At 40.9% G+C, this 288358-nt stretch overlaps 1 protein-coding gene and 1 pseudogene across 4 annotated transcripts; one reads left to right on the plus strand and one right to left on the minus strand.

The window, feature by feature from the left end:
* The first annotated feature begins 32255 nt into the window (after nt 1-32255).
* LOC101432117 (small ribosomal subunit protein uS7-like) lies at nt 32256-33031 on the plus strand (annotated as a pseudogene).
* Nucleotides 33032-67693: 34662 nt separating this feature from the next.
* LRRC8D (leucine rich repeat containing 8 VRAC subunit D) lies at nt 67694-194120 on the minus strand. 4 transcript variants are annotated; one of them, XM_058303200.1, is made up of 3 exons: nt 193595-194120; nt 171630-171777; nt 67694-70635 (listed from the first exon to the last, which is right to left on the minus strand). In XM_058303200.1, exon 3 carries the CDS (start codon nt 70631-70633, stop codon nt 68063-68065), a length of 2571 nt encoding a protein of 856 aa, XP_058159183.1. In that variant the 5' UTR covers nt 70634-70635; nt 171630-171777; nt 193595-194120; the 3' UTR covers nt 67694-68062. The 4 variants fall into 4 exon arrangements, with proteins under 4 accessions (XP_058159183.1, XP_004478100.1, XP_023440296.1 ...); XM_004478043.5 differs by lacking the exon at nt 193595-194120 and adding an exon at nt 192713-193017; XM_023584528.2 differs by lacking the exon at nt 193595-194120 and adding an exon at nt 172950-173003.
* Nucleotides 194121-288358: the final 94238 nt, after the last annotated feature.

Raw genomic sequence — 288358 nt, forward strand, 5'->3', positions numbered from 1 at the left:
AATTCCTCAGAGCGACTGAATTCTGCCGCATTTGGATCTCCAATTTTGGATCCTCATGCACCCTTTATATGAAGCCACAAAGGTGGGAGATCATGATCCCCTGCTCTGGGAAAACCCACAGAAAGATGCTTTCACTGCTCTCAAGCAGGCTGTGATGGAAGCACCGAGCTTCGGGCTTCCAGATCTTAGTAAACTGTTCTAATTATACGTTCATAATTGCCAAAGCATTGCAATAGGAGTACTCACTCAATACCTGGGTTCCTAGCAAAGACCTGTAGCTTATCTATCCAAACAACTGGACACTGTAGCCCAGGGATGGCCCTCATGCCTGCAAGCTGTAGCAGCACGCAGCAATGCTGACACTAGAAGCCATAAAATTAACTCTTGGGCAGCCTATAATTGTCAGGGTTCCGCATGCAGTAATCATAATCTTAGAAGCCAAAGGAACACACTGGCTTACTAACAGCCACCTGGTTAAATATCAAACCCTATTATGTGAAAATCCATTCATCCAACTGGAACTTGTAAAAAGCCCTAAACCTTGCTACCCTGCTACCCATCTAGCCAGGAATTCTAACCCATAACTGCCTGGAAACATGGTATTCATATTGGCCAGCCAGACCACCAAGACCAGCTACTACCAAATCCCGACATGGAATTCTTCACAGATGGGAATAGCTTTATTCAGGGCAACTTGTGGCTGGGGCCAAGATTAGCATCTACACAGACTCTAAATATGCCTTCCTTACCCTTCTAAATATGCACTCACATGGAGACTTATACAAAACAAAAAGGATGCTTTAACTTGGGGGGTAATGGCATTAAATATGGTACACTGATTCCAGAACTACTAGAAGCAGTTTGGGAGCCTATCAAAGTGACTGTGATACACTGCAAGGGACACTGTCACCCAGGGCAATGGGAGGGCAGACGCTGAAGCAATAAGAGTGGCATGGGAAGGATCCCTTATCTGAAAACCTGGCCACTGCCCTCATCCCTCAACCTCTTAATTATCAGAAACTCCAATATACACTGCCTGCTCTTGGCCTGCAGCCTCTGAATCACCGGGAACCGCAATATACTCAAGCCGAGAGAGAGCAGATACTCTCTGAGAGTGGGACACAAGGAGCAAATGGGTGGTGGACATTGCCCAATCACAGAATAGTCATGCCTCAAATATTAGCAGCAACTGTGCTTCAAGACTATCATGAAAACACACACTTGGCAAAAACCCATCTTAAAGAAATGTTAGAAGATTCTTCTACATCCCAAGTCTAGCCGCTATCACCCATGCCATATGCCAGCAGTGTGTGACATGGGCAAAGAATAACCCTTGCCAGGGGCCCATGGGAGCCCCAGGAGTCCAAAGAATCAGCAATATGCCCCTCGAAGATCTAGTAGTTGATTTCACTGAAATGCCACTACCCAGAAGCTATAAATATCTCATAGTCCTCGTTTTCACCTTTTCTGGCTGGGTGGAAGCCTTCCCACTCGAACTGAAAAAGCTGAAGAAGTCGCCAAAGTTCTCCTTAGGAAAATCATTCTTTGATCTGGACTACCTCTCTCAATTGGCTCCAACAACAAAATCTCTGAAATCACTCAAAGGATTGCCAAAGCACTGCGCATCCGATAGAAACTGTACACCACTTACTGTCCTCAAAGCTCAGGGAAAGTAGAGTGAATGAACCATACAATAAAAACTTATATTGTCAAAATTTGCCATGAAACTGGGCTAACATGGGTGCAAATATTCCCGAGTCCTCTCCTCCCAGGTCAGGTTAGCCCAGGCCGAAAGCTAAGCCTAACCTCTTATGAAATCCTCTTTGGGAGCCCCCCCTTAATCCAAACTATAGAAGGGGACCTCAGAGGAAGAGGAAATTTATCAGTAGCTCAGCGAGTGATCAGCTTAGGAAAACCCCTATAAAATCTGCATCACTGGGTCCAAGAAAGGGCCCCCATTAGCTTAAGCGGCTCCATATACCCATAAAAGCCGGGAGAGGCAGTCTGGGTCAAAGACTGGAAATCAGCTCCACTAACCCCTCGATGGCAAGGACCCTATCTTCTCATTTTATTCCCCCACCCAACCATCCACTGCAATTAAAGTAGTTGAAATCACCCCGTGGATACACCATAGCCAGGTCAAGCAAGCTGCCCCAGAGTCTTGGACTTATATTCCAGATACCGACAACTCAACCTATCTCATCTTGTGAAAGAACAAAACACCAAGCCCTGCTCCAGTCATACCCCGGAAGCTGACTGGTCCATGCATGGCCAAAGGTTGAGGACAGAACACAGAGCTCTGCTCCAATCACACCCTGGAAGCTGTTTAGTCTATGCATAGCTGAAGAATAGGAATCTGGTTTAATCCCAGTTACAATGCCCCTTCTGTTATTTTCCCTACTCCTAGCCCTGACCCTCCCCTGGTTCCAGGTTGGCACCACAGAGTATAAAACATGTATCCAAGAACTGCAAATGGGGGCCTACATCAATACCACATTAATATATCATAGCCATTACACCTGCAAGGGCCATATAAGTACCTGTGGGTTTCAGGGAATCTCCTATAGTGTCTGTAGTATCTGGCCAAATAACCTGCTACGACCCCAAGCCCACAACGGTCTACCATACATGGGAAATAAGAGTGTTTAACCAAAACAGGGAGCTACTTAACTCCACCCCAGTCACTTCCAGAACCAACAAGTGTCCTTCCTATTTAAACATGTCAAGTTATAGACTCTGGGATACTGTGGAACACCAAATGTGGAGGGCTCAGCTGGGAGCAGAAATACACTCATAACAATAAGTGTATGTATGCTCCAGAAATGAAAAATGCAGCCTGAGGAGGAGGTTTCTGGTGCAAATACATACATGCATACTACTGCTCCTACTAGTCCTGTGTCACCTGGACCACCTGGAACACAGACACAACTAAACAAATAGCCATCCTCATCAAAGGAATGGCCCCAGCTAACTGTCCACATGGTCAATGTAACCCCTTAAACCTCACCATCCTTAACCCTGAACCCTGGCAGACTCAGGGAGTCCAAATGGGCCTCCACATTGCAGTAGAGGAACAGATCCAGGAGCCTACATCTGGGTTGGGTATTGGAAACACCCACTCACAAGTAAAGCCCACTCTGTGTTCTACTCCTTCTATGAAGAAATGGAAAAGCCCTTTTCCATTCCACAAGCAGCAAACAATCTCTTTATAAACCTAGTTGAAGTAGTAGGGGCAGCCTTAAATATCTCCTCATGCTTATATGTGGAGGTACTAATATGGGAGACCAATGGCCCTGGGAAACTAGAGAATACAATTATAGCCACCCTTATAATGAAACTAACCTCCCAGCCACTCCCCCCCCCAAGATAGTATGTGGTCCTTGCAAACTTCTGTCATAGGAAAATATTGTGTTTCAAGGACCTGCCTATACTCCTCTATATCTGTTGGAAACCTAACATGTACAGGAGGGAAATTCCAAAATTACACCGCCAATACAATGGAGGCTTGGGGAACATTCTCCTAAATTGTACTTTCCCCAAACTAATCACAGGGTGGAACTCCACTGCAAAGGGCACCTTTACTGCCCCAAATGGTCTGTACTGGATTTGTGGAAAACTTGCATTCCAAGAACTTCCCCAAAACTGGTGTGGTATTTGTATGCTTGGTACAATAAAACCCTCCTTCTTCCTCATTCCCTTAGTAGAAGGGAAAGAGCTAAGCCAGGCAGTATATCAAAACATAAGAGAAAAAGGGCTGTCATTATCTGGGGAGGTGAAAAATGGCCCCCTGAGTGTATAATCCAGTACTATGGGCCAGCAACTTGGACAGAGGATGGCATATGGGGTTATTGAACCCCTATCTATATGCTAAACTCAATCATCTGCTTACAAGCCATGGTAGAAATAATAACCAATGACATCGCCCATGCTCTAAACTTACTAGTCCAACAGCAAAATAAATTCAGAAGTGCTATCTATCAAAACCATCTCACCTTAGACTATCTCCTGGCAGCTGAAGGGGGAGTTTGTGGAAAATTCAATCTCTCTAACTGCTGCCTTGAACTAGATAGCACTGGAAAGTTTATCAATGAAATTACAAGTAAAATTGCTCATGTTCCAGTGCAGACCTGGAATGGTTGGAATTTAAGTAATCCCTTTGGAAGTTGACAGTCAATAGCAGGCAATTTCAAGCTTCTAGTGGGAGTAATTGCCTTCCTCATAGGAGAATGCACCACACTTGCCTCCTCCCTTTCACCATAAGCAGGATACACACCCTAATAAATGGTATAGTAAAAACGCAGACAGCTGCCCATCTCATGTCTTTATATACATACCAGTCAGTCCAGAGAGACTCTGGCAATAGTGATGCAGAATCTTAATAACCTTAAGCAGGCATCAAAGGGGGGGAAGTAATATGGCCTGTGCATAAATTCAAACTTATTCTATATCCAACTATGCCCAGTTCCCTGGAAAGCCAATTGAGAGGTATAAACTCTATAGGCTTTGGGTATTCAGGGAGAACGCAAACTAAATGTGTGATTAAAGCTTACCTGAAATGCGGGGGTGGGGTTGGGGGTGTTAAAAGCTTACCTGGAATGTGGGAGGTACATGTTAAAAGCTTACCTGGAATGTGGGGGATATGTGCTAATTCAAGCTTACCTGGAGGATATAACCTATCTGATACTCAGATAAAACACTTGAAGAAACTAACAAAAAGGTCCTTTTGCATATAAGCACTGTTTAACTCCCCAATCCTACATCCTCTGTATAAAAGGAACCTAAAAATCCTATTCGGGGCTCAGTTTTTATTTAGACAGGAGCCTGCCGAGTCTGGCCAGTCATAATAAATCTTCCTTCTCAGCTTCTCATGTCCTGGCCTTCAATACTGCATACACCTGACTTCTCTCTGCTACAACAATACAATCTGTTTTGTAAATAACAGTTCAGCAACACCTCTCTGTAATCAAAAGATATAATATTTGAGAGAAAGGAGACATCTGAGGGAATTGTCTGTCTCAAAGAAAGACTTTCTAGGCAGGATATTTGATATTGAGCAAATGTGGGTTCTTCTGCTCCATGCAATTTATTAACCACCATACACTTTATTAACCAATTCCTGAGATTCTGGGGCTTCAAAGAAAGAAATTATTTATTTCCTTGTGCATAGCAAAGGAGGTCAATGGCCTAAGGGCCCCAAAATCTGCCTCCTCGAACTGCAGTAATTTGATAGTTTTATAATATCAAGGTTTAGCAGCTTATGCTAATGAGTAATTGTGGTAGGCTGGTTCAGGTTCCTTCATTAATAAACACTAAGTGACTAAACACGATGGGAGATGGGTACAACACAGGGGAGTGGTGAGTCACAAGGTTGTTACAATCACAAGACAATTATCAGGGGTCAAGGCATCTGGGGATGGGGGATACAGAACAGAAATCAGTTATAAGGTTTTTCTTATGGATTTCAAAGAAGGGAGGGTGGAGTAGTTACCATTTTAATAGAAATGCTCATATATAAGGGTAAGATCAATCTGAAATAATTGTCATAATAGCAGATCTTAATTAAAAATGACCATATACAAAGGTAATATCTGTCTAGAATAATCATCACAATGGCAGGTTATTCCTTGGCAATGACCATACAAAAAGGGTAAGGTCAGTCTTGCCAGTTTCAGTAGTTTTGAATATTAAACTTTGGCTATTTGGAGCAGATGTGGCTCAAGCAGTTGAGTCCCTGCTTCCCCATGGAAGTTCTCTGGTTCAGTTCTGGTGCCTCCTAAAAACAAAAAACCAAGACAACAATCAGACAGTGAGCAGAGACAATGGACAATGAACAAAAAAACGAGCAGACAATGAGAAAAAACAATGAGCAGACAAGTAAAAACAAAGAGCAGACAATGAGCAATGAGCAGAGAGATGGGGGAGCCAAAAATCTAAAAAACAACAACAAGCAACAAGCAAACAAATGAAAAAACCAACTCAGGGGAGCCAATGTGGTTTAGTGGCTTAGCGCCAGCTTCCCACACACTAGGTCCTGGGTTCAATCCCCAGCCCCGGTACCTCAAAAAAAAAATCTTCAGCTATTTTATAATATTCTGGAATTGAAAAGGCATCTATATAATTGATTCAGTAATCATAATTATTTGTTAATTCTTTTTTTTTAAGATTTATTTTTTATCTATTTCTTCCCACCCCCTCATTGTTTGCACTTGCTGTGTCTGTTGTCTTCCTTGCTTCTTTAGGAAGCACTGGGAACTGAACCAGGGACCTCCAATGTGGCAGGGAGGCACCTAATTGCTTGAGCCACCTCCATTGCCTGCTTTGTTGTGTCTCTCATTGTGTTTTTCTTCTTTTGTCTCTCATTGCGTCATCTTGATTTGTCAGCTTGCCATGCCTGCCCACCATGCCAGCTAGCTGTCTTCTTTAGGAGGCACTGGGAACCAAACCACAGACCTCTCATCCGGTAGGTGGGAACTCAATCACATGAGCCACATCTGCTAACCTATCATTAATTCTTAATGCTCAGTTACAATAGGTTTTTGTGTTCTTCTAGATCTTACAAAAGGAAGTATAATCTGCCACGCCATCTGAAACTGGCCTTTATTCTTTTGCCTTTATTTTCCCTTTTCCCTTTTCCATCTTTTCTTCAGCTATAATTTTTAAAAGATAATCTGCATAATTTTGAGGTGAGTGCTCATACCTTGGGGAAGAGCCACATCCTTAATACTTTTCACCTATTTATTTATTTTTTAAGATCTTTCTTTCTTTCTTTCTTTCTTTCTTTCTTTCTTTCTTTCTTTCTTTCTTTCTTTCTTTCTTTCTTTCTTTCTTTCTTTCTTTTGTTCTTTCTTTCTTTCTTTCTTTCTTTCTTTCGTTCCCTCCCTCCCTCCCCCCATCTGCTCTCTGTGTCCATTCACTGTGTGTTCTTCTGTGTCTGCTTGCATTATCTGGCAGCACTGGCACTTTTTTGTTATGTCATCTTGCTGCGTCAGCTCTCTGTGTCACTCCTGGGTGCGCTGCGCTTTTTTCACACAGGGTGGCTCTCCTTACAGGGTGCACTCCTGGCGTGTGGGACACCACTACATGGGGGCACTCCTGTGTGTCATGGCACTCCTTGCGTGCAGCAGCACTGTGCATGGGCCAGCTTACCACATGGGTCAGGAGGCCCTGGGATCGAACCCTGAACCCTCCATATGGTAGGTGAATGCTCTATCAGTGGAGCCATGTCTGCTTCCCACTTTTTACCTGTTTAAACAAAAGTATTACAATACAAGAGTCCCGGGTGCTTAAATCTGGACATTTCAAAAGGCACCTGGCTGTGCAAGCCCAAATATAATAGTCTAAACAAATATGATTCAGCTTGAATTTTGGGTAATGCCTAGAACTTCCCAGCCTGTATAATTTTGGTATGAAACAGTATATAGAAAGTATCTATAATCTTTCAAAACTGAGGTATAATGGTTCAAACCCCAGTGTTCTGTTACCAGGAAGATAGGACAACACAGATATTAGGTCAGAATGTGTTTAGCTGTAAATAGAAACAACAGAGAAAACACACACCAAGAATGACTTTATATACAAAAGAGATTTCTGAGCTCTCCCAACAGTGGTTGGAGGATAAGCCAAGCTGACATGGCACCTAGACGATGCTTTCAGAGAACCAAATCCTTCCTTTCTGAATCAGCATCTTTAGTGTGTGGCTTTTTCACCCCCAGTCACAAGATGGCTCTTGCCATAAAAAGGGGTGAAGTTCTAATACATGCTATAACATGGATGAACCTTGAAAACATTATGCTAAGTGAAATAAGCCAGACACAAAAGGCCATATATTACATGGCTTCTTCTATATGAATATTTAGAATAAGCAGATTCACAGAGAGAGAAAGTAGACTAGAGGTTACTGATGGCTGGTGGGAGAGGGAATGAGGAGTTTCTGTTTGGATGATGGTGATGGTAGCACAACATTGTGAATATAATTAATGCCACTAGACTGAACAATGAAAAATGGTTAAACTAGCAAGTTTTGTGTTACATAAAAAAATTAAAGCCAATACATATAAGAAATACAAGGAAATGAAAGAATAAAAGCATGGGGCACCCAAGAATAAAATCTAGTGTTTAAAGAAGTGATAGACTAAATTTATTCCTGTAAAATAAGAGAAAGTGAGAAACTTAATTAGAGTAGGGATAACCTGCAAAACAAACTACACACTGCCAAAGTTGAACACATGAGAGTCTATCCTTGGAGATGAGCCAGTTTTTGTCTTTGCACGGGGCACATATAGACATATGTTTATCCTGCTACATGGGAGAGAGTAATGTCACTTTTCTTGAAATCCTCTACACTTTGAAGCATATATTTAGGTTCAAGTAATTAAAAAGACCTTGGGGACCATGTACAGGAATTAGAGGATGAACTGGTGAAAGAGACAGTAACACAAGAATTCACTGATGTTGTATGGTAGAGCTATGGGGAGAGCATCCGAATAACCCCCAAATCAATAAAAACCCTTTCATTCTGTACTTTTCATATTACATGTTTGTGAGGATTGAATCATGTCCTCTACAAAAGTCTTTATCTGCATTCTTGTAGGTGGGAACCCATTTGGAAATAGGACCTTTGAAGATGTTGTTATTAGTGAAGGTGTGGACTCATTTGGTGAGAAGTAACTTCTAAGATCCTATTTAGATGAGGCCAAGGTGAATCAGGGTGGGCCTTAACCCATATGACTGGAGTCCTAAAAAGCAGAGGAAATTCAGATGCAGTGAGTCAGTAGAAGCCAGAGAGAGATCACAATATGATGAAGGACTGCCATCACCGATGCTACAGACTTTGGAGAAAGCAAGGTCTTGCCCATACCTCAATGTTGAACTTTTAGCCTCCAAAATCATGATACAATAAATTCCTGTCATGTAAGCCAATCCATTGTGTGGTATTTGTTAGAGCAGCCTTGGCAAACTAAGACAATGTTTCTTAACAATGTGCTAAATGAAAAATAAATAAATAAAACATAGAAGGAAACATGAAATCTTTTTAAAGCACCTGTAATTTGTAAAATTCAAAGCAGTCTCTGTGTTCCATGCATTCTGTGCATCCCTGCTAACTTAGTAATGTTGGAGTCTAAGTCTAACTTTATCAAGAATGTTCAGTATTTCAGAAAATCATATCTACTGCAGTGAGGCCCACTATATTTGGGTCACCAGCATGACACGCCTGTATCAGTCTACATTCATAGCTGTCAGAGCAAATATGTAACCCAGGAGATTTGACGCTCCTTTCAAAAAAGATCCAAACAAAACAGAGTATAATTTTCCTTAGTGTAGCTGGTAGTTGAATTCCTAAATACTTCATATTTGTATGTAAAATGGAATTCGTTCCTAGGCTTGGAAATTTTAAACAAGCTTCTCATCTATATGAACATCAGACTGGTGGGATGTTTGAAAATCACACACGAAGAGGTGCAATTCTTTGTTCTGCAAACCATTATTGTATCTCTCCTCCCTGTTGCCTGCCCACAAAATGCTACTAAGGCCTTAACAAATTTCTGAAAGGTCCCAGTTGGACCTACTTCTCTATGGTGCCTCCATAGAGGTAAGGGAATCCCAAGTGCTAATGGAACTGAAAACCTACCTGTAAAGTGAAGATAATAATACCTACCTCATAGGGTACTATGAGAATTAAAATGAGAAAGTATATGTAAGTATATAGTACAATGCCTGGCCCATAATAACCACTTAATGACATAATAATCATCACATTTTCTTCTATTCCTTGAACACCTTACGCTTACTCCAGTCTGAGAGCCTTAGATCCTTCTAGTCCCTCTCCCTGGAATGTGCTTTCCCCTGTCTGTCTCTTCAGAGAAGCCTTCCATGATCACCCATCTGCAGTAACAAATCCTATCGCTTCTTACTCTCTATAATGTGACCTTGTTTATATCCTTGACAGCACATCTCAGAGTCTGAAACTACCATGTTTATGTGTTTACTTATTTTCTCTTTCTTCCCACTGAAATGTAAATCTGATTAGAGCAGGGTCCTTGTTCTGCCTTGCCCAGCTCTGTCACCAGCATCTACAAGAGGGTCAGACACAGAGTAGGACTGAGTGATCAGTATCAATGATAAACCAACATAGACATGACTTCAACTTGAAACTGATCTAGTTCAAAAGATCTTAGAACTAGGAGGTCTCCCATGAGAACTTCTGGTCTAGCCCCCAGTATTTCCCCTTGTTACAGAGAAGGCAAGAGAAGGAAAACCATTCAAAGCAAGGACAAGTAAAGATGTGACCACATCAGATCCATCACCTGGGATCTAGGTACAGGAGGTGGGGTGAATAACTACTCACATGGACAGCCCCAAATACTCAGGAGCATTGCCTCTTTTGAGTCCTTAAAAGGGATCTGAGCAATTGATTTACATAGAAGTGAAGCAAGGAGTAGAGCTGGAGCCAAGGGAGAAGAAATTGGCACCAGGACCATGGCAGACAATGAGAGACATGCAGAGGCTAGAAAAACCCACCTGGGAGAACCTGTCAAGTATCCAGCCTGCCTTAACTCCAGGAGCTGTGCAGGCCTCATATGATTACCCTTGACTCTGAAAAGCCCCCGAAGAAGTAGAGAATTGATGAACAAATGCGTATTGGGTACTTTCTATATGTAAAGCAAAGGATGGACATTACATGGCCATTTCCAGTGGGTCTCACTACTGGATTTACTCTGAGGAGTTTGGAGGGCTCTGTCCTCTGAGAGATTCATGATTATTGGACCTTCAGAGGCTCTAGGCTAACAAACTGCCGGTTCTTACAGATAAAGCTGAACAAGCAAGTTGCAGGTTCCCTTAATCCTCTGCAGTTCTGTCCGCTCCTCCCATTCCCCGTTCCCACTTCCCATAAGGATTGAGGCTCAGCTTAATGTCATTTGGGGGAAAGGCACTGGAAAGACCAAGGGGTTTGGAGTCAGGTAGACAAAGGTTTCAACTCCACCCATGAACAATTATTAACTAACGCCTTAGACAAGTCACAGAACCTGCCTGAGCTCCGGTTCCCCACCTTTACAATGGAGGTACTACTACTTCTGCTACAGCATTCATGTGAGGGCTAAATAAGGTTGTAATGTATATAAAATGCTCAGCATGCCTTTTAGGGGACACATGCCAAATATTTCTTTCCTTACCATTAAGTGGGAGGGTCACAATTACCTCTCAGTTAGGGAACATGGTGACACACAGCTTCCTATAGCTCAGGTTCTTAGTGACAAAGGAGCCAAGGATTGCTAGCAGCTGGTCTTCAGGGAGAAAGCATCACCTTGATAATGCCTTGATTTGGATAATGCCCTTGCCTCAAAATCATGAATGAATAAATTGCCATTGTTCATCCAGAACCATTTCATGGTATCTGCTTTGAGCAGCCTAAGAAACTAAAACAATGCACTTTATTGTGTTGAGGAAGTTTCCTTTTATTCCTAGTTTTCCTCGTGTTTTTATCAAGAAAGCATGCTGGGCTTTGTCAAATTCCTTCTCTGTATCAATTGAAATGATCCTGTGTGGTTTGTTTCCCTTCATTCAATTAATTAGGTATATGTCATTATTTATTTTCTTACACTAAACTAATCTTACATGCCTGGGATATATCTCACTTGATCATGGGTATAATTCTTTTAATGTGCTGTTGGATTCAGTTTGCTAGTATTTGTTTGAGGATTTTTGCATCTATATTCACAAGAGATACTGGTCTGTAATTTCTTTTTCTCAGGGTATCTTTACCTGGCTTTGGTGTAAGGGTGATGTTGGCCTGGTAGAATGCATTAGGGGATGTTCCCTCCTCTTCAGTTTTTTGGAAGAGTTTGAGCAGGATTGGTGGTGTCCTTTTGGAATGTCTGATAAAATTCCCCCCTGAAGCCTTTTGCTTCTAGGCTTTTCTTTGTTGGAAAGTTTTTGATTAATGATTCAATCTTTTTATGAGTTGTTGGATTGTTGAGGTCTTTTATTTCTTCTTGAGTCAGTGTAGGTAGTTTATGTGTTCCTAGAAATTTGTATATTTCACCTAGATTATTTAATTTGTTGGCATACAGTTGTTCATTGTGTCTTTTTACAGTTCTTTTTATTTCAGTGGGGTTGGTAGTAATGTTCCCTTTTTCATTTCTGATATTAGTTATTTGTGTCCTCCCCCTTTTTTTCTTCATCAGTACAGCTAAAGCTAAAGGTTTGCCAATTTTATTGATCATTTCAAAGAAACAGCTTTTGATCTTGCCAATTCTGTTTTTTTAAATTCTTTAAAATTCTCTATTTTATCTCCACTCTAATTTTGTTATTTCCACTCAGATCTTTGTTATTTCTTTCCTTCTGATTACTTTGTGTTCAGTTTGCTCTTCTTTTTCCAGTTCTTCCAGTTTTGAGGTTTGGTATCTGATTTGAGATCTTACTTATTTTTAAATGTAAGAATTTAGAACTATAAATTATCCTCTCAGCACTGCCTTTGCTGCATCCCGTAAGTCTTGGTATGTCGTATTTTAATTTCCTTTTGCCTCAAGATAGTTCCTAATCTTCCTTGTGATTTCCTCAGCTGGAACAAGGTCAGGGATCCACAAAGGAAGTGCCAGCCAGCTCCACGCTGCACTAGGGAGGGGATGAGAGGAGAGCCAGGAAGGGTGCCAGGAGCTCCTTCCACAGCTCCTCAAAGCTGGGCTTTCTTGACCTGCCCAGTGAACGCTGCCCTTCAACTGTCCTCCACAGCTCTGTGGAAGCACACCATCTTTAAGTCTCCACTGCGACCTTTGTCCAGGGTGAGTTGCAACACTGGCCACCCTCAGAGCTGGGCCCTCAGTGATATGAAGAAGCCAATTAAAGCAGTGATCAGCAGTCAGCCGACAACCCATGCCCCCAGTCTTGGCGAAGTGGGTTTTTCACCGTGGCCTGCCATGAGACTAGAGGATGGGCACTGGTAACTGCCATGTAAAGAAAGTAATAAACTGGTATTTAGTATAACTTATCAGCCTCTTCCTCACGCTTACCTAGATGGTATACAGTGTCCTATTGGATTCCAGAGTTTCAAAATAGTTGATTCAGACAGTCCCTGCCTGTTTCATAGTTGTTCAGGTGAAGGGACTGTTTCCTGGAGCTTCCTATTCTGCCATCTTCCCACAATTTCAATATGTTAAATTTAAAGATGCATTTCTTATTCACACTGTCTATCATGGTCAGCTGGGGCCTCTGTTCCACATCATTGTCATCCTAACTACCATAGTTAGGGAGCAAAGACTTCAGAAACATTTAATTATCTCTTTTCCCAGAGAAAGACTTGCCATGAATTAGCTTGCTGAGAATTGGCATGTTACCAAGGATATGTTTTTATCTTCTTGAAGAACACAGTCTTGCTGAGTTGTTGCACTGTCTGCAAGATTTCCGGTTGTCATGACCACTGTTGACCTTAACCACAGTGGGTTAATTTGTGTAGCCTTCTTTATCATAGCTAACAACATTGCCTTTTCTTCACCTGTGCATCCCTTCCTCTCTCCCACGTAATAAAGGTGTCTCTCTTTTATATTTTTCTTACTCACATTTTGAAACCCCAAATTTCTGAGAGTACCAAAAACATGGAACATCCCTCGTGTGTAAAACGTTAAATACCTGTATTTACCTTTCCAACTAAGAGTTGGTTCTCTTTTCTTGTGACCCAGAAGTGCAAGAAAATGTTGCTTTACAGATTTGTTGAGAAATAATTCACAACCATTGTAGTGGTTTGATATAGTTATGAATTCTAAAAATAGATATTGGATTATATTTGCAAACTGATCTATACCTGGGCTTGATTAAATTATGATTAGGGCTTTGACTGAGCCACATCAGTAGGGCATTGAGTCCCTGCCCCTTGGTGGGTGGGGACTCACAGATAAAAGGCATGGCAAAGGACAGAGTTGGAGCTTTTGATACTGGAGTTTTTAGCTGGAGCCCAGGAAGTGAACACACAGGAGAACACAGAGGAATAGAGACGGCTCCTTACACATGGCAGAAGCCCCTGGGAGAGAGACAGAGCCATTTACCTGATAGTTGGCCTTGTAGGGTGAACACAGCAGCTGAGCCCAGAGAGAAACAGGAAATAACTTATGCTTTATGGCCTGGTAACTGCAAGCTTCTACCCCAAATAAATACCCTTTATAAAAACCAACAGACTTCTGGTATTTTGCATCAGCACCCCTACGGCTAATAAATACAACCATATAATTTACCCCTGTAAAATATGCAGATGAACAGTATATTCACAGAGTTGTGCAAACATTGCCACAATCAATTTTAGAACATTTTTTCACCCAAAAAGAAACCACCAAACACATACAGTTTTGGTTTTCTTGGCTGCTCAAGCAAATACCATGCAGTTAATTTACTTAAACAATGGAGATTTATTAGCTCACCATCTGAGGCTGAGATAAGTCCAAAACGAGGTGTCATCATGGCAATGCTTTCTTCCTGAAGACTGGTGTTCTAGGACTGACTGCCAGTGATGGTTAGTCCTAGGCTCCTCTGTCACGTGGCAATGCACACGGCAGCCTCTCATGGTCTCTCCCGTCTCTTTCAGGTTCCACTGTCCTTCAGTTTCTTGGTTCCTGTGGCTTTCTGTCTACCTGTATGAATTTTATTCCACTTATAAAGGACTCCAGTAATAGGATTAATACCCATCTTGACTGAATTGGTTCATACCTTAACAGAATAACCTCATCAAAATATTCTACTTACAATGGGTTCAACCCCACAGGAATAGATTAAGTTTAAGAGCACGTTTTTCTGGAACACTTAGCTCTAAACAACCTCAAAACCTTCAGCCCCTGGCAATTGCTAATCTACTTTCTATGTATATAGACTTGGCTATTCTGGATATTTCAGAGACTGGAATTATACAATAGGATATAATTATACAAAATGTGGTCCTTTGTGACTAACTTCTCTCACTGAGCATAATGTTTTCAAGTGTCATACATTTTGTAGCATGTATCAGTACATCACTTCTTTTATTGTGAAATAACTTTCCATTGTGTGGATATACCACATTTTATTTCTCTATTCATCCATTTCTGGTCATTTTGGTTTTTCCACTTTTTGGCAATTATGAACAATGCTGCTGGGAATATTCTTACACAAGTTTTCAGGTGGACATATATTTTCATTTCTCTTGAGTATATACTTAGAAGTAGAACTACTTGGTCATATGATTACTCTATATTTAACCACTTAAGGAACTTCCAGATTATTTTCCACAGTGGCTGTGTCATTTTGCATTCCCACCCACAGTGTATAATACTTCCGATTTCTCCACATCCTTGCCAACACTGATTTTTTTTTTTTTTCAGGATTTAATTATTTATTTATCCTCCCCCTATCCCCACTCTGGTCTATTTGCTCTGTGTCTATTTGCTGCATCTTTTTCTTTGTCCGCTTCTGTTGTTGTCAGTGGCATGGGAATCTGTGTTTCTTTTTGTTGCGTCATCTTGTTGTGTCAGTTCTCCGTGTGTGTGGCACCATTCCTGGGCAGGCTGCACTTTCTTTGGCACTGGGCGTCTCTCCTTATGGGGTGCACTCCTTGCGCGTGGGGCTCCCCTACGCGGGGGAAACCCCTGCGTGTCACGGCACTTCTTGCACGCATCAGCACTGCGCATGGGCCAGCTCCGCACGGGTCAAGGAGGCCCGGGGTCTGAACCACGAACCTCCCATGTGGTAGACGGACGCCCTAATCACTGGGCCAAGTCCGCTGCCAACACTGGTTATTATCTGTCACTTTGATTATAGCCATCCTAACGTATATAAAGTGGTATCTCATTGCAGTTTTGATTTGTACTTCTGTGATGGCCAAAGATGTTGAGTATCTTTAATTTGTTCATTGACTATTTGTATATCTTCGTGGAGAAATGCCTATTTAGATCATTTTCCATTTTCAAATAGCATTTTTTTGTCTTTTTATTACTGAATTGTAAAAGTTCTTTATATATTTTAGATACAAGTCCATTATCAGATATATGACTTGAACATTTTTTTCACTCATTTTTTGATTTTACCCCCATTTTCTTGATGGTACCATTTAAAGTACAAAGTTTAGGGAAACTGACTTTGGCCCAGTGGTTAGGGCGTCGGTCTACCACATGGGAGGTCCGCGGTTCAAGCCCCGGGCCTCCTTGACCCGTGTGGAGCTGGCCATGTGCAGTGCTGATGCGCGCAAGGAGTGCCCTGCTACACAGGGGTGTCCCCCGCATAGGGGAGCCCCACGGGCAAGGAGTGCACCCATAAGGAGAGCCGCCCAGCGTGAAGGAGGGAGCAGCCTGCCGAGGAATGGCGCCGCACACACTTCCCGTGCCGCTGACGACAACAGAAGCGGACAAAGAAACAAGACGCAGCAAAAAGACACAGAAAACAGACAACCGGGGGAGGGGAGGGGAATTAAATAAAATGAAAATAAATCTTTAAAAATAAATAAATAAATAAAAAATAAAGTACAAAGTTTAAAAAAAAATTTTTTTTTTTTTTTGATGTTCCAGGGGCCGGGGATTGAACTCATATGTGGGAAGCTGGCACTCAACCACTGAGCCGCATCGGCTCCCCTGAGTTGGCTTTTTCGTTTGTTTTGCTTGTTGTTTCTTTGTTTTTGTAGGAGACAACAGGAAGCAAACCTGGGACCTCCCATGTAGGAAGCAGTAGCTCAACTGTTTGAGCCACATCTGCTTCCAAAAGTTTTTAATTTTGATGTTGTCCAATTTATCTTTATTTTCTTTTAGTGCATGTACTTTTGATGTTATATTCTAGTGCTGTTTTGAATGCTATTTTTTCCTAGCTTCCTGTATGAGGTTTAAAAAGCAGTTCTCATTTTCATTTACTACTCCAAATCACAAAGAATAGTAGAAGCTAACATTTACTGAGCATTTACCATGTGCCAAGCTCTTGCTAAGCATTCAGAGAGAGCCTTGGTGGTTGGTCCTGGATCTCAGGGCTCGCAGGGATTGACCCAGCCAAGCTGACCTGGGAGACTATACTCTCAAACTCTTCACTGTCCAGCTAGAGCCAGCTGAATGTGTCTTCCTCTTCTTGATGTTTGTTCCATTTTCTGCAAGAGGAAAATTGTGTTTTTGCTATTGGTGTTGGACAAACTACTCAGCTTATGTTCTTCGTTCCTTTCCTTTGCCTGAGGTGAGTTCCCTTGCCCCACCCTTACTAGAACTGCCAGAATGTACAAACTCTCCAACACATACACATACTTGTCCAAAAAGGCAAAACAACACCCTTGTTCATGATACAGAATACTCAGAGTTCTGAGACCACAACTGCAGTCTCTCCCTGATCCTTACCCCACCCTAATTCTACTGAATCTTTTTTTTAGCTATGAGAGTTGAGGGTTTGACATCTAGAGACAGCTTGGACACTTCTTGGACATAAAGCCCACTCTGTGCTTGCCTTGACACCCGAGTTGAAAGTATTCAGGTTTAAAATATTCTGTCAATTCAGTCAAATATAATAAGGTGCAGCAGTATGTGACTAAAATCAAGTCAGAGCAGTGTCTCTGTTTTTTCTTTATGTTGACAATATTGATGTTTAGACTTCAACATTTTTTTTTCAGTAATTGAGGTCACCCCCTTTCCCACCATATCCAACTGCCTACCAAATCCATTTGAATTTACTTCAGAAATGACTCTCAGAGTCAGCCTCCCCACCCTCATCCTCTTCATCTTTCCAACCAGTGCATTGGTTCAGACCCTTATCATGTCTTAGTGGACTAAATGGTCTTATTTCCCAGTCTTTTCTTCAATCTAATTGAATTGAATTGAATTATCTTTTCATGGTTTTCTTCCGCATTAGATTATAAGATCCTCAAGGTCAGAGACCAAAAAGAATTAATTTCTCCAGGACTTAGCATAGACTCTGCCATGGACATGCCTTTTAATAGCATTTGGGGAAGGGATCCTCAGTGCCACCTTCAAATCCTTAGTAAAAGGCCTTGTATTTAAAATATTAAATGTCGTATGACCCCCTTCCAGTCCCGCAATGGGGATAGGCTCTAGTAGCTTTGGTGTCTGGTCTCCTGTGATTCATCTGCTGTCCAGTGGACCTTTTTATCTTAGTGATGAAAGACAAATCAAAGTCGAATTTGCAGAATACAGCATTTTATTCAAGACACAAAAGGAAGCAGATCACTTACTGAAACTGAAGTGGCATCAGGCTTTAAGTATTGGTAAAGTTTTTATAGACATAAAGAAGGAATTTAACTTAACTCCTGTTGATTGGATGGGGGTTTGTCTTTCTTATGGGTGTGGATTTAGGACAATTGGAGCTTTGTTTTGTATTGGGCCAGGTGTAACTAATCAGAGGCTTGACTGGCTATCTTTATTGGCCTCCTGGGTGGGGATTAAGTCAGGCATGGATTTGGGCAATTTAACGTGTGTGTTGATTCTGGGAAAACCCAGGAGCTTTTTTTTTTCACTGTATTTGTCATTAATTATGGATGAGATTCTGGCCTGTGTCCCTCTTAGACCCATCTCCTCAAGGGCATTCTAAGTGATCAGGAAGCTATCTGTTGTCTTTGCCAAACACATCCCTACCCATTTTCCTAAATCCTAAACATTCCTAAACACTGATGAAGGAGTAACCAAACTTTTTCCAGAGCAGATTAGGTAAGCATCGCAACGTCATTAGGAGTAGGAGGACCAGCAGTTCAGGTATAGCCCTATCCAAGAAGCCTGGGTCCCTACTACCAAAGGGGAGAGGATGGAGGTGAGCAGACAGGAAAAAGACTGACCTTGGTCTAGGCCCAATGGATGTTACTTTCCTCTCTAATTCCATCCCCACATACCTCTGCTTCCTGCTCTTACGTCCTCTCTGTAAGATCCCTTAGATCTCTCTAAGATATTGCCATCCCTTTCCTGCAGATAATTGCCCTGTTCTCCCCAAGAGGAAGTGGTCCCAGTCACTATTTCTTATTAAGTGCAAAGATTAATGCCGTAGGCTTCAGCTGAATGTTAATGGGAGATTTCTTCAGCCCACTCTTCAACTACCTCTGAAGTGGAGAGGAGTGAGCACTGGTATTGTGGTGGAAGGAACACATGTGTGCTTCAATTGCATTATACTCTGTCAGTGAAGGCTGCTGGCTGGGGCAAGTTTCTTCCAGAATTACCTAAGGAAGGATTTCTCCTCTTGGTTAGTATTACTCTTGTTACAAAGACAACACAGGCAGGTAGCACCGGAGCACAGTATTTTTTAGCCTATTAATATGTTCTCCAACAGACCCTTTTGTTAAAATTCTGGCATTATTGTGATAAAGGATTTTTTGTTTCTTTCCTGGATCTATTTCATGACAAAGGTATCTTGTTAGTTGAGTATATTTACTTCCTCAGATAGAATTTATTTTTAAATTTTTATTGAAGTATATCATTCATACATGAGCACACATAAATAATAAGTGTATCGTAAAGATTGTGAACTTACAAAATAAACACACATAACATCACAAAGGGGTCTCATACATCACCCCTCCACCAACTCTTTGCATTGGTGTGAAACATTTGTTACAAACTATGAAAGAGCATCATCAAAATATTACTACCAACTATATTCCTTATCTTACATTTGGTGTATTTTTTCTCCCAACCCATACTGTTTTTTTTAAAATATATTTTTGTTACAGATATTGTGAACTTGCAAAACAATCATACAGATGAGTAGATTTCCTGTACAACTCCACACCCTGATGGAATATTTGTTACAGATTATGAGAGATAATCATCAGACTCTTACCAACAATCATGGTCCATAGCATACATTTGGCACACTTTTTCCATACACCTCCATTATCAGCATAGTACAGCTTGGCATTGATGCAAGAATATTATAGTATTGCTGTTAACCACAGTCTATAGGTCACACCAATTGTAGTTTTCTCATGTTTCTCCATATTCCCATCACCCTGCAATAGTGATGTACATCTGCTCTAGCTCACAGAAGGACTCTCTTGCATTTGTACCATCAGCCACAACTCTCAACCACCTCTGGGTTCACTGTGTTATTCAGTCCCGAGATTATTCTTTAGCTTTCTTTCTATTGACATTTACTTCCCCAGACTACCTTTTTCACTCACAGTCCCACTTATAAACCAGTTACTACTCACTATAATGTGTTACTATCAAGTCTATCCATCCCCACACTTTTACAATCAAGTTAATTAAAACTTCTATGTACCTTAAGCATCCATAGTTCTTCTCAACCCTCCTCTTATCTCCTTATAACCTATATATAACCTATATGCTAGGTTTTATTTTATTTTATTCTTTTTTAAGATTTTTTAAAAATTTTCCCTCCCCTTCCATCCCACCCCCCCAGCTGTCTGCGCTCTGTGTCCATTTGCTGTGTGTTCTTCTGTGACCGCTTCTATCCTCATCAGCGGCACCAGGAATCTGTGTTTCTTTTTGTTGCGTCATCCTGTTGTGTCAGTTCTCCGTGTGTGTGATGCCATTCTTGGGCAGGCTGCACTATCTTTCACACTGGGCAGCTCTCCTTAGGGGCACACTCCTTGCACATGGGGCTCCCCTATGCGCGGGACACCCTTGCGTGGCACGGCACTCCTTGCGCGCATCAGTACTGCGCATGGGCCAGCTCCAGATGGGTCAAGGAGGCCCGGGGTTTGAACTTTGTACCTCCCATGTAGTAGGCGGATGCCCTATCCATTGGGTCAACTCCAATTCCCTGTGCTAGGTTTTAATTCCATGTGCTTATTATTTGTATTTAGTTCATATTAATGAGACCGTGCAATATTTGTTCTTTTGTGTTTGGCTTACTTCACTTAGTATAATGTCTTCAAGGCTCATCCATGTTATTACATATGTCCCAATTTCATTTCTTCTTATTGCACATAGTATTCCATTGTACATATATACCACATTTTGTTTATACATTCATTGGCGGATGGACACTTGGTTTGTTTCCATCTTTTGGCAATTGTGAATAACATCACTATGATCATTGGTGTGTAGATGTCTGTTCATGTCATAGTTTTTAGTTCTTCTGGATATATTCCTAGTAGAGGAACTGCTGAATCATATGGCAGTTCTATATTTAGCTTCCTGAGGAACCACCAAACTGTTTTCCACAGATGCTGCACCATTTTACACTCCCACCAACAGTGAAGGAGTTTTCCTATTTCTCCACATCCTCTTCAGCACTTATTGCTGTGTGTTTTTTCAATAATGGCCATTCTATGTGGTGTTAGATGATATCTCATTGTTGTTTTAATTTGCTTTTCTCTAAAAGTTAGTAATATGGAACATTTTTTCATGTGCTTTTTGGCCATTTGTATTTCCTCTTTGGAGAAATGTCTATGTAAATCTTTTGCCCAATTTTTAATTGGATTGCTCGCTCTTTTATTGTTGAGTTGTATGATCTCTTTATATAGAATGGATTTTTGCATCTGTATTCATTAGAGAAATGGGTCTGTAATTTTCTTTTTTTGTAATATCTTTATCTGGTTTTGGTGTTAGGGTGATATTGGCTTCATAGAATGTGTTTTGTAGCATTCTTTCTTGTTGAATTTTTTGGAAGAGCTTGGATTTTTGCATCTGTGTTCATTAGAGAAATGGGTCTGTAATTTTCTTTTTTTGTAATATCTTTATCTGGTTTTGGTATTAGGGTGATATTGGCTTTATAGAATGTGTTTTGTAGCGTTCCTTCTTGTTGAATTTTTTGGAAGAGCTTGGGTAAGATTGGAATTAAATCTTCTGTGAATGCTTGGTAGAACTCACCTGTGAAACTGTCTGGTCCTGAGCTTTTTGTTTTGGGGAGCTGCTATATCACTGTTTCAATCTCTTTACTTGTGATTGGTTTGTTGAGGTCTTCTATTTCTTCTAGTGTCAGTGTAGGATGTTTATACATTCCTAGGAATTTTTCCATTTCATCTACATTGTCTAGTTTTTTTAGCATAAAGTTGTTCATAGTATCCTCTCTTGATCTCCCTTATTTTTGGGGGTGTATAGTAAGGTTCCCTCTACATTTTTTATTTCATTTATTTGCATCTTCTTTCTTTTTTTCTTATTCAGTCTAGCTAAGGGTTTGTCAATTTTGTTAATCTTCTCAAAGAACCAACTTCTGGTTTTGTTAATTTTCTCTATTGTTTTTTGTTCTCAATTTCATTTATTTCTGCTCTGATCTTTGCTATTTCATTCCTTCTACTTGCTTTGGGATTAGCTTGCTGTTCTTTTTCTAGTTCCTCCAGCTGTGTAGTTAGGTCACTGATTTTAGCTTTCTTCTTTTTTAATGTAAGCACTGAGGGCTATAAATTTTCCTCCCAACACTGCCTTCGTAGCATCCCATAAGTTCTGATATGTTGTATTCTCATTGTCATTTGTCTCAAGATATTTATTAATTTCTCTTGAAATTTCTTCTTTGACCCACTAATTATTTAAGACTGTGTTGTTTAATCTCCACGTATATGTGAATTTTTCCTTTATTTGCCACTTGTTGATTTCCAGCTTTACTCCATTATGATCAGAGAAAGTGCTTTGTATAATTTCAATTTTGCTGAATTTATTGAGATCTGCTTTGTGTCCCAACATATGGTCTATCCTGGAGAAAGATCCATGAGCACTTGAAAAGAGTGTATATCCTGCTGTTTTGGGTGCAGTGTTCTGTATATGCCTATCTGGTTTAGTCCATTTATCATATTATCCAAGCCCTCTGTTTCTTTATTGACCTTCTCCCCAGATTTCTATCCTATGCTGAGAGTGATGTATTGAAATCTCCAACTATTATTGTAGAGATGTCTATTTCTCCCTTCAGTTTTGCCAGTGTTTGCCTCATGTATCTTGGGGCATCCTGGTTAGGTGTATATATATTTATGATTGTTATTTCTTCCTAGTGAATCATCCCTTTTATTAATATGTAATGTCCTTCCTTATCTCTAATAACAGTTTTGCTTTTAAAGTCTGTATCATTTGATACAAGCATAGCTACCCCAGCTTTTTTTGGTAACTGCATGCGTGGAATATCTTTTTCCAACCTTTCACTTTCAATTTATTGGAATCCTTGGGTCTAAGGTGAATCTTTTGCAGACAACATGTAGATGGCTTTTATTTTCTTATCTATTCTGCCAGTCTGTGTCTTTTGATTGGAGAGTTTAATCCATTAACATTCAATGTTATTACTGTAAAGGCAGTTCTTATTTCATCCATTTTGATCTTTGTGCTTTTCTGTCATTTTATATGACACTTTTAGTTACTGTTACTGATACAGTTGTCATTTCTAGACTCTCTCCCAGGCCTCTCTCTTCTGTCTTTTCTTTTCAGGCTGTAACACTCCCTTTAGTATTTCTTGCAAAGCTGATCTTTTTATTATAAACTCTTTCAGTTTCTGTTTATCTGTGAATATTCTAATCTCACCCTCATTTTTAAAAGATAATCTTGCTGGGTATAAAATCCTTGGCTGGCAGTTTTCCTCCTGCATTATCTTAAATACATCATACCACTGCCTTCTTGCCTCCATGGTTTCTGATAAGAAATCAGCACTTAATATATTGGGTATCCCTTATATGTTATTCATTGCTTTTCTCTTGCTGCTCTCAGAATTCTTTCTTTGTCTCTGGCATTTGACATTCTGATCAGTATGTGTCTCAGAGTTGGTATATTTGGATTTATTCAGATTGGGAGTACATTGTGCTTCTTGGACATGGATATCTACGTCCTCCAATAGGGTTGGGAAATTTTCCACCATTATTTCTTCAAATATTCTTTCTGCCCTTTTTCCCTTCTCTTCTTCTGGGACACCCATGACGCATATATTTGCATGTCTCTTGCTGTCATTTAGTTCCCTGAAACCCTGTTCAATTTTTTCCATTCTTTTCTTAATTTGTTCTTTTATTTGTTCACTTTTGGGGGCCATGTATTTGAGCTTGCCAATCCTTTCTTCTGCTTCCTCAAATCTGCTGTTATATGCCTCCATTGTATTTTTTTTTAAGATTTATTTTATTTATTTCTCTTCCCTTCCCCGCTATTGTCTGCTCTCTGTGTCCTTTTGCTGTATGTTCTTCTGCATCTGCTTGCATTGTCAGGCAACACCAGGAAACTGCATCCCTTTTTTGTTGCATCATCGTGCTGTGTCAGCTCTCTGTGTGTGCAGTGCCACTCCTGGGTGGGCTGCACTTTTTTCATGTGAGATGGCTCTCCTTGTGGGGTGCACTCCTTCCAAATGGGGCTCCCCTACATGGGGATGTCCCTGCATGGCATGGCACTCCTTGCATGCGGTGGCACTGCATGTGAGTCAGATTACAACACGGGTCAGGAGGTCCTGGCTATCAAACCCTGGACCTTCCATATGGTAGTTGGATGCTCTATCAGTTGAGCCACATCCACTTTCCTTCAATGTATTTTTTATTTCATTTATTCATTCCCATAAGGTCTGCTATTTTTCTATGTATGCTTTCAAATTCTTTGTGCTCACCCATGTCTTCTTAATATCCTTAATCTCTTTAGCCATCTCATTGAATTTATTAAGGAGATTTGTTTGAACATCTAAGATTAGTTGTCTCAACTCCTTTATGTCATCTGCAGGCTTATCTTGTTCCTTTAATTGGGCCATCTCTTCCTGTTTCTTGGTATGGATTGTAATTTTTTGTTGGCATTTCTGCATCTGGCTTGCTAGATATATTTATTCTGGGTGCAACTTCTCCCTTTAGCTTAGGGATTTCTTATCTTTTCTCCCTTGCTGGTTGTGTCGTAGGTATGTAGTACATACCAAGGATGTAGTTGGTACTGTAAGCTATGGAGGCTGAAGCTGTACATGTTGCCCTAGGAAGTGATGAAGCTTCTCCCACCTTTCTCTTTTGTCAGGGATAGGAACAGAGCTGTAGCCATGTATGATAATCCAGTTGGGCACCAGACTGTCTGTAGTCACCTGGAGACACTGATGAAGCTTCACACCCTTTCCACCCCTAACTTAGGCAGGGACAGGCTATAGTTTTGGTCAGCATTCTATGCTGTGTGGGTCCAAAATGACCACAGTTGCTCAGGTAAACTGATGTATCACCAGACCCTCTCCCTGCCAGGAGTGGGAATGGACCCTCTGGAGTGCACAACAGTCTAATCTCTGTGGGCCCAATATGCCTGCAGTTGCCCTGAGAGGCTTAGGGAGTACTGTCCCTTCTGCCCTTTAGGGGGTGAGAACAGAACCACAAATGCTCAACAGTTCAGTCCTGTAGGCTGAAAGTACCCACCATTGCTCAGAGAGGCTGAGGAAGCACCAGCTCCCTCCTATCCTATTGGGTGATAGGGGTGGTTCTATGGGTGCTCAACAGTTCATTCCCTTTAGACCAAAAATACCTGCCGTTGCCTGGAGAGGTTGAGGAAACATCAGCCTCCTTCTGTCCTTTTAAGGCATGGGGTTGGAGGAGGCACCCGACAGTTCAGTCCCCATTGGCTGAAAAGTACTCACCATTGTCCAGAGAGGCTGTGGAGACACCAAACCCCACCTATCCTATTGGAGGTAGGGGTGGATTCATAGGTATCTAGCAGTCCAGTCCCTGCAGGCTGAAGGTCTGCTGTTGCCCAAAAGGCTGTGGAAACACTAGCCCCCTTCTTTCCTATTGGGGTGTGAGGGTGCATCCACAAGTATCCACCAGACCAGGCTGTGTGGGCCAAAAGCACCTGCAGTTACCCAAAGAGGCTGGGCAAGCACAGTCCATCTCTTGTCCTATTGGGGATGGAGGTGGAGTCACAGGTGCCCAACAGTCAGACTTGTGCAGCCCAAAACTGTTGCCCTGAGAGGCTGAGGCAACACCAGCCCCCTCCTATCTTGTGGGGGGACAGAGGTAGAGATGGGCTCAAAGGCACCCAACAAATCTGTGTGGGCTGAAAACTGCTACCATTGCGTAGAGAGGCTGAGGATACCCAGCTCCTCTCCTATTCTCTTGAGGTGCAGGGATGCAACCCCAGGTGTCTAACTATTCAGCCTGTATGAGCAGAGAGCACCTGCAGTTGCCTGGAGAACCTGGTGCAGGTCTCGCCAGCTACCTCTCTGCTGAAGGTAGGGCTGGAGCCTAGGCTAGGGCTGCAGTCTGATCTTGGTGGAAAGAAGCCCGTCCCTAACTTCACTGAATTTCAGTCAGCCAGGCTCCCCCTCATGCCCGGAAGCGGAGTCAAAAATGGTGGCTACCGGACTTTCCCGCTTGGACACACTCAGACCCCAGTTGTCTCTAAGATTATAGAGTCCACTAATCAGTAGCTGAGGTCAGTGGACATTTGTCCCTTCTTCCACCATTTATGGGAAATGGAGCTTCCAACTCTAGCCACAGAATAGCTCCTGAGGCAGCTCATGCCCCTACAGTAGGATGGGCACTAGCCTCTGCAGCGTGGCTTGCAGCTTCCCAGAGAGATGGCACAGGTCCTCTCAGCTTCCTCCCTGCTGGAGGTGGGACTGGGGTTTAGGCTAGAACTGCAATCCAACCTGGGTGGAAAGAAGCTGGTCCTTACAAGCACTGTGATTTTCAGTCAGTGCCGCTTCCCCACATGCCCAGGCAGAGTCAGAATGGTGGCCACCAACTTCCCTCTGACCTGGACAAGCTCAAAGTTTAGTAGTTAATAGGATTCTACTTCAGCCCATCAAATCCACTAATCAGTAGCTGAAGTCAGTGCCACACCATGTTTTCCTCCCGTTTTTATTGGGAGAGATGGAACTTTCAACTCCAACCATGGAACAGCTCCCAAGGTGGCTTGCACACCACGGGCACCGACTTCCACAGCATAGAGGGCTCTACTCATGATTCTTCTGTGCAGATGGGTACTCTCCTCCTTCCACACTCTCAAGGATGTTGCATGAAACTCCTCTGGTCTCCTGGGTCCTCCAAAAGGTGCTTTAGGTGCTCTGGGGGACCACCAACTGCCCTGTTTCACAAGCTGACTCCAGGAGCTCCTTACTCTGCTGCCATCTTGGCTCCACCCCTCAGATAGAATTTTGATTCCCAAATCTCTCCCCATATGGAGTGGGGACTGGGGAGATCTCACTTCATCCTGCCACAACAGTAAACAGAAACTTAGAAGTTTTCATGTAGAATTAGCAAGATAATTGCAAAGTGAATATTAATGGATTCAGAACCTTGATCTTAAAAAAGTATCCCTAAGAAACTGATGTCTTCAATTTCAAAGAAAATAGTAAGAATCCTAACCAATATGTGCTGTTTTACCCAGGAGAGAAAGATTTTAGATTCTTCCCTCTCCTCTTCCAGCTCTCTAACTGCAAGAGGAACCAATCAAGACTTCTGGAAGAATTTTAGTGAAATTTTACAAAAATTTATCAGTATCTTCTGTGTGCAGTGTTAGGAGGTGAAGATGCAATTTTGTATCATTCAGGGAGAAATTGCCATGGTTTCTACAATGCTGCTTTGAGAAATACAATGTTAGAACAAAGGTTGACACATTGAGTATTATTTCTTTTGCCATGTCAGCCTAACAGCAAAGGAAGAAAACATTTTCCCCAAATAATTTATCCTAAAAACCCTAAGCCCTACTGTGAATTCTCATGTGATAGGTCATTGGGGCTCAGAATTTACAAAAAAGCATTCCAAATTCTTTCTGCTCTTTCATTCAATAGACACTTCACTTAAACCTGATGGTGACAAAGAAACTTTTTCAAGAAAAACAACTTTGAAAGAAAAAAAGGGATTTGAACAATAATTCAATCTTAACCATCCTTTCAAGTGGCATCTTCATGTATCTTAATGTGACCAGAAAAAAATGCATTAGAGGCACAGCTGGAAAAATTAAACTTTTCCTTAAAATCTTTCAAATAACAGAAATCATTCATGGGAATGCAAAAGTGAACAATATCTGTGGGAGAAATGTTACTATTTTACTAGTGGGTCTTCAGAAATACCCTAGCATTCTATACAGCCCTGTTCTAAGAAATCATCTAATTTCACCAGAAAATTCCATGCTTAGACAAAAGAGTCTATTTAACTAATATTGTAATGCAAGACATCATTTGCTAGAAAATTTTGATCATTTACTGAGATAATTTTCTTAATGACGCATTATTACCAAATGCATTTTGAATTCTCAGATGCATTTGTCCTTCCTTCATCCTGTCAGATTCTAAATGAAATTTGCATTAGCACATGTAAAACAAATGCTTTAGAAGTTAACTTGAGTCATTCTTGAGGTAAGATTTTTTTCCCTTTTCCACTTACTGAAAATACAATTTTTTTCTTTCTTTTTTTTTTTTTTGTGTGTGTGGTTTTACATTTTGGGAAATGTTTTCACTTTCTACTGTTGATCAAAACATAAATCTAGGGAGGCGGATGTAGCTCAAGCAATTGGGCTCCCACCTACCATATAGGAGGTCCAGGGTTCAATTCCCAGGGCCACTTGTGAAGGCAAACTGCCCTACAGGGTGAACTGGCCCAGGCAGAGAGCTGGCCCATGCAGAGTGCAAGCCTGCATGGAGTGCTGGCCCATGCGGCAAGCTGGCCCAACCAGAGAGCTGGCGCAAGATGATGTAACAAAAAGAGACACAGAGGAGAGACAATAAGACACAGTTGACCAGGGAGCTGAGGTGGCACAAGAGATTGAGTACCTCTCTCCCATTCCAGAAGGTCCCAGGATCAGTTCCTGTGGCCACCTAAAGAGAAGACAAGCAGACACAGAAGAACACACAATGAATGGACACAGAGAGCAGTCAATGAGATGGGGGGAGGGGAGAATAAGTAAGTAAGTAAATAAATAGATCTTTAAAACAAACAAGCATAAGTCTAGTTGAAATCTGTATTTTTCTTCCTCATCCTCCCCATATCTAATCCATCCATGTGTCCTGTTGGCTCTGCTGCATCTTAATCCAAATCTTCTGCTTCTTTCTGTCTTTATTACTATCATCCTGGTCCAAGCCACTAGCACCTTATACAAGGACTACTATTCCAGTCTCCTAAAATCTATTCTCCTTCCACAGTGATCCCCTAAAATCCATTCTTCCCAAAGCTGCCAGATTGATCCTTAAGAGCTTAAACTGGATCATGGTACCCCATCCCTTTAAATCTTCATAGCAAGATTTAAGTCTTTCATCACACTAAAACAAAATGCAAAAGTTCATGGCATGGTCTACAGACCCCATGTGATTTGGTCTACTTCTTTGACCTCATTGCATACTCCCTCATTCCTCACTAACTACCCCAGCCTCTCTAACATTCTGTTTCTCTCTCCCAAACATCAATCTTTGTTCCCCCCCAGCATTATGCCATTGCCATTTCCTCTTCCTGGAATCTCTTCTAGATTATTTTCATCATCCTTTCTACTCTATATGTGGTCCGTGGATGGATTGCATCAGCAGCACCTTGGATCTTGTTGGAAATGCAGTCTCAGGTCTGACCCCTAATCTTCTGAATCATAAACTGCATTTTAACAAGATCCCCAGGTGATACAAATGCAAATTATAGTTTGAGATGTTCTTGTTTAAGCCTTATTTCAATTGTATCTCTTCAGAGAGGCTTAATTGACCCCCAATCTAATTCATTTCTCAAATCACCCCCTATTATACCACTTATTTGATTTTTCTCACAGCAGTTAACATTAGATGAAAACACCTTATTTGTTACCTAACATGTTTTTCCCCAGTAGACTGTAAACTCCATGAAACTACGGACCATGTTTATATTAACCAACACTATTTTACCACTCAGCCTGATCAAATAAATATTTGATCAATTAGTGAACATTCAAATATTTATTTAATGTTAATCATCAAAGAAATAGTGGAATAAAACAAGTTTGTGATTTCTGTTTATTTGGCTTTTTCTCACCTAACTTCCAGCCAGAAAAATTATGAGGCAAATCAGTTGTTTTTGGCATAAATCTCTTGCAGTACCCTAACTGAATTTAAGGAAGGAAGGAAGGAAAGAAAGGAGGCCAGCTGGGAAGATAAGCTGGTAATAAATGGGATGGTATTGCAAAAGACTTCAAAGGACTGCAAAGGATAGGACTGCAGAAGCAAGCAAAATAAGATCACATCTGGCTCACCAATATGGTGAAAATTATGCTAGTTTCTCACCTTCTAGAATTTGTAAAACAGTGATGATTGAAGCTTTTTATCTCATGTTGTACTGCATGGAACACAACACCATTTAGTAGCCATTAAGAAGAGGAAAATGTGTTAATGACATCCAGTTAAGCAAGTTAATCACATCTTAACTTAAGGCAATGCATGAACCTTGATTTGGTCCAGGATCAGAAAAATAAAACAATTTTGGAGACATTTGGAGGAAGTTTGAATATGAATTATGTATTCATTACCATTCCAAAACTAGTGGGCTAGGGAAGCACATGTGGCTCAAGTGATTGAGCTCCTGCCTACCATGTGGGAGGTCCCAGGTTCTGTTCCTGGTGCCTCCTAGGGGAGACAGCAAGCCAGTGCAACAGGCAGGCATGGCAAGGTGATGCAACAAGATGATGCAACAAAAGACATAAGGAAAACATAATAAGAGACACAACAAAGCAGGGAATGGAGGTGGCTCAAACAATTGAGCCACCTGCCTACCACATGGGAGGTCCCGGGTTCGGTTCTCAGTCCTATGGAAATAAGGAAGATGAATAGACACAGCAAGTGCAAACAATGAGTGGGTGGGGAGAAATAAAACAAATCTTAAAAAAAAAAAAAAAACCTAGTAGTTTAAAACATTTATTATCTCATTATTTTTTTGGTCAGAAATTTGGGAGTGGCTAGGTTGGCCAGTTCTGTCTCATGGTCTCTCATGAGGTGTTAGTGAGGGATGCATCCAACTGAAGGTTTAAATGGAGTTGAATGATTTATTTCCAGTATGATACACTCAAATGACTGTCAAGTGGCACTGGCAGGTTGACTCCTCCCCATGAGACTTCTAGAGTTTCCTTGAAATATGGCAGCTGGCAATCCAAGAGAGGAAGGCAGAGTTGGAATGCTCTTTATAACCTAACCTCAGAAATCACAAATCATCACCTCTGTGATATTCAATTAGTTACACAAACCAGCCCTGATTCAAAGTGGGAGAGAACTATATAAGGGTATGAATACCAGAAGGTGAGGACCATCGGGGACCATCTTGGAGGCTGGTTGGTCCAGATTTTATATTATATCATATTATACTAGTGCTAAATTTCTTTAGTGTGAAAGTTGTACTGTGGATATATAAGAAAATGTCCTTGTTCTTAAGAGAAATGGGCTAAGATATTTGGGTGAAATAATAATGCGAATTTGTTAGGGTAAAAGCTTACAGTTCTGAGGCCATGGAAGTGTCCAAATCAAGGCATCATCAAGAGATGCTGTGTCACCAAGTTGCAGCTGTGGGCAATCAGGCGCATGGTGGCATCTTCTAAAGATGCTTTCTCTCCAAGCTCAGTTGTGGGTGATCAGGCACATGACCGGTTATAATGGCGACTCTGCTGGTTTCTGTCTTCTCCTCCAGGCTTAGTTTCTCCCCAAGGTCAGCTGTGGGCAATCAGGAATATGGCTCTTCTCTCTCCTCTCTTCTGGGCCCATCTCTTTCAGCCTCTTTGGGGTCTCTTTTTGTGCCTCTGTGTGCTGCTGATTCTAGTCTCTGGCATCCAGGACTTCTCCGCCTCTTGGGGTTTCTGTCTTTGCTGTTTTTTTCTGTCCATGGCCTTTTAGTCCTCCATTTATAATGGACTCCAGTAAGAGGATTAAGACCACACTGGGCCCCACAATCTAATCAAAGGACAAAGACCCTTAACAGAAGTGATCTAATCAAAAGTAAACTAATCAACAGATCCCTTAACTGAATCTACTCAAAAGGTTCCATCTACAGTGGGTTTACAGGCAAAGGTATGAGTCCACTTTAAGAACAAGATTGTGTGGGGTCTACGAAAGACTCAAACCATCACACATATGTATATTTATACATACACACACATATATACAGATAAAGAGAAAGTAAATGAAGCAAAATGTTAACAATTGGGCAATCTAGATGAAAAATATGTTGGAGAAACTAAAAATATAATCTGGAAAAATAGGTAGAGGTATATTAAATGAAAATGCATTGGTCATGAGATGATAAGAGTTAAGTTGGATGAAGTGCACATGGGGCTTATGATAATATTCTTTCTACTTTGGTGTATTTTAAATTTTTTCCACAATATAAAGTTAAAAATTAATAAATAATGAAATTTAATCAGACAGAAAAACATTGTTGAGATATGACAAATGTTAAGGACGAAAAAGTTAATACTCTTCCTGTCTCTGCCAGGGCAGCGCATGGTCTAAGCATCCTGGCTACACCCAAAGGATGATTGAGTGGGAGTCAGCTGCGTCTGCCCATGGCGGAGACCTCTGACATTAAGCTCTTCAGGACGTGGAGCACAGATGATGGGCAGATCAAAGACATTTCCCTGCAGGACTACATTGCAGTGAAGAAGGAGTATGCCAAGTACCTGTCCCCCAATGCAGGGTGCTATACAGCCAAGCGCTTCAGCAAGGCACCATGCCCCATCGTGGAATGCCTCACCAACTCGATGATGATGCATGGCAGCAACAATAGCAAGAAGCTCATGACCATGTGCATCGTCAAGCACGCCTTCCAGATCATCCACCTGCTCACGGGAGAACCCCCTGCAGGTCCTCATGAATACCATCATCAACAATGGCCCCTGGGAGGACTCAACAGCACTGGGCCAGCTGGGACAGTCTGGAGGCAGGCCGCAAACGTGTCCCCACTGCATGGTGTGAACAAAGCCACCTGGCTGCTAGGCACAGGTGCCTGTGAGGCCACCTTCTGGAATATCAAGACCATTGCTGAGTGCCTGGCAGACAAGCTCATTAATGCAGCCAAGGGTTCCTCCAACTCCTACACCATCAAGAAGAAGGACGAGTTGGAATGTGTGACCAAGTCCAAAAGCTGATTGCCTTACCCGCAGCCTAATAAACCTGTTAGCCTTTGGGGCCCTCTGCCCCTTCCCCTCAAATAAGTTTATAGAAATATATTAATTATATACAAGCCAAGCTCTGCCTGGAGCGTCTTAGAGATAGGGATGCATTCAAAGAAAAAGTATTGGCAAGCAAATCTGAACTTTCTGTACCCATACTAGGGAAAGGTTGTTGCTACTTTCATCTTTTGTAAGTTTAAACAATAAAATCTAAGGTCCTTTTTGAGAGTCAAACTGGATAATTAAACTTCAGGGAATTTGTGCTTTTCACTCAGTAGGCAATCAATACCTATGTACTGAATGAATTAATATTACTGAATGTATTAAATGAATGATCTTTCTCAAGATAGGTAACTCCATAAACAAACATTAACACTCTCCTGGCCAAAGATGGAGACTATGAGGGAAGTGAACAGTGGAGAGCACAGTTGACACGGTGTGGCGTCACTGCCCTCAAAGCAAACTGTCCTTCCCCTTGGTCTATAGAGCAAGGCGCAAGGCCAGTGTTACGAACCTGCTACCTAGGCAGTTGCACAAAGCATTGATTTAATGCTCTGCTGTCACCATCTTGAAATTCTTAATTTTTTCGTTGAACTTGGATTTTGTGAGTCACGCTAATGGGACAATGGAGCATGTGCATGCACAGAGGAGTTACACATAATATGTATGTCTGCTGTTCCTTGCTATCCAATTTGCACACGGCATTTGTGATGCCCCAAGAGCACAGCATTCTAGCGGATCCGTGATGCATGGGAGTTCAACAAGACTCAATATGAGTTCAAGGTAAGTGTGTTCCAGCTATGAGTCAATAAGAGGGGGGCACTGACAGCATTGAGAGGCCGTGCTATCTCTTTGAAACAGAATTTTTCTAAGAAATGCAAATGACCAAAAAAAAAGAAACCCTATCATAGTCATTCCTATTCATATTACTTCCTTGAATTAGTCAATCACTTATACTGAAAATGATGACATAGACAAAAAGAGAAAGATTGTACAACTCCTAGACCCTTTTCCTTTCAAGTCCTTCCTTATTCATCTGTAAGCCAAAGGTAGACAGTGTTGGTAGAATGTGCAGTTGACTTAGTTTTGTGCAGTATTTCTACTGTTCTGGTAAGAACAAAATTCTCATGCATGTTTGAACTGTGTCATTTCAGTGCTTCTGCAAATGAGTTAAATGCTCTTATATTTGCATTTAACACAGGCATTGTATATTATAAAGAAAAATGGGAAAGTTTGTTATGTTAATAATTTAAATTTTCAGTTTTTACTTAGAATGGCATTAAATAGAAAATAAAAAAATACCAGGACAAGTCAAAATGTGTATGAGGAAGAAAAGATAAAACTTTATATTTTAGAAAATAAGTTCAGACTTCTGAGAAGATGAAGGATTAGAGAGACACAGGATTCATTTGTCTCCCAGAAAAATAGCTAGCGGATTGGTAGAAACAGCCTAAAAAAATTTTTTTTTAGAGTTTAGGCCACCAGGGGAAGGCTGGGCACCACCAGAAAAGAAAGGAGCAAAGGAAGAGAATATTGACAGAAAATTCTGTGAGTAGAAGCTGCAGCTGCACCTGCTGGCACCCATCCACACACCTTCAGAGCAGACAGCTTTGAATTCTCCAGCCTCTGGCCAGTCGTTATGGACAGAGGGGACTACAGGGGTCTTATCTTCCCAGGAAGGGAGAGAAAGTAATGCAGCCTAAGGCTGATACAGCTTTTGGTCAACAAATTTGGTTTGCTGTGTCCCTCGAAGCTCTTTCAGAACAGGTGGGCCATGCCATTGTTTGCCCTAGGAGCTGGCATGGGACTAAAGAGATCCTACTCTCACAAACACCCTTCCTACTGACCAGGACCAGTTATTGAGGATGCAGAAGGGGCAGAATTATTTTCTACACAGGAAAAAGGAGGGTGCTACTAGCAAAAGTTGGAGAACAGCCCTGGAGAAAGTTTGATTTGGGAGGCTCTGAATAGCTGTGAGCCAGGATCCTCTGTCACATTGTTGCAGTTGGCATTGCTGCCAACAAATTCTGACCGGGGTTTGAACTGAGGTATGCCAAAGAGTGCCACCTGCTGGTGGACCAAGAAAGTGCATGTGAGGAAATTAAAAGTAAATAAATTTTTTTTTAAATATTTATTTATTATTATTATTTTTTAATTACATTAAAAAATATATATGAGGTCCCATTCAACCCCACCGCCCCCGCCCCCCACTCCCCCCACAGCAACACTCTCTCCCATCATCGTGATACATCCATTGCACCTGGTAAGTTCATCTCTGAGCATCACTGCACCCCATAGTCAATGGTCCACATCATAGCCCAGACTCTCTCACGTTCCATCCAGTGGGCCCTGGGGGGATCTACAGTGTCCCGTAATTGTCCGTGAAGCACTATCCAGGACAACTCCACGTCCCGAAAACGCCTCCACAGCTCATCTCTTCCTCCCGTTCCCCACACCCAGCAGCCCCCATGGCTACTGTTCCCACACCCATTTCACATTTCCTCTGTGGACATTGGATTGGTTGTGTCCATTGCACACCTATGTCAAGTGAGGGCTTAGATTCCACATGGGTACTGGATGCACTCTTCCCGCTTCTAGTTGTAGACACTCTAGGCTCCATGTTGTGGTGGTTGACCTTCTTCAACTCCATGTTAGCTGAGTGGAGTAAGTCCAATAAGTCAAAGTGTAGGAGCTGAAGTCTGTTGAGGCTCTGGGCCTGGGTGTCATATTATCAGTCCAGAGATTCAAATCCCCTACATATATCTTAAACTCAGCACCAACTACAATTCCAATAAAGTAGCATGCAAGTCTTGTGAAAAGAGATCCCCTCTGAGTCCATTTCCATCACGCAGAAACACCAGCTCCAAAGAAGGGCCATCTGTCATGGCAGTGAACCCCTTCTGCCATGATCATAGAACCCGTGGGTCTCTTTATCCCTCAAAAGAACCAATACCTGGGGTTGTATCTACCTTATCTGTCTCTTAGACTCTGTTCAGTTGTACATAGGGGTATTCCTTCTGACAACCTCCAGACTCTTTTTTAGAGACTCACAGCCTTATAATCTCATTGCTCCTTTCCTTTTCCCCCTTACATTAGGTCAAACCGCTTCCCGAAGTCATGTTATTATATGTAGACAGGTATATTCTGCTGTTCCGCATTGAATCTTTAATTCAAGGTCATTTTCTAGTTGCTTCTTCAGCTGGTATGTGGTAGTGATCCCTCGGTGCCAGGGAGGCTCATCCCCGGGTGTCGTGTCCCACGCTGGGGGGAATGCATCACATCTACACGCTGAGTTTGGCTGTGAGAGTGGCCACATTTGAGTAACATGAAGGCTGTCAGGAGGAAACCCCCAGGCACAATGCTACTCTAGGCCTTGTTCTTATTGCAGGTGCATAGGCTCAAAAGTGTAGCCATTAGTATCAAGAGCCCACTGTTGGGCCCTCCTTCCTTCCTGGTTCTTGCCGTTGCACCTGGAGGATTGCCGCTGCTCTCCCAGGGCCCACAACAGTGACCCCCCGGCCAGGAGCCCAGTACCCCCCCAGCTGTTGTTTTTAATTGTTTCCACTATGAGTATATATAGACATTACCATATACCCTGGGCATATGCCCTGTATAACTCCCTGTCAACCATATATATCCTGTCAATAACATCCCATATCAGTATTCCTCCGCTGCCATTGTTGAACCACTCTGTGATCCAAAACTTCCCGTAAAGTGAATCCCAACATAATGTCAGCTTCAGAAGAGTCTTAGATCACCAAAATTCATATATACAATATACAGTATTTCCCCAGATCCACCATAAAACCTTTTCCCTTGCACAGCAATAATCTTTTAACTTATTCATATCATATTTCCTGAAACTGATGTACAGATTCCGAAACTATAGTTTTCAAACAAGGTAACATTTGTGCTTACTATGTGGTCCATACTTTAGGTTGTACAGTTTTCTAAATTTTTTAGTTATCCTATGTTTTGTCTTATGGTTTTCATTATTAGTCTGTCGTCCCCTATATGTTTTTGGTGTAATATTAGCTGTTTTATATTCATCCTCGTGTACTCTCACATAACTCCTCTTTTGCCCCCTTATTTACCTTTGTTCTATCCATTACACGTCCATTTTCCCCTCCCCTTAGGGCCCACAACGCCTGCCAATCTAATGCCCTGGGAGCCGTCCTTTCTCACGAGAGATACAGTTCTCTCTATTCGATGGCATTAGTCTTCCCCAGGATATGGGTCCACCCCACCCAATGGTAGAACCCACCTTGGCAAAATGAGCCTTCAGCTATTCCCTCCGGAGTCCGTCCCGCATCAGACCATACCCCCTGAGCGTCCTAACCAGGTGACCCTCCTATTTATACTTTGATACGTTTTACTCAACATTTAATTCTCAACGAACTTCTGGCACTCTCCCATGTTTGTATGTTGCCCCTCCCTCCCACCTATTTCTTGGACCATATTACCCCTCTTCCCATCCCCAGCCCCCCTCAAACCCAGAAAACCCCACCCGAAGGTAACCCCTTGCCCCCATTTTGTCCCTTCTTTGTGCTCATACTTACCCCCAGCTCATCACAGATTCCACCCCTACAGACATTAACTCACATCCTTCCTCCACCCCCCGATTTCTAGTAAGCCACTTTTCCAGACTCTAGCTCTCTGAGGCAGTTAACTTATTTCATATCATTGAGGTCATATAGTATTTGTCCTTCAATGCCTGGGTTGCTTCACTTAACATAAGATTCTCAAGGTTCATCCATGTTATCACGTGCGATTGTAGTGTATTGGTTCTTACAGCTGAGTAGTATTCCATTGTGTGTATATACCACATTTTATTGATCCACTCATCTGCTGATGGACTTTTGGATTGATTCCAACTTTTGGCGATGGTGAACAATGCTGCTATGAACATTGGTGTACATATATCGGTTTGTGTCCTTGTTTTCAGATCTGATGGGTATATACCCAGCAGTGGTATTGCTGGGTCATATGGCAAATCTATGGATAATTTTTTGAGAAACTGCCAAACTGTCCTCCAGAATGGTTGGATCCTTCTGCATTCCCACCAGCAATGGATGAGTGTTCCCCTTTCTTCACATCCTCTCCAGCATTTGTATTCTACTGTTTTTTTCATGGCTGCCAATCTTATGGGAGTAAGATGGTATCTCATTGTAGTTTTGATTTGCATTTCCCTGATAGCTAGGGATTTGGAGCATTTTTTCATGTGCTTTTTAGCCATTTGTATTTCTTCTTTGGAGAAGTGTCTGTTTAAATCTTTTTCCCATTTTTTAAATGGGTTGTTTATCTTTTTGTTTTCGAGATATATGAGTTCTTTATATATGCAAGTTATAAGTCTCTTATCAGATATATGGTTGCCAAATATTTTCTCCCATTGTGTGGGTTCCCTTTTTACTTTCTTGACAAACTCCTTTGAGGTGCAGAAGGCTTTAATTTTGAGGTAGTCCCATTTATCTATTTGTTCTTTTGCTGCTCGTGCTTTTGGTGTGATATTCATGAAGCCATTTCCTATTACAAGGTCCTGTAGATGTTTCCCTACACTGCTTTCTAAGGTCTTTATGGTCTTGGCTCTTATATTTAGGTCTTTGATCCATCTAGAGTTGATCTTTGTATAAGGTGTGAGATGGTAATCCTCTTTCATTCTTCTACATATGGCTATCCAGTTCTCCAGGCACCATTTGTTGAATAGGCCATTCTCTCCCAGTTGAGAGGGTTTGGTGGCTTTATCGAATATTATATGGCTATATACATGAGGTTCTATATCTGAACTTTCAATTCAATTCCATTGGTCTGTGTGTCTCTCCTTATGCCAGTACCATGCTGTTTTCACTACTGTAGCTTTGTAGTATGTTTTGAAGTCAGGAAGTGTGATTCCTCCTATTTTGTTTTTCTTTTTCAATATGTCTTTGGCTATTCGGGGCCTCTTTTTATTCCAAATAAATTTCATAGTTAGTTTTTCTAGTTCCTTAAAGAAGGCTGTGTTGATTTTTACTGGGATTGCATTGAATGTGTAGATCAGTTTTGGTAGGATAGACATCTTAATAATATTCAGTCTTCCTATCCATGAACAGGGAATATTCTTCCATTTATTTAGGTCTTCTTTGATTTCCTTGAACAATCTTGTATAGTTCTCGATGTATAAGTTTTTTACCTCTTTAGTTAAATTTATTCCTAAGTATTTGATTTTTTTATTTACTATTGTGAATGGTATTTGTTTCTTGATTTCCTCCTGATCTTGCTCATTATTGGTGTATAGAAATGCTACTGATTTTTGCGCATTGATCTTATAACCTGCGACTTTGCTAAACTCATTTATGAGTTCTAGGAGCTTTGTTGAAGATCTCTCAGGGTTTTCTATATATAGGATCATGTCATCTGCAAATAATGAAATTTTGACTTCTTCCCTTCCAATTTGAATGCCTTTTATATCTGGTTCTTGTCTCAGTGCTCGAGCCAGTACTTCCAAGACAATGTTAAATAGGAGCGGAGACAATGGGCATCCTTGTCTTGTTCCTGATTTTAGAGGGAAGGATTTCAGGACTTCGCCATTGTAAACAATGTTGGCTTTTGGTTTTTTTATATATACTCTTTATCATGTTCAAAAAGTTTCCTTGTATTCCGATCTTTTGGAGTGTTTTTATCAGGAAGGGGTGCTGTATTTTGTCAAATGCCTTTTCTGCATCTATAGATATGATCATGTGGTTTTTTTCTCTCAATCTGTTTATATGGTGTATTACATTGATTGATTTTCTTATGTTGAACCATCCTTGCATACCTGGGATAAATCCCACTTGGTCATGGTGTATAATTCGTTTAATGTGTTGTTGAATACGATTAGCAAGTATTTTGTTAAGTATTTTTGCGTCTAGGTTCATTAGAGAAATTGGTCTGTAATTTTCCTTTCTTGTGGTGTCTTTGTTTGGCTTTGGTACTAGGGTAATGTTGGCATCATAGAAGGAATTAGGCAGTGTTCCTTCTGTTTCGATTTTTTGGAATAGTTTCAACAGGATTGGTGTTAGTTCTTTCCGGAATGTTTTGTAGAATTCACCTGTGAAGCCGTCTGGCCCTGGGCTCTTCTTAGTTGGGAGATTTTTAATGACTGATTCTATCTCTTTGCTTGTGATTGGTTTGTTAAGATCATCAATTTCTTCTTTCGTCAGTATGGGCTGCTTATGTATTCCTAGGAATTTGTCCATTTCCTCTAAATTGTCATTTTTGTTGGAATATAGTTTTTCAAAGTATCCTCTTATGATAGTCTTTATTTCTGTGGGGTCAGTGGTGATATCACCTTTCTCATTTCTTATTTTGTGTATTTGCATCTTTTCTCTTTTTTTCTTTGTTAGTCTCGCTAAAGGTTTGTCAATTTTGTTGATCTTCTCAAAAAACCAGCTCTTGGTCTTGTTTATTTTTTCAAGTGCTTTCTTATTTTCTATTTCATTTAGTTCTGCTCTTATCTTTGTTATTTCCTTCCTTCTTCTTCCTGTTGGGTTACTTTGTTGTTGTTTTTCTAATTCCTTCAAATGTGCAGTTAATTCTTCAATTTCTGCTCTTTCTTCTTTTTTGATATATGAATTTATGGCTATAAATTTCCCTCTCAGTACCGCTTTTGCTGCATCCCATAAATTTTGGTATGTTGTGTTATCATTATCATTTGTTTCAAGGTAGTCATTGATTTCTTTTGAGATTTCCTCTTTGACCCACTGTTTTTCTAAGAGTGTGCTGTTTAATTTCCAAATTGTCGTGTGAAGTCTGGGTCTCTGTCCCTTGCAAATTTCCAGCTTGACTCCACTGTGGTCAGAGATATTGTTTTGTATGATTTAGATCTTTCTGAATTCATTAAGCCTTTCTTTGTGGCCTAGCATATGGTCAATCTTGGAGAATGTTCCATGTGCACTTGAGAAAAATGTATATCCTGCTGTGTTTGGGTGTAATGATCTATATATGTCTATTAGATCCAGCTCTTCTAATATACTGTTCAAATGTTTTGTTTCTTTAGTGATTCTCTTTTGAGATGTTCTGTCCAGAGTTGATAGTGGTGTATTAAAATCCCCCACTATAATTGTAGATGCATCTATTCTTTCACTTAGTTTTTCCAGCGTTTGCCTCACATATTTAGAGGCGCCCTTGTTAGGAGCATAAATATTTATGATTGTTCGATCTTCTTGACAAATTGTCCCTTTCACTAAAATATAGTATCCTTCTTTGTCTCTCACAATTGTTTCGCATTTAAAGTCTATTTTGTCTGATATTAATATAGCTACTCCTGCCTTTTTTTGGTTGTTGTTTGCTTGTATGATTGTTTTCCAGCCATTCACTTTCAACCTCCATGAGTCTCTGGGTCTAAGATGTGTCTCTTGTAGGCAGCATATAGATGGGTCGTATTTCCTTATCCAGTGTCCCAGTCTGAATCTTTTGATAGGTGAGTTTAATCCGTTGACATTCAGTGTTATTACGTTTAGAGAGTTATTTATGGTAGCCATATTTTGGTTGGATTTGTGTTTGTTATATTTTGTTTGTATTATTTTATTTTCCCCTTCTATTTTTGTCTTTCTTGTTGCTTTTACACTCTCCTCCATCTCTGACTGTCCTGTTTTTTCCTTTCTTCCTGCAGAATTCCCTTAAGAATTTCTTGAAGGGGAGGTTTCTTGTTGATATACTCTTTCAGTTTCTGTTTATCTGTGAATATTTTGAACTCTCCATCATTTTTGAATGCTAGTTTAGCTGGATAGAGTATTCTTGGTTGGAGATTTTTTTCCTTTAGTACCTTGACTATATCATACCACTGCCTTCTTGCCTCCATCGTTTCAGATGAGAAATCGGCACTTAATCTTATGGAGTTTCCCTTGTATGTGATGGTTTTCTTTTCTCTTGCTGCTTTTAGAATTTTTTCTTTGTCTTGAGCATTGGATAATTTCACAAGTATATGTCTTGGGGTGGGCCTGTTGGGGTTTATGACCAGTGGAGTGCGCTGTGCTTCTTGGATATGTACATCTGTCTCTTTCAGTAGATTTGGGAAGTTTTCATTCATTATTTCCTGCAACACTCCTTCTGACCCCTTTCCCTTCTCTTCTCCTTCTGGAATGCCTATAATACGTATGTTTGAGCGTTTTGCGTTATCATTCAGGTCCCTAAGTCCTGTCTGGATTTTTTCTACCTTTTTATTGACCACTTCTACTATCTGTTTGATTTCCAATGCACTGTCTTCCACATCACTAATTCTCTGCTCTGCCTCTTCTAGTCTGCTGATATTTGCTGCAAGTGTATTTTTGATTTCTTGAATTGTGGTGTTCATTTCCATCATATCTGTTATTTTTTTACGCATGTCTGCAATTTCCCCTCCAAGTGTTGTCTTCACGCTGTTAACCTCTTTCATTACTTCATCAAATTTGTCGGTGATAAATGTTCTGAGATCTTTCATTGCTTGCGCGAAGTCCTGCTCCCCTTCCTGATTTTCAGTTTGTTGATTGGATTCAGCCATGTTTTCCTGATTACTGGTTTGGTTTGTAGATTTTTGTTGCTGTCTTGTCAACATTTTTTCTTGACGGGTTTAATCAGTTCCTTAGCTTCTTTGTCTAGTCTTGGAGATTAATTAGCTGTTGTTTTTGCGTAAGTGTTATATCTTCTCTTTGTCACTTTGTTCTTCTTATTCCAATTTCTTATTGCTAGTTAAGCTCACTTTAAAGGAAAGTATTAGTGCTGGGGAAAGTCAATTGTGTAAGGAAGGAAAAAGTGTGAAGTAGTATTGGTGATATATGTTTACAAAGCAACAATATGAGTTCTGGGAGGATGGAGGTTAGATCATGTAAATTGTGTAGAGTTATAGTAGTAGGAAAGTACCTATAATGAGGTAGACGACTGAATATGGGAGGAATGTGGTACGTACTAAGAGGCTATTGTTTTCGTGAGAGAGGGAAAGAGAAAAGAAAGGTAATAGTTTCAGGGACGAATACCAAATGGTAAACTAAACAAAGGTATTAGAAATTAAGAGTTAGACACTTTGTGGATCAAAGAAAGGGAGATGGAATATGGGAGAGATAGCAGATGGTGGAGGATATCAAGTTGTAGGGGAAAGGGGATAGTGTAGATAGGCTAAATCTATTCACAGAGAAATGAGGCAGTGGAGGGTGAGGAAACCCAGCAAATGTGAGGTATTTCCTGTAGGACCTATTGTATTGTTAAGGTAAAATAGTATAAGAAGAATATTGGGGACAAGAAAGAGAGGATTGAAAAAAAAAAAAAAAAGAACAACAAGAACAACAACAACAAAAAATAAAAATTAAAAAAAAAATAAAAAAAATAAAAAAAACAAAGAACAGAAACCCCGCCGCCAGGCTCGGCTGGGCTCAGCTGGGCTCCGGTCCCCCGCCCGCCGCCCGCCGCGGCTCGGCTGGGCTCGGCTGAGCTTGGCTTTCCCGCCCGCCGCCCGGCGCGGCGTGGCTGGGCTCGGCCCCCCCGCCCGCTGCGGCTCAGCCGGGCTCGGCCGGACTCGGCTCTCCCGCCCACCGCCCGCCGCGGCACGGCTAGGCTCGGCTGGGCTTGTCTCCTTCGCCCGCCGCCCGCCACGGCACAGCGCGGCTCGGCTCTCCCGGCCGCCACCCGCCGCGGTGCTAGCTGCCTCGGCTCTGCCTACCCAAGGAGGGAGTCCTCCACACGTAGCTGGGATCTCCGTGTATATTTCACAGATGGATCCTCTCTGTTATCTTCCCTCCAAATCGATGTCCAGAGACCTCCGGACCAGGAAAAATCCCGAAACAGCCGGTCCCAAAGAGTCTCCGACGCCTCCCAGCCGATTCCCCCCAGGAGCTAGTCGTAAATAAATTTAAGAGCTATTTTTTAAGGCCTTTACATCCTCCCTCCCCAAGGACTGTGGATGTGGGTCTGCAGCCCATTACTGGGTTCATGGTCCAGATTTGAACAACTAAACAGGGATAATCCTAAAAAGCTAAATAGGCTGAAATAGAATCAAAGAATTGCAGTAACACACAGCCTCCTACCAATAAATCCCTACCAAAAGAAGGAAATTGAGCATCAGAATAAATTCATGATCATAATCAGATGCCTAGACAGCAGCAAAAAATTACAAGCCAAACTAAGAAAATGGAAGAAATGGCCCAAGCAAAGGAATATATCAAAGACCCAAAAGAGATACAGGATTTGAGGTAACTAATCAATGACGTTCATACAAATCTCCTAAATCATATCAATAACTTGAAAAACAATATGGCTAAAGAGATAAAGAATATTAAGATGACACTGAATGAGCACAAAGAAGAATTTGAAACCTGAATAGAAAAGTAAGAGAACTTATAGGAATGAAAGACACGATAGGTGAGATCAAAAACACACTAGAGGGAAGTGGATGTGGCTCAAGTGATAGGGCTTCTACCTACCATATGGGAGGACATGGGTTCAATCCCTGGGGTCTCCTGATGAAAAAGAAGACAAAGCCTGCCTTGAGCAGGGAGCCAGTGCCCATGTAGCAAGCCGAGTCCCCATGCAGCAAGCCAAGTGCCCACATGGTGAGCCAGTGCCTGCGCAAGTGAGTCACACAGCAAGACGATGATGCAACAAAAAGAAAGACGAAGGGGAGATTCAAGGCAAAGGGCAGTAGAAACCAGAAAATGAGGTGGTGCTGCTTACAGGGAACCTCTCTCCACATCAGAGGTCCCCAGGATCAAATCCTGGTGAATCCTAGAGGTGAAAAAGAGGAGACAAAAAGAAATAGATACAGAAGGTCACAAAGCAAATGGACACAGACAGCAAAAACAGAATGGTGGGGGGGAGGGGGAAAATAAATAAATATATATTTTTTAAAAACCACATTAGAGGGGAGCGAATGTAGCTCAAATAGTTGAGCACCTGCTTCCCATGTATGAAGTTCCAGTTTCAGTCCCTGGTACCTCTTAAAAACAAAACAAACAAATGAACAAAGCAATTCTCATTGGAAAGCAGATGTAGCTCAGTGATTGAGTGCCAGCTTCCACTGTACAAGATCTTGGGTTCAATCTCCAGTACCTCCTTAAAAAAAATAAAATAAAGCAAAGAAAAAAGCACTTTAGAGGCATAAAACAGCTGACTTTGAAATGATAGAAGAGCAAGTGATGCAGACAGAATAAAGAACAGCTGAATTTGAAGAGTGAGAGAATGAAGGAGAAAAGAATGGAAAAATTTAAGTAAGGGCTCAGGGAGTTGAATGATAACACGAACCAAAACAACATACTTGTCATAGGAGTTCCCAAAAGAGAAGAAAAGAAAAAAGGAGGAAGAAAGAGTACTTGAGGAAATGATGGCTGAAAATTTCCCAACGCTCATGACAGAAGTGAATTTAAATATCCAAGAAGTACAGTGTACTCCAATCAGAATAAATCCAAATAGACCTACCCCCAAGACATATACTACCCAGAATGTCAAAGGTCAAAAATAAAGAGAAAATTCTGACAGTAGCAAGGGAGAAGCAAACCATCACATACTAGGGACACCCAAGAAGACTTAGTGTGGATTTCTCATCAGAAACCATGGAGGTGGTAAGACAGTAATATGATACAATTAGGAAACTGAAAATGAAAAATTGCCAGCTGACAATTTTTTCTCTGGCAAAACTGGTGTTCAACTATGAAGGTGACTTTAAAATATTCACAAATAAATAAAACTTAGAAAGTTCATAAAAATGAATCCACCTTTGTAGGAAATAATAAAGGGAGACTTAAATCCTGAAAGAAAAAGACAAGGAGAAAGAGGCTTGAAGGAAAGTGTAAAAGGCAAGAATAGCAGAAAGGATAACCAGAGTAAAAAGAAAAAATAAGATATGACATATGAAAACCAAAGAATAAAACAGTGGAAGGAAATAATGCATTTATAGTAATATCATTGAATGTGAATGAATTAAACTCCCCAATCAAAATATTAGGCTGACAGGAAGATTTTTAAAAATGAGTTAACTATATGCTGCCTACAAGAGACTCACCTTAGACCCAGGGATACAAACAGATTGAAAGTGAAAGGTTGCATCGCCTTATCCCATTTTGCTAGTAAGGGATCCTGACATTATATTGGGCTTCAATTTTCAGGAGGTTTTGGATCACAGAGTGGTTTGGCAGTGGCGGCAGAGGAATACTGGTATAGGACACTATTGACAGGTGATATAGGGCTGACAGGGAGCTATACAGGGCATATGTCCAGGGTGCATGGTAATGTTTGGATATACTCATAGTGGCAACAATTAAAAACTAAAGTTGGGGGGGGTACTGGGTTCCTGGCCGGGGGTGCTCTGTAGTGGTCCCTAGGGGAGCAGCGGCAGTCCCCCAGGTGCAACGGTAAGGACCAGGAAGGAATGAGGGTCCAACAGTGAGAGCATGATACTAATGACTATGCTTGTGAGCCTATATGCCTGAAATAAGAACAAGGCCTAGAGCAGCACTGTGCCTGGGAATTTCCTCCTGACAGCCTTCATGTTACTCAAATGTGGCCAGTCTTGAAGCCAAACTCAGTATGTAAATGCAATGCCTTCCCCCCAGCGTGGGACATGACACCCGGGGATGAGCCTCCCTGGCACCAAGGGATCACTACCAAGTACCAACTGATGATGCAACTGGAAAACCTTGAATTGAAGGTTCAATACGGATCAGCAGAATATCACTGTCTACATATAATAACATGACTTTAAATTGCTGTTTGACCTAATGTAAGGGGAAAATGGAAAGGAGAAATGAGTTTATATGGTTACGAGTCTCTAAAAAAGAGTCTGGAGGCTTTCAGAAGGATTGCCCTTAAACACAACTGAGCAGAGTCTAAGAGATAAATAAAGTAGATACAACCCCAGGTATTGGTTCTTTTGAGGGCTAAAGAGATCCACGGGTTCTATGGTCATGGCAGATGGGGTTTACTGCCATGGCAGATGGCCCTTCTTTGGAGCCAGTGTTTCTGCGTGATGGAGCTGGACTCAGATGGGATCTCTTTGCACAAGACTTTCATGCTACTTTACTGGAATTGTAGTTGGTGTTGGGGTTTAAGATATATTTAGGGGATTTGAATCTTTGGACTGACAATATGATAGCCAGGCCCTGAGCCCCAACAGACTTCAGCTCCTACAATCTGATTTATTGGGCTCACCTCACTCAGCTAAGATGGAGTTGAAGAAGGACAACCACCACACCATGGAGTCTAGAGGGCCTACAACTGAAAGCAGGAGGATTGCATCCAGTATCCATGTGGAATCTGAGCCTCCTCTTGACATAGAGGTGCAACGGACACAACCAATCCAAGGTCCACAGAGAAAAGGTGGCATTGGAGTGGGAAAAGTGGACATGGTGGCTGATGGGTATGGGGAATGGCAGGAAGAGATGAGAGGTGGAGGTGCCTTTGGGACTTAGAGTTGCCCTGGATGGTGCTTCAGGGGCAATCACCAGACATTGTAAATCCTCCCAGGGCCCACTGGATGGAATGTGAGAGAGTATGGGCCATGATGTAGACCATTGACCATGGGGTGCAGAGATGCCCAGAGATGTACTTACCAGGTGCAATGGATGAGTCATGATGATGGGAGTGAGGGTTGCTGGGGGGGGAGTGGTGGGGTGGGGGTTGTAGGGTTGAATGGGACCTCATATTTTTTTAATGTAATATTTTTACAAAATCAATAAAGAAAAAAAAAAAGAAAGTGAAAGTTGGAAAAAAATACTCCAGGCAAATAGTAAACAGTGGGGGTAGCTATACTAATATTGGACAAAACAGATTTTAAATGCAAAAATGTTAAAAGAGAGACAGAGGGCCATTATATATTAATAAAAGGGACAATTCACCAGGAAGAAAAAGTCATAAATATTTATGTACTTAACCAGAGTGTCCCAAAATATATGAAGAAAATTGTGTAAAAATGAAAGGAGAAATAGACATCTCTACAATCATAGATGGAGATTTTAACAGACCACTCACATCATTATATAGAACAACTAGATAGAAAATCAACAAGGGAACAGAGAATGTGAACAATATGATAAATGAGCTAGACCTAACAGACATATACAGAATGTTTCATACCTATTCAGTGGCTTATATATTCTTCTCAAGTGCTCATGGATCTTTCCCCAGGATAGACCACATGCCAATTCACAAGGCAGGTCTCAATAAATATAAAAAGAATGAAATTATACAAAGCACCTTCTTAGATCATAATGGAATGAAAGTGGAAATTAATAATAGATGGGAAAGGTGAAAATTCACAAATGTGTGGAGGCTAAACAACACACCCTGAAACAATCTGTGGGTTAAATAAGAAATTGTAAGTGAAATCAGTCAAAGTATTAAGATGAATGAAAATGAGGACACAGCTTCTCAAAACTTATGGGAGACAGCAAAGGCAGTGCTGAGAAGGAAATTTACAACCCTAAATGCCTATATGGAAAGAAAAGAAAGAGCTAAAATTAATGATCTAACTGAACAACTGGAAAATCTAGAAAAAGAACAGCAAACCAATCCCAAAGCAAGGAGAAGGAAAGAAATAATAAAGATTAGAGGAGAAATAAATGAAATAGAGAACAAAAAACAATAAAGAAAATCAACAAAACCAAAAGCTGGTTCTTTGAAAAGATAAATAAAATTAATCAACCACTAGCTACACTAACAAAGAAAAAAAAGAGAGAAGATGTAAATAAATACAATAAAAAATGAAGGGTCAATCAGCAAGACGGTGATGGAGTAAGGAGCTCCTAGAGTCAGCTCCTGCTATGGGGCAGTTAGTAAACACCCAGAGCTATCTGGAGCTAGCTGAAGCACCAGTTCAGGGGTTCCAGGAGACCAGAAGAGCATCCTGCAACAACCTTGAAAGAATGGAAGGAGGAGACTGTTCATCTGCAGAGAAGACTTGTAAGTAGAGTGCTCCACGCCATGAAGGCTGGTGCCCAACCTCCAATGGAGGCACAAGCCACCTCCAGAGCTGTTCCATGGCTGGAACTGGTAGCTCCACTTCCCTAAAATGGGAGGAGAAAGAGATGGTTGGTCACCAACTTCAGCTACTGATGAGTAAATCCAGCGGGCTAAAGTATAATCCTGAGAACAGCTAAAGTTTGAGCCTGTCCAAGTCAGAAACAGGCCAGTATGGAAGCCATCTTAACTCCATGCCTGGAACAAGGGGAAGTGAGGTGGACTGAAAAATCAGAGCTGGTAGGGACCAGCTTCCTTATATCCAGATCAGATTGCAGCTCCAGCTTAGGCCCCAGCCCCACCTCCAGTGGGGAGGAAGGTGTGGGGACCTGTGCCAGCCCCTCCAGGAAATTACTGGCCAAGTCATGCAGGCCACCCCAAGAGAAATTCTGTCACTGGAATTGGAAGCTTCATTTCTCAATAACAGGGGAGGAGGAGATTGTTGGCCACTGATTTCAGCTACTGATTAGTAGACTTGGCTGGCTAAGACATAACCCTAGAAACAGCTGTGGTGTGAATCTGTCCAACTCAGAAAGAGGCCAGTGGCCACCAAATGACTCTGCCCCCAGCATGAGGGGAAGCCAGGACCAAAAATCACAGTGATGGTAGGAACCAGTTTCTTTCATGCAGATCAGCCTGTAACCCTAGTTTAAGGTTCAGCCCCACCTCTGGCAGGAAGGAGGCTGATGGGCCCTGCACCAGCCTATCCAGATAACCTTAGGTATCTTTGGCTGCCACAGGCTGAATAATTGGAAGTCTACTGGGGCAACTGTGGTCATCTTGGACCGGCACTCCGAAGATTGCTGCCCACACCTGCAGCTCCATCCCTGCCCCAGGCAGGGAAAAAAGGGGCATAAAGCTTCATTAGTCTCTCTGGGTAACTAGAGTCTAGGCCTGCATGACTTGGATTATTCTACACATCTGTGACTCTGTCCCTACCCCTGGCAAAGGAGAAAGTTGGGAGAAGCTTCATTGGTCCCTACAATGAGGGAAGCTTGAGCCTCCACAGCTTATAGCACAAACTACATCCTTGGCTCCTACTGCACAACCAGCAAGGGAGAAAGGGCAGGAAGCCCTAAATTAAAGAAGAAAAAAAAATTGCACCCAGAATAAATACTTTAGTAAGCCAGATGCCAAGACACCAACAAAAAATTAAATTCCACACCATGAAACAGGAAGGTATAGCCCAGTTGAAGGAAGAAGATAAGTCTCCAGATGACATAAAGGAGTTGAGACAACTAATCATAGATGGTCAAAAAATTTTCCTTAATAACTTCAATGAGATGGCTAACGAGATTAAGGATATTAAGAAGACATTGGGGGAAACAGATTTGACCCAACGGATAGGGCATCCACCTACCACATGGGAGGTCCAAGGTTCAAACCCAGGGCCTCCTGACCCATGTGATGAGCTGGCCCATGCACAGTGCTGATGCATGCAATGAGTGCCATGCCACACAGGGGTATCCCCCGTGTAGAGGAGCCCCACGCACAAGGAGTGCACCCCATAAGGAGAACTTCCCAACATGAAAAAAGTGCAGTCTGCCCAGGAATGGTGCCTCACACACAGAGAGCTGATGCACCAAGATGACGCAACAAAACAAGACACAGATTCTGGGTGCCATGACAAGAATACAAGCAAACACAGAAGAACACACAGTGAATGGACACAGAGAGCAGACAGCTGGGGGGAAGGGGAGAGAAATAAATAAAAAATAAATCTTAAGAAAAAAAGAAGGCATTGGGTGAGCACACAGAATTTGAAAGCATACATAGAAAAATAGCAGATCTTATGGGAATGAAAGGTACAATAAAAGAAATTTTTAAAAAAATTGGAATCACATAATGGAAGATTTGAAGAGGCAGAAGAAAGGATTGGTGAGTCTGAAGAAATGGCCTCTGAAAGTAAACATACAAAAGAACAGGGGAAGAAAAGAATGTTAAAAATTGAACATGGTCTCAGAGAACTAAACGAATGTTTGAAGGAATGTTTGAAGAAATAATGGTAGAAAATTTTCCAACCCTTTTGAAAGACATAGATATCCATGTCCAAGAAGCATGACATACCCCTATCCAAAAAAAATCTGAATAGACCAACTCCAAGACATACTAATCAGAATGTCAAATGCCAAAGACAAAGAGAGAATTCTGAGAGCAGCAAGAGAAAAACAATGCATAACATATAAGGGTTACCCAATAAGTTAAGTGCTGGTTTCTCACCAGAAATCATAGAGGCAAGAAGACAGTGGTCTGATATATTTAAGATACTACAAGAGAAAAACTTCCCACCAAGAATCTTATGTCAAGCAAGACTGTCTTTCAGAAATGAGGGTGAGATTAGAATGTTCACAGATAAACAGAAACTGAAAGAATTTCTAAGTAAGAGACCAGATTTTCAGGAAATACTAAAGAGTGTGCTAGAGCCTTAAAAGAAAAGACAGGAGAGAGAGGCCAGGAAGAGGGTCTAGATATGAAGATTGTATCAATAAAAGTAACTAAAAGTGTCAAAAGAGTGGTGAAAATAAAATATGACAAATAAAACTCACATAGCCAGGAATAAACTTAACCAACAATGTAAAGCACTTGCATTTGGAAAACTGCAACTCAATGTAAAAATAAATCAAAACAGGCCTAAATAGCTGGAAGAACATTCCATGCTCATGGATTGAAAGACTAAATATCTCTAAGATGTCAATTCTGGAAAGCAGATGTAGCTCAACTGATAGAGCTTCTGCCTACCATATGGGAGGACCTGGGTTTGATCCCTGGGATATCCTAGTGAAAAAGAAGAAAGAGTGTGCCTATGCAGCAAGCCAGTGCCCCCACGAGTGCCCACATGGTGAGCCAGTGCCCATGTAGTGAGCCAGTGCCTGAATGGTGAGCCAGTGCCCCACACAAGTGAGTCACACAGCAAGATGATGACAAATCAAAAAGAGAAACAAGGGGAGCATCAAAGTGAAGCACAGCAGAAACCAGGAACTGCAGTGGAACAACTGACAGGGAACTTCTCTCCCCATCAGAGGTCTCCAGGATTGAATCCCAGTGAATCCTAGAGGAGAAAAAATGACAAGAGAGGACAACATAGACAACAAAAACAGCAGGGTGGAAGGAGGGGAAGGGGGGAATAAAAAAATAAAGGTGTCAGTTCTATTCAAATTAATATATAGATTCAATGCAATCCCATTAAAAGTTTTACCAGCATTTAAAAAAAAATTGAAAACAAAATTATCAAATTTATTTGGAAGGGTAAGGGGTCCTGAATAGTCAGAAACATCATAAAAAGGAAAAGCAAACCCTCATCTCCAGACTTTAAATCTTATTACCTAGCTATAGTGGTAAAAACAGCATTGTACTGGCATAAAGACAGACAAATAGACCAATGGAACCAAATTGATTGTTCAGAAAAAGACCCTCACATATATGGTCAAGTGATTATTGACTAAACCTGTGAAACACAGCTTGGGCAGAACAGTCCATTTAACAAATGGTCCTGAAAGAAGGACCCCTATCTCACACCTTATCCAAAAATTAACTCAAAATGGATCAAAAACCTAAAAATAAAAGCAAGAATCATAAAGCTTCTAGAAGAAATTGTAGGAAAATATCTTCAAGTTCTGGTAGTAGGTGGTGGATTCTTAAAGGATAGAAGAGGAGGACTGAGATGGACTACTGATGTTTAATATATGTAGAAGTTTTAATTAACTTTACTGTAAAATGTGGAGATGTAATAGAGTAGATAGTAACAAATAGTGGTTAAAAACTATTTTATAAATGGTGATGTGGCTGAAAATGGTAGTCTAGGTATATAAATGCCAATTAACAGAATGCTAGAGAATAATCTAGGAACTGAATAGCACAGTAAACCAAGAGGTGAATGAGAATTGTGGTTGATGTTACAGATGCAAGAGTGTCCTTTGTGAGCTAGAGCAAATGTATATCACTACTGCATGGTGTTGGGAATGTGGAGAAGCATGGGATAAATACAACTGGAGTGATCTATGAGCTGTGGCTAGCAGTAATAATATAATAATCTTGCATCTATGCCAAAGATGTCCTGTGTTGATAATGAGGTGGTATGGAAAATGTGAGCCAAATGTACACTATGGACATGGTAACAATGAGATGATATTATCTTATCTGTACCAAACGTTCCATCACAGTGTGGTGTGTTGATGGAGGGGTGTTGCCTGGGAATTGTACACATGTGCACGATTGTTTTATAAGTTTACAACTCATGTCCTAAAAAAATATATTTAAAAATAATAACAGACTGGGTTAGAGGAAAAACACACCGAATGTAAGATAAGGACTATAATTGGTAGTAAGATTTTGACAATATTCTTTCATAATTTGTAACAAACATCTCACAACAATGCAAGGTGTTGGTGGAGGGTTGATGTATGGGACCCCTGTATGATGTTATCATGTTTGCTTTGTAAGTTCACAGGTTTTACGATACACTTATTGTTTATGTATGTTCACATATAAATGATATAAAGATAATAATAATAGGGTGGGTTGGGGTAAAACAGTTTCATTAGTAGTAATATTTTGACAATGCTCTTTAATCATTAGTTAAAAAGGTTTAACAACAATGCAAGGTATTGGTGGTAGGGTGAGTTACTAGAGCACTGTATGATGCTATATGTTTGTTTTGTAAGTTCACAACTATTGCTACACACTTATTGTTTATGTATGAGTGATATATTTCAACAAATTTTTAAAAATGAAAAAAAAATGAAAGGAGGAAAGTTATGACTGAACCCACAGAAATAAAGGATCATAAGAGGATGTAATAAGAAACCATATGCCAACAAACTAGACAACCTAGATGAAATAAATTCCTAGAAGTGCACAAACACCCTGCATTAACACTACAAGAAATACAAGAACTTAACAAACCAATCACATTTAAAAAGATTGAAGTATCATCAAAAGTCTCCCAATAAAGAAAAGTCCAGAACCAGATGGCTTCACAGGTGAATTCTACCAAGCATTTCAAAAAGAATTAACACCAATCCTGTTTAAACTCTTCCAAAAAATTGAAGAGGAGGGAAAATTACCCAACAAATTTTATGAAGCCAACATCACACAGAATAGACACAGAGAGCAGACAGCAAGTGCAAACAATGAGATGGAGGGGAGGATAAATAAATAAACCTTTAAAAAAAATAATCTTCCATTAAGGTTAAAAAATAAATAAAAGGAAAAATACTAAGTGAAAGAAACTAGACAAAAGTTACTACATATTGTTTGATGCCATCTATACAAAACATAAATACAAATAAATTACAAAGACAGTAATAGAATAGCAGATATGTATGGCAAGGTTAACAGAGAGATTGAGAGGTGGTAATTAAAGGGTAGAGTTATTCTTGGTTTTTTTTTTTTGCTTATTATTATTGGAATACTGAAAATGTTCTAATGATTGAAGTGATGAATGTACAACTATGTGATTATACAAAATACCACTGATTATATACTTTGGATGGATTGTATGCTTTATTAATATATATCAACAAAATTAATTTTTTTTTAAAAAAGGCCATAAAGTAAGTTTTAATCTGAGACACGTTTGCATATAAAGCCATTAGTTTATCCTTTTGTGAGCCACACTTCCCCAAACAATGTAATTAGTAAGGACTACATTCATTAATCTCTACAATGAGAAAATCACTTTATCTAGGGGAGAATCAGTTAAAAGAAAAAGAAAAAAAAGAAAAGAAAGTGACTTAATTAACTCCCACTTGCTTCTAGATACAGCCTGCAAGATGTTTCCTAACGTGCTTTTCTTAAAGGTGCCAAGTCTTTCCTCACTCTCCCCAAATCACCAAAACACATTTTGGATGTACAGAGCAGGGTAGTTTCTCATGTTAAGCTAGTATCATTTCTCCTTGATATTGAGATTTGCTCACTATCCAAAACTTCTTGGAATGGAATAGCAGCTCAAAAGTTAAAATGTATTCTCCCCTTGTTCCAGGCCCCGATCAAGACTTACCCAGACCAGAACAACCTGGCAACCATAGGTCAGAAACCTGTGTTAAAATTTAACTTTACACAGCAGTGCACTGCAGCCCATGGGCAAGGTCCATAAATCCTTTATGTCTTGGATGGCTCTGGACAATTGAGACCTTTAGGTTTTGGCCCCCAGGGGGAAACAACAGAAAAATAAATGTTTTTCTCCAGTGGTCCCATGGCACATAGCCAGTTGGCTAATCAAAACAATAAACTTTACAGAGTTTCCTAAGTACAAAGCCCTGGGGAGGGAAATATAAAAGACAGAGGACACATCCATCCAGGTCCACCAGGTAGCTTGTGGAAAGCCTGAGATGTATAGTTAGAAGTTCAGCTATTAATACTTATCAGTAGTGTGACCTTGGGCAAATCACTCACCTTGCTTATGCCTCAGGTTCCTCATCTATAGAGTGGGAATAATGATAATTGCCCTGCCTGCCTCGTAAAGTTGTTATGAAATTTTAATGAGATAATTTCACGTTCAAGTGCTTTTTTACAGGGAAAGCATATCGTCAATTCAATTATAACATTATTAAAGCTGAAGTGTCCTGGAAGGCATTTTCAAATTAATGCACTCAGTCACTTAACAAATATTTATGAAGCACCTCCCATAGGGCAGGTTCTCTTCTAGGTAATTCAGATATAACAGTGAACCAAAAAAAGACAAATATCTCTATCTGCGTATAGAGTTTATAGTTTGTTGGTTGAAGGTAATGACTGAAAGAAAGTAAGAGCGCCATTTTAAGCGGGAGGGTATAGAAGATTGTGACTTTCGTGGTCCCTGGGGCATCACAACTCGCTGTGCCCCTGCTCCCTTGCGGTGGGCTTGGTTGATCCTGACTCGCCAAGCAAATGTGCTGTTGCGGGAGAGGTGTGAGCTCTGGAGCCCAGGCCCTCAGAGGCCCTGAGGCGTCCACTCTGGCCCTTTAGCAGCCTGGACTAGACCACAGAAGAGTGAGATGTCATGTTAGAGAGGTCCCTCGGCGGCAGCAGCGAGGTCCCGGCCATGTGAGTGAGGTCATCTTCCACCCTGCAGCCCAGGTAGAGAGGCCAGAGCACTGTGCCCTCATGGATGACCCCAGCACGCCCATTCTCACCACGGACTTGTGTGAAGTAAGTCACTGATGTTTTAAAGAGGTGGCCAGAGACAGAGTCCCTGAGAAGCTGATGCTTAAATAAAGACTGGAAGAAGGTAAAGGAGGGAGCCATGAAGATATCTGGGGGAGAGCATTCCAGGCAGAAGGAACAGCTGGTACGAAGGCCCTGAAGTACAGGTATAATGCCGGAATGCTGTAAAGCTGGATCCCAGTGAATGCAGGGGAGAACTGTAGGACACAGGAGAGGTAAGGGGGTGTGCAAATCAACCAGCCATCTAAGGACTTTACTTTTCACTCAGGGTCAAAAGGAAAAGTCAGCGCAGAGTTTGGAGGGGTGGAGTGACATGTTTTCAAAGGACATGCATTTCTGTAATAGTTGACTTTTGTGTAATGATGAACATGTGTTACTTTTGTAATCAGGAAAAAAAAGGCATCAGAACATTTGGAAAGCTACATAAGAGTAAGCAAACAAACACAAGCCATGTCCTTTAATGCCAAATGTGGGTACAGAGGAAAGGGGAGGAGGAAGGGACAGAGGAAGAGGAAAATAGAGAGACAAGGAAGATAAGGATAAGGGGGTGAGATTGCAGCTGATTTTAAGTGCAAGTCCCACCATGCCACCTCTCTTGGATTCTTTGAGAACTTAGAAAGATACTAGTTATTTTATTTGCACTGATCTCTCACTCTTAATTGCCTGTCTGTAGAAAGGTGCCTGGCAAGAGTTTGAAGACAGGGAGTGGAGGATGGGGCAAAAACAGAAAGGAAGCATGGATTGAAATCTTCCTTGCTAGGATTCAAGGACACCTGATTTCCTTGTTTACTAGGCATCAAGGACATTGTATCTCCTGAAGCAATGAATGACTGGTCTGATCAGACCCTCTCAATTATTCAGTCCATCACTCTTCCCATTCCCACCCTCTTTGTTGGTACAATCAAATTCTAAAGGGAATCTTCAAAATAAAAATCTGGGTGAGTAGGAGGGTTGATATTTGATATAATAAAACAATAAAAGTCTGCTATATTTAAGCCCTGCCTACTTCATGGTCTCTAATTTTTAAAAAATGTAACAAATTGAGCTGTACCTTCAAATAAGGTTGAGATCTCACAGGTTGTCAGATAACTCTTTTCATCTCATCTTCCTTTATATCTAAGTATGGAATGGGATTGGCAGAATTAACAGCATAATGGAATGATTGTATGAATTGTGTTATCATGTAAAATCTCCACTTACTTTTTAAAATTCTTTTTTTGATAGGCAAAGAGATGATGGAATAGACCAAGATGCTTTAAGTGAGCCTGGACGGGAAGTATTTTTAAAATGAGCATTCTGTCTAAAGAGTAAGTAACCAACAGATGCATTTCCAAAAGAGTTGTGTATAAACCATTTTTTTCTGAGTTCCAAAGTAGCTCACCCCCAAAATAGAACAAAAATGATCCTTTTTGTTTTGCAAATAATCATCCCCTTAGTCATCTGTTCTGTAAACTTGGGCTTTTATGGGTCAGGTGCTTTTAAAAGTAGGGTACTATATTTATATGTAAAAGAATTTATATATTTAAAATTAATTCTTCAAAGGAAGCAAATGGCCAACTATTTGTAGTAATAGAGATGATTTATCTTCTTGATGAGATTAGAAAAGATTGAACACTTCCAGCCCCAATGACCAATTCTAGTACAAGTTTCAAGGTAACCAAAAAGAAATACAAGGGAAGCAGACTTGGCCCCATGGATAGGGCGTTCAAACCCCAGGCCTCCTTGACCCATGTGGAGCTGGCCCATGTGCAATGCTGATGCACGCAAGGAGTGCCCTGCCATGCAGGGGTGTCCCCTGCATAGGGGAGCCCCATGCGCAAGGAGTGCGCCCGTAAGGAGAACCGCCCAGCGCGAAAGAAAGTGCAGCCTGCCCAGGAATGGCGCCGCCCACATGGAGAGCTGACACAACAAGATGACGCAACAAAAAGAAACACAGATTCCCAGTGCCCCTGATAAGGATAGAAGCAATCACAGAAGAACACACAGCAAATGGACACAGAGAACAGACAACTGGGGGTGGGGGTGGGGGGAAGGGGATAGAAATAAATAAAAAATAAATCTAAAAAAAAAAAAGAAATACAAAATAACAACTAGCTCAGCAACCAATTCCTTATCCCCTGTACGACTATTGGGGACCCAACAAATTAGCCCAGGTCAGAGCTCCTTGTAGCTATTCAAGCTTTTGACCAGATGAATCACTAGGTCTGATTCAAATTTAGAAAACTACTTGGAAACATTCTAAACCAACCAAAGAGGGTTCTTTTTTTTTTTTTTTTTTTTTAAGATTTATTCATTATTTATTTATTATTGAGAATCTAATCTGGAACATAGGAGGCAAGTGCCCAACAGCCTGAGCCACATCTGCTCCTCACAGGCTGTGGCGTCTGCTGGCTTGTAGCATCTGCTTGTTGCAGTGGTGCAGCATCTAGCTCATTGTGGCAGGTGTAGAGTTTGCTCGTCTTTTTTAGGAGGCACTGGGACCTGAACCCAGAACCTCCCATGTGGTAGATAGGTAGGTGCCCAAGTGGTTGAGCCACACCTGCAGATATGACTCAAGCAGTTGGGTGCCCGCCTACCATATGGGAGGTTCTGGGTTCAGGTCCTAGTGCCTCCTAAAGAAGACAAACAAGCAATGAGCAGACAACAAGCAGACATTGAGAAAAAAAAACAAGACAAACAAAAAAACAAGCAGACAATGAGCAAAAATTGAGCATGACAGCAAGCTGGGCTGGTGTGGTGAGCTGACACAACAAGATGATGCAACAAAGAGACACTAGGAGGAAAACACAATGAGAGACACAACAAAGCAGGAAGCAAAGGTGGCTCAAGTGATTAGGCGCCTCCCTCCCATATGGGAGGTCCTGGGTTCAGTGCCAGTGCCTCCAAAGAGACAACGAGCATACAACTAGCAAACACAGCAAGTACAAACAACGAGGGTGGGGGGGGGGTGGGGGGGGGAGATATTTTTTAAAAAGCCTGCGTGCTTATTTAAAAAAACAAGAACAAAAAAATGAGCAAACAATGAGCAAAAAAATGAGAGTAAGACAACAAGCAAAAGACAATAAGCAAAAACTAATGGGCAGAGAGCTGATGTGGCTCAAGCAGTTGAGCACCCACCTCCCACATGGGAGGTCCCAGATTTGGTTCCTTGGTGCCTCCTAAAGAAAAACTAGACAACAAGCGCAAACAACGAGCAAAAACAGCAAACAAACAGACAAGGAAGCTATCTTGGGGCAGGGGCGAGGGGCAGATTTGAACAGCTTTAGTGTCCAGATTTTCTTTTCCTGATGTACACATTCCCCAAATATTTTAGAAACATCATTACACAACCACAAAACAACCACAAAAATTTATTAAACACTCAAGGTGCTAAGTATTGTCCTAAGCATTTCATGTGTGTTAACTCATTTAATCCACACAACTACCCTATGAGGTAAATACTATTATTAACCTCATTTCACAGATGGGGAAGCAAAAGCAACTCAATGTTGAATAACTAACCTGGGAGGCAGACCCAGTATTTTGAATCCCAGCAACGGGTTCTGTCACTGTAACTCTGGGCTTTGGAGTTACAGTGACAAAGAACAGGTGGTTGAGCTGCAGGCAAGAGATCTGTTTATACACAGGCAGTTACGTCGTAGGTCAAGAAAATAATCTTAATTTCATTCAATTAGGAAAATTTTAGCAACTAAGAACTTTGCACAAGTATGGTTAACTTACTACCTCTTGTAACTTTCTCTAAAGCAAAGGCAGTATATCCCAATTCATGGCGATTGAGCACACATATTATTTGCTATTTCTTTAGCTCTGCCTGGTGGAAGAACTGAGACCATGCCTAGCATGTGACATTGAGCTAATTTTATTCTGTAAATAATAGAATAACTGTTTACAATATTTTAGAACATCCCCACCCCTTTCCAGGACTCTGAGCTCCTTCTTGGTCCAGCCGCAGACTTTCTTGATCATGACCAACTCTAATTTCAGTCCTCCTGAAGGAAAAGAATCTCCTTCTTATATTGACTGTGCATGCGCTAAGATATCTTGTGGAAACTCTGTCTACTTTTACAGGGGGTCAAGGATATAAAACACATAAATGTTTTTCAAATGACAATTTATGTTTTGGTTAAGATTCACCCCATCAAACTGAGCTCATTTGTGGTAAGGTATTAGAACCAAATTGTAATGAATAAGGGAGGAAGAAAGGCCAAAAAAAAGAAAACAAACGGAGGAGCAAACCTTCTTGCAGGCTTTGAAATGCAAATATGGAGGTGAGTGGGTACAGAAAAGGCAGGGGGTAGGGATGTTAGGAATGTTAGTTTCCTTAACTTTCCACATTCTCTCTTCAAACCAGTTTCTTCCATGTGAAACTGGACCCTTTCCTCTGCCACGGATCACAAATATCTGATTTTTGCCCTAGCCCAGATGGTGGAGTACAGTGACCGTCACCAGAAGAAGAAAGCGAGCCAGTAAAAATAAAGGTCAGAATGATGCAGGCACCCTGTGCTGCCCGTGTTGGTAACAGCCTGAGAATCTGTATCTGAAATGCCATGCTAGAAAGAAAAGTCACATCTGCCCGGAGGGCCCACAAGTGTTAGTGTTTTCCTGCACCCACCTTTCTGGATCTGCTGAATGTCACTCGCCACCACATTTACCCTGCATCACACAGCTTTCTCATTTCTGAGTAAATGACCATGGGTAAAGACAGTCATGCCTTTAACATTTAGCAGGGGGAGATAATTACATTACCTGGGGTGGATTGCCCTTTCAGGACTGTCAACAGCTCAGCAGAGGAAACCAGTCAAACGACTCTAAACACTGAGGACAGATGCTGAGACACATCAAAAAAACCTCTGTTTAATGCTAAAGAATGAAGGAAAATCCTAGCTTGGGGCATATTTATGTAACCGGATGTCAACACAGATTTCAAAACATCTTTTTGAAGTGCTGACAGAGCACCAGTCATCTGCAGAGTATTTTAGTGGAGAGAACACAAGCTTTGGTTGTAGGCACGCCTGGATTGAGACTGGTATCTGTTACTTGCCATGTGGGCCCAGAGACAACTCAGCATTTGTTCATCTCTTAAATGTGGGATGGCAACTTTCTCCTAGTGGTCATATGGGATTTCAATGAGATAAAGTCTGGATATTGCCTGATTTAGCAGTGCCCTGTCTCTAGCTTTCTGTCTGACCTTGTACATATCACCTCACCTCAGTTTCTTCATCTGTAAAATGGGAATAATCCATTCCTCCCACGTCTGCTGTGATGGCTGGGCCATGTGCCCTAGGGTTGGAACTATTATTATGGCTATGTACATTGTCCCATCTACTTCCTAATGCCTGTTCCACCTTCAGACATGGGAACAGGAAAACAAAAGGTCCTGTGAAGAATAGCAGTTACTGAAAATTGGTAAGTGGAAGGTGTAGGCTTGAATATGTATCAGCTATTTCTCAGGCAGAGATGAAAATACTGTAGTCTTCAATTGAATTTCCTCCCTAATGGGATTGATGAATTAAGAGCAAATGGTATTTACGTACCATTTATCTCCAAGGAGCTCTAGACTCAGTGCTGACGTTATCTTCACAACATCCTGGGGAAGGGATGATCAGTGATTTAATCACTAACTTCAAGATGAAGGGTTATCATTAGAAGGGTGACCAGGCAGATAAAAAGCCAGCAGTTCTAAATTGAAGGAAAGAGTTGAGGTAAACCTATGGAGATACAGCTTGAAGAGGGTTCTATCCAGACATATCTCATTTTAAAGTCCTGAATTATGTGGCTAATATTTAGGATTTTTCAATGCAAGTTTAAAAAAGAATCCTTATAGTATTTAAGCAGCTTGGCTTAATACCAGGGCAGTTCCTTTGGGTAGGCCTTCCCCTTCTTCCACTAAAACAACTCCAGCCAATTTTCAGTCTGGGTTATTTGGCAGTTTTCCAGGGGGTTTCTGGAAAAAGCTCAAAGTGGGCAGGTTATCCCATAGTTGACTAAGCTTTAAGCTGCTAACCCAAACCCAGCCTGAAGGTTAAACAAAAGAATGGGGTTGTTTAGCTACTGGGAATGTGAGGGGTATGCATGGACTTGGTATTAACACATACGTCCTTGGGGCAGTTACAGGACCTTCAGAACCTTGTACTCCCAGGTCAATAATACATATTGCCACCTCCTCTTCAAGCAGCCCATGATGGCAGTCTACCACTTCTCTTTCCTGTAGTTACAGGCACAGTTGCCAGCAGGAGCAAATGGGGGCATGGAAGTCGGCGTAAGTCACAAGCACCAGTGAACCCCCCAGTTCCTCTCCAACTAGAGCCCAGCAGGGTGTTAATGAAGAGCTTGTAGAAACACTAGTCACCTGCAGTGTCCCCTTCCATGCTGTGGAGGATGACCAGCAGATTTGCTCTTGATGGGCATATTATTTTCAATGCTTTTGGACAATGCTTTTCAAACTTTAAAATGCCTATGAATCTCATGGATATCTTGTAAAATACAGACTTTGTTTCAATAGGGCTGGTGAAGGGTCTGATATTCTGCATTTCTACAAGTTCCCAAGTGAGGCTGATACAGCTGTCCATGGATGGCGTTCAAAGTGTAGCAAGATCTATAGGTCTATTTGCATGCATTAGATTCCATAATTAATAGTATCTTAAACAATGAACTCAGCAAATAAATGTGCTACCTTTCTCCTGGCATGGGACATGACTATCAGGGATGAGCCTCCCTGGCTCTGAGGGATTAATACCAAGCACCAACCAGTGATATATTTGGAAAAAGACCTTGATCAGAAGGGGGAAACATCAAATACAAAACAGTTTTTATGGCTAAGAGATTTCAAATGAGTTGGGAGATCATTCCAGGGGTTACACTTATGCATGTCTCATGCAGATCCACAAACTGCTACTGTGAACAAAACCTCAAATAGGGGTGGCGCCTGAGGGCTCTAGAGTCATCTGGACGCTACAGGCAAGGCACACAATCCCTTGAAATCATACCCTATCAGTGGGTCTTACCTTGAAATATATGATGACCTGTTTTCTCAATATAACAGACTCATTTATAATTTCCCTACACATGATCCTTCTACCCCTTTTATTTGAACCTATAATTAGCACTATACCCATTAAATATGTCTCAGAGACTTAAATCTTCAGTCTGTTCATATGCCAGTTGAGCCCTGAATCTCAGTAGAGTTGCGGCCAATACCTACTCTCCAGTTTGTTACTTGCCCAGGACAACCAACAGTGATGATGATGGACAACTCCCATCCCGAAAAACAGACAGTATCTACAACTGCAAGCAAAACAGTTCATTTCATCTTCCCCATAGAATCTAAGTACCCCTTCCCCCACTGCATCTGAGGCAGAACTGGCATCACCATCCCAGAATCCTCAAGGTTGAGGAATGAACAAACTAAGGGAGGAATGCAACCACGGACAAAGTAAACTTAATAATATTGTAGTAATGGAAGAACAGGTAACAGTGTTATAAAGTTAGTGGTTACCAGAGGTTTTAAGGGGAGGAGGAGGGAAGACTAGGTGGAACATAGGGCATTTTTAGGATATTGGTATTAAGTGTAAACCACAATGTAAACTATAGACCTTGATTAGTAGCAATGCTTCAGTATTTATTCATCAAATGTAACAAATGTACCACACAATTCCAAGATGCTTTTAGTATTAACTGGAGATGTGGGAGGGGGAGGGGTATATGGGAATCCCTTCTACTTTTGACATAACTTTTCTGTAACCTAAAACCTCTTTAAAAATAAAGTTTATTATATTTTAAAAACTAGTGGCTTAAACAAGTCAGAGGTTTATTTCTCTTTTATGTAACCCTGCTCCTTCAAGTTGTCAGGGTCATAGTGTCCTTCTACTGTGCTGCTGTGCCATGTCTGATGTATTGTCCTGGTCTGCAGTTTCACTTAGACTCATTTCTATCCCTGCAATTTAACCAGCAGGAATGGGGAAAGAAGATGGTTTGTCTCTTCCCTGCCCAACCCAGAAATTGCAGCTTCCACTTCCATTCCCTTTCTTTTGGCTAGAATTTAGTCACATGGCCATATCTAACCCCAAGTAAGGCTTGGAAATATATTTTTTATTGTGTTCCCAGGTGCCCAGCTAAAGGAATTACCAAGGAAGGAGAGAATGGATATTGGGGAAGTCTAACAGTTTCTGTCATAGCTGAGGATAATAATAATGTTATTGAGTACTTATTAACAGGCATTGTGCCTTAAATGAAATTACTTCATTCAAGCTCCACAAAAAATCATATGGTAGGCATTATTACTATCTCACTTATAGATAAACTGAGTCTTAGAGAGAGGTTAAGTGGCATCTTCATGGTTAGACAGCTGAGGAAGAGGCAGGATTTCAATCCAGGTATTCTGACTCCAGAGCCCAGAATTTTAGGAGTCAAGAAAAGATTGCTGGTGGTGCAAGCAGCCGCAGGCCTGGAGCAGTTTCTGCCAGCAGGGGCCACACAGCAGTGGGAAGGAAGGTCATGGACTTTGGAGCCAAGAAAGTCTTCAGAATTGACTCTAGGCAAAAAAATTAGTGGATTCACACCAGAAAGGCAGTGCTTACCTGGGACAGTTTAGAACACTGTAGTTGCAGAGGCAGAAGGATAAGAAAGACGAGCTAAGAGGTTTTCTCCCTGATTTCAGCTATGTGATCCTGGTTCCAGGTTGGGCCAGACTGAGACTCGGATGGTTTGTGGCCTCTTGCTCTTCTGTCTCCTCAGCCACAGCCCTGCCTCCCTGAGATACCCTCTGGAAATCTCGTGTACTTGTCCCAGAGGAGTCACAGTTGGCCAGGACCAGATGGGGCCACTTCTTTGTGTCACAGTCACAAGCCAGGATATTTGAACAGTTTTTCCAGGAGTTTATTCTTTTTTTTTTTTTTTGTCCCCTTCTTTTCATGAAAGGGGCTTTTTGTTAATATAGGCTTTGTTTGGGGATTCAGTTGATAAAGGGACCATTTTATTAGAATGAATTACTGACGCAAGCACTGCCAGAAATCTTAGCAAGGACAGCACTCTGGCTTTTATTCAACAAGGTAAATGGAAACAACTGTTGGGTGTAGGTCTCAAGGGCACTTTGGAGTCTGCTGCCATCAGCAACTTAAGAGTTTGGCTAATGGTTGCAGCAGAGACTTGGGGATAGAGAGAAGTGCTAGGCAAAATCTTAATAAAAGACGACTTTTCCTTTATATATGAAAACTGTCAGTATTAGGACTTCTTCCTTTATGTATGAAATACACCAAACAGTACCCGCTGGTCCAGGAGCTGTCTAGAGTGACCTCTTCCTACCTATATTAAATTTCTAAATCCCCATGGGTAAGAATGGGGCCCCCTGCAATGATTTTAGCTCATCCTGCTGAACCCCTGAAAAAGCCAGCCTTCTCTGCTGAGCCAGCTCAGTGCTGGTGAAAAAAAAACAACCCGAAGTAAACCAGGTTCTCAGACTTTGTAGGACTCACCCAGACATGAATATTTTAAAGATACTTTTAATTTTCTTTAAATGGATGCTCAAGAGACATGGGAAAAATATGTGAAAATACTATTAAGCCCACATTTTCACACTCTGACTAGTTTGTTTTTACCTCTTGTGTGATGCCAAAATAAATTCAAGAGGACTCATGAGCTGACGTTCATTTAAGCCCACAACTCTCTCATCTGCTATTTTCGCGACTTCTAGACACAGTATATTTAAAGTCTTGTTAAATGAATCACACTTCTTAGGAAACCTCTTTTGAAATATTAAATTGCTTTTTGCAAACAGTGGCATGGGAAGTGGCACTTAAATCAATGGACCGTGAATGCTTCAGAGTTCAAGGCAATCATTAAGAGCTGCTAAACGTCAATAGAAATTTGGGTAAGAAAACAGGTACTTGTTGATACTGTTTGAAGGCAGCTAAGATTAATCAGTTCTAAGTGACTGAATCCCAAGTATTGATTAGGAAACAGGGGCCTACAGGCAGAGCTTCTGTGGCCAGCTTTGGAGCATCTCTGTTGCAGACTCCAGCTCCTATAGAGCGATTCTCCTCTGAAAACCAAGATGAGCAGCGAGTCCTACTCTTGCTTCCTTCACATACAACATGACCCTGTTTTAAGAAAGGAAGACAAGTTTGCTCATCTATAAAGCAAGGATAAGATCTGGCTTGCTTACCTTCTACATGTGGAAACCTTCTAAAAATGCTTTACAAACTGCAGGTGTTGGCATGACAATGCAGAGAACAGGTGCCCTACGTGGCTGGGAGAGGGAAATGGGGGAGGGTTTACAGGCAAAGTTGACAAGTGCAAGGCTTTCCTGAACATCATCTTTGGCCAAGTACAGCCTCACCCCGGTCATTGGTCACTTACACAAGACCTTGTACCCTTTTGTATTATAGCTGTAATTATTTGCAAAATTAATATTTACTTTCTGCTCTTTGCTGTAAGGCTCCATCGCAGGCAGAGCCTGTGATTTATTCCAATGTGGACATCCCAGTTCCTAGCACTGGCTTAGCACAAGGTAGATGCATAATTACTAGTGAATAAGTGAGTGAATACTGAGAGAAATGGATGATGCATATATGGGAGAGCACTTGCCTATACCCCAAATCTGTCATTGTCTGATTTTCAAAACTTGGGCTTTTTAAAGCTAGCCCTTTACCTCAAGGATCTTAGGAGAAGAGGACAGCCAGGATGTTAGCGTTAGCTTCAATTCCTAATTCAGCCACCAGGGCAACAGCCTTTTTAATAAGTGATAATACTTCCAGAGTATTCCAAGCTCTACAGTAGACAAAGGTTCACTTCCACTTGCCACAGTGCCAGTATGCCCAGGGATGTTTCTGTGAGGAAGGCAAAATCCTTCACACTGTGCTAAGGAGTGAAAGAGAATGCCCAGCACTTCATTATGTGAGCCCAGTCTTATAGAGAGGGCAGTACCCAGAGTGGTAAATGGTTCTGTCCTCTTGGGGGGGCGGGGGACAACCACCCACACTCTTGCAGAAGGTCTACGAAATACCTGCCAACTAGTGTCTAACCAGCTGGCAGGGGATTTTTTTATTTTTTTGAGATAGATTTAGAAACCTTCTTGGTAAGTTAAAAAGGAAGACCATCATCTAAGAGGTGCAGTGTGCCAGCATTTCCCTGGCTCCTAGGTGCAGACAAATACAGGAACTACAGCCTGCTGCTGAAAGGAGAAGGGGGTTCACTGGTCAACTCAGTGAACTGCAAGTGCTGTGTCTTCACCACCACCACCACAACGGCAAGAACGGAAATGATACTTGCTTTGATTTTGTGCTGTCTTCCAAAGAACGATACTGGAGGCTATTAATCATTAAGCCATTAAAATGTTATTTTAGTTAAGATAAATTTATTTTAAAAATTTTCTGTTTCTTGAAAATTTGTTTATTCTACCTAAAAAGGTAGAATTCTATTTTCTTTGTTTTTTTTTTTTTGTTACTGTTTAGTCTTAAAAAGCTAACTAAAATACCCCGCAATCTACATACATTCATGGCATTCCAGCCTTCAAGAGGACAGAAGGTATAAAATGGGGTTTCCAGGAGAAGCAGTGCCCAGTCAAATATTATAGGTGCTGATTTGAGGTGCTTTAAAAGAAAACAGGAATACTTCAGAAAATCTAAATTTACAAGTTTGGACCTGATGTGTTTTTAGTTGTCTGAGTTAAAGTAACATGGTACCAATTAACCAAAATAAATCCAGACAACCCAAAAAAGGTATTATAGTAAGAAAATGTCAATTTAATCACTTACTTTAGCAGGCAAGCAATTTGTAAACATTCGGTAGCGGCAGCATCCAAGTTACAAACAATTTAAAAAGAATGCAAAATCAGTGATTATGATTTTTCCTTCCCTTTTCCCAAAAGAAAAGAAAAAAAAAAAAGAGAAAAGACTTGGAAATGAATGACTTAAAACACTACGAACATTGAACATTTAGTTATGCCTTCTATTAGCCTTCTATGCATCCTCTCTGTTTTATTTTTAAAGATGTATCTACTCCTAAAATGCATTATCTTGCAATAACTTGTACGTGAGTATTTGCAAGCTAGAAGTCGTGCCTGCACATGGTTGTGCACGTATTATCTCAGTTTAAATCCCGTTTGCAAAGGGAATATTTATGTCTTGATTCAAGGCTTCTTTGACCTCAAGTGGCAGGGTGTCAAAAAGGTGATCTTCCACAACAAGCCCGCTTTTCTTGAGCAGGCGACACTGGCCCAGCTGGGCTGGCAGGCGGTCCAAGCAGTTCCCCTTCAGTTCCAGCTGAGTGAGCTGGGAGAGCTGACCAATTTTCTCTGGGAGGGAGGCGACGCAGTTTTGCCCCAGATTCAAAGTCCTTAACTTAACACACTTAAACAGTTGTTTTGGCAGAATGTCCACTTTGTTCCCAGTGATATGCAAATGCTGCAGGTTCTGAAGTAACCCTATTTCTATTGGAATCATTGAAATGTTGTTGTAGCTTACATCTAAGCATCTGAGTTTCTGTAAACTAAACACTGCCACTGGTAAGGACTCGAGCTTGTTGTTAGAGAAATAAAGCGACTCCAAGTTTTTAACATGGGTAATGGAGGGAGGAATGGTAACAATTTTATTATGCCATAATTTTAAACAAGTCAGTCTTTTTAAATGCTGGAAGCTAATGATTTCCTCAATTGTGCGTATGTTATTTGCTTTTAAATCCAGTTCCTGTAAATTGGAGAGGCTGAAAATAGCATGTGGAATTCTCTCGAGCTCACAGTTCTGGAGTTCCAGCTCAGCGACATTCATCATTTTCTTAAGGCTGTTGAGTACTAAGAGTTTGGTGCCGTCATTATGAATGACTAGCTTTGTGAGATGTGGAGCCACATCTGTAATGTTGGAGGGAACTTTGGTCAAATTGCTCTTCACGTGGAGAATCTTAAGGTGCCTCAACTCTCGGAGAGATTCAAGTCCTATCATCTTATTGTTTTCAGAGTTCAAATTGCCTATCAAGTACAACTCTCGAAGGTTTTTGAGCAAATACACCCAGGCGGGAATTTCAGCGACATCAGTGAACTTCACGTGAAGGCATCTCAAGTGATCACGGAGAAAGCTAAAAGCAGTCTGTTCAACTTTTGCAGGGCAGTGGCAGAGGTGAAGCTCTTGGAGGTTAGTCATTTGAGAAATCTTAGCAGGAATTTTAGCTTCTGGAATCAGTTCAAGTTTTAGCACGTCCAGGTCTGTGAGGTCGAAGACAGCATCAGGCACTCCCGACAGCATAAAAAGATGTAGCTCCTGCTTGTCTTGGGCGTTGCGTGACACATGCTGCCTAAGTTTCTCAAATGTCCACTCATGGTTTAGACTAATTTCTCTAAGTTTATTTTCACTGACTTCTGATAGGAACACACCAAATCGCTTGGAATAGAGCTGGTCATACTGGTCTACCATGTGTAGAAGGAATGCAAAATCATTTTTGACATCTGGAATGTCACTGAAACTGCTCTCTTCTCTGACTTTTTCAAAAGAGTATTCCTTCAAAGGTATCCTGAATAACCAGAAGAGAGTGTAGAGGCAGATGAAACCATAGACACAAATGATGGATATGTAACTGATGAGAAGCTTTTTCAACATGTAAGCCATATTGTGGGTACACTCGAATACCTCATATCCAGTGAGATGCTCAACTTTTGGCTTGCAGACATGTTCAAAGCGGATTGCGTTGACAAAGTTTGCAGTATAGCAGAGAATAAAAATGAACTTGGCGGTTTTCACCACTGTTTGGACCACATAGAGTTTATAGATCAAGTCACTGTCTTCCACATGGGCGCGGAACTTCCTCACTTTCTCAAATAGGGCTTTGGCCTGTTCCCCGTCCTTTTTATCCAGGATGGTCATGCTGGGGACTTCGATGACGGGCTTCTCAGCTGAAAACTTGAAGCCAGTTTTGTTGATCATTGGGGTGCTGGCACTGGGGCTCCCTTCATCACTGCTGGTAGACACATGCTTTGGTAGGGTCTGGGCACCCGTTATTCGCTGCTTGTTTTCCTCTGAGTCCTCACATGCCGTCTCAGACAACGCTTTCGTAGTCCAAGGAGATTCAAAGCACTTTCCTAATATGGAAACAAAATGTTCTACTTTTGAGCACGTTTTGGGATATTTGAACCAAAAGTTGCTGCTGACCATGAGAATAATTGTGTGTATAAGAGCAAGGTATGGAAAGTACTTAGAATACCATGGAAGGGCCAGATGGTAACACATCTGATTAATAAATACATATTGCTGAAAATCCAAGTTCGTTTTTCGGCCTCCTGGATCTTTTTTCTCTTTCTTTGCCTCCTGATTTGGAACTGTGGAGTCTGTGCGAGGATATGTGGCTCTGAGAGGTATGTCAGGTGTCACAGCAGATGTGCCAAAGGACATGGCATGTGTCGTTTGCCCACCTCGGTCAGTGGCTGCTTCCATCTTCGGGATGTCAGTGGTGACATCAGCATTTCCTGGTGGTGCGTGTGCCTTGGAATTTACAGGTGATGGCAATACTGGCAAGCAGACCACCTGATCTTTGGTAAGTTGCATGGTTCCTGCAAAGATGGCTACCATCAACATAACGACAGCCAGGTAATCCATAAACACGTCCCACCATGGTTTCAGAATTCGGTAAGTTGGCTGAATGTCATTAAGTGAAGCAACTTCCGCAAGGGTAAACATTCCTAGAAAACAAGCATACAAAAGACATTATTACAAAGCTGCAAGTGAAAGTATATAGAGAAAACCCCTATAATTTCTCCAAACTAAAGTTGGCTCACCCAGGTTTCATCTTTTCAGTCAAGATAGGTACCATAGGAAATAAACTAGAGGGACATACATAAGAAAAATGGTGATTTGCTCAGGTAGCTTTTTCCTCTTTAGCCCAAGAGAGAAGGATAAAAGGGTAAGGGATAAGAATTGGATTCTAGGTGAGAAATAATGACACCCTGTACAAAGTCTATAGCTGCTAGAGTAGAAAGAAGAGGAAAAATTTAAGAACTATTTAGGAGACTGCACTAAGACGTAACGGACTGGACCTTGAAGAAGGAAAGAACAGGATGGCATTTTTGTTTGTGTATGTGTGGATTGGACAGATTTAAGGTTAAGAGTGAAGTTTTAGGGCAGGAGAGGTGGAATGGCTTCAGTTTTGTTCAAGCCAAAATGGTGGGTCTGTGGATACTGTCAAACAGTAAATAGCCTTGTGTACCAAGTTTTATCACTTACTAGTGACAGGATTCTCCAAGCCTGTGTTTCCCATTTGTACAGTGGGGATGGTAACTTTTAAGGGTTGTTGAAAAGATTAAATTAAATAATACTTGTAAAGCTCCCAGCACAACCACTTGCCCTAAGAAAGAAATCGGTTTATGTTAGCTCTTAACATCATGGTGGAATTATCCTGCAGACAGTTGAAATTAAGATTCTAGAGTTAAATAGGAGCCTGAATCTATATGCTTTGGATTTATCAATATATGTAGTTGTATCTGGCCTTTGATACAGTGCCTGTGGAAAGCATGTGGAGTGAAATGAGGGCCACAGATGCTAGTGGGTGATCAAAGAATAAGTCAGGACCACTATGGCCTTTGAGCTCTACCAAAGCAGCTGGTCCCAGCAGCAACGAAGGGTGCCCTGGTGACAAGGAACTGGAAAATGGGGTCATTATTCACTAGGAGCCGACAGCGTTACCATCCTAAAACTAGTTTACATAAATAATAAAGTACAAGGACAATCTTTTGGAAGTAACCAAGAAAAATACAAAGTTTATAGAGGCAAGGAATAGGGAATGGCTCTTATAATCATGTACTTGAACCAAACATTTATCTTCTGAATTTAGAAGTTTCAACTTCTCTGCTTGGAAAGCAACATTGTCACATTCTCTTACAGGTCCCAATATTAATATATAAAATGATCCATTTCTAAAAGAAATCCCCAAAAAACAAAAAACTAAAGACATAAAAAAACCCCACAAAAGACAAGGAAAGTACCCAAGGTTCCAGGAATGCATTTATTTAAAAAATATATAAAAATTTATATTTAAAAGTATATGAAAATTGTCTAGAGTTCTGTATTAAGAAGGATTCTGAGTGACTGGGCGCAGTGGGAAACAATGCTGTAATCATGATTACTCGAGTCTGTCTTGGATGACAAAATGTAGAGTAGTAGCATTAACTGTTCTGATAGATTAAGTCCCTGAAGGCAAGAACCACATCTTATTTTCTTTGAAACGCTCCCACCTACCTAACACTGTTTAGACCGGGTGCATAATATTTCTTAGGAAAACACAATGAACATCTATTAAATTGTTACAGCAATTCTCGAATTTGTAATTTTTTGGTAAGTGAAATATCTCATATAATCAGGTAAATGCATGCCTCTAAGTTTTAGACCATGCTCTAAACTTTCTAAACTATTGAGTTAAACTTGTATTTTTGAAAATTGCTAGGAATCACATTCCCAGACTTCAATGCTTAAGTATGAAATGACTGGCACCTAGTCTTCATAAAAAATAACCAAGGAAGTGGGGAAAAAGAAAAAAAGCGGTTTGCAATTCAGTGGAGGAAGTGGAAAGATCACATGTCCACATCATACTCTTTTACCCTGAGCTCCTGCATCTTGAGTGTGTTTTGCTTTTGTGAGTGGCTTGCAAATTTAAGCAGGAAGAAAGGCTATTAGGAGGTATAGTGAACCAAAGTAAATGAGAAACAATTCAACCGTATGACATATGATATTGAGCTCTTCAGAAAACCCTACACCAAGTCACAGCTTACAAAGTGGCTATTATAGCATGCAGAGACTGCAGAACACACCTTGCACAGGGTTATTCCAGGCAGAAAAACTCCATATGGTCACACTCAGAAATCACAGTTATGGTTTTTTTTTAAAAAGATTTATTTTTTTACTTATTTCTCCCTGCCTCCCCCCCATTGTCTGCTCTCTGTGTCCATTTGCTGTTGTGTTCTTCTTTGTCCACGTGCATTCTTGTCAGTGGCCCCGGGAATCTGTGTCTCTTTTTGTTGCGTCATCTTGCTGCGCCAGCTCTCCGTGTGTGTGGTGCCACTCCTGGGCAGGCCGTGCTTTTTTCACGTGGGGCGGCTCTCCTTACGGGGCGCACTCCTTGCGCATGGGGCTCCCCTATGTGGGGGAACACACCGTGTGGCATGGCACTCCGTGTGCACATCAGCATTGTGTGTAGGCCAGCTCCATACGGGTCAGGAGGTCCTGGGTTAGAACCCTGGACCTCCCACCATGTGGTAGGCTGATGCTCTATCACTTGAGCCAAATCTGCTTCCCAGGAATGACAGTTTGAAAGGACCATCTGCATGAGCAGTGCAAAGAGATTTTCTGTGTGTGAAATACATTTTTTTCTAATTGGATCTTTCTTTACTCTTCAAACAACTGCAACTGGCTCTAGAGAAGGAAGGTTGTTTGGATGGGACTGAGGGAGAAGTGAATTTTAAGTTTCTGTACAGAGAATGGTGGTTATTTGTCTTTTAAGCTGTAATTATCACAACTGGTCACCTTGCCCACAGTCTTAATCTCCTCCAATCTTCTTCCACTCTGCTGCAGGTCCTGTTTTTAAAACTCTTTAATGGCTCCCCTGTGTTCTTAAGATTAATGAGCACCATCCTTAAGGTTGTTTAGACCAGTGCTTCTCAAATTTTAATGTGCACATAAATTATGGGGAATCTTGTTAAACTGAAGAATACGAGTCCCTAGATCTGAGGTGGGGCCTGGGCTGCTGCAATTTTTTAAGCTCTCAAGTGAGGCTGCAGCTGCTGTTCCTCAGTTTACCTCTTGAATACAAAGGTTCAAAACGTTGTCCTCAAACTTCAGCATGCATCACGATCACCTGGAAGGTTTCTTAAAAAACAGATTGCTGGGCCCCAGCGCCACAGTTTCTAATTCAGTAGGTTTGGGGTAGGGCTTTGTTCCCCCCCAACAAACCAGAAAACACAGAACAACAACAACAAGAAGCTGTCTGCCGGTGCTGCTTGTCTATGAATCACACTTTGGAGAACCACTCCTTTAGAGGAATCCTGTACAACACGGCTTCCCCTAACCCCTCACCTCCACCCCAGCTTTCCTCTACAAGAGCCCTAGGTTCTAGGTGGATAACTTCAGTGGCTCTCCTTTGCGGTCAGCCACTCCTACACATTGTTTCCTCTGCCTAGAACGCTTCCTCCCCATTCCCTTTCACTTGGCTGCCAGGTTGCAGTTTAACGATGTTCCCAGAAGGCTTCCCTGACCACCAGTCTGGGTGAGGTGCTGCTCCCATGCGTGTTCCCAAAGGACTCTTACTTCCCTGCATCATAACCCTCATCACAGTGTGACGAGAAGTTCAATGTATGATGAGAAATTTCATTATAAATTCAGTGAGGCCAGAGCCTATGTCTATCTGGCTTATTGCTATGTAGCCAATGCTTAAGCTACAATAAGTGTTCAAAGAATGTATGAGATCTTGATCGTCATTATAAAATTCTTCAAGCACATTTATTAACTGTCTACACATGACGATGGGCAGAACATTTTATTAAACTTCACTGCCACCTAAGTCAGGCCTTGGCATAAAAGACAAGAGCTGAAGGACCACACAACAGAGAAATGGTAGATCCTTGTAACCAGTGATATTCTGCAAGCGTCAATGGTGGTTTTCAAGAACCTTGCACTGAGTATAGGTTTTGATTCCAGGAGAGACAAGGAAGGGCTGATCACATTCCCAGTGGAGAAGAAAGAAAACTAAAATGTGGCGGCAGAGAACACGGTGATAGATTACTGTACCTCACACTGACTTCAAATGGTTGCCAGCTGAGCCCCCCATGTTCTCTGTAAGGATAATAACAATCGAATGATGGGGGACATCAAGCAACCAACTCCAACTTCAAGTGAGCTATTCTCCAACACACTGTCTATTCTGCTAGCAACGTCCCCTACTCCCAAGGATTCTGTGCACCTGCCATTTCCTTTAACCCATTCTCATTTTTACTTTCTGTTGAACTCTTACTTACTCTTCAAAACCCAGCTCCAGCACTACTTCCTTATCCTAACTATTATCACACTGCCTAGTAAATTGTTTTCTTCAACTATATCTTGGGCAGAGATATGTTTTATTCACCTTTGTATCCACCATATTTCCACCCTTACCCCATCCCCCCAAAACATAGAAAACATTTAATGATGATGATAGTAGTAGAACTAGGAGCTATCTTTTGTCATCTGCCTTCTATATACCAAGGATTGTACTATGCACTTTATATCTGATACAATCCCCTGCTTTTGTATAAAGTGCATTCTCTAAAAAGGAATATATGAAAAGGACAATTCCAGATTTTAGGGGTTAAAGGAAGAGTTCCATTTCTAAACTGCTACAAAATAGCATAAAAACCACCAGAATGCCTAAAATTAAAAAGACAGGTAATACAAGAGGTGTTGAGAATGTGGCTTAACCAGAACCCCTAAACACTGCTGAAGGGAGTATATATGTTTTTGTTTGTTTACTATGGAAAAGAGTGTGCAGAAGCATGATTATACAAAGTGAAAGAGTTCTAGATGGTAAAAGTAGAATGTTTGCAGATGGAACATAAAAAGAATATTGCCTGAATTCCATTTAATCTTCACGACATTACTCTAAGCTGGCAACATGATATTTTCTTTTGACAGATGAGGGAATGGGCTCACAGAAGTTAAATAGTGGAGGTTACTTAATTAGTGATGGAGCCTGGATTTAAAATTCTATCTAAGGGGGAAGTGGATGTGGCTCAAATGATTGGGTTCCTGTCTACTATACGGATGGTCCTGGGTTAGACTACCAGGGCCTCCTGGTGAAAAAGCAAGCTGACCTGTGCAGTGTGGAGAGCCGGGCAACAAGACGATGCAACAAAAAGAGATACAGAGGAAAGACAGTGAGAGACACAACAAACCAGGGAGCAAAGGTGGGTCAAGCGATTGAGCACCTCTCTTCTACATCGGAAGGTGCTGGGATCAGTTCCCGGTGCCTCCCAAAGAGAAGACAAGAAGACAAGCAGACACAGAAGAACGCACAGTGAATGAACAGAGAGCAGATGGCAAGCACAAGCGGTGGGGGTGGGGTGGGAATAAATAAATTAACCTTAAAAAAAAATCCCATCTAAGGGTCCCATTGCCACACAGAGACTTTGAACAACCATCAAGAACTGGCAAAAACATCTTTCTCAAAATTTCATAAAACAGTTAAAGGACTACAGTAAAAGGGTGACCGCAGAATCAAGAAAAAGCTACTTAAAAGCAGGAGGATCTCTTGGCACCTTGGCTGGCTCCTCCTTCATCCTCGTTGGCTTGGTGTGGAGTTCACCCCTGGTCCTGGTTCCAGAGGGAGCAGAATAACCTTCATAGACATACTATGCACATACATGTCTGGCCTAGTTGTGGCCTGAAGTACTCAGTGTCCTAGAACTTGCCCTGTGAATTGAAGACAGCTCACCACGCTCTCCTACAGAATGCTGTGGGACAGCAGTCAAATCATGCTGCTTGGAGCTAGCGATTGCTGGCTCTGGGACATACAGTACAGTGTTCAGACCATGAGGAAACTATTTCCTAGAGAAAAGGGGACATTCAGCACCGTGTAAAGGAGAGAATCTCTAAGGCTACAGAGGCATGTCCCTAAGACAAGATGCATGCCATAGAAAGGATCAAGGAAGCCCCTTCACTTTGACGGGTAGCTATTCTCTAAATTCATTGTACGGATAAGCCCTGAAGGAGAATACTTGCACAGGTTAATCTGCAGTGACTGGGAAACAAGTTTTCTTTTTTCCCTTCCTTCTTCATATTCATCTGGCTGCTGCAGCTGCTGCTTTTTAAAAAAGCTCCTGGCAATCAGACAAATCTCTGTCAGAATACTACCTGTTAAAAAGCTTAAGGAACAAATGCCTTAGAGTCTAAATTCCAGTGGTAACACATTAAAATATAAAAATTTCCAGGTTTCAACAAATGGTTACACATCACACAAAGACACAGGAAGTGATGGCCAAGGGAAAAGGAGACCATTAAAGCATGAGAAACCATCAATGAGGAACAGACCTGACATTCCAGACAAAGACTTACAATCAAACATACCAATATATATGCATTGTAGGAGTTTCTGAAAAAAGAAGAAAAGGAGAAAGTGGCAGAGAGAGTATTTGAAGACATAATGGCTAAAAACTTCCTAGATTTAATGAAAGACATGAATATATATCAAAGATGCTCAATGAACTCCAAACAGGATAAACCCAAATAGACCTACACCATGGCACACTATAAGCAAACTGCTGAATGCCAAAGAAAAACAGTATTCTGAAAGCTGTAAGATAGAAAAGCGATGTGTCATCCACAAGGCAGCCTCATTAAGATTAATTATTGATTTCTCACTGGAAATCATGGAGGCAAGAAGTCAGTGGGATGACATATTTAAACTGCTTAAAGCAAAAAATTGCCAACCAAGAATTATATATCTGGCAAAATGGTCTTTCAAAAATGCAGGAAAGATTAAGACTTTCCCAGATAAATAAAAGCTGAAGGAGTTTGTCACCCCTAGACCTGCCTTACAAAAGATGCTAAAGAAAATTCTGCAGGTTGAAAGGGAAGGACAACAGACAAAATAATGAAGCTACAGGAAGAAATAAAAATCTCTGGTGAGAGTAATGGCAAGGGTAAATATAAATGACAGTCCTGTTGTATTTTTGGTTTGTAACTCCACTTTTTACCTCCTAAAGGATCTAAAAGGTAAATGTGTATAATGATAAATCAGTGTTTTGGATACATAATATAGAAACAATGTTATGTGTGACAAAAACAAAAGGTAGAGGATGGAGGGATATAGGAACACAGTGTGTGCATACAATTGAAGTTGGTATCAAAGCAAATGAGATTTGTACAGATTTAGAATGTTAACTGTAAGTCCCACGATAACTACAAAGAAAATAACAGAGAATATGCAAGCTCATAGAGATATAAACTAAAGTAAAAGTTGCCGGGGTGCATAATGGATGCAGGGTGTCTGTTTGGGAAGATGGGAAAGTTTTAGTAATGGAAGTGGTGAGGGAGCCACAGCACAGTGAGTGTGATCAATGTTACTGAATGTATGTGTGGGAGTGTTTGAGATGGGAAAGTTTATATGTTTCCACAATTTGAAACAAAGAAAGAAAGAAAAAACACCTAAAGAGACAATGACAATTGAATGAAATTTTCGTATGTTGCTGGGACATATGAAAAAATTGGAATACAGACTATAAGCTTTACAATGTTTCTTAGACTACTTAACTGCACTTAAGGTGGTTACATAGTGAATATCCTTGTTCTTAGGAAATGTACTCGGCAGTATTGAGTGTTCAGGGAGAATGACGTATACAAACCGCACTCAAGTGTTCAGAAAACACAATGATAGGCAGACAGATGGATTGATAGAATGATAGGGCAAATGTGGCAAAATGATAAAATTGGTGAATCTGAGTATCTACGGAGGTAGGGGTATGTTGGAGTTCTCTGCATGGGGTTTGTATTATTTTTGTAACTGTCACTTAAGTTTGAAAGTATTTCAAATAAAAATTCTACTCAAGACCAAAGATCATGTTCTTTCTACTAGACCGTACTGCCTCTCTTCTTTACTCCTCATGTCTCCAAAGAGTTTGCAAACTACTTTCCTATATAAGATCTCAATTAATTCTCATAACCACTGGTGAGTTGGACATTTTTATATCCCAATAGCACAGGGAAACTGAGTTACAAAAAGCATAATCACCTCCCTGATTATGTGAGAACTCTAATTATGTGAGAGCTGACAGAATCTTCCACATCTAAATCATGTTCTATCACACAATCATCCAACAGCTATGCTGTTGGCTTAGGACTGGCAGTTAAGGGGAGAAAAGTTATAAAATTATGCAATCACTACTCTCATTCAGAAGTCAAGAAAACTGCTGTCCATGTGCCAGGGAGATGAAGTGAGCCCCTGTCCTTGAGGAGCTCCTGGTCTAGTAGAGGACAATAAGCAAATAAGGGTGCAATTACAACATGTTAGAAAATTGCTCTAACATGGTTAATACAAAGTACAGGAGAGGCAAAGGACAGGAAAAGCCCAAGGCTGAATGTGGTAATTAGGGTAGGGAGGACAGAGTTGGGAATACAATCTTGTTAGAAAGAATAGTAAGGGAAAAGGCATAGACAAGGGAGAAATTATTTATTATGGAAATTATAAGTACTTCTAGAACTATCTCATTATTAGTCTTGCATGCCTCTGCATAGATATCACATATTATGGGTAAGCCAAGCAATGGTAACCAAGACATGTTTTTTTTTTTTTAAGATTTATTTATTCCGCCCTCCCCACCCCCCATTGTTTTTGTGCTCCCTGTCTATCCTGTGTCCATTCACTATGCGTTCTTCTGTATCTGCTTGTCTTGTCTTCTCTTTAGGTGGCACCAGGAACCAATCCTGGGACCTTCTGGAGAGAGGTGCTCAATCTCTTATACCACCTCAGCTCCTTGGTTTGCTGCATCTCATATTGTCTCTTCTCTGTGTCTTTTTGTTGCATCATGTTGTTGCAACAACTCTCTGCACGGGCCAACACTCCTGCACGGGCCAGCACACCTTCACCAGGAGGCCCCAGGAATTGGACGCTGGCCCTCCTATATGGTAGATGGGAGCCCAATCCTTTGAGCCACATCTGCTTCTCAAGGCATGGGATACTAAATGCAGTCTTGAGAAAGTGCCTAGGCTGTAAGTAGACCAGTTCTTTCCTGCAGTGTCAGCCATTGACTAGCTCTTATCTTGAACACAGGACTTGAATTAACATGTCTCTTATCTGGTTTTATCCATCAAAAACTGGGATAATGACACATGCCCTTCCTACATCCAAGGGAGTGCTTCATTGATTAACTGAAAATAAAGACACAGTACAGTCTAAAAAGAAAAGTCACCCTTCATAGAAAAAGTACATGTATAAAGTATACTAAATATACATACAATAAAGTATATTAAGTACATTATGATTATTAAGTGACTTTCTAATGTGGAAGGAAAGTCAATGAGCGGAGATCACCATCCAGCATTCTGAATCCCAAATCCTGAGGTTTAATCTCCTTAATGAATCAGGATTCAGAAAATGGCTAAAAATGGCATCAGGGGAAGGTATATTTTCTAGGTATTAATTGTATACATTCTTTGAGTTCTCCTTTAAAATATGCCTGTTGCAAAGGACTTAAGAATTACATTAAGAGGAAGTAGATTCCATATTCCAGGGCTTCTCCTTTGTCTATGGCACATATGAAAAATCAGCTTAACATTCCTGGAAGCAAATGTTTCTCATGAAAGTTGAAAAAGCTTTTTGTACTAGAACTGAGAGGGTAAGTTATTGGACTTTGACTGGACAAGCTGAATCTGAAAATAACAGGGGTTGAATTTAAATCCTTTTATGATTGCGATTCTGCTTTCTTATCTGCAAGTATGGCAGTACTGATGGACTAAATCAACAACCATGTTCAAAAACTAGAATTATATGGTTGCACAACCATGTGAATATACCAAAAAAATACTGAATTGCACTTTGAATGGGTGAATAGTACAGTATTTGAATTATATCTCAATAAAGCTGTTAACATTTAGAATAGACCTCAATCTTTGTTTTATCATACTACCTAAACTACCTTTCAACAGAAATAGGATAGTAAAAGTCAATATTGTGGTAGATGTTCATGTTAGACTACATTCTATAATAAGTTCAAAAAGGTTTTAAAATGAATTCTATTATGTTATTATGATTACCTTGTACTGGTCCTGGAGGAAAAAACTTTTAGCATTTTACTTATCCTATCTGATCAACCATGTCTAGTAATACCTCACAAGGTCAAACATTGGAAACAACCAGCTCAGGGTCTGGCACAAAGAAAGTACCCCAAATATGTTTGCTGAATCTGAATGCAGAAAAATAATCATTGAAGAGAAAAGCAAACCCATCTTACATGGTATTTTACTGAAGATGATTAGGCCAGTATCTTGAATTTTGAATTAGCACAAAGCACTATATATAGAGTATGCTGAATTATATGACTGACAACTTACTTATATTAGGAGGTGGCAAATTATTCTAAAAATAGTACAATTTTGATGTCACAGATGTTAATTCAAATCTTGCTCTTTGTTCATGTTTATTAGCAGTGTAAATGTGGGTAATTTAGTGTCCCTTGAAAAACCTACCTTAATGATGCTATTATGAGCAACTGACTAAAATTCTAGCATCAAAACAGAAAATATGATCACCAAAATTCAGTCTATCTACAATACCACAATCAAAAGTAAGGAAGTCAAAAGGCTGAAATATTGCTTAAGGAGAAGAGTTATAAAGAAGCAAAATGGCTTAATCAATCAATCTAATACCTCATTTTTCATGTAGGTATGAGCTCCCTACCCAATCAAATACCAACCTTCATTGTCTTTCTACAGTATTCTGTAGGAAAGAACCAGCACTCTTGGCCAACCTAGACAAATGGGAGACCACCCAAAGAGATCGGAGAGGGTCAAATTCTCAAATCCTTCACTGAAATAAGCCAAAGGAGAACAAATTAAAATTCATAAAGAGCTGATAAACTTCACCATCACTACAAATTCTCCCCTACAGTTATACCTATGAGTACATATGCTCACACGTGCATATCTGCACACACTCATGTGCCACACTCAATCAGATATCAAAAATTTAGATGGCTCAAGAAAATAAACTCTGGTTGTCTAACAGAGAAATGTTTCAGGTACAAAATGGGAAAGAAGGAATAATTTAGTTTTTTCCAGTAGACCTCTGAATTATCAGCACTATGGAAGTGATGTCATCAATATTACAATCATGCAAAATACTCTATAGCTTATAAAACGCTCTTTGGAAATAAAATATTATTCACCGATACCCCTCTTAAAAGATTCTTATGATATGAATATGGTAATACATGGGAAATATATAACTAATGTAACTTATAGGCTAGAGTTAATAATATTTTGTAGCAAAAGCAAATATCATGCTTTTTATCATATCAATGCTAAAGACCAAGAAAAAAATACGGGGTTCAGTTTTATGAGATATGAATATGATTAAGCATTTTTTCCTCTTTTTCATTTTCTTCATTAACAAGGAGACCCTGACTATGTCATTTAACCAATCTGATTTCATCTGTTTATTTTTCTGAACACAGAAGGAATAACTAACTTTGTGTTAGGATTAGATGAGATAAAAGTGGCTGGATGGAACATTTTTTGAGTAATATGTCCATAACTTATTGCACTTTTTAAAAAAAAAAGATTTATTTATTTATTTAATCCCCCTCTTTCCCCCCGCCCCGTTGTCTGTTCTCTGTGTCTATTTCCTGCGTCTTGTGTCTTTGTCCGCTTCTGTTGTCTTCAGCGGCACGGGAAGTGTGGGCGGCGCCATTCCTGGGCAGGCTGCTCTTTCTTTCGCGCTGGGCGGCTCTCCTTACGGGTGCACTCCTTGCGCGTGGGGCTCCCCTACACGGGGGACACACCCTTGCGTGGCAGGGCACTCCTTGCGCGCATTAGCACTGCGCATCGGCCAGCTCCACACGGGTCAAAGAGGCCCGGGGCTTGAACCGCGGACCTCCCATGTGGTAGACGGACGCCCTAACCACTGGGCCAAGTCCGTTTCCCTTATTGCACTGTCTTTAATCTGTTATTTTATTTTTTGAATGAGATAAAGTTTGAATAATAAAAACAAAGTATGAGAAGAAATTATACTTTCTTAAAAAAAGAAATTTCCTTTCTAATATTATTTTGGTTTAGATACTTTAAGAATAACTGAAAAAAGAAAACTGGGGGAAAAAACCAAGATTTTACAATACACTTTTTATATAAAATCTTCTTTAAGAGGGACCAGAGCCAGGGATTAAACCCCGGGGCCTTCTATGTGGGAAGCTGCTGCTAATCCACTGAGCCACACTGGCTCCCCTGCATTGGTTTCTTCATTTGTTTGCTTGTTGTTTGCTTTTGTTTTTAGGAGGCACTGGGTACTAAACCTGGGGACTTCCAATATGGCAAGCAGGCACTCAAACACTTAAAACCCACCCATTTTGCTAACCATTAACACTTTCTATAAAAATTCATTTAATTCCTGAATGGAAAGGACTAAGAAAATTCAGAACTTATGAAATGTAAAAAGAACTTTATATAACGTATATTTTAGTATCTCTTTGTTTGACTTATTTTTTAAGGAAGTACTGGGAAATTGAACCCAGGACCTCAAATATGGGAAGCAGGTGCTCAACCACTGAGCTATTAATTAATACATTCTCTCCTCACTATCTCTTTTGGAGCTTCTCCCCAGGGTACTTCTTTCACAGAGAAAATGCTATACTTTAAGGCTAAGGGACATAATTGTAAGTATATTTTAGTCAGTCTAAGGCAAAATAGTTTATGAATGAACAAAAATGTGTTCCTGCACTGTTGAGAATCTTGCTCTTTCTCCTAGCTCTCAATTCTAAAACTCCAGGCCCATGTTTGAGAGCTTGGAAACAAGATCTATTCATGTAATAATAGAAAAGAACTTTGTCAAGGCCTGCAGGCCCCACTTGATGTGCCCTCTACTAGAAAATTCATGTTATTCAGCAAATGTTTACTGAGCACCTGCTACATGTGTGGCGCAAGCTCTGAGAATAAAAAAAAAGGAGAGATTAATACAAAAAAATTAAAACTGCCCTTACTGAGCCAGCAGCCTAGAAGAAACAAAAAGAACAGGAGATATGACTGCTAAAATGTCAACGAAGTTATCTTATCAGCCCCTAAAACAGAGCCTGGCACCTAGCAGATGTCCATAAGGCTCTCCAGAAAGCCATCCTAAAGGAAGAGTGAAGCATTTGGTCAAACCTTTATACTCCTAACTCCACCTACTGTAAGAGGCAGCTGGCACAATTTCTAAGGGGAGGTTTGTTTGCATTTTTAAATTTTGTCAGGTATTTTAGATCAAAAGTGACCATCTTCCCTTTAAATTTATTCACCTTTAATACTGTTAAATATTAAAACTGTAATAATGTTAATATGGTCTAGAGTATGACTGGCACATGCCTGAATCTGGAACTCCTTGACATCCTAAGTAGCTTTCCAGGGATCCAGGAAGTTTGCCAAATTCCATTCTGGCTGTCTTCTGGGATAGAAAGCCTCTCTGATGATAAATTCATGGGTATCTGCTCTGGATGTGGACAGCTGAGAGCCTGCTAATCCTTATTCGTAGTGTGGGAAAAATTGCTGGAAAGCACATCTCCCCTGAGGACCTTGCCCTGCTGCCTGTCTTACTAACCTTCAAAAAACTTCTCAAGGGTAGTTAAGAGAGAAAGATACTCTGACGCTGATTAAAAAAAAAAAAATTCCTTGATACATACCTTATTTAGCTGAAAAAAATTACTAGGACCCTAGCCATTAGGACTAAAAATGAAGGCAAAAAACAGCTGTTCATGGTACTTGCTGAAAGTAAATTCTGCCCGTTTGTAGGTCTCCTTTTCTCCCTCCCCCCTGGGTTTGCGTTTCTACCTTAAAGGAAGGGCAACTTCTTTTATCTGTATGTCCCCAGGGCATGGCACAGGATAGGCGTTTAATAAAGGTTTGTTAACAGAATGAATCACTGAAGCCCTGTAACAGCATTCCAGGAGAGGCCTCAGGACACACTCACCCTGTAAGCCAAATACTGTCTGTGAGAAAAGGTCACTATTAATTATGCCAAAGCCAAAAGGATCAGCTCTGACAGGCATTCTTCAGTATCCATGGACAACACCACACAGCTCTTTTTAGCAGGTTTTTCTGAAGCTAATGCAATCTGAGCGACCACGGGTGTGCAGTTTGGTTCACCATTCAACATTCCACAGTAAAAGAAAAAGACGAAGGTAAGCTTGGGCACACCTTCACTAGAGGATAAGCCCAAGATCCCATCCTTGATGGAGGGCAAGTGATGAGCCAGAGTGGAGCAAGTACCATCCTACCACATAACCTGGCGATATTAAAGGCTGGGGAGGAAGGAGCGGCACAGAAGGAGGCTTGGTGAGAAGATGAAACAGCTGGAGCCTCAGTTCCCTTCTTCTCCAGCATGGGCCGTTCTGCTCTTCCCCACAGGCAATGGATGCAGGTTCTGGCTGACCACAATCCTTGAGCTAGCGGTAGGTGCCATATCTAACTTCCAGTGCAGTTTACTGGAGTCAGTAATCGCTTAAATCAGAATACCATGTCAAAGTGCCACAGTAAACACTCAATAAAAGTTAGCTGCTGTTATTGCTCACTGTGCAGAATAAGGTGTTTTATCTAAAGAATGCTATAAAAATTCCTCTTCATTGCTTAGAAAGGAAGGGAAGTTGTCTTTCATGATGAACTGGTATAAAGAGCTATGGAACCCAAATATTCTCCACACTTTGATTTGACTTCCAATAAGTTCAGTTAAATTTTATATCGGTGTTACAGCTTTCCTCGGCCCAGGTCTTTTTTTTTTTAAAATACATATTTTTTTTTAATTTTTAAAGAAGTTTTAGATTACATAAATACTACATGAAAAATATTAATTCCAATATTCACCACTCTCTCCCCCCAGGTCTTCATTTAATTTTCCACTCAATTATCCTCCTCCATCCATGAAATACATGACATACACTCAAGTGCTAACACTTTGCAAATTCTTGGGGAAACCCTGGTGAGCAAATTCAGACTTACTTCCTTTCTCACTGAGTGAAGTGTAGGGGAGAGAAATATTCATCTAGTTGGATATATAAATTAAATTGTCAACTGAGAAGAGCTACCAAGATGAGGAACAGGCAAAATGAGATTTACTAAACAATGGAAGGTTTAAGTTTCAGGATTGCTCACTTGCACAGGTCTTACTGAGGCCCTGCAAACTACTTTGTATCTCTAACTTTGGATTCTTTTTTCTTAAAGAAGCTTCTCCAAATTGCATCAATTTCATTTCCCAGAAACCCATACCACCGTGGTGGCTGAGGGAGCTTCATCCAGTCAGCAAGATCAGAGAAGAATTTTCTGAAGAAGTCATGACTGAACTGAGGTGTGAAAAAGAGCGTAGGGGTATGGCAAATGAGAAAGCACACATGTCTGTGGGGAGAGCACCTTACTTACCTCTGGCAAGGTTGAACCCAGACCCTCAAAATTTCCATTCTCTGACTAGCTGAACTTCTGTTCCCCAAAGATCAATCAGAATAAATTGCTTGTTAACCAAACTCTGGTTAAGCTTTCTTCCCTTCCTCCAGATGCCTGAACTTTAAGGGTACCTCCCAGAAAATAGGCTGCTTCAGCACAAAATATTTTCAGATCTACTATCTGATCACACTGACCTTTCCTATCACTTCCCTTTACCTGGTTCTCATCCCTCTATAAAAGAAAAACCCTTTTTTCCTAACACTTGAGATGCTTGCTGATCTTAGAGGCAGTGTTCTCCCTACTGCAAAAGTTCCCTGCCTCTATTGCAATAGTCCCTTTTTCCCTTTGCAGTATTCCTTTTGTAGAAAGTTTCTCCTTACTGAGTCCAGACTTGTTTTTTATTTGACATATAATGCATTATACAGAGTGTTGTATGAAATAAAATTAAAAGGGAGCCAGCTTATAATACCTTAAGAATCCTTTATTTAAAGCCTGTGATTATTCACACTAACAGGAAAGAAGATACTGGTTTCTAGAATAAACTAAAATACAAACTAGCAAAAAATAATACTTCAGAATACCTTTTTAGGGAGATAGGGAAAAGTAGAATATTTTCACTTTTTACTGCATTTTTAAAGCTCAATATTATTGAGTTTTTATTTTGTACGTAAATCACAGCTAATAGCCGTATAGCAGGGAAGGGAGGACAAAGATATAAGGAACAACAGTATGAAAACAAAATTATATACTTCAAACCTATACAAAGGTAATTGACAAATAAGTTATTTATAAAAAAACCTGAAATTTCTTTTACTGAGCTAATACTTAAACTGGCAACAAAAATAATTACTACCTCTGTAAACTTAGACAACCACTCACCCTTCATTTTCCTTATTAGTGAAAATGGGGATCAAACGCCACTGTGACAAGGTACAAACATGGCCCAGTATAATGCCAAACACATAGTAAGCATGCTCTTTGAATGTTCCCACCCCAACCACTCTCCAAAATTAGCTAGAGGTGTCCATAAAAATTTTGGGAAGATGGGGTCCCTGAATTAAAAATAAGATTTGGATAGTTTGAACAACTGAGAGGGAAATAAGAACCAAAAAGGCTTTGAAGGTTAAAAAAATAAGTCAACCAAGAAAAGAGAGACGAGAACAGCGAATCAAGAAAATAAAGAAATGAGGAGGGGACTTGAAGAAAGTAAAGGTACAACTCAAACAGTGCAGAGATTAAGGACAATCACAATCCTTAAAAATCATTAATGACCTGTGACAATATATTTATTACAATGGAATTCATTATTGACACCAGACAACATCTTAGAGTTAACTAAAAATTCCCCCAAAGGGCTGGCCTTTTAAAGCAATACAAACAAAGCCTGACTCTAGAATTTGTGATAACGTATTATTACTTTTTGCCCTATTCCAAAGGTTTTGATAAAACAAAGGACTGTTTTATCTGTATTCAATTTACTTAATCTTGTTTCAAAGCACTTTACATCTATCTGTGCAGCACCGTGAAAATTATAAATGAGCTTTATTTAGAAAAGCAGGTCTCACAGGACATCTTACTGAAAGCTTTTGGCTAGCTCAGGTGTCTTTGGAATTAATAGTTTTCCCCTTATCCTCAATTATAATGAATTAGTGGAGTTTTAATAGAGACCACAGTTATGCTGTTATAACATTCCCTTGGGTATAAAGAATTAGTGCTGCTTTAATACTGAAGCACCTTTGAGCAGCCTAGAGTTTGGAAAAACCTCTAAGCCCTCTGCATTACAAAATACAAATAAGCATAATTTCTTATTCAGCATGCTACTACCTGTTTTAAGTGAGTTGTTTCCTTCAAGAGTACATGAAGATCTCTGACTTTTTATAAAACTTTAGTATTTCTGATAAAGCACAAACATCTATTTAACACTTTGAAAAATATATGTCCCAAAATAACATTTTTGAAATAATGCTTTAGCTACTTAAGTGTCAATGTATTTATCTAAGCACCTGCTATTTTAATAACTGTGATAACCACTGATAACTAAGTGTGCTTCCCAACCCATTTCATACCATGGCCCACAGACAGAAGGAGAACATTTATACATGCGCTGAGATGGTGAACACAATCAGATCCAGAGACTCAGCCCCCACCCAGCTGAGCTGATTATTTCAGTCGCCTGGCACCCATTCCAGGAAGACTCATTGAGTATTCCAGCCCAAAACACCAGGACTGGGTTCACTAAGGTCTAAATTTTATAAGTGATAGAATTTATCCATCTGAGGAGTTGTCAAAATATTTGGAGGGATAAAAAAAATCACATTCCTTTTTCCTCATGAAAGAAAGAAGAGCATAAAAGAATAAAACCAGATCATTACAGTTAAGAAACAATCTGCTGGGAAAAGGACGTGGCCCAACTGATAGAGCATCGCCTACCATATGGAGGGTTGAGGGTTCGATTCCCAGGATCTCCTGACCATGTGGTGAGCTGACCCAAGCGCAGTGCTGCCGCGTGCAAGGAGTGCAGTGCCATGCAGGGGCGCCCCTGTGTAGAGGTGCCCCATGCACAAGGAGTACGCCCTGCAAGGAGAGCTGCCCCGTGTGAACAAAAGCGCAGCCTGCCCAGGAATGGCACCGCACACACAGAGAGTTATGCAGTAAGGTGAGACAACAAAAAAAGAGACATAGTTTCCCGGTGCCGCCTGACAATGTAAGTGGACACAGAAGAACACACATCAAATGGACACAGAGTAGACAATGGGTGGAAAGGGGAGAGAAATAAATAAATCTTAAAAAAAACCAACAACAACAATCTAATTTGTGTAGCTTTACCTGCAACACATTAGAGCTATAATGGTAATAGCGTCTATTGTCATTAGTAGTGTGCTAATGCTCAGAAATATACAAGACAGAGGTGACAGTTCAATCATGCATTAATTGATTCTCAAACATTACCCATTGTGTAGGTATTGAGGATTTGTAGTTTATGATAAAAGATCTTTCCCATCACAGACATCACAAAACTGTGTGTCATAAAGCTATCAAGTTCTTAACCATTTACATTTTCAACAATACTTGAGTGTTTCCTAATTGCTTAAGGAATATGCTAAGTGCAGGGAATATATTCATAGCAGACCAAGATGGATGCAGCCCTTGCCCTCTCAGAGCTCAAAGACCTGTCCATGGTTGCCTTAAGTATTCTGAAACAGATAGATCATGGATCACTACCACCTTTCTATTAGTAAATAGTATACTAATATTTAATCTAAACAATCTTCATATCAAGGGAGCGTATGAATGTCAAGAAACTGATAATGGAGACCAGCAATATGCAAAAAAACACCCCACATATAATTCGTCATCTAAACTGGGAAACTTTTGAGAATGACAAATGCCAAAGGAGGTTGGATGCCAGCGCAAGAGAGTCTAAACTGGGACCATCCCAGGCAAACCAGGAGCTGTTATCACCTAAAGTACAGGACACATGGGTAAGAATTATCTGGTGCCATTATGTAAGGCTGATACATAAGCACACGTCTAGAAAATCTGAGGCAAATAATCTGTGGATACATCCTCTTCAAAATTGTTTTTTAGGAGGTACCAGGGATTGTACCCAGAACTTTGTACATGCAAAGCAGGTACTCAACCATGAAGCTATGCCTACTCTGCTGGATACATCCTATCTTATACATTTCTCAGCTACAATTGATTGAAAGTGACTGATATATCTGATTGGTCTATATTACTTGATGAATGGAGATGGACCTTTCTCACAGTGGTATGCTGCACATTACAACTATTTTCTTGTAAGAGATGAAGAATTTTAAAAGATGAAGCAGATATAAAGCCATCTAAAAAGCATTTCCCAAACTTTTTCACATCAAGGTATGTGCAAATGATAATATCCATACAGTACAAAGTGGGAAATAGCTAAGGGTGCTCACAGTTGTAGGCTGCCCTGTGTTGTGGGTTGAGGAGATTTGTATTTTGACAAACATGTACTTATTGCATTACTAACTAACCCAAATTATGCAGCAAATTGATAGGTGATGTTTATTTACATGCCATCTAATAGTGAAAAACATAAGCAAGAAAGAAATGAATGATAATTTTTTCACTTAGAACAAGTCAATATTACCTTTCAGGAAATATTATAAAGATGGTAATAAAATATTATCAAAAGTTATGCTGAATGTGAATATATGTGTGATGAGACAAAGTTTAGAGAGAAATTCCACACTGTAAGCAGCAATCAGTATATATGGTCATATATCTGGCGCCACAAATATATTAGTTGAGGATAATAGTTACAAACTGCCCTTTTCATTTATGTGAATGGCATAATTTTCTCAAAGGAGAAGAAAAAAGGTTAAGAGGTACCGAATCCTATCATCTATACATGGTAGTTGCTGAAACTGCCGGGGTAGGTAAACACCATGGGTTAAACAAAACAGCAAAACAAAAAACCAAAATGAAGCAAAAAATCACCGATTTTCTCCAGTTTGATTTCATAATCAACGCAGTTCTTCATCCTGTGATAAAGATCATTAGACTTCCCCAGAAACCATTCCCCCTTTCTACTTCTAGGTAATAGACACCCACCACCATCACCACCCAGTTCTGCTTGGTGCACCCACTGCCCAACTAGAGCTTACATTTCTCAGGTTCCTTTGCAACCAGGCATGGCTGTGCAACTAAGTTGGGCCAACGGGATGTAAGAGGAAATGACTGTGCAACTTCCTGGTAACCTTTGTAAAGACAAGTTGACTTGATTTGGACTTCCTTTCCCCCTTTTCCTGCTGGCTACAAAATGATGACAGCAGGTACAACTTTAGAAGTTGTGTACTAAGCAAAACAGAGCTGCCCCACTAGCCCTTGGCTGCTCACTTGTGGCCTATATGAGAAGGAAATAAACATCTATCTTATTTAAATCATTCTATTTAGGACTCTCTGTTACAGCAGTTTAGCTGGTATCATAATTAATATAATTCCCAATTATGAAAGAATGTCTTAACTAAAAGCATCTAGAAGTAGAAAGATTTGGATAAGCTCATTTTTATAGCCAAACCTCAACTATAATGCAAGTTTCTTTTCATACATCCTGAAGGACTTACAGTACAAGATATAAACAAAATAAATAAACAAGCAATAAAATGAACTTAATTTGTAAACAATGTATTAAACTTTATTGTAAACAATAAAGTAATATAAACATAATGGTATAAATAATATAAACAAATATAAAATAATAGTAACTCTAAGAAGAGTAGTGGGATAAAACCCATGAAAGACAAAATGCACCAGACAATTAAGGAGAAGATTTTATTCAGGCATTACAACACAGGGATGCTGAGTAATGACAGTCTCAAAGAAAGGGAAGGGGGCCTGGGTTTTATAGAGGTAGTACTAAACAAGGGAGTCATGACAGAGTCTTACCGGAGTCAGGAGGAAGGATGCAGATGGGCCTTCTTTCAGAAAATGCGAGAACAATCCCAGAACACAAAAAGGTGGAGGGATTTTTAGAAAATAAAAATATGAGGACATTTTCTGGAAACACAAGTCTCAGGGGCAGTTCAACTTTGTCACACCCAAGTTAGAAAGGGGCAATAAAGAACCCCTGAATGGTTTTGATAAGTGGGGCAATGAGATCAGAGTTCCATTTCAGAAAAATAATTCTAGCCAGGGTGTGGAAGTAGGATTGGAGATGGGGAAAACTGGAGGCAGGGAAATGAGTGAGAAAGCTCTACCAGTTACCCAGATGAGGGATGACCAGGGCACTCAAGAGAAGGAAGGGCAGCCTAGAACAGTAATTGAGATGGAATTAGAATTTAAGGACCCTTTGTGGTGGTGGTCGTGGTGGGCAGAGGGTAATATCCAAAATTATTTCCAGGTAAATTCCATTGTTTTCAAACTGTTATCTAGGACTTGTGTAATAAATTTAAGTTGAGATATCCAGCAGTTAGCTGATCTGAATCCCAAGAAAAGGCTTTGGAATGGAATTACAGGTTTGTGACTAATCAATATATAGAAGATAACTCAAGGAGAGGAAATATAGAGAAAATGGTCAAAGATGGAATCCCCAGGAATCACTAACTTTTAGGGAAGAGGTGGAAGAAAAAGATTCAGCAAAGGGGAATGTTAAGGAAGGGTCAGAGAAAGAAGAAAACTCTGAAGAGAACTTTGGCCTGGAAGACAAAGGAGGTGAAAGTTTCAAGGAGAAAGTGATAAACAGTAAGGCATATTACAAGCTAGTCAAGGACATTAAGGAGTAAAAAATGCCTGTTGGATCTGACTTGACCTGTGCTCAAGCATGAGCAGGGAAGAAGTCTGGCTCACTGTGTGTCAGGAGTAAATGGGAAAGTGAAAGTTCTTGACACTTGACTGAGGAGGGAAAGAAAAGGCAGGGACAATGGGGAAAGAAAGGTTTGAGGGAAGGGTTATTTTATCTTATCTCTCTCTCCTTCCCCACCCCCTGCCCACCCCCTGTTGTCTGCTCTCTTTGTCCATTCGCTGTGTGTTCTTCTGTGTCTCCTTGCATTCTTGTCAGGCAGCACCGGGAATGTGTCTTTTTGTTGCATAGCTTGCTGCACCAGCTCTCCGTGTGTGCGGTGCCACTCCTGGGTGGGCTGCACTGTTTGTGCGGGGTACCTCTCCTTGCAGGGTGCACTCTTGGTGCGTGGGGAAACCCTACACGGAGGCACCCCTGCATGGCATGGCACTCTTTTGCATGCAGTAGCACTGAGCGTGGGCCAACTCATCATATGGGCCAGGAGGCCCTGGGTACTGAACCCTGGACCTCCAATATTGTAGGTGAATTCTCTATTAGTTGAGCCACATCCGCTTCTCAAGGGTTATTTTTTGAGGATCAGAAAGGAGTAGGGGAAAAAAAAGAAAGGAATAGGGAGGGAGAAGTTGAAAATAGTAGAGAGAGAAAGTTCAGAGGTGTTTTTTATATGGTTGTTTCTTATTTTGAGCATAAATTTAAATCATATACATTTCTACTAGTCTCCATAAAAAGTAAGCAGCATGCTGTTACGACACGATAAAGGTATAAAGATAAAAGAATTCATAATGCTGTGGAAATTCTAAAATAGAATTTGGCTATATATTGTTTGCTTTTCTCTTCAGTAAGCTGGTAAATATTAACCTTGCTAACCAACATACTGCTTATCCAGGAGTAAAACATTAAAGAGCCCTTTTTTGGAAACTCTAAAGGAAAAAAAAGATGCCTTGCAAAAGTAATTCCACAACCTGTATAACTCTAAAAAAACATTCACCACATGGACATCATATGCCTGAGCAGCTCTGTAGATGTATGAGTAACCCAAACGGCATCAGGTTTTCTCACCCGCTACAATTGTCTGTAAACGTATACTGAAGGGAAGGAGGAGTTGGGAAAAGGAATATTTATTATTTCCCAAGAAGAATGTGAACAACCTAAATCAGCTTAATTTACTTCTCATTTCTTTGGCAAAAGTATAGAGAAAAGAAGACAGACAGTTCCCTCGCGGGGTGGGATGCAGTGTTTGCTGGCATCTAACAGGCAGTCGCGGGCTGTATCTTACCATTCCACACTGAAGCTATCCTCATTGCATAACCCGGATCCCTCAGGAAGGCTCATTAAACTATCACCTCTACCCTGAATGGTAGTATCACTATTTCAGTTTTACAGAGGAGAAAACTGAGGTTTAAGAACTTTGAGTACTTGCCCAAGATCACACACTAATAAATGGTGGACCAGCATTCAAACCCAGATCTGATGGACTCTACCCATATCTGACTCTTTTAGCTTGTTTCAATTAAAAATTAGTCCAAATTAAATTGAAAAATTTCCCCCCCAAAATATGAGTCATTCAAAGGAACCCATAAGTAAAGGAGACAAAATCCTGGTGTTCAGAGGCTGTTTCAAGACAAGTCTTAAAAATGAAATTACAATTGACAACCCAACTGTAATTTAATAACAATATCGCCTAACATATTTATCATCATCTCAATTTTTAAAAGCACTTCCATGGATTCCAAATGATTTGATCCTTACGAAGTGCTGTGAGGCAAACAAATAGTGTCAACCTTATTTTATAGCCAAGAAACTGTAGCTAAGACTATTTAAGGGACACACTGAAGGTCATGCAATAAGAAAATGGCAGAACTGAGATTTTTCATTCTGAATTCATTTTTAAAAAAAGATTTATTTTTTATTTATTTCTCTCCCCATCCCTCTGTTGTCTGCTCTCTTGTGTCCATTCGCTGTGTGTTCTTCTGGGTCCGCTTGGATTCTCAGCAGCACTGGGAATCTGTCTTTTTGTTGCATTACCCTGCTGTGGTAGCTCTCTGTGTGTGCGACGCCACTCATGGGTGGGCTGTGCTTTTTTGTGTGGGGTGGCTCTTCTTGTGGGGCACACTCCTTGCCCATGGGGCTCCCCTATGCAGGGGACACCCCTGTGCAGCACAGCACACCTTGCATGCATCAGCACTGTGGGTGGGCCAGTTCACGACACCAGCCAGGAGGCCCTGGGTGTTGAACCCTGGACCTCCCATATGGTAGGCGAAGGCTCTATCAGTTGAGCCACATCTGCGTCCCAGGATTCATTTAATATAAACTGTAACTCTCATTCTTAGAGAGTAAATAATTCACTTACGCCAGACAGTATGTAAGTGTATAATATGTACTAATTACCCATTGTGAACACCTTAGCTTTGATTTGAATAATCTCAAAATCAGAGTTCAGGTTCTTACCCACTGAGGGCATTTGCTATATCCATTATATTCTTTTTTTTTTTTTTTAAGATTTATTTATTTATTTAATTTCCCCCCCTCCCCTGGTTGTCTGTTCTCTGTGTCTATTTGCTGCGTCTTGTTTCTTTGTCTGCTTCTGTTGTCGTCAGCGGCACGGGAAGTGTGGGCGGCGCCATTCCTGGGCAGGCTGCTCTTTCTTTTCACGCTGGGCGGCTCTCCTCACGGGCGCACTCCTTGCGCGTGGGGGCTCCCCCACGCGGGGGACACCCTTGAGTGGCACAGCACTCCTTGCGCGCATCAGCACTGCGCATGGCCAGCTCCACACGGGTCAAGGAGGCCCGGGGTTTGAGCCGCGGACCTCCCATATGGTAGATGGACGCCCTAACCACTGGGCCAAAGTCCGTTTCCCATCCATTATATTCTTATATTTCTACCTTGCCAAACAAATTTCCCTTAGTGCTTCCAAAAGATGCACCACTGAAGCCCCATATACATTTCTGTCTCTTAAATTAGGAATTGAATAGATGGCATTAGTAGAGAAAACATTTCTACTTATTTGTGCTAGTTACGGAGTCATGACTTAACACTCAAACCCATCAAGTCGCATCCTCGTACTCTATACCTAATGACTACTTTTGATAAACTAGGGCATATGAGTAGGTAGTGTGTTTTGCAAATGACTCAGGTCTTTATTCACTAACGACAGAAGCTGAAGAAAAAACAGACTTGAATTGCACAAGCATAGCCTGACAGATAGTAATGCCACTGATATAAATTACAGGCTTCCTCTAAATCAGATGTGGCCATCATTCTCACACAGAGCTTCCTGCCCAGTAAAATCTGCCTTAATTGGTTTTCATTTGTTGTTGAAAAAAGAGAACGAGCTAGTCTGCCCAGGCAGCATCATAGGAAATTCACACACAGACAGACACCCACCCACACACACCCTTTATAGGCCAAGTGAGTGCACTGAGTTTTTAAGGAAATACTACAAAGGAACAGGTTGAGGGTATTTTCCACTTATTTAAAAATAAAGCATTCTACACTCTTAAAAAATAAATCTCAGAATTATAGAAACAGGAAGCAGCAGCTGGATTTATCATCTCTTATTTCCTCTGAGAGCCACAGTAAGGAACTCCCCATCAAGGCAAACGCAATGGAGAGATTAGCCACTTGCCTGGACCCACACAACCCACACACTGCTGCTGCTTATTCTAATGGTAGACATTGGCTAGTTACTTCAAAAATCACACTGCTTGCTTTATTTTACAAAGCTTTCTATTTCTAAATTCTGCATTTTGATAAAATGAAAACTGACTAGAATTTAAACCCACATATGTTAACTGCCCTGCTCCGAGAAGCACCCAGTTCTCGTCTCTCATGAAGGAAAAATTCTTTCCTAGGTCCACTTGGGAAAGCTTCACCAGCCTGAGTACACAATGGAAGAAGGCAAATACCCCCTGAGGGACTCAGCCGCTCTGCTCTGGTAGCTGTGTTGGAAAGAGCAAGAGAGCAGAGTTTCAGTCTTCCTTCAGTCACTGGCAATCGGACTGAAGGAGTTAATCTTTCTCAGCCTTGGTTTTCTCAATTGTGAAATGGCAATGAGGGAGTGTAATGAGGTGATGAATGTGAAAATACTTTGCAAATCATAATCAGGTGAAAATGCTTTGTAAACAACAAGTTGAAGTAAGAGCAATTACAAGTACTTGTACAAAGGATTTAGCAGTTCCATAGCTTTCACCCATATAATCATTTTGCTTGAACCTCAAAATGATCCAGTGAGACAGGTGGAGATGGCATTATAATGAATTATTTTATATATGAGCAAGTCTAGAGAAACATATTAGGGAAATTGTGTCATTACTCCTTAACAAGAGTTCAAATAATTTGAAAACATTTCCGGCAGCATGTGAGTGGTAGGCACTAAACTGGGAGTTACATTCCAGGTCTCCTACTCCGGGCAAGTCCCTTAACCTCTCCGGGCAATATGATTCATCCATTTGTCACCAGGCTGGTGGGAGACAAAAATAAATCAGACCTGGTTCCAGTTCTTGAAGAACTCACTTGGAGGCAAGGGTGGGGGATGGAAAGAAGTGACCTATAAACAGATTAATTACTAAATAGTAGTTGCTTAAAATACAGAGAATGAACAAAACGTTGCAGGATCACAAAGCAGGAAGTGACTAACTTTTGTCTTGGGACTCATGGAAGAATTCCTCTAATTTGTAAACTGGGAAAAGAAGGAAGGCAGACTATACATTCACCAAGGTCTCTTTTGGGGCTAAACTGCTGAAAAAACTATGACTTAAGAGAGATTTTCAGCAATCTCAATGAGTATAGCACATATTCTCCTTACACATCTGCTTATAGCTACACATCATTTAAAATAATTTAGATATCTTTAATATGAGTAAATTGTATTTTAGAAAACTCAGAAAAATAACGTTTTCAGACTCTTACTACAACACAAATCATATTTTTAAGTCTGTGGAAGTCTGTGTAAGCTGGATCTAGAGTTAGCCCTATGTATACTAATTATGAGATGAGACTCTGGAGTGAGACTGCCTGGTTTCAACTCAACTTTGCTACTTACTTGCTATTTGAACTTGGGCTAATTACTTGATCTTGCTGTGCTTCAGTTTCCTTGCCTATGAAATAGTGATGATGATGATGATGATGATAACACCTACTTCACTACATCATAGGATTGTTATGAAGATTAAATGAGTTAATATACCCAGGCTCTTGGAACTATTCCTGGCACAAAACAAAGTAACCTGCGTTAGCCCCTACTGTTCTTTGCAAAAGTGCAATAACTGGAGCAGAGGTGGCTCAAGAGATGAGGCACCTCCCTCCCACATGGGAGTCCCCGGGGTCAGTTCCCAGTGCCTCCTAAAAAGAACACGAGCACACAATGAGCAGACAGAGAATGCAAACAACAAGTGGGGGGGGAGGGGGTATAAATAAATAAATCTTTTTTTAAAAAAAGTATAATAACTGACATTTTTGGCTTGCTAGTTTAAAAATACTCTCATAAGGCTGAAAGTTTCAGATATGGTCTCACCCCACAATTTTCATTTTTTAGAAATTTATGGAATTACTCAATGACGAAATATAGATTGTATGCTTCAAAAATACACTTAAGCAGAATTTTGGGGAATATAACACACTAAATATGATTTTAAAAACTTATTTCCAGGGAAAGAGATGTGGCTCAACCAATTGGGCTCGCATCTCATCTACCATATAGGAGGTCCAGGGTTCGATGCCCAGGGCCTCCTGGTGAGGGCAAGCTGGCCCATGCAGAGTGCTGGCCCACGTGGGAATGCGGCCTCATGCAGGACTGCCACCCTGCGTGGGAATACTGCCCTGCGCAGGAGTGCTGGCCGATGTGGAGAGCTGTCGCAGCAAGATGAGAAGAGAGAAAACAAGATGACGCAGCAGAACTGGGAGCTGAGGTGGTGCAAGAGAGTAATTGCCTCTTTCCCAGTCCGTAAGGTCCCGGGATTGGTTCCTGGAGTCGCCTAATAAGAATACAAGTATACACAGAAGAACACACAGTGAATGGAATGGGGAGGGCGGAGAAATAAATAAAAAATAAATCTTTAAAAAAATAAAAAACTTATTTCCAGTGGCAATAAGCTAACACAACCAATACTGGCTTTAAGTGATAATATCAGAAATGTATTTTAGAAAATTCTATGCATTGTCTATGCTTTGTTAAGGTTCTGAATGATACTTTGGAAATTAAAGAAAAGAAGAAAATGAAGAGGGGAAGGATGCCCATATTCCCTCCAAGTTTCTTTTTTTTAAAAGTTGTATCTTTAAAAAAGTAGCTTATAGTACTTCAAAATTCTAAGAACTCAAGGTAACGTTAAAAATGCAAACTTGCTCACCCAGCAAAAAATAGAAGCATTTAAAATACACGATTACTTTCATTTCTGTTATAACTTCAGTAAATTATTTGAGCTGTTAATTGTATTTTATCATTATTATATAGTAACTGTCAGGTAAAATGGACTATATCCAAATAAAATTAAACTTCTGCAACTCAAAGTGGATGTTTTAATTGGTAGCAATAGGAGCACTCACCAAACCAAAAAGATTCTGCATTTATTATTTAATATACTGAACATCATTCATCCATTGGTTCTAAACCAACATCAATATATATTGATTCTTGGGACCTGTGGTTTTTATGTTCATCAGTAATGCTTTGGTTTGGACTTCAAAATTAATCACTAAAACATGCTGCTGCAAAAATGTTCACCAGAACCCCAAAAGAATAAAGAGATTGCAAGGCATGGGGTAGGGGGTGGGGATTAGGTATGTACCAAATGTTTATTATATTCTGGAAAGAATGGGATACAGATTCTCAATACAAAACAGATACTGTTTTGCATGACTCTTAAGGCTTTGCAACATACACAAGATAGCAAAATAACTCAAGCTACAATTTACTGAGATCAAGTGGTGACAGGTACACTATGGGGGAGGAAGGAGATTTTCAAACATCTTTTCATTTCATTGCTTCTACCACTTGAGGTAGACTATTTCCCCAATTTTACATATGAAAAAAAAAAGTTTAGTAACATGTTAATAAAGTCATCGGGCTAAAAACTCAGACAAGGAAGAAAAACTTGAATATATATAGAAAGAGATAAAGTAACTTGGAAAAAATTTTTTTTAACCAGGAAGAATGATGTCTAAAGTGGCACTGGTTATGGATTGGTCCCTAGTTTACTTTAATCCATTTTAGGTATCAAGAAGATGTAGCTGCACTAGAACAAGTTTTATGAAACTAAAACAAATCAAACAAAAATCCCAAGCATTAAAGAAACAATTCTTCTTCCAAACAACTATGCTCACTTTTTTTTTTAAACCTCTTCTATTGTTTTGCAGGTTGTTTACCTAATCATTTGGAAAGAACTAAGAAAAGGAGGCCTTTCAAATGTTTCTTGATGGGGTATTAGACTAGTCTAATTAATTCTACTAATTGGGAATTACAAATGATAAGATAAATAGGTTTATTTAAGTGGTTTGTGGACAAATGACCAACATTTGGGGAATAAATTTAAAAGAACAAAACTTTTAGGAAACACTGTAAGTTCAAAAGACCTCCGATCTCACCAACCCTTATAATCAGAATTCACTGAAAACAAAATATGTAGTGATATTGTAACATTTTATAGAAAAGATTTATCTAAGTAGGCATCAAATTTCAAATCTAAGATAGTGGCATTTATTAAATTTTTCTAATGTACCAGGAGCTATGTTCAGAAAATCACTCCTTTCTTTCATCTGCCTAATTACACTCTGTGATGTTCTGGTATATTTGGTGCAATGATTTATATACCTCTTAGGTTACATGGGAGCCACCAACTATTCCATCAACTACTCCAGTTAACAGATTTCCATACTATTTTGCCTTTTTCTTTTTTTCTAATGAAATAATAAAACAATGCAGTTAGTCCAGGTATCAGGAAGAAAGAAAATTTAAGTTAATCAATCCTTCTGAAAAAAAGTTTTAAAATAAACATAACTATAAATACCAGGTTATTCCAGGCTAATATATGAGAAACTATATTCAAAGTTGATCCCATTTTCCCAAAACAATGATTGCAATGGGAAGAACACAGGGGTACCCAGTTCTATTTCTAGTTCTACCAATGACTATTGCCATCTCTAAATTTGGGGTTTGTTATCTGTAAAATGAGAAAACAGTATTAGATTAATTCTTGCTGTAAAATTCTACGTTTCAGTTCATATTTAAAATCCAAACTCAAATGTGACCTCCAACAAAAGCCTGTCCATCCTCACCGGAAGGCAGAGTTAGCTGCGATTCTCCTCAGGGTTCCAAAGCTAAAGTACTCACAGTTCATTAGGGCAATCATTAGGATATAATTACTTGTTTACTGAACAGAAAGCTATTCCAGAGGAGAGACCGTGTCTTATTGAGCTCTGTATATTTGCTATCTAACAGATTCTAATTGCCTGGTATGGGAAAGCTATGCAACAAGTGTGTGTAGAATAAATTCTTAGAACTAGACTAGCAAACATTCATTCTACGGGGACTACATTCTGGAGAGAGACCAAGGTTCCCACCCACAAAATATTTGCAATTTAGAAACAGGACAATAGCGTGATGTTCAAAAATAATGCAAGTTTAGTACATTTTAATTACTAAGTGTGAGTGATTTGTGCCCTTAGAGTTTAAAATCTCTATGATCCTTTGATACTTTATTTTGCCATCTACTCTGCAGAGCCTTCACGCTTTTTCCAGCCCCACTCTTCCTCTACATCATGAGTCCCTGTCATGCTTATTTTAATGATTCAACTGTCTAGAAGAAAAGGTGACCTGATAAGGGTAGAGACTGATTCAGAACTGGAAAAGATTAAGACACGTGAGGATAGGGAAAATTTTTTTTAAAGTTTAGGAAAAGCTAAAAAAAGGAACTGGGGATTGAACCCGTGTGCAATCACAGAGCTACACCTGCTCCACTAAAAAACATTTTAATGGGGTTGTGTAAGTTAAGAGTGAGGTTACATAAGGACAGGGCAGGGAAAAAAAAATAAGTAAAGATATATGTCTTTATGGTCCGAAAGTGTTTAGCTTTCAAGTTCCAAAACAGAATTTTATGCAGTACTTGTCTGTTTTTTTTTTTTTTTTTGGGGTACTTATTGTTCTTGTTCTCGCACATCCCTGGCAGTTAGAAACAAAAGGGAGTGAAGGCTGTGGGCAACCAGTGGAAGACAGGAAACTCAGCACCTGGAAGACGAATGCAAAGCCCCTTGGGACCCTGTGTACTCTGAAGGTGACAAATCATAGGAGCTCTCTGCATGAAAACATGCTGACATTTCTGGGAGCTTGAATTTCCCACTCTTTTGTGTTTCTTATAAAGCAACAACAGAAGCAAGATCAGCTGGGCTACATATGACCAATTCGGATGCCTGGGCCTACTCAGAACCTCCGAGGGTGAGCCTGAGCTGGAAAGCACTTCCTTTCTACACAGGCTTCCACAGACCTGTAAAGGAGACAGACTGGAAAGCAATGAGCAGCAAAGCGAGCTTGGAATCGTGGCTTACGAGCCCTTGCCAGTGAGGCTGGGCTGAGCTGACTCAGCAGGTTAGAGCTGTGACCCTTAGCTTCTGGAATCATTATTTTGGTTCTTAGCCAGTGCCTACTAAAAACGCATGTTCACGGATTGGTCTTACTCCAGAGACCACCTAAGAAATAACGGCGTGGCTAGCACAACTTGGTACGGAACACAAGCAGGTATTTCTGAAGAAAGTCAGCCGTGGGTTCTGGTTGACAACCAGCTCCCACGAGTTAGGAGCATATGAAACAAAGGCCAGGGGCTGGGTGAGCGGGCACAAACTGGCCAATCGTGGCGGTCTGCCGCAACGTAGCATTCCGTAAAACTCTGTTCTTTAGGGAAGAGCACAGAAGCTGAGGAAAGTCGAAAAGAAAAGTGGAGCAGGATTTGGGGATTTTGTCAGTTAAGCACTATAAATAAATTTACAAAGCTATAAAGTTAGTAATCATAGTAATCATAGTAATTCCCTTCAGTGATGGCAGTGGCTCTACTTTTTTCTATCCTTCAGTAGTTATAATGCACCTGCTTCTGCTTAGCTGCCTGTCACCATGAAATATATTCTGTACCGTGCTTAAATTTAGGGTGAAATCTGCCTTTAGGCTAACTTGTGCACATCACCAAACATTTGTAAGGCAGAATATTTGGCCCCTTATGAGGAGGAGACATCTTTCTCCTTGCTTTTTAGTCAAATAAGCATTAATATTTTAAAGACTAAAAAGCAGTAATATTTAATAAAATAAAATAAAAATAAAATAAGTGCTTGAAAGAAGCTTCAGATTTAGGAGCAGGCCAGAAGTAAAAGGGACTATTGTAGCCACCAAAGACAATGTGCTCCCATACCACATTTAAAGCCTTGACACAGGGGAGCAGACGTAGCTCAGTGGTTCAGTGCCTGCCTCCCATGTACGAGGTCCTGGGTTCCCTGGTACCTCCTAAAACAAAACAAACAAACCCCCTCCCTCCAAAAAAAACAAACCAATCAAGTCTTGAAACAGGAATATCTTGGGTTCAATCATAGTTGTACAGATGCCTTATCTTCCTTCCTTACTGAAAGTCCCTGGTGGCCAGGGCCAGGTCTGATCTACTTTGAAGATCCAGCAGGGGGGTGATCCAATTGCCTCATGGGCCTTCTGGGGAGAATTCCCTGAAATGACGCTCCTGGCCTCTCTCAAGTCCCTCACTAATGCATCTTCTTTCTTCCCTCTGGGATCGGCCTGCCTGCACAGAGTGTGAGTTGTGGACTCCTCTCCTGCTGTGTCGTAGGAGGAACCTTGCTGGTTGCATTTCTGTTGTCCTGCTGTACCAGGGAGAGGGTGGTAAGTATTTCAGGGGTGAAATTTTAGGAGGCCCACTTGGCTGCAGAAAAGCATTGTCAGCAATCTGGATGATGTTTTGTTATTCCTTTATCTCTCTCAAATGATTGTGGACTTGGGCACAGTGGGAGGTTACTCATTCTGCACCCTCAAATGGATGATTACGTACATCTGCAATGAGCCTTGGGGACTCTTGCAGGAGCCAAGCTAAGGACGAAATGCTTTTGGCTTTAACTGGAGTATTGGGGGAAGGTGAGGGAGAAGGAGCTCCTTCCAGAGTATACAGAAAAGGTATCTCCACTATTAAAATTTTCATTCTGCTCCATTTACTTTAATTCTTTTAACCCCACGTTCTCTGGTCTCTCCAGTTACTCCTTGGAGATTCAAGTCACTAAAGCTTGAATCCTGAGTAGGGGAAAGCCAGGAATTCCACGATAATAACTGTTCTTATTGGCAAGAACAATGTTTAACAGGATCCTCTTGAACCATTAGAATCACTAAATAAAATGACATATGAATTATACTAGATACTGGAGTTATTAACTGAAAAGAAGTGAATCTTAAAAGTATACATACATTTTGGAAGAAATCAATTCAGAGCTGAATGTGAAATTTCAGGCCTCAACTAGAGATACTTAGTTAGTCTTAAGAATTTGCAGGTAAAAGTAGCAGATTGAAATGTCCATAAAATAAGAGATCCCTTTTTATGGAATATGTTTACCACCACAGTAATGAACATAAGCAAGCACCCAAGAAAGCAAATGGGTTAACACAGTGGAGGAAAAGACACAATTCTGAAGGAAACCCCCCTTCTTAAAACAAGCCCATCAACTCCACCAGCATGCTGAAAGACATAATCCATGTGCTTGCTTGTAGAGTCAGAGAGAGAAAATACCCAAACCTACCCTTTCTGGTTAATCCTGCCCTTTCTCTTGCTGGCAAGAACAGGCTCACCTGAGTGGAAATTACCGCAGCAATGTGATATTATGAACCTCACTGAAAAGGCTCCAATAACAGACAACTTTTATTTTGATCCAATACTAGGTGAAAAGGTACATGTTCCCAACTTTTTAAAATGAGGAGAATTAAAAAGATGGCATTACAGAGAAAATCTACTACCTAATATACTTAAAGGGAAGCACTTTCTGTCAAGCAAGTTCCTCTTGCCAACAATTCAAACAACTTTTATTGTGACGGAAAGAAATTCAAAACCAGTTCATCTCCTCAAAGACAGTGCTTCTAGCGCTACTACCTGGTGCAGGCTGTCCCCAGCTCACCACAGCACTTTCTAGCTCTTCTTCCTCTGAACAACTACTACAGTGTCACAGTGAGCAGGGGCTCAGAAACCACACCACCAGAGTAAGATTCCTGGTCCTGCTACTTGTTAGTTCTGTGACCTCAAGCAAGTTGCTCAATGTCTCTGTGCTTTCCTTTCTTCATCAGGAAGAGGGAAAAAACAGGACACGCCTGGGAGGGTGTTGCAAGGATTTAATGAGTCTATACACAGACTGCATTTAGCAGAGAGCAGGACACATTATAAGGACTCAATACATTTCGCTTCCATGATGATGATGATGATGATGATGATAATAATGATAATAATGATAATAATGATGTGGGCTTAACCAGACTGTAGTGAAAACAAGGAACTGGGAACTACCCAGGGCATATGCAAAAGCCAAATGTTCTCCCAGGCAAGCACACAGACAGAGCCCTTAGGAAAGAGCCTTCTCCCTCTGTGGGCCCCAAGGACTCAACATAGCCATTCTTCTCAGTGGCCACAGGAGCTTATCTGAGTGGGCAGGCACAAAGGACCAAAGCCAGGGCAAGAGATATGGAGAAACAGAATGCCTGAGTCTGGAAGAAACCGGTTTGGACAGCTCTGAGAACAGGCAGCAGCAGCCAATAGTCCATGATCATGGGCTTTAGAGGTTAGAAATAAAGTAACAGCCCAATTTAGATATGCACATTTTGTTCATATGGTAAAATGCTCCACCACATTTCCTTCAAGGTCCCTTCTGCAGGGTGCATCTTCTAAAGACCACTCTCCTTTTAATTCCTGTAACACTCTTTTAAAAATATTTACAGCCGCTCTGGGCATTAAATACTTCTGGAGATGAGCTTAGGTTTCAACTCTTGGGGGGTGGGTGGGGATGAGTGTGCCTCCTCCCCTGCCTGCCTCACCCAGGGCCTAATACCTAGTACGGAGATGTTCACCTGGAAAGTTCACAAAGAAACGGAAGACTTCAGAGAGCCCGGCTGTAGAGACGGATGTGACTGTACTAAAATAAGCACACATAAGGCTGTGAGAGAAACAGGCACACAGCAAAAAGCAGCATATTTGCCCCTATCTCCGTGAGGCTTTGACGAAAAGGCTGAGTCTGAGAAATTTATAGGGAGGAAAAGGATTAAGGCCTGAGAAGCCCTGAGTACTGAAGATTATATAGTGTTCCTCCACATATAAATTAAATTAAAACAATAAACCACAAAAGAAGTTTAAGGAAGTCCAACAAAGGTCCGCTCTCTCCCTCCCCCAGGAAGGCTGATTTGATATATTTTGAAGCATTGCACATTAAATTCTTTTAAAAACATGTTCTTGTGATTTCTCTCTCTGCTTTGCAGGTGCCCATAACACATGTTGACTCTGTCTATCTGGTAATCTAGCCCTGACCAGGCACCAAAGGATTCCCTCCAGATACAGAGAGGGAGGCATGAAAGAATGGATTCGGGCAGGGCAGGCCAGGTCAGGTGGAAAGGGCAGTGTGAAGGAGACGAGGGGAATGAACAGGGTGGGGGAGCAGCAAGGACAGGTGGGGCTCTGGCAGTGACACAGTTAGAGAAAGGTTAGCAACCTTGATTCCTGCCAGCCTAGTTCTAAAAAGAACTTCAGAGATCATTTAAACCCAATCTTCTCCTTTCACAAAGACACTAAAGCCTAAAGAGGATGACTTACCCAAGCTGCCAGGTAGAGGTAGAGCTAGAAGTGCAGCCTGGGTTTCCTGGCTGCCTTGTTAGAGCACATCTCCTCTTTGCACTTACAGGACACTGCATTCAGGGCTCAGCCAAACAGCTTAGAACTCAAGCAGCCATGAAAAGCCCTGCAGATGTCCCTGCCTCAGGATAACCAAGGCCCCTGGTTATCACACTGTTTTTGATGAAGCCCTTTGGCCATCTGTTAGGATTCACCAGACTAGAAATGTATGGGGCATAGTCTGTTTCCCAGCTAGGAAGAAGTCTGACTGGTATTAGGACACCATAGAGCATGCTTGACAATTTGTTTGTCAAGCCTATGGCACAGGAATCAAGGACCTTTTACCTTCCACATCCTGCACTCCCCTTGCCATTGCAGAAAAACTGAAATCACCAGCTGGATCACTTCCTTCGTGATTTCTTGGTTCCTAAGACAGGGTGACTGTGAAGAATTACAGAGTGAGGGCAAAGAAGAAACATAAAACAACTGAGGCAGCTGCACAGATGACAGTTTTGAAGGGCTGCTGCTATGGGTTTGGGTTTGCTGGCTTGAAAACTGTGACACAGAAAAACATAGTGTGGCTTATCAGAAGCACCTGCTCAGTGCTCTCACAGTTTGTAGACCATCTCAGTTTAATTACTGAATTGACCTCCTGAGCTTTATAAAGGCTTTCCTTATAAAACTGAGCCTCTTTCCTCTGAGATTAAATGATTTACTTTCTAGAAGCACCACTATACTTCAGTGCCCACTCAAACATTATTATATACTACACGTGACCTGGACAAAGAGCTCTTTTTGATCATGGGTATTTGATGATGTACATAAATCATCCAACCTACACTAGTAGTATTTTCCAAAAACCTGCACGAAATCATGCAAATGAAGAAAACAGATAAAAATCTCTTTTCCTCTGTTTTAACCTGTATCTCTTGCTTTCTGTACCCCCCCATCCTTTTCAGTGCATCCTCTCCAATAAAAGTAATTGAGAGTGTAATAAAATACCTATCCACGTCAGTATCACAACACCTCTTTCCAAATTCTCACTTCCAGGCCTGAGACTGGAGTATTCAGCTTTCTCTGATTCACCTTGTTAACAATGTCCCTTTGTCAGGCATCAGTGCCTGTGGGAAGCCTTTCCTTTCATCTTTATGCCAAAAAGCAAGTTCCCCTAATCCTTCCTTACTGCTTCACAAATATCCTGGAATGTCTGTCTTTCCATGTCCTTTACAATCACCTGGTTTTGAGTCTATCTCCTTCTCTAAACTTTAGGATTCTCTAGGCAAAGATCTTATTCTTATTCTCAGTCACCATGCCACAGAGCAGCACGATGAATGTTTACTGGTGGGAGAATATATAGTTGTAAAGCCTTATCACACACATTTTTAAACTGGATTCTTAGTTGCACCGTAAGGCAGGAATTGTTCTCATTTTACAGATAAAGAAACTGAGGCTCCGAAAGGTTTTATATGCTGCTCAGTGATGCCAGTTCTGATACCTTCTGGCCTCTGGGCTAGATTTTCACCAGACGACATTATAATCAGTTCCACATAGAAGACAAGAGAGAAGGAATATATGTAGCAGTCTGCAAAACTGAAAAACAGATACACAAACTTTCAAATATGGGTGAAGGAACTGTTCTGAATGCGAGGACACTGATCAGATATGAAGACGAGGTTTACAGTCATTCCTTTCTCAAAGACCTTTCAGTCCTTAAGTTCTTCAGAAGTGTCTGATGGACATGAATTAGATACAAACAAAAGTTTATCTGGTTAAAAGGTCATGAACCAAAATTGTCTCTAGTTAACTGCCCACACTCCTTCAGACAGCTTAAAAGAGTTGGAAGTGGGACAGCTGCAGCAGCTGCCAAGCTAGAAGTAACTCGGATGTGCTGATACACCATTAGGGCTCAAAGAAGCAAGGACAGGCAGCAACGAGGGGCAGCTGGCAGGACAGTGTTAGTTTCAGTCTCTGACCCTCCACGACCCTGCAGAGCACTTGAGCCTCTCCTCAACCCAGGTCGGTGGTTTTCAGCATAGCTGCACTTTAGAAGAAGTGTATTATGGGCGGGGGCAACTCTAGAAACTATCCAAGAGATGGGTCCCACTGACAAAGGTGCTGATTTAGCTGGCCTGGGGTGTGGCCGTTGCATCTGAATTGTTTAAAAGCTCCTTTGCCATTCTAGCCTATAAGCCAGATTTGAGAACTATTGGTCTGAGTATTTTTAAAGCTGAACAGCTCATCTGGCTAATCCAAAGTTAAGATGACAGGCACAACTGGAACACATTCTGGTTCCTTCCGTTCCCCACATCGATCAAATTTTAAAATATTTAACTGAAAAGCCGCTCACCACTCTGGTGGTGTTGAAGCACATTTGAGTTATTTAAAATCAGGTTTCAGAGATAGAAGCAAACTTAGGAGCAAAACGTTCTTCTACAGTATCCTTGACCGGGAGATTTTCCAGCCTCCCCTACTCAAAACATTTCCAATAACAGGAAACGCACTGCCTTAAAAGGCACTTCAGAATTGCAGTGCTCAAAAAAGGTGAATTTTACCATATGTAAATTATATATATATATATATCTCAATAAAGCTGTTTTAAAAAATACCTGGGCTTGAATCTATTTACTAGCTATGAGACACACAGTGAATTCTCTCTCTCTATGCCTAACTTCCCTGATACATAGAATGTGAAAGTATTTCCTTTGTAGAATGCTGTGAGAATTGGAAAGCACTTAATACCTGGCACATTCAAGATGTTCAATGAATAATACATCCCTTCTCTTCCCTGTAAAAGTGGAGGACAAAGTTTCTCTTTTCTAAGGTTAGCCATAGCAATTCAGATAGTTAATTGTTCCTCATTAGGTTTTGGTTTCTGTACTCTTTAACATCCTGATTCTCCTTCAATGAACTGTTCTTAGATTTGATAAATGTTTCTGAGCCTGACTTCCAAAGCATCAGTGGACTGTGGTAAAATAACTATGGTGTAACACCAATCACTTACTGACATATTAAATGTTTTCAAAGTTTCAGAAGCCTAAGATTTTCCTTCCCAGTATCAGTCACCTGTGGGCACTAAACCATACAGAAGAAGTTCAGCCACATTTCAGAGACAATCTTTACTGTTACTCAGGATTAAGTACAGGGACTAGGTGGGGAATTTGTTCTATGATCTGCTGGGCTGGAGGCAATCCCAAGCCAAGGCAGGAGAGGTAGCCCCAATTATTATTACATCATCACAATGTTTTCCTGCCCTGTCAACCTCTGTGTATTAGAGACTATATTTGTAAACCACATTGAGATTACATCATACTAAAAGTAAGAATAGTTCGAGCAATTGCCTGTTAGAAGATATAATTTATGTTCTTATAAAATGCTTAACAAACATTTGCTGGCATCCCTTTCTTTTCCTGGTATGTCCCATGCAAACGTTATTCCCATAGAGCTGGGTCTGAAACACTGGGGTGTCAGACTCTGACCTTTCATCCTGGGTCTCACAAATTATACTAGATGTTTACTGCTATAAGAAAACATGATAAAGAGATACAAAAGGACAAATATTGTATGATTGTGCTACTATGAACTAAATATATCATGTACTCTCATGGAGTTAATAACTTGAATATAGGTCACCAGAAAATAGAGTAAGGTTAGAGAATGGAAAGCTGACAAGTTATGCAGAATTGGTAAAAAGGATGTGTGTTAATCTTTGGAAATGAATAGAAAAGGTGAAAGCACAACATAATGTTTGTAACTAACAGTATTATTATATGTATATGAGTTGTTTAAAGGGAAAGTCTAAGGTTATGTGTATTACTAAAAGGAAAGCTAAAAAATATAACATGGGACTGTGTAGCATAGTAAAACTGCATGTGAAAGATGATTATTAGTAAAACTGCATATATAAGACTGTTTTCCTTTGAAACTGAACTAATATATGTTAATACTACAAGATGTTAATATCAGACAAAAAAAAACACCATTATTCTAAGCAAAAGAAACCAGACACAAAGTACTGCATATTATATGACTCCTTTTATATAAAATGTAAATAAATACAAATCAATTTACAAAGATGAAATTAGATTAGTGGTTATGTAAGGCTGTGGAAGGATAGAGGGAATGAGAGAGGTGACTGCTAAGAGGTGTGGAGGTTTTATTTTTGGAGTAATGAAATTGTTCTAAAATTTTTTGTGCTAATGAATGTACAACATTGTGATTATACTAAAAGCCATTGATTATACACTTTGGAAAGATCGTATGTTATGTGACTATATCTCAATAAAACTGCTTAATAAATAAATGTGCAAGAATAGCAAAAAAAAAAATAGTATGTACAGCAGGGGAAGTACAGAGAGATTGAGAGGTGAAGAATTTTCTTGTTTTTCTGTTATTTTGTTTATTACTATTATTGAAATAATGAAAATGCTCTAATAAGGATTGAAGTGATGAATGCACAACTATGTGATTACACCAAATACCACTGATTGTATACTTTAGATGAATTGTATACTTTATTAATATGTATCAGTTAAAATGGATTTGTTAAAAATATGTATCAAATTGATTTGTTTAAAAAAGAAAACAGGATAAAGAGATAATTGAAATCATTAAAAAAATTGCGGGAAACGGACTTGGCGCAGTGGTTAGGGCGTCCGTCTACCACATGGGAGGTCCGCGGTTCAAACTCCGGGCCTCCCTGACCCGTGTGGAGCTGGCCCATGCACAGTGCTGATGTGCGCAAGGAGTGCCCTGACACATAGGGGTGTCCCCCACGTAGGGGAGCCCCACGCGCAAGGAGTGCGCCCGTAAGGAGAGCCGCCCAGTGCGAAAGAAAGTGCAGCCTGCCCAGGAATGGCGCCGCCCACACTTCCCGTGCCTCTGAGGACAAAGAAACAAGACACAGCAAATAGACACAGAGAACAGACAACTGGGGGAGGGGGGGGAGGGAATTAAATAAATAAATAAATCTTAAAAAAAAAAATCATTAAAAAAATTGGAATGACTATTCATTTTCTAAGAGCTCTTTTAGGGCATCTAAAAATAATTTAGCCTACAAAAGTTCAAGGTCTTAGTAACTTTTCAGAAGCTCAATAGCTGTATAAAATGAAAGATATTATACTGAATAGAAATCTGTAGGTATGAAGATACTTTTAATAATTTTTAAAATAAGGCAAGTCAAACCTATTCACAGAAAATTAGAAACAGATAAGCAAAAAATAATATACACATCTTTATGTAAAATTTTCAAATCAACATATGTGCTATGTAGAAAATACATGTATACATGGAAAAAAACACTATACATATTTTTACATTCAGTGTTCTGAGCTTGTTCAGGGCAAACTCAAGTTGCCTTTGAAATTAAGTGGATATTTGGGATAAAATTACCATACTGGGAATTTTTTTAAGTTCTTTACTTACCTATAGTGATAGCTTTAAGAAAACACAATAAATCTATTAAGTTTGCAAATATATATAAGGACTTAAAACTCTTGTCAACAAGACCAACAAATTTAAACACCATCTAATAGACTTTATAATATATTCTCTGAATACTACTAGTAGGCTAATCTTTCCTTTGGTAGTAAAAGTCCTGAATATGCTGCCAATATAGTCAGTCATATTTTTAGGAATATAATTTTGCTTCTCAAAAATATTCACTATTATCATTCATATGATTATGAATTTTCCAGCACACCTCTCTGTCCTCAGATAAACAAGTACAGGTATCATTAGCGCTGTTCATTGTAACCATTGTAATACCAGCTTATTTGCTCACTGAGTGATGGGTGGGTGGCTAGTGGGAGGAACTTTTACCTACAGACACGTTTGGGTCTTGGGGCTAAGAGGAAGAAAAGCGGCATGTAGCAAGGAACATGGGTTTTTCCCCTTTCAAATGCATGTTTCTTTCTGAACTTGACAGAAGTTTCCATACCATGTAAGACAATATCGTTTTCACCCATAAGAGGAATAGCTTGTATCCTGAGGAATGGAAAGACACGCTATTTATTTATTCTGCCTTTATGAAAATATACTTATGCCACTCACACATAAATAGAGGTAAAAATTATTTTTCTCTAAAGATACTAAATAATGTACTGATAATATACAGGGACTTTACCTTCTTGGTTGGTTTACTCTGTCCTCAATTCACCTTCAGCAAATTCACATTACCAGCCTTGATTAAAGTGACTGCTATTATTTACATAAAGGCCTTAATGACATAGATTTGCTGAATGGGGACATTTTGGGTTAAATTTATTTTATTTTATTTCAAGCTTGGTGCTTTTTATCACCTCTTCTAATCTTTTAATGTATTTGTGTGCAATATGGGGATAAGACTTTTTTTTTTATCAGTACACTTTCTTTGAAGGTTACGCTGTAAATCTGCCTTCTTAATGAACATGTGAAGTTGTGCTGTGTCCTATGCAGCACCTGTCACATAAGAAGCCTTCCTTTCAGCTGGTGCCATAAGACCATTGTATATTACCTCTCACTGTCTGAGTTGCCCATAGTGTTTCCTACTAGCCACATTATTATTTTAAGTGTCTTTTAATTTTAAAAGTTCACTTTTTACAACATTATTTACTGAAGTTATTTATTAAATAAAAATACCTAAAATACTTAAAAAAAATAACAGTGACTGCTAAACCTAACAGATGTGATTCTGTCAGATTTACTAAAGGTCTAGGTTCAATTTACCTCTCTCTAAATTGCTGTCTAAAAGGATGTTCAAGATAAGGGACCATACAAATTTCCTATGTTCCTAAGTTCACAGTCAAAATTCAGAAATAAAGAAGAATCACACATTTTTTCTGTACATTCCAACATCTTCCAAGAATTTTCTTCCACATCCTTGTGCTACTGATGCCAAGAATGCTTATGCACCGACCTCTGAGAAAAAGAAGAGAGATGACAAGGAGACAAGGAGCCCTCAGTTTTCAGAATATATTGCTCCAATGGGAGTTTTGAGTCTATTCATAAAGAATTGGTGGAAAATTTTTAAAGAAAATTGCAACTACTAAATCAGCATCGTCCAAATTAATGTTATTCCAGATACACATCTGATAAAATTCTTACTTAGCACCATGCTGCACTGTAAAAGACTAAAAAAAACCATTACTGCATCTGATTTTTACCAAGCTTGCAATCATTAAAACGTCTTCAGTTTAAAAATCAAGTGCATGTCTCAAGGTGGTATTTTACATAGCTATTAATGCTTTCAGAAAAATGTGTGCTCCATTACAGTACAGATGGGTTTTCCACATATGAAGTATAGCTGTATCTACTCTACAGAGGAAACGTATACTTGAAAAGACAGGATCATTCTTACTAATCCTTGAGAACCCAGTGTTGTACTTTTGTTTTCAGATTATACTCTGCTCCCGGGGAAATGTGCTAATTCTCCTTTTGGAATTCTGCTCTTTTTTTTTTTTTCCTAGCTCGTTCTCCTCAGTAAACAAGGTCAAATTTTAAGCATAAAGTTAGGCATTTTCGGGGGGAGGGGGTGGGGGATTGGCAGCAATAAGTATATCTGTCAAGTAGCTGGAAGTTACAACCACCATTCTAGCCTACTGACCACCCTTCTGTTCTTTGTGCATGCCAAGTTTACACATGCCTCAGGGCCTTTGCACTTGTTCTTCCCTCTTCAGAACTGTTCTTTCCCCAGATATTCCCATGGCTCCTTTTTCTCATATTCAGGTCCTAGAACTCATATGTCACCTCTTTACTGAGGCCTTTCCTGATTAGCTCCTACCCCATTTTATTGACTTCATAGCTTATGTAACTATTTGAAATTATCTTATATTTTTAAAAAAGACTTATTTATTTACTGTGTTTTCATTTATCCCTCCTCCCTCCATGGTCTTCTCGTTCGTCTATTCATTGCTTGTTTGCCTTCTCCAGGAGGCGCCGGGAAGCAAACCCAGGACCTCCCACATGGGAGGTGAATGTCCGAAGGCCTGAGCCACATTCACTTCCCACGGGCTGCAGCATGTAGCACCTGCTCATTTACACATCTGCTCATTGTGGTGGGTACAGCATCAAGCTCGTAGCAGCTTGATCAAGGTGCAGGCGCCTGCTCATCTTCTTTAGGAGGCACTGGGACCTGAATCCGGGACCTCCCATGGGGTGGTAGGCATGCACCCAACTGGTTGAGCCACATCTGCTTCCCTTGTTATGCTTTTATTTGCTTTTGTATCCATAAGAACAAGGACCTGGTTTATTTTGTTCACACTAGATTCTTAGTACCTCAAACAATGCCTGTCATATAGTAGGTGTTTAATAACTATGTTTATGAGTGAAAAGAACAAATTAACAGAAGTCATTGAAAGGTCATAAAGAACATGTAATTTCAAATGAACTTTATCTCACTGAAATTTCTCTCTCTGTGCTATAGAGGGGAATGTCAGAGATAGTCTATATTTCAGAAAAGTATTGCCCAAAGTCCCCCATAGTGACCTTGTGAATTAGTTCTGTAGATTCATTACAGGGCTGAATGGCAGTACCTAAAGGATGCTGAACAATGCGAGGGGTAAGGTGGGGAGGGGTGTCTCTCTTTGTACTTGTTCATGCGCTATCCTACACTGTTATCAATCATTTGGAAGGAGAAAATTTTTTTAGACTGCACAAAGCTGAAAAGGATAGTAAAATGGGTTGGAGACAGAATTAGGTATCAAAAAGATTTCCAATGGTTGAAAAGAAGAGTTCAAACGGTCTAAAGCACTGTACTTAATTTAAAAAACTCAAGAGTAGGGAGTTGGCGTGCAGGACATCTGGCTTAAGAACAGCAGTACTTGTGAAAAGGCCCAGGGTTTTTGTCACTGACTGTGAGCTTCATGTGAGGGCAAAATCATGGCTTGGCCACCAAGGAGCCATCACAAGAACGGGAAACTGAACAACATGGCATGTTCACGGAGGATGAAGCAGGGTTATGAAGGGTCTAAAACCAAATTATTTCATTCAGTAACAGTTCAATGAATAGTTTCTGAGTACCTACATGATAGGCATTACACAGTGGGCATGCAGGAATAAGAGAACAATGGTCTAGTCTAGTGTAGGAGACAGAAAACCCAGTTACCACAGAGGGCAGGAAGGATGATGGTGGGGTTCAAACGGTAAGGTACAGAAGCAGAGAATCATCCAATCCACACAGACAGGCTGAAGAAGTTTCTCTAGAAAAGAGGACTCTCAGGGACAGATGATCAAATTCAGAGGGTTGTGAACAATACATGAAGTGGTTAACACATTGACAGCCACACATAAGTCTTAAAATAGTAACAGTAATGTTGGCTATTATTATTGTAATTAAGATATTGTTATTATTAAAAATGAATGCACCGTGAAAGCCCTTCCTTACAGTAGAATTCATTAATACCCATAGAAGGAATGATGGAAAGAGAAAAATTGCAATGAGGCAAACACTACAGTAATAACTACTCCAAGAATTGGCGATGGATGCTAAAATTAGTGGGTGAAAGTATAAAGCAGGATATCTGCACAGTCTCAAATAATCTCACCACAAAATATTTAAGGACAAAGGGGAAAAAAGTGACTTTACAGTAAAGATGACTAGACGATACCATTCTGATCAAGAGGCAAAGCTAACATCATAGCGGTGAATGCAGCAGTTTGAAATTATTTTATGAATCCCCAAAAGAGAAACATATTATGTTTTAAATTAATCCATTCCTCTGGGTGAGACCAATTTGACTGGATTACGTCAGTGGGGCATGACTCATGTTGAGTCTCAGCCCTCTTGCTGGGTCTGACATAAAGGAAGCACAGAGACTCAGAGGAAAAAGGGGGCCGGCATATTCTATTCTGCAGTGAGAGACAAAGGTTTGGTTAAGCACAAAGCCCCCAAGAGGCTGGGTTCACGGAGTAGCTCAAGAGGAGACCAGCCCTGCTATATGTCTGATAGCTTACAGCTGAACTCACGAAGAGAGCCAAGAGCCAAGACTGATAGAGGAGGCTCAGAAAGAGACAAGCCCCATGCTTCGTCGCTCAAAACAGAAATACCCAAGAGATGGTATATTCTGGAGGGGAAGGCAGAGACCTCCACAGGAATTGGCAGCCACCTGGCTTCACCACATGGCAACAATGCCAGGATCAACAGAGCTGCCTTTGGTGAAAAAGAATCTCTGCTGATGCCCCAATCTGGACTTTTCAAAGCCTTGGAATTGTCAGCTTTTACCCCAAATGAATACCCTTTATAAAAGCCATCCACTTCTGGTACTTTGCTCTGGTACCTCTCTGGCAAACTAAAACAATGAGATAGCAGTATCATATACATCTTAGTATGATGAAATGGGAAAAGCACAACACTTCTGTGGTTTTCTTACCCAAAATACATAACCTCAATCTAATCATGAGAAAATACCAGAAAACCCAAAGTGAAGGGCATTGTACAAAATAACTGGCCAATATGCTTCACAAGTGTCAAGGTCATGACAGACAAAGAAAAACTGAGGAACTATCTGTGGCAGTTTGAGATTATTTTATGAATCCCCAAAAGAGAAAGATGATGTTTGTAAACTAATCTATTCCTCTGGGTATGACTGCATTAAATTCAGCTGAGGACCCTCTGATATAGATGACGTGATAAGATCAATTCAGGGCTTTTGATTGGACTATGTCAGTGAGGCGTGACTCAGGCTGTGTCTCCACCTCCTTGCTGGGTCTGATATAAACAGAAACATAGACAGACAAAAAAGAAGCTGGCATATTTGATTCTGCCATGTGAGAGGACTGTGGGAAAACAGAACCTGCCGCCCCCACCCCCCCAGAGGCTCAAAGAAGCTGGTTCCACGGAGCAGCTTAAGAGGAGTCCAGCCCTGCTATATGCCTGACAGCTCAGAGCTGAACTCGAGAAGAAAACGGAGCAGATGACTGCTACAGGAGGCCTGGAAGGAGACATGCCCTATGCCTCTTTGCTCAAAACAGAAATACCCAAGACACAGATTATGGAGGGGAAGGCAGAGACCACCATAGACACTGGAGGCCTTCTTGACTCACCACACAGCAACAACACCAGGATCAAGAGTAACTGACTTTGGTGAGAAAGTGTGTCTGCTCATGCCCCAATCTGGACTATTCACGGACTTTTACCCCCAATGTCTTTTGTAAAAGCCAACACATTTCTGGTAATTTGCATAGGCAGCCCATTGGCAAGCTAAAACACTACCATAGAGTAGAGGAGACTAAATGGTATGTGGGATCATGGATCGGAGCCAGGACCAGAAAAAGTGCATCAGTGACAAAAGTGACAACATTCTAGTAAGGTCTGCAGATTAGTTAATGGCATTGCTATCAATGTTAATTTCCTGCTTTCCATACTGTTCTATAGTACGTGTAAGACTCAGTGTCATTAGGTGGAGCTGGGTAAAGAGTTTTTGAGAACTATTATTTTTGTGATTTTTCCTTAAGTTTAAATTATTTCAAAATAAAATGTAAAAAAAAAAAGTCTGAATTTGGCATATTAGGTCTCCTAGGCCAAACTATGTCATAATGAGCACTGAATGAGTATAGAGCCTGGCGCTATAAATTCCAGAAAGTAGTAGCTTGGCTCTAACGGAACCTGTTCTCGATGACTCAGCTTCAACATTAAGAGTGTCAATCAACACAGGGCAGTGGGCCCCGGGGTGTGGTGTTCAGAGGCACTTTCCTGCACTGCTTTTGGAGTTCTGTTGCCTTTTGAAAAAACAGACACCTGAAACATAGTTTTATATTTACAGAAAAGTTATGAAGACACTACAGAGGGTTACCAAATACCCCGCACCCAGTTTCCCCTGTTATTAACATCTCAGTATGGTACAGTTGTCACAACTGAAAACAAATATTGATACAATTTTCAAGTCCATATTTTATGCAGACTTTCTTGACTTTCATCTAAAGTTTTTTGTTTTTTTTTTTTCTATTCCAGGATCCCATCCAAGATACCAGCCATCCTGTCTCCTTAGGCTCTCTTGGTTGTGGCAGCTTCCCAGACGTTCTAAGGTTTTGGTGACCTTGGAAGTTTTGATGGGTAATGCTCAGGGATTCTGTAGAATGCTCCTCGGTTGGTAACCATCCGGTGTTTTTCTCATAATTAGACTGGAATTAATGGGTTTGGGGAATATGTCATATCAGGGTCATATATGATTTATCACTGTTGATGACCGTGATCTCCTGTCTGAGATAGTGTTTGTCAGGTTTCCCCACTATGAAGTTCTATTTTTCCCTCTTTCCCATACTGTATATTTTGGAAATCACTACACACAGCTCACATATAAGGTATAGTGAGTTACAATCTCCCTGAGGATGGAGTATCTACATAAATACTTTGGAATTCTTCTGCACTGATTATTTCTATCAGTATAGACTCATGGATTTTATTTTATAATTTGGGTTATACTCCAAACCTACTTTATTACGTTGTTCAAACTGCTCCAACTTTGGCTATTGGAAGCTATTTCAGTTAGCTCTCATGTCCCTTTGACAAACTTTCATCATCGTGTTGGGAGGAGGGGAAGCACTTCCTTATTTTCTGGCACTAGAAGATGCTCCAGACTCACCTTGTATATTCCCTGTTCCAGCCCTAGAACCAGACACTTCTCCAAGGATTCCTGGTTCCTTTCATTGGAGCATGGTATGAGGCACGAGATCTGGGTGTTAGGCATGCTTCCAGTCCCTGGAGTACTGCTGCTTCTATATCCTCTCAGCTGACAGAGCAAGGAAATATATATCTATACACACAGATCTATAAACATTTCTATATGTATCTTTCTGTATCTATATTAGGCTAAATATGAATTCATACTAATGTCTCCAACTATAATCCATTACCCCAAAAATCCACTCTAGTTTGTTCCCCTTGCGTGTCTGTAACCTCCCATTCCAAAGAGAAAAACCTGGCTTCCAGCATTCACCACCCATTTATTTAGTTATTCAGTTCCAGTACATGTATCTAGTAGTTTCAGAACTGTTAGCCCATACCTCTTAGGGAAAAAACTTTTATCGACCAGGGTACAGTGCTTATGTACAGTTCCTTTTGACTTCTGTCTTACAGTATGTAGTCATTTTTTATGTTACTTAAGCTAGCACCCTTTTCCCCCACCCCCTGAGTGAGTTTATTACCTTTGTAATAAACAAAGGTAGTTAGATTTTTTTTGTCACAGGCTATATTCCATTCTGAGATCCCCCAACCTCCTAAATGATTTTTTTTTAAATTATCACACATTCCTTTAAAATTTTTTTTTAATATTAGATTTAAAAAAATTTGTATCAGTCTTTATGTGGTCAATTTTTGTGGGCTTTGACAAATGCATAGTGTCATGTATCTTCTAGTGCCTTTTTACAGTTTTTTTGTCTTTTAAGGCATCAGACCTTCGTCTCAGGCTGTGGTCCGTCCATGCATCTCTTAAGAATTCTCTGTCCCTCTTCAACTTGTGGCCACAAATCTGTTACTGACCAAGAACCTAACTAGATGAGTTGTGTTAGCATTATAAATAAGAATAAGCACGCAGTGAATGAGGACCTAAAATGTTAATCTATGGCAATATATGGGAAAGACTTGAATGTCAAGCCACAGGGCTCTCCGTCCTATCCCACATTTTAAATCAATGATATTGCTGGAGAAACTTTTCAATTGCATAAAACTTAAAAAGATATCAAAGGGGATGGAAAAGAGAATTAGCAAAAGAAATTCCAACAGGCCAAAAGATGGACCAAAACAAACAAGGTTAGATTTAGCAGGGATCTATGTTCAATTATTTTGAATTCAAAAGCTTAAAATTACTAAATGCAATTATTTAATTCAAATTTAGCTAAATTATTTAATTCAAAAAGTCGGAAGTACAGATTCAGGGTAAGAGAACTGGCTTAACAGCTACAGCATCTATGAGAAAGATTTAGATGTTTTCATAGACACGTGTTTAATATGAGGCAAAGATGAAACCTGCAGGGAGGAAATGGTTCCACTATTTTTTGTGCTTATCAGATCATACCTGCTATTTTGTGTTCATTTCAGTTGTAGACATCAAAATAAAAATATGGGGAAACGGACTTTGGCCCAGTGGTTAGGGCGTCCGTCTACCACATGGGAGGTCCGCGGTTCAAACCCCGGGCCTCCTTGACCCGTGTGGAGCTGGCCATGTGCAGCGCTGATGCGCACAAGGAGTGCCGTGCCACGCAAGGGTGTCCCCCGCGTGGGGGAGCCCCACGCGCAAGGAGTGCGCCCATGAGGAAAGCCTCCCAGCACGAAAAGAAAGAGCAGCCTGCCCAAGAATGGCGCCGCCCACACTTCCCGTGCCGCTGACGACAACAGAAGCGGACAAAGAAACAAGACACAGCAAATAGACACCAAGAACAGACAACCAGGGGAGGGGGGGAAATTAAATAAATAAATAAATCTTTAAAAAAATAAAAAAAATAAAAAAATAAAAAATAAAAATATGACACAACCACTGTAGTATGACCAGAAGATAAATACTAGGATTGTGAAAGGTCTACAAAAACTGACTCAACATTCAGTTAGTATGACTTAAACAAAGGTATTATAAAATGTGCTAGTATCCAGGAGTAATGATGATGAAAATAATAATAAATATATAATAAAATAACTAACACTTATTTAGGACTTATATCCCTGACACTGCTCAAAGTGCTTTATATATATACATATATATATATATATTTTTTAAGATTCATTTTTTATTTATTTCTCTCTCCTCTCCCCACCTCCAGTTGTCTGCTCTGTCCATTTGCTGTGTTTTTCTGTGTCCACTTGCATTCTTGTCAGCAGCACCAGGAATCTGTCTCTTTTTGTTCTGTCATCTTGCTGTGTCAGCATTCTGTACATGTGGCGCCTCTCCTGGGCAGGCTGCACTTTTTTCACGCAGGGCGGCTCTTCATATGGGGCGCACTCCTTGCGCGTGGGGCTCCCCTATACGGGGGACACCCCTGCGTGGCACGATACCATTTGTGCACACCACACTGCGCGTAGGCCAACTCACCACATGGGTCAAAAGGCCCTGGGTTTGAACCTTGGACGTCCCATGTGGCAGGCAAATGCTCTATCCACTGAACCAAATCCACTTCCCTGTATATATAAATTAATTTGATCAGACAACTTAAGTTTCCTTCTGGATGAATTTTCCAGATATCTGAGATGTTCAGGTTTAATCACTTACTTGTCCATATTTTACTCCACATTTTTTTTCTCCCTCTACTTTATTTTATTAAATTTAAATTATTGAACACCAAATTGGTACACAGTCATCATCATCATTTGATATAATTTTTAAAAAGTGACTTTTTAATTATAAAGTTAATACTCAAGAAAAGAAAATTTGGAGACTGTAGACACACAGAGAGAAATAAAAGAAACAAAAACAAATCAGATAATTTTACAGCCATTTGCTAACATTTGTGATGTACCCCTCCACTCTTTGCTATGAATATATCTGTGGTTTCCATTTTACATTGAGGTTATACTGTATGTACATATTTGTATTCTACCAGATTATCTGGTTTTACTAAAAAAGCTGTATTACTGTTAATTTACAGGATGTGAATACACCAAATGTTCTGAGATTAAAAACCAAGGAAAATGCCACCCACTGCCCCCCTGCATTTCAAATTGCTTATTCCTAAATGCTTTAGGTAAACTTTCTGAAAGTTTGTCCTTACAGATGAATGCTATGATTTAATGACGACTTACCTAATTGTATAAGGAGAAATTTCAGTGAGTAAGTTGGACTACAAGAGCTACCAGATCCTTCTTCCACTACTTAAATGCCTAAAAAGAGAGCTAGGAAGAAAAAGAAAATCCTAGATGCAACTGCTATCTCTGGGGCTCCAGGTCTTAAGGTAGCCTCTCCCACTCTTTAGAGATTAAATGAGAAAGTAAAATCTCAGGATATTTAAGCTCCTATTAACTGCCACTGGTTGGTAGGGTGAGGTACTACAGTCTAGTAAATGGGAGACAGAATTTCAAAGATGAAATTCATCGTGAATGATGATGATTTGTGACAAAGGAGTAGATTCGCACATTAATACCCTATCTCCTTTCCCCTATCTCTTACCTTTACCATATGGAGCTAGTGGAATAGAAGAGTGTAAATCAGTGAGGGACAGCATCTCAATAATCAGAATAATTTCTAGTTGTGAAGACCAAGCAAAATAGCATTTGTCTATATGGTCAAGAAACACCTGGTTACACCTTAAGAAAATGGGCCAACAAAAGTAAAGGAAACTGGGGAGTGAACTTAAAATGACTTTCTGCCTCCACTTCTGCTTCCACAGCCTGTGGTTTGAAGCCATGGCTTGAGGAACCATGGTATCTGTCAGAGATGGCCACCAGGGCCCTCTTCTCTATACAGGGCTCTGCACACAAGGTCTTTGTGAACACTTGACTGACAGGTAGCAGGTAGCAGTACTGGTGTGGGCATGGGTAGGTACTAATGCAATCACCATTAGCTCTTAAGCATAGTTTAATCCACCAAAGAAAACAAGGTTAAGGAAAGACAGTAAATTATCAACCATAACAAAAAATTCTCTGATGGGTCTAGAAAAACGTTTAGTAGTGCACATAAATAGAAAACACGATTGTCTTCCCGTCCTTTCCAGATACCCTAACTCAAAAACATCTTTTTCTGGGCAGTTAAGACTCTGATGCCATCCTTCCTAAGATGTGTCAATGCCATTATGTAGACAATACATTCCAACATTGCCAAAAACCGATCAGAGGCAGCAATAAATGAAAGGCAGAAGAGTATTTGTCAAGGTATGAACATCCTCATCATTTTTTTTAGAAGATGTTTTTCTGGTCCCTCATGTTTCTTTCATAATGAATAGTTCACATAGGTTTTTGTATATTTTAAATATAAATAGTGTTGTATCAGAAGAATAAGATTTAGTTAGGTTTCAGAGGACACTTAAGTCCAAAGGTTGCTTGGTTTTACTTAGTAGGCAAGAGACAGTGCCAATTCACAATAACATGAAGAAAGCTCTGGAAAGTATAGTTATATTTGAGATATACGATAGGGGTGGGGAGAGATGCATTGGTTATTGGCTACGAGGTTGTTCACAGAATTTAGCTGGAGGGGAGGGCAAGCATGGTACCATGGGGCTGCGGGAGAAAGAACTAATGTTATATTCCAAAAGGAGAACCATAGGTAGGATTTGTGACAGCCTGGATATGAGGACAAAGGAAAGAAAACTGAAGGAAGATGCCAAGATCTAACTGTCCACCATCTAAGAATGGTGATCATCATTATTAATTACTAGTTACTGTGCACTTCTCTGGTTCAAGCCAAGTCTGAGAAGTTTTATAAACCTAATTTCTTTCCATTGTCACAACAACTCTAAGGGGAATTATCTTTCCAGTTGACAGATGAGGAGACTGAGACTTGAAAGTTGTTAGAAGCTTGCTGAAGATCACACTGCTAGTGGTTTGAAAAAACTGGGATTTGAACCCACATTTTTTTGACTCCATGGCCTTTATCTACTCTATTATCTCCCTGGTGTTGAGGCATCCTGCTCTTTGCCATAAATCCTTACCTAAATAAACACAGTGCCCTCTATACCCAATACCTATTTTTTGCTTTCATTAGTTTAGAATATAACATCATAGCTATATGTGAATATATATGGCCATTGTTATTCTGAAGTACCAAACAGACGTTGAGTATTATTTCTATTATTATGTGGGCATTTTCCTTCGGTGACTAATGTTGGGAAATATAAAGACTCCTTTACACACAGAAGTCTACCTCATCTACAGCCCCCCTAAAGATGAACTTTAGTAAGGCTTAATTTGAGATCACTGTCCTTTATACCAAGATATACAAAACACCTGAAGAGTCTGCACTCATGTGTTTGGGATTCTTGCGCAAGGCCCGCCTGCAATTTTAGGTACAGGCCGTAGCACGACCAGATGCTGTTCAAACAAAATATGTCCTACTTCCATCAGCAATAGGAAAGGAGAAAGAGATTAACGTGAAACACACTTTTAAACTAGCTAGTTTGTTTGTCTTGTAAACTTTACCTACAAAGTATTAGTAAAAATGAGTAAGCAAGAAATGGATAGAAGTGCTCACACACCAGGCTTAGATGCCATCGCTTAGCTGGATATCGGCAGAGGCTGGCTGCCTTGCTTTCAGAAAGTACCCAGTTTTTCTAGTCTCTCATGTCTTCTCTGACATATTCAAAGAATGCTAGTGTTGAACAGGATCTGAGGGATTACTTTACAAAGGACGTAATATTAGGCCCCTAAAGACAAACACTCGGGGTTCTGCATTTTCTGCCCAATCGTCAATATTGCAATGACACCACTTGCACACAGATGTTGTGGAACATACAAGGGCTATATCGTTAGTCTTGTCTGCTTTTCCTTTCTTACCACCCCCCAGCCAAAACCCCATCATTTGCCATTTTAACAGTGGCCTCCAAGGTCTAGAATCTGCAGCCTAGGCCAGCTCCTTGAGGAGTATCTTCCGGTGGGAGGAAAGGGGAGCCGCTCATCTCGCCCTCTCTTACCATCTTGGAGTGACCTTGCTTCATCAGAAAACCTTCCCTCTGGCACTGGTCCCTTCCCCTTAGCCTCCAGTCATGCTTTAGTCTCCCTCCATTCTGAAAAAACAAAACCCTGTTTGACCCTGCAATATACCCATTACACCGCCATCCAAAGTAGATTTTGAATGTATACCCTGGAACATACCTTGAAAAACCACACTCATTGGGCTGGCAGGTGAAGCCCTGAGTTATCTTCCCCCATCCTTTCTTGTCCGCCAACATTTCCCCACAGGCCCTATGCTCCTCATCAAATGAGCCCCATCTTATTTCCTGGGCTTGGCAAGGGCCTCCTGATGTTTCTGGTGCATGGAAAGCCTGGGGACACCTCCTCTCTTCTCCTGTGGAAATGCCCACCTATCTCCCCAGGCCTGGCTCAAAGAACCACTCTCCATTACAACAACCTATCAATTTCTGTATGCAATACACATTTACTCATTAATTTCAACCAACATTTATTAAGGTCTTGAGCACTAGGTCCTCTGTTGGGAATGCAGACACTCAGAATCTGAAATACAAATGCTCACATACTTAAAAATTTAAACCATGCTATATGCTTCTGGAGGTAATAATATGCTTTCTCTTCTCCACAACAGACTATAAGTTTCCCGAGGATAGGGAATAAGCCCTCTTCTTCGCTGTCTCCCATAGCACTTAACACCATCTGCGGACTCAAAGGTCTCTCAAAGTTTTATAGAGTAAATTCATAAATACATAAGTAAATATTATATCTATTTACCCCTTGAGCAGGACTGACATTAACTGACTTTTAAAAATTCTCAATGGCCAGCCCAGTGCATGGGACATAGCAGTCACAGAGTCAACCTGATGGGTGAATGAACGGAAGAAAGGGAGGACGCAAGAAACAAATCCCCATGACAGCAGAGTCCAAACGAAGTCCTGTTGGCAAGGCTATAACAAGTAACAGAGGCTCTGGTTCCAACTTTGATGGGAGTGAGACCTTATCTTCTCTCCCCCTGGCAGGGCCCTTAGTCCTGGTGAGCCCTCCCAATACATTATTCCATCACGAAGGCAGAGGACATGTACGAACTGCTTCCAGAGGAGGAGTGAGGAACAGCTCACAGAAATGTTTCAAGTCACCAGGCCTGATGCCATCTCTTCGTTCACGGCCAGGGGCACCTTTGGCATGGCCTTGCTGCCCTGGGCCAAGGGTTACTGGGCCACTGACCCCTTCACTCAGCTATCAATTTGGAAATAAAAAGGAGAAGCTAAAAATAAACTTCAGTGAAGCTGTTCGAGGTCAATGGAATGGAAACCATGAAGAACTCCTGCCTAAGCAAGAGGCCGGTGCTCTGGGATCAGCACACCAGCCAGCGCTGCGTACCCTCTCACGTGCCCCCTCTCAGAACCGCTCCAGTGCCTATGGCCTGGACGATGCAGCTCAGTGCTTGGTTTGCCTCTGCCTTCAAACCCTTTCTTGAATAAGAGGAGGCACAGACTCAATTTGAAGTGCATAAATCTTATTCCCTTGGTGGGAGGGAATGTTTTCAAGGGCAGAATACTTCCTTCCCTCTTTCCTCTGATGGGACCGCAATTATTGCCTTACCACCTCGGGCAGGGAGACTTGCTCTCTTCTCCCTCCATTCCTAATATTTCTGTTTCTCTCCGCTCAGCTCTTCCTTTTTCACTCTGTAAATATATTCCCTCAGGCCTCTGCCCACCTAAAACAATATAATTCTGCCTTGACCCTGTGCCCTCCTCTTTCTCCTTCCTGGCCCATCTGAATTTCTCAAAAGATAGGTTTATTTCCACTTCCTCATTTCCCATTCACATCTGAACAATCTGGCCTTTGCCCTCAGAATATAAATATCCTCCTGGTTGCCAAATCTCAAGGACATCATTAGGTCTTTATCTTTGCAGACCTTTCAGCTATGAGAAATTGTTGATACTTACACCCTGGCATCTAAGACATGGTCTGCCAGTTTCCCCTCAATCTCCCTGTCTGCTCTTTTAGGGCTCCTTCGCAATCCATCCTACTGTATGTACTCTCCCCTTTGATGACCTGATCTGTTCCCACAGTTCTGTCATGAAACACACACACACAGAGCCATTAATGAATTTATACACCAATGTATATATTCACTCATGACTACCATCCAAAATGTTCCCTGCCATCCAAAATGTTCCATTGCTGTCATCATTAACTATAACACCTACTTGTTGTGTACTTACTATGGATATATTCCATATTTCTTAAGATGCGTTTTCTGTGGCACCTCAGAATTATCTATTTAGTCCCCTGCTGGGAACATCTACCTGAATTTCCAATAAGTACCCTCAAACTCAATATGACTAAACCAGAAGGAATTACAAATCATCTTCCTGCTAAACCTTTTCTTCCTCTTAAAACCCCTATTAGTTAGTGGCACCAGCACCTACCCAAGAGGCTGAAAGGTGGTAGTCTGGGGTCTGAATACAATTTGTCACTGTTGTTGCTTTTTTTTTTTTTTAAGAATGGAATTCACATTTATAAATTGGGAGATTATTAAATCTTCTGTCTATTTTCAAAATTGGAAGACCTAGCAGCCCAGGACCCAGACAGCGCACGGTAACAACGGTGAGTGCTAAGCCTCCTCCCTTCAGGAGGCCCAAGCATCTGCCCGGGTGACACAGTCCCCACCCACTCGTTGTCTGCTACTTTTAAGTGCTTGTGAAAATTTGAGTTTGGAGCCAATATTTATCTAGTCAACCCAAACTTCTGAGCATCATCATTTCTCTTACTCCATACCCAATCAATTTAGAAAGTTCTACTTATCTTTAAACATTTCTGAAAACTCTTTTCAATTCACTCCCTCTGGTATTCACTAAATTGTTAATCCCACTGACACTAAATTTTACTGATTTTAAGCTCTTTCACAGTTCCAACGCTCCTTTACTTATACCTAAGCTCCCCGCTACCCACTTGGCAAAACATAACTTTTATTAAATCCAAATCCATCTATTCTGTACCTGTAAGGGGGCTGCTGAACTTGGGTGAAGAAAAACCACATTGCCATGCTGGCTGGCAAGTCATATTTTAAATTCATGACCACTAATCTCAAGTGGGTCCTTAGTTTAGCCTGGCAATTCTGCTAAAGTTCCCTAGTCCATTATTCTCCCTCTGTGCTAGATGACTATTTCACACATTGTCCTCTCTTTAGTAATCTCCCTGCCCTCAGCTGATAAACCTTGTGCTTCATAATTCACTGAAAGAAAAGAAGCAAAGGAAAATTTTCCATACACTCCCACTTCCACAACTTTCCTGCATTTATATTCACATACTCTCTTTCCTGTTTCTGTGTATGAACTATTTGCTTCTATCTAAAGTAATCTCTAATTTGTAAACAAGAGCTCAGTTTCTCTAGCTTACTTAACATCACTCCCCAGGCAACTGTCCCTCTTCTCTCCTATATCACCACGCTTCCCCACTCCACTGGACTGCAGCCATGGACATTTGGTGGACTGTACTTTTTCCCATCTTCAGAAAAAAATCCTTTACCTCACATCCTCTTCCAGTTTCTGTTTTATTCTTATGCTCCCCTTTATGGCAAAATTTCTCAAAAGACATGTCTGTAACTCATTCCTATTCTCTTTAGAACCCAATCCCAAGAAGTGAGAGTTGGGATGGACCCACATCCTGGGGAGGACTAATGCCGTCAAATAGAGAGAACTGTATCTCTAGTGAGAAAGGATGGCTCCCAGGGCATTAGGGCAGTTGAGAAAGTCAGGCCCTGAATACTGCTGCAAGTATCTCTGGACATGGCTTCTTGGGAATTGGAGATTGGCTGGCGTTGTGGGCCCCAAGGGGAGGGGAAAATGGATGTGGAATGGATGGAAACAAGGTAAATATGGGGGCAAGAGAGGAGTTTTGTGAGAGTACACGAAGATGAATATAAAACATGTAATATTACTCCAAAAACATATAGGGGATGACAGACTAATAATGTAAACCATAAGGCAAAACATAGGATAACTAAAATTTAGAAAACTGTACAACCTAAAGTATGGACCACATAGTAAGCACAGATGTCACCTTGTTTGAAAGCTATTGTCTCGGAATCTGTACATCAGTTTCAGGAAATATGATATGAACAAGTTAAGAGATTATCGCTGTGGAAGGGAAAAGGTTTTATGGTGAATCTGGGGAAGTACTGTATATTGTATATATGAATTTCGGTGATCTAAGACTCTTGTGAAGCTGACATTATGCTGGGATTGACTTTACAGGAAGTTTTGGATCACAGAGTGGTTCAACAATGGCAGCGGAGGAATACTGATATAGGATGTTATTGACAGGATATATATGGTTGACAGGGAGTTATACAGGGCATATGCCCAGGGTATAGAGTAATGTCTAGATATACTCATAGTGGAAACAATTAAAAACAATAGCTGGGGGGGGGTACTGGGCCCCTGGCCGGGGGGTCACTGTCGTGGACCCTGGGGGAGCAGCAGCAGTCCCCCAGGTGCAACGGCAAGAACCAGGAAGGAAAGAGGGCCCAACAGTGGGCTCCTGATACTTATGGCTATGCTTTTGAACCTATACACCTCCAATAAGAATAAGGCCTAGAATAGCACTGTGCCTGGGAGTTTCCTCCTGACAGCCTTCATGTTACTCAAATGTGGCCACTCTCACAGCCAAACTCAGCATGTAAATGCAGTGCAGTCCCCCCAGCGTGGGACATGACACCCGGGGATGAGCCTCCCTGGCACCGAGGGATCACTACCACATATCAGCTGAAGATGCAACTAGAAAAGGACCTTGAATTAAAGGTTCAACACGGATCAGCAGAATATCCCTGTCTACATATAATAACATGACTTCAAAATGCTGTTTGACCTAATGTAAGGGGGAAATGGGAAGGAGAAATGAGAATATAAGGCTATGAGTCTCTAAAAAAGAGTCTGGAGGTGGTCAGAAGGAATGCCCTTATGCACAACTGAGCAGAGTCTGAGAGACAGATAAAGTAGATACAACCCCAGGTATTGGTTCTTTTGAGGAATAAAGAGACCCACGGGTTCTACGATCATGGCAGATGGGGTTCACTGCCATGGCAGATGGCCCTTCTTTGGAGCTGGTGTTTCTGCGTGATGGAATTGGACTCAGAGGGGATCTCTTTTCACAAGACTTGCATGCTACTTTAATGGAATTGTAGTTGGTGCTGGGGTTTTAGATATATTTAGGGGATTTGAATCTCTGGACTGATAATATGACACCCAGGCCCAGAGCCTCAACAGACTTCAGCTCCTACACTTTGATTTATTGGACTTACCCCACTCAGCTAACATCGAGTTGAAGAAGGTCAACCACCACACCATGGAGCCTAGAGTGTCTACAACTGAAAGCAGGAGGAGTGCATCCAGTATCCATGTGGAATCTAAGCCCCCACTTGACATAGATGTGCAATGGACACACCAATCCAATGTCCACAGAGAAAATGTGGAATGGGTGTGGGAAGGGTAGCCATGGTAGCTGCTGGGTTTGGGGAATGGGAGGAAGAGATGAGATGTGGAGGCGTTTTCGGGACGAGGAGATGTCCTGGGTGGTGCTTCATAGACAATTACGGGACATTGTAGATCCCCCCCAGGGCCCACTGGATGGAACATGGGAGAGTGTGGGCTATGAGGTGGACCATTGACTAGGGGTGCAGTGATGCTCAGAGATGTACTTACCAGGTGCAATGCATGTGTCACGACGATGGGAGAGAATGTTGCTGTGGGGGGAGTTGGGGGTGGGGGCGGTGGGGTTGAATGGGACCTCATATTTTTTGAATGTAATTTTTAAAAATAAATAATTAAAAAAAAAAGAACCCAATTGAATCAGGTTTTCTTCCCTTCCACTCCACCAAAATTCCTTGTCAAGATCTTCAATGACCTTGGTAATAATAAATCCAAGAGTCAACTCTCAGTTCTCATCATACCTACTTTACCTGCAGATTCGATAAGATTCATCACTTCCTTCTTGAAATATTCTTAAATTAGATTTCAGAGTATCAACCTCTCTTTATTCTCCTTAATGGGCATCCCTTAGATGTCTTGGCTAATTCTTCCTTTTCTCCCTGATCTTTGAATATTCAAGTACCCCAGGACCTAATTCTTGGTGACTAGGACTTCCTTGGTGAGCTCACCCAGTGTAAATTCAAGTACCACTGGTATGCTGAACACTTCTAAATTCACAGTCCACATGCCCACATATCTATAATATTTTATAATTAAGTTAGAATAATTTTGTAAAACTAACGTAAAATCAATAATTTATTCAACAAATATTTAGATGTTACTAATCAAGGTGCCCAGGGCTATACAGAGCTGTATTAGTCCTCAGAGAGTGTATGGTCTAGAAGTAGTGATAAGATACCTGTAAATAATACCAGGTGAGGTAAGTGAGAATGTGACTCCATCTTTTTAACCCTGGTGTCCTTACCACCTAGCAGAGGACTTGACACATTTTAGGAGCTCACTAACAGTTGGCTGAATAAATAGCTGGCTGGAAATTGTCATAAGGGAAAGAAAGAACAATAAGGGAAGGACATCAGTTTGGAGTAAGGCAATTAGGGATGGAAATAGAGATGGAAATGAGAAGAGGCCCAAGACAAGCAGGGCGAGAGGAAGAAATTAACCTCAGAAAAGTTGCAGGCAATAGGTAAGAACTAGCTTTTCATTCTGTGGAAGATGGAGTACCATGGAAGATCTTTAAACAGTCCTGCCATGGTGCATATAAAACGTTAATCTGACATTCTACACACAGGACAGGAGTACAACACCCACACAAGGAGAAAGAAGGTGCTAATCCCAGGAGGTGATGAAGGATGGAGAGGATTCTACCTCACAGGGACACGGAGGGTCACATAAAGCACACAGAAAAATGCTTCACGCACAGTAAACACCAAGCAGTGTTAATTATCATTATGCCCACCCTGTTTTAGTTTCCTAGGTTGCTCAAGTAAATACCATGAAATGGTTCGGTTTAAACAATGGGAATTTATTCACTCAGGGTCTTGAGGCTGTGAAAATGTCCAAATCAAGGCACCATCCAGGCGATGCTTTCTCCCTAAACACTGTGGTGCTCTGGGCCTGGCTGCCAGAGATGTGCGGTTCCTCGCTCACCTGGCAGGGCACACGCACGCCAGCATCTCGTCGCTTTCTGCTCTTCCCAGTTCTCTTTCACGCTCTTGCTTTCTGTAGCTTTTCTTCTCTGTGTCTTAATTTTATTCAACTTATGAAAGACTCTAGTAATAGGATTAAGACCCATCCTGATGAGGTGTGTGATACTTTACTGAAGTAACCTCATCAAAAGGTCCTACTAACAATGGGTTTGCACCCATACAAATGGATTAAATTTAAGAACGTGTTTTTCTGGGGTACATACAGCTTAAAACCACCATACACCCCCCCTTCCATCTTTGTCTTTCAAAGCTCAGTCCGCATCACTTCTCTGGATCATTCACATCAGAATGAATTGGTTCCCTCCTCCTTTTTTCTGTAATTTGATTTTAACATTTTTCAGTCTCATTTACATCCTGGGTAATATGCCTGTTTCCCCAATTAAAAGGTGAAGGCAGTAGTGCCTCATTTATATGTTTATTCCCCATGAGGCTAGGCTAGTGTGATGGGCATAGTAGGTCTCAAATAAATAAGTACTGAATTCATCCACGTATACCCAAATTATTAAGTCATTAATTTTAAAACGGAGTTGTAAGGAAGATATGATTATACAACACACATCATTAGAGTAAATACACCTATTAGAATGCTATATTTGATATTCAAGTTTCACTCACCTACAATTTAGGAGAAAAGAAATAGTTCCTTTTACACAATATTGTAAGTAAAGTAACATCACAGATTTAATAGAAAATATTTTTGTTATATAATTTAAAAGCATACAATAGCAGAGCATACAGAAAGACCACCTCATTCAGCTTCCAATCCATTTTAAATCCTCTAAAAAGCTGTCTGCTTGAGGTCATCAGAGGTCTGTTTATAGCAGGCTGCTGGCTAGCTTTAGTTCTTTATTCTTTACATGGTTCCTTATTCTGAGTCTAAACCAGTCTTCTCATAACTTCCAGCTCTGTAATTTATATTAGTAAGGTTTTTACCACAAGAAAATATATAACTGAACCACAGTTTTCAAAATGCCCAGTGCATCCCCTTCTCCACAGTTTAAACAAAAGAAGGTGAGAGGGGGAATCCTGAATTTATAGCAGCAGAGAAGGTTTTACTGCTTATACTCTTTCAGTTGAAGTGATGCAAATGGCTTTCAATGGGCTGTAAGTAAGTGTACTTGAAGAGCAGTAGATAAAGGCCCAGCAGGCAAATGCAGTGGTGGGATACTCTGCAGGGAGGTACATGTAAAAATAAAGCCCCAGCCAAACAGCTGTGTTTACTGGACAAAGCAATCTCTCAAGGGCCACATCACATCAGAGACTTCAATATCTCCCTGTCTTCTCTCCCTTAGAGGACGGTTTCAGGATGTAGGTGGTCTCAAGCTAGAGGATATTAGCAGGTGACCACTTTCTCATTCTTTCTGCTCTATGTAAAATGAGCCCATGAAATACCCTCAGCAGGTTCAATGCATTTCAGATACATTCAAATGGAATCCAGAATTAGAGGGCAGAAAATGAACAAAACACAATGGTTTAAAGGATAGGATCACCACTTGCAAAATAAAACAGCCTCTGCCATCTGGGCAAGGTTTTCTTCTTATTTGCTTATCAAGGACTGTGTTGGAACACAGACTACAGATCAAAAAGGCAGCCTTGGAGAGCAGTGCTGAGCACGTAATATCTGCCAAACATTGTTGTGCCAGCCTTGGGGGAACAGATCTAAGGACTAAAAAGTATTGTCACATCATTGTTGTCACAGAAAACCTACAAGTAGGTTCTCAAGAGGCTGCATTCATTAGCTTCTGGGCTGTCTTTAAAAGCGACAATGGTTTGGCCATGGCAAGTAAGGAGTACTGGATTATCAGTAGATGATATTGAAGAGAAGAAAGTTAACAAATAACCACTCAGTTTAAAAAACCCATAGTGATGTGATTCCAAATTCTTTTTTCAGGTTTAGATTTCTATTACTGTTAAAATTTATACAAACAATTACAACTCCCACCTCCCAATATGTTTCTGCCTGCCCTGCTCATTGCTTCTATAAAAGGGAAGGCACTAAGCTTACTCATGGTGGGAGATTCTGACACGTCTCAAGATAAAATAGAAACACACTTCCTTTCAGATATTACCAGGAATTCTTCTGCTTTAGGAACAAGTACTTACACTAAAAAAAAGTTCTACTTCTAATTAAACATGCCTAATTCCCCTGTGAAGAGTTTCTGCAAAATAATCTGGCTATCTATCAATATTAACAGTGACCATCAATAAGACTGGTAATTGTCATGAACCTACATGGAAAGAATCTAAGCACAGCTGGTCTCCAAATTAGGAATACACTACATTAGCCAGGCTAATGCACAAATTTCCCTGAAATTCAGAATCTACTTTCCTTTAAAATGAATAAAATAAAATAAATAAATATGTAAGGATTACTTTCCTATTCTGTGCCACAAAAAAAATTTATGAAATAATGACGACGACAGTAAGGGCAGCCAAGACTTGCACAGCTTTTACTACGTGCAAGGCACTGTATAAACACATACTTAAGCCTCATAACAATCCTATTTTTATATATTGGGTAGGTACTATTACCATCCCAGTTTCCCAGGTAAGGACACTGATGCAGTCTATGCAACCTGACCAAGGTTCCAAAGCTGGTAAGTGGCAGAGCTGGATCCCAATACCAGTAACTCTTAATAGCTATACTAGAAGAAAAGGAGAACTGTATTAAAGCTCCTCTAAAGTATACCTTTCTGAATGCTTCTTTCTCTACTCTCATTGTTCCAAGTGGCCTTAAGTAGATACTTGTCAATATCTACTTTAAACCCTGTAGCCAACTCCAACCTAAAACCTGTGCTGTCTGTTATGGTATCCATTAGCTAAATATAGCTATTTAAATTTGAATTAATTTTTAAAATTAAATAAAATGAAGAATTCAGTTAGTCACTGTGAAAGTTTGAATTTGGTGAACCACAAAAAGAGAGAAGCTTTGACTGCTTTAGACTCTGTTAAGGATACTGATTACATCACTTGATTAGGCTGATTCTGATTGAACTTTGGCAGTACCGTGTGCTTCAAGTTGGGTCTCTGCCCTCTTGCTGAGTCTTACATAAACGGAGACACAGAGAAAGGAAGCTGCTCTACTGATACTGCATGTGAAAGAGAGGACTGCAGGGAGACAGAGAAGGCCTAAGAGGCTGAGAGAGGTCCTGGAGTCTGGAATCAGAAAAGCACAGATGCAAGGAAAGAGGCCCTTGACAGGCTGGGCCCAAGGAGCAGCTTAAGGCTGAAGAGATGAACCATGTGCCTGATAGCCCACAGCTGAACTTGGGAAGAAAGCTGAGCAGTCGAGACAGAGAGGCAGCCCAGCAAGAGACAACTCTGTGCCCGGTAGCCCACAGCTTAGCTCCAGGAGATGGAAGATTCTGGAGGGGGAAGCACGGGCTTTGGCAGAGATCAGCTGCCATCTCCGCCACGTGGCAGGACACCAGCTCGCCAGTGGCTGACTGTGGTGAGAAAGCATCTCTGATGGTGCCTTGATTTGGACATTTCAGGGACTCAGAGCCATTTAAGATTTTCCCCTAATAAAATTCCCATTATAGAACCCAACCCATTTCTGGTACTTTGTACTGGCAGCCCTTTGGCACACTAAGACTGTCACATTGCCCACAATTCAAGTGTTCAATAGCCACATGTGACCAGTGCCTACCACACTGGAGAAAGAAACAAAATCATTTCCATCTTCTCAGAAAGGTCTACACAATAAACTTCTGTAAAGTAGATATTTTAGTCTATGCAGGCCATATGATCTTTGCCATGATTACTCAACTCTTCCACTGTAGTACAAACGCAGTCACAGATAATACATAAGCAAATGAGCATTGCTGTATTCTAAAGAATCTTTATATTTACAAAAACAGGCACTTGTCCCACAGACTGTCCTGTTTTAGATGACTCTGGATTTTTCACTTAGATTTTTCCCTTTAATTTCTAATCTTCCACTCTTCTGTAATCTCTCTTCCCCAAGCAGAAGCGAAAAGAACTGCAGGAGGAGGGAAGTAGATTTGGCTCAACTGATAGAGCGTCCACCTACCACATGGCAGGTCCAGGGTTCAAGCCCAGGGCCTCCTGACCCATGTGATGAGCTGGCCCACACGCAGTGGTGATGCATGCAAGGAGTGCTGTGCCACGCAGGGGTGTCCCCCGCGTTGGGAGCCCCACGCACAAGGAGTACGCCCCATAAGGAGAGCTGCCCTGCACAAAAAAAGCACAGCCTGCCCAGGAGTGGCACCGCATACACAGAGAGCTGATGCAACAGAAAGAGACACAGATTCCTAGTGCCACTGACAAGAATACAAGCGGACACAGAAGAACACACAGCGAATGGACACAGAGAGCAGAAAATTGGGGGGGGGGAGGGGGAAGGAGAGAGAAATAAATAAAAAATAAATAAATCTTTGGGGAAAAAAAACAGAACTGAAGTAGGATATAGAATCTCCCCGTGGAGGAAAACTTGTATTATGTAATTCTCTTTTTGTTTTTTCATCTCTTTTCTCTCACAAGGTATGATGGCTGAGTTCATATGTCAACCTGGCCAGATTTTGGTGACCAGTTGTTTGGTCAAACTAGCACTAGCCTGATTGTTACTGTGAGGATATTTCAAAGATTTAAATCCTCAGTAAGGTGACTGCATTCAACAATGACAGAAGTCTCATCCAATCAGTTGACAACCCTAAAAGGAGAAGTGATGTCTTCAGCAGTCAGAAGGGAGAATTTCCAACTCTACTTCAACTGGCCAGCTTCTCATGGGAAATTCATCACAAACCTCCACTGGAGTTCACAGCATATGGTCTGCCCTATGGAATTTGGACTTGATCATTCCCAGCCACTTGAGCCAATTCCTATTAAAAAAAAAAAACCTCATAATATCTACATAGTATTTACATATGTATATCTCCTGTCAGTTCTGTTTCTGGACTACAGTATATAAACGATTGCTAGCCTTTTCAGCCACAGGTGGGAGAAGGGACGGAGAGTTAAGTAATAGGCTTACCTCTAATAGCTACACAGAGAAAGTCTTAGCCTCAGAAGCCCGCAGATGGAGAATATGAAGGTATATCTAAAGACTCAAAACGGTCCAGCAGGAAAGAGCTCTGGGGAGAAGGAAGCCTGGGGTAAGAAGCAATGTTTCCCTGCCCTGGAATGCAAGAGAGAAAGGAGCTTTCCTTAAAGTACTAAGAAACTAACATGCTCTCTGTCCCCATCCTGCTCCCAGCACATGGAGTCCACCCTCTCTGGTGTTCCAGGAGCCCAGAGGTAGCACACAAAATATTCAAGGGTCTGTCTTTCTTTGCTTTATTTTCTTTCTGTTTGCAAATTCATTCATTCATTTTCAGCTGTGACCTTGTGTAAGTTACTCAACATCTTAACGCCTCAGTTTCCTCATGAAATGAAACAACAGACAAAGGGTTCTTGTGAAAATCAAATGAATTACTATTTGCAAAGCCCTTACAGTGTTTGTTAAATAAATAAGCACATTATTTAACATTTAATAAGTGCCTCCTATGTTCCAGGCACATTATTAGATGCTAAAGACACAGAAATAAACAGAACATCTAAGGAGAAGGAAGTGAAAATATTATGGTACATGCTATTAAAAAAAGAAGAAAGTGTAAAAGGATTAATTGCTTGGGAAGGGCTAATCAAAGAAAACTTTATAGAAGAACTGCTATATTCAAGTCCACAGTAGATTTAATGCTGGACCCCAGTCCAGCACAGTGGCCTTTTTTAACCACACAGCAGCTATGGGCACTGATTGTTTCCTCTGCCCAGAAGGCTTTTTCTCCTGATATCTCACATGGCTTGTACCTGCACTTACTTCAGGTCTCTGCTCCAGTGTCACCTAATCAGAAAGACCTTCCCTAACCACCTAACACTGCTATTCTCCCATCACTGTCTCCCTAGCTTGCTTTATTTCTCCTATTAGCATTTATTAATGGATATCTAGTAGATATCCATAGAATCACACTTATCAGTTTCCATCTTCTAACAACAGCTTCACATTTATTATATTCACTTCTGTACCTCTAGTTCCTAAAACAGTGCTTGGGAAATAGCAAATGACAAGTAACTATTTATGAAATGAACTAATAAATAAAAGATCATTTAGCAGATCCTTATTGTGTGATGGTACTTTGCAAAGGCCCAGGAAGTCAAATATTTTGGACTCTTCTTTGCTGCCCTACGTAAAATGAGCCCATGAATACCCTCAGCAGGTTCAATGCATTTCAGATACTTTCAAACACAGCCTACAATTAGAATGCAGAAAACAAACAGAACACTGTGGCCTAAATGATGGAATCGCTACTTGCAAAATAAAACAGCACCTGACACCTGGGCAATCATGTTTTAATCATGTGCATATTTTAAAACTAGTAACCTAGTAAACTCCTTCTATATTAAACAAAATTACAGCAACATCTGAATGTCAAAAAGGCATTTGTATTTTGAATAATATTCAAAAAATTCTAGAAGGCTACTTAATAAAAAATAACACTGGCTTATAGCTTCATTTGGGGATGCTTTTTAGCCTCAGAACGTTCTTTATGGGTAAGGAGGATAGATATTACCTCCACTTAATAATGAGAAATAGGCACAAAGAGGTCATCTTGTCCACAACATCCATATCAGCAATAGAGCCAGAAATACAGATATCTTTCCCCTCATGCAAGCTTCAATGAATCATTAGGTCCTAAAGACTCAAAGTCCATTTATGAGATGTTCCTATTATAGAAACTCCTGAAATGACAGTCATGACAAATCTTAGAACTAAGAATTAAATGGATATAGAAATAAGCAGGGGAGCGGACTTGGCCCAGTGGTTAGGGTGTCCATCTACCACATGGGAGGTCCACGGTTCAAACCCCGGGCCTCCTTGACCTGTGTGGAGCTGGCCCATGCACAGTGCTCCTGCTCGCAAGGAGTGCCCTGCCACGCAGAGGCGTCCCCCGCGTAGGGGAGCCCCACGTGCAAGGAGTGCGCCCTGTAAGGAGAGCCGCCCACCGCGAAAGAAAGTGCAGCCTGCCCAGGAATGGCACTGCACACACGGAGAGCTGACACAACGAGATAATGCAACAAAAAGAAACACAGATTCCTGTGCCACCGACAACAACAGAAGCGGACACAGAACATGCAGCAAATGGACACAGAGAACAGACAACTCGGGGGGGTGGGGGTGGAGAGAAATAAATAAAAATAAAAATTTAAAAATCTGAAAAAAAAAGAAACATTCTCACCAACCAATTCAGTCAACCCCAAGACCAATCTCTTAGCAGCTTAGGACTACTTCTTAAGGCATTATCCTTTTATCTATGAATAACAGCTAGATCTTTTAAATGCTACCTTTTGAATACAAATTAAGCATTGACAATTCAGGTTATCTGCATACTTCACCACTGCTAGATGATTCTGACATATTATGTAAATATGGCACCAAACATCATTGAGGACTTTCTTTTTTTAGGTGACAAAGGTTATCAAGGTATAACAATTTCCAGTTGACCAAGATGTCAGCTTAAGATGCTCTACCATGCCATTCCCCCACGTAATCTATGGGAAACTATTAATAGCAAAAACTAGCAGAAATATCTTTCTCAAACTACATAAAATAATTAAAAGATTGAAGTAATCACGCAAGTTCTAAATTTTTAAAATGCACCTTCAAAAACAGTAGGTGGGAAGTGGATGTGGCTCAAGCAGTTGGGCATCCGCCTACTACAGGAAAGGTCCTGGGTTCGGTTTCTGGTGCCTCCTAAAGAAGATGAGCAAGACAGCGACCTGATGCAACAGGCTAGCACAGCAAGTTGGCACACCTAGATAACATAACAAGCAGGCAGTGGATGTCATTAAGTGATTGGGCACCTCCCTCCCACTCGGGAGGTCCCAGGTTTGGGGATTCAGTTCCCTGTGCTCCTAAAAGATGAAAAGCAGAAACAAAAAACAATGGGGGAGGGAGTAGAAATTAATAAATAAAATAAATCTTTTAAAAAAACCAAACAGTAGGATAGGAGCAGGTGTAGCTCAGTGGTTGAGTGCCTACTTCCCATGTACAAGGTCCTGGGTTCAATCCCCAGTACCTCTAAAAAAACAAAAACAAAAAAATCAGGAGAAGCTTGTGGTGCCTTTTCACGTCCCATACCATACACTCCCAAGAATGGTGTGGAGGCAGCCTATGTTCCAACTGTGAGTTCCTGGCCATGTTTTGGAGGGAGAAGAATAAACCCTATACACAGACGGAAGTGGTTGTATATTGGTGTGTATCAGGTATATCGGATGCCAATCTTAAAAATTAAACTAGGATGCATCCCCCCTGGCTCCAAAAACCAGAGACTGACCTCCCAGAGTTTACCCTATAGGAAGAAGCAGCAGTCTGTAGACAGCTAAAGCAGTTGTAAGAAATAATTAGGTAAAAGTGGCCTGGGGCAAAGGATTAACAGCTTTAGGAGAGCAGACTGTAGGAGCAGGAGGGTCTACTTCACAGGGAATAAACAGGACCTTACAAGTCCAGGACAAAACACAGGCTCAGAAAAAAACCAAAAAGGACCCTGCAATTCACATTAGCCTTGGGCTAATCTTCCTGATAGGAGGGCTAAACACTGAAGGAGAACACCAGCCAAAGAAGAGCCAATTTGCAAAGGCTCTCAAAGGTGTTTTCTGCATTGGTTTGTTTGTTTTTGTTAACAACTGCCACTCAGAAAATCTCTGTCATGGCACTAGCTGGATACAAACTTAAGGAACAGATAGCGCAGGGACTGAATTCCAGAGTTAACACTTTAAAATATTAAAATGCAATAGAAGATTACAAGACAACCCCCTTCCCCCCAAAAAACAACAAAAAACAAAAAACAAACAAAAAATCCAGGAAGTGATAGTCCATTCAAAGGAAAAAGATAAATTTTGAAATCCTCACTAAAGATGAGACTTTTGAAGTAGCAAAGATGTTTTTAAAAATGATCTTCAATATGCTCAATGAGAAAAAAGGAAAACAAAGTAATAAAAGACATCAGGAAAACAATTAATAAACAATATAAGACTCTCAATAAGATAGAAATTTTTAAAATAAAAACAATGGAGTTGAACACCAAAATAATGGAAATGAAAAGTTCCCTAGAGGGTTTCAATGAACTTGGAGGAAGAAATAACCTGGATAACCAAGATATTGAAGTGATTTGGGCTCAAGAACAGAAAGGAAAAAGAATCTAAAAAGTGTGCCGAATTTAAGAGAACTATGGGAGACTACCATGCACCCCAATATATGTATGATGGGAATCTCGGAAGGAGAAAAACGAAAGGGGCATAAGAAATACTCAAAGAAATAATAACAGAAAACTTAGCAAATTAAATGAAATACATGATCTTCATATTCAAGAGCCTAACGAATTTCAAACAGGATAAAAGTGAAGAGAATCACAACCAGACAAATAGTAAACCGTTCAATGCCAAGAACAAGGATAAGGTTCTGAAAACTGCAAAAGAAAAGCAAAAAGTTATGCACAAGGGAGCTCCAATAAGATTAAGTACTTATTTCTCATCAGAAATCGTGGAGGCAAGAAGGCAGTGGGTCTGAATACTTAAGATGCTGAAAGAATAATTGCCACCCAAAATTTTATATGTGGTGAAACTTTCTTTCAAAAATGAGAGATTAAGACATTTCCAGGTAAACAAAAGCCAAGAGAGTTCATCATTACTAGACCCGCCCCACAAGCAATATTAAAGGGAGCTCTTCAGACTGAAAGGAAAGGACACTAGACAGTGGTTCAAAGTGGCATAAAAAATGAAGACCTCCAGGAAAGTTAACAATGGCAAAGGGAAATTTTAAGTCTTAGACAGAAAAATAGTGGAGTTTATGGGAATGAAAAACACAATAAGTGAGATTAAAATTACAATAGAGGGAAGTGAGCAAATAGAGAGAACATACAACACAGAGACAGAGAGAACAGATAGCAAGTGCAAACAACAGGAGGGGGAGAATAAATAAAATAAATCTTTTTTAAAAGTACAATAATGCATACAATAGCAGATTTAAAATCATGGAAGAAACAATCAGCAATGCAGAGAAAAGAACTGAAAATGAAGAGAGAAATAGAGAGAAATGAATGGAAAAAATTAAACAGGGGCTCAGGGAGCTGAATGATAACACGAAGTACACCAGCCTATGTGTTATGGGAGTTCCAGAAGGAGAAGAACACTGGAAATGGGCAGGAAGAGTACTGGAGGAAACAATGGCCAAAAACTTTCCAGCTCTCATGAAAGACATGAATATATATGCCCAGGAAACACAATTAGAATAAATCCAAATAGACCTACCCTGAGGCACATAATATGAAGAATGCCAAATGGCAAAGATAAAGAGCCAATTCTGAAAGCAGCAAGGGAAAAGCAAAACATCACATAGGTACATCCAATAAGACTTAGTGTGGATTTATCTTCAGAAATAATGGAGGCGAGAAGGCAGTGGTATGATATAATGATGGTACTGAAAGAAAAGCTGCCAGCCAAGAATTCTTTATCTAGAAAAACTCTTTCAAATATGACAGTGAGCTTAAAATATTCAATGAGGGAAGTGGACTTGGCACATTGATTAGGGCGTCCATCAACCACATGGGAGGTCCACGGTTCAAACCCCGGGCCTCCTTGACCCGTGTGGAGCTGGTCCATGCGCAGTGCTGATGTGCACAAGGAGTGCTGTGCCACGCAGGGGTGTCCCTGCGTAGGGGAGCCCCATGCCCAAGGAGTGTGCCCCCTAAGAAGAGCTGCCCAGCGTGAAAGAAAGTTCAGTCTGCTCAAGAATGGCACCATACACACGGAGAGCTGACACAATTAGATGATGCAACAAAAAGAAACACAGATTCCCGTGCCACTGACAACAACAGAAGCGGACAAAGAAGAACACGCAGCAAATAGACAGAGAGAACAGACAACTGGGGTGGAGGGGTGAAGGGGAGAGAAATTAAAAAATAAATCTTATAAAATAAAAAATAAAAATAAAAAATAAAAACCTTTAAAAAATATTCAAAGATAAACAGAAACTAAGAAAGTTTATAAACAAGAATCCACCTCTGCAGGAAACACTAAATGGAGTTCTGCAGCCAGAAAAGACAAAATAAGAGATGCTTGGAGAAGAGTGTAGAAATGAAGACTATCAGAAAAGATAAACAAAAGGGTAAAAACATGGAAAAAATAAGATGACATATGAAAGCCAAATGATAAAATGGCTGAAGTAATGCCTTTACAGTAATAACACTGAATATTAACAGATTAAACTCTCCATTCAAAAGGCAAGGGCTGACAGAATGGACAAGAAAACATGAGTCATCCATATGCTATCTGTGGGAGACTCACTTTAGACCCAAGGATGCAAATACACTGCAAGTAAAAGGCTGGAAAAAGATATTTCACACAAATAGTCACCAAAAGAGAGCAGGAGTAGCTATACTGGTGTCAGACTAAACAGACTTTAAATGCAAAAAAGTTATAAGAGATACAGAAGACCATTCTATATTAATAAAAGGGATGATCTACCAGGAAGGAGTAACACTCATAAATATCTAACCAGGGTTAGATATTTGGGGCACCTAACCAGGGTGCCCCAAAATACATGAGGCAAACTCTGGCAAAAGTGAAAGGAGAAATAGACATCTCTACAATAACAGGTGGAGAATTCAATTATTCTCATTATTCTTTATCAGTGAGATCATACAATACCTGTCCTTTTATGACTGACTTATTCACTCAACATGATATCTTCGAGGTTCTTCCATGATGTAACTTTTGTTATAAAGTCTAAGAAACCATTGTCCAACACCACATCCTGAAAATACTTCCCTATTTTTTCTTCTAATAGTTTTACAGTTTGGTTGTTATATTTAGGTCTTTGATCCATTTTGATCTGATTTTGTAGCTGGAATGAGTTGATGTCCTCCTTCATTCTTTTGCATATGGATATCCAGGTTTCCTAGTACCATTTGTTGAAGGGACTATTCTTTCTCAAATGCGTAAACTTGGCACCATGGTAAAAAAAAAAAAATCAGTTGGCTATGCATTGGTTTTTTAGACTTTACACCCAAAGCACAAGCAACTAAAGAAAAAATAGATAACAGGACCTCATCAAAATTAAACACATTTGTGCATTTAAAGGACTTTACCACGAAAGAGAAAAGACTATCTGCTTAATGGGAGAAAATATTTAGAAACCACATATTCAATAAGGGTTTATTACCTAAACTATATAAAGAAATCCTACAACTCAAAAAGAAAAACAAAAACTGCTCATTTAAAAAATGGGCAAAAGACTTGAATAATTCTCAAATGAAGATATACAAATGGCTAAAATGCACATGAAAAGATTCTCAACATCATTAGCAATTAGGGAAATGCAAATCAAAACCACAATGAGATCATTTCACACCCACTAGAATGACTACAAAAAACAAACAAACAAAATCCCCAGAAAATTACAAGTGTTGGAGAGAATAAAGTAAGAACACTCATTTTTGTTTTGGGGAACTTAAAATGATACAACTCCTATAAAAGACAGTTGTTGATTCCTTGGAATGTTTGGTACAGAATTACCATAAGCCAGCAATCCCACTTATAGGTATATACCCAAAAGATTTGAGAGCAGGAACTTGGAACAGATATTTGCACACCAATGTTCATATTGGCATTATTCACAATTGCCCAAAGATAGACACAACCCAGTATCCATCAACAATGAATGTACAAATAAATGTTTATGGAATATTTTTCAGTCATAAAAAGAAATGGAGTTCTGATACATGCAACATCATGGATCAACCTTGAAGACACCATGTTGCGTGCATCAGCCAGACATCAAAGGACAAATACTGTACGATCTCACTAATATGAAAAAGTAAGAATAAGCATACTCAGAGTCAGAATCTACAGGTTACCACGGGCCAGGGTAGGAGTGGAGAATGGAGAGAAAATGCTTAAATTGTGAAGAGTTTCTATTTGATTTGATTGTTTTGGTAATGGATGGTGGTGACAGTACCACAAATTGTGAACCTAATTAACAGCACTGAATTATATATTGGGACGTGATTAAAAGTGGTCAGTTTAGGTTACATATACCTCATTGTAAACGATGGACTACGTTAATACTACAATTTTAAAAAGTCTTTTATGAATTGCTACAAATGTATTACACTAATACAAGGTATTAAACTAGGGTGATAGATGGGAAGTCTGTAATTTATGCTTGACTTTTCTGTAAACATACAACTTCTATAATAATAATAATAATAATGAAACTCATTGAAATGGAAAAAGAAATTAATGTGAGAGTTTAGTTCAATCGAATTGAACTCTCAATTTGATTCCACTGATCTATGGTTGTCCTTGTGCCCATACCATGGTGTTTTGATTACCGTAGTTTTGTAATAAGTTTAAACATTGGGAAGTGTGAGTCCTCCAACTTCCTTCTGTTTTTCTCAGAATGTTTTTGGCATTTTGGGACCCTTACCCTTTCCTGTAAATGTGGTGATTGGTTTCTCCATTTCTGCAAAGAAGGTTGTTGGAATTTTGATTGGGATTGCATTGAATCTGTAAATTGTTTTGGGTAGAATGACATCTTAACAATATTTAGTCTTTCAATTCATGAACACAGGATATCCTTCAATTTATTTAGGTCTTCTTTGATCTCCTTCAGCAAAGTTTTGGGGTTTTCCATGTACAAGTCCATTAGATCCTTGGTTAAACTTTTTCCTAGATAGTTGATTGTTTTAGTAATAGGGAAAATTATTTGTGCAAGGGAGGTAGAGGGGAAATCTGTCTTTCCTGCATGATTTTTTTCTATAAACCCACAACTTCTCAAACAAAAAAAAATAATCATCATCCTAACTTCTCCCAATATGAGATATATCCAAGTATAACACTGCTCTCAAGACACAAAATGTTTCTTACTTCTGAAGGAATGAGTTAAAGGACTTGGTCAAAGCCATGCAGCTGTTTCTTTTGTCAGAGTCAGAGTATTAAAACCCATCTCCTGCCTCCCTACACAAGGTTCCACATTTATAAGCTTGATAATCTACATAAACTGGGATCTTTCCCTCTTAGTATTTTCCTTTAATGGTATTTTCAGTTTTGTGTAGAAGAAAATCCATCATTAAACAAAGAATTCACAGTTTTTTTATTGTAAATGCCCCCAAAATATTTGAATGAATGGAACCAAATCTGGATATAACTTAATCCCATAAGAAGCATAATGTTTTAATACTTAAGACAACCCCATTTGTGGTTTTTGGTTTCCATAGTGGTAAATAACATTTACTGCTACTGGCTTATATCTATGAAGAAGCATTTCCCAATGAATGGCAACTCCCCAAAAATATAATTTTCCAAATGTTTTAGACAGCTGATGTGGGGGGGGGGAAACACTCCCCAGAGAAAAGATTAATAACAGATTAGGTCATTCAAGCATTGAAAGGTACTATAAATTTGCTATGATATATAGCTGATACTCTACTTTTATAAGTCTGTTTTAGGAACATAAAGGGAAACACTTGGGCTTTATTGACAAACTTAACAGACAGGATTATAAAAATTAGGACTCTGAAACCACACCATGATTTTGATTTAATAGTTTAAATCAACTTACTTTTCAAACCTACATGATGGCAAAGACATATTTCCTATTTTATATGAATGATAGTGGCACTCTTCCTTCACTGTTTCCCTTATCCATTCCATAGCATATTGGAATATTAAAATGCTATTGGTGCATTCTAGACATAAATATGGAGCTGTGAACGAAGAAGGAGGAGTCCCTGAAAGGAAGCCATGAGCTTCAAGAACCACATAGTCTCTCTCTACCTCCAGCTAGCTTTTGTGAGGGGTAGTTTAGTGTTTTTGTAGGAACTAAACTTTAAAAAAACACTCAAGGTATTAAAGTCATTAAAACAAGAAGAAGAAAAGCGGATGTGGCTCAACCAGTTGGGTGCCCTCCTACCACATGGGAGGTCCCGGGTTTGGGTCCCAGTGCCTCCTAAAGAAAACAAGCTAAATGCTTGCACCCGCCTCAACAAGCTAGACATCCGCACCCACTGCAACAAGCTAGACACCACACCACCACAATGAGGTGAAGCCTAAACAAGCAGATGGCACAAGCCCGCGGAGAAGATGTGGCTCAGGCTGTTGGGTAATTGCCTCCCATGTGAGAGGTCCCAGATTCGGTTCCCAGTAACTTCTGGAGAAGGCAAGCAAACAATAAGCAGACAGACTAGAGAACCATCTGGGAGAAGGGGGGGAGTAAGTAAAAATAAAGTAAATAAACTAGTCTTAAAAAAAAAGACAAAAACAACCTAAGCAGGGTATATTTATGCAACTACACATTTAGAAATATTTTCTCTCCTAGTGTCCTCTTCACAGAAGGCTATAATACAGAAATTGATTTTGATTTCTTCCCTATTTTGCAATTTTGTGTTAACAGTTTTGAGCAGTTGTTGAATTAGAGGGAAGGGGTCAAACAGTTTACAAAGAGAACAGTTTGAATTAGTATCTTGATGTTCCTTGGATCTCTATGACCTCTTCTCTGTGTAGTTTCAGAAGCCTGAACACACTGTTTCTAAGAACATTTCAAGGAAATTGCCTTTGGTGAGAACAAGACAACTGTTCACAGTCTGGACAGGATAAGGAAATCTTCTGCACTAGAAGCCTGGCTGTAGTTTAAAAAAATCAAGATAAGAAAGGTGTGTCCAGGGCAATCCAATTCAACGAGTGCTTCCCAAGAAGTACCATGTAGTTAACACCACGCTTGTTACGTCAGTAGATAATTTACATTTAAACTACAGTGCTTGTTCCCAAAGAACTTGTATTCAAGTTGGAAGCAGAATATACTCAAGCAATGATATCTGGTATAACCACATAGCTGTGCATTCATCCCTTTAATCATGACTAGAGCATTTTCATCCTTACAATAATAATAATTAACAAAAGAAAAAAGAAAAAAAAAAAAGAACATACTCAAGGAAGTGAAGACGTATGGACCAGAGGTATCTTCTAACTTACTAACACAAATTTCATTTTTAAAAATATTTATTTATTTACTTACTTTGCCCTCCTCCTCCCCCCTCCCTGCTGTTTTTGCTATCTGTGTCCATTCACTGTGTGATCTGTATCTATTTCTTTTTTTGTTTTCTCTTCTTGTCTTTCTTCCCTAGGATTCACTGGGATTCGATCCTGGGAACCTCTGATATGGAGAGAGGTTCCTTGTCAATTGCACTACCTCAGTTCCTGGTCTCTGCTGCGCTTCACCTTGACTCTCCCCTTTGTCTCTCTTTTGTTGCATCATCATCTTGCTACATGACTCACTTACGTGGGCACTCGTCTTGCTGCGTGGGCACAAGGCTCACCATGTGGACCCTCAGCTCACCATGAAGGCACCCGGCTCACCATGTGGGCACTGGCTTGTCACACAGGCACTCACGTGGGCACTCAGCTTGCCACGTGGGCACTCACGTGGGCACTTGCATGGGCATTCGGCTCATCATGCAGGCACTCACGTGGGCACTCTGCTCGCCACGCTAATATAAATTTTAAATGCTGAGATTTTGCTAGGTGCTAAGGAAGATAGTGTTCAAGGAACTGAGCTATGATGGATCCACAGAAATATAATGGTCTCAATGCCAAATGAAGGTAATAGCTATAGATGATCCAAAGCAAAACTGGAGAATAGGGAAACAAAGCAGCAAAACAACATGACAAGTTAAGGCAAAAATACAAAAAACACCTCACAATCTTTTAAATGTACTTTCCCACGGAAGAGACACTGATGGTATTTAAATAAATCTATCTGTTCCAAACCATAGGTAACCAGGTAATATGGAGCACCAACCTTTTCCAACTATAAATTATCAAGAAGTTTCATAATGAAATTGACATAACCCATTAACTCTTGAGATGACAATTAAGGTGCCTAGCTAGTTTCCTGTAAGTAGCAGAAAGAAATAATGTTAAAGAATGAACTCTACTGCTATCAGAGACTTAAAAGTAATTATACCTTATGTATATTAATATAAACAGTCTAAGAATTCTAAGCTTTGAATTCTGTTCAAATATATTTTAATTCTAAAAGTAAATATAATTTTCACAAGCAATAAAAGGGTATCTTTTGACTATTTGAACTCCAAAAGACTGCTAGGTACAGGCATTCGCAAAAAAAAGTACTTCTGTATGTTTTTAATTAATCATTAATGAGGCTGTTCACCAATTGAAACTCATGTAATCATCTACTGGCGTTCTTTAACAAAGTACAAAATAGAAACTTTGTTCCATTATATTATCCACAAGACTGTGACATTTAACCCTAGATATACAAGGAGATAATGTGATTCTGTAAACACAAGACAGCTGCAAGAAAAGATCAAAGATATTCGTCACAGCAAATGCTTGGGGTCTGTGACTTCTAGCAGTGGCAAATGAACCTTTCTTCACTAGCATTTCATCTTGTAAACAACTTACATAATTTTGCAACCTTGAGGCATGAATGAAAAAACACACGAAGTCACCTACTCTTCTACCACTTAAATACTATAATACAAAGTAACTAGTCTCAGCAATGAATTTTGAAGTGGAATTAAACCTGGATTTGATGTATAGGTTGAGATATGGTAGATGGAGTGTCCTACAGACAATATCCAAAATTAAATCTTCCAAGAATAAAATGCTGAGAATACTACTAGTTCACATTTAAATGAACCAAATTCAACAAATGTTCATAGAGCCAGACTGAGAAGGGCACACAGGCCCATACTATCACTGCTCACCACAGAATCTGTCTCTTAAACTAAAGCTCATGCTTGGACTGGACAACTGCGAAACCACCTGCATTATCAGCGCACCTGGGTTTAGCAGACTGAATTCCTTTGGGGAGGGTGTACCTCATGAGGAACAAAATGCTTCTTGGGTTTCCCTTCTAAGTGCACCTAACGTTTCTCAACAACATTGGAAAACTTGGCTAAAAGTACTAATAATTTCACTAAACCCTTCTCTTGCCTTATTAAGAATGCCTGAGGCCAGGAGAAACGTTGGTCTTCATCAATTCTAGAACATCTAAAAGGCAGGCAATGCAATTTAACTTCTTCTATCTTCTAAGTAAATTAATTAAAGCACCCCAGACAAAAAGAACCACAGAGATACCCACATAATAGAGTATAGCCTGGCCCTACGGCTACCGCAGGCTTTTAAATTCTTCTCCTCACCTCTCCCCAACCCTGCAAGCCCACATGAACGATGATACCATATCCACGCCTCCCAAGCTAGAGTTCTTGATGCCATCCTGAAATCCTTACTCAGCTCTCACATCCAGATTGCATTCCAAAGTCCTAGTGGTTCTAGCTTAGAAATCTTTCAGTGTCCCTTCCTCGCCACGGCCTACTTCTAGGCCTTAATAATGACAAACTGAAACTCCTTATTGTAGATCTCCACCCACTCAGTCCAGCCTCCAAAATCCCCCAACTTACGCTTCTTTAGAAAAGAAAACCTAGTTAGGACTCTCCTCAGGTCAAAACTCTCCTTTGGCTCACCACCCAGTGCAGGACCATGTCCAACCTTCACCGGGTGTGCAGAAGGCTGCACCTATCACCTTGAGTACACCCTGTGAGGTTCCTGCCACTCTCAGCTGCAGCTGGAGGGAGCAGGCCAAGATAGCAACCACAAAATCTTAGTCAAAACAATTCAGTGTCAATATGTATACAAAGTTCTCATTCTACGTCTTCTAAATTCCTGCTGCAACGCATTAGAGGAACACTTTTTTATATTAAGTACAGTGGTTGAGAGCATTGGCTGGAGGCCTAGAAGCATCCCAGCCTGATTCTTTATAGCTGATGTGATACCAGGCAAGTTCCTTAAATCATGCTTGGGAAGCAAATGTGATTCAAGCAATTGTGCTCCTGTCTCCCATATGGGAGGTTCAGTTCCCAGTGCCTTCTAAAGAAGACAGTAAGCCGGTGCAATGGGCACGGCAAAATGATGCAACGAGAGACACAAGAAGGAAAACATAATGAGAGAGACAACAAAGCTGAGAATGGAGGTGGCTCAAGCAATCAGATGCCTTGCTCCCACATAGGAAGTTAGGTTCTGGGTGCCTCCTAAAGAAACAAGGAAGACGAACAGACAAAAGTGCAAACAACAAGGGGATGGGGAGAAATAAATAAATAATAAATCATTTTTAAAAAATTAAAAAAGAAAAAAGATCCTCCTCCCGGGTTCAAATTTAAATAATAAAATATTAATAAATAAATAAATCATGCTGATTTGGAATTTTCTTTTTTGTAACATGGGAATAAGAGTAGCACTTACCTCATTAAGTATTTGTGTCAATTAAATGACAGGAGGGCTATACACTGCTTAGCACACTGATATTAATGATACAGTTAGAGCTCAAAAATTAGCTCTTTATTAAAATAAGAATTGATTTGCCTTATTGTGGGAGGAATAAGGTAAGGTATATAAATAAATAAATCTCATTGGTATCATGGAATTAAAAAATACCTTGTATGTACGTGTGTGTTTATGTATGTAATATAGTAGTAGTGGGAGAAATTAGGCAGATTATTTTTTAAATTTCCCCTAGCCCCTTGCAGCTTGCTTGCTGTCTGCTCTCTGTGTCCATTCGCTGCACGCTCTTCCATGTTTTCGCTTGTCTACTTTTTTTGTTGCATCACCTTGCTGAGTTGGCACTCCACGGTGCTTGTGGGCCGGGTGGCTCTCCGCAGTGTGCAGGTGAGCCTGCCTTCACAAGGAGGCCCCGGGACATGAACCCAGGGCCTCCCATATGGTAGACGGGAGCCCAACTGATTGAGCCACAGCCACTTCCTAGGCAGATTATTTTTTTGAAGAAATTTTGTACAATCAGAGGAGACCTAGTAGCATTTAAGAACTAAATCCAAGGATGTTTTATTTCACAACCCCTTTTTACATAATGTAAAGTTCCTGCAGAAAGCATTAGCTTCTAATTCTTACATTATATGATTCTAAACTCTTGGGATTTTTTTCTGCATTCAAGGTTACTTCTCTTCAAAACCAAGAAAAAATACTTTGTACAAGACACGAAAGGAGATATTGGGGAATGCAACAATAGCTTTTTTATTTTCCCACAATTTGAAGGCTTCAAGCATTGATTTGGTTGTGCTTATAACTTAGGACTTTGACAGGGAATCCCTCACATTTGGGTCCATCTTCCACCTTCTTCACCTTCCTTTGCTTATCATAGACAAGGGCTCCTTTTACCAGGTTTCTGGAAATGAGAGACTATTAGTTGTTTCTACTTAAATTCTGTCCTTACAGTGAGTGCCATCATTTTCTCTCAATCTAACAATCCTTGAAATCACAGTAATTTGTGTCACAAGTTCCATCCTTCAAGAATTCTCAAAAGATATATATTTCCCACTTAGGTTGTAACTGTGAAAGTCCAGGAAAACTTTATGTATTTTTTTTTTTAATAAAAATTTTTTGACTATAGCATTCATACATGAACATACATAAACAATAAGTGTATAGTAAAATTTGTGAATTTATAAAACAAACACATAAATCATCATATGAGGCTCCCATACCCCCACCACCACCACCACCTTGCATTGTTGTGAAGCAGGTTACAAACTATGGAAGTGCTTCATCAAAATATTATCACTAACTATAGCCCATATCTTACATTTGGTGTATTTTCCCCAACCCACACAATTATTAGTATATTTGTTATTGTTCATGAAGGAATGTTCTCATGTTTGTCCTGTGAACCACAGATCATCCACCACTGGATTCCCTGTATTATACAGTCCCATGCTTTGTACAGTCTGTTCAAGGTGTACTCTCAGTGGTTTTCATTTTCAGAGTTTGCTATCATCACCTCAGTCAATTTTAGAATGTCTTTATTACTCCAAAAGGAAAAATCCCACACCCCCTTACGCCCCACAATTGTTGTCCCTTAATACTGAAATATTTTGCGATTGCTGCAAAGTATTACAATATTACTGTTAACTATCATCTTTCTGTTACATTACAGTTGTAATTTTCCCATGTATCATCGTATTCTTAAGCACTTTGTGAAAGAGGAGCATTTTTATATTTATATTATTAACTACAATCTTCATCCACAACCCAAATCACTATGTCATACTATACATTCCCTAGATTATTCTCTAGTTTCCTTTCAATTGACACTTACCTCCAAAGACTACCCCTTTCAGCCACAATCACATTTATAAGTCAGCAGTCTTAGTTACACTCACTATAATGTGTTACTATCAACTCTATTCATTTCCACACTTTTACAGTTAACCTTATTAATAATGCTACATACCTATACTCTAGAGTTTACCTCTGTGAGTTTACTCATCGCATTTAGTTTATATAAGTGAGACCATACAATATTTGTCTGGCTTATTTCACTCAACATAATATCCTCTAGGTTCATGTTGTCATATGCATCCAGATTTCATTTCTTCTTACCATCAAACAGTATTCCATTGTATGTATATACCACATTTTGCTTATCCATTCATTGACTGATAGACACTTGGACTGGTTCCATATTTTAGCAATTGTGACTAATGCTGCTATGAACATCAGTATGCAAATATCAATCGCATCCTTGTTCAGTTCCTCTGAACATATTCTTAGTAACAGTATCGCTGGATCACACGACCTTGCACATGGAAAGTGGGCACTCAAACACTATATCCGCTCCCCCATACAGCAGTTCTATATTCAGCTTCTTGAGGTACTGCCAAACTGTCTTACACAGAGGCTGCACCTTTCTACATTCCCACCAACAGTGAAGGAATGTTTCTGTTTCTCCACATCCTTTCCAGTACTTGTAGTTTTCTTCTTTTTAAAATAATGGCCATTCTATAACGTGTGAAATGATATCTCATTGTAGTTTTGATCTGCATTTCCCTAATAGCTAGAGATGTTGAACATTTTTTCACATGCTTTTTGGCCATTTGTAGGAAAATTAAGGAAAGAAATAAGATTTTAATGAAATGTCTTCACTTAGGAGATGCTCAATGTTTTATGTCCCTTGGGAAATGTAAAGCAAAATCAAAACCTACCACTTCACACCCACTAGGAGGGCTAAAATAAAAAAAGACAGATATAACAAGTGTTGGCCAGGTAGTAGAGAAACTGAAACCCTCATACACAGCTGATGAGAACATAAAATGCTGTAGCCACTCTGGAAAACAATTTGGCAGGTCCTCAAAATGTTAAGCAGAGTTACCATATGACCTAGCAATTCCACTGGTATATATCCAAGAGAAATGAAAACATGTCTACATACAAACTTGTACACAAATGTTCACAGTGGCATTATACATAATAGTCAAAAGTGGAAACAACCCAAATGCTCATCAGCTCATGAACAGATAAATAATTCCACATTCATACAACGGAATGCTATCTGGCAAAAAAAAGAAATGAGGTACTGATATTGCTACAATATGGATGAACCTTGAAAACATGCTCTGCGAAAGAAGCCAGACACAAAGGACCACATGCTGTATCATTATATTTACATGAAATGTCCAGAATAGGCAATCTATAGTGACAAAGCAGATTAGTGGTTTCCAAGGCCTAGAGACTTTGGGTGTAATGGGAAGTGACTGATGAAATACTAGTGACTTGCATGATCACCCACACTCCAAAGTGACAATATTCAAAACAAGTCTGTGTTCTTTTTGGAAAGTCATCGTTTAAAGACAAAAAAAAACAAAAAATGGACAAATCTTTCTGATCCTTGCCTTAATACAAACCTGCACTATTTAAGACATTTTCTGATGGCACCACGGGCGAGAGCTCAACTTAGCAGGCATTTCAGTTTAAGAGGCTCCTGCTCCACACTTTAAACCACAGAAACAGGGATGGAAACATCAGAAGAACTGGGAACTCAAGTTCAAGTGACCCACGCACCTGGCAAAATTTAACCCAGCATAAAATGCAAAGCCAGCATTCTCTAAGAAAAACTCTGGGAAAATTTTCCCATGACCCACTCCCTCATGAACATTTTAAATATTTTTAAAATGCTTAAAACCCAGAACGGAACAATTTTAAAAATCTCACAGAGTCAGAGCAACTGGAATTAGTTTAAGAATGCATGACACAGGAAAGACAGCAAGGCTTTAATAAACAGGGCATCTTCACACCAAAGCACAAGAAAACAAAGGAAGAACTAAACTAACACAGTCCACAGAAAATAACACATGAAAGGAAATGCATGTCTAGCCTAATGTGCAACAAAAAATTTCAAATAAGCAGGCTTGGTTTCCATGCACTTTCTAAAATCAGAGAGTAGAGTATGAATCCCAAACATGTTTTAGCTTCTTGAAAGTGAGAGAGAGCAGAACTTTATTTACAGTCCAGGTTATTAGGATTATTAAGGAAGAAAAGATAAGCAGTGGGGTCCTGGTTCCACTCCCTCACCTCTGATTTCCACACAGTTCTGCAGGATCTGAATTCTGATCTGCTGCTGTCTTTGGCTCCAGGGCCACAGATGGGAAGACTATTTACAAATGCTAATCTATGTGGGAGATGATTTTATTTAATCAACACCTGTGATGTGCTTATTATGTGCCAGGTACTATTCTAAATGCTTTACGAATAATAATCCACTTAGTCTCGTAACACATCTCGAGGCAGGCACTATTTTATTAATACGTATGGGAAATGGAGGCATGCAACAGCTACAAAACTTGCCCAAAGTCAGGCTGCTAGTAAATGATACAGCAGAGATTTGAACTCGGTCTTCACCATCTGACCACGGAGAGAAAACATTACTTTAAACTAAAAGGCCTCGATACTTCATTTATGAAATCATAGGAAAAAATACCTTGTCTGCTGGAAGCCAAAGGAAAAGCATGTCTGGCCTAACCTGCAACAAAAAATCTCAAATAAACAGGCTTAGTTTCCACGGACTCTCTAAAACTAAGGATTAGAACATATACTGCCAGACAACCCCCTTTGGATCATTTGTAACAATAAGATCTACAACTGCATGCCCTATTCTTCCATTACACAGGCCAGGAAAGGGAACAGAGAATACAGAAAACACAAGTGATTATGAACATGTGCTCTGCAAAACAGATCTGGGTTCTAGTGCCAGCTTATGAAATGATTACCTGGAACAAGCTGCTTAAGGCTTGCCAGCCTCAGTCTTCTCACCTGGCAAATGGGTACAGTCACAAGTGTCTCCTAGACTTAACTCATGTAAGGTACTCATGAACAGAGTAGTGCTGGCAGCGAGTAAGAGGTCAAAAAATGCTGTTAACCATTACCATTGTTGTTGTTCTTATTACATAGAACTAAACTGTCCAAATATTTGCCTATTAAGATTATTTCTGGGCCAGAACAAACCAAATCCAAAATTTCATAAAATCATGCAACACAAAGACAAGAATCTAAGAACATATAAAGTGCTTCATTAATCCTTTGTAAACTGCCTTAGCTTGCCAATGCTGCTGTAACAAATACCACAGACTAATGACTGTCTAATGGTGTCAACAACAGGAATGCATTGTCTCACTGCTTTGAAGGCTAAAGTCTAAAATCCAGGTGTCAGCAGGATCATGCTGTGTGTGAAGTTTGCAGTGCTCTGGGGGAGGCTTGGCGGCAATCCCTAACGCAGTGTCTGCCTCTGGCGGTCTCGTTCTGACTGTGTCCAATTCCCTCTGCTTATTTATAAGAACTCCTGAATACTGGATGAAGGTCCACCCTGATTCAGTTTGGCCTCATCTTAACTAAGGCATCTTCGAAGAACCTATCTGCAAATCAGCTAGCATCCACAGGACCAGAGGTCAGAATCTGAACATGTCTTTGCAGGGGATGCGGTTCAACCCATAAGTAATTAGGCCAATGGAGTAGAGACCATCCCTGAGCCTTAAAGAAAGAACATTCAGATCCACAGCAAGAGTCACTGTGCTACGCTACAATATAAAAAAAAATAGCTACAATGTTATGCCCTCACTTGCCTTTTTTTACACACAGTTATGTTTCAAGGAACAAGTCACTTCACTTGTCTGAGTCTCCATTTCATTATTTATAAAAAAGAAACTCGTTGAATTGGGTGACCATGAAGGTTCCTCCCAGGCCTTGTACAGTCATGAAGTATGTCCTACTTCTGCCACATTTCTAAGTAACGTCATTCTGCCAAGCAAACAGTTCTTCAAATAGCTGGTAAATAAGTAAATTCTTTATGTTCTCCCTTTGTACCCAGAGCTACTCCAAAAGTTTTGCTAAATGTTCCTCCTGAAGAGCACGCTTCTTGCTCTTATGGATCTGATATTCTTCTTACCTCTCAAGTAAAACATTTGCAGTTAGGAGCCTGTTCCAAAACAGAAACTTAAAAAGAGGGAAAAAATTTAAAATGCTACCAAGGCAGATTTCTACATCCATTAACCCTTACACAATAATATTTTTTGCTATTATAGCCATCTCCTGTTTGACCCTGTCATGACCACCAATAAGGAAGCAGAAAGTGTTACAGTAAAAGCTCTTAGGAAAGCTAAAGCAGCCGTGCATTCTGACTTTATCAAGGTCTCACTACTGTACACATGCCAAATCCAGAGAACACAGAGGATCATCCACTGTTCACTGGTTTGCCATCAGTCACCAATGGTAATATTACTGGAGTTGAGAGCATCCGTGGGCACCATTGGTAGGCCCTAAGGCATGGGGAGAAAAGGTGAGCATATAATTGGAGGCTCTAAAAGAATAAATGGGAGGGCAGAAAAAGAAGGAAGAACAGCGAGAAAGGAAAAAGGGCACAGGGTGAAAAACTGTAGAGTGACAGAGTCAGCTAGAAGCCAAACTACAACAAGCACTTTCTATACATTAAATTCACATAAAAATCCTCACATCATTTTATCCTCATTTTATTTATTTTTATTTAAGGAGGTCCCAGAGATTGCGCCCAGGACCTCATACATGGGAAGCAGGCACACAACCACTTGAGCTGCATCTGCTCCCCTTATCCTCATTTTAAAGATGAGGAAACCAAGACTTGGAGAATTTAACTCACTTTCCACAGATGACACACTTAGTAGTGACATACTTAGTAGTATGACATACTTAGTAGTATGTGAAGAGCTTGTATTTGAACATGGATTTCACTAGCACAAAGCTGATGACCGAATGGTGTATACATGTTCTGAGACTGTAGAAAGCATCTCTGGTCCTCCCTGCCGCCGGAGGTTTCAAACTTCTCTATGACCCCCAGCTAAGGATAGCCAGTCTCCCCAGGGTGCCCCCCAGTGCTGGGGCCCTGGAAAGCCTGGGCAGTTTAGTCCAGCTCTACACGGTTCTGAAGGAGATTTGTTCCTAGTATGAAGCCAAAGCCTCCTATGCTTCTACCTGTCTTTATCCCAGGAGACTATCAAGATGTCAGTTCCTTTCATATCTGCATCAAACGAGGTTTCCTGTCAAAGGCCTTAACAATAACTTTAATAAGGGGGAAGGGAGAATGCTAGAAGAATTAAGGAAAATCTGGAAGGAGAGGTATAAATTTTAGAATTAGAGTAGATATTCAGCTTGTTTTCCTGCAATTTGCCTTTCCCTTTGTTGTTTCTGATTATATAAGTAATACATGCTTGATACATATCACATAATACAGAAAACTATAAAGTAAAAGTAAAAATAATCTATAACCCTGCTACCCAGAGATAACAATTCTTAATGTAGTGGTTTATTTTCTTCCAATTTTTTTTTCTAGGCAAACACACATGTACAAATGTTTTTATTTGTTAAAGAATGTGAGATCAATCATAAACTGTAACCACTAACATTTTTTAAAAAGAAGTATAATTAATACAGTAAGAGTGGAGATAAAATGGAATGATATAAAAATTTCAATTAAAATCAGAAAAGGTAGAAAAAGAGAGATTAAAAACAAAGAACAAATGTAATGAATAGGAAACAGTTACAAACATGGTATACATTAATCCAACAAAATCAATCAAACTTTAATTTTTTTTTTTTAAAGATTTATTTATTTATTCCCCCCACCCCAAGTTGTCTGCTCTCTGTATCCATTCGCTGTGTGTTCTTCTGTGACCGCTTCTATCCTTACCAGCGGCACTGGGAATCTGTGTTTCTTTTTGTTGCATCATCTTGTGTCAGCTCTCCTTGTGGGCAGCGCCATTCCTGGGCAGGCTGCACTTTCACGCTAAGTGGCTCTCCTTACGGGGTGCACTCCTTGCGCGTGGGGCTCTCCTACATGGGGGGAACCCCTGCGTGGCATGGCACTCCTTGTGTACATCAGCACTATGTATGGGCCAGCTCCACAAGAGTCAAGGGGGCCCGGGGTTTGAAATGTCGTGGACCTCCCATGTGGTAGGCGGATGCCCTATCCACTGGGCCAAGTCCGCTTCCCCAGTTAATACTTTAAAATGAATGATCTATTCATCAAAATTAAAAACTTTTGTGCACAAAGGACTTTACCATGAAAGTAAAAAGACAACCTACTCAAAGGGAGAAAATATTTGGAAAGCACATATCTCATAAGGTTTTTTCGTTGTTTTTTAAAGGAGGTACCAGGAATTGAACCCAGGACCTCATACATGGGAAGCAGGTACTCAACTACAGAATTATATCTGCTCCCCAGTCCAGTTGGATTTTTAAAATTCATTTGTTTGTTTTTTGTTTTTAGGAGGTACCAGAGCTAGAACCCAGGACCTTGTACATAGGAGGAACTCAAACTCTTGAACTATATTCGCTCCACATGATTAGGGTTTGATATCCAGAATATATAAAGAAATTCTACAACTCAACAATAAAAAGACAATCTAATTTTTTAAATCGGCAAAAGACTTGAATAGACATTTCTCCAAAGAGGATCTACAAATGGCCAAAGGCATATGAAAAGATGCTAGACATCATTAGCCATTAGGGAAATGCAAATCAAAACCACAATGAGATATCATTTCACACTGCCTAGAATAGTTATAATTTAAAAAGTAGAGAACTACAAGTGTTGGAACAGATGTGGAAAAACAGAAACACTCACTCATCGTTGGTGGGAATGGAAAATGGTACAGCTGCTGCGGTAGAAAGTTTGGCGGTTTCTGAGGAAGCTAAGCATGTAATTACCATATGACCCAACAATCCTGCTATTAGATATATACCCAGAAGAAATAAAAACAGGGAGTCAAACAGAAATTTGCATACTGATGTTCATAGTGGCATTATTCGTAATTGCCAAAAGATGGCAGGAACCGAGGTGCCCCTCAACCAATGAATGGATGAACAAAATGTGGTATATACATACAATGGAATATTATTCAGCAGTAAAAGGAATGAAGTCCTGATTTGTGTAACAACATGGATAAGTCTTGAAGGTATCATGTTGAGTTTATGAAATAAGCCAGGCACAAAAGTACTAATGCTGTATGAACACACTAATATGAAACAATTAAAATAAGCAAAGTCACAGAGTTAGAATCTAGAATTTAGGTTACCCAGGGGCTGGGCTGGGGATAAGGAATGGGGAGTTAATGCTTAAATTGTGCTGAGTTTCTATTTGGGTTATAAGTAAGTACAACATTGTGAAAGCAATTAACAGGAGTGAATTATTTATGTGACTGGGGTTAAAAGGGGAAATTTTAGGTTGTATATATGTTACTAGAATAAAAATTAAAGAAAAATAACAGAACTCTACTATTGTAAACAATAGACTATAGTTAGTAGTACAACTACAAAAATGTTCTTTCATGAAGTATTACAAATGTACCACACTAATGCAAGGTGTTAAGAATAAGGTGACATATGGGAACTCATATTTTATGTATTTTATGTATGATATCTCTGTAAATCTTTAACCACCCTAATTTTAAAAAAGTCATTGGTCTAAATAATCAATTAAAAGAAAGAGATTATCCCCTATATTTCTGATGTAACATTTATGTAATCAAAAGCTTCTTTAAAAAAAAAAAAAGACAGAATGCCAAAGGCAGATAAAAAAATATAAGACCCAAACAAATGCTGTCTACAGGAAGCCACTTTAAAAATGTTCAAAGTTCAACATGAGTTACTTAATTTTCCTAATCTTGAAAATTTAAGTTTAAGCTTAGGTACTATAGAGATGTAGAAAATGTTCGTTTTTCTCCATTTTTCCTAAATGTAATGCCTAGGAAGGATATTTTCCATTGCTGCCATGTCTAAAAGGTCTATACTGATCAAATACATTTTGGAAGTGGACTCCTAGACATATAAGGCAGTCAACATTTACACTAAGACAATTTCACATACGCCAAAGATGTATTTCTGAAATGTACACACATATCCTGGTACCTCATGCAAAAAACAAGTATTAGACTTGATTTTCTGAGGTCAGAAAATCAATGACCTCAGAAAATGACTGAAAATTTCCCATTGTATGATGATGCCAGATTCTTTGATCTTTACTGCTGAGTTCAGAGTCAGGCTAGTTAGTTTATTTTGAGAAATCAAATCCTTCCTGTTGTTTCTCAGGAAATGGAAGAACACATTTATAGACTATGTTTTAACTTCAAGTTTAAATGGTATTAATTTTTAACTATGTTTCACATTGAAGAATAGTTAATTATATAGAGAAATAAGGACTTTCAGAAAGAAACTAGAGTAGTAGGAGAGAGAACAGTATTCTCTGACATTAGCTAAAAGGGTAATTAAAAAAAAAAGTCTTACAAATATTGTCACACCCTGTTTCTTCCTGTGAAGAATTTTCCAAGCATTAGGTTGTGTAATACCTTAATGGGAAAAAAAGAAAATGCCCAGGTTTCTCTCAAATCTTCAATACAGACAAAGATTAGAAACTTAATTTGAAGAGTGACCTATCAGCTGGTTAGGCTTGTTAAATTATTTTAATATCCCTGGAGCCACTTACCTGACCTGAATTCACTTTTTATTGCTAACCACCTATAGAGCTTTAAGCTGTCATCCCTCATTCTTAAAGGGAAACCAAGAGGATTAAATGGCTTTGAAAGGTAAACCTTACAGAGGAAGAACATGCCCAACTTAGGAGAGTAATGAAATGCTTGAACACTTTCTGATTTCTTTACAAAGAAAACCAAGGTGTGGTGAAGGCGGTGAGAAGCAGAATGGACTTAAAATACGAAGCTGCAAGTATTCTTGCCTTGAATTTTTATTTACAAAGCCACACTTCTTTTTAAACTATAATTAAAAGTTTATTTTAAAAAATAAGTGGATGTAAGATCTTGATCAGGGTGATGGTATAATGCCACACTTAATATTAAGAGGGGAAATAAGCCTGTTGGAAAAGAAAATACAATCAGGAAGGAGAGAAACAAAACAGGTCATGAATGCAAAGACCATCTACAGCTCTATAAAATGACCAAACCATCTGTTACCTATGACTTCTCAGGAAGCCGTGGCAAGAGGGGCAAATCGGGCAATCGACTCTGTCTACCTCTGTGCAACTCCTATCCTGGCTTTATGCTCCTGCTCTTCACCTTTTCTGTCTCGCATCCTTTCTCCCTTTGTCATGCTCAGTCACGGCAGCAGACACTTCGGCAGTTACCTGACAGCTGTCCTAGTCTCTTGCTGTTGACTCCCCAAAAGCCCTGGTGTCAGGGTTGTTATCAGAAAAACTCATGAATGATAAATGACAGGAGTCAAGCTACTCTTATTCTCTGACCCACTCATTTTGTCTAATGGCATACAAGAAGTCTCACAGAAGTTCTTTGGGAGGCCATTAAGTGTAACATCAATTGAAAAATGGGAACTACGGCCCAGAGAGATCAACTGACTTCCCTAAGGCCATCCCTAGTTAATGGAAAAACTATGACTAGAACTCAAATTCCCCAAAGCTCAATCTGCTATGTCTGCCTTGCTTTCCCTCACTTCCCCCCAGATCCTTACACTTCCTTAAATTATCATCTAAATACATCATTTCAGGCAAGGTCCCTGTTTTATATTTTAAAAGATCATTCCTGTTACTCATATTCCTCTATAAACTAGGGGAAAAAACAAAACAAAACCCCACCACCAACAGCACCGAATCCCCCGACAAAAACCTCAGCTGGGTCTCAATGATGCCCTATTACTACTCATCCTAAATCAGTGAGCTCTTTTCTCCAAAGTAATTGCTACAAACTTTCAACTATCTGCTCAAGGCCCCCACACTCAGATTTCACCTCCTATTTTACTGAGAAGATCCAAGCATCAGGAATGAACTTCCTCAACTTCATTAGAGGATAGTCTTCTGACCTTACAGAAATGACAGGCATGGACCTTCACACAGAGACAAAGGCACACCTCCAGCCTCTCCCCTCTGCCCTAGGCACTCATGCTGTGCTTCTCACACACCCAGCACTGTTAGGGTGCTGAACGGGGGCTGCTTCCCTGGTCCGAACTGCTTTTCTCCTGTTCAGCTTCGTTAATAATCTCACATGAATTATAATCTTATCCCTCCAAGATTCAGCACCAAATCCACCTCCTTCATGAATTCTTTCCCCATAAACAAGAAAGAGCAAATCACTCCCTCCTTTGTGCCCACTCTCTTACACTGCATTGCTGTAAAGCTCTTTCTTCAATTCTAGGTTCCAGTTAATGACTTCTGTGTCTCTCTTCTGAGATCAAGCACTGTGTCACAGTTACATGGGTACACTGGACTTGGCACAAGGGCTGATATACAACAGGTAGGAGGAAGAGAGAGAAGGAAACTAGTATTGAACAGTCTGGAGCTCAGTAAATGCTGACCAGATGCAGTAGTGTGGATGTCAATTACATTAGAATAATTGAATAAGAAAGGAGGCTGCTAGGACAGGTGGATCCGACAGCTGGTGAAGTGAGCACAGTGGAATGTGAATGAGAAATTAAAATCATCCGTACTGATGAAGTCCTCTAATGAGTATGTAAGTTCAGTCAGGTCAGTGGCTGGGGCTGTTATAATCAAGCTCAGGTGAATACCAAGCAAATCCTGTTTAAGGCACGATGGGACAATTCCAAGAGCCCAAAGACACTGATCTTACCTGTCTAAGCAGGTTTTAGACTCTAGAACACCCTGCATCATAACGCTTTCAAATTTTGTTCATGCTTAGTAAATCGCCGTAGCTAACTAAAAAGACTACAACCCTCTCCTATATCCATAAAGTACCTTAGGAACTAGAGACAAAAGAAAAATAAAATACATCCTTAATCATTCATGTATTCCTAGAATTGATGGGTAACATCTTTGACCTAGACAAGTAATGTCATGTCATATCTATCTTGAGACTATCATTTGTCCCTTACATTGATTTCAAAATTACTTAGGGTAAGACATGTTATATACAACACGGTTTCATCATATTTTATAAGTTGAAGACAAGTACACTGTATACTGCATAGGTATGCAAATAACTGTTTATCAAATAAAGTGACCAAGCATTCACGTGTGACATAAATTGGAGAATGGCAAAGGAATGAGACCTGGTAAACTGAGAACAGAGCTAGACAAAGTAAACTTAGAGAAAACCAAGCTGAAATGAAATTGACAATGCTTTCCAAATAATAGAGACATCTATAATTAACAGGCTTGCAAGAGTATTCACCCATGTATTCCAGCATCACACCTTATAAAACATTCATTCAAAAGCCATGCCAGAAATACATCACAGCTCTATAAGCACATACAAAGCACTGAAGGAGAAGCAGAAGTCTTTGAAGTGAGACACACACTGTCCTGCATAGATGACCATGTATGAAAAGGAGCAATAACTGCCTAAACAAAACAAAACAAAAAAACGAAAAGGTAACATCAGAAATGTTAAAATTAAGTTACCAAATAAGGAATTAAAGTATGTTCTCAGATAAGGAAACACATTTCTAGAAAACACATTTGCAGTGTAAAGAGTAAATATACAAGGAAGAGGATTTGGCTAACTGACAGAGCATCCACCTACCACATGGGAGGACCAGGTTCAAACCCAGGGCCTCCTGATCTGTGTGATGAGCTGGCCCATGCGCAGTGCTGATTCATGCAAGGAGTGCTGTGCCACGCAGGGGTGTCCCCCATGTAGGGGAGCCCCATGCGCAAGGAGTGTACCCCACAAGGAGAGTGGCCCTGCACGAAAAAAGTGCAGTGCTCCCAGGAGTGGTGCCACACACAGGGAGAGCTGATGCAGCGAGATAATGCAACACAAAGAGACACAGATTCCCAGTGCCACTGACAGAATGCAAGCGAACACAGAAGAACACACAGCAAATGGAGAGAGAGAGCAGACAATGGGGGCGGGGAGGGGGAAAGGGGAGAGAAATAAATAAAAAATAAATCTTTAAAAAAAAAAGGAGTAAATATACATGCAAACAAGTACAAAAAAATTGCGAAAAATTAGATTTAAACACATTTGAACTTTTAAATTTATATGACTACATCAATCACTACAATAAGGTCAAGTTATATACATGTATGTATAACAAGAGGAAACATTTTAAAGTCCTTGTAATTAAAATGGTGTCAGGGGTGTAGGAACAGACAAATAAGCCCACTAAACAAAACAGAGGTCTCAGAAAGAGACCTGCATGTGCACGCTATGTGTTAGGGAGACATCAAAAGTCTGTGGAGAAAGAATGGATTATTTGATAAAGAACGTTAGGAAAACTGGTTCACAATATGACTCATTTTTAAAAAAATAAAAATTGGATTACAGGGCAGTATATAAGGAAAATGCACCTAATGTAAACTATGCAATATAGTTAACAGTAGTATTTTAATATTTTTTCATCAATTGCAACAAAGATATCACACTAATGCAAAGTGTCAACAGTGGGGGGTGGTATATGGGAATGATTTTTTACATGACTTTTCTGTGAACCCACAACTTCTCTAATTAAAAAAAAAAGAGGGGCTATATTGCATAAAATGAAAAAAAAATGAATTTATACCTCATGTCTCAAATTCCAAATAGTTTAAAAATCCAAATGATAAGAGTAAATCCTCAAAACTAATAAAATTAAGTGAAGAGAGACATTTGTGATCCCAGGATAGGGAAGGGTTTCTGATCCAAAATGCACAAACCATAATAATTTTTTAAGTTGATGTATTCCACTACATTAAAATTAAAGATTTTTTAAAGAATGAAAGGTACCACAGTCAAAATTACCTTGGCATACTGGGAGAAGATATCCACAATATTTAAAGCAACAGGAATTAATTTCTAGTATATATCAGGAACTGCAAAAACTCCTTCAAGGAACTTCTCTTCAGAAAAAGGCAAGAGACCCAATGAGGGAAAAAATGAACTAAAGATACTGTATTAGTCAGCCAAAGGAGTGCTGATGCAAAATACCAGAAACTGGTTGGTTTTTGTAAAGAGTACTTATTTGGGATAGGAGCTTACAGATACCAGGTCATAAAGCATAAGTTACTTCCCTCACCAAAGTCTATTTTCCTGTGTTGGAGCAAGATGGCTGCCGACATCTGCAAGGGTTCAGGCTTCCTGGGTTCCTCTCTTCCCAGGGCTTGCTTCTTTCCAGGCTTAGGGTTTCTCTTTTTCCGGGGCTCCAGCTTAAGGCTTCAGCATCAAACTCCAACATCAAATCCCTAACATTAAGAACCCCTCCAATTCTGTCTTTGGCATGCCTTTTATGTGCAAGTCCCCATCCACCAAAGGGTGGGAACTCAATGCCCTATTGGCACAAAAGGGTTACATAACTAATCAAGTAAACCTATGAATCCAAAATAATCTAATATGTCCAGAGGAAAAGATCAGTTTACAAACATAATCCAATATTTCTTTTTGGAATTCATCAATAATATCAAACTGCTACAGATATGAACAGACAATTTATGGGAAAGAAAAAAGAATGAAGTAGATGAAGAGATGCTTAATCATACCAGTAATCAGGGAAAAAATGCTAAATAAAACTATAAGATACAAGTAACATCTATTGGATAGGCAAAAATCAGGAAATTTGTTAATAAAAAGGACATCCTCATGCAGTTTTCATGGGGTATAAACTTGACAATCTGCACAGTTCTTAGTAAAATTAGTATGCCTAAACCCTATGATCCAATAATACTGCCTGTGAGCAATACTGCCTTAATAAACTATCACAAAGGCCAATAAATTCTATGTATCTAAGGTCCTTAGGAAAAAAGAAACAAAAACATCCTGCATGAAAGCCAAAAATATTATAACATGTTGACCTTCCATGTTCCTATTTCTAACATTGCATATTCTCTATGGTTTTTACTTAACCTTGGCTGAAAAGGTAGGGAAGCCTAAAAAAAAACAAAAACAAAAAACGACTATCATTTCTCTTCATCATTTAGGTTATGGACAGAAAAAGAAGCCAATGTAACGAGGAAAATGTCTTAGCATTGGGGGTGGTACAAATCTGAATTTGAGCCCAGGCCTTAGCTTCTCCATGTGACCTGTACAAGTTATAAAGTCTACCTGCCTCAGTTTCTTCACCAAGAAAACAGGGACAATATTGACCCTGCACAATACCAGAATGATTAGAGACAATCCATATAAAGGGTCTGGCACAAGTAAGGTGTTCAGTAAATAGGAAGCGATTGTTTTATCAGAAAGAACATCATGTACTAACACTAATGGAGGTAGGTGCCCTGCCCTGCCCCTCTTGAGCAGGATTCCAGGGCCAGAACACCAGGCACTGAAACAGAGACTAACTCAATAGGAACTTCCATGTCAGTTTTTCCCATTATAGAACTGGGATAAGTAATTATCTCCCTCTGCACACATTTAACAGAGACTGTGAAGATTACGGTTGGGAAGACTCTTTTAGCTTCCAGGAAATGAATATAAGACAACTGGTGGTACTAGTTATGACAGTGGTAATTCTACAACTGGTGTCAGAGTTCTGACTCTGCAAACACGAGGAAGGAATATTCACGGAAATACTATAGGGATGCTCTTAGAAGAAATCCAGTTATCCATGACCAAGTAACTGCAAAGACTTCAAAGCTGGCCATGGAAAGCAATTAACCCAGAGCAAGTTCAGTTCCAAAGTCAGGACTTTTACACATCACCTATTCAATGTAACACACAGAGAAAAAATTCCACCTAGGAATCTTTATAAACTAATGGCCAACATACTATATTCTTCAGAAGACCATTTCAGCACTTTTAGCCAACATCAGTTTGTTTTACTTTGGCCTAATTTCCAAATTGTGAACTTCAGGATATTGGGAAAAAGGTGTGTAGACTGAATTCCTATCTCATACATATCTGTACTATTTTACAGATGTAGGAAGATGCTGAGGCCATTACTTAAAATACATATTCATCTGAGCGATAATGAATAGTAATTTTGTCACTAAACATTTTGCAATCATCAGAGGTAAGTAAAACTCTAAACAAGTCAAGATCTTTGAAATCTTTTAGTATTAAATAAAAGCTTCCTTATTTTTGTAAGGGTTGAGAACCACTGTTACAGAGTTTAAATTTTTTGAGAAGATTTTTCCTTTATAATATATATGAAGGAAAGAAGGGTTTTTTAAAAATGAAAAAATTTTAGTTCATATTTATGTCCACTCCTAGTCCTCTCTTGTCCATTAACTTTACCTTGACATTTAACATCAAAGCTAGTTATCCTTTCACTCTTAGCCTTTGTGTTGGAAGAGACATATGGATAGTTCATAAGCCACTGCAACATACCATTGACAGAAATGGCAGAGCATTGTATATTAAGAAAATATGCATGTCACTTCATTCCTCACTTATAAAAGAAAGAACACTCATTTTATCTCTCCCCTCCCTTTGACACAACTCTACAGAGGGAAAGTTACAACCACAGATATGCTAATTACTGAAGACAAAAAGAACACCTCGTTCAGCACTTCCAAATTTCAATCTATATTCTTCTAAATGTAACATAAAAACATAGCTAAAGAGACCCTCAACTTTAAGCATTATGAAAATAAGAAAAACTTATTTCCATAATGGGAAATATTTAAAAATATTTAATATACAATTTAAGGCATATATATATATATATATTTGCCCATGTTTTCCCATAATGGGAGTTTTTCAGTGGGTTATCCTGAACTGGAGTGAGGGGTAATATGTGGTGGTGACTATAATGGGACATGGGGAAGAGTCATATACTTAAGCAAATTCATTCATTTTCTGGGACATAAACAGCCCTGGGGGTAAACAAGAAGTAGTGAGGTTTTGTTTTGTTTTGTTTTGTTTTACTACAATGGTAAAATGTGCTAACCTAACCTCTCAAAATGACCTCACAATATATGTGTAAATCAAAATTTGCCATTAGAATTTTGGCAGCAGAATACCAATTACAATGATGCAAACATACTAAATCCAGTCACTGACAAAGAGGAAGTGTGAAAAAAAAAAAAAAGACTGTTGGTAGTGCCTGCACGGAAAAGTAAAAGAGAAGAATATCTGGAAATTAAGGTAAACTTTGCTGGTCTCAAGTGAGTGTGTATCGCCTCTCTTCTGGAACAGCAGAGGACTACCTAAATCAGCAGAGCCATCACTTCTTTAGGCAGCAAGTTTCCTGATTACCAAAAAACCAAGGATTATAAATGAAAAAACCCTTATTTAAGTCCCAAAACCTCTATACACTAATACGACCTTACAAGTTGCATCCTATCAGCCCATTTCTGCACTCCGTAAAATGGGATAAACGGATCCTCTTTCACTAGGCTGTTGACAGGAGTAACAAAATACAAGTGAAATATAAGGAAATATGCTCTGTAAAATGGCAATATAGAAGCCAGTTATTATTATTCCCAGGTTTAAATTCTGCTAGGGTGGGAGTAAATCCTGTTCCTTGATAGGTCTGGAAGGTTCACAAAGGCTTATATCTTAGAGCAGAGTGACAGATGCTGAAGAAAGTCCCCAGATAAATTAATGAACGAGAGGGCAAGGAATACAACTAGTTATAAAATCAGAGGTACAACTGCAGTTGTATAGATCTTTCAGAGTATCTCTTAATGACTTTTCACTTTTAATCTTATGATGTATTCGGCAAGAGAACACAGACATCTCACAACTAAATTCAAATTTTAGGAAGCCCAAGTCTGTCTGTCTAGAAAGGATAAAATTAATTGCTCATTGCTCATAGTATATACATGGCTACTTACTACTAACACAATTATGCCAATTATTCATATTTTCACAATGCTCAACCAGCTGCACTTTAAGGGATTAAAGTTCAGAAGTACTACTGGAAAACTGGGAGCTCATAATTAAAATTAATTCCATACTGCTGATAGGGGGAAAAAAAGGAGGTGGGGTGGAGGCGGGGGTAGTACAACTCTACCAGGCTACCTGCCTACAAGATTTTCCTTTCACAGCAAGATTAATTATGCAGTAAATATAGTTTATTACAATATTTTCAGCATTAAAATGTTATAGTCAGCATCTCACATCATGAATTTAAATTCTACGACTAAGCCTGTCTCCTGAGGAAGCTTGGCCATCTAATAAAGTGAAAGAGCTCAGTGCATGCAGTAATATAATTATGCACTTTCTTTCCCTCTATTCTACAAAGAGACCTTTCTTGGGCAAAGTCTCATTTCCCCTCTCTAGTCATCTGCTAACATTACAGCCTACAAAACAATGAGTTAGAAGATGCTACTGGTTTTAATATTGTTCAGATATTGAATTTGAAGACATACAATCTTCCTATCTTAACCATCCCATCTCCCTCAAGGTCCTTCACAAGACTGGAGTTTCACCAGATAGATAAATATAGGCAGTGAAACAAGGCCGGGCTTTCACTGGGGGAGAAGTCATTCTGGTTTAGTCTGCAGAGTTGCAGGCAGGGAAGTGAAGAAGCAAAAAGATTGTAGCATAAAATCACCCTTTCCTAGTGTTTTGTTACCCACCTATGAACATTTAAGATGGAGCAAGACATGAAAGTGAAATTACGATTGACTTGGTGAATTTCAGAAAGGTCATTCTCAATTTTACTTTGATGACAGCTGGAATGTAATGAAGATGCCTGGCTCATAGGCTTAAGAGTACTTTCTGTCTCACCAAGGGGAAACTGGACAAGAAACCACACTGGAGTTAGCAAACCAGACACCAGACTAAACACCTCAGAGCTCGCTGCCTTCCCTCATTCTTGGTCGCTACCTTTCCGGTAGGTGTCTGCATTACTAATGCCCTCAGTTTGTGATGGCCTGGCTCTCCCAAAAAGACAGAGAAGAGCCAGCTCCTCAGTTACTCCAGCTGAAAAAGTGGTGCTCTCCACCCCCAACTCGTCCCTCTTCCTCTCCCTACATCCCACCTCCTCACACTCACATCACCCCACATAACATCTAAGTGTGTCAAGCTTCCCAGAACGTCGACATACATAACCCCTGCCAGCCACTGAGGAACAAAGAGCTGCTGCTTCAGGCGGCAGTAGAAGGAACAGAATGAAGGAAAAGGAGGAGGAGCGGAGAGGGCTGCTGCCAACTCCTGGAAGCCTCAGGCACAGCCAGCCCCGGGCACAGCCCTGCCAGGTAAGCTCCCAGCAGGGGAGCACCTGGGGGGAAGCACGGGTGGATTCTGCACACCCAGAGCAGGTCCAAAACTCCTGGCCGGGGTCCAACACACCGGGCAGGCTGTAGCAACAGAGTTTTGCAGAGACTCTTGGGTGAGAAAGCAGTAAGAAGGGGTGGGCGACCAAGATAATGGCCCCAAGCTGAGGCTACAGCGTGCTGCTGAAATCTGGGTCCGCTGCACACGCGGCTGGCGGCCAGTGACAGCCCAGCGCCCGGCCCTGCGGCTCCCCGCCCCAGCCCCGCACACCTGGACGAGGCGGCCACCCTGCTCCCTCAGGGCGCTCTCCGGGGACTCAGCTTCTGGCGGGCTCCGGGGGCTGGAACCGGCGGCTCTGGGGAGACTTCACTCCTCCATTCTGGGACCCAGCAGCACGTTATGGACAGCCGAGCACTTCCTGTTTGAAAACACGAGCGGGGAGAAAGAGCGAGAGAGATCCGAGTGTTAGCAGAGTGGAGGGAGGGGCGCAGAGCAGCGGGGAGCACAGCGAGGGGGCTGCGGGTGGCAGAAGGGCCGCCTCGCCATTGTCCACCCCGGGCTCCCCCCGGCCGGTGGTGCGCCCGCTGCCCCCGGGGGGCCCGGCCCCGGCCCGGGTCTCCCCCTGCCGGCGGCCTCGCCGCGAGCGCGCTCCAGCCCTTCCGGATTCGCCCTCTCACCACTTGCACCTAAGATCAATGGAATCCAAGCTTCCCAGCAGCTCCCCGAGTCTGCCTTCTCTCTTCCTTCTCTCCTCTCCCTTCCTACACCTCTGGGGTGGGGTGGGGGGAATCACCTCGCGGGAAGGTGTAAAAACAAGACTGGAGCCTTTCCTAGGGAGTGGAGGCCCGATTCCCGCAAATTTTCAATGTTAACAAACACATCCCAGGGAATCCTCTACAGCCCAGCAGCCCAAAGAGCTTCAGATGGGAAATTACTTGTCTTGCATTTAAGGTGACTCAAAGTGAAAAAGTGGCTGCCAAGAACTGTTTAAAAAAAAAAAAAAGGCAGCTACAAAGTATCCTGGGTCCCTACCTAGGGTCTCTATATGGTGATCAACCTTACCCTCCCTGCCCCCTGACATTTACATACAACAATTCCACACTGAAACATAATCTTATACTGCTTTCTTCCAAGAGAAAACTATTCAGTATTTCTTTGTGCATATGATTCACAAAGCAATTCCAACTTTGAGATTACATTCGCTTTGTTGACCTCTGACTTAGGTGAACTTCAGCAGAGTGCTAAGAAATAATAAGTAGATGGTTTAAGAATTTGCCACATGCAGAGTGTGACAGCTCTAGGCGTTTGCATTTGTATTCAGGGCCCAGTTTCTGGGCTACAGGTGTGGATTCTGCTTCTGTAATGCTGCCTGCCCTTGCATGCTGAATCTATCAGGTTACAAGGCACTCACAGACCTGTCTCTGATAAACAGCTCATTCTATCACCCAGCTGTTGGCGGAAACAAAAAGTTATTCATGTTTCAAAATTCAAACTGGAGAACAGAATATAAAAGATGATTATTCTTCATAAAAAGTCAAATTCTGAGTAAAGTAGGAAGTGATGTATACTAAGTATTACGCTCCTACTTACTCAGTGCTCGACAACATCCCATTCTAATCTCCTCTTGGTCTTGACATGACACAACAGACCTGCAAAAGAGGGAGTCCTAGTTCCAAATCCCCAAATGAGAAAACAGGGTCAGAGAAGTAAAGTAACTGGCCCAATATCTCAGCCAGAAAGTGGCCAAATAGTGTTGAACACACATCTTTCTTAAGTATGTATAAAATCTGGGTCATCTCCCTACACTCGGCAAACTTTCAAAATAATAATGAATTCTGGAAAGATCAAGCCCAGCAACCATCTGTGATCCATTCCTTCATTTCTGAATGACCACAAGCTATATGTCTCCACTGCATTGAACTACCTAGGTTCTTTAAACACCTGAATAATACGTACCTTGATTACTCAAGCAAAGGACACTGCACTCTTTCCCATTATCTACCATGGACTCCATCTGCCTTTTCAGAAATACTCGGTGGCAGAAGTTCAGCCAATTCTAGGATAGCTACTCATATGCCAAAGTACAAAGTCTGTCCGATTCGAAAGCAAATCAGCTGACTAATATTTGTTCCCTGAATTCTTTATCTCTGAGCCTTTTTAAGAAGGTAAATGCCGTTTACAAAAAACACAAGCATGGCCTCAGCTTCTAGTGAAACTGCTGAAATTCTCTCATTTTTCCTTTCCTTCTGCGATAGCATTTAGTTCACCTGTTGCTATAAGCCATCTGTCAGAGCATGTCTTAAAAGAGGATAAAGAATCTTGGCAATGTTGAGACCTGCATTTGTGGATATAAAGCAAGTGCTTTCATTGTGAAGCGAACCGCATCCCTACCCACCACCCCACTAGAGCAGCTGGGAGGCTGGAGCTGTGCAGGAGGCAGATGAGCCACAAGGCAGGAGCCAAGGGCTACCAGGGCAGCCGACACATTCCTACCCTTCAGGCACTCACAGGCTAATAAAGGCTTATTACTGAGAACTTTCTGGGGGTCTTAGTATCCCTTAGGGTCCAACTCTGTCTCTACTGCCACCGCTTTCCTTCTCTCAGCCACTTGCTTACCCTGAACTGGTCTACTCCTCATCTCTTTTCATAAACAATGCTTCCTCCCAAAAGATCTACCTTTTCTACACCCCCAAAAAGTAGCTGGTGGGAGGGGAAGCAGGGAGAAAGGCGTTAGCTCAAAATATCTCGCTTCTCTCTCATTTTCAAAATGCTATAAATAATTGCCATGTTTGTGAAGACACAATTCTATGTTGAAATACCTTTTGGTATCCCTGCCTTCATTTCTGTTACTCATTATAACTCCAAGAGCCCAGGAGGAAAACGTCTCTGAAGAAAAATAAAATTCTTAAGAAAAGGCAAAGGAAACATGCTTAATTTAACCTGCAGAACCTTAATTTCTATATTTGGGAACTCATGAGATTAGACTATACAACTTCCAAAACCTACCCGAGTTCTAAAAATTTCAGAGTCTTTAATGTAAAAGCAGCCAGGTAACCATAAATTATTCCTATTATGTTCTTGTACTATGCTGGGTGATGACTTTATGATACATTTTAAAGTTTATACTTTTTAATATGTAATAAAACATAGGAAAGCATCTAGTAGGAGTCTAGGAACTACATTCACATATGTTGCCATAGCCATACCTGCATTTCCTCCAGAGTGACAGCCAGCCCCGGGGATAAGGGCAACCCATCTCTTCAGATAGCTAAAACTCTCCTCCTCATCAAAAATATTATTTATTAACATTCACTCTATGTATGGATCCTAAAGTTTATAGTTTAAGAGAATAACACTTAAGATGACATCAGTCCCGACCATGTTTTCGAATAAACCATAAGACCTAACTAAGCATCATACTTTCTCATAGTTCAGCTATTCTCCTGCCCCTTCTGTGTTTCATGGAGAAGTGTTTCTTCCTTGTGACTACAGAGAAGAAAAAGAAAACTATTAAAGGTACAACCCCCAAAATAGAGAAAAACTGTGCTTCCAGGTATGCACAAAATATAAAACTGATTTTTAAAGAATCTTGGGGTTCATTTTGAAAGGCTCTCCTCCTTAAGTACCACCTTCTCCTGACGAAAACAATATTGTAAAAGTAATTTCGGAGGATCTAAATTAAGTTCTAAGAGAGCTTTTTTGAGGACTAACAAGTGTGGAGGAGGAGGTGATAAACTTCTATCAAAAGCAATGCTGAAAAAAAAAAAAGCAATGCTGCTTATCTTTCTTCATCTTAAAAGAGAAAGAAGATTTCTCCATGTGAATATCAGGATTCCCAATGATTATTACAGATGGTTTTTGCAAACAGAAAAAGAGACAATATGCCTCCGGCTACCTAAAGACAAGCTGCCTGTCTGCACTAGAAGCCGTCACAGAGGAGTGTCCTTGTTAACCATCAGTCTGTGTCTTCCCTTCAGGGTGGCACTGCAACAGGAAGTTCTTGTGTCAAGGAGGTCTCTGGCTCACCTGGCCTCTTTACAACCTGAGCCATGGCTTTCAAGGAAGCCTTTCTCAGAGCCGCCTGGCTTGCTCGATTGGCATTTATCTGCAGAGTCATTTAGCCATCTTCGAAGAGCCAGGATAAGTGTCATTTCAGGCAAAATATAGCAAGGGGCTGCAAATAATTTTTTTTAATAAAGCAGTTTTATTGATATATAGTCACACACCATCTAATCCATCCAAAGTGTACAATCCATGGCTCTCGGTATAATCAAATAATCTTAAAAAAAAAAAAATCTATGTGCAATATTGATTAGGTTTCTTTCTGGGCAAGACTTTTCCTTGTTTGAGCAAGCTCAAAGCACTAGTTGGAGGATACCTCGGCAAGACCTAAGTTAAGTAGAACTCAGGGCTAGAGTGGCCATAGCCCTGAGCTATTATCTCCCTCACTCAGTGCTTCAGTCCCCACAGCTGGCAGATTGACACATCACAAACCCACCCACTTTGCACAAAATTATCAACAGTTACATAAGCCCCTCACACACTATATTTCACTTAGTTCTCAGAACTTTTCCAAGAGAAGAGTTATCAGTGTGTTACAGATGAAGAGGAGCACACAGATATTAGATGATTTTCCCAAAACAATATTTAAGGGAGTTAAACCTCTCCAGGATCCGGACTTATTCTGTGCTATACAACTTCCACTTGGAAAAATCTCACTTTTAAAATACAATTTGTAATCTCTCTGAGCTGCATAATGCTACCTCATCACCTTGCCAAATTTTTATAAAGTGTAAGCAATAAATATGTATTTTGCGATAGGCCAACTGATTTTAAGCCCTAGCAATGTAACTAGATATAGATTCGGTTAAAAATGCTCTTTATATGCAGCTAGATATTATTTTATAAAGCAAATAATTAAGCCAGATCCATCGATCAAAGTATGATAGATAGAATCTCCATAATCCCCCTTCCCCCAAGTTTTCCCTTTCATTCTTCACTTAGTATGCAAATCCATATGTAAAGTGGTCTGGTCCAGGCTGATTGCTGTACTGTGATTAAGTGAGCAAAATATGAAAAAATGAAAGAATAATAAGTTACCACAAAAGTTTGACTAAATGCAAATACCTGTATACAAGTTAAGATGACTCAAAATGTTCCTTGCACAGACTGCTAGCAATGAATAGCTCTGTGTTATTTACTGACTAGTGACCATGACGTGTATTGCATAGACTAAACACTGTCCTATAAGACATTGTTCTTTGGAAGGAAAGTTTAGTCTGTTCATTTTCTGTGATGGGTAGTTCTGTTTTCTTTATTAAAAATATTTTAAATTCTCTTTGGGTACTCTTTTTTTTTTTTTAATTATATATCTATACATCCCAACAATTTAAAAGGATTTATCATTCGTTACTGTCATTTGACATTCATTACTAAGAAAAATATTTTTTAAAAAGATTTTAAAATGTGTGTGTATACACACATCTGTAAGATCACATATCTTTTAGTAGCAAAATACATGAACTGAGAAGGAATGAGCAACACATATCACTATCTTTTGAACACAGCAACTCACACTAATCTATTATAATGGAGTCTAAAAGGAGAAAACCAACTCACAAATAATCTATGGTTCCAAATTTGATATTTGATTTCCATCTTTCCTTTTACTGTAGTGCAATGGCCAAGGCAAAGGACACAAAAGAAAAGCAAAATACGTGGGACATCTATAGAATTTATTACCAACTTCTGAAAAATTATTCATCATTTTGTTTTAACTAAACTCAAAAACTTCTACCATTTTACATATACAAGTGCAATTACTCCTGACAACAACCCTATGATGTAAGAATTACCACTACCTTCATATTACAGATCTGTAAACAGTCACAGAGATATTAAGTAATTTGTCCAAAGTCACATTGCTAACCTGGCTGGCCAGAGACTACTTTTACCCAATACACTTTACTACCTAAGGATGTAATTGGATTGGGTTTGTTTTTTCCAGTGTGGAAGTTCATGTGTTAACAGTCCCAGGCACACGGCAGAAGCAGCAGAATGGAGTGAAAGGCTCATGGGTTTTCCTTTGTGTATCACCACTGTAGCCACCAGTTGTAGGAGCACTAGGCTGAAAGATTCTGTCAGTCAGAGATACCTAGCCTGATACATGTTGCTGCAAAAATGAACACTGAACAGAAAGGAAAGATATTAGCAAAATGGAAAGGCCAGGCACAAACCCACAGAAAGTCAGAAGAAGGGCTGCTTCCTCACTTTGCCCAGAATCCTGGATTTTAAGGCTCGAGGATTGCCTGACTATAGCACAAATGAATTAGCAGCCGGAAGGGAATGCAATGAATCCCATATACTTTGATCTTAGTGAAGCATTTGATACAGTGTCTCATGAAATCACGATCACTAAATCAACTGAAACTTCTGTGGCTACAAGAACCACACAGGAGTTAAGCCCTCCAAAATGCAAAACACTGTATACATCTACTAGAATGATGAAGAAAAAAGCTACAAGGAGTATTCAACCTCTATTCAAAAGTAACTTAGAAATTATTTACACTGTTAGAATCAAATTTGCACATAACATTAATTTGGGAGGTGTAACAAGGGCGAGCCAATTGACTTAGTTATATTAACAGAGAGGTGAGGAAAAACAAGAAGCTCAGTTTCATGTTTTGTTTGCTCCCTTTAATTTGCAGGGAAGGGCTGAAGATCCATAATGGGGTAGTAGCTATCTCTAGAAGTGAAAACCAAGTCTGAATTAAGTAAACTGGATATATTTAAAATTTTAGGGCCTCAAGTCTGACCCTCACAAAGTATGATCTTATTATTCCACAGCATCAGTAAAGTTCCATGAGAAATAATATTCCTTTCAACAAGAAGGCTTCGTTAGCAAAAACCAAAGAAAGGAAGGGGCTCAAAGGCTGAATTTAGGAGGTCAGATGAAAAAGTCTGGTGCATGTATAATCTGGCCCCACTACAAATACACCACACAGGCATAAGGTCATGAGAATGGTTTGCAAACACAGGGCAGGAAAAAGGAGGACAACAGGGAAGGGGGAGAAAAGGGGGATAAAGCTTGGACGAACGTTATTTTTTTAAGCATATATTATAATTTCTAATTTCTTTAATGTTGAGAAATCTCTTCTCCCTTGATAGAACTGTTTGCCTTCCTAGCAAAAAATTATACTTTAAAGTCAATAGTTGATTTAACTCAAGAAATGGGAGTAAGAGAAGTCTGTAATGTTAGGGGGAAAAAATGACCCCAGTTCAGGCTAGGCCCCGGGAAATGTACAAGTAAGCATCACTTTGCACAACCCCTGAGAGACTGAAGAACTGAACTTGCAGCCCTGAGGCCCACATGCAAAGAAAGGTTCTTCCCCAGTTACAGGCTCTAAGTAAATCCTAGTAGGCTTGCTTATTGGAGGAAAGCATTTGTTTCTAGAAAATGGAAAACTCTGAAAAGAAAGAGGGCACACTGTACGATTTTTTAAAAGTAAGCCCTCAATATATGGGAAATACAGGGAAGGCCTTTGGGTATCTGTAGAATTGATAAAAATAGCAGCAGCAGCAGCTAACATTTGACTGTTAACTATGTGCCTGGAACCTATGCATTTTACATATACTACTTAATCCTCACAACTAAATCTAGCAGGTAAATACTGTTCTATCTCCATATTACAGAAAGTTAAATAACTCACTCATGGTCCCAAAGCTTGTAATGACCATGATTAAAACCCAGACGAAAATAAAATAAAAAATTAAAAGGAAAAAAAAAAAAAAAGAAAACCCAGACAGTAGACTCCAGAGCTCATCTCTGAGAGAGACAGTCAATGAAAACAGGCAGCGACCAGTGGAATCCTACACATTCCATTTCCTTGTAAGTAAACACAGAAAGAAAAGGAAAATTTAATACAAAAGCTTGAAGACAAGAGCCATATATTACATTTAGATAGGAATGGGGAAAAATGTATGTGAATAACTCCAAATACTAATGTTGAGTATTTTTAGAATATTTAGTATTTAGTTTAAGTGTATTGTTTAATATTTATAGAAAACAAAAAGTAAATCATAAAACTCTCCACACCTAAACAGAGGCATTTTCTCCCAAGGTTTGATTATCGGTCTCCTCCCATGGTTTAAGGACCATCCACACATTGACAAAACCCAAAATAAGCTTCAGCCCAGACTCCTCTTGCTAATGTCCTATGTCCACAGGAAATGTTCCCTCACCTGGCTGGCTGCCTTCAGAATCACCAACAGAGCCCTTTAAACACAATTTTCAGGCCCTAGATCTGCAGCATCAGAATCTCAGTGGGGTATGTCCTACAGCCTGTACATTTAAGAAGCTTCCAGGTGACCCCACGGTGTAACCTGGTTGGGGAACCCTACCACAGATATTCTAATCCTTTCTTTACTCTCACAACAGAGTCACTGCAGTCACAGACTAGACCAAATTATTTCCCTTCTCAAGAATCTGCAAAGGAATAACCTTCAAAGGCTATGGAATGAAGTCCAAATTCCTTAACAGGACACTTCAAGCCCTCCGTAATCCATCCCAAACTACTACTCTGGCCTCCTTCCCTACCACATCTCAATCGCAGCACCATTCCCCAAACATATTAAGTGCTTCCAGATCTCCCGACTTCGATGCTCCCAGTTCCTCAGCTCTCCCACCAAGTCTCTACCTGTCACCATCTTTCTCACCCTTAAGGTCCTGCTCAAATTATTGTTTGTGAAACCTTCCCTGATCCTTCCAGTCAAAATAACTCTCCTTCCTCTGAACAAATAGCCATGAAACTTAGCACAAGGAGAAATTACAGCATATACAATGCATGCTGCCCTGAATTATACTAAACTGCACGTCTGTCTCCCCCATGAAAGCATGGGCATATCTTCCCTATTGCAGAGAGGAGACAGACCTAAGTTAATTTTGGTCTTCCGTTTACTTACCAGCAATGAGACTCTGGGCAGGTTATTTAACCACGCTGGGCCTCAATTTTGTAATCTTTGAAGTGGGACATCACTGATAACCTACCCTCATGGCTAAGATAAGAAGAGAACATGAAGAGTGTTTAGCCCAAAGCAGACCACCTAGATGCACTAAAATGACAGCTGCTGCTACCGATGTTTCTTAGTATTAGCCTTGGTTTCCCGTCCTCCTGGGGTGCGCTGCAGACGTATTAAAGGACTCAAACAGTGTTTTCTTTCAAAGTCATACGCAGTGATTTCTTAACGCTTTATCCATTCTGCCGTTGCAGGAAGGGCATTTCATAATCTCTCTTTTGAGAAGTCATCTATTTCTCTCTTTCTTTCTTTCAAGAAATCAATGTATAAAATTCTAACTAACAAGCCCTGTCAGTGTCCCTCCTACTTCAGCTTGGCTTTCTGCTTTGAACGCCAGTAACTGCCTGCAGCCACAGTGTCGCTTCCCAGTGAATCGCCTGCTTCACCCTCACAACAAACAGCACTTTGTAGGCAAACTGGAGGCCAGCCCAAAGTAGGAGGGGGGAAAACCAAGGAAAAGGAATTTGGGCCAGAAACTGAGTCGACACCCACACAATCGTTGACACTATAATGCAGGTAAGGAGAGAACAGGAAAGGAAAGGAGCTTGGGTCAACACTAGCCTTCCCCAACCACTCCAGGCACCCCACCCCAGCACGCACCCGGGGAAGATGACTTTCAAGACTCACAAAGGACATGCTGGTCAGTGCACTGCCTAACACACATGGCTACTTATTAAAATAGTGTCATATTAGCTCCTCATCACCAAATGAATCAATTACCCCTTTTATACTCTCCCTCATTTTACAGGTGACAAAACCCATCTTGAGATCCCAAGGTCACACAAGTGGGTACGAGAGAGTGCCAGGACCAGAACTCAAGTCCTCTCGGACAAATCCTAGATCCTTCCCACTGCCCAATATTTCAAGAGTGAAAAGCAATATAGAAACAGCTCTTTGAAGGTAAAATAGATAGATTTCTGTGTCCTTAAAAACAATTCTGGTGCTAAAGAGTTGTCAGGGCTGTCACATAGCAACAAGGCTCTAACGACAGCCCTTACAATAATCAGCACGGCATTTTAGGATCTCAGGACAGTCTCCAAGGAACATCCTTCAGGCAGCCTTCCTGTCCCTGGATGGAAACTGCCTCCTGATGATTTCATTAACCCATCTGGTTTAGGGAGAGCATATTAGGGAAGGAGTACAGCTTTCTTTCTTTTTTTAATCAAATCCTGATCCTGAGCTGAAGAGACTGAGAAAAGCAAAGTGAGGTTTCTAAAATAAATCTGTCACCGCTGCTGTGAGAACAAGCAGCAAGGCAGTCCTCAGGGGCAGATGCTGAAACCACGACAGCCTGGGTTCGAGTCACAGCTCCGCCACTTACCAGCTCTGCAACCTTGCATCACTTGGCCGCTCAGGTGATAGGGCATTCAGGTTGGGGAACTAGACCTCAGTTCCTCTGCAATGAAAAGAAGCTGTAGGGAAGAGTAGGTGCTTAAAGCACTGCCTGGGACATGGGGAGAGCTGGAGAGTATTTCCCATTGTTATTTCCAGAATAGATTAGTCTTGAGGATTGAGTTTTATTTAAAATGAGTTTTTGTAAGAAGGTTAAAGAATATCTCTTGTTCAGTTTGTTAATCCATAATGACCAAACCAGCACAAAAATTATTTACAAGTTTCACTTCCTGATAGGATCTTCCAGGATTTCCATCTGTGGACTAGAGTCCCTGGAAAAATAAGCAGTGGAATGTGAAGTGTTTTCCTTCTTCCCAGCAACTGCTAAGGAAATCTATACCCATTCTCTTTAGTGATAAACAAAAACAGTAATTCATTAAATTATTAATGTGGGAGCTACATTTTTAAAATGTATATACCTGTTTTTATTATAGTCTAAAAGCAACCAGTGTTTAAAAAATTATTCCTGTTTAGGAAGACATGGTTCAGATCACACAGGTATGACAGTCCTAAGGACTGGAATAAAGCACGCCGATGAATCAAAAGGTTTCTTTCTCAGAAAATGCTGAAATCCCAGGAAAAATGCACCATACTTGGGATGATAAAGAGAAAAATGCTTTTAAAACTCCCCTTTCAGGCTAGGACTCTAGACTCAGCTGGTAATAGAGGTAAGTTAAAAAGTACTACTCTCTTCTCTATCAAAGAGGGTGTAGGTACAACAAATTACACATCAACTGCAGGAGGACTTTTCCCAGCAGAGCACAGAAAACAAAAAAGAGCATGAGCAGGATCGCAAGATGGGGTCTGCAACCTGTGAGTTGTGTCCTATGGGGTGCCTAGCTGGGGGTGGGGAACTAAAATCCAGCCCAAGCTTCTCCAAGCAGAGCACCCTGGAGCTGCGCCAAAGGAGCCAGGGTTAATCCAAGTGGCGCTGCACACCAGTCTTCCACAAGCCAGGAGGCTGGTCTCAGCCATCTCTTCCCTGCGTCTGCAGACCCCCTCAAACAGGCTTACTGGGCTTGGGGGGGCAGGGGGCAGGGCAGGGAGAAGATGCGGGCTGGTGGGAGTGCTGGTTTATAATCAAACATAGCTCACTTTCTACAGTGCAAACATTTTCCAGATTGTTCGGCTGACTTTGTGCTCTCGCTGTTCTGGGACCCATTCTCTTTCTCACCACGTAATCCTCTCTGACGTGAACACTTTCCCTTCCCGTTCACTCCCATTCCCCCACTGCAGAAGCCACAACACAAATGAACGTGAAAACACTAGGAATGGTAATACTGTTGTACTCTTCACACACCCACATAGATTCTGCAATATTTCTAATATTCATTGGATACAATTTTTCCCTTTCTCATGTAAAGACTCTTTTTTCCTCCCTCCCTTTCTAACTTACCCCCATTTTAGGATGTAAACAAAGTTATTTTTTGAAGTAAAGGATTTTTCTTCTCACCCCTCACTCTCTGCCACCAGATCCCCACCTGCAGCCCACCACCACCCTATACCCACACCCTCTTCTTATTAACAGCTTCATTCCCATATTCTACATACTTCTCTCTGAATCTATCACACCTTGGGCAGAACAACCCCTTTCAAATGCATCCACTCCAGGCATAATACACTACGCTTTATGTGAATGGGGGAGGGGGGAGCATTACAAAACGTCTAAAATCAAGTTTTGTTTCAACTTAAACAGATTTTTTCAATGTGCTGTGCTTTTAATCAAATTCTATGCTTCCATTTATCTGGCCACCAAAGAGCTATTTATCTAAGGGTCTAAGCTCACAGGCTGTATCCAGCCCACAAAACTATTTTATTTGGTCTGCACCATGTTCATAATTGAAATGCTGAATTACCCAACTTTTTAAAACCAGATTTTACATAGCAACCCAGATTTCCGAATTACAGTGAAAACGTCAGGAGATCTGGCAACACTGGCCTGCGTTCCCTCAAGGCAACCATCAGCTGATAAATAACAGTAACCCCCTTTTAGTAAGGACCTGTATTTTCTAGTTCAGCCCGAGCCCCCTCCCCACCCTGAGGTTGAGAACCAGCTTCCAAAAATCACCTTATGTGAGGCCCATTCAGGCACGATTTGGTATTGGCCTGAGGACCCCTCCTCCCGGGCTGGAGCTAATATCCAATTCAAACTCCTCCTCTCCCCGCTCCATCCAGTTAGTGTATATATTACAAATATAATCAAAACGTTTCTTTCCGGTACAGAATTTGCCAGGTCCAAATAATTTATAAGAGAACTTAGAACTAAGCATGAAAGAAATGTTTCCATAATTGAAAAATATTTTAAATGAATTTAAGGAGAAAGTGTCTGTGTGTATTGAAGGGAGAGGGTCTGTCCGTGTAAACGGTATTAATGATGTAGAACACTTTCCACTTTGAAATTTATTATTGGCTAAAAGTTGCTATGAAAAATAAAAGTAGAAACATGGACAGAATGACTACTGAAATGATTACATGAGCATAATACAAATGAAACAGACTATAAATCTATAATACTGACATATGGATTTCTTTTTTAAATTTTTTTGAGGATGGGTAATGAGAATTTTTTTGTGTTTTTTTTTTAAACATTTTTTAAATTAAAGTTAATAGACCACACAGAACATTACATTAAAAAAATGTAAGAAGGAAGCGGAGTTGGCCCAAGGGATAGGGCGTCCACCTACCACATGGGACGTCCACGGTTCAAACTCCGGGCCTCCTTGACCCGTGTGGAGCTGGCCCACGCGCAGTGCTGATGCACGCAAGGAGTGCTATGCCACACAGGGGTACCCGCCCCCCGCATAGGGGAGCCCCATGCACAAGGAGTGCGCCCCATAAGGATTGCCGCCCAGCGTGAAAGAAAGTGCAGCCTGCCCAAGAATGGCACCACACACACACACAGCTGACACAACAAGATGACGCAACAAAAAGAAACACAGATTCCCGGTGCCTCTGATAAGCACAGAAGCAGTTACAGAAGAACACGCAGTGAATGGACACAGAGAGCAGACAACTGGGGGGGGGGGGGGAGGGGAGAAATAAATTAAAAAATAAATCTTTAAAAACAAAACACAAAACATGAGGTTCCCATATAACCCACTCCCCACCCCCAATCCCAATTATTTGTTTTTAATTGCATTTATTTGTTATACAGCATTTCCCCAGCAAGCACTTGGACATAAGACATTAGCAAAGGCTTGCTACACCTCCCTCTCTATTTAGGTATAGTAGTTATTACAGGGTCAGATCTAAGTAGGACAAGGGTGCTTACTGTGCATTACTACAAGTGGCATTCTATATCCATTATTGGTGATAAGAAAATAGGCTAGAAAAAAATTTACCAAAACAATCAAGTGGTTTTAAATTAAACTCTCAGCTGGATAAATTCTCCCTCAACTGCTTTTACCTACAGGCTAATAATTTCTAAGACCATGATGCAAGGGTGAGAACAAGAACACTGGCCTGGAAGCCTGGAGACGGAGACGCTACGCCAGTGGCTCTTAACCATCTGTTACCAGGCTTCAGGTCCCAATTCATAAAACAAGGGCCATGAACTCGATGAGCTGACTTGCACACACTTTCTTCTCCCTGCTCTCTGGAATTCACTGCAGTGTTGGCTAAGTGTTGATGCTAAGACACAGCAATGGGATTTATGTGTTGCTAGGGAAGGGAAGCCTTCTCTGGCAATGTTCCTAACTGTTCCCAGCAAGCAGGGAAGGAAAGAAAAAAGTTTTTAAGAAAAGAAACAAGTGTAATGAAATCTAACATCAGTATCTGTGAACGTTCCTCAAAAGCTGGTGTCAAGGGGAGGATACAAACATCTTGCAAACCTCAGAGCAGTAGTGGGCTCCTGGACTTTTGATTTCATAGACCAGTAAAACTGCCAGATTTATGGGGCCAAGAAATGATATCAAAAAGCAAACCACCACCACATCATCCAAAATTATTTCATAGAGCATGGGAAAATTAACCCCTGAAAACAGGAAGGACAACTTGAGATCAATGGAAAGACCCTTTAAATTGAATAAAGTTGGCATTAAAATTAAAACTGAAAAAGTTTAGTACTTTGTCTATTCTTCTCATTTTTCTTGGGCTGGTGAAACCATCATTCACGACCCACATTTGGAAACACCTGCTCAAGAGCGGACTGTGAGTTGGCCCCATCACGCCATCCAGGTCCCCCTAAAGTGCCCTGTTTTTCTTAATAACCAATTATGGTTTATTGGTTATTAATCCATGAATGTTTCAAAGCTCTTTTTTTCTAAAAAATAGATTTATTTATTTCTCTCCCCTTCCCATCCACCCCCCCTCAGTTGTCTGCTCTCTGTGTCCATTCGCTGTGTGTGCTTCTGTGACCGCTTCTATCCCTATCAGCGGCAACGGGAATCTGTGTTTCTTTTTGTTGCGCCATCTTGTTTTGTCAGCTCTCCGTGTGTGCAGCACAATTCTTGTGCAGGCTGCACTTTCTTTCACACTGGGCGGCTCTCCTTATGGGGTGCACTCCTTGCACACAGGGCTCCCCTACGCGGGGGACACCCCTGCATGGCGTATCAGCACTGCGCATATACCAGCTCCCTGCGGGTCAAGGAGGCCCGGGGTTTGAACTGCGGATCTCCCATGTGGTAGATGGATGCCCTATCCACTGGGCCAAGTCCACTTCCCTCAAAGCACTTTTGAGGGAGTCTTCATGTCATACTGGTCTTTGTGTACAATTATGTAAGATGGGGGTTCTCAGCCTTGGCTGTGCATTTGAATCACCTGGGAGGCGGGAGGTCTTTTCCAAACCACACATTCCTAAACCCAACCTGGAGATTCTGATTCAAAAGGTATGAGGCAGGGTTTGGGCTTGTAAATTTTTAAAATGTTCCCAGACTGATTAGCCAGGGTTAAGGAAAACTGGTACTATAGTTCTTAGCATTCATTCCTCTTTTTTATTTTTTATTTCTCCCCCCCGTCCCCTTCCCCCCGTTGTCTGCTCTCTGTGTCCATTCGCTGTGTTTTTCTGTGTCCGCTTGCATCATCCCGCCGCACTGGGAAACTGCGTCTCTTTTTTGTTGCGTCATCTTGCCACATCAGCTCTCCGTGTGTGCGGCGCCACTCCTGGGTGGGCTGAGCTTTTTTCACACAGGGAGGCTCTCCTTACAAGGCGCATGCCTAGCACGTGGGGCTCCCCTAACGCAGGGGTGCCTCTGCGTGGCACAGCACTCCTTGCGTGTGGCAGCACTGCACGTGGGCCAGCTCACCACACGGGTCAGGAGGCCCTGGGGATCAAACTCTGGACCCCCCCATATGGTAGACAAATGCTCTATCAGTTGAGCCACATCCGCTTCCCTGCATTCATTCTGAATTTATGTCTTACAAAGCTTTAGGGCACACCTCTTCATTCCTTCCTTCAGGCAAAAAATACTAAAGGCAGGCCTGCCATGTGCAAGGTCCTCCCTGGACCTCCCTGAAGACAGGTACATCCCTGCCTTCACCACACTGACGGGAGTATTGGAGGATGCAGTGAAGGCAGCAGGCAATAGAAGTACCAGGAATGTTTACTGAGAATTAAGTGAACAATCAAGGTTTCCATGTCCCTATTCAATAACACTTTCTCCCAGCTGCCTTCTTCCCAGACACTAGAAATCCTATCAGAGAAGCAGATGGGCAAGACCCTGTCCTCACGGAGCTTACATTCCAGCAGCAATGCCCAAACTTTCTAGGTACTGCTACATCAGTCATTTCATCACCAGTGTCTTTCTTTAGGTTAGGTACCCATAATTTTGAACAAAGGACAGCAGAAACTCAGTTAAGACTATACTTTCTCTTTTGTTTCCAAAATCATTTCGATAAAGCTTAGCACTTTTTATCCTTTCTGTCTGTAACAGCAATTGGGACAACACTGTGAAAGTATTTTCAGAGCCCTTTCCTGGGTATTCCCCCCAAAAATCATCCTGTGGTTGCTGTGTAATTTCCCTCTTAATAACTGACCTATTTGCCCATGGAGAAACTCACCTGCAAATCTTCTGATGACTAGTACATCCTAGTACAGTCTCCCTGGAGTAATTCTCCATTGGTTAGATATTTCATAATTCAGAAGAGCTTACTGTCATATGTAAACCTAGAAATTCCACTGTGAGCTCCTTCTTTTGGATCAATTATGTAAATAAGACCTGAGGGATTCCCATTGTTTATACACCTCTAACCATAGGAGAAAGCTTCATCTTTAGTCTTTATTTGTGGTCTTTAAGGCAGGAAGATTCCAGTGCTGGCTCTGTTAATACATGTGTAAGCTTCAGCTAATCCTATCACCTCCCTAGGCCTCACTTTTCAGGTCTATAAAATTCAAGGACTGATTCCTTTCAGCTATAAAATTCTATCTTTCTATTAAAAATGCTACAGTATCATCCTTAATTCCAAGGTGACTCCAACTTTGACACAAGTATAAGAAGACAATGTCTAAGTGTTTGCATGTATTTTTTTTCCTTCAAGACATTTCATATATTCACAAAACATCTCTTCTCTGAAGAACAGCCTTCACAGCCAGTGGAGGGTAGACAGGTTTCCCACATGGACCAGCAGAGAAGAAAGACCAACCAGATTCTATCCTCTGGACAGACACCACACCAGCAAGGGACCCGGCACAGTGGACATGAACAACAAAGGGTCCCACATGCTGGCCATGAGCTCTGGAATTCTGCTCCAGCATTTCTTCAACACTGTTGAATGGCTACCACCCAAACCAAGTCATTAAATCTAGCTTGTTGGATAGATCTAGAACATCCCGAGAACCTGGCACTAAGTTGTCTAGGATTTCTAACCTGTCTGCTTCAAAAGATATTTGGGAAAGGTAATTTCCCTAATGTCTTCCCAATGAAGACATGAAATCTAAGTATGAAATTACACCAATGACAAGTTTAAGTCTGGTTCTAGGAAAATGGTTCATTTCTAAGCCTCAGTTTCTCCCCTTCCCCAAATGTAAAGCTGTTACTAATTAAGTATGGAGGGTATACTAGAAGAAAAGAAAAGAAAAGAAAAGGAAAGAAAAGAAAAGAAAAGAAAAGAAAAGAAAAGAAAAGAAAAGAAAAGAAAAGAAAAGAAAAGAAAAGAAAAGAAAAGAAAAGAAAAGAAAAGAAAAGAAAAGAAAAGGAAGGAAAAACTTGAGTGGGAATCAAAGTTATATGTGGTTTTCAGTAGTAACGGTTATGGGCCTATCACTTCACAAATTTCAAAAGCAATGCTTATCTGGCAAGCTACAGAATTTCATAAACATTAGAAACGCTCTTCCAGACATCTAAACGGAATTTCAAAGACCCCAGAGGATGAAGTCCAGATTTCAGAAGCTTGCAACAGACTCAGACAATTTTCAAAGGGCACCTCAGGTGCAAACATTGCAAAAGAGGTACAGACAGTGTGGCTTAGCCACAAATTCCTCAGAAGCCCCTAAAACAAGAGGCCAATGAGCCCCTGTAACACATCTCCATCACTCAGAGTCCCAACTCTCAAATAGGACCAGCAGTGCAAAACTACTGGGTTTCATGTGGTACTAATATAAATGATTACAGTTTTTGGCAAACAAAATTATCCTCCACTATTCTCTGCTATGATAGAAAATGGAATCAAGATCTCAACAGGCTAGAATCCTGGATGGAAAAAAAAAAGGTAAAACTGGACAATAAAGAAAATATTCCACTCAACTTCACAAATACACATAGAAAGCGCAATGAATACAGAATACAGCAGTCATATAACAAATATCTGTCCTGATATTTGTCTGTACTAGGGGCTGCTTGGGGGGGAAAAAAAAAAAAGGCAGTTGTTAGCTTAGGCTGTAGTAAGTAGACCTTTATGTCCAGGCCTTGGGAAATAGCTGTCTATTGTACTCTTTGTTGTCCAGATCACTTCTTCAATACCGTATTCAATTCCAGGCACCATGAGAGATACTAACCAACTAAGAAGACATCTAGAAATCATGTCACACAGGACTGTGAAAAGAATTGGGACTATTTTGCACTGAGAAAAGTTATGGGGGACGGGGGGAAATCATACTGTCTGTGCATTCAAAGGGCTGCCCTGTGAAAGCGGGTATTCCAGAAGAACAGAATAGGCTCAAGGCAATCTCCAGCTCAAATGAGAAAGGCTTCTCTAACACTACAAACAGTCCAAAGATGTAATGGCACACCTTCATTAGGGGCTCTTAAACAGAGGTTGACTGGCAAATATAAGAATTTACTAAAGTAAAGCAGCAGCTCGGCCAGGGCCTCTCTAAAACCCTTTCAAATTCTGATACTATCCCAGTATTATACTGCCTTGCCAGCCAATCAGGATCTCTCTTGAAATTGTCCCTTTCTTCCCAAGACTGCCTGGACCCTCCTCAATTCAGAGAGAAGAGTACAGCAGAAGTCTCCTAGATTGGCTTCCTAACCTCAGTGTTATACTTCCTTACAAGTCAAAATGCACCTCCCTCAAGGCTTATTCCGAAATACAACTTCACGTATCAGAATACCACAGTGACATTCACTGTCCAGGGCAGGGCTGCTCCACTTCTGCACTGTTAACATCTTGGGGAAAGCAGATGTGGATCGAGTGATTAGGCTCCTGCCTATCTCATGGGAGGTTCCTGGTTCAGTTCCCAGTGCCTCCTAAAAAAGAGAGTTGGCATGATGGGCAGGCACGGCAAGCTAACACAACAAAAGACACAAGAAGAAAAACACAATGAGAGACACAACAAAGCAGGGAATGGAGGTGGCTCAAATGATTAGGCGCCTCCCGCCAATATCAGAGGTCCTGGGTTCGGCTCTCGGTGCCTCCGAAAGAAACAAGGAAGATGAATAGACACAGCAAGGGCAAATGACTGAGTGGGGAGAAATAAATAAGTAAAATAAATCTTTAAAAAAAGAAACCATCTTGAACAGGGTTATTCTTTATTAGGAGGAGAGGAAGGTATCCTGGACATTGTGGGATGTCTGGCGTATCCCTAGCCTCTACCTATCAGATGCTGGTAACACCCTACCCCCCACCTATGATAACCAAAAATGTCTCCAGACATTGCCAAAAGCCCCAAGGGGTAAAATCACCCATGACTGAGAACTGGTCTTGTGGCAAATGATTATCAATGATTTGTGGTTCAAGTTTCCCAATAATTAGCTTTCCTCTGCTTCCTTCACCTATCATGTTCTCTGCTCTAGCTTGGCAAACCTATTTAAAGTTATACCTTACGTTATTCCCCTAATAAGGGACTATCGTGCTCCTTCCTTTGAGGCAACCATATCCTTAACCACTGTCCTTTCAGATTTACCCTTCCCCACCAACACACACACAGCAATTCCAGCTGCCTTCAAACACCCTTTCCATTTCAGTATTTCCTGACTTCTTAGACAAATGCGATTGTTTGCTTCTGGTGATGTCCTCACATGTACCTGTCTTATCTGCCCCCTGTGATTAGCTGAATCCTCTCCTTCCTCATTAAGGTCCCAAAGAACCCACTCTGGTTCTCTGCTTACTGTAGGTACTCAATAAATTATTGACTGGTGTTTCTTAGAATGTCAAACACCAGTTCCAATTATAAATATATGAAATCTCACATCAAGTACTATTTCAAGAACATAAATGATCATGAGTAAACAGTTTTGACAAAATTTTTGCTTTCTTTATAAGTAATGTCAATTTACAAATTTAACAATTTGCTGAGATTGAACCAAGTCTAGTTTCCAAAATACAGTTACAAAACAATTTATTTGGACATGACAACCACATCAGAAGATTCTAAAATTAATCCAAAAAATCCCTGCACAATATAATTAGGGAAAAAAGGCTAAGTTTTGAGCAAATTTTTTAAATGCTGGAAAATACAGTAAGGAGGAAAACATATGAATATGGCTCAATACTTTGTTACATCATACACTACTCAAAATGGTAGTGGAAGAGGCTAAGGGAGGACTGGGTCATTTAAGGACAATTTCCTCTCCCACCTTCTAAATGGTTGTGTTTTAATCAAAGTACACACACACACACACCCTCAATGAAAACAAGGCAAATCTAAGATAAAATGTTCAAATAAAGCATACCAATTCAAGACTCCAGGATTTTTTTCCAGCTCCACAAATTACCTAATCATTTTGCCTAAAATCAAGTGTAATCTTAATCTCAGGATCTTTCTTATTTTGCTCTTGGATTTTAACTGCGTTTTGGTCAATTAGTGTCAGAAACAATTACTGTAACTCTGACTTAGCTAACAGTAGGTATTCGGACAGTATTTACAGACCGTAAAAATAAATGCTGTCTGAAGACTCCGTTTACTGGTTACGGTGCAAGAGTCTTCCCACAGGACTGAATAAGAATCAGATTCCAGAGGCTTTGGCAGGGAAGGTCTGAATCACTGTCATTCTTGGCACTTAGGTGGTCCCTTCGGTCGTCTATAAGGTAAGGAGCCTTCACAATCAGTGCAAACAGAACTCCCTGCCTGTCTAGACTCTTCCAACGTCCAGCAAAGCATACAGAATAGGTGCTCAATAAATGCTGCCTGAACTGAATTTTATTCTTGAAGTTACTACGGAAAGTTTACAGAGCCAGTTCTCCACAGTCATATATCCCTTTTAAAATAAGTCTTCCTACTTTTCTTTGCTCAACACAGAGTATTTTTCAAAGTCAAGGTGGAGGAAAGGGGGAAATTTAAGAATCAACAGTAGCCATGTGTCTGAAGTCGGGCCCCACATTGGACTAGAACCTATGCCCCGTCTCTCTGCCGTCCTCCCGAGTGCTCCTTTCCTTTTCACCTCTCCACTGCCCGCCCCCATCAGTTCCCACACCAAGGCAATCCTACCTTCCCACTCTGCCGCACACCACCCCAACTGCGTACCGCTAGGACCCCGTACCCCACCATTCCCTCTCCAGCAGGGACCTACCTCTCCTCCCCTCGACCTGTAGCAGCTCTGCTTCACTGCAGCTGGCCTTTTACGGAACCAAAGCACTCATTTCTTTATCCCCAAGGGGTACCCCAAATACGAGGGGAGGGGAGGGGGGGAAGCAAGACGGAAACGGTCCCTATCAGCCCTTCAGGCCCAGGAGTTGACGGTCCCTTTGATAACCACCCCCCAATCGTCCCTCTCCTTTCCAAGTCCCCGGGCAGGATTCGAGCAGAAGTCCTGCTCTTAAGTGCCCACGCTTCCAAACAAGCTAGAAGCGGATTATACCGGCACCCAACCCGGAGATGGCCCGCGGGCGGGGTCGGTGCACCTGCGGGTCGCCTCCGCCCTCCCAGTGGCTCCGGGGGCGGGGCGCGCGCCTTCCCCTCGCCGCCCCCGCCGGCCCGGCTCCCAGGCCAGCCCACCCGGGGCGGGAAGAAGGGGAGGGGTGGCGTTTCGGGAGAAGTTAAAGGGCTCACCTTCTAGGCACCGGGCCAGCCAGGCCAGCCACCAGACCCCCACCTCCAGCAGCAAGCCCTTCTGGCTGGAAAGGAGAGCGCGCCAGCCGAAGCAGGCGCGAGGCAGTTCGACTCGCCTTTCGCGCGGCCCACCGCGGGCGGCTGATGCGCCCGCCCCCCAAATTGCCGAAAGCGGAACAACCCTCTCGGGCCCCAGCGGCCCGGAGGCGGGAGCCCGGCCCGGTTGGCCCCCACCGCCCCGGAGCGAGTTCCGGGCCGCAGCCTCCGCTCGGGCCGCGGCGCTGAGCCGCCGGGCAGGACGCCCGCGCCCGGGCTGGGTGCTTTGGAGACCGGCGCCGCCCTCCCCCGCGCGGTGCTCTCCTTCTCGGCCCCCGGCTCTTGCCCCAGAGGGGTGCGCACCAACCTTGGAAGGCAGCCCCGGCGGCCTGGCCGCCAAAGCAGGGCTTATGGTGAGGCCGGAGGAGGCGGCATCACCTGCGGCGGGCGGCTGCGCTGCGGCAGCTGCACCGGGACGCGCCGGAGCGGCGAAGGCGCGCTGCGCCCTGGACCCTGCTCCCGTGGCCCCGCCCGCGGCTGCCACCTCGAAGCGCGGCGGAGGAGCCGGGGCACCACGGGCGGCGGCAGCGGCGGCGACGAGAGCAGCAGCACATGACTCTGTAACGAGGGGAATTAGACAAAGCGTAACATGGACTCCGGGCCCGTGCAGGCGCTGCAGCTCCGGGACCAACCGCAGCCGGCGAGCGCCGCGACTGGCCCGGCTGCAGCCAATGGGGCGGGCCTGGGCCTCCATGTGATTGCGAGCACTTTCCCCTCGTTGTCCAGGCGCGCCCGCCGAGGGTCTGAGCACTTCCGCAGCTGGGGCCGGCGGGCTAGCCAGACGGGGCCTGGAGGGCGAAGGAGGTGGCCGGGGGGGGGCCGGGACTGGCGGCGAGAGACTGCTAAACGCCAAGCAGGTGCATAGGGGAGGGAAGAACGCCGACAGCCTATCGCCGTTGCGATAATAGCTATCAAACGCCCACTTTGGCATGGCTCCATGCCAGAGAGGCGCTGCTTCCAGCTGGGATCAAGGCAAAATCAGGAATCAGCTCTTCCTGGGTCTTTCCTGTCGACTAAAAACTCTGATAATGAAGACTTGGGAGGAAGTGCTATGAAATGATGGGGCAAAATTCCAGTAGAGGGCTTCCAACCCACGGAGAAACTACTTACCTAGAATTTGGGACATACGGTTTTCTCTTGGCATAGTTTCCTAGACTCATTAGTTCTCCTTCTGCTATTAAAGATATACTGGAAAGTCGTTTCTTGTTTTAATCTAAAAAAAATTTCCCCCCAAAAGACACCAAAAATGTCTTGCCTGTAAAGCAGACAAAAGTTTTGACTACATGAAAATATTGTCCTCTGCTGGAAGGTGTTTTCCAACTTGATAGCTTTCCCCCTTGTTTATTTAAGATTGAAGTTTCTTTGCAGTCTTTTTAGGATTCCGTACAGGAATCAAGAAATAAAGACAGGAGGAATGTTTGGAATTGTTGGTTTTAAACAAGACAAATGGCTCTTGCCCATTGCTTCACTGTCTGTATTTATCTGAACAATGGGAGGTCTCATTTTACCAAGATCTTTCCATATCAGCAACTGTTCAATCAACGTTTATTCAGTAGCTAGTATGTTCTTAATAAACATGTTGCACAATGTGTTGCAGATGCTCAGGAAGGTTCAGATATACTGAGGCATTAGGGTGGGTTCCCGGGGTTTCAGGAAAGGCTTCAGAAAGAAGTGGCTGGTTGAACTGACCCTGAATGGTGAGCCACTTGTTCATGAACTGTAACACTTGTTCATGGCAAGAGGAGCCAGACAGGAAGGAACAGGAACCGGGAGGCCCAAGGCAGCTCAGGGACAACGTCAGACCAGTTACTAGGTGACACTAGATTTTGAGCCCCACTCTTCTCTTCTTTGCCCTTGCTCTCTTGCCAACAGTCTGTCCTTTCTACACACCTAGCCAAGAAGGATGTGTGTGACAACTGATGTAATCACAGTCTCAGGCTTGCTGATCTGGGAAGTCAGAGTAATTTTACAACTATTAACATCTAGTGGTGTGATATTTGATTGAAAACATCCTACTACTTGTAATTAATTTGGGATGTTTTGCTGCTTTTATAAACACTCTTCTGTGCTTTGCTCTACCTTTTGATAGTCCCCGGGTTTTAAATTCTGATTCTGGATTTGAGAGATGTGATTTCAAGATTGGCATAAATTGAGAAAAGAAAAAAGTGATTCTTGGAAAACAGTCAAATGTGGAGAAATGAGCATTCTCATACATTACAGGTGTAAACTGGGAAAATCCCTTTGGATATGGCAATTTTTTATACATATTCACATCCTCTTTGACCAGGCAATTGCACATCTAGGAACTTACACTTCAGGCAAATGTGTGCAAAAGTGTATGTACTTCAGAAGTATTTACACATGTATAAAAATATATGTACATGTATGTGTTTATTGAAGCATTTTTTGTTAATAGTGTGAAAGTATAATTGTGTAAAACTCTAAGTAGGGAATAGGGTAAGCAAATTATGTTAGATCTGTAGAAGGAAAACTTTAAGCAAAGTTATCCTTATTCATCTTATTACAAAAATAAGATGAATCTGCTGTACTAACATGGAAGGATATCCAAGTTCTTTAAGTAAAAAACCAAGTAGCTGAACAATATGAACAGTATGATCCCACTTTTATTGATATTCTTTTGTATTAAAATATATATGTCGCTAACTATGCCTAGAAGAAATCTGATGACATTAAAAAAAGCTGTTAATAGTTATCTCTGGATATGGATCTTTCACTTTCTATTACAAAGTTCTGTAAGTCTGAGTTGTTTTTACAGTGAGCATATATTACTTTGATAATCAGAAAAATAATTTTTAAAAATTTAAAGCTAAAATGAGTAAAAGTTCTACAACTGACAAGTAATGAAAGATAACTGGGGAAGCGGACTTGGCCCAGTGGTTAGGGCATCCACCTACCACATGGGAGGCCCACGGTTCAAACCCTGGGCCTCCTTGACCTGTGTGGAGCTGGCCAATGCGCGGGGCTGATGCGCGCAAGTAGTGCTGTGCCACGCAGGGGTGCCCCCCGTGTAGGGGAGCCCCACATGCAAGGAATGCGCCCCGTAAGGAGAGCCGCTCAGCACGAAAAAAAGTGCAGTCCGCCCAGAAATGGTGCTGACACAACAAGATAACGCAACAAAAAGAAACACAGATTCCTGGTGCCACTGAGAAGGATAGAAGTGGTCACTGAAGAACACACAGCAAATGGACACAGAGAGCAGACAACTGGGGGTGGAGGGGAAGAAGGGGAGAGAAATAAATAAAAAATAAATCTTTAAAAAAAAAAAAAGATAACTGATGATCAAGTACCTAAAAAACCATGTCAACATCCCCTTTTCTCCCAGAAAATAAACAGGAAATGGGCAACAAAGGACAATTTTGAATGACATTGCATTCAAAATTAAGAAATAGGATTGGAAAGTAGTATGAGGCTACTCCAGACAAGTCTCCAGGGGTGGGGTGGGGGAAACACGATAAGAATTTAAGGAAATTCTAGTCAAAGAAAACTTACAAAGCCCTTATTGCCCTGTGCTGAGTTATTATTGTCATGAATCAGCAACTATTCCAGCACATGGTAAATCTGTATCACGATAATAATAACTGCTGATACTTATAGAGTACTATGTACTAGCCACTGTTCTAAGCACTTTACATATTTTCATTTTTAATCTCACAGTAATCCTATGAGGTAGACACTTAGTATCCTCATTCTATAGATGAGGAAAGGAGAGGTTATAGAATTAGCTGAAGATCACATGGCAGTGGCAGAGATAGACTATTAAATCAGGCAACTTGGCTCCAGATGACCAAGCACTAATCACATTACTGTCTAAAAGGATCATGTAAGATAAAGAACATTATATGCACATCTCCTTATATAAAGTCATTCTAAGTTGATTTGTGCTTACCTAAACAATAACACTTAGTATACTCTAAGGCGAATAGTAATACTTGTTGAATGAATGAATGAATGAATGAATGAATGAATGAATGAATGATTAGAGATTCTCCTAGAGAAGTATCTGCTCTCCGTGGAGGAGTGGTTTTGCATTCTTCATCCTTCCATTACCTCGGAGAGTGCCCAACATGTGGTAAGCCCTCTGTTTCAATAACCTGCAAACATTTTTGAAAAGTTGTGTAGAAATCAAGCTTTATCAGTTGATCCGAAAGGCACTGGGGTTGCTCATGAGTAATATGATGAATTCCTCTATAAAGTAAGAAAATAGCCCTGGGGTTAGGGGCTAAATCTGGATACACCTGCGTAACCATGCACAAATAAATGTAGAACGTATACTTTGAAAGTTGTAGTAAAGCTGAAGAGATGCAGGATTTCAGTTTAGTTGAACATCTCTCTCTCTTAAACTCTCTTGATTTCCTCATCTCTGAAATGGGGATAATATGTATCTCAGGTTGTTGCCAAGTTGAGATTAAATGAGATAATATATGGAAAGGGCTTAGTTGAGTGCCTCAAACTTAGTCATTGCACAGTAAATGTTTTCTATTATAGGTGTGTTCACATAAGTATGACTAAATCTCTTAATCTCTTTTTCCTGGTTCTATTAATACCACAGCAAAATAGTATGAACATCTTGAACACTTCTATATTTTAAAATGGCAGGAATTCATATACATATGAAATTACATAGTAGGGATTCAGCCTAAGAAAACAGTAAGGCAGTTACCTTCTCATCTTCTCTTTCCTCCCCTGCCTTACATCCCACTTTACTCTTCTTTCCATTCTTTCTTCAGATGGGCTCAAACAATTTTATTTTTTAGACGTATTTAAGTTGTAAGCCTTGGAGAAAGGAAGCAAATTGTCTCTCTTCTTCACATCTGAGGAAACTGAAACGACGGAGACTAGATAAGAAATCAGACGAAGGAAGAGAAGCAGGCGGAGGAAATGGAACTGGGTGGCGTGTGTGGGGTAACTTTCCCTGAGTACTGAGGTAACAAAGTCCACAGAGGAAGGGAGATTGCTAGACTACTATAGTTAGAAATAATATGGTGAAATTGAAGCTAGAAAAGCTAAGGGAGCATGTCAGTCATGAGGAGTAATGGATTCATAGTGGTAAAATTAGGGTTGCCTACCTAGGTAATAGTGCTTTTTAACTGGTATCCCTGGAGTGGGGCTATTTAAGAAAAAAAATTAAGTCCCCTTCACTGGGGAAACTTTAAAAAAAGAGAGAGAGAAAGGAAAGAAACACCAAATTCAACCACATATGGATATGTACCCATACGCTCTGCCTTCCTGCCTGAGAGTACTATGATGAAATATCCATGCTTTTCTCTAAACCCACTTCCTTCATTTTTGTACTAGAACTCACCCAATCTCAAATGATAAGGCCAGCAATTGTCCTCTCTCTCCTATATCACTAATGTTTCCTTCTTTCCTGGAGCATTGTCATCACCATTTTGAAAAATAGACTATTACTTATTCCATCTTAAGGACTAACATTTCTCTTGGCACATTTTCCCCACCTGTCACCACCCGCTTTCTCTTCTCTCCTTTGCATCAAGACTTTTGATAAGAGTTGCCTATCCTCAAGACACATTGTCTCCAATTTCTTTCTTACCATTTTCTCTTAAACCCACCCTAATCAGGGGTTCATTCCCAACACATCACTGAAACTGATCCTTGACAAGGAAAATGATAACTTCCACATTGCTAAATACAGTAATCAATTCTTCGTCCTTATTGACCTGTCAGCAGCATGTGACTGTTGAATGCTGCTACCTCTTTGGTAAACCGTCTTTCCTTGCCTTCTAAGACACCACACTTGACATACTCACAAGACACACACTGGATGAGTAAGCTCATCTAGTCATATCACTTCAAATGCCCTCCCTCTGTCAACACCACCAAATTTCTATCTCCAGTGCAGTCCTCTTTTTTGAGCACCAATTTGTGTTTCTTTTTTTTTTTTAAGATTTATTTTATTTATTTTTCTCCCCTTCCTCCCCCCCGCCCCAGTTGTCTGTTCTCTGTGTCCATTCACTGAGCGTTCTTCCATTTGTTCGCTTCTGTTGTTGTCAGCAGCACGGGAATCTGTGTTTCTTTTTGTTGCGTCATCTTGTTGTGTCAGCCCTCTGTGTGTGCAGCACCATTCCTGGGCAGGCTGCACTTTCTTTCGCGCTGGGCGGCTCTCCTTTTGGGGTGCACTCCTTGCGCGCGGGGCTCCCCTACGCAGGGGACACCCCTGCGTGGCAGGGCACTCCTTGCGCACATCAGCACTGCACATGGGCCAGCTGCACACGGGACAAGGAGGCCCATCCCATGTGGTAGACGGACGCCCTATCCACTGCGCCAAGTCTGCTTCCCCATTTGTGTTTCTAACTGCCTACTAGATATTCCTACTGAGACATCAAATAGCTATCTCAGACATACCATGTTGAAAACCAAACGCCTGATTCCTACCATTACTCCTCTACCCTCCACAAAAAACAACCTGTACATCCCACAGCTTTCCCCTTCTCAGTAAATGGCAACACTGTTCTAGCTGCTTGGGCTTAAATCCCTGGAGTCATCCCTGACTCCTCTGTTTCTCTCAAGTCCATATCCAAACTCTCAGGACAGCATGATGGCTCTGCCTTTAAAATATACACCTCCATTGCTACCACCTTAGTCTGAGCCACCATCATCTCTCTCCTGGATTAACTCAAGAGCAACGCTATTAGTTCATGTCTTCCACTCCTGCCCTGTCCTTCCCCAAATTGTATTTTTAACAGAAGCTGAGTGACTCTTTTAACATAGAAATCTAATCATCTCATTCTGTTATCCAAACCTTGTGATAACTTCCCTTTTACTCAAAGAAAAGCAAAAGTCCTTACAGTGGCTTGCAAATCCCTTACATGATATGCAGCTCACTCTTATCTCAACTGTCACCTACTCAGGGAAGCCTTCCCTGCCAACCATATTTCTTTATTTCTTTTTCTCTCCCCTTCCCTACCTCCCCCACGCCCCCTCCAGTTGTCTCCTCTCTGTGTCCATTCACTGCGTGTTCTTCTTTGTCCGCTTGTGTTCTTGTCAGCGGCACCCAGAATCTGTGTCTCTTTTTGTGTGTTGCGTCATCTTGCTGCGTCTGCTCTCCGTGTATGCGGCGCCATTCCTGGGCAGGCTGCTGTGCTGGGTGGCTCTCCTTACGGGGTGCACTCCTTGTGTGTGAGGCTCCCCTACATGGGGGACACCCCTCCATGGCACGGCACTCCTTGAGCAGATCAGCACGGCACGTGGGCCAGCTTATCACGCGGGTCAGGAGGCCCTGGATTTGAACCTTGGACCTTCCATGTGGTAGATGGACGCCCTATCCACTAGGCCAAATCCGCTTCCCCCAACCATATTTAAAACAGAACCTACTCCCTGCCTATTCCCATTCCCCCTTACCTTTTTTTTTAAATTTTCCCATAATCACTTATCGTCATCCTCACCTTTCCCCACTGATGTTTTTTTGATTTCCACAAAGGATATCAATGCTGTGCTCAGATTGAAACAGGGACCAGAAGACTTTTTTCCAGGTTAAACACTTATTAAAAGTTTCAGCTTCTGTTCTCACAGCCAGAGGGAAAACTTAAATTATTAGATAAGAAAAGAAATATAAAATGATTAATAACTTATGTTTTTACAGCAAACCTCTTTCTCTCCCCCCGCCCCCCCATTAAATATGTGTAAACATTCACAGTAGAAACTGTTGTTTAGTGAGATTTCCCTAAGAAAAACTACGTGTGGATTGATCAAGCAATGTTCTGCTTCCTGGAACTGAAAAAAAGTCTTGATAATAAAAACTTGTTTTATTTTATTTTATTTTATTTTTTTAAAGATTTATTTATTTATTTAATTTCCCCCCCTCCCCTGGTTGTCTGTTCTTGGTGTCTATTTGTTGCGTCTTGTTTCTTTGTCCGCTTCTGTTGTCGTCAGCAGCACGGGAAGTGTGGGCGGCGCCATTCCTGGGCAGGCTGCACTTTCTTTTCACGCTGGGCGGCTTTCCTCACGGGCGCACTCCTTGCGCGTGGGGCTCCCCCACGCGGGGGACACCCTTGCGTGGCACCGCACTCCTTGCGCGCATCAGCACTGCACATGGCCAGCTCCACACGGGTCGAGGAGGCCTGGGGTTTGAACCGCGGACCTCCCATATGGTAGACGGATGCCCTAACCACTGGGCCAAAGTCCGTAAAAACTTGTTTTAAAAAACAACATTTATCATATCCTTATTATATTTTTTGTTTCTTATCAGTCTGTCCCATCTAAAACTTAAGTCTTCTGCAGACATGAAATTTTATCCATTCTGTTCATTGATATAATCCCAAGTATTGTTAACAGTGCCTTGCACACAGTAGGCATTCAATAATTATTTTTTAAGGAATGAATGGGGTTCATGTTTGTTTGTTTGTTTTTAGATTTCTATCCAGTAATACACTTAGGAAAATTTTCCTGGGAAGAAGATTTTTCTATATCATGCTGCTCCCTGAGTATCTGTTAGCTGAGAAAAGACATTCATGGGAAGTGGACTTGGCCCAGTGGTTAGGGCGTTCGCCTACCATATGGGAGGTCCGCGGTTCAAACCCCGGGCCTCCTTGACCCGTGTGGAGCTGGCCCATGCGCAGTGGTGATGCGCGCAAGGAGTGCCCTGCCACGCAGGGATGTCCCCACATAGGGGAGTCCCATGTGCAAGGAGTGCCTCCCGTAAGGAGAGCTGCCCAGCATGAAAGAAAGTGTAGCCTGCCCAGGAATGGCACTGCACACATGGAGAGCTGACACAACAAGATGACGCAACAAAAAGAAACACAGATTCCTATGCCGCTGACAACAACAGAAGCGGACAAAGAAGAAGATGCAGCAAACAGACATAGAGAACAGACAACCAGGGTGGGGGAAAGGGGAGAAAAATAAATAAATAAATAAATCTTAAAAAAAAAAAAAGAAAAGAAAAGGCATTCATATTCAGATTCCCCAAATCTAGACTTGTTACTAAAACATCTTCTGGTAGTTTATGTGGCAAAAGAAGATATCTCAATGGAATACATGACCATTTTGCTAGTCTGGTATATAGGAAAATAATCTGAACTGAGTTAAACAAAATTGCAAAATAATAATTCCAAAGTTCTAAATTATATTCATTTAAAGTAAAATATTTAAACAATGTAATATTGAAAATAGGTTGGAGCAGATTAAAAACTCATTCTCCCTCCACATAATTTATTTTAAAATTGTCCTGTTGTGTGGTGAGGTTGCTATGTATTTTAATCTGGATAAAATAAAAGGTTAAAATGAGAATGAAAGTACACAGATGTGACATGAAATAGCAAGTGGGGATCTTAATTATAGTTTTGGCAATCAAAAGTTGGTAAGACACAAAAATCCTGAGGAAAAGCACCATAAAAAGGAATTAGGCAAGTTCTTTAAGAAAAAGAAAAAAGAAAAAAAAGAATAAACGGGCCCCCAAAGCAAAAGGATTTGTACAGTCATTCGAAAAGAGGAAGGGTAATTGCCATTTCCAAATGGTGAATTGAGTGTTTAAAAATCCACACAGAACTCAGCGTGTTGGGATGTCTCCTCATAATTCCCTTCTGTGGGAAGAGAAGATGAGCACAGCCAGAAACCTTAAATGTCAAGATGAAGCTGAGCCATCCTTGAGCTGGAGAGAGGAATGTGGGGGACAGGAAGAGAGGAGCAGCCTGTGGGATTTTCTTACTCATGGGTGAAATGCTAGAATTCTGGGCCTGAAAGATAATTACGTCTGAGCACAATCTAATACCACATCTGACAATTCCTCAAAGTAGTGTGACCTGGAGATGCTCTGAAAATAAAGTTTAGCCTGACACGTTGTAGTCAAGGAACCAGAAGTTAGTTCACCCTGATATGAGCACTCCCTGTGCAAAGCGGGAGCCCCATCCCCTTTCTTGGTCATTTTAGGCAGTGAACATGAGCCAAAAATAAGCTAAGATCATAAAAGGCTAAATCATCCGTACTCAAAACTGGGTGGCCAGGTACCTACCATTCCTGGGATTCTGTGATATCCTCTGGAAATTTATCTCCAGCACAGTAACAAGTAGTTCCTCTTGCCAATTGCCTAACTAAGCTTGGAGTCTCATCTCCTAATATGTGTGCTTGCTTCCTTCTTTCTAATAAGATAGGAGTTTTGTGGGTTCTCCGTGCTTATCTCACTTTTTTTTTTCATATTTCACATAAGGTTTCACTATGTTATGCAGTCCCATGTTAAATTTTTTCGTTTTCATTTTAGTAATTTATATGACGTTAGACTTTCCCTTTCAACTATTGTTATACCCATATAGTAAGTAGCATTGCTAGTTATAAACTTTAGGTTGTGTTTTCACCATTTCTATTCATTTCCAAAGATTAAGACACATCTGTTTTACCAATTCTGCACAAGTTAATCTGCAGCTTTCTATTCTCTAACCTCATTCTATTTTCTGGTGACCCATATTCAAGTTATTAACTCCATGAGATTATACAATATATTTAGGTAATAATAGAGCAATCATACCGTATTTGTCCTTTGATGTCTGGCTTGCTTCACTCAACAGAATGTCCTCCAGTTTCATCCATGTGGTCATATGCTTCATGACTTCATTTCTTTTTACAGCTGCATAATAATCCATTGTGCGTATACACCAAAATTTGTTAATTCATTCCTCAGTTGATGGACATCTGAATGGTTTCCATCTTTTGGCAATCATGAATAATGCTGCAATGAACATTGGTGTGCAGATGACTGTTGGTGTCACCGCTTTCAGTTCTTCTGAGAATCCACCTAGTAGTGGTATTGCTGGGTCGTGTGGCAAATCTATATACAACTTCTTTAGGAACTGCCAAACAATCCTCCACTGTAGCTACATTCCTACCAACAGTGAATAAGCATTCCTATCTCTCCACATCCTTTCCAACATTTGCTGTTTTCTGTCTTTTTAATAGTGATCATTCTAACAGGGGTGAAATGATATATCATTGCAGATTTGATTTGCATTTCCCCAATTGTGTGGTTGAACAGTTTTCAGGTGGTTGTTTTTTGTTGTTGTTGTTCTTGTTGTGGTTTTGCTTTTGTTTTTTTAGATTTATTTTTTATTTTTCTCTCCCCTTCCCCCCTCTGCCAGTTGTCTGCTCTCTGTGTCCACTCGCTGTGCCTTCCCCTGTGACTGCTTCTAGCCTTATCAGTGGCACCGGGAATCTGTGTTTCTTTTTGTTGTGTCATCTTATTGTGTCAGCTCTCTGTGTGTGCTGCGCCAATCTTGGGCAGGCTGCACTTTCTTTCGTGCTGGGCGACTCTCCTTACAGGGTGCACCCCTGTGTGGCACAGCTCTCCTTGTGTGCATCAGCACTGCACATGGGCCAGCTTCACACAGGTCAAGGAGGTCTGGGATTTGAACCACAGACCTCCCATGTGGTAGGCAGACACCCTATCCATTGGGCCAAGTCCACTTCCCTGTTTTTATTTTTGTTTTTTGCAATTAGTATTTTTCTTTTACACAAAAGTCGATTCACGTTTTTTGCCTATTTAAAAATTTTATTTTGTTTTGTTTTACTTTTTTTTTTGCCCATTTTTAATGAGGTCATTTGTTTTTTTACTGAATTGTAGCATCTCTTTATATATCATATTAAACCCTTATCAGATATGTGATTTCAAAATATTTTCTCCCATTGAGTCGGCTGCTTTTTCACTTTTATGAAACAGTCCTTTGAGACACAAAAGAGTTGATTTGAGGAAGTTCCATTTATATAGTTTTTCTTTTGTTGCTTGTGTTTCAGGGGTAAGATTTAAGAGACCCCCACCTACTATGAAATCTTGTAGATGTTCCCCTATATTATCTTTTAGGAGTTCCATGGTCCTGGCTTTTATATTTAGGTCTTTGATCAATTTTGACTTGATTCTTGTATAGGGAGTGAGATGGGGTCCTCTTTCACTCTTTTGGTTATGGATATCAAGTTCTCCCAGCTCCATTTGGTGAAGAGAATGTTTTGTCCTGTTTATATGGACTTGATAGGTTTGTCAAAAACCAGTTGGTGTTACAGGTGAGGATTTATTTCAGGACTCTCAATTCTATTCCACTGATTGATGTATCTATCTTTATGCCAAAACCATGCTCTTTTGACCACTGTAGCTTAGTAATATATTTTAAGGCCAGGCAGTGAAATTCCTACCACATCACACCTCTTTTTTTAGAATGCTTTTAGCTATTCAGGTGCACTTTCCCTTCCAAATGAATTTGGTAATTGCCTTTTCCATATCTGTAAAGGAGACTGTTAGGATTTGATTGATATTGCATTGAATCTATAAATTAGTTTGGGTGGGATTGTCATCATTATGATATTTAGTTTTCCAATCCATGAACATGGAATGTCTTTCAATTTGTTTAGGTCTTCATTGATTTCTTTTAGCATTGTTTTGTAGTTTTCTGAACATAGTTTCTGTACTTCTTTGATTAAATTAATTACTAGATATTTGAGTCTTTTTGTTGCTATTGTAAATGGATCTGATTTGGATGCCTTTTATTTTTTATTTTTGTCTAATTGCTCTAGCTAGAATTTCTAGCGCCATATTGAATAACAATGGTGACAGTGGGCATCCTTGTCTTGTTCCAGATATTAGAGGAAAAGTTTTCAACCTTTCCCCACTGAGTATGATGTTGGCTGTGGGTTTTTCATATATGTCTTTATCATATTGAGGAATTTTCTTTCTATTCCTATCTTTTGTAGTGTTTTTATCCAGAAAGGTTGCTGGATTTTGTCAAATGCCTTTTCTCCATCAGTTAAGATGATCATGTCATTTTTTTCCCTTCAATATGTTAATGTGGTGTATTATGTTGATTGATTTTCTTACATTGAACTACTCTTGCATACCAGGAATAAATCCCACTTGGTCATGCTGTATAATTCTTTTGCTATGTTGCTGGAGTCTATTTGCAAGAATTTTATTGAGAATTTTTGCATATATGTTTATTAGAGAGATTGGTAATTTTCTTTTCTTGTAGTATCTTTATCTGGCTTTGATATTAAGGTGATGTTGGCTTCATGAATGTATTGGGTAATTTTCTCTTCTCTTCAGTTGTTTGGAAGAGTTTAAACAGGATTGGGAGGAGGGGGCAAGATGGCGGCTGAGTGAACATCCCTGTTAGGGTCTTCTGCAGGGAATCGGCTGGGCGGCGTTGGAGACTCTTTGGGACCGGATTGTTTTGGGATTTTTGCTGGTCCGGAGGTGTCTGGACATCGATTTGGAGGGAAGGTAACAGAGAGGATCCGTCTGTGAAATATACACGGAGATCCCAGCTACCTGTAGAGGATTCCCTCCTTGGGTAGGCGGAGACGAGGCATCTAGCCCCGCTCAGTGGGGCTGAGCCAGGCCGGGCCGCAGCGGCGGACGCCGGAGCCAGGCTGGGCTGCGCCGGCGGCGAGCGGGGCCGGGAGGGGCCGAGCCGGGCCAAGCCCGGCCGCGGCGGCGTGCGTGCGGAGCCGGGCGGGGCCGGTCCAGGACGCTGCGGCGAGAGGCGGACGCCGGAGCTGGGCCGGGCCGCTGTAGTGAGCGGAGCCAGGCGGAGCCGGATCAGGCCGGCGGCGGCGTACGGAGCCGGGCGGGGCCGGTTCAGGCCTCGGGGGTGGGAGGTGGACACGGGAGCCGGCTGGGCCGCTGTAGCGAGCGGAGCCGGGCGGAGCCAGGCCAGGCCGCGGCGGTGTAAGGAGCCGGGCAGAGCCGGTCCAGGCCTCCGCGGCGGGCAGCGGCGGGCGGAGCCGGGCCTGCGGAGGGGTTTCTGTTCTTTGTTTTTTTTTTTTTTTTTGGAGCATCTGCAGTACTGGGGAGTTCGTGGGCCCTGGGCGGCCTATTGGGGGTTTGTGGGAAGGGAGGTGCTTGCAGACCCATTTGGGCAGACAGACGGGGGGCGGGGGGGTTTTAGGGCAAAGCGGGGGGAAGTTGTTGTTTTAGATAGTGTTGCAATTGTGACACGTGTATACCTGTATCTCTCTTCCCCCTATCCGTTCCCCACCGTTTGCCCATCCTCTTTCTCTTTCTTCCTTTCTTCTTGTCTTTCTTTTTTCTTTATTATAATTAGTTTTTTTTTTCGGTTTTCTCTTTCCCTCTTGTCCCTCATCTTCCACTCATTTTATTTTAATTCAAGTATACAATAGGTGCTACAGGGAACACCTCACATTTGCTGGGTTTTCCCATCCTCCACTGCCTCATTTCTGTGTGAACTGATTTAGGCTACCTACACTATCCCCCTTCCCCTGCATCTTGATATCCACTATCATCTACTGTCTCTCCTATATTCCACCCCCCACCTCCCATTCTTTGATCCACAAAGTGTCTAACTCTTAATTTCTAATACCTTTGTTTTGTTTTCTGTCTGTTATCCACTCTTGAAACTATTACCTTTCTTTTCTTTTTCCCTCTCTCATGAAAACAATAGCTTTGTAGTTCATACCATATTCCTCCCATATTCAGTCATCTACTTCGTAAAAGGTACTCTACCTACAGCTATAACTCTATACAATCTACATGAATCTAACCTCCATCCTCCCAGATCTCATATTCTTGCTTTGTTAACATACATCACCAATACTACTTTACACTTTTCCCTTGCTTACACAATTGCCTTTCCCCAACACTAATACTTTCCTCTAAAGTGAACTTAACCAACAACAAGTAACTAGAATAAGAAGAAAAAAGTGACAAAGAGAAGATATAACACCTATGCAAAAATAACAACTAATTAACCTCCAAGAGCAGACAAAGAAGCTAAGGAACTGATTAAATTCGTCAAAATAAAGAGATGACCAGAAAGCAACAAAAATCTACAAACCAAACCAATAATCAGGAAAACATGGCTGAATCCAATCAACAAACCAATAATCATGAAGGGGAGCAAAACTTGGCACAAGCAATGAAAGATCTCAGAACATTTATCACCGACAAATTTGATGCAGTAATGAAAGAGGTTAACAACATGAAGACATCACTTGGAGGGGAAATTGCAGACATACGCAAAAACATAACAGATATGATGGGAATGAACACCACAGTTCAAGAAATCAAAAATACACTTGCAGCAAATATCAGCAGACTAGAAGAGACAGAGCAGAGAATTAGTGATGTGGAAGACAGTACATCAGAAATCAAACAGATAGTAGAAGGGGTCAATAAGAAGATAGAAAAAATCCAATTAGGATTTAGGGACCTGAATGACAATGCAAAACGCTCAAACATACGTATTATAGGCATTCCAGAAGGTGAAGAGAAGGGAAAGGGGTCAGAAGGAGTGTTGCAGGAAATAATGGCTGAAAACTTCCCAAATCTACTGAAAGAGACAGATGTACATATCCAAGAAGCACAGCGCACTCCACAAGTCATAAACACCAACAGGCCCACCGCAAGACATATACTTGTCAAATTATCCAATGCTCAAGACAAAGAGAAAATCCTAAAAGCAGCAAGAGAAAAGAAAACCATCACATACAAGGGAAGCTCAATTAGATTAAGTGCTGATTTCTCTTCTGAAACCATGGAGGCAAGAAGACAGTGGTATGATATAGTCAAGGTACTAAAGGAAAAAAATTTCCAACCAAGAATACTCTATCCAGCTAAACTAGCATTCAAACATGATGGAGAGTTCAAAATATTCGCAGACAAACAGAAACTGAAAGAGTATACCAACAAGAAACCTCCCCTTCAAGAAATTCTAAAGGGAGTTCTGCAGGAAGAAAGGAAAAAACAAGAAAGGCAAAGTTGGAGGAGAGTATAAGACCAACAACAACAACAAAAAAGACAAAAAAAAATACAAACAAAATATGACAAACACAAATCCAATCAAAATATGGCTAACACAAATAATTCCTTGATAGTAATAACACTGAATGTCAACGGATTAAACTCACCTATCAAAAGATTCAGACTGGGACATTGGATAAGGAAATATGACCCATCCATATGCTGTCTACAAGAGACACATCTTAGACCCAGAGATGCATGGAGATTGAAAGTGAATGGCTGGAAAACAATCATACAAGCTAACAATAACCAAAAAAAGGCAGGAGTAGCTATATTAATATCAGACAAAATAGACTTTAAATGTGAAACAATTGTGAGAGACAAAGAAGGATACTACATTTTAGTGAAAGGGAAAATCTGTCAAGATCGAACAATCATAAATATCTATGCCCCTAACAAGGGTGCCTCTAAATATGTCAGGCAAATGCTGGAAAAACTAAGTGAAAGAATAGATACATCTACAATTATAGTGGGGGATTTTAATACACCACTATCAACTCTGGACAGAACATCTCAAAAGAGAATCACCAAAGAAACAAAACATCTGAATAGTATATTAGAGGAGCTCGATCTAATAGACATATATAGATCGCTACACCCAAACACAGCAGGATATACATTTTTCTCAAGCACACATGGATCATTCTCCAAGATAGATCATATGCTAGGCCACAAAGAAAGGCTGAACGAATTCAGAAAGATTGAAATCATACAAAACATTATCTCTGACCACAGTGGAGTCAAGCTGGAGATTTGCAAGGGACAGAAGCCCAGATTTCACACCACGATTTGGAAATTAAACAGCACACTCTTAGAAAAACAGTGGGTCAAAGAGGAAATCTCAAAAGAAATCAATGACTACCTTGAAACAAATGATAATGATAACACAACATACCAAAATTTATGGGATGCAGCAAAAGCAGTACTGAGAGGGAAGTTTATAGCCATAAATTCATATATCAAAAAAGAAGAAAGAGCAAAAATTGAAGAACTAACTGCACATTTGTAGGAATTAGAAAAACAACAACAAAGTAACCCAACAGGAAGAAGAAGGAAGGAAATAACAAAGATAAGAGCAGAACTAAATGAAATAGAAAATAAGAAAGCACTTGAACAGATAAACAAGACCAAGAGCTGGTTTTTTGAGAAGATTAAACAGGATTGGTGTTAATATCTTCTTATGATCCTTTTTATTTCTGTGTGGTCGGTCATAACTTCCCCCCTTTCATTTCTGATTTTATTTACTTATGTCTTCTCTCTTTTATTCTTTGTTAGTCTAGCTAAGGGTTTGTCAATTTTATTGATCTTGTCAAAGAACCAGCTTTTGCTTTTGCTGATTTTCTCTATTGCTTTTGTTGTTGTTGTTGTTCTCAATTTCATTTATTTCTGCTCTAATCTTTATTATTTCTTTTCTTCTACTTGCTTTGGAAATGGTTTGCTGTTCTTTTTCTAGTTTCTTCAGTTGCTTAGTTAGTTCTTTGATTTTAGCTCTTTTCTCTTTTTTAATATACGCATTCAGGGCTTTAAATTTCCCTCTCAACACTGCCTTGACTGTGTTCCCTAAGTTTTTTTTAAAAGGGTTATTTATTTATTTCTCTCCTTTCCCCCATTGTTTGTGCACTTTTCTGCTTTCTGTGTCCATTCACTGTGTGTTCTTCTGTGTCTGCTTGTCTTATCTTTAGGCAGCCCTGGGAACCAATCCTGGGAACTTCCGGAGTGGGAGAGAGGTGCTCAATCTCTTGTGCCACTTCAGCTCCCTGGTCTGCTGTGTCTCTTATTGTCTCTTCTATGTGTTTCTTTTTGTTGAGTCATCTTGCTATGCCAGGTCTCTGCTCAGGCCAGCTTGCCATGCGGGCTAGCACTACTGTGCAGGCCAGCACTTTGTGCAAGCCAGCACTCTGTGTGGGCCAGCTCTCTGCTTGTGTCAGCTCACTGTGCAGGCCAGCTTTCTTTCACCAGGAGGCCCCGGGAATCGAACCCTGGACCTCCTATATGATAGAAAGGAGCCCAATTGCTTGAGCTACATCTGCTTCCCTCCCATTAGTTTTGATAATTTTTTTCCTTGTTTTCATTTGTCTTACTATATTTACTGATTTCACTTACAATTTCTTCTTTGTTCCCCTGATTGTTTAGGAGTATTGTTTAGCCTCCACACATTTGCAAAATTTCCCCTTACCTATCTATTATTGATAGTTTCATACCATTCTGCTCTGAGAAGCTGCTTTGTATAATTTTAGACTTTTCATTTTTATTGAGACAAGCCTTGTGACCTAACATGTGGTCTATCCTGGAGAAAGATCCATGAGCACTTGAGAAGAATGTAAATACTGCGGATTTGGGATGCAATACTCAGTATATGTCTTTTAGGTCTAGCTCATTTATCATATTTTTTAACTTCTCTGTTTCCTTTTTGATCTTCTGTCTAGCTCTCTCTCTAGTGATGTGAATGGTGTGTTGAAGTCTCCAACTATTATTGTAGAGATGTTTATTTCTTCCTTCAGTTTTGCCAGAGTTTGTCTCATGTGTTTTGGGGCAACCTGGTTAGATGTGAAGATATTTTTGACTGTGATATCTTCCTGGTGGATTGTCCCTTTTTATTAATATATAATGACCTTCTGTATATCATATTTTTTTGCATCTGAAGTCTATTTTGTCCAATATTAGTATAAGTACCCCTGCTCTATTTTGGTTACTGTTTGGATGGAGGATCTTTTTCCAACCTTTCACTTTCAGCCAATTTGTATCCCTAAGTCTAAGGTGAGTCTCTTGTAGGCAGCATATGGATGGCACATTTAAAAAATCCATTCTGTCCACCTATACCTTTGATAAGTGAGTTTAATCCATTCACATTCAATGATATTACTGTAAATGCATTATTTACTTCCATCATCTTATTTATTGGTTTTCATATATCATATCTCATTTCATCTTTTTTACTCTTTTGATTATCTTTTCTGCTATTCTTGCCTTCTACACTCTCCTCCAAGCCTCTGTCTCCTGTCTTTTCTTTCAGGCTGTAAGACCTCTTTTAGTATTTCCTACACAAGCAGATTTTTTTAATGAACTCTCTTAGTTTCTATTTGTGAATATTTTTTACTCACCTTCATATTTGAAGGACAATTTTGCTGGATAAAAAATTTTCAACTGGCAATTTTTCTCTTTCAGTGTCTTAATTGCCTCCATGGTTTCTGATGAGAAATCTGCACTAAGTCTTACTGGACATTCTTTGTTTGTGATGACTTGCTCCTCTCTTTCCTATCAGAAAATTTTCTCTTTATCTCTGACTTTTGACATTCCAAGTAGTATATATCTTGGAGTAGGTCTATCTGGATTTATTCTGATTGGGGTACACTGTGCTTCTTGGGCATGTAAGTTCATTTTTTCATGGGAGTTGGGAATTTTTCAGTTATTTTTTCCTCAAATATTCTTACTGCCCCCTTTTCCTTCTCTTCTCCTTCTGAAATTCCCATTATATGTATGTTGTTGCATTTTAGGTTATTCAACTCCCTGCACTCCTGCTCAAATTTTTTTTCCCCATTCTTTTCTCTCTGTGCAATTTCAGCTGTTCTGTCTTCTATATCACTTATTCTTTCTTCTATTGTTTTGAGACTGCTGTTGTATGCTGTGTTTTTTATTTCACCTATCATGTTTTTCATTCCTATGAAATTCCTGTTACTTTTCTAGTAAGGTTTCCAAATTCTTCTTTGTGCTTGCCCAGTGTCGTCATCGTCTTCTTTTTTTTTCCCCCAATGTCTTCTTGAGGTCCTTTATGTCTTTAGCCATATAGTCTTTCAGCTCATTAATATGATTTTGGAAATTTTTATGTATCTCATTGATTAGTTGTCTCAAATCCTGTGTCTCATCTGGGGCTTTGATACATTCCTTTGCTTTGGCTATTCCATTTTGTTAGTATCACTTGTAACCTTTTGATGATGTCTAGGGATCTGATGAGTTTACCTAGATGCTCAATTTCTCTCTTTTCCATGGGGATTTAGTGGCAGGAGGCTGTGTGTTATTGCTGTTCTTTGATTCTTGGTTCAACCTATTCTGGGTCTTCAGGATTTTCCCTGTTAATAGCTTAAATATGGGCCCTGGATCAAGTAATGGGTTGCAGACCCACTTCCAAGGAACTTGGTGAGGGAGGCTGAAAAGACTGGAAAAATCCTCTTATTTACTTTTAATTTCCTCACATGTTTTTCCATGTTTGGCCAGCAGATGACACTCTTCAACAGCCCTCTTGGTTCAAAGCCTGGTCAGAGTGTGTTTGCTGTAACAGGGACTTGATTAATGTGATAGTGGATCCTGCCTGGACAATAAAAGCCTCATAATTCAAACTTTCTCAGAGGTTGTTCCCCAACCTTTGCAGGCAGCCCCCTCTCTTTTCCACGTAGGAACTAGTTCTACTTCCCTCTGCATCCTCAACAACCGTACCATTTGGTAGGGAGGGTGATTGAGAGGGTCAGATCTCCTTAGTCCTGTGCTGGCTCCCAAGGCAAAAAATGGCACAGTCGCTCCAGGCTCGGAAAGGCTCATGGAACATGGCAGATAAAATTTGTGCGTCAAAAGCTGATTCTGCCTTAGGCTGTGTCCTTCTCTTTCCCATTTCCTGGGGAGGTGGACCCCTAAGGCTGCCAGCCTGAGGTCTGAGAATTCAAAATTTTCTATAGGGTGGGGGAAGGCACTGGCGGTTGTGGCTTTAACTCACAATTTGCCTTCGAGATTCTTTGCCTTTTCCCCTCTCTCTTCTGGGTGGTGTCCAGTCTTCCCCTGTTGTCCTAAACCCTAGAACATTTTTTTTCCAGACTGTTTTTTCCTGTCCTCTAGGTATTTTTCTGGGAGATAAGAGAGTCTGGTGTCTTTCTAGTCTTCTATCTTTCTGGAAGTATCAATTTTTTCTCCCTTTTCTTTTTGTGTGATAGTGTGATCCCTATAGTCCCAAAACCTCCAGATGTGTTTTAACTGTACAGTGTGTTTTTTATTTAATTATTTGTCAATAGTTAATAATCAGGAAGTTTCACATAAATATCCAGAATTCCAGTGCCATTAACAACCAGAATATCTGGTAAATCTGAAGTAATTCCTATATGGCAAATCCAGCAGCCAAGTAGCTGCTTCCCCTGCTAAAATTAGGTCTCAGCTCTAGCAGTTCCTAAAAGCCTTGACTGCTCCCCTGATCCTTTATTCTAAGGTAGAGAATGCCAGTTGCCCTTTGTCATTTTGTACACCTGATGGGTTTCTTTTTTCTCCTGATGGCTTTTTAATTATAAATATTTCTTTCTACCCATGTCAATATTTCCTGCAAATATGCTTAATGTTTCTAACACCCAATCCACATCTAAACTACCTATCTGGCTACTCTAGACACTGGAGTCTGTGGTCCTTGGTTTACATTATCTGTCTATCCTTCCCTGTTTTCAACAGGGAACAGTGCAAAAAAACTCACAAATGAAGTGGTAGAATGCCTTAAAGCACAACAGAAGACAGTATATATTCATATCAGGTGTTTAGACTCAGAAGGCATTTCCCACCAGGACTCTGATATTTACATCCTATAAATAATTAAAATGTTCACAAATTTAGTCCTCAACCTATTCTGTGAGATATGTATCATTATTTCCACTTTTACAAATTCAAAACCTGAGTTACAAAGCCCACACCAATTGTTTTGGTTTTCCAGCCTGTGCGAGCAAAGCATGAAATGTATTGACTTAAACAATGGAAATAAAAGTCCAAATCAAGATGTCATCAAGACAATGCTTTCTCCCCAAAGACTGGCATTATAGGGCTGGCTGCCAGTGATCCTGGGTTCCTTAGCTTGTCTCATGGCAAGGTACATGATGGTATGTCCTTGTCTCTCCTTTTCTTCCTGGTACAGCTTCTTGCTTCCAATGGCATTCTTTCTCTGTCTGAAGTTCACTCCGCCTATAAAGAACTCCAGTAATAGGATTAAGATGCACCCTGATTGAGGCGGGCCACACCTTCTTAATTAAATTTCATTAAAAGTTCCTACTTACAATGGGTTCATACCCACAGGAATGGATTAGATTTAAGAACATGTTTTTCCGGCATACACACAGCTTCAAACTATCACACCAATCAAGGTGGTGGAGTGAGACAATTCACAGCTCCTTCCACCCACAGAAACTTTGAGCAACCAGCAAGACTTCCAGTAACATCTTTTAACCCCGGGCCTCCTTGACCCGTGTGGAGTTGGCCATGTGCAGCGCTGATGCGCGCGAGGAGTGCCGTGCCACGCAAGGGTGTTCCCCGCGTGGGGGAGCTCCACGTGCAAGGAGTGCGCCCGTGAGGAAAGCCGCCCAGCGTGAAAAGAAAGAGCAGCCTGCCCAGGAATGGTGCCGCCCACACTTCCTGTGCCGCTGACGACAACAGAAGCGGACAAAGAAACAAGACGCAGCAAATAGACACCAAGAACAGACAACCAGGGGAGGGGGGGAAATTAAAATAAATAAATCTTTAAAAAAAAAAAAAGAAAAAGGCTACTTAAAAGCTGACACTGGGGCAATGCAGGCTTATAAGAGGCAGTAGCAGTCCCATCTTGTTCATATAACACGAGCAAAAAGTAAACTTTGCTGCTGCAGTCACTGTGATTTTGAAGCTATCACAGGGTGATTCAGAGAAAGCCAACTGCTACAGGTTCCATAAGGAGTGCTTTCCATGACTCCACAAGGTCTGCCCCTTGCCTATTGTTCTGTATTGTGGTATATACTATCCATGGCTTTTTCAGTCCTCTCTTTATTGGAGCCACTTAACTTGGACCTATCATTTTGTTTAGTATCAACTTTGTCCCAGAAGAAATGCTCAAGTTAGAAATTGCTTGTTCGGCCCAAGTTCTCTGGGGTATGACAAAAGGAAATCTAGAATCTTGCAGATTTCCTAAAATAATAGGATTATCGTACAATCTGACCCTTAATACCAGACTGCATGTGCACTAATTAAACATGGCAGTGCCCTTAAATATCAATTCGAGATTATATATGGGGTTTCAAGCTCCAGAGTGCAGAACTGCTTTCTTAGAGGCAGATGGAGTGAGCAGTGATTTAGAAGTTAGATGGTTTCTGTCACTTCTTAAACCCTGGCTGCTGTCTTGGTGGCTGTCCTGGGCACTGTGGAGTCCTTAAGCAGGATGGCAACATCGCAGTGGCCTGGAAATAGGGTCCAACCACTGTGTGAAAATCTCACAAAACTGATCCGAATATCCCCATCTCATGAACTTCCATGAGAGTCCCATGAACTCTCATACTCCTTTCTGTTTTTGTTCTCAACACCTGGTAACCTTTCCAAATCACCCTTCTGAATCTGACCAAGTCTTTAAGACCTGCATTTCTCACAAAGCTTCCCACTTCTCAGGGTGCCCTGAGTAGATAGTGGGGCGGGGGGGGGGGGGGAGGGGTGTCCAGGGGAAACATGTGATAGCAAGGGGATCTCGAAGACCTAGTTAGACCCCTTTCTCATGAGGGCTCCAGGAGCAGGCTGTACTAAGGAGGCAAGGGGTGATTCAGAAGTTTTCAGAGACAAATGAAGATCAGAAGCCACGAGAAATTGGATTGGGCATCAGACCAAAAGCCAACACTGACTGTCACGAAACTTCGGGCAGCAAGCAGAGTCATTGACCAGAAAAGGATAAAAGAATGATGAGAGCAAATTACCAAGTGGGTGAGGTTAAGTAGTTGATATACCAAGTCTGAAATATTGGGCTTGAGGCAAAACATTACTTTGTGCAGAGCTTCAAAGGTGTGGCTGGGCGAGGCTCCTCTTCCTTCAGGGATCTTCCGTAGCTACTTTGGTCCTCCCTGAAAAGCCTCTAGTGCCAAGGACAAGTGTGAACACCAGCCGCTCCAGTCTGCCTTGGTTCACGAGCGAGGGCTCGCAGGTGGTGCCAGGCAAGGTCCACGATGGCTTCAGTCTAAGCACGGGCTGACAGGAAGGAGGAGAGGACAGAGGCAGGGCTGGGAAGGGGGCGGGGCTGGGCGGGTTCAGGAGCAGGGGGAGCCAGTCATCCAACGGCAAAAGCAGGAACAGGTACGGCGACTGGGGAGGTGAGAAAAGGTGTGGGTACAGAGTCAGGAGCACCCCGAAAGTACTCTAACAGCTATTTGCCTTTTAAATATGGGTTGGGGATATTGTTCTTAAAGGGAAGTGGAACTTGAAGTGCTAAGCTCTGAACTCGCCTCTCACTACTCTAAACTGTTAACTGTAAGACATAATCATATGTTGTTTTTTGTTTCCCCTGCTATTTCATGTATGTGCCTTTCAATCCACTCAACTGGGTTCTAGACTCTTGTGTATCTTCTACCTTCCCCCTCCAGTGTCTTGCACAGTGATGAGTCGAGTCAATGGTTATTAATTTATGAATGAATGCTTACTATAATTCTTGTTTTTCTATTTGTTCTCCTTGCCATTGTCTACATGCATGCATTCAACAGGCATTTGTTTTTATACATTATAAACAATAATAATAATAGTAATAATAATAATAACATTCATTAACTACTAACAGGATCTATGCTGGATGCTGGGGCACAAATATTAATAAAACATACTCCAAGTCCTTGAAGAGATCAGTTTGATGGGAGAGACAGACAGACATTCAAAGATTTTACTCTGCCTGGTACATCAAGGGGCCCTGCATATAAGAGATGATATTTTTGATGGGTTTTGAAGGATGAATAGGGGTTTGCCTAGTGGATAAAGCAGGGAAGGTCCTACAGGCATGGAGCTTGATTCTTCATCCCCGCTCTATCCTGTAGCCACAGGAGAAGAGACAAGATCCCTTCTAGATGAAAATCCATTTAGTCTTTAAATGAGGATAACACAATTTCTATATACACTGTATATAAAGCAAAAGCCTTGGTTTTATTCTTTTGCCTTACTAACAAACATGCACGTAAAGACCTTAGCAAATTGCTTTTTTGATGGGAGTTTGTTGACTTTTTCATCACTCATCAAGAGTCTGAACACGACTTTTCCTTTGCCTTTTTAATTATTAGCACTAGACTTGAGTGGCAACTCAAAAGAACTCCTCTTCTTATCCTGTGTCTTTTTGATTAATTAGTTGAAGTTGTATACTTCATGAATAAATATTTCACACTCATTTAGACCACAAATAATTTCTTTTTTACAGTAATAAATTTTAAAATGTTTCTTCCTCTCTCTACAAGTTTCTTTTATTTTTCAGCCGCCTAAACATCTTTTCTTTTAGCCAAGACATTCCAACAGCAGTTTATACAGCTCTGAGTGGGCCCTTTATCTTCTGAGTTGTTATGGAATGGTTGTAATAACATGGATTCTAAAGAAATATTCTAGACGATGGTACATTTTACACTAACAGTTCAGAGAGAGTGGGCTATTTATCCAAGGAGAAAGTTTTTCCTTTAATTTAGTCTAAGTATTTTCTCTCTTTTTTTTTCTTTTGAGGTTCCGAGGCTGGGGGTTGAACCAGGGACCTTGTGTTTGGGAAGCCACCACTCAACCACTGAGCTTTACCAGCTCCTAAGAATTTCCTCCTATCTCCAGACCTTAGGCACCCCACCAGTAGTTACCAAGATGGAATTTATGTGCCTCAAGCGGCGTGAAGAAACTTGGCCGGAGAGTGTTCTTGGAAGTCCGTTAGGTAAAGGCCTGGCTGAGCTGCAGTTAAGAAGGTGAGTGGCATGACTGTGAATGTAGTAGGCAGCCTTCAAAACAACAGGCGCGGATGGGTGTGAGCATGACGTTTGGGGATTTTACTTTCACAACCGGAAAGGCTTCCATGACCCTCGAGCTTGAATGTCCAGAGAGCAAATGGCCATGCTCTGATTGTCTTTACACTGCTTCGGGTGGTGCTGTAATCTGTGACTTGGACCCCCCTATCTTTTCCCTCAAAATATATTTGATTTGGTTTTTATTGTATTGTACATATATCAGGGCAAAGTGCTGTGTACACAACTACAAAAATTTTTGGGAAAAGGTATAAAAAAAATAAGGCTGCAGCTGCTTTAGTTATATAGTCCCAACCTGAGAATCCACTCTAGAAAGGAGTTCTGGCCCCGGAGAGGGGCTTCTGGAGAGGGGCTGCCCCAGATTTCTGCAGGCTCAGAGCCAGGCTCAGGGGAGGCAAGGCCCTGGGAGGGTGGTGACCCCAAGCCTGGCAAGGAAGAATTCCTAGTGAATCCAATTAACAAAACAAAATTAGCAAAATCATGTACAACAGTTGAAACCTGTCCCCCCAATCAACTTTTTTTTTTTTTTAAGATTTATTTTATTTATTTCTCTCCCCTTCCCCCTGTTGTCTGCTCTCTGTGTCCTTTTGCTGTGTGTTCTTCTGCGTCCGCTTGCATTATCCGGTGGCACTGGGAAACTGTGTCTTTTTTTTGTTGCATCATCTTCCTGCATCAGCTCTCTGTGTGTGCAGAGCCACTCCTGGGTGGGCTACCCTTTCTTCACACAGGGCGACTCTCCTTGTGAGGTGCACTCCTTGCACATGGGGCACCCTACGCGGGGGCGCCCCTGTGTGGCACGGCACTCCTTATGTGCAGCAGCCCTGCTCGTGGGCCAGCTCACCACACAGGTCAGGAGGCCCTGGGTATTGAACCCTGGACCCTCCATATGGTAGATGGACACTCTATCAATTGAGCCACAACTGCTCCACCCCCCTCCAATCAACTTTGACCCAGGGAGACTCTTTACTTGGGTGGATGGATGGCTGAGTTGTTTATTGCTATCCTTTCTTTTTTTTAAAGATTTATTTATTTATTTAATTACCCCCCCTCCCCCGGTTGTCTGTTCTCTGTGTCTGTTTGCTGCATCTTGTTTCTTTGTCCGCCTCTGTTGTTGTCAGCGGCACGGGAAGTGTGGGTGGTGCCATTCCTGGGCAGGCTGCACTTTCTTTCGCGCTGGGCGGCTCTCCTTACGGGGCACACTCCTTGCGCGTGGGGCTCCCCTACGCGGAGGGCACCCCTGCGTGGCAGGGCACTCCTTGCGCGCATCAGCACTGCGCATGGGCCAGCTCCACACGGGTTAAGGAGGCCTGGGGTTTGAACCGCAGACCTCTCATATAGTAGATGGACGCCCTAACCACTGGGCCAAGTCCATTTCCCATCCTTTCTTATCCTCTGTAAGAACATGGACTTTTGTTGTTGTTGTTGGTTTGTTTTTTGGTTTTTGGGTTTTTTTGGTTGGTTGTTGTGATGGTTAGGCTGTTGTGTCAACTCGGCCAGGTAATTGTGCCTTATTGTTTGGTCAAGCAAAGCACTGGGCTAACCGTAATATAAGGGCATTTATGGACTTTAGTCACCATTGACTTACTGCAGTGGTGAATCATAGATAGCTGGTTATAATTACATCAGTCAGGGAGATTGCCATCAGCAAGGAGTGACACTTAACCCTATCAATTCCTTAAAAGGGAAAGTGATTCCAGCATTGAGAGAAAATTTCCCAGCTCATCTTTGGACAGCCAACATCTCCCAGAACTCATCAAGAATCTTCATTGGACTTTCATTGGAGTCCCTGGTTGCAGCCCGCCTGCGAAACCTGGACTTGAGCATCCCACAGCTGCGTGAGAGACTCTGATAATTCTCTTACTATGGACAGATATCCCTTGTTGATTCTGTGTCCCTAGAGAACCCTGACTAATACAGCTTGGTACTGGGAGTGGTTCTTGAGGAATAGAGTCTTAAACATGGGGTGTCTGAGGTGGTTCTGGGAGTTTTGCAATTGGCTCTCTACCCTAACTGGACTCAAGGGTACTGATGACTCCCTTTCCAAAAACACAGAGGTTGCTAACAGTCCGTAGTGTGATTTGGCAATCGAGATACACAAAACAGCATCCCTGGATACCCCTACTTCCATGCTTATAAGAAGCAAGGATCTGGATGAAAGTGTTTTCAACACCTTAACAGAGTTTTGTGGAGTCAAATGGTATAATGATGTTGGCTGGCTCCTCTTAGATACTCTGGATACTATTACAAAAAAAGAGATGAGCTAAAGGCTTCAAATTTGAAACTTAAACACAGAATGGATGATGCTATGTATGCTCTGAAAGAAAATCCTGTCTCCTATAGCCACAGGCTTGAAATATCTGAGAACCAAACTCAGACTCTCATTGTTCAAGTAGTGGAGTCACAAAGGAAACTAAAATCTCAAACCTGCAGAGTTTCTGCAGTTAAAGTGAAGGCATTGATTGGAAACATGGAATGGGTAATGGAGGAAGGTAATGATAAATATGAACTTTAACCATGTGACCAGTTATAGAAACGAGGACTCTAATGGTCATGAATCTTTCTTCCTTGTTTCATTATGATGATGATTGTTTATGTACACAAAATGAATTTCTTTGTCTTTTTCTCCAAACTTTCCCCTTATCATATAACAAGTTGTATCTGTTTCATGTCATAATATTTGGGGATGTCAAGTTTGAGACAGAATATTACCCAAGAACTTGCACACTATTCTGTATGGAATTAATGCATTTCTGGTGTATGCAGAAGAGTTAAACATTGTTAGGTGGAAACATACTTATATGCATGTCTGTTATTGTTTTTACTTAGAGACTAAATATGGTTTAAGGTAATGTGTATGGTTGCCGAGTTGACAAGGGGTGAACTGTGATGGTTAGGCTATTGTGTCAACTCGGCTAGGTAATTGTACCCAGTTGTTTGGTCAAGCAAGCACTGGGCTAACTGTAATATAAGGGCATTTATGGACTTTAGTCACTATTGACTTTACTGCAGTGGTAAGTCATAGATAGCTGGTTATAATTATATCAGTCAGGGAGATTGCCATCAGTAATGAGTGACACTTAACCCAATCAATTGAATTCCTTAAAAGGGGAAGTGATTCCAGCATTGAGAAAGAACTTCCCAGCTCATCTTTGGACAGCCAGCATCTCCCAGAACTCATCAAGAATCTTCATTGGACTTTCATTGGAGCCCCTGGTTGCAGCCTGCCTGCAGAACCTGGATTGTGCATCCCACAGCTGCCTAAGAGACTGATAAATCTCTTACTATCAACAGATATCCGCTGTTGATTCTGTTTCCCTAGAGAACCCTGACTAATACAGTTGTTGTGTGTTTTGGTTTTCAGTTGATAGTGAACAAAAATCTGAATTCTCACTTCTCTTTCTCCTACTTGTTTTATACTCTCATATTGCTGGCTGATTAGAAACAAAGCTAAAGAATCTGCAGGTGTGAGGTGCAGAACTTCCAGAGGATCACACAGGAACTCTTGCTCCCTGCCTCCTCCATCTTTCCTTCTGAAACCCCGAGTTACTTTTCTTAATCTCTTACCTAAATTTGCACCTTCTTTCAAGTTCATGATGAAACCCAGTGTAGCATGTTTGTGATGCTGTGTAAATGCTGCTGTCCAAAAATAAACTATTGTATTGAGGAAGGGAAAGGCTGGTTTTAAGAGGCGTGCCAGCTAGCAGTGGCTTTCAGTAGCACTTATTGGTTAATGTCTGCGAATTTTCTTTTTCTACAAAAAGCTAAATGGGGCTCATTAAGCTTCTCTGGTATAATTTTTTTTCCTTTTTTTAAAAGAAAGGACAAGTTAAAAATAGCCCAGGTATAATTCTTAGAGGCAATGAAAACCTTTGTTGTTAGGTGATGAGGTAGGGGAGAGATTTTACAGTTGAAATCTCACGGCTCCGTGGGAGCTGCAGAACCTCACCAGGAGGTCGAAGGCTGGAGGTATAAGGGAAAGAGGGCTTGGAGGGCAGAGCACTGTTTCTGAGGATGGACTCACATAGATTCAACTCAGACTTTCGTCAAGCACCTATTAACCTATAAGGCTATCAATTATAGCCTAAGTCTTTGACTCACGTCTGCTTAGGATGGCAGGATCTTGGTTCAATTTCAGGAGAGACTGGAAAATCTGAAGGACTGTCTCTTTTTGAGGCATCAGCCCCTTTGAAGAAGACAACTATCTTTACACATCGAGGGAGGACGAGGTCTTGCCTTGTCCGTGTTGATAGAAGAGCGAAGACAAGCCAAACAGCAGCCCTGAGTGAATATAGAAGGAAGTGGGTTTTTACTCACTTCTCCCTAGCTGATGTTCTTCTGTGTTCAGAGCTACACTATCAGGGTTTAGACTACCACAAATTATATTCTGACACTTCCTTCCCCAGGTTTTCACGTTGGTGAAAGCAAAGTCAAGAGAGCCTTGGAGATGAAAATGAGTCATCAGTGAGCACGCTGTAGCCTGAGAGCCTTAACGAGCGCTTTGATGCCAGCTGGAGAGGCGCTGCTGGGTGGACTGACTGTAAGCATTATTTGTGCAACGCTGGCTTTCTGAATGCCAGGGGCTGAGCCAGCTGCTCCCCTGACAACCGCGTGACACAGACCTCACTAGTTCCCCTTGGCTTAGGGGCTCTCTTGCTTATGCTTGTGAACCTCATCTGCTCTCATTGCTCCCTGGAGGGGCCAGAAAGGAAGGGGTGAGGAAGAGTGATTTGTTCAGCAGGAGTCAGGGCAGGGCTCCGCCCTCTCCCAAGGTTGTGTCCCTACTAATGTGCTCCAGACAGGCCACATCTGGAATACATGCGGTTACTTCAGAGCAGGCGTTCTTAAACTTTTTTGGTTCCACAGACCCCTTGGCCGGTCAGGTGAAAACCACAGACACCTTACTAAGTCCACACCATATTGTGCGTTATTTAGTGAATATGTCACACCCACACCAACATGTCCCTACAAGAATAACGTTTTTTTTGTGTGTGTATATCAATTTCAAGTTCACGGACCCCTGGTTAAGAACCCCTGCCTTAGAGGATTTTTTTTAAAGATTTATTTATTTTCCCCCTTCCCCTCCTCCCATCCTGCTATTTTTGCTGTCTGTGTTGTCTTCTCATTTTCTCTCCTCTAGGATTCACCGGGATTCAGTCCTGGAGACCTCTGATGGTGAGAGAGTTTCCCTGTCAATTGCATCACCTCAGTTCCTGGTTTCTTCTGTGCTTCACCTTGACTCTCTCCTTGTCTCTCTTGATACATCATCATCTTGCTGCGTGACTCACTTGCAGGGACACTTGCTCACAACAGGGTCCCTCGCATGGGTACTAGCTCACCACAGGGGAACTCGTGTGGGCACTGGCTTGCTGCATGAGCATGCTTTCTCTTCTTTTTCAGCAGGAGGCCCCAGGGATCGAACCTGGGTCCTCCTATATGGTAGGCAGAAGCTCTATCACTTGAGCCACATCCACTTCCCCTTAGAGGATCTTGAAAGTGCTGTCCAGTCCTGTCTTCTGGGACTCCCTGCTTGAAGGCAACACAGCATGGCATGCTGGTGGCAGGTCGGGTTGGAACAGGGCTGAAAGCAGCAACAGCCTCTTGGCAGGGATGTGGTGTGCAGGCACCAGACTGGGGACCCAACGAGGTGATCAGCAAGGCCCCTGTAATTCTAATTTGCTCAGGTTGCACCAGTGTAGGTTAGAGGGTAATAGCTCCTAAGTCTAGGCAAGCCAAGTGCAGGGGAGTTGCAGCCACACTAGTTAGGAGGCTCTTTTCCTCCTCCAGCTTGTGCCACAGGTGCAGGAAACCCAGCCCTTCTCGCTCTCTGTTGGACTCTCCTTACAGTGACTCACCCCAAAAAACAACAGTTCTGTGGGCCAGATTTCTTGAGGGCAGTAAGAATATTAGAAACCATTTATTGAGGGCTTATTATTTGCCAGGATTTTACATACAAAACCTCATTTATTCATCAGCCAGTCCTAGGTTTTCAATTTCTGGCTGTGTTCTCTGTTAGCTGGGTCACTGTAGGCAAATTATTTACCCTCTCTGAGCCTGTTTCCTCAGCAGTAAAATGTAAGTATTAATGGTACTTATATTAAAAAGCTGAGAGGATTTGAAAAGATAATGGCATGGAATGTCCTTAGCAGAGTGCCGGGCATAGCACTCAATAATGTTAGCCATTGTTACTATATGCCAAGATTGTTGTTCTTCTGATTAGACCTGTTTTACAGACACAGCTGTGGCTACTGGTGGCACAATTAGTACGAGACTGCGCTCTGGTATTCCAATGAGGGTCAGTGGAACTTTAAAGTTTGGCATTTTCCATTATGCCTTATGGCTTCGTAAGACTTTTTTTTTTAGATTTTTAAATGTACTTTATTTTTCTTTATTTATTCCCCACCCCCCCCCCTCCCCAACGATTTGCTCATCTCTCTGTTCATTGTTTGCTTGCCCTTTCCAGGAGACACTGGGAACTGAACCTGGGACCTCCCACATAAGAGGCGAATGCCCAATGGCCTGAGTCACATCTGCTCCCCATGGACTGCGGTATCTGATGACTTGGGGCCTCTGCTTGCTGCAGCAGGGGCAGTGTCCAGCTCTGTTGCAGTGGGAGGCAGCATCCTGTCTTCTTTTAAGAGGCAATGGGACCCGAACCCGGGACCTCCCATGTGGTAGGCGGATGTCCAAGTGGTTGAGCCTCACCCGCTTCCCCTTAAGACTTATCTTACATTAGTTGGTAGTTGTAAGAGCCATTTGAACTCTTTTGAGTGGTAGAGGGCCATCTCTTGTTTCCTATTAACATTTAAACACACCAGCGTACATATCACAAAATGGTTTCATTTTAAATATCACACCCTCAAGTTCAAGACTGTGTCTTACACATTTTTGCTTCCTCAATGTCTAGCATAGTGCCTGGCACATGGAAGGCAGCCAATAAATGTGTATTGAGTTGACCCGTTTTGGATCCACAGGGACAAAGAAGTTGATAAGGTAACTAGGATTTCATAGCTCCCCTTAGCCATCCTGGGTGCTGCAGTTTGACACAAAGGCGATTGTCGCCACACTTCACATGCCTATTGGGAGCTAAGGTGCTTTTTAAGTTTCAACTCCTAAGCTTCTTTCTTCTTAAACTCAATTTATTCACTCACTTATTTTACAAATAATCATCAAGTGCCTGCTACATCTCAGGCTCTGTTCTCGGTGGTAGGAACAATAATGAACAAGAAAACCAAAGTTGCTGCCTCACAAAAGAGAGATAGCAAAGATCTAGAAGGTGAGGATGGAAGAAAGTATCCCTAAGGAAATGCAGAAAGATGTACGCACCACGTGCCATGCTCTCCTGGGAGAAGTGGAAGGTGCCCCGGGAGCTTGTGGTGGGAGTGCCTCACAGGGACTCTGGCAGTAAGAGCACTTGGAACAATTTAACTGAGTTGTGAAAGGGAGTGGGAGCTATACAGGTAAGGGATGCTGGGAGGAAGATATGTTTTAGACCAAGAGAATTGCTGGGAAACTGCCAGTCCAATCTCTGCCAATAAAAGGGATGTGAAAGGGGGTGCAGGGGATGAGAGGATAGAAAATGAGGTTGCTGCCCTCTAAGAGCATCCACTATTAAGAAGACAAATGTATAGAAATTAGTCAACTTGAACAAATGTCTAAGGTAAAAGTAACATGGCAAATCATATCATGTGATATGAGTATGAATGCATTCAGAAGAACGCAACAAGAGATATTTTGTCAAAATGAGCTTCACAGACTATGTGCATCAGGATCACCCAGGGTCTAAGAAAGTCTAAGGAATTCTGAAAACGAAAGGTATTTAACTAGACATTGGAGAGTTATTACGTGTACTTCAACAGGACAGGCCCTGATACAGTGAAAATGCTACTGGAAAGATGGTTAATAGTAAAATATGTTTTGCATTTATGACTGGGAAATAGCAGATAACTTTACCGAACCTTGATTTCTTAATCTATAAAGTGAGCATAATAATTTCTGCTTTTGAGGGTTGTGAGGACTGAATATGTGTGGAAGATCCTATTGTGGATGAAGACTGGACGTAAACAATAACAAAACCAAAACCACACACACAGACGTACGGTGCACGCTTTTCATTACCCATTGTGTGGCTTGTGATGTCTGGCTCCGTGATAATAAAATTTTGTTTATTTCCTTTCTCTTTGTCTTCCATATACCCGTCTCTAGCGGCTCCAGAAGGCTTCCCGGGAGTTTGTGTAGCCCAGACTTCTCATGGAGCTCCCTCTAGTGGTGAATGCTTGAATGGCTCATCCTGTTTCCAAAATATGAGGATGAAGTTTCTAGTCTTACAAGAAACTGTCTGTCCTTTGTAACCTAATACAGCACACATAAAAATAAAATCTATAATAGGAAGCTACATCTTGACACCACAAGAAAAATGACTTGTAATTTTACAGCCATAATATCAGTAATTGGCTAACTAATTTCTACCAGAAACAAAATCTCTTAGGAAATTCTATGGGGTTGAGGACAGAACACAAGCTACAAAGACGTTCTATCCTGAGACTTCCCATTCCATACTTCCAAAGCAACAGAAAACCGTTTCCTTCAGTTATTTCTTTTATTGATTATTATTTCACTTACAAAATATCTTCTTTTTTGGAAGAGTGGAAATATCACTCAATTAGGAATATCTGTTGCCACTTCTGCTACTGACTATTTTGGTGACCTTGGCTAAATAACTTCCTTTCTCTGGCTCTGAGTTTCTACAAATGTGAAATGGAACCCATAAATTCCATGATCATTCAGGTCTCTTGAAACATCTGGTTCTTTGCCTAAATCAGGGGTTCTTATCAAGTGGTCTGTGAGCTTGAACTGAAATTCAAAAAAACATTCTTGTGGGGACATGTTGGTGCAGGTGGGATATACTCATTAAATAATACACAGTATAGTGTGGACTTAGTAAGGGGTCTGTGGTTTTTACCTGACTGGCAAAGGGGTCTGTGGGACAAAAAAGATTAAGAACCCCTGCCCTTGGTGGTTCAATTCACTAACAAAAAGACAGAGAGAAGAATGGACCTTCCAGAGGGGTACGAGTCAGAAGACCTGAATTCTTATCCTTGTTTCCTGTATTTACCAGTTCTGACACATTACTCGATCATTTAACCTGTCTAAAACTTAGTTTCCTCATCTGGAAAGTGGGAAAAAAGCCCTGCTGTGACTTATTCAGAGGGTTATTATGAAACTCAAAAAGAAAAAAACATTGTTGCTTACAAAATACTTTGACAACCTCAAAGTTCTGTAGAGAATGCAAGGTTCTGACATAAAGACCGCCTTCCTGAGCATCTCTGTGAACAGTGGTGGTATTTAAGAGCTTTAAAGACAGACATATTTGAGTTTTAATCCGGATCTACCAGTTAGTACCTTCTGTAAGTGTGGGCAAATCTAAACCTCATTTTCCCTAACTGCAAAGGAGAAGGACCAATGTGGGCTTAAATAAATATATGAAAGGGCCTAATATAGTGTCTGGTACATAATAAAAGATCAATAAACATATGCTACTGTGTTTATCCAGTTAATTTCATGATAACATTTAACTGTTTATGCTGAGAAAGAAAAGTTCAATGATTTTTCATAAGTCCCCCAAATCTTTATATTCAGACCTTTGAAAGGAATTCATCTTAGACCTGCAGCGTAGCACACATCTTTAATTTCAGGAGCATGCTAACAGGGAAGTCATCAGAAGGTCTCCTCGAATGTGTAAGAATGGTAGGTTAAGGCCCATACTGGGTTTTGAGAATTCTCTGGCAATCTACTTGAAAAATCAACTCAGAAGATTAGTATCTTGATTGATCTTTAGGAGGCCACTCCTGCAGAAACAGGATAATTATCCCAAAAGTTCCCAGCATCTGGCTTCTCTGGCCTGGGCGGCTTACAGCGCTGGTACCACCAGCTCTCCAAGCATAAGCCTATCGGCTCTTCCTCGGTTGTCTGGTTAACGGCAAAACACTGGGAGCAGTGGCAGGACAGATTCACCCTATCACTGTGTCCTCAGTTCAAACTGTGGTAACCATATTATGCCTTTATAAAAATAACAAATCTTGGAAACCCCGTGAGAGACTGCAAGACCAAAAAGCTGCGGGCTCTGGTAGGTACTTCTGGGCCTAGTGATGATGATTTGCCAACTATCCCTCCCATCCAGGGTAAAGAAGTTTCATATAAACAACTACGAAAAACACCCCATGGGACCTAACTGGCCCGTTTTGACAAAAGTATTCCAAGGGCTCAAGGGAGCGTTCGCTTCATTGCCAACGGAGGCAACATCACATCAGTGCTATTCCCCTGGAGATTGAAAAAGAACTGTTTTCAAGCTGTGAAAATGAAAGGGAGAGCTCGGCATGCAGAACAATCCTGGAAAGAGGCTCTGAGCCTTCCTCCACTTCTTTCCTACCCTAGTCTCCCTGACGGTGGAGGAGTCCCACAAAGAGGACGGTGAGGATCACATGGGGAAACAGGTGTGGAGAGTCTGGAAAGGACGGGACGAGCTGGCTCATTCCTCCCATATTTCTTTAGAAAATTAAGACTCCTGCCGGCAATATATTTAGCATGATATGCATTCATCTTAGAATCAGTGACCGGACAAGGGTGTTTTATAGCTGTGCCACTGTACAGTTGACAGGGGGGTAAGGAATCAGAAAAGCAATGGCCAAGATTTCCTGAGTATTCCCCATCCAGAAAGGAAACCAGGGCTTCTTTGCACATTCTTTGCACAATCAACTAAGTTGATTGAAATGAGCCTCTGTGCTTTCTGAGGTGCTTCTGGCTTTCTTTGCAATAGCCCATGGGGTGGGTCAGGGAAGAGGGGGGAAATGTCACTGAAAGAGCTCTCTTTCTGCACTTCAAACTCCTTTGCTCATATAATTAAAAAACCCAAAACTTGACAACAATGCAAGGCCCAGCGAACTCTTCTGTCTATGACATAAGTAATAAGCTCTTTAATAAAAGAGCCTTTCTGCAGACAAACCAAAGCCAGAAAATTTAGATTCAAATCCTCACTCAGCCACGTTTTAGCCAGCTGTGTGATTTGGGTGAACCTTAATTTTCTTCTCCTCGATGGCTGTAAATGGAGAAAATCTATCTTTCCTGCCCTACTGACCTCATAGGACGGCTGCAAGAACCAAGATTAAAACATGATAAAGTTTGTGCAAAGGCATGGAAATCGAAAGTGATAGTGAGGTGTAGTTGCCTGGCCCCTGGTGCATGCCAAATTGGCTGCAGAGTGAGGTATGTGGGTCAGGGGCTATGTGAGTAAGATCAATGGGGAGATATTTTTTAACTTTGTCTTTACTTAACCTCTCCAATCACACTGTATAGGTTGTCATTTACTCTGTCCATTTAGGAAACTGGTCTCAATTCTATGTAGCCATGTTATCCTTACAAAATAGTCACCCATGAAGGGTGCACAAATAGATGAATATCTGTATGAGTAACACAGTAACTTGAGCCCGTCCACATGTGACTGACCATTGCCTAATGGCTCATTTTCAATGTCAACAAAAGTTTGTCATTCTCTAGACCAGAGCTGCTTAAACTTTAATGTGCATAGAATCACCTGGGGGTGGGAGGTTGTAAAATGCAGAATCTGATCCAGTAGGACTGGAGTGGAGCCTGAGGTCAAGTTCTCAAATGATACTGATGCTGATGCTTATGGTCCTTAAGCCACTCTTTGAGAAGTAAGTCTATAGAAGACTGTCAAGGACTGATTCAACTCTGCCTCACATCTCATTTTCATTGGTTGACCCACAGTTGGAAGCACCCCTCCATGATCTCGTCCAACAATGCTTGGGGATCCCTCTCCTCCAGCCTAGTTCCCCCATTCATGTGCTCTCTCCCAAACCCTTCCATTGAGCCATCTGGACTCCCTCCCTTCTCAACACTTCCTCTTGCCATGAAACCCTTTTCTTCTGAGGCTCATGCAGACTTCCTGAATCAGCTCTTCCATTCACTGATGATTTTGGTACTGTGGTCACACCCTCTTCTCTGTTCCAAGCCCTGCCATCATCTGGGCAATGTTCACATCTTGTGGAGGTCCCCATCTTCCTTACATTCTTCATCTTCAGTTTAATTTTTTTTCTTTTTAGCCCAGATACCAATTCCCATGACCATAGTCTTGACATGGAAGTCACCCCAAACTATTCTGTCTCTCCCAAGAGTAACTCTGAAACCCCATCCTGACCTCAATTCCAATCTTGCCCCCTTATTTGCTCTTCACACACTGTCATAGTTGCCCAAGGCTGCTGTACAACACACCACAAACTTGGAGGCTTCAAACAACAGAAATTTATTGTCTCATTGTTCTGGAGGCCAGAAATCCAAAATTCAGGTGTTGGCAGGGTCATGCTCCCTCTGAAACCTTCCTTGCCTCTTCTGAGCTTCTGGTGGTTTTCCAACAATCCTTGGAGTTCCCAGGCTGGCAACGACAGCACGTCAGTCTCTACCTCCATTGTCACATGGATTTTCCCCTCTTGGTCTGTCTCTATGTCCAAATTTCCCTCTTATTACAAGGACCAGTCATATTAGATTGGGGCCCACCCAAATCCTGTTTGGCTTCATCTTAACTAATCACATCTTCAAAGACACTATTTCTAAATAAGGTTCACGCTCACAGAATCTGTGAATTTCAAAGATTCCCCACTGCTGGCTCCTGTCTGAGCTTTTCCTCACTCCTTCTTCTTTAGGTTAAATTTCTGCTCTGTGCAGTTAGAGCACCATGTACCTCTCTTTCATCATGTAACTGAAAGAGCCAGATTTGAAGAGTCAGAAATAAAGTAAACTTTTCACCCCACAATTGTCCCTGTCAACCACTCTTCATCCCCTGGATGAAGTCCTCAGCAGACCCCATAGCTGAGCTGCTCAGTCATAGATGATGAAAAGCCCTCTGCTCGCTTGAGATCCCAGGGCAGTGGGACAGTCTCAGTTTAGTAATTAGACCAGAGCAATAATCAAAGCTGTGAATCATTCTAAGCTAGTCTTGACCCCTATTTTCCTTTGTCCTCAGCCAAAATGGACTCAAAATCCCATTTTAACTTCATGGTCTACTAGCTCTTCTCATAGCAGTGATACTACATTCATTTTGTAATTAACGCTTGCCTTTCTAACACAATATCCAGCAGTTACTAAGTGAAGTATACAAGTGGCTTTTCCCAAACACCCCTTTTTTTTCAGCAAATCAATTTTATTGATACATATTAATAATGCATACAATTCATCTGAAGTGTACACTCAATGGGCAACCCCTTCTTTAAAATTTTTTTTTTATTAGAAAAGTTGTGGGTTTACAGACCAATCATTCATAAAATACAGGATTCCCTTATATAACCCCACCTCCAATACTTTGTATTGGTATGAAAAATTTGTTACAATTAATGTTAGCACTTTTTTTTTGGTAATTGTACTAATTTATTAAACATTAGTTTAAATAAATTTACCTTTGTTACAATTGATGAAAATTGTTAAAATAGTACTATTAACTATTGTCCATAGTTTACATTGTGCATTTTTCCATATACCATGCTATTATTAACACTGTGTTTTAGTGTTGTACATTTGTTATAATATATGAAAGAACATTCTTATGTTTGTATATAAATTTAGCCCATCATCTACAACAGGGTTCACTGTGTTATACAGTCCTATGCTTTATCTTTTAATTTTTATTCTAGTAACATATACAACCTAAAGTTTCCCCTTTTAACCTCATTTACCTATATAATTCAGTGCTTTTAATTATGCTCTCAATAATGTGCTATCATCACTACCATCCATTTTCAAACTATTAGAAATTCTGCATAAAGTAAGCATCAACTCCCCATCCTCTAACCCCATTCTGTCCCCTGGTAGCCTATATTCTAGATTCTAACACTATGAATTTGCTTATTATAATTAGTTCATATCAGGGAGATCATATACTAGTTGTCCTTTCGTGTCTGACTTATTTCACTCAGCATAATGTCCTCAAGGTTCATTCATGTCGTCGCATGCATTAGGACTTCATTCTTTTTTATGGCTGAATAATATTCCATTGTGTATATATATCACATTTTGTTTATTCATCAGTTGATGGACACTTGAGTTGCTTCTATTTCTTGGCAATTGTGAAAAATGCTGCTATGAACATTGGTGAGCAACTATCTGTTTGAATCCCTGCTTTCAATTCTTCTGGTAGCAGGATTCCTAGGTCATATAGTAATTCTTTTTTTTGGATACATATTAATATTAATAAAGCATATAATTCATCCAAGGTATATAATTGATAGTATTTAATATAATCACTTAGCTGTGCTAACTGATTGTTCAATCATTATTAGAGCATTTTCATTTTTCGATAATAATAATAAACAGAAAACAGACAAACAAGTAAACAAGAAAATTCTTCACCTCTCAATCTCACTGTTTCCCCTGTTGTACATAGCTACTATTTCTGGCTTTTGCACAGTTATTTGTTTATTCCGCGGTTTCATTGAAATATATTCACATACCATATGTCCTATCCAAAGTGTAGAATCAATGCCTTTTAGTATGATTACAATGTTGTGCACTCATCACCACAAAAAATTTTAGAACCATTTCATTACTGCAAAAAGAAAAACTCCACACCATTTAGCATGCCTTCCCCAGTCCAACAAACCACTAATCTAATTTCATCTTTATAAATTGACTTATATTTACATTTTATATAAATGGAATCATCCAATAGGTACATGATATATTCAGTTCATAGTAGCAAAATCATAGAGTATTTGTCATTTACTCTGTGTCTGGCTTGCTTCACTCAAGATAATGTCTTTCAGGTTCATCCATGTTGTCATATGCTTCACGACTTCATTTATTCTTACAGCTGCATAATGTTTCATCACGGGAATACACCGCAGTTTATTTATCCATTCATTCATCGATGGACACCTGGTTGGTTTCCAGCTTTTGGCAATGGTGAATAACACCACTATGAGCATCAGTGTGCAGATGTCTGTTCATGTCACCATTCTCAGTTCTTCTGGGTATATATTCAGTAGAGTATTACAGGGTCATGTGGCAAATCTATATTCAACTTCTTTGAGTCCTCCTAACAGTCCTCCACAGTGGCTGTACCATTCTATATTCACACCAACAGTGAATAAGCCTTCCTATCTCTCCACAGCCTCTCTAAAACTTACTGTATTTCTCTCCCTTGTTAGTAGGGGCCATTCTGGTAGGTCTGAAATGATATCTCATTGTAGTTTTGTTCTGTATTTCCCTAATCATTAGTGATGTTGAACATTTATTCTATGTGTTTTGTTTTGTTTTGTTTTGTTTTGTTTTGCGATTTGAATTTCTTCTTTGGGCAAATGTCTATTCAAGTCTTGCTCATTTTCTAATCAGGTCATTTGTCTTTTTATTGTTGAGTTGTAACATCTCTTTATATATCATAGATATTAAACCCTTATCAGAAATGTAATTTCGAATATTTTTCCCGATTGAGTTGGTTGGCTTTTTACCCTTTTGACAAAGTTCTGTGGGGAACAAAAGTGTTTAATTTTGAGAAGGTTCCGTTTATCTATTTTATCTTCTGTTGTAAGTGCTTTGGGTGTAAGAGTCAAGAAACCATCATCTACCACAAGGTCTTTAAGATGTTTCCCTACATTTTCTTCTAGTAGGTATGGTTCTTGCTTTTATATTTAGGTCTTTGATCCATTGTGAGTCAATACTTGTATAGGGAGTGAGATAGAAATCCTCTTTCATTCTTTTGGTTATAGATATATCGTCCTCCCAGCACCTTTTATTGAAGAGAATGTTTTGAACTGTTAAGATGGATTTGGTAGGTTTGTCAAAAACAAGTTGGTTGTAGAGGTGAGGGTTTATTTTTGGACTCTCAATTCTAATTCACTGATCTATATGTCTATCTTTATATCAATACCATGCTGTTTTGATCACTGTAGCTTTGTAATATGTTTCAAGGATAGGCAGTGAAATTCCTCTCACATCATACTTCTTTTTCAGAATGCTTTTGGCTATTCAGGTGCACTTTTCCTTCCAAATGATTTTGGTAATTGCATTTTTAAATTTCTGTAAAGAAGACTGTTGGAATTTTGATTGGTATTGCACTGAATTTATAAATCAGTTTGGGTAAGATTGACATTGTCACAATATTTAGTCTTCCATTTCACAAAGATGGAAAGTCTTTCCATTTGTTTAGGTCTTCACTGATTTCTTTTAGCATTGTTTGGTAGTTTTCTGAACATAGTCCTAGGAATTTGATTAATTCCTATGTTAAATTGATTCCTAGGTGTTTGAGTCTTTTTGTTCCCATTGTAAATGGAATCCTCCCCCCCGATTTCCTCCTCAGATTGTTCAATACTAGTGTACAAAAACATTACTGATTTTTGCATGTTGATCTATTATTCTGCAACTTTGTTGAACTCATTTATTAGGTCAAGTAACTTAGTCATAGACATTTCACAATTTTCTAAATATAGGATCATGTCATCTGCAAATACTAAGAGTTTTATTTCCTCTTTTCCTATTTGGATGCCTTAATTTTTTTTCTTGTCTATTTGCTCTACCTAGAACTTCTAGTACAATGTTGAATAACAATGGTGACAGTGGGCATCCTTGTCTTGTTCCTGATCTTAGAGGGAAAGTTTTCAACCTTTCCCCATTAAGTACAATGTTAGCTGTGGGTTTTTCATACATGCCTTTATCATGTTGAGGAATTTTCCTTCTATTCCTATCTTTTGAAGGGTTTTATCAAGAAAAGATGCTGGGTTTTGTCAAATGCCTTTTCTGCATCAATTGAGATGATCATGTGCTTTTTTTCCCCTTCAATTTGTTAATGTGATATATTAGGGTTTCTTATGTTGAACCAGCCTTGCATACAGGAATAAGTCCCATTTGGTTGTGAATGTATAAGTATTTTGATATGCTGTTGGATTCTATTTACAAATATTTTGTTGGGAATTTTTGCATCTATGTTCATTAGAGAGATTAGTCTGTAATTTTCTTTTTCTTGTAGTATCTTTACCTGACTTTGGTATTAGGGTGATGTTGGCTTCATAAAATGTGTTGGGTAATTTTCCCTCCTCTTCAATTTTTGGAAGAGTTTAAACAGGATTGGTGTTAGTTCTTTTTTTTTTTTTTAAGATTTATTTTACTTATTTCTCTCGCCTTCTCCTCTGTTGTCTGCTCTCATTGTCCATTTGCTGTGTGTTCTTCTGTGTCCACTTCCATTGTCAGACAGCACTGGGAAACTGCATTCTTTTTTATTGCATCATCTTGCTGCAACAGATCTCCGTGTATATGGCACCACTCCTGAGCAGGCTGCACTTTTTTTCCTGTGGGGCGGCTCTCCTTGCAGGGCACACTCCTTGTGCATGGGGCACCCCTACATGGGGGTGCCCCTGTGTGGCATGGCACTCCTTGTGCACAGCAGCACTGCTCATGGGCCAACTCATCACACGGGTCAGGAAGCCCTGGGTATCGAACCCTGGACCCTCCATATGGTAGGCAGATGGTCTATCAGTTGAGCCATGTCCACTTCCCAGTGTTAATTCTTTTCAAAACACTTGGTAGAATTCACCTGTGAAGCCGTCTGGTCCTGGACTTTTCTTTGTTGGGAGATTTTTGATGATGGATTCAATCTCTTTAAATGTGATTGGTTTGTTAAGTTCTTATATTTCTTGTAGTATCAGTGTAGGTTGTTTGTGCATTTCTAGGAATTTGTCCATTTCATTTAGGTTGTCTAGTTTGTGGGCATACAGTTTCTCATAATATCCTCTCATGATCTTTTTCATTTCTGTGCGGTCAGTCATAACTTCTCGCCTTTCATAATTTCTGATTGAGTTTATTTGTATTCTCTCTCTCTCTCTCCTCATTCTCTGCTAGTTGCTTTTGCTTGTTGTCTGCTTGTTTGTTTGTTTTCTTTAGGAGGTAGCACTGGGAACCAAACCCATGACCTCCCATGTGGGAGATGGGCACTCAACTTCTTGAGCCATATCTGCTCCCCTCTTTTTTATTTTGTTGGTCTAGTTAGCAATTGTCAATTTTATTGATCTTCCTACAGAACAAGCTTTTCATTTTGTTGATTTTCTCTATTTTTTTTTTTTCTCCATTTCATTTATTTCTGCTCTAAGCTTGATTATTTCTTACCTTCTGCTTGCTTTGGGATTGGTTTGCTGTTCTTTTTTCTAGTTTCTTCAGTTGTTCAGTTAGATCTTTGATTTTAGCTCTTTTTTTAAAAAAAGATTTTATTTATCTCCCCCCCCCCCCCCCCCGGCTGTTTTTGCTGTCTGTGTCCATTCACTGTGTGGTCTTCTGTATCTATTTCTCTTTTTTGTCTTCTAATTTTTTCTCCTCTAGATTCACCAGGGTTTGATCCTGGGAACCTTTGATGTGGAGAGAGTTTTCCTGTCAGCTGTGCCACCTCAGTTCCTGGTTTCTGCTGAGCTTCACCTTGACTTTCCCCTTTACCTCTCTTTTGTTGCGTCATCATCTTGCTGTGTGACTCACTCATGCAGGCACTCGGCTCTCCCAGCAGGCACTCGGCTCCCCACGCAGGCACTAGCTTGCCACGTGGCTCTCAGCTCCATGGGGCACTCCTGTGGGCACTTGGCTTGCCATCGGCACTCAGCTCACTGTGCGGTCACTCAGCTCACTGCTCAGGCAGTCAAGTGGACCTTTGGCTCACTGCGCAGGCACTCGGCTCACTGTGTGGGCACTTGCCTCACCACATGGGCACTGGGCTTGCTACGTGGGCACTTGGCTCACCATGTGGGCATTGGCTTGCTGCGCTGGCATGCTTTCTCTTCTTCTTTTTCACCAGGAGGCCCCAGGGATCAAACCTGGTTTGTCCCATTTGATAGGTGGAAGCCCAATCACTTGCGCCACATCTGCTTCTTTCTTCTTTTTTAATATCGGCATTTAGGGCTATAAATTTCCCTCTCAAGACTGCCTTCATTGAATCCCATAAGTTTTGAGAAGTTGTGTTCTTATTTTCATTTGTCTTAATATATTTACTGATTTCACTTGCAATTTCTTCTTTGACCCACTGATTATTTAAGAGTGTGTTGTTTAGCCCCTACACATTTGTGAATTTACCTTTCCTATTTATTATTATTATTTTTTTAAATTTTTTTATTTTTTATTGACTTTGTAATAATATTACATTAAAAATATATATGTGAGGTCCCATTCAACCCCACCCCCCCACCCCCCCTCTCCCCCCCCCCCAACAACACTCGTTCCCATCATCATGACACATCCATTGGATTTGGTAAGTACATCTTTGGGCACCTCTGCACCTCATATACATTGGTTCACATCATGGCCCATACTCTCCTCTATTCCATCATGTAGGCCCTGTGAGGATTTACAATGTCCGGTGATTACCTCTGAAGCACCATCCAGGGCAGCTCCATGTCCCGAAGACGCCTCCACCTCTCATCTCTTCCTGCCTTTCCCCATACCCTTTGTCCATTATGTCCACTTTTCCCAATCCAATGCCACCTCTTCTATGTGGACACTGGATTGGTTGTGTCCATTGCACCTTTATGTCAAGAGGAGGCTCAGATTCCACCTGGATGCTGGATGCAATCCTCCCATTTTCAGTTGTAATCACTCTAGGCTCCATGGTGTGGTGGTTGTCCTTCTTCACCTCCATCTTAGCTGAGTGTGGTAAGTCCAATAAATCAGATTGTAGGTGCTGGAGTCTGTTGAGGCTCAGGATCTGGCTATCACATCCTATTTATTATTGATTTCCAGTTTCATTCGATTATGCTCTGAGAAGATGCTTCCTATAAATTCAATCTTTTTTATGCTTATTGAGAGCTGCATTTTGCCCTAACATGTGGTCTATCCTGGAGAAAGACCCATGAGCACTTAAGAATGTTTAACCTGCTGATTTTGGATGCAAAGTTCTGTATATGTCCACTAGGTCTAACTCATTTATCACATTGTTCAAGTTCTTTGTTTCCTTGGTGATCTTCTGTCTAGTTGTCCTATCTAATGATGTGAGTTGTGTATGACACCTCCAATGACTTTTGTAGAGATGTTTGTTTCTCCCTTCAATTTTTCCAGAGTTTACCTCATATATTTTAGGGCACTCTGGCTAGATGCATTGCTATTTATGACTGTTATGTCTTCCTGGTGGATTGTCCCTTTTATTAATATATAATTTTTTTTGGTATGTCTTATAATGTTTTTGCATTTTAAAAATTTGTTTTATTCTAATATTAGCATAGATACCCCTGCTCTTTTTTCTTTTTTCTTCTGATGTACAGGGGCTGGTGTTTGAACCCAGACTTTGTATTTGGGAAGATGGCGCTTATACCACTGAGCCATATCGGTTCTCTTTTTTAGTTACTATTTCCATGGAGTATGTTTTTCCAACCTTTCACTTTCAGTCAGTTTGTATCCCTGGGTCTAAGGTGCATCTCTTGTAAGCAGCATATGGATGGCTCATGTTTTGTTTTTGTTTTTTTAATCCATTCTGTCAGCCTATATCTTTAGATTGGGGAGTTTAATCCATTCACATTCAATGATACACTGTAAATGCATTATTTACTTCCATCATTTTATTCTTTGGTTTTCATCTATCATGTCTTATTTTCATCTGTTTTTTTTTATTTTTTGGTTATCCTTTCTGCTATTCTTCCTTCTATAATCTCCTCCAAGTCTCTCTCGCCTGTCTTTTTCTTTCAGGCTCTAAGTCTTCATTTACTATTTCCTGCAAAGGTGGGTTCTTTTTTACAAATTCTCTTAATTTCTGTTTGTTTGTCAATATTTTATATTCACCTTCATATTTGAAGGATAATTTTGCTGGATCAAGAATTCTTGGCTGTCAGTTTTTCTCTTTCGGTATCCTCATTTTATTACACCACTGTTTTCTTGTCTCCATGGTTTCTAATGAGAAATCTGCACTAAGTCTTACTGGACAACCTTATATTTGATGGTTTGCTTCTCCCTGGCTGCTCTCAGACTTTTCTTTTTATCTTTGTCATTTGACATTCTGAGTAGTATATGTCTTGGAGTAGGTCTATTCAGATTTATTCTGATTGGGGTACACTGCACTTCTGGGACATGTAAGTTCATTTCTTTCATGAGAGTTGGAAATTTTTCAACTGTTATTTCTCAAACACTCTTTCTGCCCATTTTCCCTTCTCCTTCTGCAACTCCCATGACACATATGTTGTTGCATTTCATGTTGTTATTCAACTCCCTGAGCCCCTGCTCAATTTTTTCCATTCTTTACTCTCTCTCTGTTCTCTCTTTCAGCTCATCTGTCTTCGTTAACACTTATTCTTTCTTCTTTTTTTTAAGACTTATTTTATTTATTTCTCCTCCACCATTCCCCCTATTTTCCCCATTGTCTGCTCTCTGTGGCCATTTGCTGTGTGCTCTTCTGTGTCTGCTTGTATTCTCACTAGGCAGCTCCTGAAACCGATCCTGGGACCTTCCAGAGTGGGAGAGAGGTGATTACTCTCTTGCACCACCTCCATTCCCTGTTCTGCTACATCTTCTTGTTTGCTCTCCTCTGTGTTTCTTGTTGCGTCATCTTATTGTGCGAGCTCTCTGTGTCAGCTGGCACTCCTGTGTGGGGTGGGTTTTCCCACACTGGGTGGCATTCCCACACAGTGGGGCACTCCTGCATGGGGCAGCATTCCAGTGTGGGCCAGCACTCTGCGTGGGCCAGCTTGTCCTCATCAGGAGGCCCTGGGCTTCGAACCCTGGTCCTATATGGTAGACGGGAGCCCAATTGGTTGAGTCACATCTGTTTCCCACTTATTCTTTCTTCTATCATTTTGAGTCTGCTGTTGTTTGCCTCTAATGTGTTTTTGATCTCACCTATCTTGTCTTTCATTCCCATGAGCTCTGTTAATTTTCTATTCAGGTTTTCAAATTCTTCTTTGTCCTTGGTCAATGTCTTCTTGATGTCATTTATCTCTTTATCCATATTGTCTTTCAACTCATTAATTTGATTTTGGAAATTTGTGCACATCTCATTAGTTGCTCAAATCCTGCATCTCTTCTGGGTTTTGATATATTCCTTTTTTGGGGGCCATTTTTTCCATTTTCTTATTATGGTTTGTAATTTTTATTGATATCTAGGCATCTGATAGAGTGGTAAGTTTACTCAGATGTTCAATTTTTCTCTTTTTTGTAGGGATTTGGTGGTGGAAGTCTGTGTGTTACTACTGTCCTTTGATTCATAGTTCAGTCTGGGTCTTTAGGATTGTCATTGTTAGTTGCTCAAAACTGGGCTCTGGACCCAGTAATGGGTTATAGACCTACTTTCTACGGCCTTGGGGAGGGAGGCTATAAAGGCCAGATAAAGCCCCTTACCTATTTACTTATAATTTCCTCACATGCACTTCCATGGTCTGTCGGCAGATGGCTCTTTGGCAGTCCTTTCAGGTCAATGCCTGGTCAGAGTGCGTTTTCTACTACACAGACTGGATCAATGTGATGTATGCTCCTCCCTGGAGGCTAAGAGCCTTGCAATTCAAACTTTCTCAGAGACAGTCATTCAACCTCTGCTGGCAACCCCCTCTCTTTCCCCTGGTAGGAAATAATTCCACTTCCCTCTGTCTTCTCAACAACCAGTTTCAGGCAGTAGAGAGGAAGATTGGGAGGGTCAGATCTCTTCAGTCCCAGATCTCTTCAGTCCCTTGCCCACTTCCAAACAATGGCGTGGCCCCATCTCATCTGGAAGGTTTTGTGGGACACAGCAGACCAAATTTGCCGGTCAAAAGCTGAGTCAGCCTTAGGCTGTGTCCCATTCTCTCCCCTTTACTGGGGAGCTATATCCTCAACAATCAGTCCTGGTTAGCAGAGAGAGATATTGAAAGTGTCAGATCTCCTGAGTCCCGCGCGGGTTCCTGAGACAAAAAATGGCTTGTCCCCTCTCAGAATGGAAGGGCTCCTTGGACACAGCAGACCAGATTTGAGGGTTAAAAGCAGAGTCAGCCTTAGGCTGTGTTCCTCTCACTCCCCTTCTCTGGGGAGGTGGATCCCTGGGGCCTCCTTTGTCTGTAGGCTCTGGCCCAGAGGCCTGAGAATTCAGCAGTGTCTTTAATGTGGAGTAGGGTGCCAGCAGCAGCAGCTGTGGCTTTTAACTTGTGGTTTTGCTGTCTCAATTCTTTTCCTATGTCTCTCTTCTGGGTGGTGTCCAACCTTCACCTGTTGTCTTAAACCGCAGGAGATTTTTATCCAGGTTGTTTCTGTCTGTCCTTTAGCTACTTTTCTAGAAGGGAAGAGAGTCCCAAGTCTTTCTAAACTGCTATCTTCCTGGAATTTCTCTTTTTAATATTTTATTGAAGTATATCATTCATACTTTATCTCCCCACAAGTTTTTATATGTTGTGCTTTCATTTTCATTTATCTCAGGATATTTACTGATATCCCTTGTAATTCCTTCTTTGAACTACTGATTGTTTAAGTGTGTGTGTTATTTAACTTCCATGTATTCATGGATTTTCCAGTTCTCCAGTATTGATTTATGTCTCATTCCATTATGGTCAGAAGAGATGCTTTGTATAATTTCAACCTTGTTTTGTGACCCATCATGTGGTGTCTCCTGGAGAATGATCCATGTACACTTGAGAAGAATGTATATCCTGCTCTTTTGATGTGCAATGTTATGTATATGCCTGTTAGGTCTAGTACACTTATACTATTCAACTTCCCTATTTCCTATTGATCTTCTATCTTGATGGTCTATTTATTGATAAGAGTGGTGCATTGAAGTTTATTTGTCCAATCAGTGTCTATTTCTCCAATCAGTTTTGCCAGCGTTTATCTCCTGTATTTTTTAAAATTTATGTATTTTTATTTTTTATTAAAAAAAAATTTTTTTTAAGATTTGTTTTCTTGATTTCTTTTCCCTCCCCCCACCCCCACCCCCGTTGTCTGTTCTCTGTGTCTGTTTGCTACATATTCTTCTTTTTGTCTGCTTCTGCTGTTGTCAGCGGCATGGGAATCTGTGTCTTTTTTGTTGCATCATCTTGCTGTCAGCTCTCCGTGTGTGCGGCTTCATTCCTGGGCAGGCTGAAATTTCTTTCGTGCTGGGCGGCTCTCCTTACAGGGCGCACTCCTTGCGCATGGGGCTCCCCTACGTGGAGGACACCCCTGAGTGGCAGGGCACTCCTTGCGTTCATCAGCACTGCGCATGGGCCAGCTCCACACGGGTCAAGGAGGCCCAGGGTTTGAACTGCGGACCTTCCATGTGGTAGACGGATGCCCTATCCACTGGGCCAAGTCCGCTTCCCTACCTTGTGTATTTTGGGAGCATCATGGCTGGGTGCATAAATATTTATGATTGTTATTTCTTCTTGATGAATTGCCCTTTTTATTAATATATAATGTCCTTATTTGTCTCTTATACAGGTTTTGACTTAAAGTCTATTTTGTCTGATATTAGTATAGCTACCTGTTTTGGTTTGCCAAAGGGCTGCTCATGCAAAATACCAGAAATGAGTTGGATTTATAAAGGGGATTTATTTGGGGGTCAAAACTTATAGTTTCAAAGCCATGGAAAGTCCAAATCAGGGTACCATATAGTGTTTTCTAACCAAATTGAGCTACTGTTGAACCTGGCATATTGCCATGTGGTGAAGCAAGATGGCCACCCATCTCTGACAAGGTTTCAGCCTTCCCCTCCATGCTAACCCTTTTCTCTTGAGAGAGCATGCTCTGTGGGCTCAACCTCTTGGGACATCATGCTTAAGTAATCTTCTCTCTTATACGGCAGGATCAAACATGGTGACTTCCTTTTCCTGCATCTGTCTGAGTGTGTCTCTCTGTGTTTCCATTTATATCAGACCCAGCAAGGGGGCGGAAACTCAACCTGAGTGAAACCTCACTGACGTAGTCTAATTAAAAGCCTTAAAGTAATCTTATCAAGTAATACAGCAAAAGTCCCTCAACTGAATTTAATGTAATCAAAGAGTATCACAGTCAGAAGAATAGATCAATTTACAAACATAATATTTCTCTTTTTAGGATTAATAAAATAATTTCAAACTGCCACACTACCCCAGCTCTTTTTTGGTTACTATTTGCATGGAATATCTTTTTCTATCCTTTCATTTTCAACCAATTTGTATCTTTGGGTATAAAGTGAATCTCCTGTAAACGACATATAGTTGGGTTATACTTCTTTATTCTTTCTGTCATGTCAGGGTATGTCTTCTTTGTTTTTTTAAAGGAGGCACCAGGTATTGAACCCAGAACCTTGTACATGGGAAGCAGGCACTCAACCACTGATGAATCTGCTCCTCCAGGCTATGTCTTTTGATTAGGGAGTTTAATCCATTAATATTCAGTGTTATTACTGTAAAGACAGTGTTTACTTCAGCTATTTTGTCCTTTGATTTTTATATGTTACACTGGTTTGAGTCTTTTATGGACACCAGAAAACCATATTGTTAAAAAAAACTCCTTCCTGTGCCTGTAAACTCCTTCCTGTGCCTGTAAACTCACTGGAGATGGGAACTTTTGGTTAGAACACTTTAGTTAAGGTCCTTAGTTTAGATTGCAGGACCAGGGTGGGTATTAATCCTCTTACGGAGTCCTTTATATATGAACTGAAAAGACACAGACATGCAGAAAAAAGCTGTAGAGATAGATAAACCCAGACAGGTTAAGAGATAAGTCCCAGAGGCATGGAAGAGGCCCCTGAGAGGATGAAAGAGATGGAGCCTGAAGGAGAGGGGAGAGGCATGCCATATGCCTGATGGTCCACAGCTGAGCTCAGGGAGAAAGTAAGCCTGGAGGAGAAGGAAGAGACACAGACTTCCACATGGCAGGAGTCCAGGATTGCCAGCAGCAAACCTTCAGTGAGACAGCATCTCTGATGATACTTGATTTGGACATTTTCACAGCCTTAGAACTGTAAGATTTTAATCTAATAAATTCTCATTGTAAAAGCCAACACATTTCTGGTCTATTGCTCCCAGCAGTTTTTTAAGCAAACTAAAACAAAAATCATACCTCTTTTTTTTCAAGATTAATTATTTATTTATTTCTCTCTCCTTAAACCCCCACCCCGTTGTATGCTCTCTCTGTCTGTTCGCTGTGTATTCTTCTGCATCTGCTTGCATTCTTGTCAGCAGCACCAGGAATCTGTGTCTCCTTTTGTTGCATCATCTTGCTGTGTCAGCTCTCTGTGTGTGCAATGCCACTCCTGGGCAGGCTGTGCTTTTTTCGAGAAGGGCAGTTCTCCTTCTAGGGTGCACCCCTTGCATGTGGGGCTCCCCTACATGGGAGATACCCCTACATTGCACGGCACTCCTTGTGCACATCAGCACTGCACATGGGCCAGCTCACCACACAGGTCAGAAGGCCCTAGGTTTGAACCCTGGACCTCCCATATGGTAAGTGGATGCTCTAGCATTTGAGCCAAATCTGCTTCCCCATACCTCTTTTTTGTCTCTCTTTTCCTTTACTGTAACTTCCTTTTCTATGTAGTTGGTCTTTTGTGACATATATGACTGATCCATTCCTCATTTCTGTTTTGAATGTTAATATTTTTTCTTCTTTGGTTATTCTGGGGTTTATATTACACAACTTACATCTATAACCCACTAATTTGAAAGAACACCAACTTGCTTCCATAACATACATATTCTCTGCTCCCATATCCCTGTTTCCCCACTTTATGTTGTTTTTGTCCCACTTTACCACTTTATATTATGCATGTCCATTATCAGGAATATACCTTTTTCTTGTTCTATTGTATTTTGACTCATATAGGAATTAAAGGGTAGAGTTGTATATTGAGGATCTAGTACTATTTGGTTTTGCATTTACTCTTTAGTTACCCTTGCTGATAATCTTCATTTCTTCATTTCTCCCTTTGGTAATTCTTGTAAGGCAGATCTCTTGCTGATAAAACCTCTCAAATTTTGTTTATCTGTGAACATAATCCCCTCCATTTTTGAAGGTCAGTTTTGCCAGATAAATAATTTCTGGTTGGCAATTTTTCTCTTTCAGTGCCTTAAATATAGCCCCCTATTGCCTTCTTGCCTCCATGGCTTCTGATGAGAAATCGGCACTTAGTTTTATTTGAGGATCCCTTGTATGTGACAAATCGCTTTTCTCTTGCTGTTTTCTGAATTCTCTATCTTTGGCATGTGACATTTGGATTAGTATATAGCTTGGAGTAGTTCTATTAATATTTATACTTTCTGTAATATGTTGTACTCCTTGGACATGCATATTATGTCTTTCAAAAAAGTTGGGAAATTTTTGGCCATTGTTTCCTCAAATATTCTTTCGCCCCACTGCTCTTCTCTTCTCCTTCTAGTACACTCATGCTGCATATGTTTGTGTGCTTTGTGCTGTCACTCAAACCCCTGAAACTTTGCTCAGTTTTTCTATTCTTTTCTCTATCTGTTCTTCTGACTGTATGATTTCGATTGTCCTGTTTTCTAGTTTTCTGCCTTTCTTTTCTGCCTGCTCCCATTTGCTCTTGTATGCCTCTAGTGTATTTTTAATCTCTACCATTGTGGATATCACCCCCATAATTTCTGTTGTTTCTTTTTATATTTTCAAATTCCTTATGCTCACACATTGTTTTCTTAATATCCTCTATCCCTTTATGCATATTTTCCTTTATATCCTTGCGTTGATTTGGAAGATATGTTTGATATTGTTTGTTCCAAATTTTCTGTTTTCCTCTGAAGTTTTAATTTGTTTTCCTGACTGAGTCCTATCTTCCTGTTTCTTAGAATGGCTTGTAATATTTTTGCTGCTGTCTAGGCATCTGATTATCTTGATAAATTAATTCTGAGGGTCAGTTTCTCCCTCTTGTCTAGGGTTTTACTGTTGACTGGTTTTGTGTTAGGCTCTTCTTTGACATTTGCTCCAACTTATTCTGGATCTTTAGAATAGCTCCGGTTTAACTGGTCTGCTTTTCTCAGCTCTTCTTCATCTGATTCTTTCCCTGGACATGTGTTACAATTTTTAAGATTATACTTTTTGTGTAATTGCTTCACCTCCAGGAGAAAACATCCTTTCCTCTTTTCCTCCTCTGTGTATCTCAATCTGTTCTGTTTACTTTTGTGCCGCATATTCTCCCCAGCTCCTCTGACTTGTTTAAATTTCTCCCTCACTCAGTGCCCCGTTTTCCTTATTCTTTTCAGTTCTGAGACTCTCCTGTCTTACATTAGTTCAGTTTAACCCCTCCTTTTTTTTCTCTATGAGACTTTTCTGCCTCTGATTTCTTCTGTGATAGGGTTTCATGCCCTGGGGACCCAGATTGGGTCAATCCAGAAAGGCTGGTCACTCTAGGAAAGTCCATTTTGCATTTAGGTGATCCAGTCAACAGAAACTGGATTGCATGAATGCATTACTTCCCAAGCATAGTTTTACTGCTCTCTCTCTCTCTCTCTCCCTTTCTCTCAAAAGTATCTCCTGGGGGCTCTTTTCTGTGCTGCAGGCCTCAGCGGCTTGTATTCCATCCTGTAATCCTGCATATGTGTGGGGTTCTATTGCTACTGTCCCTGGTGGGAGGTGGGTGGGATCTGGGCCCCTGCCTCTGAGCAACTCCCAGGCTGTACAGGTCTGAGTGAAGGAGAGGGAGTGAACCGGCTGGTCTAGGATGGAAGTTTCCTACCTGATGCTTTCCTTTTTCTTTGATTCAGCACTGAGAGGGCAATTACTACTGCTACTTGGCATTTCAGGGAGATGAAAAACAGGGTGATCCAAGCTTCTGAGGCCACTAAAAAGGAAGTCTTTAAAATCAGCAAAGAGCACATCAGCTGACACACCCCACTTAGCTGGGTTTGATTCTCAGCTGCTTTGTGTTCTACTATGAGATCCAGAATGTACATGAGCAGGCCTGCCTCTTAGCCAAACAAGCATTCAGTAATGCCATAGCTGAGCTGGACGCACTAAACGAGGGCTCCTATAGTGACTCCACATTCATCATGCAGTTGCTACAAGACACCCTTGCCCTCTGGATGAGCGACTAGCAAGGAAATGGCAACTGAAGATCCTCTGGGTCCTGGTCCTTCATCCACCACCCCCATCACCACTGATTCTTCCTCGCCACAATCACTAAATATAGTGCAAATCTCTCTGTATTGGTAGCACAACTAACCAGATCTGCTCCCCTGCCCCTTGCAGTTTCACATACATCTTCATGGCATTGCTGAATGGATGGCTGCCTTCCATTCCCAGGAGCTCCCTTTTTGAATTGTGCTAACAAGTGCATCCCAAATGAGGCATTTTGCTATGCCTACTTTTTTTTTTCTTCCTTCCCTTCCCTTCTTTTTCTTTTTTTCTCTGTCTACTGATTTATCAAAATTCAGGAAAAGTAATGGGAATGTTTAGAAAGGAGAAATCAGCCAACACAGGCTTACAGTTGATATTTAAATGATCCATTTTAAAAAGCTGGTGATGTTTTGTTAAGCAGTAGATTTTGTACATGCAAAAATGAACTCGCCACTCCCATCTCTTTCTTCAGCTAAGGGAAGCTGATATAAAGAGACAATTTGCCCCTTTCCATCAGCTTTATAATAAACTGTTTAGCATGAGGTTTCAATAGCGCCTTGTTTTGCCTCTTTAAATTAGGCCAGTCACAAATCTCCATTTCAATAGAATGCATCTAAAATTTTGATACTTGTAACTTTTAAAAAATATGTTTATTTTTATTTATTTACCGCCCCCCCCACTGTTTGTTCTTGCTGTCTGCTCTCTGTGTCTGTTTGTTGTGTGCTCATCTTTTTAGGAGGCACTTGGAAGTGAACCCATGATCTCCCATGTGGGAGGGAGGTGCTCAATCACTTGAACCACCTCTGCTCCCTCCTTGTTGTGCCTCTCATTGTGTTTTCCTCATTGTGTCTCTTTACTGCATCATTTAGCTGTATCATCTTGCTGTCTTGCTTGCCTTTTTTAGGAGGCACTGGAAACCGAACCAGGAATCTCCTATGTGGTAGGTGGGTGCCCAACTCCCTGAGCCACACCTGCTTCTCCATCCCAGATTTCTTAGCACAGTTCCTAATAAAAATACATCCTGATTTGGCATTTGGAAATTATGGTGACTATTTCAGGAAGGAGCATGTGTTTTTTTTTGAGCTGCCAGACCCAAGAAAAATCAGTGTGAAAGCATCCCCTGAGACCCTGCAAGGAAAGCCTGAGTCTCAGATGGCAGGAGAGGCTCTGGGGACATCCAGGAATTACTGTCTACAGGACACAATGATTAACTGGATGTTGGTTGAGGGAGAGGGAGTAGTCCATGATTACTATGATTATTTACATAAACTGTAATATCAAATGATCTTAATGTATTAGATAAGTATTTAAATAATTAATGAGAAAACTGGCTTATGCATTTATGAATGCATTTCTTTTTCTTTTTTTTCTCTTTTTCTTTTTTTTTAAATGTTACATTAAAAAAATAGAAGAGGTCCCCACATGCTTTTTAACCCCTCCTCCCACATCAAGAAAAGTTAAAATTTAAATACAATCTATGATGACTTGATGCCATCTCTTGACAACTGTATGAGGTTTGGGCCTGTATATGGTGAGATCCTCTATCTGCACTTTTATCCCCAATAGTCACCATGTCCAAAGTTCATTAAGAAGCTATGTGATTATAGGTATTATTGCCTATTAGGATCTAATCCTATGGAAAATGGGGGAGTATTAACTAAACTTTTCCATGGGATTAACCTAGCCAACAGTGGAAGCAGGGCACCATTTCTAGGATGCCATGACACCTACCAAGCTCTGCATTATTTGCCCTTTCAGTTAGTGCATTACTTATCTGTTGCTGTATATCAAATTCATGCAAAAATTAGTAGCTTAAACCAACCAACATTTATTATTTTTTAGTTTCTGTGGGACAGAAACTGGGAGCAGGTTGGCTCGGTGGTTCTGTCTCTACCTCTCTCATGAGGTTGCAGTCAAGGTGTTTCCCAGGGCTCCAGTCATTTGAAGGTTTGACTGGGTCTGGTCCTTGCTGGCTGGTGGCTGGAGGCCTCGCATTCCTCACACACAGGCCGCTCCACAGGGCACGGCAGCCGGCTTCCCCCAGAGTGACTGATTCAAGAGAGAAACAAGGCAGAAGCCACATCGCTTTCATGACCACCTCGGAAGTTGCCCCCATCACATCAGTCATATTCTAATGGTCACCTGGACCAGCCCTGACACCGTGTGGGAGAGGACTACCAAGGGTTTGAGCCCTAGATGGCAGGGGTCATTGGGAACCATCTGGGAGGCTGCCTTCCACACTGAGAGATTAATTTTCTTCTGTGATCACCCAAGGTCACAGGTAATGCAATTATTTAGAAATATGAATAAAATACGATTCTTTATTATTTTAAAAAGCAGTTTGCTAGTTCCTTCACCCACTCACCTGTAACCATTTATCTGATTAAACTACATTATACTTGATAGGTTTAGCCTAAATCCCTGCAACAAATTGACCCCAAAATACAGTAGCTAAGATACAGGTTTCTTTTTTTTAAAAAATATTTTTATTTATTTTTAAAAGATACTTAGATTACACAGAATGTTACATAAAAAGTATAAGGGATTCCCATATGTCCCAATCCCTGCACCTCCCACATTTTCCCACATTAACAACTTCTTTCACTAGTGTGGTACATTCATTGCAATTGATGAACACATTTTGGAGCATTGCTACTAAGAGGGATTATAGCTTACATTGTAGTTTACACTCTCTCCCAGTCAATTCTGTAGGTTATGGCAAGATATATCATGGCCTGTATCTGTCCTTGCAATGTCATTCAGGTCAATTCCAGGTTCTGAACATTCCCCCATATTACACCTCTTTTTCCCTCTGCCTGACTTCAGTACCTTCAGTGGCCACTGTCTTCACATCAATGATATAGTTTCTTCCATTGCTAGAATTATAATAGAATACCAGTAAGTCCACCCTAATCCATATTTTATTCCCCAATCCTGAGGATTCTGGGATGGTGATACCTGTAATTGAGAGGGGGCTTTGTTTCCATATGGCTGATGGATGGGACTCTCTTGCTTGCAGTTGTAGACCCTCTTGGTTCCTTGTTATGGTGGTTGTCCATCCTCACCCTCTTTTTAGTTGTCCTGGGTGAGTCCATTGAACTGGAGAGGGCCAGCAGGGCCCAACTGGCTCATGGACAGTCCAGAGATTTGAGTTTTGTGGATGTGCACCTACCAACTCCAGCACTAACTAAGGGTTCCAATAAAAGGAACAGAAGAGGCACGTGTAGAGAAGTCACTTCTGAGCCCAACGGTCACACTCGGGTGCACAAACTCCAAAGTAGGGCCCACTGGCAAGGCACAAAACTCTGGGGCTATCTGCCATGACCATAGGACCTGGGTGTCTCCACAGCCCTCAGGAGTCCCACTATTTGGGGTAGTATCTACTTTGACAGTCTATGAAATCCTGCTGCTGAGATGTGCCTAAGTGTTACCTTTCTGATGACCTCCTGACTCACTTTGAAGTCTCTTAGCCATATAAACACATTTGTCTTTATCGTTTCCTCCTTTTCTTCCAGTTGCATCACCAGCTGGTGCTTGGTAGTAATCCCTTGCTGCCAGGGAGGCTCATCTCCAGGAGTCATGTCCCACACTGGGGGAAGGTAATACATTTACATGCTGAGTTTGGCTTAGAGAGAGGCCACATTTGAGCAACATGGAGGCTCTCAGGAGGTAACTCTCTGAGGCACCCTACAATAGTAGGCTAAGTTGCAATTTCAAGAGCAAAGGTTCATAAGCATAATTGTCAATATCAAGGGCCCATCAATGGACCATCCTTTTTCACTAGTCATTGCCCATATTTGGGGGATTCTGCCATTAGAGAATGTGGCACAGCTCCCCAGGATGAGAACTCAATATTCTTTCAGTTGTTGTATGACTCTCTATCCACTGTGACAAAACCCCATGAACATTTGAACATATTTATATAGCTAAAATGTATGCCCAGGTGAACTTTCTCCTATGTATCCCCGATCACTGACACTCCTCACCAATGATCCTCCCCTAACATAGTCGTAACCCTTATGTGATTCAAAACTTCTTAAAAAATGAAGCCAAGAATATTGCCAAAGTTGATTAATAAGAAAATGAAATAATAATGATAAGTTTAAATGTATGAAATAAAATACATAATAGTTAAGAAAAACTAAAAGTAAAATAAAGTAAAAAAAATTGAGGTATTAAAAAAATGAAAAATATTTTTAAAAATCTTTCTGATGTTTTGCCTTTCATCACTGTAGTATCTGTTGTCCTGAATGTACAGTGGCATTTTTTTCCATTTCTTCCCCAGTGTCTTACTTTTTTCCATTTTGTTTCCAAAGAGGTTTTAGGTCACAGTAAAGTCACATACAGAATATAGGGAACTCCCACATACCCAACATCCTCCCCCACTTCCCCCTTCCCTATTAATAACTTTCTCACATGTGGATGGTACATTTGTTACAACTGATGTACAAATACCGAAACATAACTACTAACCATGGTCAATGGTTTGCATTATGGTTTACATTTTAGACCATGTACTTATAAATTTTTGATGAAATTGAACATGGCCTATATCCATCATTGCAAGATAATGCAGACTATTTCCATTACCCCCTGAATACTGCCTCTGCCATCTACTCTATTCCTCCCTCCCCCACCCCTTGGGGCCCATGCTGACCACCAGGGTTCAATCCTTGAAAGACAAGATTCACAGTTACTTGCAACAATGCTGAGGGCTTGACACACTGGTCTGTCCTCCCCTATTAGGAACCGCCCATGCTCTCAAGAGACACCCTCCCTCTGAGAACATATCAGGCCTCCCCAGTAATGGAGTCCAACTCTCTCCCACTCATTAAGTGGGTGGTCCCCCACTGATACAACACACTGTGACAAAATGATGGCTCTCACATTCTCTAGAAGACTACCCCACGTGTGCCCTGGCCCAAATGCCCTCCACCCAACATCCTAAACCAGGAACGCTTCCTTGCCACATTGCCAAAAGAGTTTTCTCAACATTGTAGTTTCAACCATGTATCCACCAATCCCCAGTGTTCATCTGCTCCTTACCCGCTCCCCAGTTCCATGGACCTCCATCTCATCCTCCCCAACCTACCCCTCTATCAAACTTGCACTGCCCATCCCCATAGTATCTATACATCCCTGTCATATGCTTCTACTACACAACTACTCACTTCCACCTTATCATAGATTTTGCCTGTATGGGCGTTGGCTCACAAATTTCTTCTCCCTTTCTATCTCCTGTAAACCTATCTTCCAGACTCTAGCTCTCTGAGTCAGGTGGATTTGCTTAATTCATACCAGAAAGGTCATGTAATATTTGTCCTTCAATGCCTGGCTTACTTCACTCAACATAAGATCCTCAAGCTTCATCCATATTATCCTGTGTGTTAGTACTATATTCCTTCTTACAGCTGAGTAGTATTCCATTGTATGTATATACCACATTTTGTTTATCCATTCATCTTTTGATGGGCATTTGGGTTGATTCCAACTTTTGGCTATAGTGAATAATGCCTCTATAAATATTTGTGTGCATATATTTGTTCGTGTCTTTGCTTTCAGTTCTGGGTATATACGCAGCATGGAATTACTGGGTCATGGCAGATCTACAGTTAGTTTTTTGAGGAACCACCAAACTGTCCTCTACAATGGCTGGACAGTTCTACATTCCTACCGGCAGTGGATGAGGGTTCCTGTTCCTCCACATTCTCTCCAACACTTGTAACCCTCTGTTTTTTTAATGGCTGCCAGTTTAATGGGTATAAGATGGTATCTCATTGTAGTTTTGATTTGCATTTCCCTAATAGCTAGTGATGTTGAGCATCTTTTCATGTGCTTTTTAGCCACTTGTATTTCTTTTTTGGAGAGGTGTCTGTTCAAATCACTTGCTCATTTTTTAAATGGGTTGTTTGTCTTTTTATTTTTCAAGATAGAGGATTTCTTTATATATGCTGGATATTAGGCTCCTATCAGACATATGTTTACCAAAAAAGATAGAAATTTCTTTTCCAGGCATCTTTCCAGAAGTGAACAGGGCAGTATAGAGTGGCCTTGCTCTTTGAGGGTACCTTGGGACTCAGGTTTCTTCTATTGATCGCGTTTGCCCCTGGGGTGCTGACTTCTGCATGATCGAAACTGGTTGGCCAGAGTGCAAAGAAGGGTGGAAAGGGTATGTAGAGGTAACAGCTCCCTCTGATAAGGATGTGACCTGGAAATTTCATATGCCAATTCTGCTTACCTGCAGTTGGCCATAGTCACAGGGCCATGCTTGATTGTAAGAAAGGATGGGAAATGGAATTTCCACCTGGTTGCCCATGTGCCCAGCCCAAGTTAGGAGACAGAAGAAAGGGAGAATGAATCACGGGGGGCAGTTAGAGTTCTCTGCTACATAAGTGAGTACACTGCCAGTAAGCAGAGGCTGCATTTTGACACAGCATGGCCCTGGGTTAGGACTCAGAACTCCTGGCTCTACCAGTATATATAAGTTACTTATAACCTCTTTAGACCTCAGGTTTCATCATCTACAAAATGAACCTGTCAGACTAGATCAATGATTTTTAACTTAAAAGCTTTAGGCTCAGGGGAAACTATGGTGTTATTGCAAGGAATCTTAGGATATGTTTGTGAATAAAGCACTTTCTTTCTATGGAATAAATAATATGTTTCATATATGTGGATACTAGTTTTCAAACATAGGTGCTGTTGTAATGATTAAAATATAATATTTACTTAAATTTTCTATTTAGTCTGTAGGTAAATTTTCTCATTAGACACTTTTTTGCCCTAAAGTCTAGAAATAGAATTAATATCACATGGGGCAATGTGACCTTTTTTAATATTAAAAGAGAATTTTTGTTCTTGAGTTCCTGGCACATAATAGGTGTCCAGTAAGTATTTGTTGATTGGATGAACAACAATGTAGGGCACCATTGAATAAGATGATCACTTTGGTTGATGCCAGCTCTAAAATCTCATAATTTCTTTATTCTAACTTGGAGGCAATTTTCCAGTTTGCACTTTACTGTAACCAATCATTTCTACATAATTAAAACCAGCTCTGGTTCACTGCATCAGTTTCCAAATACTAAAGAGACTTTTCTGTTTCACATACATACAATAGTGCTGTTCAGTGAAATACTCACATCTTCAAAATCTCTTCCTGGAAATAATATTTCCCTGTTGTAAAAATGAGTTAGGTGGAACTTACATGCCACCCCTTGAAGGTTTTCCTTTATAAACTTATTCAGAAACATGGACTGTGTCTGCTTATAAGGGTAAAATTAAGAGAGAACGTGGCACATTCCAGTAGGGGGAAATTTTCCAAGGCTCCTCATAAAAACCCTGCCATTGTCTTCTAATGCTGAAATAAAACACTCGGCTCATGGCTTAATGAAGCTCATGGTGCTCCCGGCATCCTCTTCTATGCTCTGTCCCAGGAGGAGGGAGGTGACTAAGGACTGGCCACATGCAGGGGTCGTGCTGTCCAAGGAGCGGAGCGCTGGAGATGGAGTTAAATAAGCCTGATTTGGGTCCCGATGCCACATCAGTCTTTGGGATGTTCTTGTTTTTTCCTCTGGAGGAAGAAGGAACAAGAAGGCCTAGGTACTCAATTTCCTTCTCTCGTGTCTTCACTCTCTTTCCCATCTGTCTGGCTAAATCAGAAGAGCTGTACCGAGTTAACCTCAGGGCTGGAGCTGAGTGCTGGAGAGCCTCTGTCCCGGCATTGGTACACACAGGCTGGCTCCCTCTCCACTCCCCGGGCCCCTGTTCCTGCTTTTCATTGAACTGGCCTTTCCTTACCATAGAGGGAGGTGGGCTGAGGTTCGGGTGGTGCCTAGAAAGGAAGGTCGGAAGCGGTTGTGTGACCTGTTTTATTCCTGATTCAACCATGTCTGTTAGTGAAAGCCCACTTACTAGCAAAATTTCCCTTGGCTCAATACCATCTATGTTATTTAGTAGGAGAATTTTATGTAAAGAATATAGGAAATACACACTAATTCATACTGTCTTAAGTCTGATTTTATATGATATAGGAAATTATTTTGGTATATACAATCACAAATTTTTTTTTAAGATTTATTTTTTATTTATTTCTCTTCCCTCCCCCTCTCTGTGTCCATTCGCTGTGTGTTCTACTGTGACCACTTCTATCCTTATCAGCGGCACCAGGAATCTGTGTTTCTTTTTGTTGTATCATCTTGTGTCAGCTCTCCGTGTGTGCAGCGCCATTTTTGGGCAGGCTGCACTTTCTTTCGCGCTGGGCGGCTCTCCTTTTCTTTCGCGCTTGGTGGCTCTCCTTACGGGGTGCACTCCTTGCATGTGGGGCTTCCCTATGTGGGGGACACCGCTGCATGGCAGGGCACTCCTTGCGCCCATCAGCACTGCACGTGGGCCAGCTCCACATGGGTCAAGAAGGCCCGGGGTTTGAACCGCAGACCTCCCATGTGGTAGGTGGACACCCTATTCATTGGACCAAGTCTGCTTCCCAACAATCACAAATTTAAAGTTAAAAGGCTAAAGGTTCCATTCCTACTTACTAATTTGTGTGATGTTGGCTAATATATTTTACCTCTTGGTTCCCTGGAAGTATGCAGTGTATGTGTGTGTGTCTGTGTGTGCATGTGTGTGTGTTTGTATGTACGTGATATAATATATAACTTATAGGAGAGTTAGGAGTAAGTTACCATATATACCTTATACAACTAGTAGCGGATGCTAGGTAAATTTGTCTTTAATTTCTATGATAATTCAAACATATATTTACTAAATTAAGAATTTTGGAATTATTTTTTTCTGAGTATTTTCAAAGCCTTACTTGATACATTTGTAACTTTCTTTTTTATTTTTTCCCTGAGTTGGCTCCCTTGTCTGTTTGCTTGTTTGTTGGTTGATTTTTTGCTTGTTGTTTTTTTGCTCATTGTCTGCTCATTTTGTTTTCGCTCATTGTCTGCTTGTTGCTTTTGCTTGTTGTCTGCTTGTTGTTTTTGCTTGTTGTCTGCTCATTGTCTTTAGGAGGCAAGGGGAACTGAACCCAGGACCTCCCGTGTGGGTGGCTGGCACTTAACTGCATGAGCCACATCTGCTCCCCTGTAACTTTATTTTATTTTCAAAGCAAGGGATAAAAATTATGTTCCCTAACATGCACTCTATTTTGGGAATCAGCAATTACTTCTTATCTTTCCAAAGAATTTCATGTCTTTGACACACAGCTATTGTAAATTAAAGCTTTTCTCATTGAATTACTCTCATTACTTTAGTAGAATATGTTGATGCTAATTATGTATATTTTACCTAAAAGTATTTTAAACACTTCACAAAAAATACTTTACGCATAATATTTTTTCATTTGACAAATAAATACACATGCATACACAAATATGTATTCGTGACTAGGGACTAGGTTTTCTCTGTTGTAAGTGAAGGAGGTTTTGTTATAGAAAATCAGCTTAGTAAGAATCTCTTTAATTCCTTCTTCAACATGGGAAACAGAGAAGCACAGGTATGATTACTCTAGCTTGGAGAAAGATGATGAGGGTCATTTACAGTGTCCTGTCTCCCCTGAGGAAAGTTGTATCAGATTCAAAGCCCATGTGATTTTCTGGGTGTAGGGATGATAAAAGTAGGTACAGGGTTTGCCCTAATAAGGTTTTACTCATGTTAGGTAGGAACTCCCAGAGATAAGCACATGTCTGCTATATGCTAATTCTAAGAGAAAAAAAAATGAAGTTGATGCTTCTTCAGAGAGGTCCATTTCTTGCATTATTGAAAAGCTCATTTTCAGAACTCAAAGTAAAGGAGCCTGGCTCTTATCTGTGCCTGGGAATACCTCAGCAACGCCAAATGACTTTGCATCTTGGATGCCTTCTCCCTTGGCTCTAACTTCCTGCCTTGGGTTTAGTATGTCTGAAAATGGATGGATTTCAAGAGGATCAACATTTATGGCAAAGCCTCATTCTCCACTCCTACACAAGTTTCCCACTAAATGGCATTCCAAATTGAGCCCTTGTCCCCACTTTGCCACTGTTCCCAGTTGGGGGTTCAAATGGTCCAGATGGCCTCTCCCTCATATTCTTAATAAAACGAACATTTGGGCATACCATGAGCCATGTCAAGTACCCCCCATAGATTATCTCACCTAGTATTCATAAAGTATCTATGGGGTGGGCACTATCTATTTTTATCCCAGTTTCACAGGTGAGAAATCTGAGCCTTAGAGAGACTGAGTAATTTGTCCTAGATCACATAGTAAGTTGAAAAACTAGTAGCCAAATCTGGACAACCTAACTCTGACCAGCTGGTTATAGGATCTCCTTACTGATGGTCCAGGCACTGTGATCACCAAGTATTTTAATTGCCTTGAATAGTTCTTGCTTCAACTATTCAGTCCCTTTCGCCTATGAAGATGCTCTAACTTGTCAGACCTGGTGTCCCAATTTCTGAATGAGCAGTATTTCAATCATAGGTGGCAATAATTTATTAAACAAACACATAGTGCTTACTATTGTAAATGCTCTATTAAAACTAATTTAATCCTTACCATAACCACATCAAGTATGTGAAAATGGAAGAACAGATAGTTTGTTACAAGGTTACAGGACTAATAAATGGCAGAATTAGGATTAAAACCCATGCTATCTAGGTCCAAAGCTTGGCTAGAAACCCTTAGCCCATGCTGTCCCCACATACCTGGTATTTTTTGATGAAATACTTACCATGTGCTCAGCTATGTGCTCCCCTTCAGCAGCAAACAAACTGTAAAAATAAATAGTCACTCTGAGGAGTGTGAAGTTCAAACAGGCTGGAGTAGGCTTTGAAGGTATGGCAGATGCTGCTGAATGTCTATCTCATGCCCAGCCTTTTCCTCTTCCTTTCTAACAGGATGCAGTTTTGTTTAGGATAGCAATGAACCCAGTAAAAGGGAACCAAGCAGAGGGGTTTTGGCCAGTTAGATGAAAGAAAAAGTCTTCTGGGTGGGGCTTCCAGAAAATCTATTATTTTCCTGAGACAAAGGTACAAACTGAGTTGGCATGACCTTTTTTCCTTGCCCTTTCTTCTTCCTAGGATCCAGATACAATACCTGGAGTGGAGGAACCATCTCAAAATCTTGAGGACTGAAGCCAGCTGTTAAGAATGGCAGATAAAGAAGTTAGAAGTAGGTTGGTCTTTGATGATTTCCATAAACAGCTGTAGCACTCCTAGACTGCTTTCTTCTGGACTTTTTGGAAAGTGTGTGTGTGTGTATGCATATGAGAGAGAAAAACGGAACCCTATTTGTTTAAAGCGGCATGGTTGTGTTTCTCTTATAAGCAGTTGAACAAAACCCTAACTTGTACAGAAACTTTCATGGAAGACAGAGTCTCCATCTAAGCTTTGAAGGTCAAGCATATTCAGTTGGGGTGGAGGAAAAGAGAAGCCGTTACAGGTTTGGGGCCTGTCCCACACAGTGGCAGGGAAGTGGAACAAGCACATTGGGTCAGGGAATGGTGTGAGACCAGCTGGACTGGGACACAGTATAGTCAGCACATCTCTGGGGAACAAAATGAGTAAAGGAACTGATGTGTGAAACACCATGGAAGGAAGGTGCTGGGACTTTGTGAGAGGATTGGCTTGGGCCATATCACAAAGCATCTTGTAAGCTAAACTAAAGAGTTTGGATTTCTTCAGTGTAGAGAAGGGAGGCACTGAAGAGTTTTGGGCAAGGGCATAATATTAAACAGTCATGTGAAAGTACATATAGGCATTTCATATAAGGAATGGGATCTTCATAGAGTCAGTCCATAAATAATTTTGTGCATTCTACTATGTGCCAGCCACTGGATGAGAGATCTAGATCTGTAAGTTGATATAAGTTCAGTTTCTGGTTTCCTAAATAAATATTTCAGAGAAAGGATCCCATTATCGCTTTCCACTGATAAAACAGAGTCTTGAGTGGGAATGACTGGGTCCAAATTGTGGCTTTGTCACATATTAGCTATGTGTCCCTGGGCAATTTCTTAGCATCTCTGTGCCTCAGCTATATTATGCAGCTAAAAAAAGTACTTACCTCTAGTTTAATTATGAGTATTAAAAGAGACAGTACTGATTCAGTGTCTAATTAATGGTGGCTTTATCCTTCCATTGTTCAGTCCCAAATTCTGGAGTGTCCTGTAGGATCTAATTTCAAACTCTATCCAGAATCCAATTGCTTTATACCATGTCCACTGCTATCACCCTGGTCCTAGCCACATTCATCTTCACAGTGGCTACTGTAGACTTGGCTCCTCTCAGAGGCCCTCTTTAGGACCAATGCACCAGCCCTTTACCTGCTAAGAATAGCAGCTGTTGAAGGCACACAGGTATGTCTGCCATGGTGCTCGCACTGTTTGAAGAGAACTGCTTCATTTACATGCTCTTCCAGGGAAAAGCCCCACCAATAACTGGTTGATGTAGGGATACAAAGAACTGGCCACCTCATCTCAATTTGGGACAACTCTGAAGGGGCCATCCCAGCTCCAGAGCTCCCCTGAAGAATGGCTTCTCCCTCTGCCCTGTTCCACCTTCTTTATGTCCTTACAGGTGTTATCTGCCAAGCACATTACTCTATAAACCTTCTATATGCAATTCCCCCTCTCAGAGTTTGTTTTTAAGGAACTCCGTTTAAGACAATCTCTCCCATGGATTGTTGTAATAGCTCCCAAAATATAATCACTACTATCCCCTTATCTCTCTACAGTCTCTTCTCAACACAGTGGCCATAGTGACTCTGTTAAAACATAAATTAAGGTTAAGACACTCCATGGCTTCCCTTTTTCCTTGGAATACAGGTCAAATTCCTCACGATGACGTAAAAGACCCTTTATATATAGTCTGCCCCCAGCAACCCCACGATTGCCTCTTCCACCCCACCTCCTACAACTCTAACCCTAGTCCACTCCACTCTAGCCACGTTGGCATCCTTGCTCTTCCTGACTATGCCAGGCAAGCTCCTGCCTCAGGACTTTTGTATCAACTCTTTCCTCTGCTCATATGCCTCCTTTCCGGTGAGGTCTCTGACTATAAAATAGGAACTGGCATGCCCTACCCTTCTTTTTCTATGGGTCTAATGACTTCCTACTATACTATATAATTTACTTAATTATTTTGTTTATTGTTTCTCTCCTTCCACTAAACTGTAAGCAGTTTGAAGGCAAGTATGAATTGAACAAAATGTTCTGCCTTATGCCCCCATCCTTGCTGTATTTCATCTTGCTTGCTTTGGATGGGCCATTTTATAAATCTAATTTTAAATAGTAGCCTAGTCTTGTGGGAGCCATGGCCTTTCAAACCCAAATCTTCCAGTCAAGGGCTTACCATGTCCCTGCTCCATTGGCAATGACTGATGATTGACATTTCTAGCCACTGAGGTCCCCATCTAAACTATTTTTTAGGGTAGTTTCTCTAAACAGCATGCATTTCAGGGATTGTTTCCACATCTTCAGGTACTTTGCTGAGGGAACAGCCCGTGAACACAGTGAAGCTGAGGCCTTCATGCCTTCTCAAATTTGCATCTGAGTCTGCATCAATATGACACACACTTAAACTTACACTTGTGTTAAAAATTCTGTTTTACTGCTCATCTTCCTTTTCAGTCCTGTTTCTTGGCATCTAAAGTATCTTAGCAAAAAACCCCACCTCTGAGCAACAATCAAGGGCATGGTTTTCAAATACCATAACAATCAAAGCTTCCTACTTGCCTGCTGATTTTTTCCAGGCATAGTTTTACTTTGAGAATATAACACAGAGTCTAGAAGCTAATGATTTCCACCCTTCTTCCTAGTCCTCAAGGAAACTCTTCCCGCCACAAGTACATTTCCAAAACTCTGAGACAGTCTTAAGGAACTTCTATATACTCCAACAGCTATCATTTAAATGCTTCCCAAATAACGCAGAAAATTTTGGAGAAGTTGATCAGATTATTTCTTCATGGGAAAAACCACTGTAGAAGTTTGATATGGTTATTAATTCCAAAAATAGATATTAGATTATGTTTATAATCTGGTCTGTACCTGGGTGTGATTAAGTCATGAGTAGGGCTTTGATTGGGCCACATCATTAGGGTGCTGAGTCCCCACCCATTAAAGGGTGGAGACTCACAGATAAAAGGCATGGCAAAGGACAGAGTCGGGGATTTTTGATGTTGGAGGTTTGATGTTGGAGTTTGATGCTGAAGCCTTAAGCTGGAGCCCCAGGAAGTAAGCACACAGAGGAAAGAGAAGCAAGTTCCAGAAAGAGAGGATCCCTGAACCCAGAGAGAAGCAAAACCCTAGAAGGGAGGAACCCAGGAAGCCTGAACCCTTGCAGACATCAGCAGCCATCTTGCTCCAACACATGAAAATAGACTTTCATGAGGGAAGTAACTTATGCCTTACAGCCTGGTATCTGTAAGCTCCTACCCACATAAATACCCTCTATAAAAACCAACCAATTTCTGGTACTTTGCATCAGCACCCCTTTGGCTGACTAATACAACCACCAAGATCAAATACTAATGTAAATCCTATAAACTTCATGTCTAGTCAGGGGTTTAAATTTTATTTTGAGGTATAACATGTAAAGTGCACAAATCCTGAGTACAATTAGATGAATTTACTCACACATATATACACACACAGAGTCCCCACCTAGATCAAGATATAGACTATTTCTAATAACCCAAAATGCTTCCTCATCTCCTTCCTTCCTCTTTCCAGTTAATATGGATATGGTAGATTGAACTATGTGTCCCACCAAAGACAAAAGACAATTTATTTATCTTAATCCACATTCCCATTTGTAAATAGGACTGTGTGAGTTTCCCCGGCTGCTCAAACAAATACCATGAAATGGTTTGGTTTAAACAATGGAAATTTATTTGCTTACAGTTTCGGACCAAGAAAATATCCAAATCAAGGCATCACCATGGTGATGCTTTTTCCCGAAAGACTGGCATTCTGGCTGGCTGTGAGTGATCTTTAGTTCCTCTCTCACCTGGCAAGGCTCATGGTGATGTCTCCTGGTCTCTTCCAGCTTCAGTCTCAGCTTCTTGCTCCCTGTGGCTTTCTTTCTCTGTGTCTGAATTTTATTCAACTTACAAAGGACTCCAGTAATAGGTTTAATACCCATCTTGATTGAGTCACACCTTAACTGAAGTGGCCTCATCAAAAGGTTCTACTTACAATGGGTTCACACCTACAGGAATGGATTAAATTTAAGAACATGTTTTTCTGAGGGTGCAAACAGCTGCAAATCACCATAAGAACCCTGTACAGATCTATCATCTGTTGAAATATGGACTCATTTGTAAATAGCATCTCCTACTGATGTATGGTCCAGCTGAATCAGGTTGGGCCTTAATTCATATCACTGGACTCCTTTACGAACAGAAGAAATTCAAACACAGAAACCAAGAGAAAGCCATGTGAGAAGACCAAGGACATCACCATGTAACAGGAGACAAAGATGCTAAGCAAGTAACCCCAAGGATTATGACAAGTCAGCACCGAAACGTTGCAGACTTCAGGAAGAAAGCACGACCTTACCAATGCCTATGTTTTGAACTTCTAGTATCTCAAACAGCGAGCCAATAAATTCCTTTTGGTAAGCCAACCCATTGTTATTTGTCACGCAGTCTGGCAAACTAAGACAACCCCACTCCAGGTAACCTGACTTTTAGTACCATAGATTAGTTCTGTCTCTTCTTTAACTTCCTGATAAATGGAACCATGTAGTACTGTGCAGTTTTGTGCCTAGCCTCTTTTTCTTCATTATGACAGTGAGGGTCAATCATGTTGAGACATGTAGGTGATCGTCATTATTTTGTTCTTGCTGTCTATTATTCTATTGGATCAATATATCACAGTTTATCCATTCTACTACTGATGGACATCTGAATTTTTACAATGTGGGGCTATTATAAACAAAGCTGCTTGGTCAATGATTTTAACATGTAAAAGAGAATTTAGCTACACACATGATCCTCTATGTGATGACAGACATGAAGTAAAAAAACAAATCAAGAAGCCTGGGTTGATTTTTGGGAGATAGTTGGAGAGAATCCATGTGTTGTCCAGGTTAAGATCAACTGTAGGTATGAAACAGTAGTTCTTTGTAATTCACGCATTTATTCACTCAAAAAGATTTATTGAATACCTGCTGAAAGCAAGGCCCTGTGTTAAGCATTTATAGATAAAAAGATGAATCAGACATGATGTATTAGTTTCCTATTGTTGCTTTGACATATTACCACAACTTAGGGGCTTAAGGCAACACAAATTTATTATTGTACAGTTCTGGAGGTCAGAAGTTCAAAATGGGTCTTGCTGGACTAAAATTAAGGTATGGCAGGGCTGTATTTCTGCTGGAGGCTCTAGGGAGAATCCATCTCCTTGTCTTTTATAGCTTTAAGAGGCCACCTGCATTTCTTGGCTCATGGCCCCTTTCTACCTTCAAGGCCAGCAATCACTTTGCTCCAACTCTGCTTCTGTTGTTGCATCTTCTCTGACTCTGACTGTCCTGTCTCCCTCTTTCAGTTAGAAGGCCTCTTGTGATTACATTGGGCCCACCCAAATGACCCAGTATGATCTCCCCGTGTCAGCAGCAGATGAGCAAGCTTGGTTCCATCTGCAACTTTAATACCCCCTTACAATTTTCTCAGGTTCCAGGGATTAGGATGTGAAATCTTTGATAGCTATTACCCTGCTCTATCACACATACGTTCTCTACTTCAAAGACTAGTGGGGTGGGGGAGCTGATGTGGCTCAAGCAGCTGAGCCGGGCTCAGTTCCCAGTGTCTCCTAAAGAAAAACAAAACAACAGACAGCAAGCAGAAAATGAGCACAAACAACGAGCAAAACAAAACAAACAAACAAACAAAAAAAACCAACAATAAGCAAATAGAAAAGGGAGCCATCTTGTGGTGGGGGGCGGCGGAGAACAGCAGGGAGATAAAGCCACAATATAATTGATGAGTGGTACAGCTAAAATTCTCTGAGAGTTCAGAGTGAGAAAGTTTATTTCAGCTGAGAGTCAAACTCTTCTAGAGACTAGATAGAAACCAGTCTAGAAATATATACAAGGGGCCGACTGTGTCATTGGGTTCTCAATGCTTAGTGGCATTTGTGTGCTACATTGCACATGAAATGGGGAGGCAGAAATATAAGAAAGCAGCTGATGAGTCAGTGCCAGAGAGCAAACCACAGTGGCCACACAGTGGTGTGATTTCCTGAGGGCTGGCTGGGGAACAGGACAGCTATGTTGCTGCTGCTTGACTAGCAAGTCTGCCAGAACCTGATGTACAGGTTCTCCTTGCACATGGTACCTGCTGACAAACAGGTACCCTAGAGAAATGTGAATTCTGTGTTAGAATCAGAAAATGAGTGTGAGAGACCTACAGGTAGCAGCCTGGCCCTGGAATTCTCTTATAAGCAGTATGGCTACAATTTTGGTTGTTCACTAGTCTTCATGTTTGTACTGTATATATAAGAAGTAACCTCACCAACAATTGCATACAAATGGCCACTAATTAAAAAAAACAGGGAAGTGGACTTGGCCCATTGGATAAGGTGTCCACCTACCACATGGGAGGTCCACAGTTCAAACCCCCGGCCTCCTTGACCCGTGTGGAGCTGGCCCATGCACAGTGCTGATGCGTGCAAGGAGTGCCCTGCCACGCAGGGGTGTCCCCCGTGTAGGGGAGCCCCATCCACAAGGAGTGCGCCCCATAAGGAGAGCTGCCCAGTGCAAAAGGAAGTGCAGCCTGCCCAGGAATGGCACCGCACACACAGAGAGCTGACACAACATGACGCAACGAAAAGAAACACAGATTCCCGTGCTGCAGACAACAACAGAAGCAGACAAAGTAGAACACGCAGCAAATAGACACAGAGAACAGACAACTGGGTGGGGGGGGGGGGTGAAGGGAAGAGAAAAAAAAATACGACTGCCATTTCCTGATGTGAGCTTTTGTATAAGATCTTTGTACCTTCAACAGCACCAAAAAGTAATTGTTTTTTTATTTCTCTCCCCTGCCCCTCCCCCCCAATGTCTGCCCTGTGTCGATTCACTGTGTGTTCTTCTTTGTACGCTTGCATATAAGGCGGCACTGGGAATCTGCATCTCTTTTTTGCTGCGTCATCTTGCTGCGTCTGCTCTCCTTGTGTGCAGAACCACTCCTGGGTGGGCTGTGCTTTTTTCATGCAGGGCGGCTCTCCTTGCAGGGTGCACTCCTTGTGTGTGGGGCTCCCCTACGCGGGGGCGCCCCTACATGGCATGGCATTCCTTGTGCATGGCAGCACTGCACGTGGGCCAGCTCACCACACAGGTCAGGAGGCCCTGGGGATCGAATCTTGGACCCTCCATATAGTAGACGGACGCTCTATCAGTTGAGCCACGTCCGCTTTCCCCCAAAAGTACTTATATCTCCACAAGTGGTGGGCTGGAAAATACTGTTCTCCAAGTGAAGGAGTGATACATTCTGTGACTCCAACACACGGCATCGTGGAACAGCTTTGCTAAGCTTCCAAAACATTCAGTAGTGCACTATTGTTTTCCTCTTTAACCAGTGTTATTTGATTTGGTCCCTCATGTTTGTTATTGAATAAATTAACCTGTTGGAGACATAATATGTATACAATAAATGTTTAATAAATTCATGAAAGGAGAATAAACAAGTGGCTTCAGGTACCAACATTTCTTAACTCAAACCTAGATTGTGGTTCCAAAGGATCACACCCACCTGATCACATGCTTTTACCTGCACCAACAACCTGATTGTTGAGTGCTGATCTTTGCTTAGCCAATTTTATAGGCTTACTTTTCAGTCTATGTGAGCTCCATTTAGAAAACTAAATCTAAAGGTTGCTAGAAAAAAACTATTTACAAGATATCTTATAAAAAGAAATCTTTTCATTAGATTTGGTGCCTTGGTTAAGTGAAAACATCATTGGGAAGCAGATTTGGCTCAATGGATAGAGCTTTCACCTACCACATGGGAAGTCCAGGGTTCAAACCGCAGGCCTCCTTGACCCGTGTGGAGCTGGCCCATGCACAGTGCTGATGTGCGCAAGGAGTGCTGTGCCACGCAGAGGTGTCCCCCATGTAGGGGAGCCCCATGTGCAAGGAGTGCACCCTGTAAGGAGAGCCACCCAGCATGAGAAACGTGCAGCCTGCCCAGGAGTGGCACCGCACACATGGAGAGCTGACGCAGCAAGATGAAGCAACAAAAAGATACACAGATTCCTGGTGCTGCTGACAAGATAAAGCAGACACAGAACACACAGCAAATAGACACAGAAAGCAAACAAATGGGGGAGGGGGAGGGGAGAGAAATAAAAATAAATAAATAAATAAATAAATAAATCTTTAAAACAAAAAAGAAAACATTGTTGGACCCATGCAACCCTCTCTTGTCTCCAAGCTCCAAGGTTGTATCTAAACCACCAGATAGGGTCAGCTTTCTAGAGCAGGAGCTTGTGCTCCTTTCCTCTTCCTCCACACAGTGATGTACAGGAAAAACAATAACCTCTTTCAGTTGTGTAACTCAAGGTTTGAAAGGCCCAAAGTATTTCACTAGTGTTCTTATCTTGAGAGAATGCCTGGGAGAGTTTCTTGGGGACCCCCAGACACTGGCCAAAAAGATGTCACCAGATGTAGAAACTTTTTCTGCCATAAGTGACACCCATAAATTATTATTTACACCAAAAAAAAAAAAAAGTCACCAGAGATCCATGATCACCTTATAAATGGAATGTGTTCAAGGATATATAAATTTCCTAAGAAATTAGGTGCACTTACCTTTGTTTAGGCCTTAAATAGCCTTCCTACTAACCCTCTCTCCTTCCTCCCTCCCTCCCTCACTTCCTTTCACTTATTTATTTTTTAAAGATTTATTTATGTATTTATGCCCGCCCTCTCCGCTCCCCCCCCGCCCCCGGTTGCTCTCTGTGTCCATTCGCTATGTGCTCTTCTGTGTCTGCTTGTCTTCTCTTTAGGCGGTACTGGGAACCAATCCTGGGACCTTCAGGAATGGGAGAGAAGTGCTCATCTCTTGCACCATCTGAGCTCCCTGGTCCGCTGTGTCTCTTACTGTCTCTCCTCTGTGTCTCTTTAGATTGTGTCGTCCTATTGCACCAGCTCTCTGCTCAAGCCAGCTTACTGCGTGGACCAGCACTCCTACGTGGGCCAGCTCTCCACTCAGGCCAGCTCTCTGCTCGGGTCAGTACTCCACGTGGGCCGGCATGCCACTCAAGCAAGCTTGCTGTCACCAGGAGGCCCCAGAAACTGAACCCTGGACCTCCCATATGGTAGACAGGATCCCAATTGCTTGAGCCACATCCGCTTCCCCCTTTCGCTTATTTATCAACTCAACAAACATTATTGCACACCTACACATGCAAGGGGCTGATTAGGATCTGGAGATTCAGGAGAAAACAAGATTAAGAAGGGCCTTGCATTCATGGGGTTTACACTGTAGTGAGAAGGTGAAGAATAAACAAGCATATGCATTAATTAATGAAATAGCCTCAGATGTTAAGAAACAGGAAGGCAATAAACAGGAAGCTGTAATAGCAAATGATATGGGGAAAGCATGCTATTTTTCACACACTGAAATACCTGTGCCTGGGCAGCTGTCTGTCCATGTGTGAATAACACTGAGCAAGTCATTCCAGGGCAAATCCTAAAGGAGAAAGCTTGGGTCAGTCTTCCTGGTAAAGGGAGGAAAAGAAAACGTAAAATACCAGGGCAATTTATCCTGCAAGGAACTCAGAAAGAAATAAGATCCTTTGGGGTTCTATAAGGTTTGTAGGGGTAGGGGTGTTCATCTTGTTTATCATAGTACCTCCAGAGCATAGCACCCTGCTGGCAAACAAAAAATGCTCCCAAAGTAATAACTGACCTAAAGCCAAATGACCATGGAAAGCATACATATATGGAGCCTACTTTTTCTTTTGTCCTAGGTAGAAAGAAATCCAGCAGTATCCTGAGTGGTAAGTAGTGTTACCCAGACACCTTGCTGTTCATGGCTCCTGCAAAAGCAATGGGTTTGGGGATGCTGTGAAACTTTCTTCATGGCCTCTTGTATGGCAGATCAAACCACAGGAGGACACCCCTTGGAAATATCCAGATATTGGCCCTGGATTATAGGGTGCTTGGAAGGGATTATCTCTTGGGGCCAGATTGCTATTTACGAGTAGAAAATTAACACTCTTGGCCCACGCTGGGAAGGGTGTCTTGGAAAAACGCAATACCCCATTCATTAGAGCATTTACCCTTTTGTAATTTACTTAATTGTGCACACATCAGTCTCTTACCCTAATAGGTCATGAGCTTTTCTGGTGACAACTTTAAAAGATCTGACAAGAAGAAGGAGTCAGATCTTCATGTAAAACTTCATTTTCATAGTTAGCATATGTTAATAAAAATAGCATGGTTTTATTTTTCACCCTCGTTGTAAGATTTTCCAGTTTTCATTTACTATTATTATCATCATGGCATTACTTGGGTGGCTTTGGGATGGCTGTTGAAGATTATGGTGAGGCTAAACCCTCGCCCATCCCAGTTTCCCCGTGGAACCTCTGTTTCTTTGATCTTTTAATTTGCGGTGCTTAGCACAGTGGTTTAGTTAAGTGACCTTTGCAATGAGCAGAAACAGAGAGAAATAAAGTAGTAATAAAGCAAACAAAACCTAGACTACAAGTGCTAATCCTATCTCCAAATACCTCTATTTTCTTCTTCTTCTTCTTTTAATTAAAATTAATAGATCACAAGGAATGTTACATTAAAAAACATAAAAAAACAAAAAACATACGAGGTTCCCATGTAACCCACTCCCCAACCCCACCACATCATTTTTGTAAATTGTATTTTTTTGTGAAGATATATACACCACAAAAAAAATGTTATACTAAAAAATATAAGAGTTTCCTGTATACCCCCTCTCCCCACCCTACTTGTCCCACACCAACAACCTCCCTCATCATTGTGGCACTTATTGCACTCAGTGAACACATTTTGGGGCACTGCTGCACCACACAGATCATAGTTTACCCTGTAGTTCACACTCTCCCCCAGTACATTCAGTGGGTTATGGCAGGATATATAGTCCAGCATCTGACCCTGCAATATCATTAAGGAAAACTCAAAATCCCCAAAATGCCCCCACATCACATCTCTTCTTCTCTCTCCCTGCCCTCAGCAACTACTGTGGCCACTTTCTCCACCTCAATGCTAAAATTTCTTCTATTACTCGTCACAATAGTTTTATAGTAGAATATCAGTAAGTTCACTCTAATCCATATTTTATTCCATCCTCTGGACCCTGGGATGGTGATATCCTCTCCACCTCTAGATCAAGAAAGGGCTTAGATTCCACATGGATGATGGATGCAATTCCTCTGCTTACGGTTGTAGGTGCTCTTCATTACCTGATGTGGTGGTTGACCATCTTCACCTCCCTGTTAGCTGACCTGGGTAAGAACAACGAACGAGAGAGTAGGAGTCACCACTCTGCTGAGGCTCAGGGTCCAGATGGCACATGGGCAGTCCAGAGATTCAAGTCTCCTGGGTATGGATCATTCCTAGCATCAACGACAGGTTCAGTAAAAGTGACAGAAGAGGCATGTGTAGAAAAGTCACATCTGAGTCCAGCTCCATCACACTCAGGAGCACAAATTCCAAAGTAGGGCCCTCTGACATGGCACAGAGCTCCAAATCCATCTGCCATGACTACATACCCTGTGGATCTCCGTAGCCTTCAGGAGAACCAGTACCTAGGGTTGTATCTACTTTCAAATACCTGTATTTTGAATGTGATTGACACCATCAGGTTTTTTTTAAAGATTTATTTATTTTTCCCCTTCCCTTCCTCCCTCCCTGCTGTTTTTGCTGTCTGTGTTGTCTTCTCTTCTCATTTTCTCTCTTCTAGGATTCATCGACCTCCGATGGGAAGAGAGGTTCCCTGTCAATTGCAGCACTTCAGTTCCTGGTCTCTGCTGTGCTTCACCTTGACTCTCCCCTTGTCTCTCTTTTTCATGTGTCTCCATCTTGCTGTGTGACTCATTTGTGCGGGGCACTGGCTCACCATGCGGGCACTGGTGCAGGCACTGGCTTGGCACGTGGGCATAACTTCTCTTCTTCTTTTTCACCAGGAGGCCCCAGGGATTGAACCCAAGTCCTCCCATATGGTAGGTGGAAGCTCTATCACTTGACCCACATCTTCTTCCCACCATTATTGTTTTCAGCACTCCCAATGGGATAGGCAGCAAACAGCAATAGGGGAATGATACTTAATTCTAAAACTCATTTTAAGGCCATTCTAAACCTGGTATACTAGAGATGACCAGGAAGAGAGCAGAAAGTCAAGTCTTCGAATGTTTGTTTATTTGTGCAGGCTGCAAAGAGCTCCTTCAAGCGGGGTGTTGGCCAAACGCTTGTAACTACTGCCCCTGTCTTCCCTCTCCAACCAAAACACTTTGACCCCAATGGCCTCATCAGGCCCAGTGCCAGGGACAGAGGCTAATGACCCCTGGCGATGAATAAACTGTCAGTTCAATAGGACGGGTTGTGTAAGCCACATAGCTTACCTTTCCTAGGACAAGCCAATAGGGAAGAGACCTGGGCTAAAACGATTATCTCTTGGCTGCTGCCAAGAGAGAGTATCATGTTTCTAGCTTAATAAAAAAAAGGAAATGTAAGTTGAATCCAAATGAAATATGATTCTATTTCTTTTTTATCCAAGCGATTTCAGTGGACAAAGGATAGGAGTTTTGCTGGGAGCAAATTAAATGAGTCCTCTGATACATCACAGTGCCTTTTAGGCTGGGTTGGAGAGGGGGCATGTATCAGAATGTTTGGGAGGAGAGGAAGGTGTGGGTGATTTAAAGCTCTTCTCCCCTACTGTTTTTAATGCTGATATTCCTCACCAGGGGAGTATTATCCCCTGCAAGCTCAAGGCTGCCAACAACGGGGAGACTCATGTAGGGGAGTTAAATGATCAAAGTAGTATTTAAGAAGATGGATTTGTCAGATCTTAATAAATACTTGTTGAATAAATGAATGGCACATACCAAGACCAAAACAGAGACATGAATCTGGTCACTCCTGAATATGGATTTCATCAAAGCCTTATGAAAACACGATTAGAAATCTATATCTGGAGATGCAGATTTGGCTCAACCGATAGAGCATCTGCCTACCACATGGGAGGTCCAGAGTTCAAACCCAGGGCCTCCTGACCCATGTGGTGAGCTGGCCCACGCGTAGTGCTGACACGTGCAAGGAGTGCCGTGCCATGCAGGGGTGTCCCCTGTGTAGGGGAGCCCCACATGGAAGGAGTGTACGCTGTAAGGAGAGTCACCCCACACGAAAAAAGCACAGCCTGCCCAGGAGTGCACTGCACACACAGAGAGCTCACGCAGCAAGATGATGCAACAGAAAGAGACACAGATTCTTGGTGCTGCTGACAAGAATGCAAGTGGACACAGAAGAACACACAGTGAATGGACACAGAGAACAGACAATGGTGGGGGGAAGAGGGGAAAAAATAAATAAATAAATCCTTAAAAAAAGAAAGAAATCTATATCTGATCAACACTGTGATTATAGCTTTAGGTTATTTATAACTTCCAGGCTATTTGCTTATGCTTTAAGTCAAGGTAACAGAAGTATTGAACAAATTTGACTTGTGGGATGTGATAAAAAGTCAACTTTTGTTCTTACTGATTCTGTAAAGTTGATTTTGTGAAGTAATCTTTCCCTGGCCCTAGATGAATGAATATGTTTCACCCATAGGTTATGTATGGTCAGCCCCATGGTCATTTTAAGTTACAAACACTAGCTAACTCACATATTACAATACCCAGTCCCTGGAAGTAGTTAAAACCCTGAATTTTATTTCGTGTCAGAACGTCCCTCCTTCTCAGGCTATGCCGCTGGGGATGGCAGCCTCCAGCGAGAGGGCACCTGGATCCCTCAAGTCTTTTTTCCTGCTCCTCCTCCCCCGTTAGGCTTACCCTCGTGTGGGGACACACAGAGAGAAAGGGAAAGTGGGAGCAGGAAAGTGTCTTACTTCAACTCTAACTGCCACAATGCGTCTTCCTGCTCTTGAAGACCTGGCCAAAGTTTAAAGCTGATGTTCTCTTCGGGGCACTTTTGTTGGAATTCTCTGGAGACGAGGTAATGCCTCTTCATCAGCTGGCATTGCCCCAGCACCCTCTATTCGGAAAATACATCCCCATGCGCTGGGGTCCCATGGCCCCTTTCGGGTGCTCCTCTTGGGTAGAACCTAAAACAGCCTCAAGATGGCCAGTCCTCCATTCTCTATGATCCACACTGAGGAAACTTCTTGTTGTCCTGCCACAGGAGGCTGCAGTGATTTCCAGGTTCAGCAGCCGCTCTGGCTCCACCACCCCTAACATAGCTTACCAGCTTTACTCCTACCCTTCAGATTTTCTGGGGCAGAAGTCAACCCTCAGTTCTCCATGTCTCCCAAATGCCAGGCTGCTTGTATCAGGCTCTCCAAGTGACCGGGTGAAGCCCACCCCTCTACCCAGCCAGGCACCGTCCCACCCTCACGGAGGGACAGGACTTGAGGCCCTCAGCAGATTTCTCCCAGGAAATCCTTATCGCTTCTCACTTTCCAAAAGTCTTTCATATTCTTGAAGTGAGAAAGAAGCCCCTAGGAAAATGGCCTGAAGTTTTAAAACTGATCTTCAGATTTTAAATTTTTTTATTTTTTGCTAGATTCTGTTTTTGGTACTCTCATATTCACGCTGGTGCCTGACAGTTATAATATCAGAGTCTCAGGAGAAACTGAGGTGAGAACATTTTATTTTAACATCAGGATACATTCACTTAACAAACTCTATGTAGGGCATTCTATAAAGAAGTTTCAATCCTTCTCATTTGATATTCCCATCCTTTTAAAGCCTGATGTTAAAAAGAACTTCCAAAGTACCCAGACAAATTTGTAGCTGACATTTGCAATTTTATTGGTTGAAACTGCTGCCTGACTAGCAGGGGATGCTTTGGAGTCTGTAGGTTTACATAGTTTGGGGGCTTTTTTTTACAAAAAATAATGCAAAATTAAGAGTACAAAGTTAAGTATTGTGATGGTTAGGCTATTGTGTCATCTCGACCAGGTAATTGTGCCCAGTTGTTTGGTCAAGCAAGCACGGGCTCACTGTAATACAAGGGCATTTATGGACTTTAGTCACCATTGACTTTCCTGCAGTGGTAAATCATAGACAGCTGGTTATAATTACATCAATCAGGGAGATTGCCATCAGCAGTGAGTGACGCTTTATCCAATTAGTTGAATGCCTTAAAAGGGGAAGTGATTCCAGCATTGAGTGAGAATTTCCCAGCTTGCCTTTGGACAGCCAGCGTCTCCCAGAACTTGTCAAGAACCTGCACCGGACTTTCATTGGAGCCCTGGTTGCAGCCTGTCCGCAGAACCTGGACTTGTGCATCCCCACGGCTGCATGAGAAACTCTTATAGAATGCATCCTACTGACAGATATCTCTTGCTGATTCTGTTTCCCTAGAGAACACTGACCAATACAAGTATGATGCATATATTTATTTAGAATGATGAAAATTCACAGAAAGTTTTAAATTTTAAAATGCAATGACCACAAACAAAAAATCCAGAAAAATTATGTTTTTATTAAAGAATTACCTTATACACTGTATTAGTGAGCCAAAGGGGTGCTGATGCAAAGTACCAGAAATCTATTGGCTTTTATAAAGGGTATTTATTTGGGGTAGAAGCTTAAGTTACCAGGCCATAAAGCCTAAGTTACTTCTCTCACCAAAGTCTGTTGCCACATGTTGGAGCAAGATGTCTGCTGATGTCTGTAAGGGTTCAGATTTCCTCTCCCTCTTAAAGTTCTGTGGTTCCAGCTTCTTCCAATATCAGCTGTAAACTGGGATAAATCTCATCTCCCCACCAGGGCTTATTCCTCTCTGGGCTTAGCTGCCTTGCTCTCTCCACAAGGCCAGCTGTAAACTATCAGGAGAATGGCTTGTCTCTCTTCCTGGGGCCTCTGCCATGTCTAATGGAGCATTCTCTCTTTCCTCACATGTCTGCTTCTCTGTGATTTACTTCCTGGGGCTCCAGGATCCAAAACTCTAACTTTCTCTTCTGCCATGTTGTTTTCTCTGTGAGTCCCCACCCACCAAGGGACTCAACATCCTACCGATGTTGCATAATCAAAGCCATAATCATTATTTAATCAAGTAAAGGTGAAACCTCTGAATCCAATCCAGTCTTATATGCCCAGAGGAACAGACCAGTTCACAAACACAATCCAATATCTATTTTTGGAAATATCAAACTGCTACATATATCTCTATAATATCTTCTGAATTTTGATATGATTAATAATTCTGGATAAATGTATATAAAATTATTTGCAATTAAGTCTTACACAAGAGTAATTAAAAAGAATTTTAAACTATCCCTATTTTGCATTAAGCTAATTAATTATGTAAACAAATCATACACTGATTTGTTTATAAATATGTAAGTAATTTTCTTTAGGTTATTGCACTCCATTGATGGATAATTTTTTACCCTATTTTGTCTAAAATGGGTGGTCTTAAGGATGTGATATGGTTTAACATATGACTCAACAAGACAGGGCACTGGTTTGTTCCCTACAAATGCAGAAATTCTGAAAAATTCAATTTTGTGTGAATTACATTTAAAAAATGTTGCCCAGTGGAGTGGATGTAGCTCAGTGGTTGAGCACCTGCTTTGCACATATGAGGTCCTGGGTTCAATCCCCAGTACTTCCAAAGTATATATAAGTGGGTTTGTAATTGCATACACTCCTTATCTGGTCTATTCCTGACAGGACAGGGTTTTCATTTTGACCATGCATCTTTGAGAATTAAATTCTCTGCTTATAATTTTACATATCCAAAAATTGGAAGAATTCTTTATGTATTAGTTTCTGGCTTCATACTTTAAAAATCCTGTTTCTCCATCATTATCCACATACTTCCAAAGGCAGTAGGTCATATTCACATCACAATATGACCTCTGGCCTTGCCCCTGCCTGTCATATACCAGGAAAGTCAGCAAAGTGGGTGGTGGGAATATCGCTGGAAGCCATTCTTGCCCCAGAATGGCTAGCACTAACCTAACTAGACACTGAAGTGAATCAGAAAAGCATAACTTTCTTAACCCAGTCCCTATGCATCTTCTATTCTGCCTTCCTTAGCTGAACCCCAAGTATCCATGGCCTCTTTAAAACAAGCTTCCACAAGGACTAGCAAAACAGGGAGGAAAGAGACAAAGGTTGTTGCTGATTGCTGTTATACATCTTATATGTTTTACTAAAGGATATGACCATGTGAACATATTGCTTGGGCTCACGCAGGCCTTGAAAAGGGCCTGTGCAAGCAGGGACGTGGGCTTTTATTAACATTGTGGTAAATGTGCTTTTGCTGATCAGGAATGAGCCCTGCCTGGGTGAGCCTCCTCTCACAGCTCGTTTACAGTGATAGAGTTGATGTGCTGGTGTACTCGTGGGCAAGTGCAGGTTCATGTGTGCTACTGCCAGAAGTCAGCAGTTGGCTTACCTCCACCAGGAGTCAGCAATTGGGTAAAATGTTCTTAAGTTTTTACTTTTATTCCTGAACCTCAAGGCCTGATGAAAGTTTCTGACTTCATTAGTGTATTCATATACCATTGAAATGTATTTTACTTAGAAAGAAATTGAAGGTATTTTAGTAAACTGGCAAGGAGGAGACTTGTGGAAATACCATGGAAGGGGTGGCTTGTGCTTAGATATTGAAGAAATGAAAGCAAGCATAAGATTCTTTAGTGATTAATTTAAGGATTCCCCCTCCCCCATTTTTTTTCAAGTCCTGGGGACTGGCATTGAAACTGGGACCTCATATGTAGGAAGCTGGTACTCAACCACTGAACCACATTGGCTCCCCTGAACTGTTTTTTTCATTTGTTTGCTTTTTGTTTTTTGTTTGTTCATTTGTTTTTTGAAGGCATTGTGAACCAAACCTGGGACCTCCCGTGTGGGAAGCAGGCGCTCAACTGCTTGAGCCACATCTGTTCCCCAAGGATTCCCTTTAATGCACTTACGTTCTATAAGGGAAGAGTCACAGTTAAGAGTCATTTTGACTGCAAATAATACCTAACCAATGGTGGCTTAACTAATAAAGATATTGTATTACCTTTTATAGCAAAAAGTCAAACAACAATTTGGTAATTCTGTTATGTTAGGATCCTGGGGCCTTGTCTCTGTGATTCTTGTGGTCAAAATATGGTTGCCACAGCTCCAGGCATCACGGTCTGAAGTCAAAAAGCAGGGAGCAGCTATAGAGAGGGTATGCCACTCTCCTTTGAGCAGGGCTCCCTATCTGAATTCCTCTTTAGGTCTCATTGGCCAAAACCCGTCACATGGGCACCCCTAGTTGCAAAGGGAATTGGGAAAGTGAGTGCCTGGCAAAGAGGGGTGGGAATTCCATCACTGACTTAGATTAGTCATACTTCATCTATCAGGGCTGGGTATTTGGCTGCCCTGAACAAAAATATGGATTCTACTAGCAATGAGAAAAGAGGAATGGCTATTGAGACACAACTAATAGTGAATACAATGGAAATTTCCAGTGGAGTATCAATAAAACTTTATTTACTTATTAATTATTAAACTAACATGAATTGAGAACATACATGAACTATTGTTTATTTAGCAAATATTCTGGGCCAATAACTAGTCTGAGATGTTGGACAGCCATTACCTCTCATTCTCCCAACCAGCCCTGCAAGGTAGATATTATCACAATTTTCAGTGAGATCAGGTTACCTGATTTCTATTATAAAAGTTTTGCCTGTTTTTGAACTCCAAATAGACCAAATCTTATAGAATGTGCGCTTTTGTGCATGGCTTCCTTTGCTCAGCATTATATCTGTACTTTATTCATGTTGTTAAGCATATCAGTAATTCATTTTTACATTGCTGTGTATTATTCCATTGATTGACAATATCACAATTTATTTATCCATTTATTGTGTAGTGAAGTTGATTTCCAGATCGGGGAGATTATGAAAAAAGCTGTTATTGTGCTCGCTTCAGCAGCACTTATGCTAAAATTGGAATGATACAGAGAGATGCTAGATTCATATGGCTGAAAACACTTGTCCCTTATAATCCTCTGCTGCTTGACATGGAGAGGAGGTGAAGGAGTCTGCTTATATAGCCCTTTGCATCTTAATCAGCCCTGGGAGGTGAGCATGTTAGCCTATTCCTTCCTAACATCACAAATAAGCCCCATTCTTACTAGTCTCAGATATACAAGAAATAAAAATTCTTCTGATCCAGCATCATCCTTCCAAATGGCTGTATTTGTAAAGATTTTTGGAGCTGCACTGAAATATCTTTGTGTTAGTACATCAACTTCTATTTCTGAATTGAGCTTTCAAGGTAATCTGTCAAAGACCTTTTGGAAGGAGCCATGTGTTTCCATTTTTTGCCTTCCATTTAAAGACAAATTCTTGGACATTGTGAAGTCTGGGTATTTTTCTTTTACTAGTTTTTAGTTTGGGCTCACAGAATTATTGCTTCTGGCAAAAAAAAAAGTTTTGGTCAGAAAGATTTTTTTAAAAAATTAATGTGTATTTAGGGACATTTAAAAATTTGTGCACAATGATTTCTTACCATGGTTAGGAAGCAATTCAAAATGTGTCTACAAGAAATCTCCATCAAGAACATGATTGCTAAGAGCTGTTTTTCACTCTACATTATGAGACTACTTGATTATATAGAAGAGCTTCTTTTAAATGTTTGTGCATGTCATCTTTTTATTCTGAAAGAAATATTCTTTTATGTCCCAAATAGTGTTTAGGATGCCCTTAATGGAGCTGATTAAAAAGATGGAATTTGGAAAAAGAAAAAAGCTGTCATTAACATTCTTGTACACATCTTTTGGTGGATAAAAGCACTCATTTCTGTTGGATTTACACATGGGATTAGAAGGGGATATTTTTAGCTTTAGATACTATCAAATAATTCCCCAAAGAACCAATGCAAAGGTCATAAGGTGGGAGCCTGGCTGGTGCATTCAAAGAGCAGTAGGGCAAATGTGGATGATGGAAAGAGTGAGCAAGAGAATATCAGACAAGCAAATTAAACCAGGTCATGTTGGACCTCATAGGACATGCTAAGGACTTTGGCTTCTACTCTGAGTAAAATGGGAGCCACAGCAGGATTTTGAGCAAAGAAATGTCATGATGGGACATATATTTTATAAAGATCATTCTGGCTGCTGAACTGAAGATAGACTGTAGAGGAGGAGCAGGGAGACCAGTGAGCGGCTATTACAGGAATCTTGGCAAGTGGGATGGTGGCTTGGACCAGGGTGGAGGCAATGAGCACGCTGAGACTAGTTAGATTCTGAATATATTTTGAAGATAGAGTCAACATCATTATTGGCATTGCCAACTTTATTACTAGCAATTCTATGGTATAATAGTTAACATTTTCAACCTACCTTTTATTCTGTTTTATTATCCTCATAAACTAAAGCCCAAAGAGGCTAAGCAACTGCCCTAAAAATACATGTTTTGTAAGGGAGAGAACAGAGGTTCAATCTTTGCTCTAGAATATTTTAAAACCAATGCTCTTAAAACTGCTTCATCACTTGGCCCTGGTTGGTTTTTGCCTAGCCCAGTGCCTTAGTCATATAGTAGGTTATTGTTTTAGTTTGCTGGGACCAATACACAGAAATGGGTTGGTTTTTACAATGGGACTTTATTAGGTTAAAAGTTTACAGTCCTGAGGCCATGGAAGTGTCCAAATCAAGACATCATCAGGAGATGCTTTTCCCCAAGGTGCGGCTGTGGGTAATCAGGCACATGGCAGGGCACAACAGTGGTGCCAGCCCACCTGCCCTCTCCTCTGCACCTCCTTGCTTTCAGCTTCTGGCTCAGGTGGTGTCATCTCAGCTTCTGGCTCTTGGGGCCTTCTCTCCCAGCTTCTGAGTTCCTCTCTGTCTCTGTGGCCTTCTTTCTGTGTTGGCAGCTTTTTATTCTTCCATTTATAAAGGACTCCAGTAAAAGGATTAAGACTCATTCTGGGTCCCACATCTAATCAGACACCCTTAATTGAAGTAATTTAATCAAAAGCTCCCACCTACAAATTTTCTGGGCTCCACAGAATCTTTAAACTGCCACAGCGATCAATATCTTTGTGTTGAATTAGTTAATTCTTTGCTAAAAGCTGCCAATCCAATATGCCAGAAATTGGTTGACTTTTACAATGGGAATTTATTAGATTAAAAGCTTACACTTTTGAGGCTGTGAAAATGACCAAGTCAAGGCAACATCTGAGATGCTGTCTCACTGAAATTCAGCTGCTGGCGATCCTGGAGTCCTGCCACATGGCAAGGCACGATGGCAATTCTGTAGGTCTCTGCCTTCCCCTCCAGGCTCACTTTCTCCCCCAGCTTAGCTGTGGGTGATCAGGCACAAGGCAGGGTCAGCTCTCTCTCCCCTTTCCTCGAGGCCTCTATGCTTCAGCTTTGGGCTGCTCTGTCAGTGGCTTTTTTCTCTCCTGGGTGCATCAACATCTGGAGGCTTCTCTCTGTCACTGTGATTTTTTCCTGTGTCTATGACTTTTTAGTCCTCTGTTTATAAAGGATTCCAGTAAGAGGATTAAGAGCCACCCTGGGCAATGCCCCACTGAAGCAATCTAATCCAATGGCCCTTAACTGATGTAATCTAATCAAAGTTTCAGAATAAGTGCAATTTAAGAAGATAGTTTCCTGGCGTCTATGTGAAAGACTCAAACCAACACAATACCAATTACTCTTTTTCTCCTGTGCTTGCTGAGATTAAACCATAGGTTTACTTCTGAGTGTTTTTTAAAATTTTGTTTTAGTTTTTTAATTTACATAGAGTAAATGACTTTTTTGGTAAATAGTTCTATGAGTTCAATACATACATGGATTTGTGCAATACTACCACAATCAAGATATAGAATAGTTCCAGTACCTCAAAATATTTTCTTGTGCTAACCATTTGTAGTCCACCCCTACCTCCACCCCTGATCTCTGGCAACCACTGACCTTTCTCCACACCTATAGGATATAAACATTAGTGTAAGGTTTATGTGTGAACATAAATGCATTTTTCTAGGGTGAAAACCTTGACATGGGCTTGATGGAGTATACAGTAAATGGTTGTTTGACTTTATAAGAAGCAGCCTAATTGTTTTCCAAAATGGCTATTCCATTTTGCATGTCTACCAGCACCAGATGGGAGTTATGGTTGCTTTGCATCCTCACCAGCACTTGTATAGTTAACAAAAAAAATAAAACTAGCCATTCTAATAGGTATGCAGTGATACCTCACCATAGGATACCACTTGTTTTTAAGTTCACAGTAAAAGTGCTTTAGATTACAGAATTTAATTTACAGTCAGTCTTAGTTTGCCAGAACTGCTATGGCAAATACCATAAACTGGTTATGGCTTAACAACAGGAATTTATTGGCTCACAATATTGAAGCTACAAGAAGTCCAAAATCAAGATAGCGGGAAGACACTTTCTCCCTGAAAACTGTAGCATTCTGTTGCTGCCTGCTGGCAAACTGTGGGGTTCCGTGGATTGTATATCTGCCTCCCACCAGTGGTGATGTCCTCTCCTTTCTGGTTTCTGTGACTTCCCGGTACTCTTTCTAAGGCCTCAAGTAATTTTCATAACAACCCACTCTGTTTTGGTTGGCCATGACTTAACTAAAAATAGCATCTTTAAGAGGCCCTATTTATAAATGAGTTTATGCCCACAGGAAGGCAGATTAAGATTAAAACATGTTTTTGCAGGGCTATGTAACTCAATTTACCACACAGTCTAAGTGTCAAGTAATTTGTGAATAAACCTAACTTAGAGAACAGACAGCAAGCAAGCTGCAAGTGGGGGAGGGGATAAAAAAATATATATAAAAAAATATTTAGGGGAGTGGATATGGCTCAAGCAGTTGAGCAACTGCTTCTCACATGGACGTTCCTGGGTTCAGTCCCCAGTGCGAAGAAATGAATAAAAACCAACTCTGGAGCTGATGTAACCCAGTGGTTGAGTGCTGGCTTCCCATGGATGAGGTCCTGGGTTCAATCTCTGCTCCAGTACCACAAAAACAATTTTTTAAAAACTCTTCTGCCCTTTTTGACTGAAATACATTTCCATCTGGAGACTATAAGATTGTAAAGTACTGAAATATGAACAACACAACTTGCTTGCAGGCTTTTGTGGCCAACCCTGAACTTTAGTTTTATTTTGGGGATGTTGACAAAGAGTCATAAGATAATGAATGGAAAATTGCTGCAAGGGACAAGAAAAGATTTGAAAAGATTCAGCCACTTAATGTTTACAAGGGGCTATTATAGGTAATATAGGGTATCATGTTAGAGATGTTCTATAGGGAATATAAAAGTAAAAATTCCTATTCTCACAGTTTATAATCTAGTTATGGAGAGAAGTAAATGTCAAAAAATTTTAAATAACGTTCCTGTAACATGTAAATACACATTACAAGACTTTACTGTTTCAAAATGATTGCATACACAATAAAATACCTTATATTTCTATGCTATATACTTATTATATATACAACTATATATATGTTTATATAGTACTTTGTCTCAGATTAAGTTATCTCTCTTCTTATCTCAGTCTCTAAGTAGGTGAGGAGATTTGAGCTGGGCTTGGGAGAACAGGTGGGATTTCTATAGTAGAGAGGAAGATGTCACTTGAAGCAGCATAATGTCACAAGAGCCAAAGTAGAGGGAAGCAGATGTGGCTCAAGCGACTGGGCTTCAGTCTACCGTAGGGGAGGACCCTGTTCAATCCCCAGGGCCTCCTGGTAAAGGTGAGCCAGGCCTGCACAGCAAGCTATGCAGCAAAGAGAGATGCAGGGGAGAGCCAAGGTCAGACGAGACAGAAACTAGGAACTGAGGGGGTACAAGTGACAGGAAACCTCTCTTCCACATCAGAGGTCCCCAGGATCGAATCCTGGTGAAGCCTAGAGGAGAAACAAGATGAGAAGACAAAAAGAATCAGACACAAGATCACACAGTGAATGGACACAGACAGCAAAACATCAGAGGGAGGAGGGAGGAGGGAGGAGGGAGGAGGGAGGAGGGAGGAGGGAGGAGGGAGGAGGGAGGAGGGAGGAGGGAGGAGGGAGGAGGGAGGAGGGAGGAGGGGGAGTGGAGGGGAAAGAAGAACCAGAGTACAGACATGGAAAATTGGCTTGATAGTAGGGGAGTAATAATAACAGAGTCTCTTAGTTACATGTGGCAAGTGCTGTGCCAAATCTGATATATATATATGGGCTACCTCATATAATAGACCTCGTAAAGTAAATACAGATTTATAATCTTTTGTATGGTTTCTGTGATAGTCTGAAGCAGTATATACTCCAGGAAAGTCTGCTCTTAAAGTTAATCCAGGATTTCCAGAAAGATGATGAATTAAGAGATATGTAGGACTCACTTCTCGCCCAGGAAAATAACTAAGAGGACAGGCAGAAATGTTCTAGAAAAAAACATTTCTAAGGTTTAGGACACCAGGGGAAGGCAGGACATGATCCAGAAGAGAGAGGGACAAAGGATAATAATCATGATGGAAAAACTGAGTTAAAGCAGGAGCTGCCAACGCCCACCCCCACTATCGGAGCAGACAGCTTTGAATTCTGGCCTGGGGTTACGGGGAGAGAGGGAGAGACTGCGCCCCAGGGGCCTACCTCCCCAGGAGAGGGAAGAGAGAGGGATGCAGCCTAAGGCTGACTCAGCTTTTGACCTGCAAATTTAGTCTGCTGTTGCAGGAAGCATTAAAGGGAGCCTTACAGCCCAAAAGACTAAGACAGGAGAGAGTTTGGAGAAGAGTGTAGAAGAAAGGACTAGCAGAAAGGATAACCAAAAGAATAAAAAAAAGATGAAAATATGACATGTCATATGAAAACTAAAGAACAAACTGGTGGAAGTAAATAATACTTTTACAGCAATAACATTGAATAAGAATGGATTAAACTCCCCAATCAAAAGATACAGGCTGACAGAATGGATTAAAAAACATGAGCCATCCATATGCTATTTACAAAAGACTCGCCTTAAACCCATGGATACAAGCTCTGGTTGAAAGTGGAAGGTTGAAAAAAGATGCTCCATACAAACAGTAACCAAAAAAAGAGCAGCAGTAGATACAGCAGTATCTGCCAAAACAGACTTTAAATGCAAAAAAAGTTATCAGAGAAACAGAAAGGCATTATAGAATAATAAAAGGGACAATCCACCAGGAAGGAATAATAGTCATAAATATCTATGCACCTATCCAGGGTGCCCCAAAATACCTGAGGCAAACTCTGGCAAAACTGAAGGGAGAAATAGACAAACTCCAACATCCTTTTGTTGATAAAAATGCTTCAAAAAATAGGTATAGAAGCAAAGTTCCCCAACGTAATAAAGGGCATATATAAAACTCCACAGCTAACATCATACTCAATGGGGAAAGGCTGAAAGCTTTCCCTCTAAGATCAGGAACAAGACTAGGATGCCTACTCTCACCACTGTTATTCGACATTGTGCAGGAAGTTCTAGCTAGATCAATTAGGCAAAAAAAAAAAAAAAAAGAAGAAAAGAAATAAAAGGCATCCAACTTGGAAAAGAGGAAGTAAAATTCTTACTATTATCAGATGATAAGGATCTGATGATATGATCCTATATTTAGAAAATCCTGAAATATCTACAACAAAGCTACTTGAGCTAATAAATGAATTTAGCAAAGTGGCAGGATACAAAATCAACTTGCAAAAACCAGTAATGCTTTTATACACTAGTATTGAACAATCTGAGGAGGAAATCAGGGAGAAAATTCCATACACAATAGCATCAAAAACAACAACAAACCCTCAAATACTGAGGAATCAATTTAACCAAAGATATACAGGACGTATGTTCAGAAAACTACAAAACAAAGCTAAAAGAAATCAAAGAAGACCTAAATAAAAGGAAAGACATTTGTGTCCATGGATTGGAAGACAAAATATTGTGAAAATGTCAATCCTACCCAAACTGATTTATAGATTCAGTGCAATACCAACCAAAAATTCCAATAGCTGCCTTTACAGAAATAGAAAAGGTAATTACCCAATTTATTTGGAAGGGAATGTGCACCCAAGTAGCCAAAAGTATCCTAAAAAAGAAGAATGATGTGGGAAGACTCTCTCTACCTGATCTTGAAATATATTACAAAACTACAGTAGTAAAATGAGTATGGTATCAGGAACAGGAATAGCTTAGTGGTTTGAGTACCTAGTCCCATGTACGAGGTCCTGGGTTCAATGCACACTAACTCCTAAAAACATAACAAAATAAAACAGCAACAACAAAAACCCAGCATGTGAGTATCATAAAGATAGACACATTGATCAATGGAAAAGACTTGAGAGTTCAGAAATAGACCCTCACTTCTATGGCCAAATGATTTTTGACAAACCTACCATATCCATGGTACTAGAACAAAACAGTTTCTTCAATAAGTGATGCTGGAAGAACTGGATATCCACAGCCAAAAGAATGTTTGAGGGCTCCTATCTCACTCCCTGTATAAGAATCAACTCAAAATGGATGAAAGATCTAAACATAACAGCCAGGGCCATAAAATTCCTAAAAGATAATGTAAGGAAGTATCTACAAGACTTTGTAGTAGGTAGGTGTCTCTTAAAACTTACACTCAAAGCAAGAGCAACAAAAGAAAAAATAGATAAATGGGACCTCCTCAAAATTAAACACATTTGCACCTCAAAGGGCTTTGTGAAGAGGGTAAAAAGTCAGTTTACTCAATGGGAGAAATATTTGGAAATCATATCTGACGAGGATTTAATATTCATGAATATAAAAAGATGCTGTAACTCAATAATAAGAAGACAAACTAGCTGATTTAAAAAATGGGAAAGAGACCTAAATAGACATTAGTCTAAAAGAGAAATACAAATAGTGAAAAAAACACATGAAAAATGTTTAACATCACTAGTAATTAGGGAAATGCAAATCAAAACTACAGTGAGAGGTGAGGAGATAAAGCTCAAGTGGTTGAGTGCCTGCTTCCATATATGAAAAAAAAAACTACAGTGAGATATCTTTCATATCTATTAGAATGGCCACTATTAAAAAGATAGGAAAATAAACTACAGGTGTTGGAGAGGATGTGGAGAGATGGAAACGCTTATTCACTGTTGGTGGAATGCAGAATGGTATAGCCACTGAGGAGGACTTTTTGGCAGTTCCTAAGGAAGTTGAATATAGACTTGCCATGTGACCCAGCAATGCCACTACCCAGAAGAACTGAAAGCAGTGACATAACAGACATCTGCACACAGATGTTCATAGAGGCATTATTCACAATTGCCAAAAGATGGAAACAACCCATCAACCAATGAATGAATAAACAAATTGTGGTGTATACACACGATGGAATATTATGCAGCTATAAGAAGAAAGCATATGACAACATGGATGAAATGGAAAACATGTTCAGAGAAGCAAGCCAGAAACAAAAGGACATATACTATATGGTTGTGCTATTATCAACTAAATATATTGTGTATATTGGGATTAATAACTAGAATTTAGGTCACCAGAAAATAGAATGAGGTTAGAGAATGGAAAGCTGAGTGTTAATCTACGCAGAATTGGTAAAATGCTTGTTTGTAAACCTTTGGAAATGAATAGAAATGGTGAAAGCATATCACAGTGTTTGTAACTAACAGTGGTACTATATGTATATGCCAGTGGTTGAAAGAAAAAGTTTAAGGACATGTATATTACTAGAAGGAGAGCTAAAAAATATAACATGGGACTGTATAACATAGTGAAACCTCATGTGAAATATGAATATGGGTAATATTGCATATGTAAGACTGTTTTTACAAATGTAAATAAAAAACAGAAGGAAACAGAATAGCTGCTATGTATGGCAGGGGAAGCATAGAGAGATTGAGAGGCCATGAGTAATTTTTGTTTTTGGTTTTTTATTATTATTGGAATAATGAAATGCTCTAATAACAATTGAAGTGATGAATGCACAACCATGTGATTATACCAAATATCATTGATTGTATACTTTGGGCAGAATGTATGCTTTATTTATATATATCAATAAAATCGATTTTTTAAAAAAAGTTAATCCATAACTGTGGTGTGACCCTATTGTAATTAGGATCTTTTGATGAATAGAATCTTAAGATGTCACCCACTTGATTCAGGGTAAGTCTTAATACTCTAACTGGAGTTCTCTATAAGAGAATGAAATTTAGACAGAGAGAAAGCCACAGAAGCAAGAAGCTGAAAGCAATGAAATGTGGAAGAGAAGGGAGAGACCAGCAGATGTTGCCATGTGCCTTGCCAAGTGACTGAGGATTCTAGGATCCATGGCAGCTGGTTTTGGGGAGAAAGCATCATCTGATGATGCATTGATTTGGATATTTTTTCTTGACCTCAAAACTGAAAACTTGTAAGGTAATAAATTCCCACTATTAAAAGCCAACCTAGGGAAACGGACTTGGCTCGACATACGGTGTCTGCCTACCACATGGGAGGTCCACGGTTCAAACCCAGGACCTCCTTGACCCATGTGGAGCTGGCTCACGTACAGTGCTGATGTGTGCAAGGAGTGCTGTGCCACACAGGGGTGTCCCCCGCATAGGGGAGCCCCATGCACAAGGAGTGTGCCCCGTAAGGAGAGCTGCCCAGCGTGAACGAAAATTCAGCCCGCCCAGGAGTGGCGCCACACACATGGAGAAGTGACACAGCAAGATGATGCAACAAAAAGAAACACAGATTCCCAGTGCCACTGACAAGAATAGAAGTGGACACAGAAGAACACACAGCAAATGGACACAGAGAACAGACGACCGTGGTGGGCAGGGGGCAAGGGGAGAGAAATAAATTAAAAAAAAATTTTTTTTTAATTAAAAAAAAGCCAACCCAAGCTTTTGGTAGCTTAGCAAACTAAAACAGTTATAAAGCTAAGTTATAGACCTTGGATTCTAACCCTGACAATCTGATTCTACTTGTTAACTTCCACATTATATTGTAGTCATAAGGCTAAAAAGGAAATTTGAGGTCAGATTGCAGAAGGTCAAGATGTCTGAATCTCTGCCTGCAGGACTCCATCTTTTCCCCGTTCTCTACATTTGAGGGGCAGGACATCTTGTATCAGTAACGGTGGTTCCACATGAGCATGAGTCAGCGAGTGCGTTATTAAAACCCCCAGCATGCTGTAAGAAATACCGTCTAGCTATCCTGAGCCTGTGCAATACCTTTCAAGAAAGGGGGTCTACTTTTGGAGGATTGTAGCTATTGGCAGTGGGGAAGCTAGGAAGATTCTTAAAGAGAGAACATGGAAGGTCAACAATGAGTGTTGGAAGATGGATTTAGCAGCAAGGTACACAATGGATTAGACACTGAAGAAGATGGAGTGAGAGAAACCAGGAAGCAGACAATTTCAGCACAGCTGAGTAAGAGGTGATAAGGCCAGAGCTAGGGTGAGGCAAAGAGGAGAGTTGTTG

The sequence above is a fragment of the Dasypus novemcinctus genome, chromosome 9, assembly GCF_030445035.2.
Source record: "Dasypus novemcinctus isolate mDasNov1 chromosome 9, mDasNov1.1.hap2, whole genome shotgun sequence".
Lineage (NCBI taxonomy): Eukaryota > Metazoa > Chordata > Mammalia > Cingulata > Dasypodidae > Dasypus > Dasypus novemcinctus.

What these genes read in the sequence shown, in the direction of transcription:
- LRRC8D (XM_058303200.1), bottom strand. Translation starts at nt 70,633, where the DNA reads ATGTTTACCCTTGCGGAAGTTGCTTCACTTAATGACATTCAGCCAACT.